We start from the raw sequence: 288,358 nt of genomic DNA, 5'->3' as shown, positions 1-288,358 counted from the left end.
CACGGCAAAGAAGCTCTCTTCTTTTCTAGGACTTTGTTCATATTATAGGTCCTTTATAAAAGATTTTGCGGCTATCGCTGAGCCATTGTTAAAATTAAAAAGGAAAAAGGCAAGATTCTCGTGGACGGCCGAAGCCAATAGTGCTTTCGAAAAATTAAAACAAGCATTAACGCAAGCCCCTGTGTTGAAATTTCCTGAAAAGGATGAAAATTTAGAAATTTCAGCGGATGCTTCGGATTATGCGGTAGGAGCGGTACTTTCGCAAAATCAGCAGCCAGTAGCATTTTTTAGCCGAACTTTAAATCAAACACAAAGAAACTATTCCGCGACCGAGAGAGAGGCACTTGCAGTTCTGTTAGCAGTGCAAAATTCCGAGTCTATTTTGGAAAGGCGCCGATAACAGTATATTCTGATCATGCGGCGGTAACTAGATTGTACTCTGGAAAAAATTTATCCCCAAGGTTAATAAGATGGGCACTCAAGCTGCAAGAATATAATCTGGTAATCAAGCATACCCCCGGAAAGGAAAATGTCGTAGCAGATGCCCTGTCACGAATTAAATTAGACGAACAGGGTAATACCGTAAAAGTTGCAATGCTTACAGCGTGTACAATAAATTCCCGAGAAACTGTAATAACCGAACTGGGTAAGGATCCTGAGTTTGGAAGTATTTATGAGTATTTGAAGGATCCTGAAAATTTTAGCCACCAAGATATTGTGGCGATAAGAAATAGGGCGGCCCATTACGAACTAATAGATGGTCTATTATTTTATACAAAAACTACGAATTCCAACAACGAATTTCGACCTGTTATCCCAGCTAGTCTTAGATTAAATATCCTGCAAGAGCTCCATGACAACCCTTTAGCTTCTCATGCTGGTATTCGAAAAACTACTCAACGCGTACGCGAGGCAGTCTACTTTCCTGAACTGCAAAAGTTAACAAGGGCGTATGTCCAGTCCTGCCCAACATTACAAGCCGTTAATTATATTAATTTCCGCCCGGCCGGGTTTCTAAATAGTATTAAATCCGAATTTCCAAATGAAATAATCGGCATCGATTTATTGGGCCCTTTCCCAAAAAGTCAGTTAAACAAAAGTCGCTATCTCCTTGTTATAGTTGATCATTTTAGTAAATGGACCGAAATTGTTCCCTTAAAACGAGCCTCCGCGAAATTAGTTACCGATTCTATTTTAAATAAATATATTTTAAAATACGGGGCGCCCCTAAAAGTTATATCGGATAATGGTCCTCAATTTGTAAGTAATATATTTGAAGACATGTGCCAAAAACTGGGCATACGTCATTTAAAAATGGTCCCGTATCGGCCGCAATCAAATATAGCGGAACGGGTCAACAGAAATATAGTGAAAATTATCCGTAGTTATGTTAAAAATTTTCATAAAAGCTGGGATAACTATGTCAATGAATTTGCTTTCGCCCTTAGGACCGCAAAACATGATACAACGGGCAAAACTCCTGCTGAGTTATTTCTAGGCAGAAAGGTTATAACACCGTTAGATAAACTATTTTATGTGCAACAAAGAGCCCCAGAATTTAAAATGGGTGATATAGAAAAACTAATAAAAGAAGCAAAAAAGAATACGGAAGTAGCACAAAGAAAACAAAAATTGTATTATGACTTGAAACGACGGGGAGTAACTTATAAAGTAGGGGATGAAGTACTAAAAATTAAGCATTCACTTTCTTCAGCACCAGAAGATAAAACTGCCAAATTTTTTCCACGCTTTGAAGGACCATATGTTATAGAAAAAATAACTCACGCTGTTGTAGTGTTAAAGGCAAGAAATGGTGAAACCTGTTCCGCAAACATTGACCAGATAAAACCATTCTATGACCGTAATAAAATGCAAATCTTTTCAGATCTTTTGCAGGATCCGGTACGGCAGACACCGCAGGTACAAGTTCCAGAGGTGGGAAAACGACAAGTACAAGGGCAAGCCAATGTGAAGCAAGTGAAAAGAAAATTGCCCCGCGGAAAAATTGAAGGTACAAAGAAAAAGAAGCCGTTCCACAGTCCAAAAAACAGAGTTCACGAACACCCCCAGAATGAAGAAGGGAGAAAGGACGGCAACTATAACCCGGCTGTGAAACGGAAGATTGACTCATCCGACAGAACTCTCCGCAGCAAAAGTCGCCGAACTGCGGAAGGGCCATCAGCGGCGGAGGAAAAAGTACAAGAAAAATTTGAACGGCCAACAACGAGGTCCAAGCAGGATCACGACAGAAGTTTCCCGGTTCCACCAAGACCAGCTGCCTTCAAACGGCCAAGACCACAAGCAGAGGACAGAAGGAAGATGTTCAAGGGTGGCCGTAGTGGTGAAAAACGGAAGCTTCCAGAGGAAAGCACTGAAGGGCGAGCCCGTACAAGAAGGAGGATCAACCAAGCTACGGTCTGCAGCACCTTTAAAGACTGGGCCCAGAAAAGGATGTCTGAATATTACAAAGATAAGTAAAATTTTATGTTACTTTACAAACTTAAGTTAATCTTTCATTCTTACTGCAAGTGGCAGATTTCAAGAAGTTTTACCTCATGCGAGGTCTACCTTTATCGCCAAAAGGGCGAGAAATGAGTTGTGACCGATTTTCTTATTATGTTTTTCAATTACTCGCGCGTAAAACTAAAGTTGATGTATAATAGCGTTGTATAAAGACTTAAATATTGTAAAAAGTTATTGTATAAATTTTATTTAAAACATTCTAACAAGAAAGAAGTTTTAGTCTGAAAGACTTTTTGAAATGTATTATTTCAATGTAGAAAGAATTGGCACTTGCTTTGAAAAGATAAAAGTTAACAATGTACTACTAATGTATGTTTTCAAATGTGTAAAATTAACGGCATCTTGATATGTTCTTGTATACATGTGAACTGTTATTTTGAATGTTTAGAAATAACGTGATATGGTAAAAGTGAAAGTAATGTTAAAAAATTTGTTATTCGTGTGACTGTAAAGATTAAATCATGGTGAATATGTGTTAAAGGTTGAATGATGCAAGTTAGGCTCTCTGACGCTACACTTTAGAGTTAGCCACTTTCAGAATAGTACCTCAGGGTCTAGAGTTGAAATTAGGGTGTGTTAAGAGGTCTCGTATGTTGAATTTTAACACGTTAGTGTTTTGATTGTAGGAGGAAGTGTTGAACACATAGACAGAAACACATTCGTGTTTGGTGTTTTTACAACACATGTCAGAGAGCACGGGGAGAGATAATTAAAATAGTCATGAATGAAATAAGAATGTTAAGAAAAGTATATTCTATATGTTATTTACAATGTCATTCTGTAACATTTCATTAAACTAGTTTTCCTTCCAGATCTCTGGAAGGAACCAGAATTGAATAAAGCTCCTGTTTTGATGCAGTACAGATGAAAAAGAAAAAAGATTGTTGTATATTCCGGGAGCTGCTATTGTAACAAATTTCTTTCTTTTAAAATTTTCTAGTTTCTAGCTAAGTTATGATTGTAAAAGTTTGGCCTCGCGTTAGTTTCTAGAGCTAAAAGTTTTCAACAAGGTCGTTTTAGACCTCAGTTTCAAACTAATTAACTCTGGCGGGAAGTATGTAAGGATCTTAAGTTTTACTAACGTTTATTTTATTTTAAATCTTTACTATCACTTCTTATTTTCTACTTCCGGCCAGAATTATAAGCGTGAAGGAGTTTATGCAAAGTTGTCTGGCGAACGCCAAGTATTTAAGTGTGGCCTTTTTGCCAAGCAGAAGAGAGAGGAAGCCGTGAGTTCGAAGCAGGCCGCTTACCTTAGAAGTTACGCAGTTGCTACTTTGCCTTCCAGGCCAGAGGTTTTAATCCTCTTGATAAATTAAACGTATTGTAGTGTTCACAGTCTCTGTGCTACATACGCTTTCTGTTATTATAAGGCCAATCTTATTCTAAAGTTAAATTAGAGTTTAGTTTTATTTTGATATCTTTTAAGTTAGACCCCGAGTGGAGGGTCATTGTATTCCGAAGTACGGAAGTCATTGTATATAAAGAAAAAATAAAGGGTTTTGTATACCCTTCGTCTGTATCCTGTCTACTTACGACAATTAGTGAACATAGCTTTAGTAAGCTCTCTGTTCTAGTCAGGTCATTGTATGTTTCCGAAGAAGGTTAGAAGAAACTTTGAACCTGATAAACTGACAAAAATAAGTTGGCAATGTATCAGCAAATGTATGCAGATATATCTAAAAGTACGTAGTACGCATTAAGTATGCAGATGAAGCTATTTTTTCTTTTGTTTTCAAACTTATTTATTTCTCTTTTTTATTATTTTATATTTTTAATCCTTCTTTTATATAGTTACATTACATATTTTTTCACTTTTTAAATAAACAGAAGATATATAACTTTCTCGTGTTATTCTAAATGCATATGCATCTAATATCCTATGAAATGCTTCGCTATTTCACCTGCTCCTGGGCTACCTCTGTCGACAATCTCTACTGATAAATTATATTAAACCTTAAAAATGCTCCTTTGGGTGTAAAATCTGAATTCTTTTAGATTTTCTTTATTTTTTTTCATATATTATTTTTTCATTTTATTTTATTTTTATTACATACATTTGAAATACAAAATAGGTCAAATACCATTCAGGATTAGATAGAAGCAAGCGCATATTTTATTACACGTCATGATCCAAAATTTGAATGCAAGTTTTTGTAAATTACCCTTTATTTTATAGTGAACAGAAATTTTTGAAATATTAATAATGTTTATTAATCCAATGGGAAAAGGAATTAATCTAACATTTTATCCCTATCAGCTTCGAATCAATTTAAAAATTCGTTTTTATATCTTCGACACCTGTTTGAAATTCATATTTGTTCAGATTGTAAACTTTTATTACAGGTTACTTTTTAAAAAAACTTTCAGTTTTTTTTGCAACCCCTAAATACGAAACGTCTGACAGATATGAAACGTCTTACAACACTTAGGGATGATTACAGTGTATTGATATGAAGATTCAAAGCCTTTTTTAATAAGTGACAATCCTGCTGCTTACTAGTTCATAATCCCCTCTCGAGAATCATACAGTTTCACAAAACCTAGCTAACTGCTTATGTCAGTCATCGTTAATTTTGCTTTTGGAGTAGCTTTCGATATTATTTTCTTTGTTATTTACCTGTCCTAAGATGAGACATTATTTTATCCTTTAAACTACACTCTCTTTTTGATCGATGTAAATTTATACTTAAAAAAAAAAAAAAAAAAAAAAAAAAAAAAAAACTATTATTCCGAAATATTTGTACTGAAAGATGCTGAAAATTATGTTTCATTTGTTATAATTCATTTATATATTTCTAATAGAAAGGAATAAAATCTGTTTGCAAAGAACTCTTGTTTGTGTAACGGTAGATTACGTATAAGCGTAGTGCACATTTTCCCTACTTCCAGAAACATCATTTTTAGCTATAAAATTTCTGATATTTAACAATTTCAATCTCTTTTAATTCATTTCACAAAGACACATCTTCTTTTCAACAGAATTTCATCTTCACCACTTGATGAGATATTAAGATTTTCACAGTTATATTTTTATCGGCATGCCTTAGCTTTAACCCATAACAAAAGAGAATTTGGGTTTATTATTTTTTGGCTGTTTATTCTGGAAAATTAAGGGTAACTACTGCTTGGTTGTACTATGCAAAAATTCTTCCAAAGGAGTAATTTTTTATTTCCGAAATATTATTCTTACTATTTATTACCCACTAAATTTTCAGTGATTTTTAATTTATAAAATCTGGCATTTCTTTCTTCATAATTTAAAGAAAATACTGTTGTAATCTAACACTGTGTGAGAAGTTTTATTTGGGGGGGGGAGGGTTGGAGGCTGTTGTTTAAAGCCCTAATAATTTCTACTTGTACATCCTACTGCAATTCAGTAATACTTGTATAGCTATTTTTTACTGCTTATACAGAATGCATCCAAGGTTGGCCTCATACAGATTAATAGAGGTTTGATACTCGCAAACGGACTGGCTGCATGGACGTTTTCGTGGTTTTTTCCTTGTGTAAAGTGTATACGAGTGAAATTCTCATAGAAAGTCCTCAACGACGACATCCCTTTCGACTCGATGTCTTTGCTATAGTCAAATAAACCCAAACTAAACTGTACAGATTAATAATCAGTTTCCAAAATACGGAATAAATCGCCAAGACAGTGTTAAGGTAAGCCTATAAAGCCCAGACATGACTTTACTTGACTTTTATTTATATCAATTAAAAGTTTTGATTTACGCTGAAAAGAGTGCTAATGCACTTTCTCTCACCTAGAAGAAAGAATTCGTCACCGTCAGGACCTGATTATTGCTTGCGCCCACAAAGTTGGGCTTAGAAAATGATGCTTTAGAGGAGCCCCTGAAATCTTTTCATAACTCCTCATAGCCTTTCTTTATGGAAACAAACGAAGTGAGTATTGAGATCTCCTGAAATGATGCTGTGATTAGTGTCGACTGTCCTAATTGAATCATGATCACGGCTGTAGTCAGATTGGCCGTACTGTTATCAAATAAGTATTATTAAGTGGCAGCATCCACCAAGACAAGCGTGTTGTAAATAACAGCTATCGTTACGATTAAGTTCCATAAAATTCCGTATGGGACTTATGGCACACCTATATATTTAAACAATAAAAAAAATTCTGAAAACTTCTTGTATTTATTCAGTAAAAGGTACCCAAAATCTTCTAGTCTTAATCTTATTCCTTGCACAGCACGATCGTTAAGTTTATCAGGTTTATAAGAATCACGTTTTCACAAAATTTCTATACGAAAAAAAGAAAGAAAGAAAAAGGATTGCTTAAGAAAAATAAAGAAAGGGAAGAAAGCAAATTTGTACAGAATCATGTTTCAGGGTTTCAATTTCTCTATAAGTGTAATGCTGCGAAAAAAAGATAACAACTGATCAAACATGCTAATCATTTCGGCACAACAACCCGGAAATTATCGCTTTCTTGCGCAAGATATACCGCACTCAGTGAGCCCCCCATTTTTATCATTTCGAGACTAGGACTCATAGGCGTACCGAGTTGAAAACACTTGTTATTTTTCGGGTGAGTTAAAATCAAAGCAAATATGTATCTCTGTTATCAGATAAAGGACTGTTCTGGTAGACCACTTCTTAAGGTCTACGGTGATTTGAAAAATCAACAGTAATCGAAAACACGTTTTCACCTAGTAAATAAAGACAAGTGCAGTTCTAAAACTGTTTCTCACACACGCACAGAATTATAAAAAAAAAAAAAAAAAAAAAAAAAAAAAAAAAAAAAAAAAAAAAAGAAGATTACAAATAATGGTGGCCAGATTACTTTCTTTCGAACTAAATTCTCGAAATTTGATTTCCCCCCCCCCATAGTTGGCGTCAAAGAATTCATCTAGCTCTTTGGTCTTTTCTTCACTGTTTTACTTACTGAAATAATTTGCGTGAATTATCATATCCAGATTTTGGTTATATACTATATATAAAAGCAATTCTTGAAAGCTTAGTTTCTTAAATCTTCTGTTTGTTGAGTTACTTGTGAAGCAATTTTGCTTTTAATATGAATCAGTAATTAATTTTTAACCGCTGAGAAGTCTGAATATTCATAATTAATCAAATACTTTATGGACTTATTCATCACTCATCAAATTATCCATCACATTGAATCATTATTCAACAGTTTTCGTTTCATTTTTTTTTTCATACCTTCTAAAATTATCATAGTCGAGAGCGCATTTTCTGTTGCACCGTCACCTAATGAAAAGTAAGAAAGTAAGATGTAAGCATCTTCTTGATATTTCACAGTAAGCCTCTATACAGCTCTGTCATAAGCACTTAAAATTTAATGTTGCGTAGTGAATTCACTTAATGTGATTTGGTACCGCTAGAATAATTCTTTTTTATTTAAGAACTTTCATCTTTTCATCTATTTCTAAAATTTTTTTTCGGAAAATGATTTTAAGCTGAAAAAACATTCGCCGGTAATTCTTTTTAATTAAAACTGTTTGAAGAAAAATGTAACGATTAAAATATCTTTCTTCTACAATTTCCTATGTTTTTAGTCCATTTTTTTTCTTGTGTTTATTATAATGTTCTTGATAATTTTAAGGATCGATTTAGCTATTAACAAATTAGTTTATGAGGAAAAGATAAAAAATATAAATATATGGAAAAGTTTGAAAAAAATATGCTTTCAATTACAATTTCATTTCCAATCATTTTTCTTACCAAACCCATCTTTTGCAAAACCTGTCTTTCTTTCTATTAAATATATTCTAATAAACATGCAGGAAAAATGTTAAGTAATTTAGCCCGTATTTGCATGAGTTTTAGGACTTTGAGTAAAATAATTTATTGAAAACACGCGAACTGAGGGAATGCAGTTTTAAGAATGCAAACTTTTAAAACGTTAATTAAGATATTTTACAAATTATAAATATTTTTCTTTCTGACTTTCTCTCTCTCTATATATATATATAGGGTGGTTCTAAACTATATGTTAAAAATGTAAAGGCAGGTACAGGGGACCTAAGTAAGCAGATTTCGTATAGGAATGTGTGTGCGATAATACCGCGTTGAACCGGTAGAGAGCGCTGATGTGTGCGGCGTATAAAAGCTCTGCGCTAGATGGATTCAAAGCAAAAATAACACTTGCTTCTGAGACGCCATAGATGAAGGTTCTGCTGCTCACTACTCTCAGACTGATAGCCTGAACTTTGCTTTCTTGATCAGTTTTTGCGCGTACGTAAAAGGTTTCACACCGGTTCTCACGAAGCAAAGTGCTGTAAAAAGACCTTAGTGCATTTTTACTGATCTCTGTTTTTACTAGCTGATCTAATTTGATTTTGAATTATTTGACTGTGACATTATGCCCATTGTCAAACTTATTCTTACTCGATTTCGAAATCTGGAAGCTGCTGCCCAGCACTCGGAGCTTACTGGAGACGACTTGTTTGACTACACATTAACTCCTAAGGAAAATAACCGGACTTTTTACCACCTCTCGACTCAGCGATGAACAGGAAACCAACGTTGAACCGTATAGAAACTCTACCGAGACGATTCCAGACCAGATGCAGGATATGGATGCTCTGAGTTTTGATGCTCTGATCGGCATTGAAATTACTGAAAGAATATTCCTTTTCTCCATCACGAAACTGCAAAAGATCAGGGTGATTAACACACCATCTGTGCAGACGCATTCCTCCACGTGATAATAGGTTAATCAACTGCGATTTTAATTCTTTAGCCTCTATTAGAGTATGGGCTCCCGTGAGTCCGTCATCGACGTAAAAATCCTTTTTTACTATTTGCGCTGCTAACGAAAAATTGTTTCTCTCCTCCTCTGCTAATTGGTTAAGTGTGAGTGTTGCCAGAAATGGTGCGTTGGAAGTACCGCAAGTTATGTTCTTTAGTCTATAGACTTTAACTGGCTCTTCTTTACGACTCTTTCATAAGATGCGTAATAAATCTCTTTGATGTTCTTTAATCAAAATCTGACGATCCATTTTTACAATGTCTGCTCTGAAGGCAATTTTATGCGTTCGAAATCTGCAAATAATATCAAATAGTTCTTCTTCAAATAACACTCCATTCAACAGAATATCGTTTAACGAAATTTCAGTAGTCGCAGGAGCAGTGGCATCGAACACTACCCTAAGTTTAGTGCTAGGTTTATCGGGCCTGAAACCCCATGATAAGGAAGATAATATGAGAAACTAGAGCTATCCCCTTTAGCAATTTCTTCGGAATGGCCTAATTTATTATATTCCTTAATGAAATCTTCGTACAAGGGTTTCATTGCGAGTGAAGCATTTAAGTAAAGAATTCAATCTTTTACTAGCGTTTTTCCGCGATTCGCCTAAAAGGATAAGCTCTTTCTCCTTAATTGACATTTTCACTACAAATCTGCCGTCATCTTGCCTCCTGTGTGTACGAAGAAAATGCTGTTCATAAAATTTCTCTTCCTGACTCTTCACTATTTTTGCTTCATTAATACCTTCAATCTCCCGAAACCTTCTCATATTGTCAGATAAATGATCCACAGTTTCAACAAACCCACAATAATTATCAACACTGCCTTGCTGCGGCATGCGTATTGACCCGCTAACGATGTGTCCAAAAACTGACTGATGGAGAATCAAGTCCTGCATATTTATTCTATTTGTTCCCAGTAAATCAAAAAATACTTCGTTAGATAGTAAAACATGTATTTGACCAGGTTTATAAAACTCTGGATCAGCTAAAACAATGGGTTGCAACTGCTTAAGATCAGGAATGTTTAGATATCTAGCAGGCGTTACGCGAGTTATTTTTGGAACAACAAAAAATTGTAAGTTACAAATAAAATTTCTAGTAGCGTTAGCCATGGTTGCTATAGCGTTTTCCTTAACACTCATAACTGTACCATTGATACCTGAAATAGAAGCATTTATTTTTCTTTTCTTCAAATTCAATAATTCAGCACATTCTTTAGTAATGAAATTATTTTGAGAACCAGAATCAAGCAAGGCTCTCAGCGAAATAAATTTTCCATCATCACCTTTAACAAAAATAATTGCAGTTGAAAGTAGAACTTGTTTATTAAAAGAACTAAAAATATTCTGTGCAGTATTGTTAATGAACTTTGCTTCGTTGGTTTCATTAGTGTCACTAACCTTTTGGCTGCTTGCTAATGGAGTAAATGTATCAGCATTTAGAGAAAAATTACTGCTAAATTTATTAGTCTTGCTTGTGTTTTGATTCGATGGGCCATTTGCTCGATCGAAATTTTTTTCACTTCGTTCAAAATGTAAGAGGGAATTGTGAAATTTCTGACATTTTCTGCATGTATTAGAACTTTTACAGTTCTTGATTGTGTGAACCGATGATAAAAATTGAAACACATTTTTTTTTTTTTTTTTTTTTTTTTTTGTCTTTACAAATTCAAATCGTTTCTTGACTGTTAAATTTAAGAATTACACACATTTCAAAAATAAATTATCACCTTTACAATAAGGACGATTTTTTGAATTTTCCGAAAGTGATGTAAGAGCTTTGGTATTAAATGAACTTTTCGATTCCCCATGCGGAGGTTGGTAATGTGATAAGGTGCGAGCGTGTTCCTTCAAAAAAACATGTCAGTTGTTTAACTGTTCCTAGTTCGTCTTTTCTAAGTGATCTTTCCCACCAACACCGAGTATTTATATCCAACCTTTCAACTAATAAATAAATAAATTAACGTGTCTCAAAATTCTTCCACCTTTTGCTCCAATGCTTCCAAGGATCGTAAACATTCATGCATCTTATCGATAAATAATTAGGAACATAAAACAATTACACAAACAATTATAAAAATTACAAAAAACCCTTTACTATTTAATTTGTAATATTTGCAATCAAAAAGCATTTTTTACTTTACAATTAATCATTATAATTTATTATTATTTTCTGCAATTTCACACTAGCAGGCAAGCCATCTTTAAAACTGCTTCCTGCATAGTGCAGCTATCTGGTGGTGAGATAATGAAGTGAAAGTTGTTCTAACATCAGTCCCTCACCAGTAACGAAGTTACGATACATAAATTGCCATGACGGCAATAGCATAACATGATCATTATACCTCATGATCAATATTTAACTTCACATAGGAAACATAAAGGAAGCAATTCCTAAACTTTGTATCAGGTTTTTCAAAGTAATGTCGTAGAAAATCAAAGTACAAATTACAATTAAAATATCATGAATTTCAAGATCTATGATTGGAGTTTGTTCCATGCTGGAAAACATTTGTATATACCACATTCAATACTCTATACATTTCATTCTACTTTATTGTACCACAATAAATAAATATATACCCCACATATGGACTTAAATGAACTATTCAATGTGTTACGCTTTGAGTGACATGAAATAGTTAACAGCAATGAAGAGATATGATCAGTATTATCAAAATATTCATATTGCAATAGTAGACATAATAAATATTGAATGCACATTTCTTCTTATTCTTTTCACTCATGACTTTGACTATCAATGCAACTATTTCTGGAAACACATATTTTAACTTTGTTACATAAAATGAAATATATGAATGTAATTGATGATGTATTCCAGTAATAACTTCGTATTCCAATACAAAGTTATTACTAGAATCTAAACAAACACAATACTGAATGCAAACTATTTCAAATATACATATGTTCCATATTAAAAAAAATATAATAATTAACTAGTTACATACCCCTTTCGAAGAAAGAAATCATTCCCATTCAATATACATATTAATAATTACTTCCAAAGATTATAAATATTTGATGCATTTGATCACAAAGTCGAATGAGGCAATACTACGCAGAAAATGAAATATATAGTATTCAATTATGTAGAATTACTAATAGCACATAAAAATTTATACTGTTACTAAGAAACTGAAATAAATACACATACTTGGCAGTCTATCACTTCATATAGATTATCAACTCTAAACCTATGCAATCACTCCACTTATTTATACCACATGCAAAATATCAGAAATAATATATATATATAAGAGTAGTAACTAAAGGAATATTATGACTCAGAGTCTGAATCTCACAGGAAGGTGTATTCGTCTCCCCGAACGAGATTTTGTTGGAAGCCTTGCCTCTTTACTTTGGGAGGTGGGTTTAATAACTGATGGGTTGTTATCAGTAATGCTTAGGTTGGAATCTGCAGGCATATTCTCTGTATTTAAGGTACACGCAGGTTTAAGTCTATCTACAGAGAAATTTTCACTGGTTTTCCTTTAATTGACAGAGAAAAATATTTGTCCTACCTGTCCAGAACTGGAAGTGGTCCCTTAAAGGCTGGTTCAAGTGGGTTCTTGATTCTATCCACTCGGATAAACACTTGTGTACAAGAATCCAAATCTTTGTGCACAAACACTTCCTGTTGTGGTGCACTTTGCATTTTCACTGATTTTGAGTAGTGCCATGTGTTTTCAATTTACTCACAAAGCTATCAGGCTTTATTTCACAAGTTGGCGGGTCAAAAAATTCACCTGGAATCCTTATGTTGGTTCCATGCACCATTTGAGCAAGAGAATGGTTACCATCCTCTATAATACCTACTCTGAGGCCAAGAAGCACTGTAGGTAGAACATCAGTCCATTTGATGGAGTTGTGAGCTTTAATTGCAGATTTTAGGGTTTTATGTAAACGCTCTATTTTTCCATTACACTGTAGATGATAGGGTGTGGCGTGGCAAATCTTTGCACCACATATAACAGCCAAATTTTGAAACAGTTGTGATGTAAATTGTCTCCCTTGGTCTGTCACAATTCTGTTTGGAACTCCAAATCTGCATATCCAGTTTTCATAAAATGCTTTGCTAGCTAATTCTGCTGTAATGTCTTCCAATGGAATTACCTCAACCCAAGAAGAAAATCTGTCGATACATGTAAGGCAGTAAATTTTTCCATTTGAGGGAGGCAATGGTCCTATTAAATCGATATGGACCACACTGAATCTGGAGTTTGCTTCTTGGTATTCTCCCAACTTTGACTTTGTGTCCCTGGTCACCTTGACTCTCTGACAGCTAACAGAACACTTGGCCCATTCACTTGAATCTTTCTTGATATTTGGCCATACGAACCTGGCAGTTATCTGCTTAACTGTAGATTTGATGCCGGGGTGCGAGAGACCATGTTATATGCTGGAATATCTTTCTTCGAGATGGTTTAGGTATGTAAGGACGAATCTTGTCTTGGGAGGTATCACACCATAAGATGTGTCCAGAAGGGAGCTTACAGCTTTTGAAAATCAATGAGTCACTCCATCAATTACTTTCTCAGCTCTTCATCCTGACCTTGCTCCAGTGCAGTTTTTTTTTATTGTCGATAACAGCAATCTCTTCAACTCGAGACAGGGTATCTGCCACAATATTCTTTTTGCCTATAATGTGCTGGATGTTAGTGGTAAACTGAGAGATGTACTAAAGTTATCTCAATTGCCTTAGTGATGCTTTTTCATTATTATGCTTAAAAGCAAAAATAAGAGGTTTATGATGAGTAAAGATTGTAAATTCTCTACCTTCTAACAAATATTTAAACTGTTTTATGGAGAGATATATTGCTAGTAATTCTCGGTCATAAGTGCTGTATGCCCTCTGTGCTTCATTTAATTTCTTAGAATAGAAAGCGATGGGTTTCCAGCTTCCTTCATCCAATTGTTGGAGTACTGACCCTATTGCCCAGTTTGAGGCATCTGTACACAAAGATAATAGGCAACCAGGTTTGGGAAATGTTAACAAAGCACTGTTAGCTAAATCTGTTTTGCACTTTTCGAACAGCAATTTAGCTTCTTCTAATGGAACTTTTTGTTTATCCTTCTTCTTAGCAATTTGAGCATATCGTGGAGAATGGCTTGTGTTTCTGCTGCATTTTTAAGATATCTGCGGTAGAAATTTATGATACTTAGGAAAGTACGTAGGTCATGAATTGTTGTGCAATTTTATCAGCCATTGTTGCTAATTTTTCCAGACTTTCAGGATATTTTTGACTGTGTCAGACAACTTTTCCATCCATAGAGTGCGTAACACTTTCTCAGATACATCGTTATTATCGCCAAGTGTTCTCATCTTTCGCAGCATTTGACTTGGCTTCATATCGCCAAGTTCTAAACCAGCCAATAATCTTTTAATGCGCTTATTTTCACTCTCTTTAAATAAGTTTGTTAGCCTTTCTTTTGCTGCTGAATATTTCGTTGCAGTTTCATCTTTGATAATGTCCCATATATTTTTTACAAACTTAGGATCCAGCTGAGCTACTAAGTAGTTAAATTTAGTTTCTTGTGATGTAATTCCTGCAATTTTAAATTTGGCTTCAACAGTATAGAACCATATCTCTGGTCTATCAATCCAGAATGGGGGAATTTTTACACTCACTATGCTTGCTTCCAGCTGCACACCACTGCTGTTAATATGTGTATTAGGCATTTTTACGCTTCACCTTCTTATACCCAAGAAAACATTCATAACATTCAAAAGAAAATCAATAATCACAAGATCCTGGTTTTGAAAAGTTTAGCACATTGTCCGGATACATTAAAATAGCAGAAAGTCTGTTCTACACTGGAAATTATGTCGCTGCATTAAGATTATGCACATTGCAGTGTCCTGCACACTAGGGTCACCAAATGTTCGGGTTATCAATGTGCATGTCCGGAGAGAAATTATTTTAGTGAGTAAACCAATATTGATAATGATCCTGATACAGTAAAATAAATCAGCGAAAACTAAATTAAATAATGCAAGAGTTTTATTGACACAAATTCCACACTCACAGTCCAACACATGGTTCACAACTCAGAGACAGACAGACTCTCTCTTCAGTTCAAAGTTGCAGTTGAATTGCAGTTAAAACACAGAGTGAAAAATTAGGAACTTAAAACAATTAAACAAGCAATTAGAAAAATTACAAAAACAATTTATAAATTAGTTTGTAATATTTACAAACAAACAGTATTCTTTACTTTACAATTAATCATTACTTTATAATTTAGTATTATTTTCTACAATTTCACGCTAGCATCTTTGAAACTGCTTCCTGCATAGTAGTGCCATCTGGTGGTGAGATAATAAAGTGAAACTTCTTCTAACAATTCGTATAACTCTAATAAGAAAATATCCGCTTCATCCACTGTTTTATTTACTATATTTTTAAGCTTTGTTATACTGTATTTTAAGCTCTTTTTGTTAGCTTTAATCGGTTTCAATTCACTTATCATGAACAAATAAATAATTTATCACTTACCATGGTTGCAGATTTGTAGACAACAACACCGGAAGTGAACGATGACACAGTATCCAACCTTAATTGCGTAATCCAAACATTGCATTCTAAACACTCTATATGAAGTTATGCGTAATGCAAACAAAACGAAAGTATTCCAGATTTTCTAAAAAGTTAATTTTAGCGACGATAACTTTTACCTGTGGCTCGGCGGGTCATTAAATGTTCATGGGGTGCGTGCATTGATATACAAATAATCCAATCTTAACGAAATGGACTATATTAATTAATATTTTATTATACAACCTTAATCACATGCGTGCCATCTTTCAAACGATGGCTTACTACTAACAACGACAGCAATAAAAAAACTGAGCGAGCGTTTACAGGGTTACTGTAATGAACATTTGCGCCATGCAAGCCGCCAAGAAGAGAAGAAAAAGCGTTATCTTATAGCTAAACTTGTAGAGACATTAGGATATTTTTGGAAGCAGGAGAGATGAAAAATTAGCAACCGCCTTCTCCGGGAATCGAACCACGGACCTCTGATATATTGGCCCAGCGTGTAGAACCACTACACTATGAAGGCACGCTAGAAAGGCGGTAGAAATACCTTGTAAACTGTCCTAATGACTGAACAAGGACTTATAGACTTCATTGCAAAAAAGAAGGGCGAAGGAAACTTCGAAATTCTTACTAAGAATTCTGACACCTTCAGGAAGATGACGACGCTATTTGATTTTCACGAGTTGTCATATCACTCCTTCCTTCTGCCTGAGGAGAAAAATATTAAGGTGGTGATACGCAATCTGCTCATAAATACATGACCCTGTTGACATGCAAGAAAAACTCAGGGAAAAAGACTTTGACGCTATTAAAGTGAAACAGCTTACGAAGGGTAGAGGTCCTGATAGGTGTATGATGCTCCTATTCTTGTTTACCCTACCCGAGAAGCCGAGAAATTCAAAAATATTTCATCTACCGTAGTCGTTGAGGGCCGACTCAATGTTTCAGGTGCCAGCGATTTCATCATGTGCAGGCGACGTGTCACCAACCGCCTCGTTTCCCAAATGCGCCGGACATCACGAAAGCCGGGACTACCCGGAACCTAAAGAATCTGAACCCAAGTGCTGTAATTAGCTCGAACTGGCACACCGAAAAGAACGCGAGTCATTCTATAATATTTTAAATTGTAATTATTATCAAAGTATAAAAGCCGTAATAAATCTCTATCAATTTCAGAAATTCCAATCTGGAGAAAGGCCTTTTCAACATCTGCTGAGAAAGCATGTTTGTATTGTCTGAACCTCAATATCCAGTCCAAAACACAAGGATTCAAATTTGGGCCAGGCATCAAACAATTGTTCAGAGATACCCCATTGTTACACTTCGAAGGTGCGTCAAACACGATACGGACTTTCGTTTTTGATAAATATTTTCTTACCATTGGAGAATGTGACGTGTAATACATTTTATTTATTGTCACGACTTTTAATTTCGCACTCTTGAATTATTTAATTTTTTAATTGTTCGTTTATTATGCTATCATAATTTTCCCTAAGCCAGTCATCAATTTAGTTTATTAACCAAAGATACTAGACGTCGCTTGGCATTTTCTAAATTATTACCCAAGTTTTCATGATGTGATTTCCATAACAAACGAGCTACATATTAGAAAAATGCAATTCTTTTTCAAATTTCTCAGTGACTGATTTATCATCAGGATTCTCCTTCTCCTCTAAACCCAAGTGGTCCAAAGTCCAAAACCTTGGCAAACAGTCATTAACTAAATTATTATCTTCCTTCAAGCAATGAGAAGCACCAGCTGTAAACATACAGGCGCTGGACGGATCACCTTCCAAAGGTCCAACCAAGGACAAACCAAATCTAGAAAGATACCGCAAATAATTTATTACTTACTCTTTTCTTTTCTCCTGTTTGCACTTCCCAACATGAATCAGATCCTAATATTTTTATTTCAGCTGCTTCACCATTATCGGCTAATTTTAAATTTTCTAATTTTAATATTTCTAAAATGTTTTTAGAGGGAATTTTTACGATCGCTACAGAAATAGAACCTATAACAAGAGCTTCAAAAGTGATTGAGTCATTAGGGCAGTATATCTTTTTAGGGCAATTTGAACAACATTATATTCCATTAGTCTACCCTGGATATACTCAAAAAAATAAATATATAACTTTTCTTTCCTTAATTTTGGTTTAGCCAAATCAGATGTAATAAATGATCTCTGCGATCCACCATCAATTAGGATTTTTATTATTTGGCTTCTAGTATTATCTGTATCTGAAGCGTAAACAGTGCAAGTTTGTAAATATACACCTTTATCAGCAGTTCCAGAAATAGTCTTAGAGTTACACGACAGGGATGCAACTACATTCTCCTTAGAATCTGATACTGTAACTACTTTCTGTTTAGCATCTGTATCCACCTCGGGAACAATATTGTTACAAAATAACTTAATATGATTTAAGCCATTACACAATTCACAGGTTCACTTTACATCTGGACGATACATGACCTTTCTTAGAACACATATAACAACGTCCATGGTTTTTTTAATATCGCTCTTTTTTTTTGCTTATTTGTTTTCTCCCATTTTCCTACATCATGTGTATTTTGATTACAATAGAAACAAACAGTACGGCTTAGTCACTGTGGCTAACGCCGAAGTAGTAGGAACTCTTGCTCCTTTTAAGCAATTATTTTTATTCTGCTTAACACCGTAATTTGTGTCTCTTTTCTTTAAGTTTATTATTAAATTAGAAGCTCCCGGACTCTCAACTTCCAGTCTAATGAATTCGAGAAGTTCTGTTTGGCTATATTGCTGTTTAGAGTTTCTTTTTCTATTAAACTCCAGATTCATATCGTCTTTCAGATTCATATCGTCTCCAGATTCATATCGTCTAAAAGCTTTAAAATAACAGGTCCTAAAATAGTCCCATAAGCTTCCGACACAATACCTAATGAATTTAAACTTCTTATATTGATTTCACAGGAATCGTAAAGTGTTCTTAGTGCTTTCACACTGGACGAACTATATTTAGGATTTAAATCCTACTAATTGTATTCTGATTAATTAAAAGAATGGAGGAGGAACATCTCTCCTTGCGAGATACTTCTAACAAACCCGAACCACAATTAAAGTATCTTAATGATATTAAGAAAAATATTCAAATACTTTCTTATTTTCAGAAAGAATCGCCGACAAATAGCCTCAATGATCAAAATAACACCATGGAAGCAAATCAAATTACAGAATCTTCTAGCTCAAAATCTAAGAAAAAGAAAAACTTAACTGATAACGAAGGCTTTATTACACCGTGTATCACGCATAAGCGAACACTCTCAAATTCTGAAATCAGTGAATCTGCCCAAAAAAACAAGTTCCAGGAGTTAAACCCTGAAGATAACATGGACTCTTCTAATACAGGTGAAGGAGAATTTATATTACCTACTAAAACTGCAGGACACATTCCCCCTATAGTCTAACTGTCCTAGCCCTATAGTCCTAGTCCTTACGTTAGTGCCGACTGGGATATAAACTTAAGGATGACATAGAAGAAAAACTAAACATAAAGAAATTCCGTGGAAATCTTTCCGGAGGAGCACTCACTATTCGAGTTTATGACTCAATCCATTACAGGAGTCTAACACCGTATTTAGATGATCTCAAAGTTCCCTATCACACCTTCGAGTTAAATATTGAAAAACCCATCAAAGCAATAATTAAAGCGCTTCCTAAAACCGCAAATATAGAAGCATACAAGAATGATCTAAAAAACCAAGGAATCCCTGTTCTAAAAATACGACAGATTACACATGTAATAGAAGGAAATATAGTTCAACTACTTGTATATGCTAATAATTTGGATTTGACGGAATTATAGAGCCTAGATGTCATCGGTATAAGATGTCCTGCAGAAGTAAAGTCAAAGCAGGTAACCGATGAAGAAACGGTAGATTTTTTCCGTAAAACTATTAAAAGAAACGAAGACAAAAGATATGAAGTATGTTTGCCATGGAAAAGTAGACGTCCAGAATTAGAAACGAATAAGGAATTAGCCACTAAACGGTTAATGTCAACTACCAAAAATCTCATACGATCTGGACATTTGAGAGAATACGATGATGTGTTTAATGAGTGTGTTCGGGATGGAATTATTGATATTGTAGATAAAGACGAGAAAAAGGGACACTATTTGCCACATCATCCTGTGATAAAAACTGGTGTAACAACAACAAAAATTCGTCCGGTTTTTGATGCGTCGACGAAAGATTCCAAAGGAAATTCCTTGAATAATTGTTTAGAAAAGGGGCCAAATTTATTAGAATTGGTACCCAAATTGATAATGCAGTTTCGGAAAAACGCAATTGGCGTAACGTCAGACATCAAAAAAGCATTTTTACAAATCAGTTTGAATCGAAGGGAGTATTTTAAATTTCTGTGGTAGAAGGATTTATCAAGACGAGAAGAAATAATCACTCTCCGACATTGTAGAGTGGTATTTGGTGCTTCTCCTAGTCCATTTTTACTAGAAGCAACTATAGCTTACCATCTAGAGAACGCTCCGGATGAAAGAAAGCACACAGCCTGTCAACTCAAAGAATCTTTTTATGTGGACAACTGTATTACGAGTTTAGAAACTAAAGAAAAGGCAGAAAAATTTATTTCTGAAGCTAAGAAGCTGATGTCTTCAGCACAATTCGAACTACGAGGCTGGGTTACTTCTGAAAAAATTGTAGAAGAGACACATGACAAATTCATTTCAATTCTAGGTCTCTCTTGGGACACTGAAACCGATGAACTTTTTTGCGGCAGTATGGTTGAAAATCCAGAAAAGAGGATTACTAAAAGAGTTGTGTTATCGGCTGCCCAAAGATTATTTGACCCTATTGGGATAACATGTCCCGTTTCATTAATACCAAAAGTATTGCTTCAAAACATTTGGAAGAGGAAAATTAATTGGGACGACGTACTTCCAATAGATATATCAAATAGATTTTTAGCCTGGGTCAAGGAACTATCTTTACTGAAAGAATGTAAGATTCCACGGAGACTCGCCTCAGGTCCATTTGAAGACTGCCGAATTGGTGCCAGTGAAGTTTCCTATGCTGCTTGTATTTTCTTACGTTCTGAATTTAATGAGAAGATTTCTGTCAAGTTAGTAACGAGTAAGTCAAGAGTGGCACCTACCAAAGAGATTACAATTCCTAGATTAGAACTCTTGGGAGCTCTGATCTTATCAAGATTATATGGTCAAGTCGTAGACGGACTGGAATTGAAAGACAATACAATGTGCTTTTTGGATTGATTCAACTGTTGCTTTAACTTTGATCAAAAGAGAGAGTTCTTGGAATACATTTGTAGGAAACAGAGTCACAGAAATAAGAAAGAATACAAACTCGAATGACTGGCATTTTGTGCCAGGGCATATGAACCCAGCAGATTTGCCTTCAAGAGGTTGTGATGCTAAGAATTTATTGAAAAGCAAATGGTGGGAAGGTCCAGAATGGTTATGGAAGTCAAAAGAATTTTGGCCATTAAGTGAAAAACAAGTCATTGATGAAAATTTGGTTAGATCGGAAGAGAGAAAAATGATAATCAGTAATGTGGAGAATGGATCAGTTAACTTCACTGACAATTTACTTTATTTCTCGAAATATACGAAGATTCTTAGAATGCTTGCCTGGATACTTCGTTTCATTAAAAACTGCCAACGAAAAGAAAAACTTAAGAAAACTGAGTTGACTTATGAAGAAGTTCAGTCAGCAGAACACTGTTTGCTAAAATTGATTCAGCAGGAAAGTTTTGCCGGAAGAAAAATGAAAATCTTGAAGAACATGCAAACATTCAGAGACGAAAATAATATTGTTCGACTCAGAACAGAGCTTCTCTTGGGAGATAAAGAGGAAAATTTCAAGTGCCCCATATTGTTGCCCGGAGGCCATGAGATTATTCATCGACTGGTAAGGCAAGAGCATTGTGAACTACAACATGAAGGACTTCGAAATCTGAGAAGAGATGCGAATTTAAGAGAAGATTACTGGATTATTTCGATCAATAGATTAGCGAAACAAGTTAGCTCTAGTCGTATTTCATGTAAAAGATTCAAAGCCAAACCTACAGAACCACCTTTTGCACCTCTTCCTAAGAACAGAATAAAGACTGCTGCAGTTTTTGAAGTTTCAGGAATTGATCTCGCAGGCCCTTTGTATTTGCGTTCTGGCGAAAAGACATGGGTTGTACTTTTTACCTGTGCCATTTATAGGGCTGTCCATCTTGAATTAGTCAATTCCATATCTACGGAAGTTTTTATTATGGCTTTAAGAAGATTCTTTGCTCGAAGAGGTAGAGTAAATATAATCTACACTGACAACGGAACAAACTTCATTGGTTCAAGCAATGCTCTAAGAAATTAACATTGGGAGAAGATCATGTCGTTTTCTACAATCAAGAAAATAAAATGGAATTTTAACCCTCCAACAGCCGCCTGGTGGGGAGGAGGGTGGGAGCGTATGGTTAGAATGTTGAAAGAGATGCTGAGAAGAATTTTGGGAAAGAAAAGTCTTGACTACGAAGAGTTGGAAACTATTCTATGTGACTACGAAGCTACAATAAACTCTAGGCTACTTACATATATCGAAGACAATTCTGAAGGTCTGAAGCAATTAACTCCCGCTTGTTTCTTACAAAGTATTCCTAGCTGTGAAACAACTGATTTAGACGAAATTGGCAGTAAAAGTTTAAATATAAGATTGCGTTTTGTGCAAAAATTAAGGCAGGATTTAAGAATAAGATTTCGGAATGAGTATTTAGCAATGTTGATTCATAAAGGTAAGAGTCGGGAAGAATCTTTAAGAGTTGGAGAGGTCGATCTTTTAGAAATTGATGGCAAGTGTATCAACTGGCCTTTAGGAATCGTCATTGAAGTCTTTTCTGGAGCAGATGGGCACTCAAGAGTTGCCAGAGTAAGAACAGCTGATGGAGAGAAGTTGAGATCATTCCAAAGACTTTATCCGTTAGAAATCAACAGTTCGGAAAAGTTACCATTCGTTGCCCAAGATGCTCGAAGGGAGGAAAGTGCCTCTACGAATATGCCTCTACGCCCTGCAGCTAATAATTCAGATTCCAGCGAAGATGATGATTCCTCACCCGAAGTCCAAGATTTTGTTACTAGAGCTGGCCGACGTGTTAAAATTCCCAATAGACTAGATTTAAAACTTTGGTTGCAATTTATAGGTATCCTACAAATTGCAAGGTGGGAGGTTGTTTGAGTAAGACCAGCTACAACTAAACTCTGTTTTAAGTTTATGTTTTAAAATAAGTTCTATCGTTTCTGTAAGAATAACTGCTTCTAAATTTTTTGGAAATATCTGCAATTAAAGTGTTTTTTCATATTAAATTCATAGTTATTTTCGAATCCTTTAAAACTGGCTATCGTCTCGATGAAGAATCTTCCCAACACCCCTCAACTGGATGTGATTAAAGAATTATCCTCGGATCATCTCCCTATCATTTTTTTTATTTTTATGGGTTTTATCCCCCTCTCCCAAACGCCTGCAAGAAAATCAACTGGAACCTGTATTCTGAACAACTTGTGGGGTCTAACTGATGAACTTCTGTCTAAAACTGGAGTAGCAGGAAACTACACAAGAGAAGAGTTAAAGTACCCTTTATTAAATCTTTGAAAAGTTACAATGCGTCAACTCGACGCTACCAAACTTCGCCTCTGCTTGGGCGGTAATTGAAAATCAAGTAACTAAACTAAAAATTTGAAGATATTAACAAACGATAGAACTAGAATACAGGGCTTAGCGAGATCCCGTAACTTTAAAGCCCCTTCGAAGCTAGTGGCAGAAAATAAATGCAACTTAAGCCACTTAAACCAGCAATAAGCAAAACGTACCTACGGCAGAGACGGCGGATAGAGCCTAACTCTCTTTCCTCCTATAGAAACTTGGCTTTTAAATACTTCCTGCAAAGTAGAAATTTGCATTCCTTCACGCGCGCTACAACATTTAACTATTCTGGTACTGACAATTAGGCAAATGAAGGCTTATACAAAAGTCTGAACTTTAAATGTTAGTTAAAATAAATATAAATCCCTACAGTTGCCGATGCAGAATTTAGCAGACTTGAATAAAGGTCCTTAAAGACCTGTTACACACTCTTAAATTCTAGATAGAACAGCCCTGAGCCCCGTTTACATACAAGAACTATGATTTAGTTACAAAAAAATAATAATAATTTGTTTTCATTTATTTTTTCCGCTGTAGAATCCATCGGTCTTTCTCATTAGGGTACTCAGTCTTGTCCTTCTACTGAACATTGCGGTTTTTAAGGGACACAAGTATTCATCTAAATTCATGCTTAATTTTAGCAAAAGGGGATTAACCCTTTTGGCTGTCCACAATATGAAGTGCAAAACGGAAGTGAACAAAATCTCCACCTAAGCACAGAATACTTACACATACCAACCTCCTAAGACATTCCCTAATTCAAATTCTTAAATTCTCCATGAGCTAATAAACTTGAAAATTAACTGGAGTGTTAGTGGAGAGCCCTACAAAACACATTCATACAATAATAAATTTTTCCCCACATTCAGGCTTTATACACATGCAAGCTCTCGCTCGAAATCGCATGATTTTGACTAAAATTTCCCAACTTCAAGATTTTCTTTTGTATATATTAATTTTTAGATACATTAACTTTTAAGTACATTCACTTTTAAATACATTAACTTTTAAATACATTAACTTTTAAACATACTTTGAGACATTTCGCACTACATAATTATTCTCTAATTTCTTTGGAATTTAAACATGCATTTACAGTATAATTTAACTTAGCACAATAGATATTTTCACATTTTACAATCACATACTTTTGCATTAACGTTACATTTCTACATTTCTACAATGCATTATAGTTTTGTGCTTTCGCCATATAAAACTGAACTAATTTTAGTCCTCCACCGAGGCAACTGACCTTCACATGTAACTTCGTATAAAAAGATTAACATGTAATTTTATAAACAGAAAGGATTTATTGAAAATGCACTTATCTTTGTGTTTTGTTGATTGGTATTCCATCCTGTGTTTCTTGCAGAACTGGCTCTGTGTCAAGTTGTTCAGACTGGCAATTCGCACACGCTGTTTTCTCTCCAGTGGCTGGGGTCGGTCTTGATGTTTTTCTCCCCTATGCATCCTTGTTTTCGTCTGGAACGGTGGGGGCTCCTGACCTTTTCGTTTTTGTTCATTGGTTCTTGGAACGTACGTCGCTGAAGACTGTTGCGTGGTCACTCTTGGTTGCTTCGGGCCGTGTTGTGAACTTTGAGCCTCGGCCGGTCTCTTCGTTCTACCCAGCGGTGGTCTTGTCGTTCTTTTTATAAACCGCGTCTTCGCCGTATTCTGGTGTTGTCTGCTGCGAGACCTTGTCAGCGCACAACCCTCCTTGTTCCTGGCTGGGGCCTTTCTTCTCGACGATGCTGTATTCTTAAATTTCTTCCTCGCTGGAGCTTCCATCTGTCGCGGCGTTCTTTTCTGGAGGACTCCTCGAGTTTTTTGTGGCCTTGTCATGTCGTCGGTTCTTTTCTTTTTTTCAGGTTGTGGAAGCGCTGCTGGGACCGAATCCGCCGTTGTTACTGCCGCCTTTTTTGTCTCGGAAGCCTGCAAAAAACTATTTAGAATGTCAAAATCTTACCAGTCTTAATATTCCTTTAATTGGATCCGGACAGGCCTTTATTCTATCGCCGGAACCCGAAGTAATATAAATCACCGCATCGAAGATCTGTTGCACGATATAGGGACCTTCAAACGTATGTGCAAACTTAGATACAAAGTTCTCTGGAGCACTAGACAGGGTGAATTTTCTTTTCAGGACCTCATCCTCCACTTAGAAATTTGCTTCGCGGCGTGTACTATCGTAATATAATTTTTGTCGCTCTCTTGCTACATCTGAATTATTTAATGCTTAATCAATTAGTTTTTGAATGTTCGCCTGCTTAAATTCAGGCTCTCGTCCTTGGACGAATAGCAATTTATCGAGCGGAGACAAAATCTTCTACCCAGAAATATTTCAACGTGTGTTTTCCCCTCATGTCATGTTTGGAAGTTCTTAAAGCATATGCTAGTTCGTCGATACAGCCATCCCAGTGCTTATGATAATTTTTAACATAACTTCTAATTATTTTAACTATATTCTTATTCACTCTTTCCGAGATGTTAGATTGTGGCCTATAAGGGACATTTTCATATGCCGTATGTCAAGCCCTTTACATAAATCCTCGAAAATTTGACTTACGAACTTCCTACCATTATCATTTATTACTTTTAACGATGCGCCGTATTTTAAAATATACCTATGCAAAAATGCATCTGCGACTAATTTAGCCGACGCTCGCTTTAACGAAACTGTTTCTATCCACTTAGAGAAGTGGTCAGCAATCACTAAAAGGTATCGATTTTTATTTAACTCGCTTAAAGGAGGAAAAGGGCCAAGAAGATCTATTCCAAGAATTTCATTAGGAAAAGTCCCGCGAATACTATTTAGGTACCCGGCCGGTTTAATTAACGTCGTAAATTAACTGACATAATTTACAAGACTGACATACGCAGTTACTACTTTCTGTAGTTGCGGAAAATACACCGCCTCGCGTACCCTACGCACCGTTTTCCTTACCCCAAGATGGACAGCGGACGGGGCGTCATGGAGTTCTTCCAAAAATGCTTAGTCGTAGTGCGGCTGGGACGGCTGGCGTATATTCAAGTTTTCATTCGTCGTCTTAGTATAAAACAGCAAATTATCTACAATCTCGTAATTTTGAGCTCTATTTCTAATTGCGGCAAGGTCTGCATGTTCGAAATTATCTGGATTCTTTAAATAAGCATAGATATTACCGAATTCTGGATCCTTTATCAACTCAGAAGTTATAGTTTCTCGGGAATCTAAAACTTTAGACGTAAAAACAGCACATTTTATCTATCACCATTGTCATATAACTTAATTCTCGATAGCGCGTCGGCCACAGTATTCTCTTTTCCTGGAGTATGTTTAATTATTAAGTTTTACTCTTGTAACTTTAAGGCGCATCTAATTAGTCTAGGAGTTAAATTCTTTTCCTAATATAGTCTACCTACGGCCGCCTGGTCTGAATATACAGTGGCGGGTGCTTTTCGGAAATATACTCAGAACTTCTGAACTGCCATTAACACGGCTAATATTTCTCGTTCGGTCGTGGTATAATTATCTTGTGTTGTGTTTAAAGTTTTACTAAAAAATGCCAGTGGATGCCGATTTTGCATTAACAGCGCGCCCACAACATAATCTGAGGCATCGGCCGCAATCTCCAAATTATCATCTCCCTCCGGAAACTCTAACACCGGTGCGTTAATTAAAGCTGATTTCAATTGTTCAAAGGGTGTGTTTGCCTCAGCTGTCCACGTAAACTTTGATTTCTTCCGTTTTAACCCTAGCAAAGGTTTAACAATATTAGGGACGTTTTGAATAAACGAACGATAGTAAGAGCATAAGCCAAGAAAAGATGACAGCTTCTTTGGCGTATTTGGCGGAGGATAATTTTTAATAATTTTAATTTTAGAATCCTCAGTTTCGATACCTTTAGCTGAAATTTTGTACCCTAGATATCGTAGTTCTTTCGTTGAGAACTTACATTTTCATGCATTTGCGGTTAATCCCGCTTCCTTCAATAATGAGAAAACTTCGTGGAAGTCTTTTAAATGTTCGTCAATGGTATCGCTTGTTATGATGATATCATCTAAATAAATTAAAGTGGATTTCCCGAGGACAGGACGTAAAATAATACCCATGGCCCGTTGAAAAGTTGAGGATGCTCTGTAAAGTCCGAAAGGCATACGTAAAAACGCATAAGTGCCTGATTTTGTGATAAAGGCAGTTTTATTTACGTCTTCAGGTTTCATGGTTATTTGAAAATAGCCTGAAGTAAGATCGAGAGTGGTTATAAATTTTGTAGACCTTATTTTCCTAATTATCTCCTCAATCACCGGTAAAGGGTAAACCGGAAATTTAGTTAAACTATTGAGTTTTCTATAATCAATAGCAAAGCGATATGCTTTTGGATCCGTAGGGGGTAAATTACTCCTTTTTCTGCAGAGCATAGCAGGGCTCGCATATTCACTATTTATGAGAGTTATAATTTTATTTTTAACATCTCTTGTATATGGTATTCAATGATGGTCTCTTTCTCCTTATCGTACCTGTACGGTTTCGCTTTGCAAGGTTCAGTTGATTTTAATTCAATAGAATGAGTTACTATCTGTGTATTCCCTGGCTTATTAGAAAATAATGAAGAAAATTTACTTACAGTTTCTTGCTGCTTGGCTCTTTCATTTTGCTTTAAATGCTGGAGGTCGATTTCTGGAATTTCTTCAGTAGCTTCCACCACCCTCGATTCCATGTCCAACATAATAGAATTACTTGAAAAATCAATTCTGGCGTTTGCCGCCCTCAGAAATTGAGTTTCCAGAATTATTTTATTCTGTAAATTTTTCACCACGAAAAATAGTATTTTGAGATTTTCGTCTTTAACCTACACGTTAAGTGACAGTTTACCTATGCATTCGCACACTTTCCCTTGAGCGGCTATTATTTCCGTCGTATTATTTTTAAATAATCTAACTTTTCTAAGATTTCTATAATAAAAATTTAGGTTTAGAAAGTTCCCTTCAGCTCCGGTGTCCAAGAGTGCTTCTACGGGTATATTATTCAAAAGAACTTGTATTACAGGTTTTGGATGTATATTTAATATTTGCATTTCTTTTTTTTTCTTTGCCTTATTTATTTTCTCACTATTAATTTTATGTTATGATTTTTACAATAATATTGTTACTGGCAACATGCGTTACTTTACTATTGAGTTTGTGTGAATGGCAACAGGGTTAATCTTCAAATTATGATAACTTGGCGAAAATTTGGCGACCAACCCTGCTACAGCAACCTGCTAGTTTTTTTTTTTTTTTTTTTTTTTTTTTTTACGCCATTTTGCTTTCACGAAGTAAAGGCATGTTTATTTTTTTTTTCCCTCGACATTTTTTTCCAACAATCTGCTAGCCAAATTACGCTTATGCTAGAACTTTTATGGAACAAAAGGGCTTAATCATGACGAAGATTAGGTCCGAAATTGGGAGAAAGTGCACAATCGCCCACTGCTTGCCGCGTTTTTAAGAATTGCACGGTACCGTATAATTTTAAGAATTATACGGTATCCATGTACACGTCGACCTATTTTCACTTAAAAAAATATCCCAGAATTGCACAAAAATGACATTGCGCACACTCTTGACTTTATCCATGTACACTACTAAAGTCCTAGCTAGTAACCTTTACCGCCTTACCAAAATGTCGCCAAACTACCTGTTACCATATTCCAGAGATTAGCTGGCAACAGTTGTTCATGTTTATGCTTCAGTAGAATAGCGTTCATAGCCGCACTGTGCTGCAGGGAATTTTTCTGTTTAAGAATTTCATGTTTTAGAATATCAATAAAGTTTCTATACAAAGCTGATGCTTTTTAGTTCAAGGCAACTAACAGGCAATTGGGAATTTTTCACAACCACAGTATTCAAATACATTTTAGAAGGATTTTTCGATGCTCAAGGCCTCGTGTACGACAGTCCCATCTCATCTGCTGGATGATCTTGTTTCTTGCTGCTGAACATGTGCTCGATATGCCTGACATAATGTACGCGATTCATGCGCCGTCGTTGTGAATCTTGTTTCGCTGTCAGTGGCCGTTCATTTCAGCTCCTATTGTAAACTGTTAATTTTTAAAGGCAAAGGATTCTGTTGGCTGTACTGAGCCATCTTGAGTGGATTACCTTCTCAGGACTCCTGTTTACTAGATCTGAAGGGCACTTCTCCGAGGATACTGCCTTGCAAATATCAAGGAGGTATTTTTGGTCAGTACTGAGGTCTGTTTTGTCAGTTTCGGATAGATAAACTGTAATAGAAACATACCCTGCCACGGAAAGTGTCTCACATATTTTCCTATTGTTCTAGAAAACTCGTGTTGTCTAGATATATTTTCATCAATCTTCTGGAAAAGATGACGAAGTGGTAACTCATTGGTGTGCAACAAGCATTCAAACCAATGCAGTTGATAACCAACAAATATCTCAAAAAGATCCACTTTTAGTTGACGCCAACATAAGCAATGACTGATAAAGCAAGACTAACAAAACACAGCAAACAACCAATTAATTAACAATAAAAAGTCCTTGAAAGATCATGGAAGCCAAATGACAGCTTACCCCAAGCTAGAACCAATACTCAGATTAATAAGCAGTACACGTACTTTCGGTTCTACACTCATGTCCATCAATTAAGTATAATGCAAAATCAAGCAAAGGAAGAGTTAGAAGCAAAACAAATTTGATTTATTTGTAAAGCTTGTTTATTAAACAAAACGTAAAGAGCAAAAAAAGATGCTATATGTTTGATATTATTAAAAAAATTAGCGATTTTTTCTCCCTGGAGCAAATTACAAAAAAATCTATTTACGAAAAACCAATATTACATGGTTGGTATGATTGTTAATACATTGTGTGTTTCCCAGACGATGCAATACAGTCCGTACAACGCTTAGGCATGCTGAGTATCAAATTATCGATCTGATCTTGGGGGATATTACACCACTCAAAAAGCAATGCTCTCCGAAATTCCGGTAGACATGTAGGAGAAGGTTGACGGGCTGCAAATCGTCAGCCAAGCATATCCCCCCCCCGTGCTCTACTGGATTCAAGTCCGGTGAGAATGCTGGCCAGTCCATACGGGTCATATCCTCCGATTGAAGGCATTCGCTTACGATGTTTGCACGGTGAGGACGCGCGTTGTCATCCATAAACACAAATTGTGCGCCCATGGCGCCCCGAAACAAACGTACATATTGTTCCAGAATGACGTCCCGATAGATTTGGCTTGTCATGGTTCCGATTTGAACATGCAGGTCAATTCTGGAACCCAGAATAATTCCACCCCAAACGAGCCCTCCTGCACCACCGTAACGGTGTCGTTCAATGATGTTTTCTTGGTGGTAACGGGTACCTGGAGCTCTACATATGAAAGTCCGGCGAGAATCAAACTGCAAGCTAAACCTGGACTCGTCGGAAAACATCACACAAGCCCACTGTTGCGGTGTCCACAATGCATGCTCTCTACTCCAGGCTAACCGCAGGCGACAGTGAGTTGCAGTTAGTGGAACGCATCTGACAGGTCTACGAGCACATAGACCAATCTGCCCTAAGCGTCTGTACACGGTCTGCCTTGAAATTGTCGTACCAGTGGCTAAAGAGAGCTGACGAGACAGGTCTGAGGCTGTGCTCCGCCGGTTTCTTTTGGCAGTAACTGCCAAATACCGGTCCTCATTCGGCGTTGTAACTCTGGGGCGACCTGTGCTGTAACGTCTACTCACATTACCATCATCTTGGAATCGTTGCCAAAGCCTGGAGATGACACTCTGGGCAATTCCAAGTTCGCCTGATACTTCCAGTTGGGTACGCCCACATTCCAGACGGTCGGTAATTCTACCACGTAAAAAATCATCCAAATGCGTTCTTTGTGTCATAACTATTCGGTCATTGCACTGAAATGCTTATAAAGCGCCTGCGAACAATTTTACTTCTTTGCCTGTATTCCTTATATATCGCTCTCTTACACTCTCGTCATTGTGACGTACCATCGGTGTCATCTGGTTACTTCCTGAAATTTGCATATGATTCTTGAAGATGTGTGCAGTGATTGTACAGGTGATATATTTATTCTAGAGTTCGATTTCCACGTGACTCCGAATTATCCTTAATTTATGGACATGAGTGTAAAAATAATTGAGAACTGCAGCAGAGAGGTGAGATAACGAAGCAGTTCTGTTTTCTCGTTGAAATATCTTTATGTTATTGTTAATAAAGTTTAGATTTTTATAAATGTGTCCTTGCCTCACTATGAAACTTCCGAAAAGCTTACATAAAGGAATCAGGCTTGAATTTTACTCAAAAAGTTCTCAGAAACTTTAAAAAATGTTTGTGAGCATAGTTGAAGCAAATGAAATAAAGATTTTACATTTGCTACTTGCATTTTTCTTCCAGAAAATTTATCTTCATAATTTTTCATTAATTCAGATTAACTCTACTTTCAACTTCGCATTTACTATGCAGTTTCACTTTCTAAATCAGCGTTTTCCAAACTGGGAGGCGTGGACTAGTCTAAGGGAAGGCGCCAATATTAGCCAGGATTGGTGCACGTGCAGCTAATACAATACGTAACATGTAGGTACATATTAACTACTATGCTGCTTGGCCGACCAATAACTGTCTAAAAGTCCAGTCAATATCGACTTCAGTTTAGCTCATCAATGTTAGATTGTGTTTCTTATTTTATTTTGACGTACCTAATTACTCAATGATCACAATAGTAAGTAATTTAATTAAGTTTAATTTTTTAAGAACAGTAAATTAATTATCCTAATATTTTTAGAGAAATGGATAAGGTCTTGACTGGTTATAAGAGAAAATGCTCTAGAATCTGATGTCGGCACAAGTAGTAGGAATCAGAAAGGATTAATCAATCAATCAAATTATTGCTGGGATAGCGCGCGAAGCGCGCTGTTTCCAGCTCATGAAGAGTTGCGTATAAGCACATGACTTTAAAAAATTCTGAAGTTGTAGCTGGACTACTGAAGTGATGAAAAAGAAGGCCTAAAGCATCGCAGGCGTAGAGGGAGGTGTCAGTCATGAGAAGTAGGCGTGTCTACTAACCAGAGCAGGAACGCAGAGTCCGGAGGGCGGTGCTATCCCCTGAAGCTCGAGCAAAATCGAAATTAAGCAAAGTTAACATCAAATTCATCATGCAAAAGAATAATAGAAAATTTACAAGTCCATTTTTATCATCTGTTCAACCATTCCCAGGCCAAGTAATACTTTGTCCTGCGGCGAGTCAATTTTCTTACATTTTTCAACAAATTCTAGGAATTTGATTGCAATCTTCTGAAGGTTTTTATCCATCGCGAAATCCACTTTAGCTGGAGTACTAGCATCTGAGTGGGAGTCTGATGGCATACTATTTTCTTTCTGTAATGGTATTTCAGACAACGGAGACATATTCATAGACTGCGACTTCCGCACTGAAATCCTTTTCATCCTGTCAGAGACAACATGAATTTTTGGTTTAAATTCGCATAACTTCGAAGTAGCAATATGATCCTTTTTACAGTTCGCGCAAGTAGGTTTCAGTTCTTTGGCTAATTTGCATGTGTAGATCAGGTGTCCCTGCCCACACTTGAGACATCTTGACGAATTATTACAAAACATCTGACCGTGACCATATCGTTGACATCTGAAGCAAATCATGTTGCTTAGATTGCATCTGTATCTTCTAAACTTGACTCTAAGGTCCAGCAGAGTTTTCTTTCTGTAGATGTTTCTACTCACTTCGTTCCTTTTGAATGATGCAAAGAAAACTGGTAACTTTATTTCTTTACCATCAATTTTCTTGGTAAACTGCGTTACGTTTAATACAGGGAATCCATCTTTAATCAACTCAGCCTTGATTTCTTCCACAGACGAGTCGTCAGGCAATCCACGAATAACCACTTTCAGCGGTGTATCTTTCTTAGGGCGAAAGGTGCTAAATTGCACTTCATTTTTCATTAGCACAGCTAGTGCTCTATCTCTTTGATAAAAGTTACTTCTAAAGTTTCCAAATTACGAATCGAAACTTCTAATTAAGAACTCCCAAGACAAGAAAATACAATTCGTCTTTATTTATCGTTCGGATTTACAAGTGTTATTACTGATAATGTGGAAAAACCAATGTGTTTGTTTTGTTCAAAAGTTTTGGCTGCTGATAGTATGAGACTCGGAAAATTAAAACGCCACATTGCATTCTCAATACGTTGGCAAGTCCCAAGAATTTTTTCAAAGAAAATTAGATGAGTTCACTAAACAAAAGCAAACTTTCAAAAAAAAAAAAAAAAAAAAAAAAAAAACAATTCATATTCTATCAAATGCGTTACTAGCATCGTACTTAGTATCTTATAGAATCGCTAATTGTAAAAATACACACACAATAGGAGAAACATTAGTTTTGCCAGCAGCTATTGATATGGTCAAAACAAAGTTTGGCGAATCATATGCAAAACAGTTGCGACAAATACCGTTTGCTGATAACACAGTTGGCAGAACAACCGATGATATATTTGACGATCTTTGCGATCAATTATTTTCTCAGATGCGCACTTCAAAATTCGCCTTATAAGTAGATGAAGCAACCGATGTAGCTAAAGACGCACGTTTAATTGCATATGTTCGATATGTTGAAGAGAATAATATAATTGAAGATATATTATTTTGCAAACCCATTCCTGGCAAAGCCACATCCAGTGAAATTTTTAATATAATCGACAATTTTTTGATGAGAACGGCATATTGTGGAATAATTGCATTGGCCGGTGAACAGTCAATGTCAGGACACAAAATTGGCCTTCAAGCACTAATTAACAGGAAAACACCCGATGTTCTCTGGACGCACTGCATGCTCCACAAAGCAGCTCTCGTATCAATAAGAGTGAGGAACTTAACTACGTTTTCACAAAAGTAACGAAAGTTGTAAACTACATAAAAAACAGTCCATTAAAAGTTAGGTTATTTGCAAAGCTGTGTGAAGATATGGAAGCAGCTTACACCTCACTTTTGTATTATTGTGAAGTGCGTTGTCTATTTCGAGCAAAAGTGATTCAGAGGGTACTTGAACTCAAAGAAGAAATTGCAATTTTTCTCGAAGAAAATCATAATGAGGATGCAAATATGTTTAGGGATGATAATTTTATCATTAAACTTACCTATTTGGTGGAAATTTTTGGAAAATTGAATGTTTTGAATAAATTGATGCAAGAGCTACAAATGCATTTATTGATTCAAAAAGATAAAGTGAAAGCATTCATTAAAAAGTGGAGATATGGAAGACAAATTTGGAAAAAAATAGGTTCGAAATGTTTCCACTTTTAAATTTATGCGCCCAAGTTAATATAGAAGCAAACAAAAGTCTATTTTTTGAACACTTGGATGGTTTGTTAATTCATTTTTCGAATTATTTTGATGATCTTGATTTTACAAAATATGCGTGGATACAGAATCCATTTATCGACGAAGAAGATGACGAATTTGAATTAACAAGTATTGAGAAAGAAAACTTGATTGAACAACCTTGTGATAGTTCTTTAAAACAAAAATTTCAGAATGTATCTCTGATTCAATTTTGGCTAGATATTAAGAGTGAATATAATATTTTGTCAAATAAAGCTGTAAAATTGCTGCCGTTCGCAACATGTTTTTTATGCGAAACAAGATTTTCTGCATTAGCTGCAATAAAATCGAAATATCGTGCTCGTTTGGTTGTAGAAAAGGAACTTCGTGTAGCTATCTCATCAATGACACCGATATTTGATAAACTTGCGCTAATAGGCAAGCCCATCCATCTCATTAAGCCACAATAATAAAATATTGTTAAACGTTTTTTCTTGTATATAAGAATGTATCTTAATAAATTTTTTAGAACAAAAATTTTTGTGTTTGTAGTATTTTATAAAAGGGAAGGGAGGCGCCATATAATCAAATATTTTTAAGGAAGCCGTGATAAAATAAAGTTTGGAAACCACTGTTCTAAATGCATCTCTAAATGCGGAAAATGCCTTTCATTTTCTAGCAGTCACTGATTATTATTGTGGTTGAGTAATACCAGCTACAACTCAACTCTATTTAAGTTGTTATATTTTGAAAATAAGCTTTACCGTTTTTGTAAATATACTGCTTCTAAATTTTGAAAATATCTGCAATTTAAGTGTTTCTTCATATTAAATCCATGGTTAAAAATTTGGCCCACTTTGATACACCTAGGCTAAAACAAATGTTTTCACTTATTCATGGGCATATGGACGTGGATCATTTGCTAGGTGTTGAAACAAAATAACGTTTGTATAATCCGAGTTCAAAAACAAAACATTTATTTTACATATTTTTTAAGGAAAAAAAGGTTCTGAAAACAACACGTTTCATCTACAAAAGAAAAAACGGTGTTCTAACTTCAAAGCATTACAGAAGAGCTTTTGCCACACAACAAAAGAAATATACTTACAAAAATCATGAGGCAATACTTTACACAATAATAAAACAAAAAACACTTTCGAAAAATAAACAATAATAAAATAGTAATAATACAGTAAAAATATTGTCTTGATTATGCAACACTAGGACTTGCTTGAACATATCCGAAATCATTAGGAATGTGAAGAAAGTGACCAGGTTTCCTTTCCAAACACGAACGTACACCTTCTATCAGCTACTGACTGACTACTTTTATCAAAAAACAGTACATAAACATTCAGTGATCTGCTCTTTATTCCTTGTTATTTTAAATATATCACTCTGACAACTTTCATGTTTTAGAGCCAAAGCTTCTAATATTCTTTTCACTGTTTGCGCACAGAATTTTTACATACGCTCAGCAAATCTTTTTTAATTTCAAATTACTGTCTATAACTGAAATAAGATTTTCTTGCATTTTCTATACTTAAGAAATGCATGTGCATTTTGAAGTCCAGAGTTTTAGTTGCATTCCTTTTTTAATGAAGGTTTATCCTGATTACGAAAAGCTGATTTATTATGCATAAATTCCGTGTTTTAAATATCATTTATGGCTTCTAAATATTAAAAATCAATTTAATTCTGCATTTTTATTTGAAATAAAAATTTTATTGTTTATGACATTTTATGTTATGGATGATGTAATGAATGACGTCACATTACTTTAAAAGTAATTGGTTTTAATAGCTATTAGAGATAGCCTTTATAGTAAGTAGCCTTAGGTTTTAATATCTATAAATTTAATCTAATGTTTTAAACATTATTTATGGCTATTAAATATTAAAATACAATTTAATTTTGCATTTTTTTTGAAAAATGATGTTATTATGTATGATTATTTAAATAATTTTAATTCTATGCGTGATGTAATCAGCTCCCTGATTGGTTACTGAATATTTGTGCATTACCGCGCCATTTTAAAATTTTATTATTCATCTCTTCGAATTCCTTACATTTCATAGGGAACGGATATGTCTCTTTCAAAGATTAATGTTGTTATTGTTAAGTACCAAGAATTATTGGTATCGAAATCAAAAAATTGTCCTTTGAGACCTTACTTTGGCCAACCTGGTTTTCCTAAAATTTATTTATAAATTGTTACAAGGGTCAGAGGAAATTTATTTTAAAATTTTGGAGGAAACCTCGCTAATTGTTTCTTCAATGAAGTGCTTGAAATGTGGATCACAGATGAAGCTCGTTAAAAGCGCTGATTCTGAGGACGGCCGTATATGGTATTGTGGTTCACGGGTGGAAGAAATAACCACTTGTAAGGGTATAAAAAGTATTAGACATTCCTCCTTTTTTACCGGCAGTAAACTTCTAATTGCTGTCATTTTAGCTCTAGTGTACGAAGCGTTCTTATTTATTTTAAAGTATTTGAATTTAAGTAATATTTTAATTCTTTTAAACGTTGGTATGATGGTTTTTAATTCGATATTCAGTTTGAGTAATATTTTAATCCAATTAAACGTTGGCGCAATGTTTTTATAGCGGTGTTTTATTCTATTTCATTGCTATATGAAAGTAATAATTTAACCTTACTTTAGTATTTTATACTCGTAGTAAATGTATTTATTTACATTTGCCTGCCATCTTAAAACAACGTTTTTAACAAAAAATTAATCCATTATTTTTAACAATATTTATTTATTTATTTTTTTTTTTTTTTTAAAGTTTCGAATACTTTACTATGCGTAAAATACGTGAAAACAGCGTTTTTCAAGATGGCTGACGATTGTTAAAACCGTGCCAAAGTAAATCGCCAAAAATCCGTGCAACCGTCTACCAAAGTAGCACCGCGTCATCTTCTGGTATAATATACTTACAACAGTATATGAAATACCAGTATTCTATAGAACACGGTGCTACTTTAGTAGACGGTTGCACGGAATTTTGGCGATTTACTTTGGCGCGGTTTTAACAATCGTCAGCCATCTTGAAAAACGCTGTTTTTACGTATTTTGCCTATAGAATTCGAAGAAATGAATAACAAAATTTTAAAATGGCGGGGTAATGCACAAATATTCAGTAACCAATCAGGGAGCTGATTACAGCTCGTTAATGCACAAATATTCTGTACACAATCAGAGAGCTGATTACATCACGAATAGAATCAAAATTATTTAAATAATCATACATAAAAAATCACTTTTAAAAAATGCAAAATTAAATTGTATTTTAATATTTAACAGCCATAAATATTGTTTAAAACATTAGATTAAATTTATAGATATTAAAACTAATTACTTTTAAAGCCATGGTTTGTTTGTGTAATTATGGCAAAGCCTCGAGGGCTATCTGCCTAAGGGAAGGGATGCCTTCGTGGAGGACTTTCTAAGGGAAACTGGCTCGTATACACGTTACACATAGGGAAAACCACGAAAACGCCCATGCAGCCAGCCCGTTCGCGGGATTCGAACCACGGGCCGAACTACCAGTGTTCAGAGACTACCGCTCGGCCGCTGGTGGGCTTTAAGGCCATGGACCTTATAAGAAATAGACTAACCTAAATGGGTTTTCTCCCTCGTCTGAGGCGTTCTCGGCTGTCACTTTGATGACATCCGAAGGAGTAGGGACGACTTGCAGAAATTTAACGGTGGTTGCCTATTGCAGCGTGTATAATTTGTCAAGAAAAAGCTGGTTGTAGCGCCTCATTTCACTAATTAGAATTTCTCCGTATTTTTATTTATTCTTTAAAAATATTGCAAAAATTTTCACCTTTACCTTAGCATATCTTTTTACAAATCCCTCTAATAAGAAAAAGAATTAACTCGGTTTCCGTGATTGATACCTCGGTGCAAATTATATGTAACATTTTCCCAAAAGCATAGAGTTTATATGTATATCACTAAATTAAGGATTATTTCTCCATCTAATTTTCTTAACATGTTTATTCCAGAATTTTCTTTTCACACTGTAGCGCTTAACTTTATGAGTTTTCTATAATCATTCAATTTCTCTAGCCATGGCAACTTTGTATACCTTCTGACAAGTAGTTATATTTTTAACCACTGTATTTTATTTTCTGTTGACTATTAGTGCATTATTCACTTGTTTCACAAGTGCAACTTTTATTTTATACGCAAATCTACGTAAAATAGCAATAAAACTTCAGTTATGCGGAGCTCCTGATCGATTGTTTGTTTTAGATTGAATGAAACTAAGCTTAATGTTGCTGTTAATTAGCTGGTTATTAATTTAATTGTACGTTTCTAATTAATTAGATATTTCCAAGTATATCACACAAACTTTTGCATCCCAATTATTAATTAAAAAAATAAACTTTTATTTATTGAGAGGCCTGATTGATTATATTAATTTCCAGTATTGTTTATCTAATTCCTTTCTTCTAGAGAAATTTTAGAAAAAACTTCTTAGCATAATAATTTGAATTTATTTACAGTTTATACGTCAGTGTTCCAAATGCATAATGTTGTTACAATAGATTTCATGCTAATCTTTTTTTAAATTTAACTACCGTAATTTCCGGAAGAAACGCCGGGGCGTTTACATGTTTAAAACTTTAATTTTCAGCGGGTTCGGCGTTCCTACCCATGCGGCGTTTAGGTGCACTAAAAATAAAATATTTCCTATGATGGTCATTGTACATAGTTTGGATGGCCTTGTCATTGTGCATAGACTGGTGCTGTTCCCACACAAAAGACCACTCAGTTGCTTTTTGCGAACGTTATTTTGTTTACATTCTTTCCCTTGAACGGACCTACATGCCTTATTCACCCTAAACGGGATCTCAGAACAATAACATTCTTCCCCCTTTCAGATCAACATTCTCATCAGTTTGAATAGTCTCTCTTCTCTGCCATTCGATGAATCTTCCAGGACCCATCCTCTCCCCACCCCTGCCTTTTCTGCATGGAGGTAGGAAGTAAGATGGAGTCGCCCTAAACAAGTTTCTCCGTACCCTGCTCTGAAGCACCGGCGATCCCTACGTGGTGACCAAAACATTGGGTAATTTACCATTGAGTTCTATGGGATTTGACGCGTTCGGGTGTAAATATTTTGTAATTACGTCGCAAATATACATATAAATGTATATATTTTCTTTTTCTACAACACTTCAGAGTCCTAAGTATGTCAAAACAACATATTTTTAAACAACATTTCATTTTGAACGGAATTAAATGCTATACTTTTCACAGAACAGTTTTCTCAGAATGGTTTAATTTGAATGAAATATTTTCACAAATTTTCGTTAATTACATTAGAAAAAAAAATTAAGGTAATTCAATTTTATTCGGTTAAGGTACAAAAATTAAGATCAAAGTTTATTGTATTATTAATATTAAAATTATGCATTATTTCTTTTCTATTTATAGAGCTTCTTCCTAAAATACTTTCTTAAATATGACATGATTTTTTGGCTTCTTTTAAATCGAAAAATGTAAGTCAATTTATAATTAATGCTCTATTCGGTTCATTTTAAATTAGAGAATTATTAGGAATTAGCGAAATACTTTAAATAAGTATTTCGCTAATTCCTAATAATTAAATAGGTATTAAATAGTATTTGACTTTCTCTGAACATTTCTGAAAGGGAATAAAATAAGGTTTTTTTTTTTTTTTTTTTTTTTTTTTTTTTTTTTTTAAGTATTATTTAAAACTTGTAACTGAGTTATTATAAAATGTAAAGGGAATAATTCTTTTAATTATACTTATCAGATTTTTTTTTTTTTTTTTTTTTTTTACCCTTCATTTCAACAATACATATTCCAAAACTCTTTATTACGTTCTTAAGTGCGCATCTCATAGCATTTGCTTTACAATACCTTTTAACAGATTGCTTTCCAATACGAACAATTCTTGCTTAAATAGTTTTATAACGTATTTGTCAACAGGATTTCAATTTATGTTTACAATTCAAGATTAAGGTTATTATATATTTAGATAACATTTATAATCATTATAAATTAGATACATTTAATCATTAGATTTCTTCACAGTACTTTCACAGTTGTTTATAAGTGAATAAATTCTTCATTTCAAATACATTTATAAATAATTTAATGAATATTTAAGTATTTTGTCAAAGGCAGATACATGCTTTTTGCAAGCACATGCATAAATACCCATACATATTTCCTATTTATCATTTCCGGCATGTGCAAATCTTTAATTTCTGTGCATTCACTATATTTTTCGTGTAAAGTAATTTACACTAATTTAGCATACACTCGAAAGTTTTACATAAAAAATATATATGAATATAATTTGAATGAAAATTATAAGTATTATTTTTAATACCCACTCAAAGGTCAGTTTTTCTTCAAAATTCCTCCACGATGGCATCTCTCTCTTTAGGCAGATAGCCCTTGCATGCGTTACTCTATTTAATAAAAACTTAATCTGACCTATGTGCCTAATTACAAATATTTTAACATACATAATTTTATATTTACATTTAGCCATCAAGTTTCAAACTTTTCAAATCTTCTAGAAAATTAATTTTGGCAGATCTCTTTAAGCAATTTTCTTAAAATCTATATTTTTGTAGTGCAACAGCTTAGAATTTTATAAAACAAATTCATAATCAAAATCGCTGTTGTTAGTTATCGAAAAATAACCAAGATGTGATTTTTGCGTAAATGTCAGTAAACTATACAAATTGCTATTATCCATCACACTATGAATGTTTCTTTCATCCGAGAGTGTCCCTTTTTCGATTTCTATGGAACTGTCGTGTGTCGAAATACTATCAGAATCTTGTCAAGCGAGTTTCTGAATGTAAAAAAAGAACACCCCGTCTGGTGACCCACGCTTCAAAGCAGTGCTTCACTTCTAGCGCGGAATGGCCTCTCCTCCCTTTCCTACCTCCATGCTTTTCTGCAATTTTTTTCAAAGGCGGACACGACTCCACCTGCCTCGCAATAACGAACTCTGACGTATTTCCTCCAGCATGAACGGATTTTTCTTGGCATTCTGCCAAATACAGATCCCATCAGTTTGGGTACAAGTACTTGTTGTGTAAGGATCTTAAGTTTTACTAACGTTTATTTTATTTTAAATCTTTACTATCACTTCTTATTTTCTACTTCCGGCCAGAATTATAAGCGTGAAGGATTTTATGCAAAGTTTGTCTGGCGAACGCCAAGTACTTAAGTTGTGGCTTTTTGCCAAGCGAGAGAGAGGAAGCAGTAAGTCAACGCAGGCCGCTTACCTTAGAAGTTACGCAGTTGCTGTTCGCCTTCCAGGCCAGAGGTTTTAATCCTCTTGATAAATTAAACGTATTGTAGTGTTCACAGTCTCTGTGCTACATACGCTTCCTGTTATTATAAGGCCAATCTTCCACGTGTATTATTCTAAAGTTAAATTAGAGTTTAGTTTTATTTTTATACTTTTTTACGTTAGACCCCGAGTGGAGGGTCAGTGTATTCCGAAGTACGGAAGTTATTGTATATAGAGAAAAATAAAGGGTTTTGTATACCCTTCGTCTGTATCCTGTCTACTTACTACAATTAGTGAACATAGCTTTAGTAAGCTCTCTGTTCCTAGTCAGGTCCTTGTATGTTCCCGAAGAAGGTTAGAAGGAACATTGAACCTGATAGTGGCGCCCAACGAAGAAGAATAACCATGGCCGAGTTTCAAGAAGAACCTGTGCTGCCTGCAGAAACGGCTCAGAATCCAGAAATGCCAGCTGCCGCCCTGGAAGGATTCGGTTACATCGTCCAGACCATGCGCGCTTCGATGAAACCAGAAGCAACGTTTAATGGAAACTCACCGGTAACCAGTTTTTTGGAAAAATTGGATGACCACTTCATGCTCTACCCCGTGCACGAGTTTCAAAAAGTTACCTTAGCTGCCAGCGCTTTGAGGGGCCAAGCGCTTAACTGGTTCAAATGTATCGGCAGAAGTCTCTTGGGTCAAGCAGGAAGTCCCACCTATACTTACGAAAATTTCAAGACTGCCCTACTAAAAGCCTTGCCTGTTGTAAGGGATCGTGCGAAATTAGAAACGGAACTTTTTAGTATATATCAACAAAGAATCGAAAACCTCTCGAGCTTTATTTTAAGAAAAATTCACGTTTTCAAGCTCTTGTATGGAAACCGTCCGGATCCTGAAATAATTCAAGTGATTTTGCCGAGGTTACTGCCCCAAGTGCAAGACTTTATTGAATTAAGAAATCCGACTACACTGGAAAAGTTATTTGAGCTAGCAATCCAGTTTGAAAGTAGAAGAACGGCGGACGTCGAAAGAAGACGCCAATATCAACAGCGAAACCAATTTGGTACGCCAAGACTACAGCAAACTCAAGCATACGGCTACGGAGAAAAAGCGAATCAGTGGGCAAGGAAACCCGAGCATTCAAAAACAGCCGGCGAACGTCGACAGTTCAATAGCAACCCAGGAAAAAAGTCTCAAGGCCAGGGGAAAAAGAAGGAAAGCACGGAAAGGAAAAATAATTTAAACTAAAACGGATTCCTGCTGACGAGAGGGTGCGGAAATCCGAAGGCCACGAAAACCCCTCTTCCTACAAGTTAAATACAGTAATGGTGAAAAATTTGACTCTTCCGAAGATTGAAGTCTTGGTGAATAATATCCCGGCCACCGCACTCCTGGATACCGGCGCGCAGTGTTCCTGTGTGGCAGAAGTCTTTTTTAGAAAGTATTTTCGCAAATACCGCATATATAATGCGGATAATACGACAGTATTAGCGGCGCAAGGAGAACAATGTAAGTGCGTAGGTAAAGTACCTTTGTATATCCGTATCAAGGACGAACAAGTAAAGGTGATGTTTTTTATAGTAAAGAATCTGCAAGCACATTTGATCTTAGGAATAGACTTTCTTTCAGGCGCACAAGCTACACTGGATTTTAATGAAGCGTCCCTTAAGCTGACAATGAAACCAGTGTGTGTAGAAAAGGTTGAACCGCCAAGGTTAAATCTTGACCACCTGCCTAATGACGAGCAAGATAGAATCCGACAAGTGGTAAGTGAATTTGCTTCGTTATTTAGTGATATTCCAGGATTTACTCAGGTTACTAACCATAGTATTGACACCGGAGATGCATTGCCAGTTCATCAAAAACCATACCGGTATGATAAGAATAAGGAAAAAATTATAGAATGGCATATTACCGATATGCTACGTAAAAAGATCATAACGCCCATCTCAAGTAGTTATGCTAGCCAGGTGGTTTTATGTAAGAAAAATAATGATTATCCTTTGGAGCATCCAAAAAGGTGGAGATTCGCTATTGATTACCGTAAATTAAATTCCATAACGAAATATCCGGTATATCCGTTGCCGATCATAGAAGAAATTTTAAGGAACATAAAATCAACCAAATTTATGACGACTTTAGACTTAACGACTGGTTATTTTCAAATAGGGGTGAGGCCTGAGGACGTGCCTAAGACTGCTTTTATAACCAAGTCTGGCACTTATGCATTTTTGCGTATGCCGTTTGGCCTTTCAGGGGCCCCAGCAACATTTCAGCGATGCATGGACATTGTGTTAAGACCTGTTCTTGGAAAGTCCACATTTATCTATTTAGACGATATCATTATTACTAGCGATAATCTAGACCAACATGTACAGGATTTAAGACAGGTGTTTTCTTTATTAAATGAGGCCGGTCTAAAAGTTAATGTCGAAAAGTGCAAATTTGCAGCCCCTGAATTAAAATATTTAGGTTACAAAATATCTCAAAAAGGGATCGAGACAGATGAATCAAAAATAATCGCTGTACAAAAGTATCCGACTCCAAACACGGCAAAGAAGCTCTCTTCTTTTCTAGGACTTTGTTCATATTATAGGTCCTTTATAAAAGATTTTGCGGCTATCGCTGAGCCATTGTTAAAATTAAAAAGGAAAAAGGCAAGATTCTCGTGGACGGCCGAAGCCAATAGTGCTTTCGAAAAATTAAAACAAGCATTAACGCAAGCCCCTGTGTTAAAATTTCCTGAAAAGGATGAAAATTTAGAAATTTCAGCGGATGCTTCGGATTATGCGGTAGGAGCGGTACTTTCCCAAAATCAGCAGCCCGTGGCATTTTTTAGCCGAACTTTAAATCAAACACAAAGAAACTATTCCGCGACCGAGAGAGAGGCACTTGCAGTTCTGTTAGCAGTGCAAAAGTTCCGAGTCTATTTTGGAAAGGCGCCGATAACAGTTTACTCTGATCATGCGGCGGTAACTAGATTGTACTCAGGGAAAATTTATCCCCAAGGTTAATAAGATGGGCACTCAAGCTGCAAGAATATAATCTGGTAATCAAGCATACCCCCGGAAAGGAATATATCGTAGCAGATGCCCTATCACGAATTAAATTAGACGAACAGGGTAATACCGTAAAAGTTGCAATGCTTACAGCGTGTACAATAAATTCCCGAGAAACTGTAATAACAGAACTGGGTAAGGATCCTGAGTTTGGAAGTATTTATGAGTATTTGAAGGATCCTGAAAATTTTAGCCACCAAGATATTGTGGCGATAAGAAATAGGGCAGCCCATTACGAACTAATAGATGGTCTATTATTCTACACAAAAACTACGAATTCCAACAACGAATTTCGACCTGTTATCCCAGCTAGTCTTAGATTAAATATCCTGCATGAGCTCCATGACAGCCCTTTAGCTTCTCATGCTGGTATTCGAAAAACTATCCAACGCGTACGCGAGGCAGTCTACTTTCCTGAACTGCAAAAGTTAACAAGGGCGTATGTCCAGTCCTGCCCAACATGTCAAGCCGTTAATTATATTAATTTCCGCCCGGCCGGGTTTCTAAATAGTATTAAATCCGAATTTCCAAATGAAATAATTGGCATCGATTTATTGGGCCCTTTCCCAAAAAGTCAGTTAAATAAAAGTTGCTATCTCCTTGTTATGGTTGATCATTTTAGTAGATGGACCGAAATTGTTCCCTTAAAACGAGTCTCCGCGAAATTGGTTACCGATTCTATTTTAAATAAATATATTTTAAAATACGGGGCGCCCCTAAAAGTTATATCAGATAATGGTCCTCAATTTGTAAGTAATATATTTGAAGACATGTGCCAAAAACTGGGCATACGTCATTTAAAAATGGTCCCGTATCGGCCGCAATCAAATATAGCGGAACGGGTCAACAGAAATATAGTGAAAATTATCCGTAGTTATGTTAAAAATTTTCATAAAAGCTGGGATAACTATGTCAATGAATTTGCTTTCGCCCTTAGGACCGCAAAACATGATACAACGGGGAAAACTCCTGCTGAGTTATTTCTAGGCAGAAAGATTATAACACCGTTAGATAAACTATTTTATGTGCAACAAAGAGCCCCAGAATTTAAAATGGGTGATATAGAAAAACTAATAAAAGAAGCAAAAAAGAATACGGAAGTAGCACAAAGAAAACAGAAATTATATTATGATTTGAAACGACGGGGAGTAACTTATAAAGTAGGGGATGAAGTTTTAAAAATTAAGCATTCACTTTCTTCAGCACCAGAAGATAAAACTGCCAAATTTTTTCCACGATTTGAAGGACCATATGTTATAGAAAAAATAACTCACGCTGTTGTAGTGTTAAAAGCCAGAAATGGAGAAACCTGTTCCGCAAACATTGATCAAATCAAGCCCTACTTCGATCGTAATAATATGCAAATCTTTTCAGATCTTTTGCAGGATCCGGCACGGCAGACACCGCAGGTACAAGTTCCAGAGGTGGGAAAACGACAAGTACAAGGGCAAGCCAATAAGAGACAGAAACAAGTGAAAAGAAAATTGCCCCGCGGAAAAATTGAATGTAACAAGAAAAAGAAGCCGTTCCACCGTCCAGAAAACAGAGTTCACGAACACCCCCAGAATGAAGAAGGGAGAAGGACGACGTATGTGAAGAGGACCAGGAGAAATGACGGCAACTATAACCCGGCTTTAAAAGGGAAGATCTACTCATCCGACAGAACTCTCCGCAGCAAAAGTCGCCGAACTGCGGAAGGGCCATCAGCGGCGGAGGAAAAAGTACAAGGAAAATTTGAACGGTCAGCAACGAGGTCCAAGCAAGAACACGAAAGAAGGTTCCCGGTTCCGCCAAGACCAGCTGCCATCAAACGGCCAAGACCACAAGCAGAGGAGAAAAAGAAGGTATTCAAGGGTGGCCGAACTGGTGAAAAAAGGAAGCTTCCAGAGGAAAGCACTGAAGGGCGAGCCCGTACAAGAAGGAGGATAAACCAAGCTACTATCTGCAGTACCTTTAAAGACTGGGCCCAGAAAAGGATGTCCGAATATTACAAAGATAAGTAAAATTTTATGTTACTTTGCAAACTTAAGTTAATCTTTCATTCTTACTGCAAGTGGCAGATTTCAAGAAGTTTTACCTCATGCGAGGTCTACCTTTATCACCAAAAGGGCGAGAAATGAGTTGTGACCGATTTTCTTATTATGTTTTTCAATTACTCGCGCGTAAAACTAAAGTTGATGTATAATAGCGTTGTGTAAAAACTTAAATATTGTAAAAAGTTATTGTATAAATTTTATTTAAAACATTCTAGCAAGAAAGAAGTTTTAGTCTGAAAGACTTTTTGAAATGTAGTATTATTTCAATGCAGAAAGAATTGGCACTTGCTTTGAAAAGAATAGAAGTTAACAATGTACTACTAATGTATGTTTTGAAATGTGTAAAATTAACGGCATGTTGATATGTTCTTATATACATGTGAACTGTTATTTTAAATGTTAAGAAATACCGTGATATGGTAAAAGTGAAAGTAATGTTAAAAATTTGTTATTCGTGTGACTGTAAAGATTAAATCATGGCGAATATGTGGTAAAGGTCGAATGATGTAGTTAGGCTCTCTGACGCTACACTTTAGAGTTAGCCACTTTTAGAATAGTACCTCAGGGTTTAGAGTTGAAATTAGGGTGTGTTAAGAGGTCTCGTTATGTTGAATTTTAACACGTTAGTGTTTTGATTGTAGGAGGAAGTGTGGCACACGTAGACAGAAACACATTCGTGTTTGGTGTTCTTTTACAACACATGTCAGAGAGCACGGGGAGAGATAATTAAAATAGTCATGAATGAAATAAGAATGTTAAGAGCAGTATAATTGTATATGTTACTTGCCATGTCATTGTGTAACATTTTATTAAACTAGTTTTCCTTCCAGATCTCTGGAAGGAACCAGAATTGAATAAAAGCTCCTGGTTAGATGCAGTACAGATGAAAAAAAGATTGTTGTATATCCTGGGAGCAGCTATTGTAACAAATTTCTTTCTTTTAAATTTTCTAGTTTCTAACGAAGTTATGTTTGTAAAAGGTTGGCCTCGCGTTAGATTCTAGAGCTAAAACTTTTCAACAAGGTCGTTTTAGACCTCAGTTTCAAACTAATTAACTCTGGCGGGAAGTATGTAAGGATCTTAAGTTTTACTAACGTTTATTTTATTTTAAATCTTTACTATCACTTCTTATTTTCTACTTCCGGCCAGAATTATAAGCGTGAAGGATTTTATGCAAAGTTTGTCTGGCGAACGCCAAGTACTTAAGTTGTGGCTTTTTGCCAAGCGAGAGAGAGGAAGCAGTAAGTCAACGCAGGCCACTTACCTTAGAAGTTACGCAGTTGCTGTTCGCCTTCCAGGCCAGAGGTTTTAATCCTCTTGATAAATTAAACGTATTGTAGTGTTCACAGTCTCTGTGCTACATACGCTTCCTGTTATTATAAGGCCAATCTTCCACGTGTATTATTCTAAAGTTAAATTAGAGTTTAGTTTTATTTTTATACTGTTTTACGTTAGACCCCGAGTGGAGGGTCAGTGTATTCCGAAGTACGGAAGTTATTGTATATAGAGAAAAATAAAGGGTTTTGTATACCCTTCGTCTGTATCCTGTCTACTTACTACAATTAGTGAACATAGCTTTAGTAAGCTCTCTGTTCCTAGTCAGGTCCTTGTATGTTCCCGAAGAAGGTTAGAAAGAACATTGAACCTGATAGTTGAATAGTTTTTAAGTAAGAAGGGAGCGGAAAATTTTTGAAAATGTCTCTAAACGGCACAGAAGCTATACATTTCTTACCTTTAATTTATTTTTGAGTTATGGTTTCATTTCATGCATTTTTCTTAACTGGTATGTCATATATCAGGACTTAGGTTGAGTTTTTTGCATCTATACGGCCCACGACGATGTCACGCGCAATTTAATCTATTGCAGCGTTTACGCTGATGCGGCGTTTCTGTGTAATTTTAATTTTTTTCCCGCCATTTTTCTCGAGTGCGGCGTTTACTCTGATGCGGCCTTTCTTCCGGAAATTACGGTAAATTTAATTTGTGCAAACATTTACATGATTACTTTAATTAACAAAAAATATCTTTAGCACACTTTGATATGGAATAATTTTTTGCACTCTGTTAAATTTTCCAGTCTGGTTCAGACATCTTGACTATTATTGATGTAATTTATTAAAAATATAATTTGTATGCTTTATAATTATTTAATTTATATTATTATAATAAATGAAAGATGTTTGTAATGCTAATATATATGTTTACCAATACCTTTTATTTTCTTTGTTAGCTCTCGCATTTATTACTGTATTCATGTTAATTAGCCTGCTTGTTAGATATTTTTTCTTGTTCTTTTGGATATGTAATTCTATTTATTTATTTTCCTCTTGGCTACAACTGGCTTCGAAAAGTTAAATTGTAACCCTGTAAGCAGCAGGGGGAAGAAATTTTGATTGGCGCAGTTAAACTATTCCTCGAAACGGGAGGGGGGATTTTCATTAGCGCAGTTGGAGTACACTCGGGGGAAATGAGGTCAGCCTTTTATTTACTTATTATATTGTTTCAGTTTTTGAATATAAAAAACCCCTTTTGGTCAAGTTTTGGTATTTATCGGCCTTTTTGTCTTGTTTAATTTATAAAACACATTAAAAAATAATCTAAATAAATGCATGTGCATTTTATGAAATTTGGAAAGAAAGGGGGCAATAATAATCTAACAATGGTGAAAAATGTGCAAGGTGCAAAAAAGGTTGAGTACTAGTTAGTGATTTAGAGTTTCAATAGCCAGTAGATAGTATGAGCATAACTCTGTGCGTTATGAAGCTCTCGCTGTTACTCTGAAGATTCACTTTCTCGTGCTCAATACTTATACTATATTACCTGATGGCGAAAAGAGGTTGAAAACCACTGCTTTACGCATTAAAGCTCACAATATATCTAATGTAAGATGTAAATTTAGTAAACTATTCTTAAGAGCTGCATTTAATCAAATATAGTTATAATTTTCTGATATTCCCCTATCTTAGGATGAACACTGCGGGAAAAAAAGGGTGGGGGGACGACGGTTCAATATCTCCCGTTCTACTGGGCCGATTGACATAAATGCGTTTTTCATCATGGCCTTGAAGCGAAATCAGTTTCGGAAGGTCACGTGATCGAAGTAGTCTATCTTTTTCTCTTCACTATAATCGCGAAGTTTAACTTGGCGAAAATACTGCCGTTTTCTCTTAAATATAAGTAAAATTAATAAACGTGAGTAGGTCGCATGACTTGCATTAAATTTTTCATAGTGTAATATTTTCAAAGGCTGTAGAATTCATATCTTCAATAATTTTTAAAACAATTATACTTTGTTTATGTAACTAAAAATATCATTGAGAATCATCACATACAAACATTATTTCTGCAGTTTTAATAAAAATGGAATCCATATATGTAATCTAAATCAAATTTGTTTCCCAAATAATATAAAATCCGCAAAAGGGGAAAAATTCAATAGATTTATGGATGTAAATTTTATTTAATTTTCTTAATACTAAAATAAATATTAACGGCAGAATACTTTGTAAAAATCCATGCCGCTACCATCGCATCAGCTATATAAATTTTTAAAAGGCAAATATCCATAGTCATCTCTCATCACAATAAAAACTTGAATATCACAATTTTGTCAAAACAGGGAAATGAATCAAGAATTCCTTAAATACTAGAACAGGGTTCGTAGCCACAGTTTAGTTAAAAAAATAAGCACCTATAAGCACTTTTCAAGCACATTTTGAGGAAAAAATAAGCACCTCTCTAATTACATTATATACAACTGCATAACCTTAAAAGAAAAATTAGACTTGTAATTTAAAATATGAGCAATGCAATATTTATTAAGAGAATGAGCATTGAAATTTCAGTTCAAAATATAGAAAATAAATAATAAGATGCGATATTAATTGTATTCGTTTGGCACTTAATAATAAATACAATTTATTTTCCCACTCATATTAATATTTAAATAATTTAACTTAAATCAAAATTCTGAACATTTTCTAAATTTTCATTGCATAATAGTTTTCTCTTAACATATATTCCAAGCAAAGTAAATTAAGTAAAAAAGATCCACATTTCTGAAATCAGAAGACGGTAAATTGCTACATGCAGTCATCCTTTAACAGTAAAAGCTTAACTAATCCGCATACTCGGAAATTGCCGAGTATTCCGAATAGTAACTGGAAAAAGAGGAGTGGGGGAGATTGTAGCCGTTCTTTAGATTTCTCGGCTAAATAAATTATTTTGACATTTCGATATGTGCATCATATAAAAATAGACCAACGGAACTGAGAAATATTCTGCTTAGAAAGCACAGTAAGACTCTTTTAAGCGTTCATAAACAAATCTCAGACTGAACATCAAAATTAATTATCAATGCAAAATACCGCAAATGTTACTGCGCAATACGTGCAGCGTAATTCTTCCATATGTGATATTACGCAATCGGAATCAACAGCTGCCGGTATTCGAAGAATAAAGAACTAAATAAAGGAACAGAAAGAGACTTGACTAATCTGGGGTGTTTCTGATTCTAATTTTCAACAGACTGCGTTAAGTTTCCATAATAGAATCAACCTTCGCTTAGGCTAGGTAGACCACAAAAACCTTTAGTCCTATTCAATCCAGATTGAACATTGACAAAAAAAAAAAAAAAAAAAAAGACCGCTGTTTCAATATTAGAGATCTTGCGGAGAAAGGGGAGAACCTCCCAACCTCCAAACTGTATAATGTATTGGCAAAAAAAAAAAAAAAAAAAAAAAAAAAAAATGACTATTTTATTTATTAAATGACTTTCCTTTTATTTAAGCCATTCCGAATATTATTCCTTAGAAAGTGTTGGGTAGAGGCGAGCGAACGTTTTTTCTTATGCGCATGCGTATGATGGCGCAGCTGTCTCTTCTACCGACACATCCGTCATTCGAGCTTCGAGCGTATGGAGATGGTGAGATGTTACTTGCTGTGTGATGGTCAATACGATTTCCTGTGTGATCCTTTTATTCATTATACGTGTAAATAAAGTGTGTTGTCCTAAATCGATGCCTTCTTTACTTTAAATATTGGCCTCTGAACAACAAATGGTAGCAGTTCCGTGGTTTTGTCAAGAAGAATTGGATATAAGAGACCAAGTCGAAACCGAAACTGTCTTAGTGGAAGCCAAAAATGGAGAAGTGGAACGTTCCCGAATTAACTGGAGAGAACTATTTTATTTGGGCATTAAAAATTAAAGCTGCCTTATCACTGAAAAGACTTGACTCGGTAATTTCAACAGTAAAACCAGAAAATTTAGACGAGAAAGATGAAAGATTGTGGAATGAGAAAAACGCTGACGCCGTAGCATATATATAACTTTCATTATCGGATCAACAGGCACTTCAGTTCTCCACAGAAGAGAATGCAAAAATTCTTTAGGAAAAAATAAAGTCAACATTTACGGGACAAGCCGAAGATCGAAAAATAGATGCTGGTAATGAGTTAAAAAATTTAGAAATGAAGTTGCATGAGTCGGCTAATGATTATATCGCTAGAGCGAGAGGAATAGCAACTAAGTGTCAATCGCTAGGACTAGATGTATCTCCTCGGGAACTGGTGTTTTACACAGTCCGTGGACTTCGTGGAAAATTCTCTCGAATTAGGGAAATTGTAAAAACTCAGCGTGAAAAAACAATTGACGAAGTACTCGAAATACTTCGTGAAAAAGAGTCCGTTCACAATTCAACAAACGGGAAACGACCTGATGGAAACAACGCAGAGGCGTTCATATCAAGAAGGAATAAAAACTATAAGCCAAGAATTTGTTACATTTGCCGACGGCCTGGTCACATCGCGAAGGACTGCTATTACAGAAACAACAATCCAAAAAGTGAGTTATCCAAAGGTAACAAGGAAAGAATGAAGTTACAACCTACAAGTGTGAACGTTTCATCTCGTTCTGGTGAAAGAGAAAATGATTTTGCTCTTCAACTTACACGTGGAAAAAATGATGAATGTGATAAAATTTGGTTGCTGGATAGTGGTGCAACCGGACACATGGCAAAAGACTTCTTTTGGTTTCAGAATATTACACCAGAGGTGAGGGAAATTTACCAGGCAGGTAAACATTCAAAAATATATTCAGAAGGTATCGGTACTGTTAAGGCAAAAGCTATAAATACCAAGAATTCTAGTTTTATTAATTTAACTATTAGTAATGTTAGTTATATTCCTGATTTAAGAAATAACTTATTGTCACTCACTGCCTTAATGGATAAAGGATGTAAAATTGAATCAAGGAATAATTCTGTATTAGTTTTTAGTAGGTGTAATGAATTACTTTTTAAAGCATTTAAGAATAACGGTAGGCTTGAAGTTAATTTAGAACCATATTATAATTCTGAATCTTGCATTGCTAATGATTGTACTGGTAATAATTATGAACTTTGGCATAGTAGATTGTGCCATTTAAATCCAAAATATATGCTTAAAATGAAAGAATACATTGATATTAATGATGTAAGTGATTTTAAGTGTGAAACTTGTGACATAAGTAAAATAACTAGAAAAAGTCATCCAAATATTGACATTAATCAGAGTTCAGAAATTTTAGAATTAATTCATTCGGATCTATGTGGCCCTGTTCAAACTGAATCAATTGGTGGGTCTAAATATTTTATGATCTTAGTGGATGATTTTTCTGGAATGTATTTTACTTATTTTCTTAAAAGTAAAAGTGAAGTGTTTGACGCATTTTGTAAATTTAAAGCTAAGTATGAAAATTTAACTGGTAAAAGAATTAAACGTTTGAGAACAGACAATGGTTTAGAATTTGTAAATCAACAATTAGATAGTTATCTTGCTAATTCAGGTATTTTTCATGAAAAAACAATTCCATATAACAGTGAGAGTAATGGAAAAGCTGAACGAGCAGAGTTCTTTTAGAAAGAGCTAGGACATTACTACATGAGAGTGAGCTTCCGGTAAAATTCTGGGCAGAAGCAATTAATTTTAGTACTCAAGTATCAAATTTATCACCCCGGAAAGGAAAAGAAAAAATTCCTTTAGAAATTTGGACTGGTAAAAAACCCATATTAAACTATCTAAAAAGGTTTGGATGTGTGGCCATACTTTCACATTCCGAAAGTAATGCGAAACAAATTTGACATACCAGGGAAAAGAGGGATAATGTTAGGATATGCTAGAGAAAGAAAAGGATATCGTATTTATGATATAGCAAGTAACAAAATAATTGAAAAACGATCAGTTAAATTTAACGAATCTTTAAAGGGTAGTAATTATATGGGAAAAAATAAAACCTTAGAAACTTGGGATATTGAAGAATTAAAAGGAAGGGGAAACGAAGTAGATCAAAAACCACACCTCGAATTGGTTGTTACGGAAAATACCCAAGCAAACGAATATGATGACTCATCGAATTTCGAAATCGGCGACATGAGCCGTTGTAGCGGGGGTGATGACAGGGGGAATAAAGTCCAAACATTTGATAGCTATGAAAAAAGTAATAAATATGGAAATGAAATACTATTAAGACGATCCGAGAGGCTCAAATCAAAACAACTAGCGTCAAGTATAATCAGTAATGTTCCGAATGATTTTTCAGAAGCAAAACAAAGTGCGAATTGGTATGACTGGAAATCCGCAATGGAAAATGAAATAGATTCATTACATAAACACGAAGTGTGGGAAATAGTAAATAGGCCTGAAAAAACAAAATTAGTAAAAAGTAAGTGGGTGTATACTTTGAAGGAAGGAGACTCTGGGGAAGTAAAATATAAAGCGCGATTAGTAGCGGCTGGGTTTAATCAAATAAAAAATAAGGATTATACCGAATCATATTCACCAGTCGTTAACATTGAATGTTTTAGATTATTGCTTGCACTTTCAGCTACATTAAACTTGACTGTTAAATTTTATGATGTAAAAACAGCGTACTTGTACAGTGACTTAAACGAGGATGTGTATATGACTCCTCCACCTGGTTATGAAAAACTGATTGGAGAAGGTAAAGTATGTAAATTGAAGAAAAGTATTTATGGGTTGCCTCAATCCGGTAGAAATTGGTATATGAAAATAAAAAATGAATTAGATAAACTTGGGCTGGTACAGTTAGCATCTGATAATTGTTTATTCATTTATAATGATGCCAAAAACATTTTTATATTGTGTTTGTATGTTGATGATTTAGCTGTATTCTGTAATAATAAAGAAATGCTTGAAAATATTGTTTCTAAAATAAAAAATGTATTTGAGTTACATGAAAATACTAATTCAAAATTTTTAGGAATGCAAATAGAAAAACTTGAAAATGGTATATGTTTGTCTCAAACAGAATATATTGAATCTTTATTGACTAAACACAATCTGCAAAATTGTAAAGCAGTGAAAACGCCAATCGTTAAAGGGGCAGATTAAGGTTTTTCATGTACAAATGAAAAAAATTGATGCAATTTTGTATCAGGAATTAATTGGGGAACTTTTATATTTAGCGAATAGAACGCGTCCTGATATATCATTTGTAACAACTTATTTGTCACAATTTAATCATGTACCAGAAAAAAGGCATTATCTTTTGGCTAAAAGGGTATTAAGGTATTTAAAAGGTACAAAAAATAAAAAACTTTTCTATAGCAATGATTTTGGAGTTTTAAATGCATATGCTGATGCTAGCTCGGGAAATGCAGAAAATGGTAAGTCATTTTCTGGTGGTACTATTTTACTAGGTGATTCATTAATTTCTTAATGTAATGTGTTATATATTGTTTGTATTTCATTTTTGTATTGAAAAATGTTGCTCGCAGGAGGGGTGTGTTGGGTAGAGGCGAGCGAACGTTTTTTCTTATGCGCATGCGTATGATGGAGCAGCTGTCTCTTCTACCGACACATCCGTCATTCGAGCTTCGAGCATATGGAGATGGTGAGATGTTACTTGCTGTGTGATGGTCAATACGATTTCCTGTGTGATCCTTTTATTCATTATACGTGTAAATAAAGTGTGTTGTCCTAAATCGATGCCTTCTTTACTTTAAATATTGGCCTCTGAACAACAGAAAGCTAATTTTGTGTAAAAACACACTCATTTTTGGAAGTTTATCTATACTTCAGCAGTTACTGCAACCATATTATTATAAATATTCATTCATATGCTCATAATATAAGCATGCCGATCATAATAAACACGAATATGAACTGACCACGCGGAACGAGAACGCAAATTAATAAAATCTTGATAGAAATTCAAACGTGTGTAGTATTTGGGTGGAATTTTCTACCGTTTTCGCAATTCTTTGACCAATAGAACGACGTGCACCTGTCTATACTCTCTCGCGCACCATAGGTTACGTTAATGCAGAGAAAAGGGGGAAAAGCAATTTCCGGGAGTAGGATTCACCATCTGACGTTGCATATAAGGAAGAAAAGTTGTTTATTTAGTTTCGGCTTTGGTACGGGGAAAAAATGCGCGTTCATTAAAAACAAGCACTAAAAAGAAAAAAAATACGGGCTTTAAAGAAAACGTAAGCACCTATAAGGGCCTTTATATTTTATTTTCAAATATAAGGACTTATAAGCACTTGTAAGAACCGCTACGAACCTTGTAGAAAATTTGTGTATAAACTTACGTGCAAGTTACGCTATAAATAAATCTTTCAAGAAAATTTCGAAAAATTAAATGCTAATTACATGCATAAAAAGAACATTCTTGTATTTGTGCCAGCTCCAATTTTATATTATATCACTTTTTTCCAAACACCACCTAAGAGGTAAAAAGAATAGGCTCTTTTTTTTAAATGGTGTCTCCAAATTACAGGCTTATTCCACTATCAAAAATAGATTCATAAAACTTGGAGCTGTACCATATACACGCATGCTACATAATATACATAATTTATGCAGAAGCATACATAAAAATAAACAGTTGTGACTTATTAACAGAAATTAATTGGTAAACGTTTTAACTTTTTTATATGAACATTTTATATTAATTTTGTCATTTTTATACTGTGTTGCATCAGGTTCTTCTATTTACAATAAAATTAATGTAAAATTCCTTACCTGCTGCATCTTCAGTGTTCACGACGCCAGGCTTCTAATAATCACGTTTTCAGTAAGAGTTTCTATTACTGCTAACAAGCCATCTTGTTTTTTAATTATTTATTGAAATAAAAAGCTAATATACACTATTTACAAGGTAGGTGATAATTATTTTAAGACAGTACATTTTTAGTTCTGAGTCTTTACGCTCCTCAGAACGGTTCCAATCTCGACTGGTTCTCGGAACTTAATTACAGCAAAAGTAAAGGAAGAGATGCCCGCCACCTAGTGGCAAGAATGTGACATCCTCCCACCTTTTGATTTTTCCTCGATAAGATGGGAAAATCAAAACAAAATTTATCAATAATCAAACAAAAATTCAAGTACAACTTTCACAAATATGAAAAGTAACTAATGCTCTAAAATTAATACTTACAAAGAAGGATTACACGTCTAAACATTTTCTGCACTACATTCATACCATATCCAGATAACATGTTCCAATTGACTACTGTTAGGACAATTAAATTTCTAAAATACTGAAAAGAAACAAAAATTAGTATAGCAATTTAAAGATATGTAACAGGTTTTACAGTTTTACGTCCATATCTAGTTTGATAGTTCATATCACTGTCACACTTATCTGCAGAGTTTTGTCTGTTTATGGTGAAATCACTAAACAAGTTAGGTCTATCAAGTTCGAGAGGATAAATACGTTTCACAGGTCTTAGGAGTTCACCCGTTGCAGTTTTCCCTTTGACAACACGTACTTCGTTGTCTTTCCCAGGATATAGTTCTACAACACGACCTATTGGCCAATCTATTCTCTTCTTGTTGTCGCTGCCGACAAACACCAAGTCATTTTTGTTGATAGTCCGAGTAGATCGTTTAGATGGTTTTTGCACTAGGATAGCTAAATATTCATCACGAAATCTTTTGCGAAAATGTTCTCTTAAGTTCTGCAAGAACTTGTATCTTTTTGTCAGATTAATGGTATCCAGGTAGTCTAAGTCAGGCACTCCGACGTCGTGCACATCTTGTAGAAACATTGAAGGAGTTAGTGCCGTAAGATCATTTGGATCTTCTGAAAGGTACGTAAGGGGTCTTGAGTTGATTACTGATTCGATATCACAAAGTATAGTCAACATTTCCTCGTAAGAGACACAGGACTTGCCGAGAACATTTCTCAACATCTTCTTCACTGTTTGTACCAACCTCTCCCACCAACCGCCCCACCATGATGCAGTTGGGGGATTAAACTTCCACTGTATTCTCATACTAGTTGAACGACATTCTATTTCTTTCCAATCTATCGATCTTAACAGATTTTCAGTTCCAACGAAATTAGTGCCATTGTCGCTGTAAATAATACCTGGACGACCTCTTCTGGCAATAAATCTCCTTAATCCCAAGATGAACGCATTTATTGATAAACTTTCTATCAGCTCAAGATGTATCGCGAGATAGACCGCGCACGTAAAGAGCAAGATCCATGCCTTTTTTCCTTTTCGTAAATAAAGAGGACCGGCTACATCGACTCCGGTCACTTCAAACACCAGAGCATCTCGAACTCGATCTTCAGGAAGAGGTGCTGGAACAGTCTCTATATTCTTTGCGCTATATCTTCTACAGCGAACACACTTCATAAGAACTTTACGTACTGTTTTTCTTCCTCTCAGGACCCAGAATTTCTGTCGAATATTGGCTAGTACGAATTGCACACCAGCGTGGGATAGTCGCAAATGGTAATCTAAAATTAACCTATGAACTAAGTCATGATTTGAGGGCAATACAATTGGACAGAGAAAATTTTCTTCTTCCTCTCTTCTAGTAATCTTGGTCTTTAACCGAATAAGGCCATCTGAGTCAAAAAAGGTACAAAGGTTGCTAACTTAAGTTGTTTGCCAAATGCTTCTATTTGTATTATCTTGCATATTTTCTTTTCTACAGTTTCTATTTCAGGGACCGTGAGTTCTCCTGATTGTTTAGAATCTGGTCTTCTGTAGTTGTTGATAAATCTGCATATCCAAGCAGTTATTCTTAACATTTTATGGTAAGATGAATATTTCTCAAAAAAATGTTCTACCCTTTGCGTATTTAGTGCAGAAATGACTGATTTCCTTTTTTCTGAATTCACTATTTCCATGTCCGGTATTTCCCTTTCTCTAGGCCATTCTTCCTGATTTTTCTTCAGCCAGTCGGGGCCCTCCCACCATCTAACTGCTAAAAGTTGTTTAGCGGTGCAACCTCTTGATGGGAGGTCAGCTGGATTTTTTGTTCCGGCAATATGTTTCCACGTTTTTGGATCTGTGAGTTTTCTAATCTCCCTGACTCTGTTTTCCACAAAGACAGCCCAGACAATCTCTTCCTTTTAAATCCATGTCAAAACTGTTGTAGAATCCTCAAAAATGCGTTTCCACATTTTGCCATTTAAAACAGAAGAGCATAGTCTGGCACCTATCGTGGCAGCTATCAATTCCAGACGAGGGATCGTAATAGATTTCACGGGAGCTACCCTAGACTTCGATGCCAACAGATGAACTTCAACTCCAGAATTCATCACAGTTCTCAAGAAAACTGCAGCAGCATACGCATTACTACTGGCATCACAGAATGTGTGAATGCTGCAGAACTTCCTATTGTCCTTGCTGGAATGTATCCAACGTAGGAGGGATATTTCTTTTAAGAGAAAAAGGCTTTTATACCAATTCACAAAATTTTGTTTTGTACTCTCGTTGACTTCAGTATCCCAAGAAATTCCTGTTTTCCATAGGTTCTGCAACAATACTTTAGGATACAAGAGAACAGGACTCACAATACCAATAGGATCAAATATTTTGTGTGTTACAGCGAGAATTGTTCTCTTCGTTATTATACCCATTTCAAAATCTTCTAGCCAATTCAGATTCAAAGTTAAATTATCTTTCTGACAGTTCCATAACAGACCCAGTACGGGTGAAATAGTTTCCTGTTTCAAGTTATCTCCATTATGTAACCAACCTAGAAGATTAAACTTTCCTTCATTCATTATTTCTCCAGATTTTTCGATGAACTGGATCATCTCGGATTCTTTGTCAAAACTGGCAACAACGTTATCTACGTAGAAGCTACGCAAGAGTTTAGCTATTATCTCCGTATCATACGAAGAATTTTTCATGTACTTTTGTAGATGGAATTCTATAACAGCTGCCAAAAGGAAAAGACTACTCTTAACCCCAAATACTACTCTAGTATGACGAAATATTTTCGTTTTCCTTTCTTCCACATCATTCCACCAGAAAAAGCGAAGCCAGTCTCTATCTTGAGGCCTTACACTGATCTGTAAGAAAGCCTTTTCAATGTCTGCTATAGCAGCAAACTTGCCTTCCCGAAATCTCAACAAAAGAGAAGGAATTAGTTCTATCAAATTTGGTCCACACTCCAAACACTGATTTAGAGAAGGAGACGATTGTTTCCTCGCAGACGCATCAAACACCGGTCGAATTGGTGTTGAGCTATTTTCTTTGATCACCGGTCTATGTGGCAAATAATGTCCATAGTCAACAGCAATATTTTCTTTAACTTCTTCGATCACTCCTAAGTTAACACCAGTCATTAAAAACTGCATTGTATGAAGAAAATAAATTTTGAGATAAAAGTTTCTGGGTGGTAGATAGTAGACGTTTCAAAGCTAAATCCTTGTGGGTGGAAAGTGGTACATGATTCTCCGCCCACGGAAGTGCGACTTCATAACGCCCCTCTTCGTTTAAGAGATACAGAATTTTCGAACTGCAATTTTAATTGCAAATCCCTTTCCTCTCTAGCCTTCTTTGTAACTGGATCTGTTATTCCGATAACATCAAGCCTCCACAGTTCTGACAGAGTGGCATCAGAAATATGTAAAGATAACGAAAGCGTGGAAAAGGAATTTTCTATTTCGTAATTGTCAGTGTTCGCTTTTTCCATGACTGTCCACCCAAGTCTTGTACTTACAGCAACTAATCTTCCCCAAGGAAGAACTTCGATTTTACCTGTAAATAAATTTGCAGCAACATCTGCCCCTAACAACAAATGAATCTCTTGGGGGTTCTCCTGAAATAATCTGCAATTTTCAAAAACATCACTGACGTAAATTCCTCTTCTTCTAAGTTCCCTAATCCAGCGTATATTTTTGATTTTAGGGACCGAAGAACATATTTTTCTTTCATCCAATACATTGATTTCGCAATTATACCGTTTATCTACGCTACTCAATTTTATTCTATAACGTTTATGTTTTTCCGAAACTTCTATGCCACCGAAAAGTCCGTGGGTTACACTTTGTTCACCTAAGCTTCTTAATTGTAACCTTTCTGCTGCACACCTGCTTATGTATGAGTTTTGACTTCCGGTGTCAATTATCGCTCGAACAAATTGGTTATTCCCTCTTCCATATATGCGAACAATTAAAGTTTGCAAATATACTTCTGAACATCCTGCTTGATTTGAAAGTACTTTATTTTCTATCTGTTCGTCTTTTTTAATTTCCGAAACCTCGAGAGAAGGATTTTGTTTATTACACATAATAGTTGCATGTTGTTTTTACAAATAGAACAAGTTATTTTTGTTCTGCAGTTTTGAGCCAAATGGTGTAATTTTAGGCATTTATAGCAAGCACATTTTCTTTTTAAAATGTCCCTTTTTTCTTGTAATGATAAGCCGGAAACGAAACTACAGTCATAAATCTTGTGGAATTGATTACAGAAGACGCAGTTCATATTTTCCTCTCTGCATTCGGATTTTGTAAACAAATCTGTAGCGGTCGGAATCTTTGGTTTATTATGTCTATTTGAGAGACCATATGCGCTTTTCGTTGCAAGGGGGGAAGAAGACTGTCGCCGATCGGATACTTTTTGCTGTTGCGAAAGCGTTGACCTTGTGCGTTCGCGGGATGAAAGTTCTGCGTGTATAAATGACATTAAATCTTTTATGTTATAATCGGTGCCAACATTTTGTGTTGTATGAAATTCAAGCGTTAATTCTGAAGGCAATAACTTCAAAATCATCGGACACAGCAAAGCGCTGTAAGATTCCGATACAACATCTAACGCTTCGAGACATCTAATCTGTGTTTGTACTTTATCATACAAATTACGAAATGTTTTTTATGTCATTCGCATTTTTTAATGATTCAACATTCAGCAAATTATTCATGTGTGCATTAATAAGAATGTATCTCCTTCCAAAACGGTCGTGTAAGATTTGAATTGCTGAATCATAATGTTTCGGCGATAACGGAAGTCCTTGAACGCAGCTAGCAGCTGTTCCTCCTAAATATGCTTTCAGGTAATTAAATTTGTCTACTTTGTTCAATGATTTGTTATTATGTATTGAGGACTCAAAACTATTCCAAAAAGTAAGCCATTGACTACTGTTCCCATAAAATACGGGAATCGAAAGTTGTATTGAGGACTCAAAACTATTCCAAAATGTAAGCCATTGACTACTGTTCCCATAAAATACGGGAATCGAAAGTTTTGGTAATTTAACATTAGGTGTGTCTTTTGTATTTTGCTGTGTGTTCGGTGCATTTAAGTCATGATTAAGTTCCTTAATCCGTTTCTTAAGCCTGAATTTCCATAACGTTATCTTCTCGCGATATTGTTCTGTAATTTCGAATTCATTTTCGAATTCACAACTTCTACATCGGCATTAGATCGTGTTTCGGTTTTAGCATTAAGCTGTTCTAACAATTCTTCGAGCTCATTAATACTATTTTTCAGATTTATTTAATTCACCTTCGATTTTCTTAAATAGTTTTGTAACGGCAGTTCTTAAGATACTTTTTTTCTTTTTTAATTTATCTACTTCAGCCATTATCTTTCTTAGATTCAAACATTTACACAAAAAATATACGTCTCATGAAAAACAAATATTTAACTCTTACTTAGAAAACAAAATTATTCTTCTGCTGAATACTTGAAGAAAAAGTATTAAAATCTTCAATTTTAATATTCAGCTTTTGAATTCACTTTATTAGAACTTTTCAAAAAACCTCGAGTCCCTGTTCGGGCGCCATAAAAATGTTGCATCAGGTTCTTCTATTTACAATAAAATTAATGTAAAATTCCTTACCTGCTGCATCTTCAGTGTTCACGACGCCAGGCTTCTAATAATCACGTTTTCAGTAAGAGTTTCTATTACAATTAGCAGGCCATCTTGTCTTTTAATTATTTATTGAAATAAAAAGCTAATATACACTATTTACAAGGTAGGTGATAATTATTTTAAGACAGTACATTTTTAGTTCTGAGTCTTTACGCTCCTCAGAGCGGTTCCAATCTCGACTGGTTCTCGGATCTTAATTACAGCAAAAGTAAAGGAAGAGATGCCCGCCACCTAGTGGCAAGAATGTGACAAACTGTATGCAAGATAACTTACATAAAATGCTTAATTGCTTTCCTGATATAAGAAATGTATCTTCCATGTTTTTAAGAATTTCACCAAATAACAAATGTGCAATTGAAGATCAAAATTGTAAAAACAACCTTGTATTTAGTGTTAAGTATATTGAAACACTCAATCGATTTCGAGGGCAGCTAAAGGTCCCTCCTCATCAGGAGAAAGAAATACATAAAAGAAAAATAAAGGGAAGGAGTCTCAGAAACACGTGGTCCTTATCAGCACTTCACGTGGTTATAACCGGATTTTAAATCAGTTACACTGGCCGCTTACTTTTAGTGAGCCAGGCTATCTGATCAAACATGTAACACAAAGGACAAGAAAAATTAGCGAAGTTAAAAATAGGGAGCGAGGGGCAACTGCATTTTCACACTCAAAATCTGAACTTCGAATAATGGAAAGCAATCACTGAACGGATTTTCATACCCTTTGGTAGTACCAAACGCGAAGAGGTAACGCCATCTATAAATAACTGAATTAAGATAGTAGAATTTTAAAGGCTAGGAAGGACTGGATTGGACTTCAAATCATTAACTAAACAAGCTAAATCTTTGTGAATATGAAAAGCCTCAAGAAAATCCAATTCACCTATGGAAGAAGCCTTTTGAATAATTTTTGCAAACCCAAAGTCAAAATTATGGTAAAATGTCCAACTATGATACGCTATTGAAGACTTGTTAATTTCGCCTCTTTTGACATAAGATTCATGTTCCTTGATACGAAACTTAAATGCTCTTTTTGTTTGGCCAATATATCTTAAACCACACTGACTCGATATACTATAAATTCCCCAAGAATTCAAGACAGAAACGCAATCTTTTAGAATCGAAGGGTGAATTTTATTAATAGGGGAGACACCGACTTGAAAATTGAATTTCTGGAGAATCCGTGCAATTTTATAGCTAACAGAAGGATAAAATGGAAGCACGACAAGGTCATTAATATTATTTCTAACAGTGGAAAGTCTTTTTTGTTGGGAATCTGAAAATTTTTTAATGTCTTTATCAATTATCACGGGAGAAAATGTATTTCTCCTGATGAGGAGGGACCTTTAGCTGCCCTCGAAATCGATTGAGTGTTTCAATATACTTATGCTAAATACAAGGTTGTTTTTACGATTTTGGTTGTCACATTAGCTTGTTTCTCTTCTAGTCACAATTGAAGATGGTAGTAAAGCAAATTCAGATGGTAAAGTTAGTTTCCCCGTATCTATTTTCTTTGAGAAAATCAAAAATATCATCTGCTATATCTACCGAATAAACAGAGATTTAGGTAAAGAGTAAGTTGTGACATTCTCGTTTTTGTTGTAATTGGATTTTCAACTAAATACACTGCAGTGTCGAGGCATTCTGTATTCAAATATGCTACTAGAAAGACGTAATCAAAATAAAGAATTCCTAATGTAGTATACCAAACAATACTAGGCAAAATGTTCAAACTAAATGTATTCGATGCTAAAATGAAACACTTGGATAGGCTTGAGAACAAATTAAAAATATATAAACCGAAATATAGATAAAACTATTATTTATCATTGCATAAAGCTCAAGTTATTTTAAATCACTTAGAATAGCAAAATAATGCACGTACATAACACTCTGGGCATAATATAGTATATCCAAAAAATTCACGACCACGGGTTCGCAATCACACATTACCACATTACATCGACCATCTGGATCACGTGATTTTTGCGCTTCAAGGCCATTATAGAGTTGGCTGTGGTTTTCATGTCTCGATTCATCGTCATGATTTAGGATATGTATTAGATTTATATACAGCACTGTTCTACATGGGTATTTTGACACAGAAATCGAACTTTTTCTGAAATAATATACCAATTTTTTTACATATTTCGATTCTAAGACTCAAATTATGACTAAATATTAAATTTTGTAAAATTTGGTGAGAAATTTAAAGAGAAATTCAAAATTTTATCTTATCGGATTTTTTTCAGTTTGCGCCAAGAATAGTTTACTTGGCGAACTTTTTATCCTTCCACTATGCTGGAGCAGAAACAAAATCACATCGTTCCTATTTTCAAATAATTTTAACAAATTGCGTAAACCATATTAGATGTTACCGCTTTCAACAAATACTATGCCAAATTTTAAAACGCGCCAATACATAAATTCACATATGTCTTCGGAAATTTTGAATAAAAAGCTTTATTTTTTTGCAGGTATACTTAGAAATACATCTACGTTAAGATGAGTCAAACTTTTTATAAATTCAAAATTTCCAAAAATTATTTAAAAATACAAATTTTAAAAAATCTGTGAATTTTATTTGGAATAAACCTAAATTTTGAACTGTGAAAGAAGGAATCCAGTAAGTGTAATAAAAAAAGATATTAATAAATACATACCAAATTGAATTAATATTGAGGAGCTAAAATTTTGAGAGCTGATTGTTTCAAAACTGCTCCTGCCATTTTTACAAAAAGTCCTTTTTGGACTTAGCAGTTCGGCATAATTTGAATCGTAGAATCAAAATATGGGGAAAAAAATTGGCATGTCTTTTCAGAAAAAGTCCGGTTTTGTTACATATCTTGTCACACTTTCGAGACATGGAAAATGCAATTTGAATTTCGTCAATCGGCCGAGTTGGATGGAAGATACTGAATTGTCAAAATTTTTTTCGCGCAGTGTTCAACCCGTGCCCGTCAAGACTTCAAAATTTAGTCGTGATAAATTCGAAGCATTAAAATCAACTTTTAAATGAACAGGGCGAGGATATCCAAATTTACAAAAACTCCATCAGAATGGGAGAACAGTTTGAAACTATATTGGAAATGGTCACTCCACGTATTCAGAAAAAACAATTCTTTGGAGATGCTCTGCCAGCAAAATTAAAATGCAGATAGTGCTTCAGTTTCAGGGGACAGAAGACTACTACAGTATTTATTTCGAGTGCCAAAATACACAATCAACATATTTATTCCAGAAGAGTTTGAGGCCAATTTCTGTGTATGAGGTTAAGCGAAAATTATTATTCTTGTGCTTGAACTCTCCAACACCCTCAAATTTTAACAATATCCTCATAATGTTCTGTTGGCTATGTTTATTTTAATACTTTCGACTGATCGTTTGTAAATAAATTTGTTGTTCAAATAAAAAAGAAATTCTATAAACTAAATGTTGTGATGTAGCCGTTCCTCAATAGACACTAATGCCGGCTAGCTTTAAACGGATTTATTAACAGAGCACACAGGAACGGTTACAAACAAAAGGAATATACATAAAAATGAAACATATACGAAATGGAACATCAAACATTGAGAATAACATAACATAGTAAGCTATCATCATGGCGGCTGGAGGTCGACTGACGTTTTTTCATATCGCCACGAGATGGCGTTTAAATAAAATAGTTCGGTTACAGTTCGTGAGTTCATGGCGTGAATAAAATAGTTCAATTACACTTAAATAGGTCTGTTACATCCTCCCCCTCTGACTTCGTAGACGTCTCGGCAAGAAGTCAGGAACTGACATTTGTCTACTTTGTGCAGCGGGCGGAGAATCAGATGGACGGGCTCCAGTTTGACGAGGAGTAGATTTTACATCACCAGCACCTTGTGCAACAGGTGCAGATTCGGATGGTATTACACGTTTCGGGCGTCCTCTTTTCTTTAAGGGAACCACTGGAATTACACGAGCTGAGTTTTGCTTATTTCGATCTTGATATGGTTTCAAGGCTGAAACATGATACTTGCCGAGAATTTTTTCTGGTTCATGAGGATCGGCAATATCATAAGTGGTTGGAGATCTTGTAGTCACTATCACATAAGGACCATCTCTCTTGGGCATGAATTTAGCAGTTTTCTTCAGTGGACCTTTGCTGATTGGGTGGAGGGTGACCCAAACTTTATCTCCAGGAACGAATTTCGGTGTTTCTCTTCGTTTTTTGTCAGCATATCGTTTCTGCTTATCTTGATGCATTTCGACTCTTTCTCGTACCTGTTGTACATTTCTTGCAAAACGTTTCAAATATGGAGTAATTTCGGGAACAAAATTATCGTTCTCAATTACGGCTTTTATATCATGCTTTACATCATCTAAGGTTCGTAACTCTCGTGCAAATTGAAGAAAAGCAGCAGAATGTCCAGTTGAATCACATTTGGCTGTATTCAAAGCAAACCTTATTAATGGCAGTTTATCCTTCCATGACTGATGGTCGTTACCAACAAGAATTGCTAAACGTGGTTTCAGATCTCTATTCTTCCTTTCAACTGGGTTAGATTGTGGGTGATAGACAGGAGTAAGACTTTGATCAATGTTCAAGATATAGCATAGTTGTTGCATAACAGCACTAGTAAACTGGGTACCATTATCACTTATTATTTTCCTGGGTAACCCAAATCGAAGGGCGACTTCCTCCAAAAGAATAGTGGCACATTCTCTGGCCGTGGCTTCCTTTAAAGCAAATAGTTCTGTCCACTTCGTAGCACAGTCCTGCACAATAAAAATTCATTTTTCACCAGACGGTGTTTCAGGAAGGGGACCGAAAAGATCAATTGACAAGGTCTCAAAACGTTGAGCATAGACTGGAGTTTGAAGTAAACCAGATGGCTTTTGATTAGTGGCTTTATAACGACAGCATTCGAGACAGCTTTTGACATATTCTGCTATATCCTTTCTCATTCCAACCCAGTAGTATCTTTTTGCTATTCGATAAAATGTTCCTTCAGATCCATAGTGACCGGCCGTTGGCGAATCATGATATTCTTTCAAGATTTCTGCTTTTCTTTTTTTGAGGTATAACTAGTTGAGCTTCTTCCTCTTCTGAATCAGGGAAATATCGGTACAAAACTCCTCTGTTCATAACGTAGCCTCTTCCAGTCCAAGTTGCACAGTCTGCTTCTTTCTCTGGACTCTCAAAAGTTTCGATGATCTTCCGAAGATCATCATCTTCTAGCTGTGATTGTCTTAATTCTGCAGGGCTAATAGTAGGGATTTCGACAGAGACAGCACATACTTGACAAGAATCTGTACTTGAGTGTTCACAAATAGGACGAGACAATAGATCAGCAATAAAGTTCAATCGTCCAGGAATGTAATTGATAGTTAGATTGTAGGATTGGATTTGTAAGGCCCATCTTGCGAGCCTACCAGTTGGTGACTTTAAAGACATCAGCCATTTCAATGGTTGGTGGTCAGAGGTGATTGTGATAGACTGGCTTTCAACATATCCTCTAAATTTGTTGAGTGCCCATACTACTGCTAAGGCTTCTTTTCCTATGGTGGAATAGTTTCGTTCTGATGCAGTCAGCAAGCGGCTGGCATATTCTATAGGGTGTTCTTCATTTTTCTCCCCTTGTAGCAACACTGCTCCAATGGCTACATTGCTAGCATCTGTGCGAATGATAAAAGGCTTCGTTCCATCAGCTTGCTTAAGAATCGGCGGGCTAATTAATTTGGATTTCAGCTCTTGGAAAGCATTTTCTTGTTGTGCTTCCCACTTCCACAGCGCTTTCTTCTTTGTTAAATCCGTTAATGGTTTGGCTATTTGAGAAAAATTTGGAATATATCGACGATACCAGGAACACGTTTGTACGAACGATTGCACTTGCTTAACAGTTTTCGGCGATGGCATGTCTGCAATGGCAGCAGTCTTATGTGGATCAACAGCTATACCATGCTTAGTAATGTAATGCCCTAAATATTTCACTTTTTCACAACAGAAGTGGCACTTCTCACGATTAGCATTGAGCTTGAATAACGATAGACGTTGGAAAACTTGTTCTAAGTCAGAAAGGTGCTTTTCGAAGCTAGATGACAGCACGATGATATCATCTAAATATGCCAAAGCAAACACATTATTAAGTCCAGAACGGAACCTATCTATCAATCTAGAAAAAGTGGCAGGAGCATTTCTCAATCCGAAGGGCATTCGGGTAAATTTATATGTACCAAAAGGGCAAACAAAAGCAGTCTTATTTTGATCTTCTTCAGCTACTCTCACCTGATGATAACCGGATCTCAAATCAATAGTTGACATATAAGGTGTCGGTTTTGCTTCACTCAACAAATCATCTATACGTGGCAAAGGATAAGTGTCTGGAACGGTTTGAGCATTTAGGTTACGATAATCAATGCATAACCGTACTTTTCCATTTGCCTTGGGAATCAGAACCACAGGAGAGGCATAGGGGCTTTCACATTCTTTTATGATACCTTGTTTTAGAAGGGAATCAAGTTTCTTTTTCAACAGTTCTTTCTTACTTGGGCTAATCCGATATGGAGGGACTGAAACAGGGGGGCTGTTTCTTGTGTTAATATGGTGTTCAATGAATGGAGTGGCTTCTCCCCCTACTTTGAAGACAGTGTGATATTTGTTAAGCAATGCATCAGTTGCAAGCCGTTGGGCTGCAGTTAATTGCTGTCCTTCATTTTCTCGTAGTCGGCAGTTGTTTACAACAACTGGGGTTTCTTCCAGTACTTGGGATTGATGAGGTTTCACGAAGCTATATTTTCTTCTGGTTCATCAGAAAAGTTCCACTTATTTTCAGCAAGATTTTAAAACTATTTTAGCTTTTTGAAGAAAGTCAGTTCCTAACAGAGTCGAGTTATTTTTGGCATCAGGCAACACAAGGAGCGGAGTTTTGAACTCTCTGCCTTCGAGAAGAATGATTTGTTCGGTGCGAAGTACCTCTTTTTCAGATACCAAACCATCAGCGAAAGACACCTCTAGTGTTGTCTTTTCAAATACTGCATCTTGTTTTTGCAGAATATGATAGAGGGATTCACTTGCAATTGAGTGACTAGCACCAGTGTCGGCGAAAGCTGTACCGGAAACACCACCAATACTAATTGGAAATACAGCAGTCCGAGTGGAAGATAAACAGGATCGGATTTGGATAGTGCCAAAATTCAATGAATTTGAAGTCTTTGGGGGGTTACAGTCTGGACATTTAGACTTGATAAAACCAGTTTTTCCGCACCCATAGCATATTAAAGGAGGTCGCTTTTCCTCTGTTTGTTGCTGAACACGATTTGAAAAGGTTTTATGAGTTCCCTGTATGTCACTTGTTCGATTTTCTACTTTGTGTTTGGATGGATTAGTCAGTTTGTAAGAATAGTTCCGCCTGCCAGGAAGTTCAGTTTTATAGTTCGTATTTTTAACACGTACAGCTTCATAATCATCCAATTTCTGTACTAATTCAGATGAACTCTTTATTTTTCCCCAAGTATCAATAAAATGCTCCTTAACGTCACTACTGACTCTTCTTTTAAGCTGATCCGTCAGGACCAAGTCTTTGAGTGATTCAAAGTCTGTAACATCGAGACTATGGAGCCACTCTTCGAGATAATTGTTTAATTCGTAAGTAAAATCTTTCCATAAAGACCCAGGGTGTTTTTGGTGTGTAGTAAGTTTAATTCGAAATGATTCAGCATTTAATTTGAATCTTTGTAGCAGAATCTTCTTGATGTAAGAATAATCTTCTAATTTGTCTTTTGGTTCTCTTAAAATAATTTGCGAAATGTCTATAGGCAGAAGAGGTAGGAGATGAGTGATGTAATCTATTTGTTTTATATTAACTTTCTCACATTGTCTTTCAAAAATTTTCAGGTAGGTTGCAATGTCAGAAGTTCCTGTAAATTTAGGGATTAGGTGTTGAATATTTGTTCCAATAGCTGCATTTGAAGCAAAGGCGGCATAGTTAGGGTTTGAGCTAGCAGCTGCCAGGTTTATTTTTAAACGTTCCAATTCTAATAAAAGTTCTTGTTCTTTTCTTTGACGTGTCTCCAGATCGTTGCTTTCACGTTGTTTTTGTTGTCTAGTTCCGATTAAAGTTTCCAGAAGATTCCTGGTAAAAGCCTCATCATAAGTGTCAGAATTGACAATAAGATCTTTAAGATCTATTACTCGCATAGTGTCGTTTACAGTGAACCCCAGTTCTGCAGCGAGAGTTTTTAAATCCTCTTTTCGTGCTTTGGCAAGGTAAGCCATAATTATATGAGAGGTCAGGGGGGAGGGAAAAGATGAAGTTGAATTTGTTGTTATTTCGATTTTATTCACAATACAGTATTTTAGAATTAATAATTATACCTTTAAGTAAAATGTATATACCTCTATTAAACAGCATGTATGAATGTAAACAATGTTACTCGTACATTTAATATACCACTATTAAATAGTATTTATAAATGTAAACAATAATACTCACAAAGTTTATTATTTCGAAGTCGTAAAAATATCATAAAATGCCCTCATAAATTCAACTTGTATCAAGAAAATAACATATAATAGATTGCTCAAAAATTGTTTACTACTTAGCAAAACATACATAAATGTCTTACCATAAGCTTTTATATTTAAGCTGAATTCTTCGAAATCTTAATCTTAACAAAATATTAAGCTGATTAAGCAACACACAGTTAACTCTTTTACTTTATTTAAATAGTCATTTGATTTTATTCATAATTATTTTCTTTCGCTTCAAGAAATATTTTTTAAGACATGCATTCATTAAAGGAAAACAATCGTATTTTCTTAAAGTATTATACTATAATCATTTTCTCAAAATGTTCGTCGAAAGATAAATCAACAAGTACAATATTTTATTTTATGTAGAATAAAACATTTAATAAGGAACAACAGCACTCAAAGGAAATAAAAATAATAAAAGATTTGACGTAAACACATCATAAATCATCGCTAGTCTAAACATTTCCGCGGGGGGAAAATATCTGCTGCTGTATGTCAGAAGCGAAACTAATAAATTCTAATGAACAACGTCAATGAATATATTCAAACTTTAACATCAAAACATGTATTCAGTGACACAATATTATCTACAAATTAATTTAATATGCGCATTAACATTTTAAAATAACGCGCATTAACATTTTAAAATAACAAATTACAATTCAAGAAATAACGTTTGGTTAACAGAAAGCCGTTTGCTTTCGTTTAATACTCTTAAGTAGTCTCAATAAATGAGATTTCAGTAAAGAATTTATATTTGCTTTAAGAAGCAGCTTATAATAAATAATCAGTTTAAAAGAACTTTAAACTCAGATTAAACGATAATGTAAACGAAACTTATCTTTTCCGTTGAAATTGTCCAGTTGATGATTCGATGTGCTAGCAGCACGGTATGACAATTTTAATTACAGAATTCGTTTCCAGAATATTTGACCAGTAGTCCACACCTGAAAAGAAACTGAGCCGATCTCCAGCAACTAAAAGTTAAATTCGGGAGTAAGAGCTTGTTAAAGCCAAACAGAAATTCTAAACATTTTGTTGCGCCATTTTGGATTCAAATTTAGTTGGGCGCCAATGTGATGTAGCCGTTCCTCAATAGACACTAATGCCGGCTAGCTTTAAACGGATTTATTAACAGAGCACACAGGAACGGTTACAAACAAAAGAAATATACATAAAAATGAAACATATACGAAATGGAACATCAAACATTGAGAATAACATAACATAGTAAGCTATCATCATGGCGGCTGGAGGTCGACTGACGTTTTTTCATATCGCCACGAGATGGCGTTTAAATAAAATAGTTCGGTTACAGTTCGTGAGTTCATGGCGTGAATAAAATAGTTCAATTACACTTAAATAGGTCTGTTACAATGTCAAAATTTTATTAGGTGTAAAAACTGATTTTATGAAATTTATATCAACAAAATCAAATGCTTGCCCTTCCATTTATTTACGGAGATTTGTACCCAGAGGGCGCACCGCACAAAGAGTTGGTTGCGTTATAAAACCTAAGTGAAGCATACGTGCCAAAATGTTGGGCATATTACCGCTAATTGATATAATTGCATCGTATCTGCTAGGTGGCAGAAAACTAGTATGATGTATTAATTTACATGCCAGGCGGCAGAATATGTGCATCATGTATACGCGAGGAAGCATAACAGTTGTAAACATGCCAAGTGGCATACGACTTATAAATAAATGTACAGTAAAATATCTTGGTGTAATAGATCAATGAACACGCAATCATTTGGAAACGTACAGTGATGTCCATAAAAAAAATGCCATACTTAGATTATCGCTCCATCTTGGTATTTTTGACATGACGGAAAAATTGGGCACTAAGTGTCTGCGAACACTGCTTGGAGTTACTGCCCGGACAGATTTTCAACTAGTCCGAAGTAGAAACGGAATCACCGACTCATGTCACCTACATTCCTATTTGGATGAAGTGAGAGCTTACATTGCCGACAGTATAGTGTCAAAGCGTAGCCAGAGGCTTGCTCGGAAAGGTGTAAACTGGCCTTTAGTAAAATTGGAGAAAAAAATATTTACTTGCATCAGAAGTGGTGAATTCATTTGCTTTGTGTTGTTGCTATTTTTGCTTCGTGGCTATAAATTTTTTTGTCACTTCTGTTTTTATTTTTCTCCGAGATCTCTTCTTTTCAATATTTCGCTTTTTTTGAAAGAGGAACCAATGTTTTGACCCACGTGGTTTTGATAGTAACTTGCCATGATGAATTGTGAATTAAGCAACTTAGTGCATTGATTCCCCCGGAAAAATCTTTTACATATGCTATTGACCCTCGTCAAGTTAGTCGTTTATGTGAGAGGCCCTTCTGCTAAAATGACTGTGCACCCCCTACCCTATCTGGTTATCAAATTTTCTATTTCAGGTTTAATGTATGGTAACCATAAAAGTTCTTGCCTTTTTGGACAGTCAAAAAGAAAACATCATAAAAAACAAATAATCGCAGCTAATCCTCAAAGTAATTACCATCAGCATCCAATGCCTTTTGACAATGAGTGGTTAGCTGTGAGATGCCACCGCGGTAATACTCAGAAGTCTTAGATGCAAAGAAGTCCGTGAGGGCCTTTTTGAAGTCTGGCCGGTTGTTAAAAGATTTCCCATGAAAATGGTTGTCCAGGAAATAGAAAAGGTGGTAATCTGTTGGCACAAGGTCTGGGAAGTATGGTGGATGGGGTCCCTGGCCTCCCAAGCCACATGCGGCCTCGCATTGTCATGGAGGCGGGGTACGCCCCTATGATTGACCAATTCTGAGTCTTTATTAATCAGTGCCTGGGGCACTTGTTCCAACTGCTGCAAGTACAGGCCTGCCGTTATGCTTTGGATCACTGGCAGAAGCTCATTAGTGTACCACTTGGCAACTAGTCCATCAGACACAGAGCATGATCTTGCCTGGGGAAGAAGGTCTCGTAGTGCGAGGCACAGGGTCCCGTTGTGACAACCAATGACTGCAATGCCTGGGTGTGTCATACTAGACCCAATTTTCATTGCAATTGAGCGCTCGGTCAAATATGGATGGACTGCGGTGCTGAGTAAGCAATGACAAACAGGCAGCGACACGCTGTGGCTTGTTTGCATCGGACAGTGAGTGGGGGACCCACTCGCTCAGTTTTTATACCTTTCCTATGTGATACAAAAGGAATCTGATCGTTTCTTTAGATACCTGGATTTGTTTGCCACATGTTTGGCTACTGTAACTCTCTATGGCTGCTCTCAGGCCCTCATTGTCCAACGCTTGTGGCTGTCCGCTGCATCACTAAGAGACATATCCCGACTTGAACCTCTGGAACCATTGCCTAGTGCAGTTTCTTAAACTGTGGGTCGTGACCTGCAGCAGCTAGTCGGCAAAACTTTCAGAAGTTTTGATATTTCTTTAACTTTATAATAATTTTACAATTGCCAAATATTTCTATACGGTGCATTTAAAATAGATAACTGCAATAACAGACAAAGAAAAAACAAAAACGTTTCGAAACATTCTTTTTGTAATATAAATGCTCATTTCATTTGCTTTGCCAAGACACTGTAATTTTGCCTGTTATTTAAAATTTTCACATGTCTTAAAACCAATGACCTAAAACTGTAATAGTATACAGTACAAAGTCTGTAATCCGGACATCCATTATCTGGAATGATCTACAGCGGGTAAAAAAAGTATTGGCAATTCCCTATAATTGATCATATTACCTAACAAAGAAAATGCCTGACGATTTTAGCTGGACATAACGAACATAGGAGGTAATACACACACAAATCTAATGAAACTTTCAATTTAATATGCATTTTACACAAAATATACAACAAAAACTTAAATTTGCATGTCAAAAAAGTATTGGCAAAGTTCTAACTGCTATGCAAATTTTGATATGTAGAGGTCACGTGTTTAGACTGATAAGAAACCCTATTAGTATACAGTCTTCAGTGCTATTTCAAAACTTTTAAAATGTTATTTTGCTCATACTGTGATAAAATGGCTTCGAAGTCGAAGGAGTGTGATGTTGATGTTAAAAACATGATTACTCAGCTTAGAAATGAGGGTTTAACTTATCGTGCTTTAGAAATACAGTTGAACATAAGTTTACTTACTGTTAGAAGTGTTGTAAAAAAGTTCAAAGAGATGGGATCGATGGCAAGTAAGATTAGAAGTGGACGGTATCAAATATTTTCTGCAAGCAAAAACGGGGCATTATTAAAGAGGTTAAGAAACACCCTAAAATAATTGCACCCCAGTTAGCCAAAGATGTTGCTAATAATTCGCATAAAACTTTTAGTGTACAGACTATAGAATGTCTGACATGGAGGAAGTTATTATGGAGGAACAGCTAGAAATAAACTTTTCATTTCAACAATAAACAGGAGAAAGGGATTAGATTTTGCAAAATCTCTTGTTAATTTATCAGAATTTTGGAACACTACTATTTTGTCCGACGAATTTAAATTTAACATTTTCAAGAGTGATGGACGACAATATGTGTGGAGAGCCTATCACTGAATGTCACAGGGTTCATAGCCACATTTTTGTTAAAAAAATAAGCACCTATAAGTACTTTTCAAGCACATTTTAAGGGAAAAATAAGCACCTGTCTAATTACATTATACACAACTGCATAACCTTAAAAGAAAAATTAGACTTGTAATTTAAAATATGAGCAATGCAATATTTCTTACGAGAATGAGCATTACCTCAACAATGGAAAACAATTAACTTTTTTTTAAAAAAAATTTAAATGCCAGTTCAATTTACAGAATTAGTTTACAATGAGAGAAAAAAAACTATGCAGAACTAAACTATATTACAAAATTTAATGATGATATTTCAGTTGAAAATATAGAAAATAAATAATAATAAGCCATATTAATTGTATTCTTTTGCCACCTAATAATTAATCCAATTTATTTTTCCACTCATATTAATATTTAAATAATTTAACTTAAATCAAAATTCTGAACATTTTCAGTTATTTAAGTAAAAAAGAGGCACATTTCTGAAATCAGAAGACGGGAATTTGCTTCATGCAGTCATCCTTTAACAGTAAAAGCTTAACTAACCCGCATACTCGGAAATTCCCGAATATTCCGGATAGTAACTGGAAAAAGAGGAGTGGGGGAGAGACTGTAGCCGTTCTTTAGATTTAAATTTAGGCTAAATAAATGATTTTGACATTTCGATATGTGCATCATATAAAAAACAACGGAACTGAGAAATATTCTGCTTAGAAAGCACAGTAAAACTCTTTTAAGTGTTCATAAACAAATCTCAGACTGAACATCAAAATTAATTATCAATGCAAAATACCGCAAATGTTACTGCGCAATACGTGCAGCGTAATTCTTCCATTGTGATATTACGCAATCGGAATCAACACCTGCTGGTATTGGGAGAATAAAAAACTAAATAAAGGAAAAGAAAGAGACCTACTAATCTGGGGTGTTTCTGATTCTAATTTTCAACAGACTGTATTAAATTTCCGGAATAGAATCAATCTTCGCTTGGGTTGGGTAAACCACAAAACTTTTAGTCCTATTCAATCCAGATTGGACAGTGACAAAAAAAAAGTCCGCTGCTTCAATATTAGAGATTTTGCAGAGGAACTCCCAACCTCCATACGGTATAATGTATTGGCAAAGAAAATGAAATTATTTTGACTATTACTTTCCTTTTATTTAAGCCATTCCGAATATTATTCCTTAGAAAGCTAATCTGTGTAAAAACACACCCATTTTTGGAAGTTTATCTATACTTCAGCAGTTACTGCAACTATATTATTATAAATATTCATACATATGCTCATAATATAAGCATAACGATCACAATAAATGCGAATATGAACTGACCACGCGGAAAGAGAATGCAAATTATTAAAATCTTGATAGAAATTCAAACGTGTGTAGTACTTGGGTGGGAGGAAAAGAATACCAAATGTACAGGAATTTTCTACCGTTTTCGCAATTCTTTGGCCAATAGAACGACGTGCACCTGTCTGTACTCTCGCGCGGACCATAGGTTACGTTAATGCAGAGGAAAGGGAGGAAAAGCAATTTCCGGAAGTATGATTCACCATCTGACGTTGTTTATTTAGTTTCGGCTTTGGTACGGGGGAAAAATGCGCATTCATTAAAAACAAAGGATTAAAAAAAGAAAAAGCACTAAAAGCAAAAAATAAGCACTAAAAACAAAAAAAAAAAAAAATAAGGGCTTTAAAGAAAAAGTAAGCACCTATAAGGGCGTTTATATTTTATTTTCAAATATAAGGATTTATAAGCACTTGTACGGACCGCTACGAACCCTGAGTCAAATATGTTAGCGGGAGCATCGTAGTTCGGGGCAGTATGGCAGCAAACGAAATTGGTAACCTGTGCTTCATTGGTGGTATTACAACGGCATGTGCATACATTGATACGTATATTGCACCATAACATGAAATTCAGTGTCCCAAAAACTTGGTTTAGGAACATCATTTGTGTTTCCACAGAACAATGACTGTAAGGACACAATGAACCTCATCTCACAATAATTACTCTATAATGCTCCTTGTCAGTTAAAGACACCACTTCAATAGCCTGACATGAAATTCATTTAAAAATTTATGGCTTAAATTGGACCTAGAAGTCAGGAAACAAAATTTCGTGTAAAAATGAACTTAAATGTATACTCCTGCAAGAATGGCACAAAATTCTAAACAGGACTGGTTTTTTCCAACAGGACTTTGGTTTTCTCTATGAGAAATAGATTACAAGCTCTTATAGATGCAAAAGGTATGAATACAAAATATTTAATTTTGTTCCCATATTTTTCTGTATGATCTTGCCAATACTTTTTTGACATGCAAATTTACGTTTTTGTTGTATATTTTGTGTAAAAGCCATATTAAAATGAAAGTTTCATTAGGATTTGTGTCTTTATTGCCTCCAGTGTTCATTATGTCCAGCTAAAATTGTCAAGCATTTCCTTTGTTAGCTAATATGATCAGTTATAAGCAATTGTAAATACTTTTTTTACCCACTGTATAATCCGAACCTCAAAGCCACAAACTTTTTTTTTTTTTTTTTTTTTGTATGCTATGTTATTCATGCATATTTAGCACAAGAAACAAAGCAACTTGAACACCTTACATTGAAAGAAATGTTTAATAAAGTAAACAAATAAATATTGAGTTTTTTTGTAAGTTTTGATACCTTTAGATCATAATTGCTCTTTATTTCATAAATTACAGTTTCATAATTTTAATTGTATAATTTCTGAATGCCATCTTACCAGATTTAAATTGATGATCTATAATCCGGAATCGCCGAAGTCCCGACGAGTCCGGATTACAGACTCTGTACTGTATTACACTACAAGTGAAAAAATTGACAGTTTCACTCACATGTGTGTCAGATTTGTGCAATGCTTATGGGATTCCACAAAATTTTCTTAAATATTATTGGGTTCTGCGGAGACATTCATCTCTCATAATAAGGCTTCATGCTGGAAAGGAGATAGTTACAAATATTACAAATACCCTCCCTAACAGTATTTTAGACATGCTCTACAAGGTTTTAGTTTAAAGATATAGCTGATTAATACATTCAAGGCTAAATGCACTCCTGAAACTGCAAACATCTTCCTTGTACCTCACAGTCACAGAATTTGTGTCAAAGATCAATGTTTTCTGCACCATGCTACAGTCTCTTATGCAGACTAAATGTCGGACGAAAGCCTTTGAAAAGGTGCAGTTACCTCTGAATTAACTTTCATGGATGATGATTATTTACACAGAACTATCTAGGGGATTTTCTGGAAAGTGAGAAATTAACCAGACAGACTGGACACACAAAACACTTCCAGAACTTTTCCAATGCATGGAAACAGTACTACTGCAGGAGTTATTGACTAAAGTGAAAATTCTATTAATTTTAAACACAAGTGAATGTATAAAAACAGAGAAAATATGCTAATACTATGAAAAATACAGTAGAATGGAGATATTCTTCCTAACAAAAATAAATCAATAATTAAAAAAAACTACTACAATCTAGTTTTTGAAATATTTTATTTCGAAAACTATACACAGCATTATCAACAGCAAGTTTAAAACTGGATCATTTGTCCCTGAAACAAAGAACATAACACATTAGAAATTCTATTACTGTTTCTGCAAAAAAAAAAAAAAAAAAAAAAAAAAAAAAAAAAAAAAAAACTAAGAATGCAAAATTAAACAAGTCAACTAGAATTTGCATTACATTATTTGCAATAGTTATTTTCTTTGATTAATTTGAAAACTTACTTCTACTCTGTTATAAAACATTTTTTAACAAATGAATTAAAAATATCATGCACATTTACACTCTGCCCCTGCAAAGTAGTCTCCTGTATGTTTTTGTACATAGGTAAAAAGGAAAAATGGTCAATCCATTTATAAAAAGAATTAACCATATCATGCAAATCGTGGAGTGAAGGAGGTAAAACTCGCATTACCATTTCTCCTCAAAATGGTCCACTTTTTGTTGGATGATGATGCTGCAGTCATCACCTGTTCACCGTGCCATATCATAGTATTTTACAGAGGCAATAATAGAGGAAATACCGATTTAATATCTCTTTTCATTATAAATAAGGCATCAAATGGAACAATTTTCATCCCTGAATGCAAGAGTGGCTACAGAACTTTAAGACACAAGAATAAAAAATCTATTTAGAACTCCAAGATAAACATTTATATTATGCTTGATCATAATTAGACAACGAATAACTTGTCTGAACATCTGCATTGCTGGTAAACAAAAGAGGGTATTTACTGTATGCTTATAAAAATAGTAAATTGGAAATTATTTAAATATTGCATATAACTTTTGTAAATTTAAAGTGTATCTGCATTTTGTGGCAATTTTTTGTGCAAAAATGATTTATTTCATTGTTTCCTCTTGTATCTTCTGATGGTAATGCTGATTAAAAACAATGAGATAAGTGACAAATTAAATGTAAAAAAAAAGAAAAAAAAAAAAAATTTAGAAGTTTGATTGCAACTTTCCATTTGCCCCCCAACATTACACCTGACAACAAATTGCAATTAACCGTTTGACTAAGCGCTGCGAGCTTCAGTGTGTGTCTTTGTTGCTCTGTCATCAAGTCAAAATATGTCCCACAGTTTTTGTGCATTCTTGCAAGAATAGCTTAGCAGTCAAACGGTTAAATGACTTTAAACTAATTTTTAGGAGATCCATATGAGTCTGAACATGGATTATTAATCATTCAAGCATGTACACATCAAGCAGCAGCACTTTCTAGCTACAAATAAAAAGAACAAGGGGTTTGGTTTATTTATATGGGAAAGCACTCTTTGGCTATCTGCCTACGGGGAAGGATACTTTAAACTACATAAAGACTTTCTGAGGTAAAGTGGCTCATATACATGTTACAGATGGGAAAAACCACAAAGGCACCCATGTAGCCATACTGTTCACTGTAATTTAAATCCTAAATCAAACTACCAGTGCTCAGCTACTTTTACCACTCAGCTGCTAGTGGGCTGAAGACCAAGGTGCTCACAAATTTAACATAGTGGTAATTCCAGCCTCCTAGATCTCACCACTGCATGTAACAGTGTAAAACAATACTGTTAAGACTGTTCCAGGATTATTTATATAATTATTATATTTTTTATTAAATTTTTGCAAAAAATATAATTTGAACTTGTTTCTTTCATTGTACATCTTTAATGGTTGAAAAAGAGATATTAAGCAGAAAATAAAAAAGTAAATAGTTACTGTAAGAGCAAATGGATTTAATACATTTTAATGCACAAACTAGCCCAAAAATTAGCTGTTGAGTTTAATGTTAAACCAAAATGAAATAGCAACAATTGCTATTCAAACACAGTTAAAATCTTCATCTCAAACAACTTTCGGATGAATTTCTCTAGGGTTTAAAGTCCACCCAAAACAAAGAATTTTATGACTGCACAATATTCAACTTCACCGCAATATATTCAGTGCTTTTCAAGAACGAGAATCATCTTTCACAATTTTGGCCAAAGTCAGACGTTACGAGGGTAAGGTGAAAAGTTCTCGGCCTGGACAATGTAAGACTGCAACTTTCAGTTAAAAAATGATTTTATTTTTCTACACAATCTCTCTTGACTTCAACACATTTGGTCCAGCATTTCTCCAACATCAGTATTCCCTCCCAGAAGTGAGTCTGGAAGGTTGTGAAAATATTCATCTACGACCCTCTCAGCTTCTTCACTGAATGTGAAGCACTTCACACACACACAAAAAAATTTCTTCAAGTTTGGGAACAGATGGAAGTCTGAGTGCCAAATCAGGAGAATAGGGGGATGGCCGAGCATATCCTACCCCAAATTCCAGTTTTCCCATCGCCAATGCACCCTTGTGCACAGGTGCCTTGTCCTGGTGAAAGATTATTTTTTTTCTTCTTCAAGCTGAACCTTTTCTCATGACTTTAGGCATCCAGCTGGTCAAGAAGTTTGGAGTAATATTAGCCTGTTATTGTTCTCCCCTTTGCAAGATAATCAATTAATAGGATCCTTTTCACATCCCAAAATACATTGGCAATGACCTTTCCAGCAGATGCGATTGACTTCGCTTTCTTTGGCGCTGAACCACCAGCTTCCACCCACTGCTCGGACTGTTGTTTCAATTTCTAGCGTGTAGTGATGGGCCCATGTCTCATGCATGGTAACAAATCGCCGCACAAAATCGGTAGGATCCTTGTTGAATCAGTCAAAAAATTGCTACGAAAATTGTTTGCGCATTTGCTTTTGATCGGCATTCAGTAAATGCGGCATCCATCTTGCATAGAGCTTTCACATCCCTAAATCTTTATGCAAAATGTTTTGCACCCTTTCTTTTGATATCCCCACAGCTTCACCTGCCTATTGTCCAACACAATATCATGCACTTTTTCGATGGCTTTCAGTGTGGGTTGCGGTTTTTGGCCTTCCTTCACGTGGGTCATCTTTGAGGGATGTGCGACCACATTTAAATTCTTGCTGCAACTTTTTAACGGCTGGCATGGAAGGAGCAGAGTCCCCATAAACTTTTGTCAACTTCGGATGAATTTCCCTAGGGTTTAAAGTCCACCCAAAACAAAGAATTTTATGACTGCACAATATTCAAGTTTATCTGTTTTAATGAATAACACGCAAGACATCTACTGTGAAAATTTGTAAAGAAGCTACTTACGCAAACAAATTGAAACTTGTCATCCGAACTAATGACACTTGCACACAGGCAGGAAACAAATTTTTGCTGATTGGAGCGCCATCTCTTGGTCAGACAAGAACTTTTTACCTTACCCTTGTACATTTCTTGGTCTCACTTGATGCTCAGAGGATGATTTTAGTTCATCTAATGTCTGTGGCTTGCAGACCACCCACTCACTCACACATATGTAAGTGCACTAACTTGCTCACAAATGCACAGCCCCCCAAAAGAAAAATAAATAAATAAAATTAAAACACTAAAAAGGATTTCCTACACAGCTCTCGAAAGAATATTTAAAACACTAAAATGGATTCCCAGTGATGGAGATAGCCAGTATCTTGCAAGGAAAAGTATTCACATATACCTACTGGCTACAAAATTACAAGGTTAATTTTTCATAATTTTTAGGCCATACCGTACATATACAGCTTGGTTAATCACATCATGCAATTTATTCATTTTCAAGTTGCACATTATATTTAAAAATATTTAACAATTATACCTTTCTTTTCTTATCACCTCCAATTTCAAAGTGTTTGCACCGCTTGATTGGAAGTTGCTTTCTGTATTTGCATGCTGAACATTCCATTCTTAATACAATTTTTTTAGTTGTTTTCGCCTAAAATGAAAACACATTGTTCACAAATGACTACTGAAAAATTTAATACTGATTTTTAATGACAGAATGAAGTTCAGTCAGTAAACTATAAAAGCAAATGCCTCAATTCAAAGAGGCTCAGATTTTAGGTAGCTAAAAATGAAGTGTACAAGACGAATTAAAATGAAATTAATACAAATGTAAATAATCCTATAAAATTCCTACATATAAGCAAGATAGATTTTATAATTGTTTTCAGAATAACTTACTTGATATTATATTTCACTTCTGATTCATTAACAAAGCTTGCACTAAAATAAAATTTAAATATATTTACTTGAAAATAAGACTTCCTTACATTAAATTATAACCTGATTAGAATGAAGGCAAGCTACCTAGTTAAATAAAATATTTTACTATAGTGTAGAAAGAAAAAGCATATTATAATTAGTAGTAATTGTGCAGTGTATGTATACGGTAGTTACCTGTATGTTTGTTTAAAATTTAGGCAGAGTAATCATTCAATTTAGTGTGATTAAAAGATAGCAAAAATGGGTCTTATTTTCAAGCAACTACAATAAATGTGTTTTGACTGTAATAGCACAATTACCCAAAGTATGCATTATTGCACAACTTTAGCTTGGAGTACTACAATGTTAATTTACTTTCTTTTGTCAAGTGATCTGTGAAAAAATAACAAATCACTTAAAGATAAGAAAGACAAAATTCTTAATCAACTTTTTTTAACTCTCTGATTGACACAGAGTTCCACTAATAAAGCCAAGTTTCCCCCAAACTGCCATGAGTAAGAGGTATTTTTTTTTTTAATTTTAAAAACTTACTTTAAACCCCTGTTACTTTATACCTGGATTTACATTCCTTTAATGTACTGCCATGATTTCCTGGACATATTTTGAGATAATATATATATAGAAGGTCTTGTCAATCAGAGGGTTAAACAAATTACGACAAGATGTATTACATGTACTCCCCCAACATAAGGGAACCTGAAAAACAATCTTTTAGTACACTTACCATCAGTTCTAACTGAATGAGGAACTAGATACTTACTAACTTTCAGACAAAATTAACTAATTAAATACAAGGAAACAAAAATTGTTATAAATACACTATTTTTCAAAAAAATCGAAGTAGCATAAAGGAAGTGGTTGTTTTTGATGAAATTGAATGTGCATATCTCATACACAGATAATAAAATGATGAAAAAATCAAGGTCATTGTACCTGTTCACGGCTCGCAATCACCCATTGAGTGTTCAAAGTTTGTCAAACTACCCCTGGCAGCAATGAATGCTTGAATTCATAGAGGCAACGAGTGGTAGAGTTTCCTAATGTCATTCTGCCAGGTATTCATCGGCTGTTGCTCCAGATCTGCGATATTTAAGGTGCCCGAGTCTGGCGACCTACCATGTCCCAAACATGCTCAATTGGTGAAAGGTCTGGCGACCTTGCTGGGCAAGGAAGAGTATCAACTGCACAGAGACAGTACAAGGATATGCGAGCAGTATGTCACCTGGCATTACCTTGTTGGAAAATGGCCCCAGGATGGTATCAACACATGTTAAAGATGAGCTGTTAAAAGTTGTATGAAGGATGACTAAAGATGACCCGCTGTCATAAAAAAATAGTGCTCCACACCATCACACCAGGGGTTATTGCTGCAGGATTGCCAGTCAAACACAAGAATGAGATCCCCCGAGTTTTTCAGGTGTGTTTAAAAAATATTCCAGTCTATCTGTGTAATGCACGTTCGCTGTGCTAAGAGATAAATTAATTATGGTATCACTTGAAAACACAAAAATTTGCCAACTACGGTACTATTCAGTTTCGAGGACCATAAAAAAATTGCAGCGAAAATGTCTGCGCAAAACTGCAAACGTGGCCATTTAACAGTGTGCCAAATCTAGTTTTCCCGCTGATTTCAGATTGTGTAAGTTTATATAGTTCTATATTTCTTAAGACACCATTGAAATACTAGGATACTTTTTAAATCCTTTTTTTGATATGCTATGGAATTAACAGTTTGGGACTTGTCCGTGATGAAAAGTCTGCAATAGAATTTTGAGTAAAGTGCAGAATCCCCACTGCTAGACGCGTTTTTAAAAATTGCACATACTCGGTATCCATGTACACATCGACCTATTTTCACTTAAAAAGTAAAAGAAAATTGACAAAAAACTAATTGTTTTTACCCTTGTAAAAAAGCGGCAAACAAATAAGTGGGCGATTCTTACCGAGAATTTTTTTTATAGAAAAAGCATCATTCATTATAGAAAATTATGTCTGAACGACCAACGAGATGAAATAATGATTCAGCGATATATCGATGGTATCTTGGTAGCGAAATATCGATGCAGGCATCCATTCAGTTATGTTTACCAATTTTTATATAAATTATAAAAATGATCTGAAATAGTTATTTACTCTTATGCTTCCATTCAGCCATGTTTAGCCTTTTTTATATAAATTATAATAAAAAAGTATTATACAAAATTAACATTTCATCAAAATTAAAACATAAATCTTAGTTATTTACTATTACACTTCCTTTCTTGCATTAGGGTTGCCGCCATTATTCTTGGCAGCACTGGCATCAACATGGTATATTTAATTATGGCAAAGCACACTAGGGCTATCTGCCTAAGGGGAGGGATGCCTTCGTGGAGGACTTTCTAAGGGAAACTGGCTCGTATACACGTTACACATGGGGAAAACCACGAAAACACCCATGCAGCCAGCCCGTTCGCGGGACACTGGCATCAACAATAGTTTGGCGATTTTTTACAGCCCTCAAAACCGAATAGTACCTCAACTACATATATATCTACTATTATATTATATATATATATAAATATCCAAAGCATTACTATTATAACTTTAATAGGACACTGAAGATTGAGATTAGAATCTGCCCAATCTGTATTAAAATCTATTTTTTTGCAAACATTTTGTAGAAAGAAATCTAATGAAATTTAAAAATAAATTCAAGTATTTTATATTTATTTAGCCGCATAAGCAAAAAATATGTGGATTAAATTTCATGATGGTATGTCATCACACTGCTAGAATTAATTTCATGATTATGACAGAGAAAATTTCCTAATTTGAAAGCATTATTTACTAATAATAAATATGTTTCAAGAGAACATTTAACGAGACGAATAGCATAGATAATTACTTAAAAATTGAATTAGAATAATCAACGATATTTTAGCGAATATAATTATATTAAATGGTTAGCCTAGATGACTGATTGCTATTTTTATTTTGTTGCAAAATGGCAAATAAGGCACAAAAAAAAAAAAAAAAAAAAAAAAAAAGGAGGTTTATGAGATTTTGAGGTAAAATGCTAGTATACTTTACGGTGCTGGCACGATTTTGAAAATTGTCGGCAACACCAAAATGATCAGTTTACAACTCATTATAATGTCGCCAAATCCCATATGTACCGCACATGGAGGCTATTCTAACCACAGAACGTGTATGTAAAGAAGGAAAGGTTCCATAGACGTAATGCTATTACCCTGGTAGAAAGTAGAGGAAAAATTTCCCTCTCCGCGATGTGTACAGGACATTGAGTTAGGACTCGTGTTAAGAAGAAACATTCTTTGACAAAACGTTTCTTCTTTGATTTTTCACAATAATTTAAACACGGATTTTCGTAGTTTTTTTTTGGGGGGGGGCGGGAAGGCTCAAAATAGCCAATCCATTAATTTACTTGCACAAAAAATATTTTCTTTTTCTTGAAAATTTAAAGTAATTTAAAAAGATATTAATTTTGTAAAACTCTTGATAACGTGACCTTCGAACTTCAAGTTTTGGCGACAGTTTTCCAGCATGAACATTCTTTGGCGGTTTTCCCCTACGTTGGAATGGAGCCACTCCTGTTGCAAAGAAGTTTCCCTTGTTAACAATATATATTCTTTGTTTCTAACCTCCATAGTACTGTATAATAGGATTAAATTGATTTTATTAAAAAAAAGTATTTTGTTTAGTTCAATATGTACTGCATATGCACTTGCGATTCTCGGAGGTTATTGGAAACCAAAAGTTGCTGGAAACTTGCTTTGCCTTTCTAAAAGACAATCTAATCGGAGTTGCGAAAATTGGCTCTATGCCGAATAACACTGACGTGATACACAATTCGCCAATAAAGTGATCACTTCCAACGTCGGCGCAAAACTCACTTTTTTGGGGGGGGGGATCGCTATATGAAATCCCCTGACTTTTTTGGTGAATTACCTAACTTTTTCAAGTTTCCCAGGTAGTGTGGCTGTATGCCTTTGTAAAAAAAAAAAGGCTGATTGGGACCGCTGGCCCTGTCCTCTCCAGACACGAACACGGTGGTTATCTGCTTCAAGAGTGAAATGGGGTTGACAGCTGAACACTATATGATGCCAGTCTGATGGCAACCACGATGATCGGCTGCGACACCACTCCAGACGACTCTGCCGATGTTATGGGGTTAAACAGGGTTCATACACATTTCTGCACTTGGAAATTAAGTACTTTTATGGACCATTAATGAAAAAAATTAAGGACCTATCAGCCAATAGGAGCTAAAAAATTCAATTCAATTCGGCTTATATCTGAATTTTACTTTTGTAATAACATTCTAAGTATAAAATAGATCCGTAAGTAGGATGCATTCTTATTAAACATAACTTTAAAACAAATTTGAGATTGAAATCCATATTATAAAATTTATCAAACAGCATTAAATATTTTACACGTATAATAGTTGGACATATTTGAAAGATTGGGGACATTTCATTTACATTTTATTAACAGCTTTATGCTGATTTTTTCATTTATATCTCATTTTGCCGCATACTTACTCATTCTAGAGGATTAGTAAATAGCAGGTAAATTTTATGTCAAATGGCATAGGTTAAAATGAGAAATAAAATCATAATCAGCATGATTTGTAACAGAAGATTAGTTGTTGCTACTGCTGCTGCTTGCCAAGAGAGAGACCTGTTAATCAGAAAAAACCCTGAAAGCCAGTTGTAGGAAAGGTATTTCTCCCGCAATTCTTGGCATGTCTTCGTGGTGTGGTAGTCTGCACACTCGGCTCTTATTTGAGAGGTCTGCGGTTTGATTCCCGGCGAAGACTTTGCACATTTTTCATCTTTCCTGCTTCCAAAAAATACCTAATGTCTCTACAGAGGCGCCCGAACTAAATGGGTGTTGGATGATGATTCTCCTCACCCAGGATTTGGCAATTGGGTCCCCTAAAGCCCCAGTCGCCTTTTAAAAGGGGGAGTATATAAAATATTTCTCCCGCCTTCTTGGTATGGAAATCTGCACGCTGGGCGCATATTCCAGAGGTCCGCGTTTTGATTCTCGATGAAGGTTCTTGTTTAAAAAAAATCCTAATGTCTCTACAAGTGTTGTACCTTCATATAGTTTCTGGTATTGTAACCTGGTTAATATATTTTAAGGTTCCAATAAGCCACTAATATAGCAGAGGTGATAAGTTGTTTTGTATTATTTTAAGTCTCACTAAATGCAAAGAACAAGTTTACAATAGTTTTTACATTTTTGTGCCATAACTTGTGGCCACAGTAATGATTAATGAAAAGTAATAACTTGCTTTAATATGCATAGATAACTTGCAGATGAGCAGCTAGTTATAAATAATTAAATTAGGTAGTTAACTACCCTCAGTCCTTATAGATTTACATGACCATTATTAAAATCACAATCTAATAACATTTCACAGTTTAAAATACACGTAATTTTACTGACACTGATTCTTAAACAGTATTAGGATAATTACACATTAAAAGTTACAAAACAAAATATTTATGTGTCTTTTTAATTCGAAGTGTTCCTAAACATTTTGGCTAATTTATATCAATTTCTTCTCTTTAAACATCTTTTCTAACAATTAGAAATCTGTTTCAATACACAAACCAATGTTCCCACTAGTTCCTGCGTGCTTTATCTCCTAACTTGTAGTTTATGAACAGTGTACCTAACGAGGTTTTACATGATCTGGTAAAAGTTAAATAATCCAAAACCTCTGTTAGATATGAAGCAAATTACTGTTATGTCTGAAGGTAACTACAGCGTCACATCAAGATTTAAATATACCTCTTATTTAAAAAGATGTTGGAACATACAGGCACATTCTTATGTTATGTTGACAAAATATACTACAGCTTTTGGTGACGCAAATAAACAGGAACAGCCAAATTCAAACTAAAATGTAGACTAGTATTCAAAGAATACGCAATTTAAATTTAATCTAAGATGACTCAGAAACTGTATTGTAGTAACAAATTCAAATATTAGCAATGATAATGCAAAGATTAATAATTACAAATTATCAGATGTAGTAGGAACTAAGGCAACATCCAAGTGGAGGGCAATTTTTGTCTTATAATCCAAAAATCTCAGTTTAAAAACTATCTGATTTGCATTATGGTGAGGAAACGGAAAGCTATAGTAAACGCTAAAATTCTAAACAACTGATTAATTTGCATATGTATTCAGTTTCTTTCAATATGTTTCCTCTTCACTTCAAAATTTTTAGAATTAAAGATTTCTGTTATTCTAAAAAAACCAAATGCATTTAGAATATAAAGGAAAAGCTGCTAATTTTATTTCTTTAGTAATATGAACATTCAGAATAAATATGAAATGATACATGGTTAGGGCTGGTTTGAGCCGATGAGGCAGAATTTTTAGATTTTAGTGGCACGTCGAGCAACAAAATCTAGAAATGGTAAAACTTTTAGAATTTAGGACAGGGACTGGGAGCAGAATTTAGGAAGGCAATAGGTGGCAGAATTTAGAAACCACAGAGATTTTATCAGGTGGGAAAAAGCCCAGCGCCAGCCCTGTGTGTGATCCATTGAGACGTATAAGGTAAATCTTTTAAATTGTCAGTTTTCAATTTCTTTATTAATAAAAAAATTCGTTTTTTATAAATGAAAGATTAAAAACATTTTTGGTATTCCCGATACTTGCGTCTAGTGTAAAGTTGAGAAAATAAACAGGTTAAGAAAAAGACTTCTAGCATCAGAAGTACAACATTCAAACAATATATTTTCAGTGTCCTTCTAAAAATTCTTCACAATGTATGAAATTCATCATAAAATTTCTGTAAAATACATCCATTATGTGTCAATACAATGAAGATATTTTTATTTTGTCACATTTTAATGGAGCCTTTTAGAATTGTGGGTCTGTAAATCTTGCCTTCAAATCCTTCTAAACTTTCCAAGTTACAATGTCTAAAATCCTAAAGAAAAATTAGCCTTACCAATTCTGTAATAGAAAAAAGGCCAGAAATAGTTTGAAAAAAAAAAAAATCGGTGGAAAAAAGTGTGAAATTAATTTTATAGAGAAAACTGATGCATATTCTAATAATTCTTAATATTCTGAAACAATTACATGGGAAACCTTTTTACAATGAAAAAATTGAAGGCAACAAATTTTTGCTTAATTACATAGCTATTTTGCTTTTGCTATGAATTGTTTTGTAAACTGTGCTTTATAACATTTATTATCTTGTTTATTTTTTCTATTCAAAATACTGTATAATAAGTCGCCAAAACGGAAAGTAATGTCTCTTCATAATATGACAGCAAAAAATACAAATGTTTTATTTTAATGTTATTTCCTAAATATAATTTTAATATAATACCATTAATTTAGTTAAATTTATCAATGTTATAATGTTTTAAAAAAAATCGCCGAAATACTCATAAGTCAAAAAATTTCGAGCCGTTTTATAAAAGAATTCACATTCACAAAAGCGGACAGTTCTTTCTCTTCATTAGAAAAAAATGAAATAATTTAGAAATGCTTGTTTCATTTCTTGCTCAGAAACTCCAAGTACCCCACCCTTTATATTAGAAATAGGAACAAATTATAACCCATGAACTAATTCAAAAGATAATCATATTTGTCTGTGAATCGCCAAAAATATTCCTCCAAAATGATAATTCACACTCAAAACAGCAGTTGTAAAAACAAGACCGAAATTTCAGATGATTAAAATTAAGGACCTTCTGACAATTTTGACCGAAATTAAGGACTTTTAAGGACCAAAATCAATTTAAAAAAATGTAGGTACTTTTAAGGACTCTTAAGGACTGTAAGAACCCTGGTTAAAGGCAAACATCTTACAGGCCTCAGTAAGCATAACCCTGCCTCAGAGAAACGCCATGTGATGGTGGACGGTACCGCGGGAGGTATAGACGTGGTTGTAATGTGTTGAATAGTCGACAATGATACCGCTGGGGCTGTTTGGGCCTGGCAAACAATCATCCTATCTTGCCTCGCATTTATGCTCCTTGGCCTTCCAGAGCCTTTTCATCCGCAATTTCCTTGTAGCAACCACTGCTGCCAACATCTTTGCACAGCAGTATCTGCACACTGTAGGTGGCAGGCTATTGCTTGGTATGATCACCTAGCTTCACGCAACCCTACAATGCGACCACGTTTTATGTCGTTTAGTTGTCTGTAAGGTCTCTGATATCGTCGTAATGGCATCTTTACAGAATCACAATGGCAGCAACAAAAAAAGATAAATTTTCCACCTCTGTTACTGGTTTTATACTTTGCAAATTGCATGCTATGATCGCAATTCCTGTTCACTTGCCTTGAAACATTTATCATTTGTATATTCGATAAAGATATTTTTGCATACCAAATTTTGTCACTATCGCAAAAGTCCTTCTTGGTGCTTCGATTTTTTTGCAAAAGGGTGTATAGTGTAATAAAAAAGCATGAAAATTCTGTAGATTAAAAAATGCCCAGAATATTTCCAATAAATATTATGCTAAGTGTGATTAGTTATTAGAAGGTTAATTATAATTCATACAAACAGTCTACCAATGAGAAATTTCCCACATTTTCTGCAAATGAAAATGCTTTCTTCTTGCACATTTCTTTAAAATCATAGTTGCCATCATATTTTTAAAGAAAATTAATACCTTCAACAAATATTTACAACTGTTCGTTAAGATGCATTTACTTGCTAAACTGGATAATATCAGATGGGATAGAAGAGCTTATTACAAAGCTACATACACACTTCCAAGTTGTAAATTCAATTGTATTTATATGGCATTGAGAAAGTATGAAACATAATTAAACTTAGTAGAGAGAATTTTTAAAATGTTTTATTTCAATTATCATGATTAGTGAATTATCCATGCTTCCTTACATTTGCTAATATTTTAAAAACATTTAAATAACCTGTAGTCTCACCAGAGATCATTCCTCACATCAAAGCGATTTAAAAACTTCTGCTACAACACCCTACCATGCTACAACCTGCTTTTTCTCCTACTATAGCTAATTTGCTATAGCCAATATTTGCTCAAAACAGCAAATTACTTTTTTAGAACATTACTCAGAAATATTTTTGGTACTTACAACGACTGGCAATAGTTAACAGAGGAATTCTAAAGGGTATGGTCATCCATATTTGGCGTTACTTGGCCAGTCAACAATACAAAAAAAAAAAAAAAAAAAAAAAAAAAAACTTATTTTTTTAATTTAAATTCACTTGAATTAAGTAAGTATGAATTGAGATAAAACAAAAATGCTACAGAAATTTAAAGAAATAATGCTAGAGCAAGCCTTTTAAAAATTTAATTTTTTAAAAAAAAGTTTAATGACTTTACTTGCTTGTTTCTCAAGACTTCATTAGTATTTTCATTTTTGAACTTTAATTCTTAAATGCTAATTTCTAAGGGTACCACTTTATTGGTATTTCTTTTTGGACATTCTTCACTTTTTACTTTTGGTTTTGACTTTTACCAATGCCTGCATGAATGACGAAAAACGAATTGAATGATTGGAGAGTTAGGTCTGGAAGCAACTTCCCCTTGATAAGTCCGTCTCCTGCCTGCTCAACAGTCATTCACTTATGCATTTAAAAAAAAAAATTGTTTGGATTAATTTTAATTTGCTAAAGTAGTGAATTTATTTTCATGGATTGTTTTTGCACTTGATTTGCTTATGCTTCTGAATTTAAATGATATTATAGATTAGTTCGAGAATTAAATCTTTTATGTTTAGACATTTTTTTTAAATATTTAAAAAAAATTTTTTTGGCTTTAAATTTGCTTTTTTACTTTTATACATGTTTGTTAAAATTTAAATTTGTTTAAATTTAAAAACAAAATACTAACTTTCTTCCGAAAAATAGGTTTTGTCTGCCCACCATAACCTTGTTGTTTTCTATCATATCTCCTCTTTCCTGAAAGGCAATAAAAAATAAATAAGTAATTTCACGCTTCTCACATGTTGAAAAGTTACAAAATAATTTTGTACGTCATAAAACTATTTTACAATAACAAATCATTCCCAATGTTACCATAAACTAAAATTATATATTAAACACAGTATAAAATCCAAGATTCAGACTTGACAGGACTTCGGTGATTACGATTATTACTTTAAATCTAGTAACACAACATATAGAAATTATAAAATTATGATTTCTGACATGAAGCATTTACAACATCAAGGGAATCAAAATTTACTAAAAAATAAATAAAATAAAACTCAATATTTATTTATCTGCTGTATTAAACATTTCAGTCAAAGAAATTTAATTTGCTTTGATTTTTGTACAAATAGTTTCTCATTAATTCCACAGATAACCTTACTTTGTAACTAAGTACAGTTATAATGTATGAAGCTTTCTATCCTTACTCAGTTACAAAGTTCCATTGTTCAAGTACCAAACTTCTAGCAGCATTCCAAAAATCAATTTATTATTTATTATTATTACATTGTTGTTAACAGTGAGAGATTTCTGAATTGAAAGAATTTATCTTTAGATGCCAGTATAAGGCATACAATTTTAAGTAATAAACATATAAAATACACAAAAACTAAAATTTTTGCTGGTAATTAAATTGCTATTAATAATGCTAAAATGCAGGGTCAGAAGAGTTTTTCATGTGTTAAAAATATTACCAAGACCTTTTTTTCATATTTTTTAAGTAAATATGAAAGGTGATGTAATAGGGAGATGTATGTTGTAATTAGATATTTTTAACCAAGACAATATTTCTGAAAAAAGGTCACCGTTAATGTTTACACATTAAACTCGAGTTGAAATAAAATGGAGCTTGGTATAAAAAAATAACTGCAATTTGGAAAAAACTTTCAAAACTAAACTTAAATATTTATCTAGCCTACACACATACATGATCATTCAAAAATATCTGGCAAAAAAGTAAGAACAGAGAGAAGGACTCAAATAAGCAGATTTTGTAACATAATGTATATCAAAACAGCATTATGAGATACAGTGTGTTAAATAGTAAGCATTTTGTTAGCATAAATCATCCTTTTCTGTGCATATTGCAAGAAGTATGCTTCTATATATGAACATGAGACTTGTCGATATGCATTTGATCGGTTGAACTCTTTCTAAGAGGCAGCATCGAATGTTTTCAGCTCATCTTGACTCTTGCTAAGCTCTTTTACTCTCCTCGATGGCAAAAAAATCTCCTGATAAAAACTGGGCAAGCGAAAGCTTAAATGATAGTGACTCGGAATTTGATAACAGAATAGAATCGGATCACTTCAATAAATCTAACGCAAATGGAATTAGCAGGAAAAGAATTAAACAATCTTCCCCTAAGAAAATAGACGAACCAGCGTACTTAAAAGTTTAAAAGTGTTTTCCCTAATTTGGTAGCTCAGATAGAAAGCTAGACAAAAGATACTTGGAAACTCAGACCAGAACATGCAGACTGAAAGTACCGTGCAGAAACAATTCTTCAGTACATGGCTGAATTGGAGGAAGAGATTCCCACAATTGTTATTGCTGATGAAAAACTATGCACATTATAAAAAATCCTTCTTGAACCATAAAACGCGAACCAAAAAATGATCTGAAATTAATAGCTATTCACAACCTTAAAATGAAATACGAAAAAGAACTTAAAAGATTATCAGCAAAGAAATGCACAACCTAAATATATATAAAAAAAGATTCACTAGTAGAAGAATGGCAAACCCCATCTAAAACTTGCAAATCAGATTTAGCACTAACTCAACCTACTGAAATAACTCAAGAAAATAGATTTGATAAACTTTACACGGAAATGGAAATAAGCAGATTTTGTAATATAATGTATATCAAAAATGTCACACCTGCCATCCTTCGAAAGGTTATTGTTAGAAAAGCATTAACAACATATTACCTTGTTAAAATTTTACACCATAAAAATTGATTTATTCTCATAATTTTAGATGACAATAACCAATAAGAAAAATAAAAGCATTACTTATTTAAAATGCACATGCATATTTATGAGAGGCCTACGGAAACAAATTATTTTAGAGGTTGGAAACCTCATGGTTTTTAGAGCCGTGTTACAAATTAGCATTCACCCCTCCCGCTGTATTTTCTTCCTTTCATCCCGAACCGAGAACCGGCAACAATCTACGAAAATATTTCTATCTATTCGTTGTTAAAAAAATTCAGAAAAAATAATAAATAAGAGAAGAATAATATAAATCTGCAAATGTGAACGACAGTGATAATTCAACGAAATGAACGCAAGAATGGTTGCAAACTTGGAAAAAACGAATAGGAAAAATCTGCTGGGTTACCAGGTTTGAACTATTATCGCCAAAGTTGGCGATGTTTACATTTACAGAGTTCTCTGTGGAAGTGCTTCCTAAATCTGCAAATGCGAACAACAAGTTATAATTCAACAAAATGAACGCAAGAGGAATGGTTGAAAACTTCAAACAAGCGAATAAGATAAATACGCTGGGTTACCAGGTTTGAACTATTATCGCCAAACTTGGCAATGTTTACATTTACCGGGTTCTCTGCAGAAGTACTTCCAAAATTTTTTATATCATTAAAAAATAGAGAAAATTGCTTGAAAAAGTGGGTAAAATCCTAGTATACGGTGCAGCCTTGGCACGATTTTGAAAATTATTGCCAATACCAAAAATGACCCAAAGAACGTCTATGTATATATAATAATAGTATACTATACACTATCACTATATTCATAGTATATACTATGTATAAATATAATATATTCTTTGAATACCCGTTTATTACTCATTGTATATGTCCCGTTTTTACTGTTCACAATAAAAGTCGCAAAAAGTAGCCAAATCCTGTGTGCACCGGATACTAGGATTAAACCAAAAAGTGCATTTTAATAACACATAATGAATGATTCTGTGTGTCCTTGTGATATGCTGCTATCTTACTGTTTAAAAAGAAAAGTTCAAAATATATTATAAAGGCATTTTTACTATTTACGGTTGAATTTAAAGGTTTCAGAAGCAATTCAATTTGGGTGTACCATGTAGTGGAACACTGAGCCACAAAGGGTTAACAAAGCTAAATTTGACTTGATTGTGCTTAGTATGTTTAATAAGCTAATTTTTCGGTAATTTTAATGTATGTATGCTTAATATCATATCACATATTTAAAATGCTAAATTTGACTTGTACATGCTTCATATAAAGTTTTATTTCAAAACTTAATACGGGTTCAGTGTGGAAGCGTCAAGAGATTCATTGCGGAAGAAAACTCAACAGTCATCATTACATTCAATTGCACTTACTTACCTTGTGCCCATATAGATTCTTTTCCTTTTTTGTACTGTGTAACCTTATGCAATGTATGCTTCTTACACTTCCCTTTGCAAAAGGTGCGTCTTGTTTTCGGTACGTTTACCTGTCAAATATTTACATATTTACAATAACTAAAAAAGAAAAAGTTAATAGTCATATGCAGTACAATCTAAAATAAATGCATACAATGTATTTATTAAAATTTTGAATACCAAAATTAAATTTACCAACAGATTTTTCAAATTAGCATAGAATTTATATACAAACTGATTACGCCATTAGGAGCAAATCATTTTACTCTGTATCTGAAGGAGTATCTTTCAATTTGTTCCTTTGAGGAAGAATTATGAACTTATACAAGAAATTTTAACTATCTATGAAAGGAAATTTATATTTATTACAAGATATCATGTTCACTAACAAGGTACTTTCAACAAAATTCCAATTTTGTTATCGAAAACCATGTACAATCCTAAGTTAGGCTTAACGAACAATTATTATAATCAAGTTACAGGAACTAGACTAAAAAAAAATTCAATATATTAAAAAGGTCGCCGAAAAGAAAAGAATATTTCAAATAATCAACAAGTTTATTACAAATACATTATATCCAACATTACTGCTTTTCACACTGTACAAATCATGCACGTGTCATATTTAATACCTGATTATAAAGGAATATACATCTTTAAATCATAAAACAGAATAAGCATATATATAATTAAGCATACATATAATTCCTGAAAAATATTACTTCTTTCTTTTAGACTTATTAAAACATACCATTATTAATTCTTATATATATTACTTATATATTACTAAAACTTTGGTCCTTCTCAAACGTTAACCAAAGATGTTGAAGTATGTTGCCAAATGAGAGAAATCTAACTTCGTTGATATTAACCCAGTGCAATAGAGCCAAAGAATATGTCTTCACATTCTTTGATAGAGCAGTATGCCTCAAAATTTTATTGAATGCTTAATTTTTAACCATTTATTGAAAACATTATTGCATTTATTTTCGTTTTATACCATAAAACTGCTTTCTATGAATTCGCAAATGAAAAAAAAATAATACATTTATATTTCGATATTAGGTTTTTTAAAATGGCATTCGATTTTCTCATACAGATTTGGAACCCAGCGAATTTTGAAGTCAAGTCATGGATTGAAATCTAAAATATCGTGAATGAAGTCGTTTGCTTCATTTTACATCGTTTTTATGAAACGTCATTCTCGGTTCGACTCCCAGAAAAAGTGATTACAATTTCCGCTGGCATGTATTGTTAATTATTTTTTATCACATATGTCTTTTTTTAATAAAAGTATGGCAGCTAAATTATGGTAATTGGAGAATCGAAGTTTGAAATTAGCTGTTCATTTTATGAAAAACCTGAGAGATATATTTGAAGTGTGCAAATAATTTTAATGTTTAGAAGACATTTTTTTACCTTGTAACTGAATGAATGTCCATTAATTATTAGCATTTTTATAACACATTTTTATTTAGCAAAATATTTCGTTGGAATGAAATAAAAAATTATATTTTAATTAAAATTTATAAAGCAGATATTATTTTAATTAAAATTTATAAAGCAGCTCACATTCGTGTTTGGACCTTTGTGAATGATACTGTGGTGACACTTGTGAGGATTTTAACACTTTGAAGTTTATTTATAAAAATTATCTGTTACAATATTAAACAGTTGACTTTTTTAAGGTATTGCCATTTCTCACTTTATTAAAAAAGTGCTAGAAAGGAATTCACATAAGTATTTGAACACTTAGAATGAAAAACTAATATTTAACAAAAATATGAGATTAAAAGTATTTATTGCTTATATGAATATCTTTTAGGCAAAATGAACCTTTCATTCCATTTTAGCATAGATTTCAAACTAGTTATTTTGTTAATATTAATTTTTTCCTATTCCTCTAATAAAATTACTGGTTAATCTTTGGATTATGGTAACTTGGCAATTTTTTGGCGAAAATTTAGCGACCAACCCTGCTACAGCAACTTGCCAGTTTTTGTTTCGACGCCATTTTGTTTTCACAACATGTAAAGGTATTTTTTTTTTTTTTTACTCAACATTTTTTTTCCAACAATCTGCTAGCCGAATTACGCTTATGCTAGAATTTTTATGGAAGAAAAGTGCTTAATCATGACGAAGATTCGGTGCGAAATTGGGAGAAAGTGCAGAATAGCAAACTGCTTGCCGCATTTTTAAGAATTGCACATACATGTTATCCATGTACACGTCGACCTATTTTCACTTAAAAAAACATCCCAGAATTGCACAAAAATGGCATTGTGTACACTCTTGACTTTATCCATGTACACTGCTAAAGTCCTAGCTAGTAACCTTTGTCGCCTTACCAAAATGTTGGCAAACTACCTGTTACCATATTCCAAAGATTAGCGAAATTACTTTTAGTAGACTTCTGAAGGAATATCTGGAGAATATAAGAAAGTTTCGATTATTTCAGGACAGTTGTAATATAGCCATAGGTGAGCATTTAAAATCCCATGTTTAGAATTATTTTCACAGATCTTAAATGCATATAAATCATTTCAGGTTTTTAGTTTAGAATCTTGTTTTTTATGTAAGGTGTTGACATAAAGTAACTGCACTATTTTGTATAAATAAGAAAAAGATTATTAACCTTTGAAAAAATATTTCCTTTCAAAAAATTGCCAGGAAGTCAACATAGTTTCCCAACATTTCCTCAGGTTCATAAAACACTATTTATAGACATTGGAACTAACTGATCGCAAAATATATGGAGCCCTTCATTTAATATACAAGATGTTTTCAAATCCCTGTACATAGGCATATTAAGCTTTGGAAAAAGGAAACAATCAGCTGGTGATAAGTTACGAGAATGTGGTGGGTGATTTGTCACTGAATTGAATGCTTAGCAAGATGCTGTTGTACAGATGGTGCTGTATGAGGCCTAGCATTATCATGTAAAAGGAACCATTGGTCAAAATCAAAAAGTTCCTACCTAACTCGCCTTATCCTGTTTCTTAATTTAAAAAAAAAAAAAAAAAAAAAAAAACTCTGTGAAAATGCCGTTTGATTAATTTTCAGGGATATATTCATGGTGAATAAGTTTTTTGTAATAAAAAATGCAATCTACATTACCTTAGTCTGATTTTAACATCCATGTATTTCCTTTCATGGGGGAATACTGCCCTTTACACTGTGTACTTTCATTTTTTTTGTTTCTAGGTCATATTATAGATATCAGGTCTAATCTTTTGCTGTGATATACTTTAAGAAATTTTTGTCCTCTCTTTCAGTAGTTAGCAAATGTTGCAGCAAACTTTCTGTCTATCAAATGTTTTTGTAGATCTGTTTTTTGCTGTTCTATCAAAATCCGAGGCACAATCAAGTACTAACTTTCCTCATTTTCGAGATTTTCAATGAAAATTAGCCTACAGCTTTCTTTGCTTATCCCAAACTTGTTTGAAAGTTTGCGGGTTGTTACACATCTGTTGGCTTTTACCGAAGACAAAATTTCTCCATATTTTCACATTTTTTTAAGTTGAAGAGCATCCTATCTTTCATTTATCTTCAGCGCTTTCACATGCACATTTAAAGTGGTTGTACCACTCATTTACTTGTATTCTTCATAATAATGTGGCACCATATACTGTCTGAATAATCCGTAATGGTCTAGTAGCAGATTTACCTAATTTGTAAGAAAATTTAATGTTATAACATGCTTTATCTCAAAGCTAATGTTTTTGTACAATGTCTTTTCAGTAAATGATTTTTAGATATTTTTAGATCCAAATGACAAAATAACCAGTTTAAACTGGCTTTAATGAGAGTTCAGATGTCACTCTCTCTAAACATTTTTCTTTTCTTTCACTTTTTCATTCTATATATATGTATTCTTTCACTTTTTTATTATATAGTTCTGTCTTCTGGTGTGTCCAGTTACTTTATGCACGCACCTTGTATTTATGCATATTATGTCCTATATTATCTAAATTTCCATTTCAAAAGCAGCAATTCATTATACCAATAGCTCCATGTTCCTCATAAAGGAATAGGCTTCTTAGATTAATTTCTTTATTGGCTTTTACAACGTAGTACAGTACAAAGTCCAAAATCCGGGCTCGTCAAGACTTCGACGATTTAGGATTTGGGATTTTTGTGGATATTAGATCATTAGTTTAAATCTAGTAAGATGGCATGTAGAAATTATAAAATGAAAAATATGAAATTGTGATTTATGAAATAATGAAGTATTTATGATCTAAAGAGTATCAAAATTTACAAAAAAAAAAAAAAAAAAAAAGCTTAATATTTTTTTGTTTACCCTATAAAACATTTCGGTTAATCTTCGGATTATGGTAACTTGGCAATTTTTTGGCAACCAACCCTGCTAGTTTTTTTTTTTCTGGACGCCATTTTGTTTTCACGAAGTAAAGGCTTTTTTTTTAACTCAACATTTTTTTCCAACAATCTGCTAGCCGAATTACGCTTATGCTAGAACTTTTATGGAACAAAAGTGCTTAATCATGACGAAGATTAGGTGCGAAATTGGGAGAAAGTGCACAATCGCCCACTGCTTGCCGCGTTTTTAAGAATTGCACATTATACGGTATCCATGTACACGTCGACCTATTTTCACTTAAAAAAATATCCCAGAATTGCACAAAAATGACATTGCTCACACTCTTGACTTTATCCATGTATACTGCTAAAGTCCTAGCTAGTAACCTTTATCGCCTTACCAAAATGTCGCCAAACTACCTGTTACCATATTCCAAAGATTAGCCAACATTTCTTTCATTGTAAGTTGTTTGTTTTCATTTTGATTTTTCCGGATATTAGATCATCACTTTAAATCTAGTAAGATGGCATGTAGAAATTATAAAATTAAAAATATGAAATAATGAAGTATTTATGATCTAAAGCGTATCAAAATTTACAAAAAAAGTTTACTATTTATTTGTTTACCTTATTAAACATTTCTTTCATTGTAAGTTGTTTAACTTGCATCGAGAGAGGGCAAAATCTCAATTCCCCAAACATCGAAAACACCCGTATCTAAGAATTTCTCCTGGAATGCTTTTCCTTTCCCCATGACAAGTTGAATACTACAGCACTAACAATAGCCTTACTTAAGTCAAGCGACTTCTTTCTTCGACGCTTTGACACTGTGTGAAGTTCTCCCTTGGGACAGGATTGTAACTTCGGGTATCAAAAGCTAAACACTGACAGTAAACAAAGGAAAGGAAGGAACAAAGGAAACAAGGAAGCTACTTTTAGTAGCTTTAAAAGAATGATTGACATGTGATTTAACTACACCTGAAAGCAATGAGTAATGCAGTAACGTGAATGGGGAAAGCACTAGGTAGGAAATTATTCAGGTGTTTCGGGCGTCCAGCCGATGTCTGAATGCTCGGGCGTTTGGGGGCAACTTCGATGCAAAAGAGTTAAGTTGCTTCATTTTTTTCTGCTAATACTTTCTCTTTAATTCTGTAGACAGTTGACTCGGGCAAACGCAGTTCGCGTAAACAGGCTCTCGCGCAATTTCGGTATCCCAGACTAATAACTGTAGCCGATTTTTGATCTAGTGACTTGCCTAGCATGTAGAGTTCCTAAGAAAATGGAAGAAAGTTCATGGCAGAGCAGTGAATAACATCAATAAAACAGGAACGAGGATGGGCGTATCAATAACATGCCCGAAAATAGTTGGAAAAGATTGTTCTGGAATAAAGTCACCGATCGATGTAACCGCTACACAACTGCAGGCGCTGCGCTGATTGAATGAAGGTGCTAAAAGGCAAGTGCAGAGTCATGGCAAGCTAGGAAGAAGGGGGCGGAATCAGGTGGATCAGAGAGCTACAATGGGTAACCAATCAAGTTGTCAGGGGACTGCCATAAGAAAGCAGTATAGTTTCAAGCAATTTCATGTAAACTAATGCTGGTACTTTGAGATAATATAAGACAATATCAAAAATCAGAGTAACTTTATTGTATACTCATTTTGTATCTGCTTTTCATGTTACACCACCCCACGATGTAAAACTCTAAAAAAGCAAAGTGCCACCTCTACCTTTATTACTTCACATCTTGTCTCTGTGACACCTATATTGATTTATATACTTCCAGGATCCCATATTTGATGACAACTGGCAAAAATCCTGCAAATTCATGCAGGCTAGGTCAGTATAACAGAGGTAAATGTAATGGAATAGCAGAGTAATTAAAATAAAAATAATTCAACGCAGTGCAGAGTAAACCAGAACTTAGGAGGATAAGGTAACAAGGATTATAACACAAACAGAATTTACATACATATACAGATACAAAGTAGGGCATAGAATCAGTACAAGATTACACATATTTTTCGCTACAATCATTCTAATTGCTGCGAGACAAAAAAGTCTGCAGGATTGCACATACATCATTTTGAATAGTTGGAAGATATGACAGGATAAATATACATACAGATATTATGATACACATACTTGCAATTTTTTTTTGAAATAACTGCAACATGGCCAAGTTATGATATGGCCAGGTGCATTATGAATTTCATATTTTTTTAATTAAATAGACAGATAGTAAAAGTAGGCAATTATCTGAGCACTGCAAGATAAACAGACAATTATCTGAGCACTATAGACAGACATAATCTCTTGTTTAGTTACATTGTTGAAGTCCTGTAACTGCTGTTCCGAGAATTCCGACTAACCTGTCAATCGAAATTTTCTCGTTTTCAGTCACTTCTCTGTCACTTTCTTCACTATTGGTAGCGGTATTGTCTGGATCTAGAACCATACTACAGATTTCACCATTTATTGATTGATTGATGCATTGTCATCACAATGAAAAACTTCTTTTATATGATCTTCATGTATTACTGCTTCTCCACGTTTCTTTACAAAATCCGTTAAAATTAGTGGACTATCATCATCAAATTTAGCTATTCTTCACTATACATTTTTGGCTATGTATCATGAGCGTGGTGACTAACGTCAAGTTATTCCGTTAAATTTTACCTTGCTTCTGTTGCGTCCTGAGACAAGCCTGAATTGTATTAGTTTAGTTATTTATTATACTAATGTTTATTTTTTGCTTATGCTTAAGGCTTATCAGAGTTTGAATAAATAAATTCCCACATATACTTATTGAAGGCCAGTGTTAGATATCTTACCATCTGATACACTCTGTGGATCTTAAATTCTGTGACTCGGTGCGGCCATACAAGCGCTGGTGCTGGTTCTGGGTTTATGTGAATAACAAATCAGTTATTCTTAATTCAAATAGCTCTAATTGTAATCTTTGGGTCTATGAGTATCATCAACAAACTCTATATGGAAAGAATGGAATAGGGCAAGAATATGGATAGCATGTGGAAAGAAATTTTTGGTAAATTTTTTCCTCGTCAACATTTTTTAGTGCATTTAACTAAAATCTGTAATCATCGTCAAGTGTTATGTCAACATAAAAAGGTTACCATGTTCCTTTATTATTCAATTGCTAACATTAAAAAAAAAAAAAAAAATTGTTTAGGCATTACTACACAAGTCATTACTCAAGTTGTCATATTTTGATAAACATGTGTTGATGAAAGGAAAGTATAATAAATAATGATTTGCCAGGTTGGCATCAGATCAACGATGTATCTATGCAGAATGTTTCGGTTTGAGTTGTGTGTAAAGCAGATATGTAGCAATGGAGCTGCTGATTGTACAAATTTATTCTAAAATGATTGTTTCTTCAATAACAAGGTATTTTATTTAGTGTCGAAGTGAAATTAAGAATCGGGACTGTCCAGATGTTTTATTATGCGCAGAGGGGGAAATCAAATGCACATGTGTAAAGCCTATGAGAAAAACGTTGGTGGTGGTTTTGAGGTCCGGATTTTAGATCATCCGGATTTCGTACTTTGTACTGTAGTTCATCCGTTTGATTCAATTATGTTAAATTCTGATTTACCCTCAATTATTACAATGTATCTTTACTTACTGAGGATTTTAACAATGTAAAATTTTAGTTAAAAAATTTCCTTTTTGCCACTCAGCATTTATAACCATATACCTTGATAACTCATCTGGTAATTTCAAGATTAATTTTTATTAAAAACTGTTTTTTTAATTCAGTTACAATTTTTATAAAATTAGCCTTAAGTTGTGCTTAACTTGTTACGAAATAATCCTACAATTTCTTGGTGTAAATGTAGTCCTGATTTTGACTGTTTTGACCATTCCATCTAATAGTCATTGTTTTGTTATTGTTACATCAAAGATAGTTTAATGCTTTGCATATACAATTTTTCACCAATGGGGTGATGGGTTCATGCATGTCATAAGAGGCAACTAAAATGGATACCCAGAGTCTGGAGGGTATAGCCAGGCACTCTGTCTCTGGGGATTATGACAGGGGACTGATCCTCCAAGGTAGGGATTGGGCATGGGGGTAACACCCCCATCCCAGAAAAAAATTCCTTGTTTCGAAGTCAACTAGAAAATATCCAGTGCCCTTCTCATGGACATACTTGGATAACCGGCCCTTGGCGAGGTTCCTAAAATCGCATTCGCCAACTTGGGTGATAAGTGCCAAACAGTGGGAAGAGTGCTTAGGTTGCTAAGCTCAGATGTTAACTAAGATAGGGAAAAGGAAAGGGATATTTTCTTTCTATATGTAGATATTTTGCATTTATGTGTCCTGACTTTGAGGATATATCTCTCTGATGATCATCATATGACTTTTTCAGTAGCCGTTTTGAATTTGCTGTTTAATTATTTTCTAAATAAATTAATTACACCTGTAGTTAGAATAAGATAATTTTCTTTTTATACAAGATGGCTCACATTATTCCAGGTGTATATACATATAATTAGTTTCTAAATAAATTATTTTAAAAAAATTATTTAAAATTTTTAATTATAGACTTAAATAAATTAATTACACTCCTAATCAGAATAAAATAATTTTTTTATAGAATAAAATATATTCTTTTCTAACTTATTGCTCATATTTCCAGGTAATTTCTAATTAGAATAAAAATTTTTTTAATTATCTACTTAATATTTAAATACGTGAGTCTGTCCATAACAAACAGGAATTAATTTCTAAATAAATTAATTGTACTTCTAATACGAATATATGTATATATATATCTGAATTTAACGAATATTCACTCATTCATTTGTTAAATTCAAATTTCATTCCTTGCAGCAGCGGTGCAAGAGAATTGTTTAAATTTAATTTAACTTTACTGTTTATTCTTCTGAAACAATTATATATATATAGTATATATATATTTTAATTTATGGAAGTCATTTGTTAAATACTTTTTGCTAAGTTAATTAAATTTGTATTTTCAAATCTTTGAATAAGATTTATATTTATAGATTTTTCTGACGTGTTACTGATGTTCATGTTTAATAGTAATGAATATAATATAAACTCAAACTTCAAATAAATAAAACATAGAAATCTTTGCATCACTGTATTTGCAACAAATGCATAACTGAAATACATTCGCCGACTGCGTAAAAGTACTTCTGGTAGGGTTTGTACAGTCCTTAAAAGTCTTTAAATTTTTCAAAAAGGATTTTTGGTCCTTAAAAGTTCTTAATTTTGGTCAAAATGAATAAACGGTCCTTAATTTTGCTCATTTGATATTTCTTATCATTTCCAACGATTGCCATTCTAAGTGTGAATTGAGATTTCTCATGAATATGGAATTAAAATTGCACGGCTCTTAACCAATCTGTTGGCGCAGTTGGTGGACTTGCGTTGCAAACAATAAAAAACAATTAGTCACCCTAGAACGAAAGTATCGGGTCTCTCATTGGCTATTCACCCAATCTTTCGAAACAGGTGTTATCTATAAATTTAAGCAGATTGTGAAGAAAGCGTGAAGCTGAAAGTTCTTTGAGGGACGAAAGTGATGATGAAGGTGCTCGAGAAAAAAAAGGGGAGGGATTCTGAAAATATTTGCCAAAATTAGAACAATCCCAACCTAGAAGGCCACAACACCTCTGAAGCCAATAGGAACGAGATGCCTAGAAAGTGCATTTTCAATAAACTGTGGCTTCATCAAGCTGACTACAAAGATTGGATATTGATGGATGGCAATCCTTATTAAGTTAATGTGGTCTTCGTCTGAAACAAATTGATATTTCTAGAATGGGAGAGTCAGCGCTGAAAATTCACATGAAAGGTAAGTTTCGTTTTATCATTTCAATTTTTTTTACACAGTTTTGTTTAGCTTAATTTCTGTGTTTGTTTGAATTAAAGCCATAAATTAATTTTTGATTACCTTCTACGGAGTTTATTCTCTTTTGCACGTATATGTATAGGATATCAGGATTATGAGTTTACTTCTGCAATGGGTCTGCTATCGATTTTGCGGGACATCTGTTGGCTCCATTTCAATTTTAGGTTGCCAAGGGCGAATTCTGTAATACTAGAAATAGCTGCGAATTGTTTTGAAAACTAGGCGTAAAGGTTACCAGTGAGGATATTCTGTTTGGCATCAGTTTTACTAATACTGGCGATCTTATCACCTGCGCCGGCAGAAAAGTACCGAAATCTCATATTATGGATTTTTATGCAAGTTGCATATTAGGGGGAGATTTTTCAATTACAGCATTATTAACACACATGCCTCTGCTGAGGGAAAAGAAGATGAAGACAATGCTATGTTTTATGAACAGCTATCAGAATGTTTTAGGCACTGTCCACTTAATGATATTAAACTTTTACTTAATGATTTGAATGCTAAATTGTATAAAGAGATGGAGTTTAGACCCAACACCGGTATGCATAGTGCACAAGATAAAGGTAATGATGATGCAATCTGCCTCGTTGGGTTTGCTTTTGCATATGACTTAGTGATTGGTAGTACCTGCCTTCAGCGTAAAAATATTTACAAATATTTACTTGGAAGTCACCAGCTGGAGTGATGTTTACTCAGATTGTTAATGTCCTTATTGATACTAGACATTTCCGAAACTTGATTAATGTAAGATCTTTTAGAGGAGCTAATATGTATTCTGATCATTTTTTAGTTCTAGCTAGAATAAAAGAAAAAAATCGTCAATGCTAATAAAGAACGACTAAAGAAAATACAAATGTTTGATTATAATAAGCTTAAAGAGGAAAAAGTAGCCAGAACTTATAGCGAGACGTTGGGCAGGAGTATTTCAGAAGTACATATTGACACCCTTGATCTTGAAGATTTATGGTTTAGGTTCAGAACAACAGTATCTGATACTGCAGATGTAGTTTTGGGCCATAGAGCTCGAGGGAAGAGTAGTGTTTGGTCTGATGAAGAATGTAGGCTCGCAAATAAACAAAAGCTTGCCGCATACAAAACAACATTGTACTTATAAGGGGTTACCAAACTATTAGTTACAATTCTGTTTTTACTCTTGCAGGATTTCCATTGCTGAATTTGTTTTTTTCTGACCTTTATAGATTACAAAAAAAGTCTTGCAAACTACTCCAGTTCTCATTTTGATTGACCCTCAGGGGGCTCACTTTTGTGAGTATGGGTGTGGCAATCCCGAGGTACCCTAGCCCTTCAGGGGATCATCTTCTTGGTGAGACGGATGTCACGATCCTGGAGCCCCAGTGATCTATCCTCTTTTCCGTGTCCTCTCCTCTTGGCTGGATCTTTTTCCCTTCCCTTCTCCCTTGTGATTTCTCTCTACGGAGTTTGGGGCTCGTCACGAGAGGCTGGAACAGACCTTGTTTCTAGTTTTCGAGTGGCGAGAAAACTGCCCACGTGTTTGCCGTGCGTGGAGACCCATGTCGCTGGAAAGGAGGGTCCTGGTAGTTGAGGGGCGAGGTACTGTCCCCAACACACTGCTTTGGCCTCTGCTTCAGCTAAACAGGAGGCACCTTAGTCGTCCTCACGGGTGTCAATTGGCTGGTCACTAGTCCTTGTGTCAGTGGCTTGGGGTCAAGCTCTCGGGAGTACCTGCTTTCGGGAAAGCCGACTGTGGGGCTTCAGTTTGCGTATAGGTCCGGCTAGCCCTAACACAGGAATCTGTGTTCCCTTGTTGGGCTCCGTGGTGGGCGGGGCCGTCGGACCCGAATCTTTATTCTTTCACTATGGCTTCTCATATCTACTTAATAAAAGATTTCGAGCTCACTCAAGTCACTCAAATCACTCCTGTCACTCAACCTAGTTCTGAAACTTCTACTCCTAAACTAGTCACTCAACCTAGTTCTGAAACATCTACTGTTAAACCAGTCATTCAACCTATTTCTGAAACGTCTACTGCTAAACCACTCACTCAACCTAGTTCTGAAAAGTCTACTGCAAAAAAATTACGCACAGATACAAATAAAAAAAATCATAACAATAGTCCCCGTTTCCTAGTCATCTCTAGTCCTTCTGGCGAAATGCATAAGATGTCTTCTTTTGTAATAAACAAATACATCCAGTCCTGTATTGGTGAGCCGAGAAATATAAAGCGTCTCCGCTCCGGAGACTTGCTTATTGATACAACCTCAGCCACCCAGTCTGCTTCTTTACTTCAGATAACTAAACTTGGGCAAGCGAATGTCACTGTAACACCACATAAGTCACTCAACTATTGTCGGGGTGTAATCTCAGAATTCGACCTTCTGTATGTTTCTGAAGAAGAGATCGCTTCTGAGCTATCCGAACAAAATGTCTGTGGTGTAAGGCGGATCAAGATGCGTAAAGAAGGTAAGTTGATAGACACGGAACACGTGATCCTTACCTTCAACACGCCTGATCCGCCTAAGAATATTAAGGCCGGATATCTAAATATTCCTGTAAGACCTTATATTCCAAACCCCATGCGATGTTTCCAATGCCAGCGTTTCGGCCATTCTAAGACGTCTTGTCGTGGCAACCTTACATGCGCCCGATGCTCACAGATTGGCCACGATTCTGAAAATTGTACCGCTGCGCCTCTTTGTATAAATTGCAAGGGTGAGCACCCAGCATTTTCCCGCCTCTGCCCAAAATGGAAATTGGAAAAAGAAGTGCAGACTGCAAAGTTTACGAGGAACATCTCATATGCCGAAGCCAGAAGATTAGTCCAGAGCACACAGCTTCGACCAAATACATCATACGCCAGTGCTGTAAAATCATCTCGTACAGTCGCCACCCAAACATCAATAGGCACACAGACCCTACCAAATAAAACCCATCCGTCTACATCCAAGAAGCAAAAAGAAAATGCAACCCATATAGTACAAAAGAAAGAAACAGTTATTCAAAGTAAGCCCAACACTACTACACATAAAATATCCAATAAAAATAGAAGTCACAGCAATAGCTCTTTTGATGAGATGATTTCTGAATCTGTGGATTCAGACTTTATGGAAGTAGAAGAGGGTCTAGAAGTTCCCAGGCATCTACTTCCACGAAAAACAAAAAAACAGCACAGAAAAAACAAAAACCATTCATAATGGCCACCCTCATGTCATGGAACTGTCGCGGTTTCCACCGAAATTTGCTTGACATCAAATCTATAATAAATGTGTATCATCCTGTGTGCTTAGCAATACAGGAAACAAATTTGAAACACGAACACCATGCAAAACTTCGAAGGTTTTCTTTCGTCAGGAAGGATAACATTGCAGGTGAGCGTGCCAGTGGAGGTGTAGGTCTCCTCTCCTCACTGGATTATCCCTCAAATGTACTTCCTTTGACGACATCCCTCCAAGTTGTCGCTACTCAAATAAATTTTGATATTGTTGTTTCATTTGTTTCTTTGTATTTGCCTCCAAATGAGCACATTTATCAGCAAGATTTAAATAATCTAATAGAGCAGCTGCCTGAGCCTTTTATCATAATAGGAGATTTTAACGGCCATAGTCCACTCTGGGGAAGTAAAGATACAAATTGCCGAGGAAGACAAATTGAGCAGATGATCGAAGATCATAGCCTTTGTCTCCTAAATAATGGGCAAGATACGTACTTCCATGAGCCTTCAAGGACATTCCACGCTCTCGATCTTGCCATCTGTTCACCATCTCTGTTGCCATTTTGCACTTTTAGTGTCGGAAATGACCTGTACAACAGCAATCATTATCCTATTTTTGTGTCTCTTGCGCGAAGAGGAGCAAACCCCGTGTCGAGAGTCCCTCGTTTTATCCTGGACAGGGCAGACTGAGAACTCTTCTCTTCTGTTGCAGAGCTGACAGAGGAAATGGTAGAAGGTGTGCATATCGATGACGCTGTTGAAGCTGTTACTAATACTATAATTCAGGCAGCTATGCTTTCGATTCCTAAAACATCAGGAAAAACACTAAAATATTCGAAACCGTGGTGGAATCGCGACTGTTATGAAGCACTGAAAAAACAGAAAAAAGCATGGGGTATTTTTCGTAGATATCCTACTCTGCGAAACCTCATAGCTTTTAAAAGAGCCAAAGCAAATGCACGGAAAGTAAGAAGGTAGAGCCAGAGGGATTCCTGGATTTCATATGTGACCTCAATAACTTCCTCTACGCCTAGTAAGCGGGTTTGGGAAAGAGTTCGAAAAGCATGCGGAATGTATAAAGACCACTCACTTTCCTTTCTGGAAAAAGATGGTCGAGTGATTAGCTCCATAGAAGAAATTGCAAATACAATGGGTGAGACATTTGCTGCCGTTTCTTCCAGCCGAAATTACTCACCTGCATTTCTTTCTGTCAAGCAACGCTCTGAGAAAAATCCCATCGCTTTCAACTCTTCCAACTTTGAGCCGTACAATAGAGACTTTAATATGGTTGAATTAAAGAGAGCTTTGTTGGAGACACATAGGTCTTGTCCGGGTCTGGATGGCGTGTATTATGAAATGCTAAAGCATCTGTCCTATAAGTCACTGAGTGCCCTTCTCACACTTTACAATAGAGTGTGGAAGGAGCGTACATTTCCCAGTGCATGGAGGAGAGCTGTTGTCATTCCTATTGCGAAGCCAGGGAAAGACCCGAGGAATCCCTCGAATTATCGGCCAATTGCCCTTACCAGCTGTGTTTGCAAACTGTTTGAAAAGATGCTAAACAGCCGCCTAGTCTACTTCTTGGAAAAGAATAATATTATATCGCCTTATCAAAGTGGTTTTCGAAAGGGGAGAACAACCGTAGATAATATGCTCCTCTTAGAGACATCCATTCGAAAAGCTTTTGTAAGAAGAAATCACCTTGTCTCAATTTTCTTCGATATAGAGAAAGCCTATGATAAGGCATGGAGATACGGTATACTTCGGGATCTTCACGAGAGTGGCTTGCGCGGCAACCTACCAATTTTTATTCAGAATTTCTTGAATACTAGAACATTTCAAGTAAGGATTGGCTCTGTTTTGTCTGATGTTTTTGAACAAGAAGAGGGTGTGCCTCAAGGCTGTGTGCTCAGTGTAACTCTTTTCAGCCTAAAAATAAATTCTGTATTAAAACAACTTCCACCCACCATTTCAGGTTCTTTATATGTTGATGATCTACAAATTAGCTGTAGAGGTGTGGATATGAGACATGTAGAGAGACAGCTCCAGATCGCTTTGAACAGGATCCAGGAATGGGCAAAAAGACAAGGATTTACGTTTTCGAAACAGAAGACTGTGTGCGTGCATTTTTGTAAAAAGCGAGGTCTCCATCCTGAGCCGGAATTATACCTCAATGGGTCTGTAATTCCAGTTGCCCCTGAAGTAAAATTTTTAGGAGTGATGTTCGACCGAAAATTGACTTTCCTTCCTCATGTCTTAAACTTGAGAAAAAAGTGTACCAAAGTTCTAAATATCTTAAAAGTCCTGGCAAACACCTCCTGGGGTGCAGAGCGTTGCTCCATGCTTCGCATTTACAGAGCTCTAATTCGCTCTAAACTGGACTACGGCTCAGTTGTTTACAGATCTGCCCGGTCTTCAGTGTTGTTAAAACTAGATCCTGTTCATCATCAGGCTCTGCGGATTTGTTCTGGAGCCTTCAGGACATCTCCTGTGCAGAGCCTTTATGTTCACTGTCACGAGCCATCACTCCGTTTGAGGCGTGAGGAGTTGTCTCTTTTACTGTATTTTAATATATTGTCTCAACCTGACCATCCTTACAAACTGTGTTTATCTGATGATAGCTGTGACCATTTATTTGAAGCACGTCCATCCTGTGTGCCTTATTTTCCTATAAAGGTTCGTTTGCTCATTGAAGAATTCTCCTTATCTGATATGTCCCCACAAGCAGTACAGAATTTTGAGATCCCACCTTGGGAAAATGCACAAATCCAGCTTCTTGACATTTTCCACAATTACAGAAAAACAACCACAAATGACATCATATACAGACAAATTTTTGCTGAGCGCAGGCATAATTACAGCAGTTATCTTCCCGTATATACAGATGGATCAAAGTCAACTTGTCACGCTGGGATGTCCTGTATAATTGGTGACCACTTGGAGGGCAGACGTTTACACGACGCCTCCTCGGTCTTAACCACTGAACTGACTGCTGTCTATTATGCGCTTTTGTACATCTCAACGCTTTACTATAAATATTTCATTATATATACAGACTCCTACAGTGCACTAAAAGCTTTAGAATCCATTTCAAGCCCCGACAATCCTGTGATAGTGGATGTATTGAAGCTAAATATTAAATTAAGAAGTCGTGGATATGAAATTCTGTACTGCTGGGTCCCTGGACATGCAGGAATAAAAGGCAATGAGCTGGCAGACATCACAGCAAAATCTGCTGTTGAAACGTCTGGCCGCCTCATCCCTTTTAGAGATATCTCTTGTGTCATCAAAGGGAAGATCAGATATAAGTGGCAACAACTTTGGGACATTCAGATACATAACAAGTTGAGAAGGGTGAAGGCTAAAATAGAGCATTGGCACACTACTTGCAATCGTAAGGAACAAGTACTTTTAACTCGCCTTAGAATTAATCACACTAGAGTAACACATAACTACCTTTTGAAAGCTGAAAACGAGCCTGTTTGTGCAAACTGTGATGTTTGTCTCTCAGTATATCACATTTTAATTGAATGTCCATATTTTAATAGTCTTTGTGAGAAGTATTTTAATAGCTGTCACTTACCTCTCGACCGTTTAATCGGAAGAGAGGTCCATTGTAATTTATTTTATTATTTAAAAGAGATTGGCTTTTATCACCTAATGTAATTTGTTTTGAAGATTGTGTCTTGAATTTTAAATGTGTGGTTTTAACTTGTTTTTATATGGCTTCATCCTCTGGATTTGATACATTTATCTACTTGTTTTTATTTATTGAATTTTAATGTCATCAATTGTAATCATCCCATCTTGTGTTTGGCGTGTCATAATCATCTCTGGTTTTAGCGCCATAATCACTCACTCACTCACTCATTTTGATTGTTTATTGTCTTTGTCTGTTCTTCCACATCCTTCTGTAAGACAACCAGTACAGATTCTGGATAGTATGGACACTGATGTAAATCCATTCTCATTTGTGCTCTATACGGATGGTAGATTGATGATATAGTTGGTTTTCCTTATGTTATTTTTGAAAATGATGTTGAGATTGAGAACCACCAATTTCATATTAGAAATGAATGTACTGTATATATTTCTGAGCTTCTGTGTATTAATTTTGCAATTAAGTGGATAATTAGCCAGGATGGACGTAATTCCAGCTATCAGGTTCAATTGTTCCTTCTAACCTTCTTCGGGAACATACAAGGACCTGACTCGGAACAGAGAGCTTACTAAAGCTATGTTCACTAATTGTGGTAAGTAGACAGGATACAGACGAAGGGTATAACCCTTTATTTTTCTCTATATACAATAACTTCCGTACTTCGGAATACACTGACCCTCCACTCGGGGTCTAACGTAAAAGTATAAAAATAAAACTAAACTCTAATTTAACTTTAGAATAATACACGTGGAAGATTGGCCTTAAAATAACAGGAAGCGTATGTAGCACAGAGACTGTGAACACTACAATACGTTTTAATTTATCAAGAGGATTAAAACCTCTGGCCTGGAAGGCAAACAGCAACTGCGTAACTTCTAAGGTAAGCGGCCTGCGTTGACTCACTGCTTCCTCTTTTTCGCTTGGCAAAAAGGCCACACTTAAATACTTGGCGTTCGCCAGACAAACTTTGGATAAAAACCTTCACGCTTATAATTCTGGCCGGAAGTAGAAAATAAGAAGTGATAGTAAAGATTTAAAATAAAATAAACGTTAGTAAAACTTAAGATCCTTACATACTTCCCGCCAGAGTTAATTAGTTTGAAACTGAGGTCTAAAACGACCTTGTTGAAAACTTTTAGCTCTAGAATCTAACGCGAGGCCAATCTTTTACAAACATAACTTCGCTAGAAACTAGAAATTTAAAAGAAAGAAATTTGTTACAATAGCAGCTCCCAGGATACAAAAATTTTTTTTCATCTGTACTGCATCTAAACAGGAGCTTTTATTCAATTCTGGTTCCTTCCAGATCTCTGGAAGGAAAACTAGTTTAATGAAATGTTACAGAATGACATTGTAAATAACATATAGAATATACTTTTCTTAACATTCTTATTTCATTCATGACTATTTTAATTATCTCTCCCCGTGCTCTCTGACATGTGTTGTAAAAGAACACCAAACACGAATGTGTTTCTGTCTACGTGTGCCACACTTCCTCCTACAATCAAAACACTAACGTGTTAAAATTCAACATAACGAGACCTCTTAACACACCCTAATTTCAACTCTAAACCCTGAGGTACTATTCTAAAAGTGGCTAACTCTAAAGTGTAGCGTCAGAGAGCCTAACTACATCATTCAACCTTTAACACATATTCGCCATGATTTAGTCTTTACAGTCACACGAATAACAAATTTTTAACATTACTTTCACTTTTACCATATCACTGTATTTCTTAACATTTAAAATAACAGAACATATCAACATGCCGTTAATTTTACAGATTTGAAAACATACATTAGTAGTACATTGTTAACTTCTATTCTTTTCACAGCAAGTGCCAATTCTTTCTACATTGAAATAATACTACATTTCAAAAAGTCTTTCAGACTAAAACTTCTTTCTTGCTAGAATGTTTTAAATAAAATTTATACAATAACCTTTTACAATATTTAAGTCTTTACACAACGCTATTATACATCAACTTTAGTTTTACGCGCGAGTAATTGAAAAACATAATAAGAAAATCGGTCACAACTCATTTCTCGCCCTTTTGGCGATAAAGGTAGACCTCGCATGAGGTAAACTTCTTGAAATCTGCCACTTGCAGTAAGAATGAAAGATTAACTTAAGTTTGCAAAGTAACATAAAATTTTACTTATCTTTGTAATATTCGGACATCCTTTTCTGGGCCCAGTCTTTAAAGGTACTGCAGATAGTAGCTTGATTTATCCTCCTTCTTGTACGGGCTCGCCCTTCAGTGCTTTCCTCAGGAAGCTTCCGTTTTTCACCAGTTCGGCCACCCTTGAACACCTTCCTTTTCTCCTCTGCTTGTGGTCTTGGCCGTTTGAAGGCAGCTGGTCTTGGCGGAACCGGGAAACTTCTGTCGTGATCCTGCTTGGACCTCGTTGTTGGCCGTTCAAATTTTCCTTGTACTTTTTCCTCCGCTGCTGATGGCCCTTCTGCAGTTCGGTGACTTTTGCTGCGGAGAGTTCTGTCGGATGAGTAGATCTTCCGTTTTAAAGCCGGGTTATAGTTGCCGTCATTTCTCCTGGTCCTCTTCACATACGTCGTCCTTCTCCCTTCTTCATTCTGGGGCTGTTCGTGAAGTCTGTTTTCTCTACGGTGGAACGGCTTCTTTTTCTTGTTACCTTCAATTTTTCCACGGGACAATTTTCTTTTCACTTGCTTCTGTCTCTCATTGGCTTGCCCTTGTACTTGTCGTTTTTCCACCTCTGGAACTTGTACCTGCGGTGTATGCCGTGCCGGATCCTGCAAAAGATCTGAAAAGATTTGCATTTTATTACGATCGAAGTAGGGCTTGATTTGATCAATGTTTGCGGAACAGGTTTCACCATTTCTGGCTTTTAACACTACAACAGCATGAGTTATTTTTTCTATAACATATGGTCCTTCAAATCGTGGAAAAAATTTGGCAGTTTTATCTTCTGGTGCTGAAGAAAGTGAATGCTTAATTTTTAAAACTTCATCCCCGACTTTATAAGTTACTCCCCGTCGTTTCAAATCATAATATAGCTTCTGTTTTCTTTGTGCTACTTTCGTATTCTTTTTTGCTTCTTTTATTAGTTTTTCTATATCACCCATTTTAAATTCTGGGGCTCTTTGTTGCACATAAAATAATTTATCTAACGGTGTTATAATCTTTCTGCCTAGAAATAACTCAGCAGGAGTTTTGCCCGTTGTATCATGTTTTGCGGTCCTAAGGGCGAAAGCAAATTCATTGACATAGTTATCCCAGCTTTTATGAAAATTTTTAACATAACTACGGATAATTTTCACTATATTTCTATTGACCCGTTCCGCTATATTTGATTGCGGCCCATACGGGACCATTTTTAAATGACGTATGCCCAGTTTTTGGCACATGTCTTCAAATATATTACTTACAAATTGAGGACCATTATCCGATATAACTTTTAGGGGCGCCCCGTATTTTAAAATATATTTATTTAAAATAGAATCGATAACTAATTTCGCGGAGGCTCGTTTTAAGGGAACAATTTCGGTCCATTTACTAAAATGATCAACTATAACAAGGAGATAGCGACTTTTATTTAACTGACTTTTTGGGAGAGGGCCCAATAAATCGATGCCAATTATTTCATTTGGAAATTCGGATTTAATACTATTTAGAAACCCGGCCGGGCGGAAATTAATATAATTAACGGCTTGACATGTTGGGCAGGACTGGACATACGCCCTTGTTAACTTTTGCAGTTCAGGAAAGTAGACTGCCTCGCGTATGCGTTGGATAGTTTTTCGAATACCAGCATGAGAAGCTAAAGGGCTGTCATGGAGCTCCTGCAGGATATTTAATCTAAGACTAGCTGGGATAACAGGTCGAAATTCGTTGTTGGAATTCGTAGTTTTTGTATAGAATAATAGACCATCTATTAGTTCGTAATGGGCTGCCCTATTTCTTATCGCCACAATAGCTTGGTGGCTAAAATTTTCAGGATCCTTCAAATACTCATAAATACTTCCAAACTCAGGATCCTTACCCAGTTCGGTTATTACAGTTTCTCGGGAATTTATTGTACATGCTGTCAGCATTGCCATCTTTACGGTATTGCCTTGTTCGTCTATTTTAATCCTTGATAGGGCATCTGCTACGATATTTTCCTTTCCAGGGGTATGCTTGATTACCAGATTATATTCTTGCAGCTTGAGTGCCCATCTTATTAACCTTGGGGATAAATTTTTCCCTGAGTACAATCTAGTTACCGCCGCATGATCAGAGTATACTGTTATCGGCGCCTTTCCAAAATAGACTCAGAACAGAGAGCTTACTAAAGCTATGTTCACTAATTGTGGTAAGTAGACAGGATACAGACGAAGGGTATACAAAACCCTTTATTTTTCTCTATATACAATAACTTCCGTACTTCGGAATACAATGACCCGCCACTTGGGGTCTAACGTAAAAGTATAAAAATAAAACTAAACTCTAATTTAACTTTAGAATAATACACGTGGAAGATTGGCCTTAAAATAACAGGAAGCGTATGTAGCACAGAGACTGTGAACACTACAATACGTTTTAATTTATCAAGAGGATTAAAACCTCTGGCCTGGAAGGCAAACAGCAACTGCGTAACTTCTAAAGTAAGCGGCCTGCGTTGACTCACTGCTTCCTCTCTTTTGCTTGGCAAAAAGGCCACACTTAAATACTTGGCGTTCGCCAGACAAACTTTGCATACAAACCTTCACGCTTATAATTCTGGCCGGAAGTAGAAAATAAGAAGTGATAGTAAAGATTTAAAATAAAATAAACGTTAGTAAAACTTAAGATCCTTACACAGCTACTTAATCTGTACGGATTCACTCTCTTCCCTGAAGTCCCTTAAAAATACCTCTTCATATAATGATGTTATTGTTAGTATACAGCAGTCTCTTGGAGATCTGGAGAAGAAGGGTATTTCAGTGTTTTTTACATTTGTCCGTGATCACTCAGGCAATTATAGAAACGAGAGAGCTTGCTAAGTATGCAACTAAAAAGGATATTAATGTTGATGTAAATATTCCAAAATCTTATTTAAAAAAACGTCAATAACTGAAATGATTTAGCAATGGAACTTTGATTATATCTCTTCTGATAAGGGATCTGTTCTGTTACAAAAGCATTCTTCCCAACTATTTTTGAAAGACTGAAAAGTAAGGACTTGTTGCTCAATTTTAAAGTTACGTAATTTTTGTCTAGACATGGTAAGTTCAAAGTTTATCTTGAACGGTTTAAGCTGATGTCTTCCATTTTGTGTTATTGCAACCTTAGCTTTCAGCAAAGTATTTTCTATTTGCTTTTTGTCTGCCCATTGCTTGATACAGCGAGAAATCTATTGAAATGTAGATTAAAATTAATTAGAATTCATTGGCCACCGAAATGTTATGATTTTGTATCTTCAGCTTTGGCCTACCGAGCTTTCAACGATTTTGTTGACTTTTATTTTAAACATTGTAAATGATTTCTTTATCCTTTTTTTTTTTTTTTTTTTTGGTGTGTGTGTGTGTATGATTTCATTGTATTATTGAAAACTGATGTTATTACTTATAATTTTGCCTTTTTTACTTAAGATTTGTATGTCTCGTGTGATGCTTTGTGGTGCACAAGGATTTCTTTTTCTTTAAGTAATAATAAAAAAAAATTGTACTAGAAATATGGCATAGAAATACGATGAGACACGAAAAAAATGAAAAGATTTTTAGGTCTAAGAGCAGAGCTTTTGAGGAAAATAGATTTAAAGATGTTGAACACCTGGAGAAGACCAATGAATGCTGTGCATTCTGTCAGGAAATCAGCTACTGTTGAAGAGACTTTAAACCGAGAATCAATTTTTTAGAAACAAAACGAGATATCCTTGGTGAAAATTCTCAAATTTTGGAAAGATGGGTCGATCATTTTGAAGACTTATTAAAGGTAATGAAAATTCTAATTCTTTTGATATTATACAGGAAGAAATTTTGGCTAATTCCAGGGAATTGACTCCACCAAGTTTGCAAGAAACAGTACCCGCTGTCAAGGAGCTTAAAAACTAGAAGGTAGCTGCAATCAATCTCGTATAGGCAGAGCATCTCAAATATAGAGGATCAAGTGCTGAAGTTTTTCCATGGAATCATTCATAATGTTTGGTCGATTGAGAAGATGCCAGATGATTGGCTCATAAGCATTATATGTTCAATCTCCAAAAAGGAGACTCTTTTGTTTGTGGAAACTATAGAGTGATAAGTTTATTGTACTCTTGGTTACAAAGCTAACTCCAAATTACTGTACAAGAGACTTGTTCCTTATATAGATAGAGTTGATGGTGATTATCAGTATGATTTTATACAGGTAAAGCCACTGTGGACTGTATCTTTGGCCTTAGACAAATTATGGAGAAATCCTATGAATTTAATATTGATTTGGAATCTTAATTTATTGACTACAAAGTGGCATATGATTCCGTTGACCACAACGATTTTGATGTTCCCTTCAAACTGATAAAATTGGTAAAAATTATGCTGAGTACGACTTTTTGCAAGGTTTTGATTCAAGGAAACATTTCTAGTGGTTTTCTTGTCAATAAGGGAATTGGACAAGGAGATGCCCTCTCATTCCTTTTATTTAAAATAGTGTTGGATGCAGGAAACACCAGGGGCAGTATTTTTAGAAAATCTATTCAAGTACTGGCGTTTGCACATGACATAGCACTTGTGGACAGAAGCAAAAGATATGTAATAAAAGCATTTGTTGCGTTGAATCTACCTGAATGTTATTTCATTCAGTTGTTCTCACCTTTAAATTAAATCTGACTCCATTCTATAACACTTGAAAAGGAATATTTTAAATAAGCAATTGCATTTCCTTGCTTAAGAAAGCCAAACTTTATTTGCTTACACACTTAAGGAAATCAAAACCTTATTCTAAGCTTTCTACTGTTGCCAAACTACAAAAACAAAACTCTGAAAACAACAACTATTGAATCGCATTAAAAAAAATTAAAAAAAAAAAAAAAATCATGGAGCTCACAACATACTCCCACCTTTTGATTTTCTTAAAATGGTCTATGAAAATCAAAACATTAAATAAAAATAAAAATTTAAACTTTCTATTCAATAGATTTGCATATAGTACTCAATATACTCACAACATAAGTTAAATAATAATACAGAACATATACTTAAAAAATTCACTTATAACGAGAAGGTTTGACAATTTTTCTGCCACATCTCGTTTTTAGTTCAAAATCAGTTCCTTTAAAGTCACTGTCTCTCTTAACATTTTCAGATTTATGAGGAATGTTCCTTTTATGAAACAGTTGACACGAAATTTCGTTCAAGTTCTTTAGCTCTAAGTAAAATGTTTAGATTAGTAATATCTAAAGAGTATAACCATTGGACAGGGTGTATGAGTTCTCCTACTTCTGTTTTTACTTTCACTACTCTTATATGATTGTCCTTTCCAGGATAGACCTCTGTAACCATACCCAAAGGCCCGAATATTCGTTTTTTATTATCACATCCAACCAGAACAACTTCACCAACACTTATCTGTTTCAGACTGTTCTTACTGAAATTCTGCTGAATTAAAAGACCTAAATCTTCTTCTTAACTCTTGCCGTACCTTTTGTTGATACCGGTATCTTTTAGTCAAATTATTACTGTCCAAGTTATCCAAGTCTGGTACTCCTATTGTCTTATTATCTTAAAGAAACATGGAAGATGTTAACAGCATTAAATCTTTTGCATCTTTGGATAAGTACGTTAAGAGTCGACAATTGATAATCACTTCCATATCTCACAAAACAGTGTACATTTCCTCATAGTTTAGGGAGGCTTTTTCTAGTATTCTTCTTAAAAGTTTTAATCATCTGAACTATCTGCCCCTACCAACCTCCCCACCAGGCAGGTATAGGAGGGTTGAAAATCCATTGGATTCTCATTGTGGAACTTTCTTGATATCCCTGTCAAGAGACTCCAATGAGTTACTAGCTCCCTTAAAGTTTGTCCCATTATCACTGTACAGTTTTTTAGGTCTGCCTCGTCTTGCTATAAATCTTCGTAATCCTAACAAAAAAGCATTGGTGGAAAGGCTTTGAATCAACTCCAGATGAATAGCTCTATACACAGTGCAAGTGAATAGCAGTATCCAACTCTTACTTCCATCCTTTAAGTGTAGAAGACCAGCTAAATCCACTCCCGTAACTTCAAAAACGAATGCATTCCAAACTCTTTCCGGCAGTGGAGCTGATTCAGTTTCCATTTTCTTCGAAGAATATCTTCTGCACTTAAAACATTTTGTGATAACTCTTTCGACTGTCTTCCTTCCTCTCAAAACCCAAAATCGTTGACGAATGTCAGCTAGAACAACTTGTACTCCTCCATGCAGCAGATTCAGGTGACGTTCAGAAATTAATTTTCTCATCGATTCATGCTCTGAAGGCAAAACAAGTGGATTGACAAAGTTTTCATCATCTTCTCGTTGAACAATTTTTGTTTTTAACCTAATCAATCCATCATCATCTTCTAAAAAAATATTAAGGGTTTTTAATTTGTCACTAGTAGACTTTCCATTGAAAGCTTCCCTTTGAACAATTTTCATGAGCATCTTTTCTGAATTTTCAATTTCTTCTGCAGACAACTGTCCCTTTATTATATTCTCAGAATTTTTACAGTTATTGTAGAAACACAATATCCAGGGTATTAGTCACAAAATCTCTGACTATTTGGAAAATTGTCGTAAGTACCCATCGCTCGTCTGACACAGAAGTGTTAACTAAAGCAGTTTCTCCCTTCTTTCGCTCTTCGTAAACTTCTTCACTATTGGTTTGAATCTGAGATTTGAGCCAGCTGTCTTCGGATTGCTTTAGTCACTCTGGTCCCTCCCACCATTTCGATGTAAATAGAAATCTTGGGAACAACCTCTGGATGGGAGGTCTGCCGGATTATGACTGCCAGGAATATGTTTCCATGAATCCACTGAAGTGATACTTCGAACTTCCTTAACTCTATTTTTAACAAAAGTACTCCAATTATCTTCATTCTTAATCCAAAACAAAGTGGTTGAAGAATCTGTCCAACATGTGGTTGGGACTTCTGTCAAATTCATTTCTTTTCTAATATAAGATATAATGCGTGCTCCTACACAACAGGCTAATAATTTTAATCTGGGAATTGTTGCTTTCGCCAAGGGAGCAACTCTGCTCTTAGCTTGAATTAAATGAATTTTTACTTCATCACGGTTTTCTTTACGAAGAAATACAACTGCACTGTAAGCAGATTTACTAGCATCTACAAAAGTGTGAAGACTTAATCCATTTCAGGCACCATCACAATCAACATATCTTGGAATTTTCATTTCCGATAATAAATGAAGATCTTCTGTCCACAGTGAAAATCTTTTACAAATACTTTCAAGGCATACCTCATCCCAGCCTAATTTAAGAGTCCAGCTTTCTTGTATGAGCATCTTCATGCATACAGTTACTGGGCACAACATTCCAATGGGATCAAAAATACTGTTGACAGTTGAAAGAATATTTCTTCTTGTTACAGGTTCTTTCTTAAAGGAAACATTTTCTAAGTTACCAAAAAAGGACATCTTTATTTCTGTCCCACAATAATCCAAGAACGGGAGATTCCTTTTCTCTTTTATCTCCTGTTAAAGAAGTACATTCCCGTCAAAACATGCTGAAGCTAGAATTTGTTTAGCCTCATGTACGAATTGCAGTAATTCCTTTTCATCAGATACAGATATTACACAGTTAACCACATAAAAGGTATTTCTTAGCTTATGCACAGTTTCTTGAAAATCATCATGGCATTCCTCCAAATGAAAATTAATGACCGCAGCTAAGAGAAATGGATTGCATGTGAGTCCAAAGACTACCCTCTTATGAGGATAAATTTTTAATTTTCTTTTCTCGAAATTCTCCCACCATAAAAATCTCAAATAGTCTTGATCTTCTTCCGCAACAGAAATTTGTAAAAAGGCTTTTTTTATGTCTGAAATTATGCTAATCGATCTTTCCCGAAACCTCAGTAGCAGTAGAAGGATTTTTCTCTAAAAGATTTGGTCCTTTCTCTATAACATCATTAAGTGATGGAGAATGACCGGATCTACATGAAGCATTGAAAACAGGTCGAACACTTGTGGTGGAGTGTTTCTTGAAAACGCCTTAATGTGGTAAATAATGGCATGGGACTTTATTTTCTTTCTCAGGTGGTACTTCTTCAATAATATTCTCTTCTAACCATTCCTGGAAAACAGCATCATAATCAGCATATCTGCCTTCCTTAATAAGTTTCTCCGTAGTTAATGTACACTTGCTCTCTGCAACCAATTTATTTTCCTTCAAAATCTCCTGTTCTTCTAGACAAGGAAGCTTCATAATGTAACGACCTTCATCCCTTCTCACCGTTCACTGGAACTGTTGCATAACTAATTGATGTGTCTCTTCTTTAGATTTTATTTAAACAGGATCTTTGATGCCTAGATTATCCAAGTTCCACAGATCAGCAATTGATGCATTTTTTATCTGTAGAGAGGTGATTAACTTTGCAGAGGTGTTAACAGGATTCTCATCAAATATTTTCCTCATAATCAGCCAGCCCAAAAGCGTTTCATTATCTTAAGCCACACTTAAGATAATGAGTTTTCCCCGTAAACAAATGACCACAAAAATCAGCTCCAATCAATATCGGGATATCGGGAAAATTCTCTCCATAATCATTCAGCCATATCTTCTTTTCCTTTAACTCTTTTTCCCATGATCCTCCTTTCTTTAGTCGCGGAATTTTTCCACAAATAATAGACTGATCTAGAGCTTCTATCTTACAGGAAAATGTATTGTTTAAGGATTCAATGTCAAATTCATACTGACGATGCTCCTTCATCGCTGTCGTTAATCCTCCAAAAAGTGTGTGAATAAAAAACCTGTTACCATTTGGTTCCATACCCATCTCTTCTACAGTTGTCTTCAATATGTATGAATGTTGGGAACCACTATCGATGAGTACCGTACTTGTTTTTCTTTATTTCCTGATTTCAATCTAACCTGTAACATCTGAAGTAGAACTTCAGAGTAACAATGATTTGACAGGCTGTTATCGCTTGGTTTTGATTCTTCAGATTTAAGAGAATTATTAATTAATTTGTTAGTTTTCAGCTCTGGACACATTAAAACCAAATGTCTTTTTCCACAAAGAATACATTTAATATTTGTCTTGCAAAATTTTGACCGATGTCCAGCTCTTAAACATATAAAGCAGACTTTCTTATCCTTTAAATATCTTGTTTCTGCTGGAAATTCAGAGTTTGAGCCTTAAAACAATCTCTGCTCTCATGTGCTTTTTCACAAAATACACAAGCTACGTTTTGTTTTCTCTTTTCAAAAACTCCTGAAAATAAATCTGCAGCTGTCGGTTGATTAAGAGCTTTATTCATGTTTTCTTTCACCCCTTTTTCATATTTATTTGAAAACCTAGATTTCGCTAAGAGAACTCGCTGCTCTCCTTCTACTTCCGTTTTCGTAAACAGTAACAAGTTTTTTAGCTTCTGTATGGATTTTCCGCTGACTCATCTAGGGTACTAACTATCGGATTTTGCAACCACACCCTAAAAATGTCCTCGGATATGCAAGATTCAATGAGAGGGGAAAACATAGCAGAATATTTATCCGATGTCAAACCAATGGATTCCAGAGCACTCAAATAGGATTCCAGTTTATCGTACAGTCTAACAGTGTCTAATTTTCGGTTATTGCCTGTAGCATTTTTATGATTAACTTTAACAGTTTTCGCACGTAGAACTCAATAAGTAATTCATCTTGACCAAAACGAGATTTTTGGCACTCTATCACTTTATTATAATTTTCACCTGTTGGCGGATAACTGTTAACAATATCACGAGCTCTCGTGTCTTCCGACATGCAGTATTAAATACTGAAATTTATCCTCATTTTCTATATTTTCATCTTCATGAATTCTTTGGAACTGACTCCAAAAGGCAAGCCAGTCCTTAATTTCACCAGTAAATTTAATGAGTACGGTCTCCGGTAATTTCAATTTCCTTTTAACCTGAATGGGAGAAGAACAAACTAACGGGTTAAACTGATCCTTTAAAATTTTATTTATGCAAATATCTACTTTTACTGTAACACTATCTATCTTCTCATTGTATTCTTCAATAATCAAATACTCATGCTCATATTTTTCTGCATCAGCATCTGCAACTAATAAATCACTTATTTCAGAATCAAAACTAGAAAGCTGAGCATATATCCTTTTAAAACTAGTAAAATTTGATCGAATTTCTACCTCATTAGGCATTTCCTGATTTAATAAATCACTCAAGGTATTAAAAGTTTTAGTAAAATTAGCTCGAACAGTTTAACGGTATTTACCTTCAAAATCCAGCGAGATCACGTCTGGGTCACCACTAATGTTGCATTGAATCTACCTGAATATTATTTCATTCAGTCGTTCTCGCCTTTAAATTAAATCTGACTCCATTCTATAACACTTGAAAAGAAATATTTTAAATAAACAATTGCATTTTCTTGCTTAAGAAAGCCAAACTTTATTTGCTTACACTTAATCAAAACCTTATTCTAATCTTTCTACTGTTGCCAAACTACAAAAATAAAACTCTGTCTAAAAAGGAATACAATGGCTATTGAATAGCGTTAACAAAAAAAAAAAAAAAAAAAAAAAAATCATGGAGCTTACAACAGCATTTGAAGCAATTGAGAGGGAGGCTAAACTAGTTGTCCTCATTATAAACCAAGATAAAACTAAATATATGATTCTTCTTGGAAATACTTAGACTCCTAATTCATCTCTTAATCGGGGATTATAAATTTGAAATGGTTGCAAATTTTATTTATCTGGGATTGATGTTTAACAAAAACAGTGATATCCTACCTCAAATAAAGAGACATATTGTTGTGTCTTATAAAGCTTTTTATGGATTAAAGCATTTACTTAGATCTGGTTTTATATCTGGAAAAACAAAGCTGTTACTCTGCAAGTCCGTCCTCTCCTGACTCGCACTTCGGAGACCTGGACTGTTATCATGAAGGAGGAAGGGATCTTCGGTACTTTTGAATGCAAGGTCCTGAGAATCTTTTTTGGTGGAATTCAGGAAAATGGTATCTGGCATAGAAGATGCAACACCAGATTGTACCAATCGTTCATAGAGCCAATTGCTGTTCATTGCATTACAGTAAGCTGCCTCAATTGGGGTAGGCATGTTATCCGTATGAACAACAATAACTTACTAAACAAATTTTTTTCTGGCTAGACCAGGTAACACATGAAGAGGAGGAAAACCTAGACTTTGATGGATATATGCTGTAGGGGAGGATTGTTTAGTATTTGAAACTAAGAACTAGAGAAGTTTGTCTGCTAGTAGGGATGGATGAAAACGTCCAGTTCAGAAGGCCTGGGCTGCCACACAATGGATGATCATAAACAATTTTTTTGGAAGTTCTAATATGTTTACTATCTTTAAAATCTTGTATAATTGAATTTCTAATAGAGCTTATAGTTGCTTAGTAGCATTTTCCTATGTCACTTCAAATTTGAAATTTCTAAAGTGTTTAGCTAAGGAACTAATAGTCCCAAACTCCAAACATAAATTCTTGCCATGTATTTTCATTTTAAATTTTAAAAAAATTCTTAGGAAAACTTTTGAATCTCTGAATTTTTATATGAGTTAATTTTTAACTTTAATTGAATAAATTTTTGTACTGTTTGCTTATTTGCACTTTTAAAGTCAAAACTCGTTGGCATCTTTGTGAATTGCCATACTTCTTATGGGTATTGATTTGCTTATAACTGATTTTTAAAAGAAGCATTTTATAGGAAATAAAGGGAGAAAATCTGTATGACCAAAAATACTGATCAAATCTAGCATGGTTAAATCTAAAGTTTCTAAAATCCATCTGTACTCAAATATGGGTACTGGGACCAGATTCAGATATTGCCCAAAATTGGTGATTTTGTGAAACAAATTGAAGCAGAAAAATAAGCATTAAAGTATTTACAATGCAGTTGAGTTGAACTAAAATCCAAGAGAAAAAATAACAAGTATCACAGTTATAACAGGATACAAATTAGAAATTTTTAATGCAAATCAAGCAACTTGCCAAAAAAATCAAAAGAAAAATTTGATTAATGAATTATGATTAACACAGAGGCATAAAACTTTGGATATCATTTAAAATGTTTGAAAACATTTGCATTTTAGAACGCTTGTACTACCACATAAACTAAATTAAATAAAAAATCTAATTGGCTGTGCTGCATTGACATTTGTTTTCCACTGCCCTGTAACCTTTCAATAGTTTACATGTGAAAACCAGTGTTGGAATCAATAAAATTATATTTATGGTTAACGAAGAAATGTTTAAAATCTGGCCTCTTATAGTTCTTCGGGGTGATACTCTGTCCAACAGTCTGATTATTTTGTAGTGTCATCAATAATATTTTCTTCGATAACTTTAAGCAAAGTTCTGGCAGTGGTTGGTTAGGCACCGCAACTAAAAAAGATTCTTTTGTTTCTCATGAAATCCCGCTGCCTACTCACTGAAATGAAAGGATATGATTAACGTTTTTTCAATGTAAAAACAGGCTTTCGTCATCTTCGAGAATATTATCAGTGCTGCCTATTTTAACTTACAGTCTAGACATTAATGCATGACTACAGACTTCCTTCATATAATTGTTCCAGTCAGAGTGCAGTAATTCATATCAAGTCCATACTGACAAAATTCAAGAGAAGCTAGTTCTAAACACCATGCATAAGTGAAATGAATTACCATTAAGAAACTGATTCTACATCCTTCAAACAAATTTTGAAAATCTAATCCTTTTTTTTTTTTTTTTTCTTCCTCGCCATGTCATATCTTCACATCTCCATTTTGGTACCTCCTTTAGTAGTAGCTTCATTTTATGGTTTTTCGTGCACTTTCATTCAGAGTGAATTATTCCTCTTTCCTGAAGAAGTGGTATTGTAGATATTTCATCATTAGGTAAGTCCTAAATTTTTATAACCATGGTAAATACAACAGTAGTAGAAACAGAAGTAACCGTGACATCTTTAGAACTTCTAATGCTTATTGCCAATTTTGAAAAGGCATACTTTTACCTTTTAAGAAAGAAGATTCTCCCAATAACAAAACAGTATCCAAATATGTAATATGCCCAACTGTTGTTGCATGTATAATTTGAAAGTATGTAAAAAAAAGGTCAATTCTGCATGTCAAAACCAAGAGTGTGAATAATCAGAAAGCACCTATATATATATTTTAGCAAGCAGGTTTAGAAATAGATAAATAGTAAAGTGTAAGAAATCTATGTATATAATAATGTGTAAAAAAAAAAAAAAAAAAAAAAAAAAAAAAAAAAAAAAAAAAGCTTTAAATTTTTATTTTAGTAATAGTTTCAGAAACAAATGTCAGCCTCTGTAAACAAGTGATAAAATTTTAAATCTTGCTCTGTGAAAACTTTTCTTACTGTTTCTAAAGAGTGTGTGTATAGCATAATTATTACAATTTGCTTAATAGTATGATAAATGCAATATACAAAATAAAGTAGTTCTAAGATTTTCATTATTTGTTCTTAAAAACAAATGTGACTTATAATGCAGCATTTTATATGAATTTTGAAAAAAAAAAAAATTTACAGTTATGAAGACTGTATTTACATATAACAATACTAGTTAGCTGATAAATGTGAAAAAATATGCTTCTCATTCTTTTAGTTTAATCTTCACAATGCCATATGCATTTGTAATATTCATAGACAAAATGTTAAATTATGTAGCATATGTGCATTAAATGTTAAAATGTGTGTCCGTTACTTGATTACAATTCTAAAAGTAATGTTGCATTATATTTGCTGATATTCCAATACTGTCAAATTTGATACTAATAGCGGTTGTGAGATTAAGCAATTGTTTCTTCTAATAATCTACTTTTGCTTCAGTATTCATTTATCTACAATATCATAATCCTTATCACCATGCTTCTCAACCCGTGATTCTGCAGAGCCCTTTCAAATGTTCTACAAAAAAATAAAATACACTGTTTAAAACTGCTAAAAAAGAAAATCAATACAATATAAAATAACGTTTTATGTGACTGTAATCAACAACCATAAATGATAGTTAATTTTTTTTTTTAGTTATATATTGGTATTGAAAGTTTAATACATACCTACTATAAAAAATGACATATACCAGGTCAAGTGATATAGAGATAAGAATTGTTAAATTAGCCCAAAATGTCAATTACTTGTATGATGGACACTTAAAATTTGGATTTACCTGGGCCAGAAATATAGATTGCCCAAATCTTTTCTGCATTGTTTGCGGAAAGAAACTTGTGAATACTGCAATTGGCCCTCTAAATTAAAGCATTATTTTTCAAATGAACATGAAAAATCTTTCATAAAATATATTTTGGAAATGTAAGTTAAACAAAGAAGCGAAAAAGCAATAAAAGTGATAAAATTTAGATTCCATCTTATAAAATTGCTTAATTAGTAGCATTAAAATTAAAGCCACACAGTAACAGAAACTTGCATTTTACCTGCTGTCATTTTACCATGCTGTGAAATAATGACAATTATGTTTAGTGAAGAAGGAGATTTTGAAGATTATGATGTCTGATGACACCATTTGCAGAAGAATTAGTGACATGCTCTGCAGCATTGGAAAAACAGATGAACTTGTTTACATGCCCTTTGAATTACAAGAACACGAATCTACTTATATACAGGAAAAAGTGCATCTCTTAGGCTTTGTATGATTTATTTATGAGCAGGAAGATAATAATTCACTTTTTATGCTGTGACATACTTGTTTCTTCAGATTTCTCTAATTTCACTCTAAACAAAGAACTGACCTCATTTTCTTCGGATTGTGGATTAAAATTTAAATTCACTGAAAATATTCCTGAGTCTGAATCTCTTAAAAATGTATCCCTGAGTCTAGCAAAAAGCACTAAACACATTACTATTATGTTCTGTATTGTATGTTTTCGAGGTAGTCTTTTAACAATGACTTATATTAAAACAAAAATGTTAGAGCCTGGGAAATTTAGAAGAGGATATGCGAGTGGCTTTTTCATTTATGAATCCCAGTATTGCTGAAATGTGCAAAGATCACCAAGCTCAAGTATCACATTAATTTTGAGAATATTTTAAGTATTATCTTTAGTGATTTTAGAACAAATATGTTTGCATCAATCAATACTGGTATTTTCTACTTTAAAAAATATAAAACCTTTGAAGCCGGAATGGTTAATGCTGTCCAATGCATCTGCAACACAATTATTATTATTATTTTAACTTTTCAGTAATGGAATTATTTTTGTGAGCAGTGCCTTTTTATTCATCGTTCCTTGTCAAAAATGTAACCCCTCTGTAGCTTATGGTGTATTTCAAGTGTTCCATGCACATACACACACACAAATTGTTTAGTATCCCCTGGTTTAAAAAAGATTAAGAATCAAGGTCTTATCATTAGTATGGTAGCAACAATTATTGCAGTTTACATAGCTCTGTTCCATCTGGAAGATTAATAGCAATTCTCCAACAATTGTTCAGTTCTTCAATAATTCCATAAATTCTTCGGATGCAATACAGTTTGGAATATTTAAAATATCAAGAATAAATGAATTTGTATTTCTAGTTGCTGTTATCAGCCTGAGCTATTTCAGAATCTCTGATATCTGATAAATTGGTACTTTGCATGTAAGCATTATTGTTTTCTTCAAATGCTACATGGGAACACTGAACAACTTTTTTTTTTTACAACATGCCATGTTAATGCAACACAAAGCATGAAATTCAGACATCCAATAACTGAAATGTTCTATTATCCCTATCTCCCATAAAACCTTTTTTTTAATATCTTTCCTTTGGAATCCTGCTGTATATTATTTCACATTTAACGCCTGCCAGCTAGTGAATCGCATTTTCATTTTTGGCTCTTGAATGTTTGTAGGAGCAGCATTTTATTATCTTATCTAGACTGTACACCAGGGATTGGCAAATTGTAGCATGCTGTTTAAATATCTAAATTCTGCATTTTAGATATTTAGACAAGTATTTATAATTGTCAAATAATTTTAGAAAAAATTTTTACTTTATCTTCAACTGTATGAACTGTAAAATTAAACTTTTGACAAAAAATGAAGCTCAGTGACATCTGAATCAACTTTTATGTGCTATATAGAAGCATCTGATTCTGCATACAGTTTATTATTTTCCCCCCATTATTCTCATATACTCTATCCAACCATAAAATGATATACTTTACATCCATAACACCTGTCTACTCATAAACTTGCCATTTTATGAATTTGTATTTCAAGTTGTGCAAAGTATACAATTTTTCCTTCAAATTAATACATACAAATTAATACTTTGCAATAGTTGGCAGTAAGAAAATAATTTCATTCCAGCTGATTGGTGTGTCAACAACATATTTCAGTTGCACGAAAACTATTTGCAGTTTTCTTGCTTGGCTGGCATCCTTTATAAAAAACATGCTATAGCAGCATATTTTTTTCCCTAAATATTTGCTTAGTAACAATATAAATTGTTAGAACATTACACTTTTTACAATCCATGTATAAAATTAATACTGTTTTGATACAATATATTAATTTTTATTTATGCTTTTGTTATTATTAGAGCTGCCCACAGGGCTAGTCAAACTCCTGCTTTTCTGAAATGTACTCTGCTGGTAGAAAAGGTTTCCACCTCTTGGTGCACAGTAAGTGAATCCTGAAGGCCAGTGTTTGGAGTCAAATTTTGCACATACTGATTTTCTTTGATTGCCATAGCAGGGAAAAAGGCTGCATCAGAATACCCCAGTCATCAATCGATGCAAATGGATGGTGAAACATGTAGTACGGTTTTAAATCTGAAAAATATTGCTGTCAATTATAAAGAAAATGATAGAGTTTATTTAGAATTAAAAAAATTTCAGTTGATTACTTAATGAGAATTTTCAATTCGACAGTTATAGTACTTGAAGAACAAAATTTTGTAAATGAACAAGAAATTATCCCTCTATAAAATTAAAGAAAAATATTAACCTATAAAATAAAATTGCTTAAACAGTTTGTTGGAAAAATGTTTAAAGAAATAAAACAATTGTTCAAATTTTTTCTGTTCTTCCTTTTACAAATTTTGAAATCATAAATGCTTTATTATTTCATAAACAAGTTTTAATATTTTTAATTTCATGATTTCTACATATAATCTTTTTTACCAGATTTAATTTGATGATATAAAATTCAAAATTACTGAAGACCCAGTGATTTCAGATATTAGATTTTATGTTGTATATGATTTATTTTCATCAGTGCTATCTGAATCATTTAGTTCACAAATTTTTATTCACTCCCTCCCCCATATTTCTATACTCTGTCGTTTGAAGGATAAAATTATTTGAAGATATAACATGGCAATATCATTTCTTTTTCTGTACGTTGTAGAAATCAATAATCTATTTGTTTCAACACTGAACTCTGGAAGACAGGCTAGAGAATAAGTTTCTGTCCTAACTAAGTTAACTAAAAAAGTCTTTGAAAATACTCTTGAAAAATAAAAAAATGTAATAAATTTTCAGCAAAGATAGATTTTTATAAAGTTCTCATTGATTTTTCTGCAAAAATGGATGAGCTCTTTGAAAGAATTTCACTCTTTCCAGTGGGTTAACCGTTAGCGCCGAAATTATTTTAAAATGAGAATTTTTAAAAAATATTTTTAAATTACATTTCATATATAATAAATAAAGAAATTATGAAGTTTTATTCAATTACAGTAATTAGCAGTTCAGATAAAATGTGATCTATAAATAGATGGCTGGGCACTTCTGATAATAAAAGAACAAGTAACTGCCCTCTGCTCTTACGTTATAGAAATTACGAATTTAGTTTAAAAAAAAATATGAATTTTTTGCAAAATAAAAAGCAACTAAAAAGATTTAAAAGAAAAAAAATCTTATTTTACTGATCTAAACTTCCTTAGTTATAGTTTTATTGAGCAAATCTGAAATATTTAAGTGTGATATTGCGGAAAACATTTCATACAAAGTGTCATTGCATTTTGTACAAACATAATAGGACTTCCCTTATATTTTTTAAATTAGTGTCTTTGGTTTTGTCTTTACCTCTGGTCTTTTCTGTCTAAACGTACAGAGCTTATCTTTTTGGTCTTGATGACATCACCAAATGTTTTCCAATGCTTTTCTTCAAATGAGGTACGCAACCGCGATATGTCTTCGGATGAAACCTTCAATTTTTTCACTTGTACTGTAATATACTATTTCAGTTTTAGGTCACTAACTTTAATTTCTAATTTTAAGACATAGAACAATGTGAAAATTTTAAATAAGTAACAGACAAAATGACAGCGTTACATGCAAAGCAAGGAAAACGAACATTTATAGTATTATAAAAAGAATGCGTCGAGACATTTTCGTTTTTTTCTTTGTCTTTATTGTCTTAACCTTTCTCTATTTTCAGATACATTGTGTAAAAATATTTGGTAAATGTAAAATTATTATAATAAATTAAAGAAATATCAAAACTGCTAAAATTTTTGGTGATCCCCCTGCTGCAGGTCCCACAGTTTAAGAAATCCTGACGTAAAGTATGGTAGCCAGAGAAAATTAAAAAAAAAAAAAAAAAAAAAAAAAAAACAATAAAACTATTCAAATCATCAATTGTAACTGAAAACTCTGGCTAATTTTTCCACACTTTCGCATATCTTTTTGTTTCTTTTATTACACATTCGTAAAATTCGGGAGTTAAAAAAATTTTTCAAAAATTTTAAGTGGATTCATATTTTCTAAAATATTTGAAATACTCTCAAGATTTTCACCAGACAAATTACCTTCTTTGTTAAAAGCATAAGTAGGGTTATTTTTTGTTTAATTTGCTTTTGGCTGCATTTTTTTGATAATTTCGAACTAACTATTTTTTATTTTCATTTTCATTACTGGCGCTATATGTAGATGGCAGTTGCTCCGTATTGTTAGGTCCAAAATTACGGATGTTTTTACCTATGAAGTGATCATTTCACCACCATCAAAGCACTCTTCGTCAGTTAACTCGACCACCTTAGGTATTAAAGCGATTATATCTGACTCAATCTCTGTAGAAAACACATATTCTAATGCTTCTTTGGCGGTGTGAAAGGCCTTACGCTTGTATATTTTGGAAAAAATGAAAAGGGGAAAAAACAATATTAGTTGCCGCTAATGCCCAGCGATCTATTTATAGATCAACATGTTTAAACTAAAAAATTATAAGAACAGTTTTTTTTTTTTTTTTTCCTAATCTAAATAACGCAGAGCAATTAAAGAGGAATTGAAAATGTAGAACAAATAAGAAAAGTATACTTTACTTTTAATTTTTTTTCCCATTGGATACAAAATCGAGAGCTGCGCTATGAAGCATCACTTGGCTAACTTCAGACATTATCTGCTTTACTGTTCTGGAGAAGAATGCTTCATAGCTAAAGTGCCTTTAGGGGTATGGCCACATGTGTAAGAAAATCAGTCAGTGACAAAAAGTGATTAAAAGATATTGTTCGCAATGGTTGTTCTAAAAGTAGGTAATTTATAAATAGATCATTGGGTGGTAATGGCCTAAACTCTGAAATACCAAAGACATCAAGTTTGGTGAAATAATTTTTTGACTTAGTATCTTCAAATCAAAGATGTGACTACAGATGACTCAAAATATTTTGATCTATTTTGCAGTAATAAAGAATAAGTCACAATTTGTGACACTGATCAACATTTAACTGTTGTGAGTGTTAAAAATTTTGAAATTTTTTCTTGTGGAATATAGCTAGTAAAAAGATGTAGTGAATTATTATTTAATATCCTGTAGTGCAATGAAAATTATATTATAAAAATATAGTTTAATGGCTTAGGTTAGGTTAATTCATTAAGGCAAAGCAACTTACAACTTGAAGGGCTATCTGCATATGAGAAGGGAGGATTTTTTAAAGAAGGGCTCTTGGTGGAAAACCAAGAAAATTCCCATGCACCCAGGCTGGAATGTATGGGAATTCCCAGTTTTATGACTAAGTGATGTGTATATAGTTTTATAAATAAATATGGTAAGATTTTTTTTTAGTCCAAAGGAACATTAGCCCAGATGGGCTGTTACTCTCGAAATGGCATTTTGCGTTGAATCACTATAAATGGCTGTATCACTTTTCAAATGGTTGGCCACCAAATATTATCACCCTGTGTGGTATTTAAAGAAGTTAAATAATGAAGAATCTGCATGAATGTCTGTTTCTTGCATTGTGAAAAAACGATACCTAGAGCCATCAAATTTTGAATAATGTAGCACTCCATCTAAATACGGGCACCTAGAATCCCAAATTTTGAAATTTTTTTTATCTGTTTCATATTTTTTTTAACTTTAATGAATTTTTCATGAAGGAACTCAAAAATTTCAAAGCGAGCAGTGGCAGCACACTGTACAGAATAAAATATATTTATCTCCAGTGTGTAAGACTGTCTATCAGAAATTCTAGATATGCTGTTTTTAAATATTCTTAGCCCAAATGCTCTTGAAATGTGTATGTATGTGTAAATGAAAAAAATGCCCCCTTGGGCATAATATCAAATCTGAAAACTTTTTTTTTAATCCTTCAAGTTGATAATTTACCATTTTATCTGTTGGTGTAAAGTAGACATATTTTGTGAATGGGAGTTAGTGGCTGCCAGAAGAAGCTTGTTACATTGTTTCTGAGATTCTGTACTGTAATTTATTATAAATAGTTAAAATATATGTGCACAATTTCCCAGACATTCTGAAAAAAGTTATCAGTATCTCTTATCTAAATGACTCAGTTCTTAAACGTATATGTTGATTTTTCATTTTTTGCCCTTAATATCAAAATAAATTGCAATTGAAGAACTGTCTTCTCTGCATTATTACCTAAATATCTCGTCCAGCCATAATTTTTCACCCTTTCATTTTTGGCAAATATCAACTGGCATTTGATAAATTTATACGAAATTTCCGGGCCCACCAGCGGCCGAGCGTAAAGTCCCTGAATACTGGTAGTTCGGTCCGAGCTTTGAATCCCGCGAACGGGCTGGCTGCATGGGCATTTTCGTGGTTTTCCCCATGTGTATATGAGCCAGTTTCCCTTAGAAAGTCCTCCATGAAGGCATCCCTCCCCTTAGATAGCCCTCGAGGCTTTGCCATAATCACACACACACACGTATATACGAAATTTCCTTTAATTATTTGAATGATTTTTTTTTTTTTTTTGTATGTATAATGGGATATAAAAGTAATACAAATCAAACTGGAATGATGTGTAGGTTTTGGGCTATAATAGAAAAAAGAAAAAAATCTATATTGAGATCTTTCTACTTGCAGTGCTGATGTATAATAACTGAAAATGTGATCAATAATAATACAAAACAAAATAAAAGTAAATTTATTTGCAGAATTAAGGATGAAAGTATTTTCTAAAAACATTTTTAAAAAATCTGATGTGTACACCACATGACTTCCTTGTACGGAATATTAAATTATACGCATTTTTTCTTGCATTTCACTTAAACTTATTAGATTGAATTAAATCTACTTCGCCGACAGCGCATAAACCACAATAGAATAAATGCATTCTTTAAAATTCACTCGAATGTTTGTTTACCATCTTATGTTTATCTAATGTTACTAAATTCACTTAACACTATTATATTTTGTTCATATTATAATTTATAATGCACAAAATTTATATCATTTAAAGAATAGAATTATCTAATTGTTGCCACATGTTCTATAAAAATACTATAAGAAAGTAAGAATGATGTATAAAAGAAATTAAGCAAACAAAGCAAAAAAAGAAACAGTTTTTCACAGACGATTGAGTATTTCTCATTCAATTAATTCAGTTCTCACTTCGCGAGAAGGCAAAAATACATAAAAACTCAAAATATGAAAAATTACGAAGTAAATCTTAAACGCTTATTTCCTCGAAAAAATTCCAGAAAGGATTAAGCATGATTTAATTGGCAATAATAAATGAAGGCATTATCTTTGTTGTTGCGAAGCTAAGTTTCTCTAGATTGGCAACAAATCCACTAGTCTGCTGTTTCAAATGTAAACAATCAATGGCCGCCATAAAAAAAAATGCTTAGCGGCACTTAAAACAAAATTGTTGATAATTCTAAAAATATTGCATACAGATTTTCTAAAGGCATAAAAACCTTAACCGGAAGATAAAAACAACACAATTCAATCGTTTTTAGAGCAAAAAATGTACAATTTACAAACATATACGAGTAAAGAAACTGAGATCACTGAGCCGGGTAACAGAGTGGATATATATAGAAATGTATTTATATACGTTTGGTGCAGCCGATTGCAACCAAAATACGAGGTGCAGATCTACATGTTATAGCAGTCCTATATAAAAAATTTAGTGTTCTGAGGCTACTCGTTTTTGAGTTATGTGAGATACGTACGTGCATACGTTCGTACAGACGCCACGAAACATTCTCTTCAGAATTAATTTTAAAGCAGTTTTTTAATTTTTTGCAGGAAATGAGTCTTTTATTCTGTCCTTACGTACAGATATCGCGCAAAAACACCATTAAATTGCATTCAATAGCGGTCAAAATATTTTCGTTGATTTGGATATTTTCGTTGAAATATGTTGCCTGAAACTTTTCGCGATTACAATACTTCCTTTTTACTTCGTACAAGGAAGTAAAAAGGAAACTGATATGCTAAACATGAGACACTAATCCTATGAAATATACATCAAATCTATTTCCTGCTATTATAATATGCCAGTCATCCACAGACTTCGTAATTTTTCAGTTTTAAATAATATCTTTATACTAATTTGAGTTTTTAGAAAGCTGTAAGTGTTCATTACTTAGCATCAGGGATTCAACAAAAAAATGCAACCTGAATTTTAACTAACCAAAATTTAATCTTAGTTAATACAGGGTGCAGCAGCATTCATAGCGTAATTTGACTTGAATAGCACAATGACGTACTGCATGAATGCACGTCAGCTCCTGCCGCATTCATGTACTAATGAGCTGCCATTTCGCGTGTGACAGCGATATGGATTGTTGGAGTGCACAGCATCGTGCCTTTGCTGTTGAAAGTTATTTCAAGAATAACTACTCTGTTATTGCTACCTAGCGACTATTTCGGCAACATTTCAACTTGGGACGTTATGGGAAAGTTCCAGCTGGACGAACCATTGCGACAGACATTTCCAGGTAGAGTAATTTTCCGTTTTGGTGACATTTCCTGGCCACCTCGCTCACCAGATCTTTCAGGCTGTGTTCAGACGGGAGCATAAAGGGCATAAGTGGTTAAAGCCGAGTTGTGTTGCCAAGGCAACCAGTCTGTGCTATGTAACATAATCTGCTTTAAGGCTCGTGCCACAAGGTTCCAAGTTTTCAACTTTACACCAAGTTTGGTATAAGCGTCGAGCAATCAGAGCGAAGCTAAAACGAAGCGGCTTTCTTTAGACGATTTCGCTGTCACATCGAGGGCGACATTTTTTTTAATATGGAGCACATCATATCCGAATGAAATAATGAGTTGATCTTGAAAGAAATCTACGATGATGACATGCATTTTTAATGAGTTTTCACAATAAATTGCGAAATAAAAGCGAAAGTTAAGCTCAGGATTATGCACGCTGTGTATGATCCTGTAGATGATTGATCCCATCCAATATTTTTCATTTTATTATGAAAATTCTTTAAAAAATGCATGCTTGCAAAAATTTTATTTTTTCTGTGTAAGTTATTATTATTACTTTCTTTCTGTTTATATATATTTTTTTTAAAAATTATTACTATCATTTTCTTCCTGTTTAATTATTTTTGTATTTAAGAATAAATTTATTGAAAAAGCTGGAAAAGTATTGCTATTTGCTTCAAATGCTCATTTTCTTTCCAAACAAACTTCATGAATTAATTTTATTAAAACATCAAATCAATATCAAGAATCTGCTGGGTTTTTTTTTTTTTTTTTTTTTTTTTTTTACAGTAAAAATATTACTTAAAAAAAAAATGTTTTCACTTATTTAAGAATAGTCACAGTAGTCAATTCAATGGTGTAAGCTTTGTATAAGTAATAAAAGATTAATTAATTTAAGCTTTGTATAAGTAATAAAAGATTAATCTTTTGAGAAAATGCTCTTATGAATTCCAAGAAGGAAAAAATGTAGCGAAATATCCTTAAAACAACAGTCAACAGTCTAGACAGTTTTGTCTCCTGTTGAAGTTCTGTTCTGTTCTTTAATTACATTCTGGATGAAAGGAATTTACTTTTAATGAAACTGAATAGCACACATAATTCATAACATGGAGTATAATTTAATGAATAGTATTTGTTATTATTATCCACTCTTTATTACTATCATTTGAATGGAATTTTGATCATTAAATTCATGCTATTTCTCTGGTAGAAATTGCTGGATAAGGTATAAATATTTATATATTTGTTGTATTTGAAGACTTGGGTATCTAAAATTTGTCAGTGTGAAATTACTTTTGATATTTGGTCGTAAGTAGAAATGACAGCATATGTTGAAATTAAATTCAAGGGTGCAGTTTATACATGCAAATTACTAGAAATAGATGTATACAAACAGCTGGCAACACAGCAAAATGTATTTAATGATCGAGGATAAAATACATTGTTGGGTGAACGTTTCCTAGTATTGTACTAGTTGTGGTTGCTGGTTATTGTGATCAGTTGTGAGATACTAGTGATAATTGGTACTGGTAGTGCAGCCAACTACTATAGTGATTGACAGTGAATAAGGAGTGCTAAGCACAGAAACATGTTCCTTTTGATTGAAAATTTAAAAAAAATAATAATGTATGGTAAGTACTGTTTTCCGCTTAATTCCTTTCACACCTGCAAAATGGAAAAATATTTTATACAGGTAATCTGTCACTTATCGCCAAGATTTTTGTTTTAATTGGGCATATTTATAATATCGTATTTCTCTTAAGTGAAATCTTATATAAAAATTGAAGAAGAATATATAATTATTTATACATTACTATGTATATAAATATGCATGCGCATGTTTGTAGTATAGAGAATACTACAGTTCAAAGCAAAACATTGCATACTGCTTAGCACAGAAATATGTTCCAACCAAGTATTGGTCTTTCCAAAAAAATATCTCTAGAACATTTTTTTTTTGTTTGTTTGTTTTTTGTTTTTTCTTTTTTTGCCTTCTTCCGTTGCTTCTTGGCTAGTAAGAAGGGCAGATAAAAGAACATTCTGTTGAGCCAGTAAAACTTTGTGGTGAGCTGAAAAAGCCATAACACAAAATAATGAAAACGAGCACGAAAAATCAATTGAGCTAGAAAACAGTGTGCAAAAGGTGTAGATACATCCACACATGCGCAAATTTAGCTTCTCTTATTGGGCACAGCTTAGACCCCTGTCTCGCAGGTGTGAACGTATGTCCCGTATTTTATGCCCTTATGACTATGCCTCTATGCTCTTTATGCCGCCGTCTGAACGCAGCTTCATGTGCTGACTTTGGGGGCACCTGAAGCAAAACGTTTTCCGAACACATTGTGCCACCATTCCTAAGTTGAAGGATTGCATCTGAACTGCCATCAGCAATGTCCCAGGGAATACGTTACGCTGAGTTACGGGAAGCTTCCAACGCCGCTTAAATGAATGTATTGTGCAGAGGGGGCATCATATTCAAAAAGTAATCCACACAATGGCCAATGACTTACACATTAGTAAATGGCATACCTTTAACTATTACTTAACATAAAAGATAATAAATAAATTACAGTTACTGCGAATAAATTACAGTACAGTGAATATAATAGCCATGTACTGGTGTGCTTTTAATATCCTACTATGAACGCTGCCACACCCTATATTTAGAGAAAAGTTGCATGGATTTGAGAAAAATCTTTACACATACCATATGATACTTTTCTTATTTACTGAATAGATTGCAATTGATAATTGTTTCTTCTTTCTTTTTTTTTTAATTAAGTGTTTTGGAAGGATTCTTTGCCTTTTAAAATTAATTCTTCCTGAGAGTAATTCATATAAGTAAGGTATGTAATTAACTAATGTTTTGCCATTGAGATGGTACTACTGTAGTATTCAGATGCTTGCTCTGTGTTTAAAAAAAATAATTAATTAAAAAAGGTCGATTTTTTATTTATTTATTTACCTATTTTTAAAAAACTTATTTTAAATTGTCGTCATTCATCTTACTGTAGAAATGAATTTTCTTACTAATTTATTTTAATTCACAGATGTTTGTATTATAAATGAAAAATGAACTGTCAAGAAATTCACAGATTTCCTGCAGGTGAAGTATTTCTTATGTTTAAAGTATGTAACAGATGATCATAAACAGTGCCGGCGGAAGGTTATCTGCCGTCCGCCTGCAAAATAGCTGAAGTCTCTCCTCCCCCTTTTTTTAAATTTTTGTATAGGAGAAGGAAGTTTTGAAGAAAGCATTTGTTGATTTTTTTTAACAATTTATCGAGAATACTTTATTTCTCTGCATTTCATATTTGCAATTTTTTCTATAATTTCTTTTGCATCTATCTCCTGACAGATTTTATTTTCCATGGCTATTAGAGCTAGATTTGTGAATCTTCCCTGCGATATAATTGACCATAAATATGTCTTGATCAATTTTAATTTGGAGAATGATCTTTGGCTACTAGCAACACTAACAGGAATGCTAAGTAGTATTCTCAATATGATCTTCAAGTTCGAGAAGCACAAATTGGTTGACACAGTTAAGTTCAGAATATCGAATGGGTCATTCATACCGGCTGTAAAAATGTCTTTCAAAGCTACTATTTCATCATAAAGTACCTGCATTAATATCTTTATTGTCACCACACAAAAACAATTTTTCTAATTCACTTTTTTTTTTTTTTTTTTTCAAATTTGCATTATTGATTTCTGACAGTGGCATAGCTAGGGTGGGGCAAGAAGGGACAACTCTTCCCAGGTCCAGCATCCATGGGGCGCCAAATTAATGCCACGAAATTTTAGAATGAAATGTTTTCCATTCTTGGCACACAAAATTTTCAGTTGTTCCCGGGCACTGAAAACCCTAGTATGCTTCTGATTTCTGATAAATTACTCAGGAAACTAAAATTATCGCAGGGATTTTTCATTGCATCAAATGATTCACTTAATGATGCCCAAACAATATCCAACATTCTAAAAAAGGCTTTGCCCTAAACTTCTTTTCTGGAGATTGGAGGGATTCGCCAGCATGTTTGTCATCAATGTAACAATTCTTTCTCCTTCGTTGGACTTCTTCAACAGTTTTAAACTGTGACTCGCCATCCACTTCTTTACTAAGTTCTTTGGCTTTCTTAAGAATATTTCTGTAATCGATGTGACTTCTATAATGTACAATAAATGCTTTTAAGTTACTTATTGCCTTTAAGGCTAGTGTAACACTCGCATCCTTTTCTTGCAATTCTGCTGACAGGATTAATCCTGTTAGGCAAATCCAAAGTTAATCCTGTGCCCAAAGGGTCAGGGAACAAATAAATTTATAATCTTTGATTTTGGCACACAGACTTTGTGCTTCATGTTGCACTTTTTTTGAAAAGCATTCACGTTCGAATGTTTCAAAACGATCGTCATAGATTTCTCCTAGTTGATATCTTAAAGGTCGAATGGTTTCAATTTTGCTTTCCTATCGAGTGTCTGAGAGGGGCTTTAAGGTTGAACAGGAAATGCTTTTCAAAAGAACTGCCATCGATTAGAAGAAGGAAATAAATTGTATAATTCTTGAATTGTTGGGGGGGGGGAACTAACTGTATCAGCATTCACCTTTGCTGCATTGTTAATTATTAAATTTAAACTATGAGTGGCACAGGGAACATAAAATGCAGTAGGATTTAAGATATTATTTTGAAGACCATTTTTCTTCTCGCTCATATTTGCACTGTTGTCATATCCCTGGCCTCTCATATTATCAAGGGGAATGTTCCACATTTTCAACATTTCCATTACTGTCTCGCATAGGCTGTTACCTGTAAAATCATACGGCAATGAAATAGTGGACCAACTAGCTAAAGAAGCTGCTATAGGACAAGATGCAGAATTTATAGATATCCCATAGCCAACCTCTCATCTAAAAAGGCATCTTATATCAATTGCCATATCAAAATGGCAAGATAAATGGAATAACAGTGAAACAGGTAAAAGAACACATCAACACTTTGCCAAGGTAAACCCAAAATGACTAATTGCAAACCCACAATTAGTGCGCTTTGGTTCAGGTCACAAACGTTTTCCCGAATATTTCAAAAGGTTTGGTATTTCAAACACAAGTACCTGTATTTGTGGCCAGTTGGGAACGCCTGAACGTCACATTACTAACTGCCCACTCACTAAAGATTTTGATATTAAAATGCTAACAAATAATATTCAAGCTTTTAGTAAATTCTTAGTAAAACAAAAATACACAGTGAAAAAAATCACATAAAATATGGACATCCTAAAAAAATTTGGCACAGAGTTATGTCAAGTAATATAATTTCATATAACAAGTTATAATAAAGATGTAATAATATAATAAATGAGTAAAGTAATAAATGCAATCTATAATAGAGTAAAGCAAATAATATCAGTGCTCATATAATTTGAAAAGTGATTAATTTCTAGCAAAAAGTATCATACATATTATATTTAAAATGTACATGCATTCAAATTACGAAAAATAAATACTGACTTTTCACAATTTTGAAGACACGCATTGGTAGTTAAATTGTCATAAAGATATTATAAACCTGAAAATTAAGTTGCAAGAAAGCATACCCATGTTGATTCGGTGTGCTCAAAGAAAGATAGGATTCAGCAACATGCAAAAGGAAAAGATGAAAAACTAAAAAGTACTATTCTGGAAGACATTAGAACAATATATAAGGTATAATATGAGGAGTAGAATAGAAACTTTTAAACTGAGCAACGCATGAAAGAACTGCTGCAAAATGATAGGAATTTTGCAAGAAAATTTAGACAACATTCTATTTGAAATGATGCAAATAACAAAAGAGAAACTTCACGATAAAAAAATAACATACAGACTGCTTAAAAAAAAAAAAAAAAAAAATTCATTAGAGAAAGTTCTCTAACCAAAATTTATGTGGTAAGTTATGTTAATGTAAATACAATTATTGTATAGACTTTTATTTGTAAATCAGCCACAATATATGGCAATGTAAAAATTTAACAATTATTAATAAATACTAGACGGGCGGACGTGGGCAGAACCGATTAACCGTAATGGTAGAGGGATGGTGCCCACGTCCTCTGTTACTACTACTACTACTACCACTTGTAGAATCATCAACTTTAATGAATCCTAAAAAAATGCTCTTTGATTTCTGCCACTCCATCACTGCAAAAGGACAAAATGTATGAAGATGCTCATTTGTTCAGTTTTGCTAATATCAGATGTACAATCTAAAATTATAGAATAATACTTGACTTTTCGAAGAGATAGTAAGAATTTCTCTCTTATACTATTGTCAATAATTTGCAGTATTTCATTTTAACTATCTTTGATTAGATAATGAACTTTGCTGTTGCTACCTTTAGGTCGTAATACTCTTTCTACTTGAAATTCCATAAGTGGGTCGAACTTTGCAAACAATTCCGCCAGTTTTAAGAAGTTTTCTATTGTCTTTTTGGTACAGTACATCAGATAAGCCTCGAAAAGTTGATCTCAATCAGTCTTCCTAATACATTTGACTTTTTTTCATTTTAATTATTATTTTTATATATCTCTTGTATTTGGGAATCAGTTGTTGTTTTATTTTTCTCAAGCTCTTTCCATTTTAAGAAATTTTTCATATGTGCTCTACTAGTCTCCTGCCTATGAAAGGCTTTAGATACATTTATCTAATCAGTATAGCCTTTTACTAGGCTACTACTGTCACTTGATGCAAATATCTTGTAACAGAAGCAAAAAAACAGAATTTGCATTTATGGAATATAATAGCCATGTACTGGGAACTAATTCTCCTTTTTCCATTTTTCTGTCATAATATGAATCACTAAATTTACGTCCATTATTGCTTTTTGGAAACATTAAATCTTTCTTTTGAATAGGCACCATTTCAGACGAAGTCATTCAAACTTTGTCACTAAGAGTTGGCCACTTTGCAGGATCATCAAAATCAATATGAAGGGAATATTTATGCCAGTTTTCTTCCATCGAATCATCTGGATAATCTTTAATTTCCGATTCATTTAACTTCATGCTTTGACCATCATTTCTTTCCTTTGGAGTTTCATCTGTCCTTTCAATAACTTCATCCAATGTAGCTGATGTTCTTTTGCTGGATGATCTCTGTTCTTTTGTAATTGATTCTGATGCTGATTCAATGTGAACATCATTTACTTCTAAAGCAGACTTAATCTTCTTTATGAAATGAGACATTGCGTCTGCCTGCTTCTGAAGAGCAGCATCTTTCTCAACTTTGCATTTACGATTCAACGTACAGGATGATTTCTCCTTTGTTTCCATGTATCAAAATTTCATATTGAAATTTAAATTTAAAAATTCAGTTCTAAATATTAAATATGTAATCTTTTTAAAATAAACCATAACATCGGCTAAATATAGAATAAAGATGAAAAGTAAAAAAAAATTAAGCTAGTGAAATACTAAAAAAAATAATAATAAGAAGAAGAAGAACCTTTATGAAAATTTTTTTGAGCAGTTGGTGAAGAATAGCATTTGTCTAACAAATCATAAGGAAAAGTTTGACCGTGTGATGGATCAAATGCTTGCCAAGGGCCCCGTGTACAATGACCCCCAAACACCAGCTTCCTCAACCCATTTGTACACCACCACAACAGCACCCAAAGCAAAACAAATAGATACCAGCTCAATGCGAACATTAACTACATAATAATGCCCATGCAAATATCCCCCTAGCACATTCATTAGCTCAGGGTTCGTACGGTCCTTAAAAGTCCTTAAAATTTTTGGAACCGATTTTTGGTCCTTAAAAGTCCTTAATTTTGACCAAAATCAGCAGAAGGTTCTTAATTTTAATCATCTGAAATTTTTGCCTGTTTTTACGACTGCCATTTTTAGTGGGAATTAGCATTTTGGAGGAATATTTTTGGCGATTCACTGACATATATGCAAGAAGTGAAACATAAGCATTTTGAAATTCATTTTTTCTAATAAAGAGCTCTTAAAGATTTTTCGCTCTTGGTGATGTGAATTCTTGTTTTAAATTGTTCTAAATTTGTCGACTTTTCAACATGTTGGCGATTTTAAAATCAGTTTCTATAGAAACTTTAATTCTGAGATCTGAGAATTTTTTGACGATTTTAAAAAAAAAAATCGTAACATTGATAAATTTCATTAAAATAATGGCAATATATTGAAATTATATTTAAAAAATAACATTAAAATAAAATATTTTTAGTTTTTGCTGTCATATTATAAAGTTTCATTTTGGCAACTTATACAATATTTTAAATCTGAAAAATAAAGAATGTATAATGCTATAAAGTACAATTTACGAAACAGCTCTTAGCAAAAGCAAAATTAGCTATGTAATTTAAAATTTTTCATAGTAAGAGTCTTTTCCATGTAATTGTCTCAGAATATTCAAAATTGTCAGAATGTGCATTAGTTTCCTCTATAAAATTAATTTTACACTTTTCCCCCCATTTTTTCCAAAATATTTTTGGCTTTTTGCTGTTACAGAAATGGTAGGGATAATTTTTCTTTAGGATTTTAGACATTGCAGCTTGTAAAGCTTAGAAGGATTTGAAGGCAAGATTTATGGACCCATGATTCTAGAAGATTCGTGAAATATGTGAGAAAATGAAAAATGTCTCCATGGTATCAACATGTAATGGATGTATTTTACAGAAAGTTTGCGATGAATTTCTTACATTTTGGAGAGCATCTGGAAGAACAATGAAAACATAATGTTTAAATGTTTTACTTATGATACTAGAAACTTAACATGTTTATCTTCTCTTTGTTTTCTCTACTTTTAACTAGACACAAGCATGGAAAATATCAAAAATGCTTCTAATCTTATCACATGGACAGGCATTATAGATGGGGATTTTTTTATTAATAAAGAAATTGAAAACTGAAATTTAAAAGCTTCATCTAATATGTCTAAATGCATCAGCTGGCACTAGGCATTTTCCCACCTGATGCAATCTCTGCGGATCCTAAATTCTGCTTCCAATGCTTGCTCTAAATTCTAAAAGTCTTGCCATTTCTAGATTTTGTTGTTCAGTGTGTCACTAAATTCTAAAAATTCTGCCACATCAGCTGTGTAACCGGCCTTTACCATATATATTTCAAATTTCTTCTAAATGTTCATATTACTAAAGAAATCAAATTAGCCGCTTTTTCTGTACATTCTAAATGCATTTAGTGTTTTTTAGAATAATAGAAATCCTAACTTAAATCCAAAAATTCTAAAATGAAAAGGAAACGTGTTGAAAAAAGAAACTGAATACCTAAAGAAAATTATTCTTCAAAGCTATGTGCAGTTATTATTATTTAAATTACTCAATTGTTTATGAGTTCAGCTTTTACTATAATTTCCCATTTCTATTTCCTCATATGATAGAGTTACTGAGCCAGATATAATTAAAATTAAATTGTATAATCTTTGGCCACTACTCCACATTATTAGTATGAATAATTACATCAACGTGAGCTGTAATTGATTTTGTTAGCATGAACATGCCTTTATGTTCTAAGTTCTTTTTAAATAAGAGGGTTATTTAAACCTTTGTCTGATATTGTAGTTATTTTCAGACATAGTGGTAATATGCTTCACATCTGTTGGGGGTTTTGGACTATTTAACTTTTAACAGATCAAATAAACAATATTTTTTGTATATTTCTAATATATAAAAATATACGTCTACAACCGGTATGAATTCTACTGTGTGGGGTAAACCCAAGCTTAATTGACCAATTTAGACAATTCTGTTTTTATGTCGAGAGAATTGATCAAGTTTTGAAATTTCGACCGTTAACGAGGAGGACAAGGTCTTTAGGGCATTCTATGCACCATTTTCCAGCAGGGTGCAGGCCGAAGCCCCAAAACCCAACTGAATGTTTAAAATCTAACAAAGGTTCTTAGATAAAAATAACTGAATATAAAACTTCAGTCCTTTACCTCGAGCACCCCTGCCTACGTGTCTAATGGGGTAAGTTCCTCAATGGCTTTTTAAATATGTTTTGTCTTTCTGTACAGACGCGTGCACTAACACACCAAAATGCTTAATTGGGGAGTCTAGTCATTAAATAAGGTGTATAAACATTGAGAATTTGGACTTAAACTACAAACCCCTGCGAACCCCACTCTCCCACCAAAGAGAAAATAAATCCTCTTTTCGACTTTGAATTTTTCACCCAAGCAAATCTTGCCCCTCCTCCCCCTTCAACTCCTGTGAAGAAAATGAAAAGTTGGCACTTGTGTTCATTCTTACATATGGCAAAATGACAAATTAGCCCTTATAGAAAGGCTTAATCCGTTCCTTCCTTCTCAACCTCAGTGAAATTTTCAAGGAAAAAAAGCCATATTTCCCTGACTGTATTTTAAATAAGATTATAATAAATTTGGTTAAATAAGGATAAATAGAAATTATATTAAGTAAAATAAAATAAGTGCATTAACTTCATCAAATGGATGTTTCTTAGCATTCAAGGTATATTTATTTTTCTTCGCCGTTAAGTGTACATTCTTTTGCATTAAAAAAATAGCTGTATATCGTCGGCTGCACGGTGCCCCTATCTTGGTCAGCGCCAGCGCCCGCCTGCAAAGAAGGCCTTGCAGGCCTGCTTCCGCCGGCCCTAATCGTAGAATGTACTTTTTTTCATCTGTTGCAAATTATCTCTTGCTAAAAGTGATAATTCCCCCCCTTTTTTTTGATAAAAAATTTATATTCTGTTTGAGAAAGAATTAGTTATAACTATAACTTTTAATGTGAAAACTGTGATTAAGCTATTTGAATTTTGATATATGTGAAACATTTTGGGAAATTAATAAATTTTGTCAGAAATACATTATTATCACAGGAATGTTCAAGAAATAAAAAAAAAATTAACATCTTAATCTAAATTCACTCAAAGTTTACTTCTTATTCTAAATTCACCCAAAGTTTACCTCTTATTCTAAACTCACTAATTCTAAATTCTAAATAAATTCAGTATTTCTCATACAATTATAAATTCTAAAAATCTTTGAATCAACAAAATCAAAACAACGAGTTTTAAATTTTGCCCAAATTTAGTGTAATAGATATTAGTAAATAGATGAAGAAATTCTGCATAAATTTTAACTAAAACAAATCCACTAACATGTCAAACAGAAGTACTTATATTGCAAGTTTTACTCTAAGCATTAAAAGTAACAGCAATGCTTTTATAAAGTTTGATTGAATTCCAAGAAAAGTGCAGTCTACAATAAATTTTATATGTATGTATATTATTTTTAGCATTGAATATTTTGATTGTTTACTATTAAATTATGGATATTTATTTTCCTTATAATAATCTCATAATAAAGTACAGATATGGCTTGTTTTTCATGCAGGAGTTTTCTGAAAATCTTGATAAATAATTTATAATGATATTAGAAATTTTTCATTTGCCGAGTCTGAGTGTATTAAGTGATTCTTTCTAAATTCTGTGATAAATTCTTTCATATTTTGAATTAAATAGGAATTGCTTTTTGTTTTTATATAAAATCATTTTAGCTGAAACAGTAGCATATTTTCTTTTTGCTAAGAATGACAGCCTTTGTATTTGAAGGTGTTTAAAATCCTTTGAATGTGTTTTCTATTTCAGGTTTCAAAAGTGCTTCAGTTTTCACTTCTGGTTCACAAAATCCTACTACTATTCATATATATGAACTGAACAATGTAGCCATTCTTATCACATGTGGCATTTTTGCAGTGATGCTGTTCTTTTTAATTATATCTAAAGGTATTTTTTTTTCTTTCAGTATTAATATTTACAGATTTAGTTTCATACATTTGTTCAAAATTAATTTCCATGGATTTTATTTTATATTTCTTTAAGAACATTTTGTTTAACCTTTTTTCTTTAGGAAAAAAATCGAGATCTCTAAAAATACCTTCACCACTTTTATATTATTTATCCAAGGTATGTCATATATAGTATGATTTGTACTTGATTGATATATTTTTATATTAAATTTTGAAATAAAAGAAAAATAAAAACTATCAAAGCTTTAAATAATTGTAAATAATAATGGAGAAAATATGAGTAAAAAAAGATTCAAGCAATAGATGTTTCTATTTATAGTTTGTTCTGTGATTGTATCTACATATCTTATAAAGTATATTAAACTGTAGTCATATTTAAGAATTATAGTAGGCTGTTATAAAAATATACTAATGCATATTACATTTCAATATTTCATATGAATTTATTTTAAGAGTAATACTGTATAAGTTGGTGCTCTATAAATGTCACCACTTTTCTTGTCCAAATGTTGAAATAAAGTCCTAGAAGACATCACTACGTTGCAGGAAAATAATGACATAGAATTAACTTTATGTGAGCATTTAGCATACAGTCCTATTCTGTTTCTTACATCTCTTGAAAACTTGTTTTTTTTTGGCATGTGGCCTATTGCAGTAACATTATAAGGTATTTCTCCCGCTTTCCAACGGGCCTTCGTGGTGTAACGGTAGCACGCTGGGCCGGTATTCCAGAAGTCTGTGGTTCGATTCCTGGCAAAGGCGGTTGCATATTTTTCACCTTTTCTGCATCCAATTAACCTAATGACTTTACAACATTGATACATAAAATTATTATTTCGATATTGTTTTTAAAATAAATTATTGACAAAATAATGTGTAAAATTATGTATGTGCAATTCTTACTTCTTTTACCCATGTTGTTTATAAGCAGTATTAAATTCTTTAACAGTTTCATCTATAACATACAGTGAAGAGGAAAACAAAATCATACTTAAGTATCTTAAATTGCTATTTTACTTAAGTATTTACAGCGGAACCTTGGATCATAAACCCCTCACTTCATGAACGATTCAGTTTGTGAATAAATTACGTGAATGTAAAATGACTCGGATGATGAATATTCAGGTCAACAGCAAGTTATTTATAGGAATATGACTTTTTCCTGGGAGAAATTAAGGCCAGATTGGGTTGCAAACAGGCATTTAGCACTTTTAAACATTATATATAATGTGTGATATGTTTCTAGTCAGAACTATGGGCTAGGAAGTCAGCAATGAAGATGTGGAGAAGTTAATTACAGGGCTATAAAAATGAGCTCATGAAGAAAGCTTTTCAGTTTTGAATTTGTGCACAAGTACTGTTGTAAAGTTAAAATAAGCAAACATCTTGGTCCAAGAATGAATTAATCCATTTTACATTAATTTCTCTGGAGAAAAGTATTTCAGCTTCAAGTATAAATTAAGTTTGTAAACCAAAGTTTCACTGTAGGATTTATTTTGGAGGGGTCCGGGAAGCTGAATTTATTTGTAGAACATGGCATGTGGCAGAAAGTAACAGTTGTACTCTTTATATTTGTGCCAAATATGTAGAAGCCAGAAGATTATGAATCTATAGTTCATTTTTTTACTGAAAAAGGAATGTGTTTTTATGAATTATATGTGAAATTTCATATTTCAGTAATAAAGATTTGAAAGGATAAACTAAATTTTTAGGTTATACATGAGACTGCTGAAAATCTGCTTGAATAACCCTGTGAAATTATTTACTTTTATAATAAAATGTTTTTTAGACATCTTACAAACAAGAACATGCTGAATTGTCTAAAGCATTGATTGACAGAGAAAATTATGATGTAAATTATGCTCAACCAGAAGCAGGATTATCCTTATTTCTGGTAAACTTGGATATTTTTTCCTAGAAGTATAATTAAAAAAAAAAGCTGCATATTGGAAAAATATATTATTTTGTTTTATATATAGGCATACACACACTTTATATGGCATTTTATTACAATTAATTAAAATAGTTACTTATATATACATACACCAAAGGACCATTACATTGTGACCACCCTGTTTATAACATGTAGGACCACCTTTAGCCCTCAAAACTGCCAGCACCCAGAATACCATTGACTCCATAAGGTGCTGATACTTAGTCTGAGGTATCTGGTACCAAGCGCTCACCAATTAACTGGTCCTGCAATTCCCACTCATTGCGAGGGGATAGCGTGTTAGCACGAATTTGGTTTTCTAGGTGGGACCACAAATGCTCTATTGGATTATCGTCAGGTGAATTTGGAGGCCAAGACATGACTTGAAAGTCACTGGAATGTTCCTCGAATCACTCGCTGACGATTTGACCCTTATGGCATGGTGCATTATCTTGTTAGTAAACACCATCCCTTGCCGGAAATACATTTGTCATGATTGGGTGAACCTGGTCTTCAATGATGTTTGTGTAGCGCACAGACATCCAGGATTGCTCTATGGGGATTCCTAGTGTGCTCCATGAAAACATTGCCCACACCATAATACCCTTGCCACCAGCTTGTCTCCATCCAACTGTGCATCTGGCAGCCAGGCTTTCATTTGGAAATCAGCATATTAGCACACACTCATTGATGGACCAGAAGACGTGATTCATCGGACCATGCAACTTTCTTCCATTATTCTAATGTCCAATTCCGATGTTTCTTACACCGCTGCAGATAATGCCATGCCATCAGTACAGAGACATGATTCAGCCTTCAGCTGCATAGGCCCATACGCAGCAATGTATACCATACAGTGTGTTGAGAAACACTGTCTGGGCTGCCACTGTAGCTGGTAGGGGTTTCGGCTGTTGTAGCTCTTCAGTCACGGTGAAAAGTGCATAGCAATCTCAGCTCTCTTCTGGAATCAATGTACCGTCGATGACACACTGCTGGCTGGCGACTTGTCGTTTCACCATCCATACACCACTTTCAATATGTGCTCACAACAACTGTGCGTTGTGACATGCCATAGCCCACTAAACATGCCATTTTATATTTTATGATATTTATGTTCCCAGTTGCCAAGCCATAACAATTTGACCTTTATCAAAATTGATAAATCGACTGCTTTTCCCATTATGTCACTAATCACACTATTTTTGGAAAGATAATGCATATCCACTTTATATACTCCAACATCAGCTATGCACATGCAGTGTCTTTGTTTCTCGATGAGCCCATTGTTGTAGATGGAGGGTGGTCATAATGTAATGGCTCTTCGGTGTATATTATAATGTTTGTTTGTATATGATACAAACACTGTGTTATTATATATATAATTATATACTGACCGTATGTTTTTCTTCACATCTCAGCAGTTGCAACAGTTAACATGTGGATGATGCTTCATTTAGGTTTTAATTTCTTTTAATTTTTTTAAGTGAATTTATTTGAATTGATCTATTTGGTTTTACTATAAATTTTCCCAATCTATATTGCCTTTTAAATTTATCTTTAATTTATATATATATTCCTTTTTACATTTTAGGCTATATAATCCTTCCACTTCCATATGGTTTTTCATATTTCCTCAATTTGCAAATTTTTCTGAATTTTTTATTAAAATATTTTTGCTTTTAATAAATTAATTTCCTTAAAATTTTGACTAGAAGTATTTTACGCTGAGTTTAATATGTTTCTTTTTTCAAAATGTTTGCAGTTCTGCTTATTCTTGCTTTTATTTACCCAATTTTTTTATTTTTTTATTTTTTTTTTTTTTGTTTCTTATTTGAGTATTTTTCTTTTAATGTTCATTTTTCAAATACTTATCCTAGGGTCATACCGAAGCAGATCATATCATGATAGTTAATTAAATTAAAATTATTTTTAAAAAGTTTACTTTGTTGTACTTTTAAAGCACTTTGATTATTTCAATTAAATAATCTTATTTGCCACTTTCTATTAATTTTCATTTTAAACTGTTTCAAGAATTTTCAGTTATTTAAATGTAATTAAGAAACATGGCTCTGTTGAAAATTCTTACAGCTGCTCTTTGAAAAATTTTCAAAAATTATATTTTACTTTATTATGTTTTATTATTTTAAAAAATTGTTTATTTCAGTTTAGAATTATTTTTATTTTAATTTTGATTTGAGTATCTCCTGTTGGAAAGTTGCTCCTTTTCATGATCAAATTTTATTTAATTATCTCTTGATGGTACATATGCAGTAGGACACCATTCATACATCTTTCAAGGGACCATTTACAAACAATAAATAAATAAAAAGGACATGAAAAAAATTTTAATTTATGATGTGAAACATATATATGTAAGATAAAAAAATATGTATATCAAAATTACAATTTAAACTAACAATAACTCTTCAATTCTCCCTCTCTGTTCTAAAAATGATAATAACTTCTCTGGATTGTGTCATTTCTAGATCATTCCATTTTGCATGGCCTGCGTAGCACTGATGATATAATAATTGGGAACTGAAACTTTTAACTCAAGCCAAAGCCTTTCTCTTTGTGTGCTTTCATATTTCTTAACTGTACGCTTTAGCTTTCACCTCTGTGCCACTTAGACACTGTTTCATTCTGCTGTGTTCCTATCGTAACAGTATCAAAAATGTGATGTAATCAAAAATATAAAATGTGTTTAAGTGAATGAAATAATTTTAAAAAATTAGCATAAAATATGATAAACAAATAGTGTTTTTAAGTACTAGGAATCATGAGTAGTATGGAATTATGTTAATTAAAATTTACGGATTTATGTTTAGATAAACTTTGAAGGCACCCACTTTTATATATATATTTTTTGTATATAATAATTTATATTTTTTTAATATAATGGAGTGTGGTTAATTTTTATAGTTCTAAATTAGATGTTTAGTTATAAATTATATGTTTATTTATAAATCATATGTTTATTTATAAATCATAGGTTCCATCATAAAATTATATAAGTAAGCATTTTTTAATTATATGAGAAAGATTAGAGCATAGTTAAAGCCTGCAGGCTATGTCCTGGATGTTTTTCATCATGTCTTTCTCATATACTAAACCATGTCTTGCTTCGCTAATTCTTTTCTGCCACCCTTGCCTCCCGACCTTTCTTTTGAAGGGGCATATGTAAGATACAGTCAAAAGTCGTTAATTCAGACACCCATAATCCGGAATGATCTATAATCCGGACCTCAAAGCTAAAAATTTTCTGCGCATGCACCGCTTTGACACATGCGCATAGGCGTTTACGCATGCACGTAAGACCTTTACGACTGCGCATATGTGTGTGCGCAAGCGCAGAATACGTTTTCGCGTGCACGTTTTATGTATAACGGACGGTACATGCTAAAATTATTAATGTTGATGATTGCGTTGTTCCTTAATCTTTGAATTATTTCCGGCTTATTATTTTTTGCAGACAGTAAGAGCAATTTTATAAAAGTAAACTTGAACTTTGATTTTGTCAAATAGAATTTCCGATACTGGAGCTCCCAAAGGTTCTACAAAACGAAAGTATGTTCCGATGTCCATCAAACAAAAAGTGGAATTGCTGCAAAAAATGGATAAAGACATGAAGAAGGTGACAGAGAGGTTAATGAAAACGAAAAAATTTCGATTGACAAGTTAGTCGGTATTCTCGGCACAGCAATTACGGGACTTGAACAGCAGAACTTTGTAACTGAACAAGAAATTATGTCTGTTTATAGAATTAAAGAGAAAGTATTATCTCATAAAACGAAGCAACTTAAACAACTTGCATTGAAAGAAATGTTTAATAAAGTAAACAAATAAATATTAAGCTTTTTTTTTTTGTAAATTTTGATACCCTTTAGATCATAATTGTTCTTTATTTCATAAATTACGGTTTCATATTTTTAATTTTAGAATTTCTGCATGCCATCTTACGAGATTTAAACTGATGCTCTATAATCCGGAAAAATTGATAATCCGGAATCGCCAAAGTCCCGACGAGTCCGGATTAACGACTTTTGACATAACAAAGTATGATATCTGCTTTTAAAACATAATTGGCGATCTCAAAATTAACATTCTAAATTTGGTGCTCTTCCCCTAAATTCATTTTTTATCCCAAATTTGAGAATCTTTGATGATTATATAACAACCTCAAACTAATCAATCATAGCTTAGAGTACTCACTGCGTGTACTTTGTAAAAATACCCTCGGTCACTCTTTTCTGCTGCGTCACTCTTTTCTTCAAAACTGCGTCACTCTTTTCCTGGCTAATAACTCCTCGCTTTGCTTCCCCATCTAAACCGTCTGCGTCGTAATTTCAAGAATCGTTATACATAAAACTTTATCGTATTTCATTATGATTGAATTGTAGAAATGTCTCGGATTTCATTATGATTGGATAAACATCTATGGAGACGATTTTATATGCGTGAAAATAAAGACAGAAAATTCTTAAAGTTTCTGTTTTATTATCTTCATCGTATGCCTTAACCACGCCATGACAGACATCGAAAGCTATTGAGAATTCCAGCCATCGCAACTGTGCGTAGAAAATAAAACATACATGTATTAGTTATTATAGAATTTTGATATTACTAACATTCTACTTATGTTGCACAATTTTATTATTGCACTTTCAATTTGTTTTAAAAACTATGTTCAAATTTAAAATTAATATTTAATATCAATATTTAAAAAAATTATGTTTTTATAATATTAATAGAAATTAATATTTTTAATATCATAAAAATTCAAATTTCTACATGTAGTTATGTAAAATTTGAAAAAAAAAAAAAAAGTCATACCTCTGATTTAAATTACTGTCTTGAATAATATTTTTTCTTTAGAACATGATAAAGGAAATAATTTTTATTTTTAAATAAAAGTCTTTAATTGTTGTCAGATATGTCTTTTGATTCTGAACTAGTGAAGAGAAGGTAACAGGATGAAAAATAATGGTGTCGTTTTCTGATACTTTGCTCTTAAAAGAATCATCCAAGATGATGATGCACCTCCAAACATTCAAAGTTTTAAAAACTGTCTGCAAAATTTCAGGAAAAAGAAACAAGTCATTAAAAAAGTCAAAATTCTGCACTTAATCAAGCTATAATGCCTCTGAGAAGTTGAAATAGGCTCTTTTTTTTAGTAATTACAGGAGAGAATTGCCAGTAATTTTGTTGAGTGCGTAATTAATGGTTGTAGGGGGAAATGTCAACCGGAAAAAAGGAATGTGAAGAAGACCACCGGAAAATTAGGAAATGGAAAATAAGTTGCCCTTCATTTGCAGTGAGAAATATAAGGCATGTTTAGAAAGATCGCCAAGCTGGGTCATAAAAGTTTTATCACAATAACCATAGCTTTGGTTTACCGGAAACTTCTGATAATGATTGCAAGAAGATGTGAGAGCTGCTGGCTTCTTCAGTATCGTAAAAATAGAGAGGTGTCAAGTGGAAGGGTGGGGTGTCCAGCAGATGTAATTGTCAGGTCATTAGTAATTGCTCCCTTCGCACCCCATGTATTTATAGCCTTAAGCTGTGGTTTAGTGAAATATTGATTGTCGCATAATTGAAAACTAATTCATCTGAGCTTTGGTATAAAAGCAGTATTATAACAAACCATTGTAGATGCAATTTAAAGTCACTGTTTGCGATAATAATAGTACTCAATTTTTAGCTAATTTATTGTCGCATAATTTTTTTTTTTCATTTGATTTTAAATAAAAGTAACGTATTTGCGTAGGAAACAATTGTTTAATTTTACGTTTAAGTCTCAATAGGAAAACAAGAAAATCAGTTATTAAAAATTAAGAGGATTATTTCAAAATTATATTAAAATTTTAAAATCTAATTAAAATGGATCCTATAACCACGTGATCTGTATTTAAACATTTAATATACAATGAACCCTCTTGTGGCGACCTCTTTGAAAAGAATTTCCCAAAGTAGAAATTGTTGTAATTTTATAGCCTCGAAATTTCACAACAAATTAATAAAAATAGAGAGCAAAATGATTCTTCTTACCTTCTATCCAGCGCAGCATCAAGCGAGATCATACCTAATTAACTTGTAATCCAAAATAGGTGTAGATGGAAATTGTAAGATCGCAAAACACATTCTTTATTAATACATGAAAAATAGATAAAAATTCGTTAGTATACCAAATACATATTGAAAAAAGGAATTTATATTATAGAGAGTATCATATCACTGTCCTATACAGAAGGAGTGAGAAAAGTAAGTGTAAAAAAATAAGAGAGTTACACAGTTAACTCTTTTGCATGGTTTCCAGTTCATACAGTTTATCGTGCTATTGGCGACAGTCCATCACTATATGCATACCAACACCCCTACTTGATGAGCAGGATCGCCATTTGCAGCGATTCTCGAAGTTTCTCGAACACAGGTTTGCCTAGTGGTTTGGTGAGCAGATCCGCAATCATGTCGGAGCTTCTGCAGTAGTCTAGGCACAGGATCCCGTTTTGTTGAAGTTCACGCAAGTAGTGGTATTTCACGTCTATATGCTTTGTTCTGGAGCTATTTTTCTCCATTTGTGATAGTTTGATGCATGATTTGTTATCTTCATAGAGAGTAATCGACAGATTTTGTTTTAGTCCTAGATCTTTGAGCAAATTTAACAGCCACTGTGCTTCTTGTGCAGTATTAGCTGCTGCAATATATTCTGCTTCAGTTGAAGATAGTGCAATGCAGTTTTACCTTTTGCTGCTCCATGAAATGCAGTTATTTCCTAGTTTGAATATGTATCCGCTAATGGATTTTCTTGATGTTCTGTCATTTGCCCAATCTGCATCCGAATATGCAGTTAGTATAGGTTCTTGAATTTTGTTAAAGACCAATTTAAAGTCTTTAGTTGTGTGCAAGTATTGAATGACTTTCTTGACAGCATTCCAATCTATATTCCTAGGTTTTTCGTTTCTTCTACTCAGTAGATTGACTGCACATGCTATATCTGGTCTGCTGATTGTTGCAATATATAATAATGCCCCTACTGCTTGTCTATATTCTGTATTGTCCTCTAGAAGATCATCTTCAGCTTCTAGTTTGCAGTAGTTTGTTTCCATTGGCGTATATGTTGGTTTCTCGTTCTGAAGTCCAAACTTTTAAACAATTTCTTCGATTTTATTCTTTTGGTTTATGACAAAAGTTCCATCCTTAAATCTTTCAATGTTTATGCCGAGGTAGTAGGTGACTTCTCCTAGATTTTTGATTCCGAATTTAACGTTCAATTGTTGGATTGTTTCCATTACATCTTCTTCTCTTTCACTTCCTACAAGCATATCGTCTACATATAATATTATATACGTGAATTTTCCATTGATGTTTTTGTAAAACAAGCATGGGTCCACTTTACTTTGTTTAAATGACATGTTTAGAAGTATTTTTCCAATTTTCAGATTCCAAGCTCTAGCGGCTTGTTTTAAACCATACATAGATTTCTTCAGCTTGCAAACTTAATTTTCATTTCCAGCTTTTAAGTATCCTTCGGGTTGAGTCATGTAAATTTCTTTTTCTAGTTCTCCATGAAGGAAAGCTGTTTTGACATCGATATGTCTGACAGACATGTTCTTATACGAAGCTGCACATAAGAAGGCTCGTAGCATTGTGTATTTTACTATAGGAGCAAAGGTTTCATCATAGTCAGATCCAAACTTCTGGCTAAATCCTTTTGCGACTAATCTGGCTTTGTATCTTTCAATTTTTCCTTCTGCATTTAGCTTTGTCTTGAAAGACCATTTGCATCCTATTGGTTTTCTTCCTTTTGGTAAATCAACTAATTCCCAAGTGTTGTTTTCTTCTAGTGAATTAATTTCTTCTCGAACAGCTGTTAGCCATTTTCTTTTTTCATTTTCTTCCAAACTTTGAATTTCCTTCCAGGTTTTGGGTTTGGAGGAGATTGGATATTTGACATGGAATCCGTAGCGATCAGGAGGTTTACCTTTTGTGAGTCTGTTCGATCTTCTGACTTTCAAAGGTTCTTCTTCGTGTTCTGATATTTCTTCCTCTTCGGGTTGTTCTATTTTTATTTCTTCCTGTTCTGAGCTTTCTTAGGATTTTTTTCATCCTGGTTTAAAGAGATGCTTACAGGCTCGTTAGTTTCAGTGTCTTCAATAAATCGTACAGATTTATTTATTATAATTTTGTCTCCAGGAATTAAAATTCTGTAGCCTTTACTTTTGCTGTCATAGCCAACGAGTATTCCTTCTATAGTAGTATCATCCAATTTACCTCTTTTAGATTTATGGATTTAAGCAAATGCCTTGCACCCGAAAGTCGTCAGATGAGAGAGGTTCGGTTTCTTGTTATTCCATAATTCGTATGGAGTTTTTGCATTTGGTTTTGTAGGCATACGATTCTGTAAATAATTTGCAGTCAGCAATGCTTCGGCCCAGTATCTGTGAGGTTGACCCGAGTCAGCTAAAAGACATCTTGTCATCTCCATGAAAGACCTATTTTTGCGCTCATTTACTCCATTTTGTGCTGGACAATACGGTACAGTAAGCTGGTGATTTATACCATGTTTTATAAGATATTCTTCAAGTTCCTTACTTGTGTACTCACCACCGTTAATTTTTCTTTTTCATTAGGTAAATCGTTGTGAACCTGCTGTAATCATCAATAAAAGTTACGAAGTATAGATATCCACTGACAGACGGTGTTTGTACTGGTCCTAAAGCATCAGTGTGAACGAGTTCTAGCGGTTTAGATGCTCTGAATTTCGATTCTTTGGGATACGGAAAATCAGTTAGTTTACATTTTATGCACTGAATGCATTTTGTATCATGTTTACAATTATCTAGTTTAATTCCTTCAGCGAGTTCTTTGTTTACAAGTTGCTTGATTACGTCATCGTTTCTGTGACCAAGGCGTCTATGCCAAAGTTGAATACAGTTCTCATTTTTGCACTGAAATGCTACATAATGCTACATGAGCTGATGGTTCATTATTCCTGTCTATTGGTTTAATTTGGTAAAGATTATTAGTTGCATGACATTCTAGAATAATCTGATCTCCTTTCATGATCATACATTTATTTCCTTCAAACCGAACCGAAAGTCCTTTTTCCGTTATTTTCTTAATTGAGATTAAATTCGTTTCTAATTCAGGAGTGTATAAAACTTCTGATAAGAGAACTTCAGTTATTTTTTGTTTAGCATTTGATGTTTTAAAACGGACAGTTCCTATCGCCGTTGATTTAATACATTGCCCATTCGCAGTTATAATATCTGACGGATTTATGGGTTTACATTCCGTGAAATATTTCTTATTATTTTTTAAGGTGATTACTTGCTCCGCTGTCGAAAATAAAACTCTCGGATGATTGATGTAAGTTAATAGACAGAGCGACGCTGACACATCTGGATTCGATTTCCGGTGTTCTAATTTATGTCTGTTGTTGTTTCATCGCGAGGTTACCGACGTTCTTTGCTTGGCATGTTTTAGAATCTGCGTATGTTTTCTTTGAATTTTGGCGCGGTTCATTTTTTTGTTTCGATTTTAGATGATAACATTTTGATCTAAAATGGTTATTTTTATGACAATATGAGCAAAACTTTTCTTTCTTTGTCATGTTTTGAAATGAGGCTTTAAATGCCTTTGAATCTGATGAATTATTTTCAACACTCTTGTTAAATTCGTCAATTAATTTCCCTTTCAAGAATTCTGGATTCAGTTCCGATTCTGCTCTGGCTTCAAGAGCCGTAATGAGCGTATCGTAAGAACTAGGCATTGAACAAAGCAAAAGCGCCGAAACGTGTTCGTCTTTTATGTTCTCACCTATTGATTTGAGTTTATCGACTAACTCCAGTAATGTATTTATATGTGTTTGCATATTTCCGTCTTCTTCAAGCTTCAAACTATAAAGCTTTTGCAAAAGAAATAGTTTACTTGAAAGATTTGACATTTCATGTACCTGCCTGAGTTTTTCCCAGGTGGCTTTAGCAGTAGTTTCATGTTTAATGTGAATTATTTGGCTGTCTTCGATAAATAAATTTGACATTGCCGATCTCGTTTACTCCATTGTTCTGTAATAGGGCTTGGAGGTACATCTTCGATTACATCGTAAAGATCCTCCTTTATTAGTAGCATTTGCATTTTGAATTTCCATGTTGAGTAATTACTGAATTCAGTTTTGCAATTTGCATTTGACTTGAATTCAACATTTTTGTATCGTCGAAAAATTGATTTTGGGTTTTAATATGAAACTACAGATTAGCTTTTACAGTACTTTTTTCTTTATTATTATTTAATTAGCTATGATCTTTTCATTAGGACTCATAATTTTTTGTTGTAAAACATTTTATAGCCTCGAAATTTCACAACAAATTAATAAAAATAGAGAGCAAAATAATTCTTCTTACCTTCTATCCAGCGCAGCATCAAGCGAGATCATACCTAATTAACTTGTGATCCAAAATAGGTGTAGATGGAAATTGTAAGATTGCAAAACACATCCTTTATTAATACATGAAAAATGGATAAAAATTCGTTAGTATTCCAAATACATATTGAAAAAAGGGATTTATATTATAGAGAGTATCACATCACTGTCCTATACAGAAGGAATGAGAAAAGTAAGTGTAAAAAAATAAGAGAGTTACACAGTTAACTCTTTTGCATGGTTTCCAGTTCATACAGTTTATCGTGCTATTGGCGACAGTCCATCACTATATGCATACCAACAGAAATAAATGCTTGTACTGAGCATTCTCTGTCTAAGACGACTCACCTGACCTACCAAAGTTTAAGACTCAATAGGAAAACAAGAAAATCACAGTTATTAAAAATTAATAGGATAATTTCAAAATTATATTAAAATTTTAAAATCTAATTAAAATGGTTCCTATAACCACATGATCTGTATTTAAACATTTAATATACAGTGAACCCTCTTATGGCAACCTCTTCCAAAATAATTTCCCAAAGTAGAAATAAACACTTGTACTGAGCATTCTCTCTCTTAGACGACCACCTCCACCGAAGACCAAAATAATTGGAAACATGGACGATCATCTAACAGAGGATTTAATGTACTTTTACAATGCATCAGTGCATGATCCAGCCAGATCCGGACCATCTAGTAGCTTATAAATGGTTGGCTTCCAAAAATGACCATTTCTAAAGGTACAAACAAACACTTGCACTAAACATCATCTTTCTAAGATGATCATCTCCACAGAATACCCAAAATCAACTAGAAACATGCATGAATATCTTAGAAAGAATTTTTAACTCGTGGTTACATTCATTACAATTAAGTGCAAAGCTTAAGGAAAGTTATAAGCGGTTAAGTCACTGAATATTGGTAGTTAGACTTGGGTTTGATTCTTAGCGAAAAAGCTAGCTGCATGGGCATTTTCGTGGTTTTTCCCAATACAATGTAGTTACGAGCCAGTTTTCTTTGGAAAGCCCTCCACAAAGACAGCCCTTAGGCAGATAGTCATCGTTCGCTTTGTTATAATCAAGTAAACCAAACTAATTTAAAGAAACTTATTCATTTTGCTCTCAGGGTTGCGCACCAAATAAATCATACGTGGTAGCTTTTCGTATTCAGAACCTAAAACGTATCAAAACAGAAAATTAAATGAATTTAATAATGTAACTTGGTTATGCAGAATTCCAATTTTTAATTTATCCCTAATTTCCACAAATTTGAGCAAGAATAATCATGTAATAAAACATAAACTGATAACTTTAAATTCAGAGAATAACTTTGATGACCTTTGACCACTAGCAAATCGTTGAATATTGGTAGTTCGACTGGGTTTCAAATTATGGTGGATGGGCTGCTTACAAGGAAATTTTCATGGTTTTCTCCATGTGAAACATAAACACGAGTCGTTTTCTATCAGCTGTCTGAAATAAGAGTAATTTTTGTATCAACTCTCCACTATAAACAGTCCTCCAAGAAGCCATCCATATCCCCTTTGGCAGATTATCTCAGGGTACTTTGCCATAACCTAAATAATTTGATTTGAGGATCATGCTAATCTACTTTCATACTGGAGTCTGTGGTGCTTTAATATTTTATTTCTATAAACTGTGTTAATTGCTTTAAATTAACCATTTCAGCAACTTTTCTGGTTTATTTTCTTTTTAAAACTTTTGACATCATTTTATAAGCCTAAATGGTGTTTTTTCCATTTTGCCGGCGCAGGCGATAAAGTCGCCAGAAACGGTTCGTACAACCAATGCCAAACAGAATATACTCGCTGGTAACCTTTTACGCGTGATTTTCAAAACAAGTAGCAGCAATTTCTTATAGGATTGATTGTTTCTTTCAATACTGGCATAAAATTACATAGAATTTTTACCAGATAGTTCAATTTTATGCCCTAAGTCACTTTCAACATGTTAGGCCTAGCTTCACCGGCACTTGTGGATGTTGCTTTTTTTTCTTTTGGAAAAATCAACATTTTTTCTTTGTTTCTGCTAAATAAACTTCTTTAGAGCATATTGTGCTGGTAATGAGATAGAAATTACTTAAATGGCAGATATATTTTAAAAATATAGTAAAACGAAATAAGCAAACTACAAATGCACATTACATGTTTAGTTAGCCAAGTAAATAAACATGTAATGTGCATTTGTGATTTGCTTATTTCTTTCTACTATATTTTCAAAATATATCTGCCATTTAATTAATTTCTCTCACTAAGTGCTTTCGCAGTAATTAAGTCAATTAGGATGCAATCACACCTCTCACCTGAAGGTGAAAATATAGAAAAAGCGAAGTCAAGGGTTAAATTCATCAGTTCTAATGAGAATGCTCTGGTGAAGTAAAGCACTGTGATTTTACATAATTTCTGAGTAAGCTATTCATGCGAATTGAAATAATTCTTGCATTTAAATTTGTATTCCATAAGATTTAATTTAAGATTTAACTTGAAATGAATGTAGATAATTACTGACAGAATTAGATTTTTGTAATGTAGTTTAACCCTTTGCGGCACAGTGTGTCCGGTCTGAACACACCTAAAAATTTCCTTCTCTATGCACAGAAAAATTGAATAAAAAAGGATTTATAGGTTACTCTGAACCTTCTTTATTTATAGTAGATGGAAGCTCAACACAAACCAGTCCATATTCTTTAGCCATGTTTAGTTTTTTAAGACCCTTATTTTTCAAAGAAATCTTCCAGATTTTTTTTATCGTATAAAAGGGATTGTTTGAAAAGAAATTTTGTATGTTATTTTTTTGGCTGTATGCTAATTTCCTTATTCTATATTAGTTTTAATCTTTTACCTTGAAATCTTTCCTAAAATCAAATGGCGAACTCTAAACGTGCCCAGACCGGGCTTACCGATAATCTAGAACAATTGAGAGTCTGTATTCTTTGTTTCTCCACATCTCATCGGTCAATTCATTGATAACAATGCTCATTTCGGCACTCTTTTTGAACCTCTATTCACCCCTCAATCAGTGTGCCCACCTTGGGCACACCCACAGAATTAAAACGATAAGTATTATCTTCATAAATTTTTACTTGTGTACTCCTCTAGGCCTAATTAGACTGTCTAACTTTTTTTTATCAAAACTCCAACTTTAAGGGTGAGACACATAAATAAAAATAATAAAATGTTCAGCTGTCTTTTAAATTTTTAATTTTATAATTTCTGCATGCCATCTTACCATATTTAAACTGATGATCTATAATCCGGAATCGCCGAAGTCCCGACGAGTCCGGATTAACGACTTTTAACTGTATAAAGTATTTCATTATTTTTTCCCCATTTAAAAACTAAACACCTCAATTAGAAAGATGAATGTAACTTAAAAGCCATAAAAATATTTATTGCCATTTACAAGCAGTGAATCTGTAAAATGTGTGTTATCCTTGTACACATAATTTAAAAATGGTTGATATAATAAACCAGATTCTGCTGTTGACTTAAGTTCTCTCCAGATTTGATCCTGACTTTAAAAGGTTGAGTTCAATGAAGCAGACTCGAGAATTGCATAATAACGAGAGTTGATTAATAAACAGCTTAAGATCATTTCACAAAGCTGGTTTTTTAATATTTCTTATTGATTTTTAGATGTAGGATATGATGTTGTGTTATTCATTTTGTATTTAAATGTGTAAGCTATTAGCTTTTTCTCGCAGATTAAATCTTAATTTCTGTCTTAGATATAAGACACAAATAAAGTTTTATATTAATTCACTTATTATAGATTTAGTATTTGACTGTGATGCAATGCTTTTTAAAAAGTGCATAGAATTTTTAGTGCAGGCATAAACTTCCTTGGTAATGTCATTAAATTGATCAATTAACTAATTTTCTCATTTCTTTTTATGAAAGTTGATTTTTCAAAACATTCACGCCACATGAAAAGCTTATGTTTTTCTCTAAAAGTATGTATTATCATGTTTATTTGAAAGAAATATTGTAATAAGTCTTTGTTTAATAAGCCTGTTTTTCTGAGTTTTTCATTTCAATCTATTAATGATATTAACAAAATGCAATACTAATGTATATTGGAGGGATGTCAGGGAAGTCCTTAAGAGGGTGGTTAAAGACTCTATAGTTATAAAGTCTTATTAAGGGGCATTGGCGGCTCATAATAAGCACTGTGGAACTGCAGCACCCCCTATTTCCACTTATTATTATTTTTAATATTTAATATAGTGTGCCCTTTAGTCTTTAATTCTTTCTTTATACTTTTACAATACATAATCCTTAACGTCAGTAGCCATCTCCCACTTTGTGAAAAGGGTTCGAAAGTCTTCATTTGGAAGTGCGCGCTTCACAGTTTCAGCGACGGGGTGGTTGGCTGTTCTGCGCATGTGCATACAGAAAGCAGCATACGAGCTGGGTAGAGAGAAGAGCACTGTCGCTCATGCAGTGCAGAAATTCTGGCATGTTGTTGAAAACGTGATTTCTTTTACTCTGTGTGGTATTCCTTCACAAGGTGGAACTTCATCATACGGACCATAAACAGAGTTCATGAAAATTTGCAGCTTTTAAAAAATTGCCTTACTGAAATTCAGTCAACATCAAATGCAGATCAAACTATTGCGAAAGCAACAGGAATTTAAAAATATGTAAATGATAATAATTTCAAGTTTTGGTTAGAGCTTTTTTTATCAGATGCCTCACGTTGAAATAATATACAACTAAATGCAATCCAGAGAAATTAGTGTGTTTAAAGTTAATGAATATATAACAAATTTCGAAACTGCTATTTTAGAATTAAGAAACTCAAAGTACTGTGAGAATTTTCAAAGACACTGATGGCAGAAGCTGAGAAAATATGTGACTTTATACTATGTATGGATATAATGCACAGATATTCTTCCACTAAACACTTAGAAGCTGTTAAATTCTTTAACAAGAAATGCTTAGTTTTAGGAATGAACATTCTACAGAAGAAATAGTACTGACCACTGAAGCATATCCAATGATTGACAATGAAAAGCTTGAAACTGAACTAAAAGTATTCCATTGTAGGTCTGATATCCATAAATACTGCAAATTAATTGAGCTACTGAAATTTATCTTTGAAAATAATCTAGATGATGTTCTTAGTGAAATTATGAAATTGATAAAAATTCTCTTGAGAGTTCCCATGAATACATCAGAGGCAGAATGCTGCTTTTCAACGTTGAAAAGAATGAAAAACTTTCTAAGAAACACTAGGAATTCGAAAAGACTAAATGCGCTTGCATTGCTTTCAATAAAGAAAAATTTCCTCAGTTGTCATCCAGAGATCAAGGAGAAAATTATTGATCTTTCCGCACAAATTAAAACAAGAAGAATGAATTTCATTTTTAAATGAATAGACAAAGATTGAACTGTAACAATTTTGGTTAAAGTAATTAAGAAATGTTTTAATTTTTTTCTTGGAAGATTTCATAAAAGTTCAAAATAAATTTTCTTTTTATACATGTTTGTTTCCTTTTACACAATTTTAAAACAAAGGTTAAATTTTTTTGGAACAGCACCCCCACTAATTTTAGCCACGAGCCGCCACTGTTAAGGGGTATATTAAAGAGAAAACATTTGAAACTGCTAGCCCAGATGCATAGAGCTATTGCCCAGACACCTGCAAAGCAGGTTGCTAATGTTGAATTTCCAGACAAAGACATTTCAGTATTTGGTGGAATAAATATGGATATGCAAAATGTGCCCCATCCTGAATATCTCGAATTCAAGGTGGTCTTTAGACATTCAGCTAAACCATATTTTGTTGCTTAACTACTTTTTTTTTTTTTTTTTCAATATACATTAAAACTAGTTATGAGTTTTCCTCAGTAAAAACATGTATGCAGTGCAGATAGGAGATCTCTGGCAGTAAACAAAAGTAATATAGAATAAGAGAAAATGAATGTGAGATCAACTCTGGATATTTCCAACAGTTAGATGTCATTTATTCTTCTGCTTTGTTTCTGTGCCTCTGTCAGTATGTGAAGGATAATTTTTGCATTTACTTTCTTTTTTTTTAGTTCATTATGCAACTGTTAAATGGCATCTATTTATTTTCAGATTTATTATGCTTGATAGAACAGTAACGCACCAGTCTCCTTGAAGTAAATTTTCGTGTATTTTAAAATTTTTATCCATGTGTACTGTTGAAAACCAACCCAATTCTAAAAATGTAGATTATTTTATGTTATATATTCAAAGTAATTTCTTTATGTGTAGTTTCTTTTTTCCCTTGATGAGAAATAAGTATTATTTCTGACTGCTTTTTAAAACTACAATTATATCCCTGCATTCATAATTTACTGCAGGCTGGAAAAATATTTTTGTTGAATTAAATATGTAAATGTTTTATAAGCTACAAAATACATGCCAGTGTAACTCCAGGTAAAACAGCTGTCTAAAGCACCCAATGCTATTTTTCTATAGCAGCTTTAATCTTGAGCACAAGTATGTATGGTTTGAGTTAATATGACTACTAATTCAGTATATAATGGAACATTTCATAAAGCTGTTCATGATACTGTACAATAAAATATTTTTATTACTGTACTGTCTGTTGGTTTGGTTTCTTTGATTATGGCAAAGTACTTGAAGGCTGTATGACCTTCGTGAATAGATGGCCTGGTCAGCTTCAAAGTCACGTGATTTGACGTCATGAAAGGCATCTAAACTTTCACCCTTCGCGCTTCTCTGTGGACACTGTAAGCGAAGAATTCCTATGTTAGTTTGTGTGCTGTTCATTAACGTTGCACTGTGTTTTTTTCATTATTCATGTATTTTTTATTACTAAATTTGAGTTAATTTAAGTAAAGCAGTTATGCTGTTTTGGTTTTTAAGTTCACACTGGTAGTTAAGTTTACTTATTTTTTTAGAATTTGTTAATAAATATAGCTATCGACTTCTTTGTAGAGCTAAAATGAGTTAAGTCTACTTTCATGCCTGCACGATGTTGTGTTTCAGTCTGCAAATCAAATTACGTTAAAACCATTGGATATATACAGATATTCAAGTTTCCAAAAGATACATTAAAACGGGATTTCTAGATTAAAAAAAAATTCCGAGTGAGCGTTTTATGTGAGAAATATTTTTGGGAAGATGATATCATTCGGTACAATTATTTATCAAAAGATGAAGGCATTGTTGTTTAAGTTTGTAAAGGACACCCTAAATTATAAACGATGCTTATCCATGCATTTTTTCTGATTGTCCAAAATGCTTATCTGACAATCTGACATCTCCAAGGATGAGCACAGAGGAAAAAGAGCCAATATGGATAACATATTTTTAATCAATTTTTGAAAAGGACAAAATTGCATCTTTTGAGGATTTTTCTTCTTCATTATTGAATAAGCTAAACATTTCAGATGATTCAGATTTAATTTGACATAAAATCTGCTGATGGAAATTATATTTTATTGCTCAGTTTTAATCTACAGCCTAAAGTTTGGAAATGTATCTAACTATCATTTCATGTGAATACAGCAGTGTCTCTTGGACAAGAAGCTGTTGAAATGGGAGTATGTAAAAATATATTAAATGGAAATACTAAACTTACTTTATGGACTGAATTTGAAAACATTTATAGCTATGTCAAAAGCATAGTAATTAAAAACATTGAAATTGAACTGTGACTTACCACTATATAACTAGGAAGCATAATACGTTGAATAAAAATCATTTGAAAATCTTACTTGAGGAATAGAACATTTTATTTTGGAACAAATTAAGATGTGTAATAAAAATAAAATGGCTAGAAGGTACTAGTCTTTTCTTATTCGTTGTACATTATCCCACCAGCCACAGAGCGGTAAAATTGCTGAACACTGGTAGTTCCGACCTGGATTCAAATCCGGGTGAAGGGGCTGGCTGCAAGGGCATTTTCGTGATTTTCCCAATGTATAACGTGCATATTTAAAACCTTTATAAACCAGTTAAATAATAATATAATTTAAAACCAGTTTGCCTTAGAAAGTCCCCCGTGAAGGCATACCTCAGGCAAATACCCTAGTGTCTTTTGCTATAATAAACTAAATCAAGTCAAACCAAATCGTTATACATTAAGTAAGCTGCTTGTTATAGTTGCCTCTATGAATGTCAACTCATCTGCCTTCCATGCATTGACCATTTCTGAAAAATCCTAGGCCTGTTAAAGCTTAATGTATCAACAAACAATGAATCTAATTACAAGTATGCAAAAGGTAAAGTAAAAAATTACTGGGACATTAGCAATTCATGAATTTATATATTGATTAGGTTCGAGTGAAAAAGGTGACATAGAAAGGTAAAAAAAAAATAATAATTGACTTTCCTAAGAATCTTGAAAGTATTGAAGCATCATCTCTTTTATGATTTCTTCTTTATTATCATATTATAAAGATATCATTACATTAGTAATAATTCGCGTGCTGTAATGCAGCACAAAATTACACTTTATTTAATTTATGGTGGCAAATCCCAAGAGGATTTAAGGAAATTTTAATTTTTCTGCGACTTTTGATCTCTATTTCTTTTTGTTAGATAATTACTAAAAGGAATAAAAAATACATTTTGCATACTTTTTAAAAGCTCTGAAGTATTTATAGTTTTAAACCATTGGTTACTGATTGTTCATTCAAGTCTTAAAATTAAAAACAGCAGTAATTATTAATAAATAATTATATTGTGATAAGGTAATAAAAAATCGTTTTTATGTCTTTTAATTGGTTAAATAGAGTTTATATTTTGTAGATTAATAATTTATACTTTGAAATCCTTTCATTCCTTTCCTTCCATTTTTCTTCACATCTATGAAAATAAACCTTCCATGCATCAGTGAAATCAACAGTAAATTTTGTAAATATATTTTTCAGAGTATTTAGTGGAAGTAAGAACAATCAAACTGTAAAGATTTATTTATGTTAATAAATAGCAATCTTTATTTATTTTAAAACTTCGTTTTTCAGCAAATCTTAAAATGTCATTACTATGCAGTATAAAAATATCGTAAAACATTGGCTAGAAAATTTCATGAATATTTCTTAAAATAATACCTCTGAAGCTATCAATCTTAACTATAAATGTATAAACGACCTTTTATATATGTTTATCTGTAAATCTCTGAAAATCTAATTACTATGCATTATTTAAAACAAAAGAATCTAAACATTTAACAAAATGTGCATATTCAAAGCCGAAGCAAAGTCGCGAAGGACTCGAGATGCCTTCTGTGACGTCACTCGTAGCTAATCAGGCCATGTTATATCCAGTTGGCTGTGAAGGCTGTCTGCCTAAGGAGGAAGGGATGCCTCTGTGGAAGATTTTCAAAAGGAAACTGGCTCATATACACATTGCACATGGGGAAAACCATGTAAATGCCCATGCAGCATAAAAAAACCATATAGTACTGTAATTGTTCAATTCAATGTATGGTGCACTTTATTATTTAATATATTAACGACATACTGTATGTAATTTGTCATTTAAATATTGATCATTGTATTTATGTGTGTTATATTAATAGCATATTGTAAATTATGTTGCTTTTATCCACAAGTTTGCTTAACTCTTGAAACATAACTACAGATATAGGAGTAGGGGTGGACATAAGAAAATGTCAACTGCAAATTGAAACTGATTTTCCAAAAATATTGTTTATTTTGCTGGAAAGTAACAGGGATACTTTGTCTTTGAAAAATTAACTGAATATTTTTGTTTTTTGAATAAAAAGTTTTATTTCAGTATCCCTTCAAATGCAGTTTTTCTGCAACGTAACATAGACTAAGGTTATTTTTTGTCTATGTTTAAATTTAAAACTGGTATGTTTATCTTCAATTTATTTGTTGTTAATGAGATATTGAATGCTAAAAATTTAATTAAAGCTTCATTTTTAATTTTTTGTAGAATTAAAATCTTTTCTACTGAATTCAACCTAGAAATTTAATATTTGTTTCATGTTTAATTGTAATATAAGGTAGCTACCACATTAAACATTTTTACAGTTGTATTTTTTAATTTCATTAATTTTTAAGAGTTTAGAGATCTGAAATTTTCTGTACTGCTTTATTATTATGGCTTTCATCATTTGATGGCAAAAGCCTCCTTGTAAATGAACTGCATGAAAGCAACAATTTTATTTAGATTTCTTCTTATGACGGGCAGACTATAAGTGACTTTGGTTAGGATTACTGCCATTTTTGTGATGATCTGCTGAGAATTCTGAGTAGGGTTACTGCTTTAGCAAAGTCAAGTAACAAGAGGACTATTGGGGCTGTTTAAATTGCAGAGGATGTAATAATAAGGCCATTTTAATTTTTATTTGCATTTAAACTATGGTATAAAGCTATATTTCATAATAATGGCCAATTTATATTAATTCCTCACTAAATTATATTTCTTTAGTAAAGAATTTACATGTAAATATGTCTGCACTAGTAATATTTATGCAAGTTTTTTTGTTTCTAGTGTGCTTGCATAGGTGGTAGTGCTGATTTGCTTGCTTATATGCTAACTAAGGGTAAATTAAATCTCTTTATTTATGTCTTGTAATTATTAAAATATAATTGCAGTTATATATTCATTTGTAATATTTTGTTCTAGGAGCAGATGTTCAAAGCCTTTCTAATTTTGGTGATTCTGGATTTTATCTTGCAGTCTATGAGTATTTAAATTCAAAAGTTCTTGATCTAAAGGTTTTGAATCTTCTTCTAGATGCAGGTAATAGTTTTATTTTCTGTATGAATTTTTACTAAAGTTTAAAGCTTAAATTATTAAATGCTAGACATTTAGAATTAAATATATTTCATGTGAAGAGAAGTGTATTTTCCCCCCTATTACTCTTAACTGGTAAATCTTTCAAAAAAAATATTCTTATTTTTATGATCAACATATATCTCAAAAAGGATTTTAAATAGGAAAGAATGAAACTTATCTCATCGTCATAAAATTTTATTACTGTACCATACTTAAAAAACTATTTTTTTTTTTTTTTTTTTATAAAATTTTGTACAATGCTACTTAGTTGAATTTTACGTCAACTGAAAATATGACTTGAGACTTATATTGCCTTTGCGGTCTATCTTTCTTCTATTTTACGAGTAGAAAAATATCAGAAATTTTTGTTGATTATGTACATTGCTAGTGGGCTGAATTACAGTTTACCAAGTAACAGAAGAAATCCTAGCCTCATTAGCTGAAGAAACTAGCTTTAAAAATGAAGATGACACATTTGAAAGTGAATTTGTAGTTGTTTCCTCGAGTGAATACAGGCAGGAAGGGACAATGTCTCAATTATATATAAGATGATTATAAGGGAAATTCAGAGTATTCTAGCTTAATATAAAAAATAATTAAAATGAATCAAAATATAGCTTGCAGTGTGTTCAAAATGAAATTAAGCAGGTGAAAAATTTATATCATTTTTATTTTATAAAAAAGGGCATAAGTTTTAAAGATAATGATTAGTATTCATGTTTACCCACGAGGAAAACCACAAAAACTTCCATATCGTCACTCTGTTTACCAAATTGAAATTAAGTCGAACTAGCTGTATTCAGTGGCTGTACCTCTAGCTTCCCAACTGCCTTGCACTTTTGAATCTTTTGTAATCAGATTCAGTTTGCTAATTGCAACTGGTTCAAAAACAGGTTGTTATTTTAATAATTTTTATTGCACTTGATCTGCATCATAAATTCATAATTAGCTGCTGATTATCATATAAGTGTATGCTACTTGCCTAAGACAAAAAAAAAAAAAAAAAATAATAATAATAATATGTGTACAACCACATGACTTTCTTGTATGGAATGTTAAATTATACGCATTTTTTTCCTGCATTTCATTTAAACTTATTTCCTCAAATTTCTCTTTCAGTTCAGTTCTCATTTCACGGCAGGGAAAAAATACATGAAAACTCAAAATATCTTCATTAAAAATTGAAAGACATGGAAAAACATAAAACAGAAATACAATTTAAAACAATAAAAAAAATTTACAATTAAAATTGCACTTCCTATGGAAAAACAAGCAATACAGCCAGCAGGCAAGAAGGCAGATTTTTTGGTGCATAAAACTAAAAGTTTCCTTTTGGTCCCAGTCAGAAAAAAGGCAATGAAAGGGCAGAAACTTACTTCATTCACTATTCTGCTAAGTTTCAAATGTAAACAAATATGGCTGCTATGGTAAAAAAAATTAGGCTTAGCCACACTTAAACAACTTTTAAATTGTTGATAATTCTGCAACTATTGCATGCAGATTAACTAAAGGCATAAAAACTTTAACTGGAAGATAAGAATAACATAATTTAATCATTTCTAAAGCAAGAATTTAACAATTTACCAATATAACAATTAAAAAAACTGAGCTCACTGAGCTGAGTAACAAAACAGGTATATATATCTTATATATATGTGTGTGTGTGTATATATATATATATATATACATATTACTGTTATATATGTGTGCATATATATACATACATATATATAATTAACCTTTAAGTACAGACGTTCGTTTTCTGTTACATAAACACAGAGGAGGGGTCTCTCAGACTGTGCTCTATTTTATGCATTTAAAAAATATAAAATTTTAAAATAATATACTTTGTTATTATATAAGCATTAATACACTTTTCTTGTCATATTGTAGTAATTAATTCTTTTTAAAACTCTAAAATTAATGCATTGAAATTTAATTTTTAAATCACATACGAAAAAATACGAAACACTTAATCAAATCAATAAAATAAACACTACTTATTTGCAAATGCAATACAAACTAAACTATTTAATAAATTTTCTATCTACAGAATCTGGATTATATAAAATAATGCAAAAACAATATAATATATAAAGAATATTAAAAAACTGCAGCACATTATTTCAAGCATTTTCAACGCATTTTTTGCGAATTCTCTTAGCACATTCATTACACATTGGATTCTTGCAGCTGAAACATAGATAGGTAGTTTTTCTTCTCAGTCTAAGGGGACAAAGAAAGCATATTTTATGCTTTTTAGGGGTATCAGTTACATCTGGACTAGAATAGATTCCACTGGAAACTCCTAGTACTCTTGAATGCACATTTTTACTTCTCAGTTCACAGTTGGCTTTTCAAACCTTGTTCTATACGTGGTTTCACTAATTCTAATGATAACTTTTTTTTTTTTTTTTTTTTTTAATTTGGCACTGTCTCTTAATGATTTATGTATTACATGTGCATTAATTCCACTTTGATCAAGTAACCTAAAGAATATGGCCATCGTCTTGTTCTTCGGCTTGTAGAATGTCTAGAACATTTTTCATCCAATGCATGTACACCTCCTTTAGTCAAACTGTGAAATGTTTTAATTTCTGGTTTCCCAGTTTCAAGGTCTTCTGATTTCGAATGATGCATTGAAGAAATGAGAATAACACTTTCTTAATTTCTGAGGCACCTATAAAACGAGAGTCATTCTATCTGTGAATGCATAAATGGAAGATCCTTCACTTTTCGTTTTATTTGGAAAAAATTCACCTGGTATTTCTCTCTTATTTTATTATTTTATTTACTTATTTATTTATTTTTTTTTTCCATAGTACCAACATATGTCAAACCTCTAGAGTTAAGTTCTCGTACAAGTTCAACACAACCATCCCCCCTCATGCGAGAGAAAAGTAACATAAACCCAGAGGTGAAGTATCGCTATATGATCACGGCCCAATTAAAAAAAAAAAAAAAAAAAGAATAGAGTTTAATAAAAATTTAGGAATAGTTATATTTATGTCAACTTGATAGTACTGAAAAGGAAAAGAATAACTATATAACTTATAAGCAGTTTCACATTTCTAAAATATTGGCGCGGTCATACAGACCCCAAATCTGTGTTTAAGGTTTAAAGGCATAAAGTAAGAAATTTAGAACTAATTTTTCACAAAGACCAAAAATTGAAATTCATGATTAACAAATTTCGAATAATCTTATAAATGCAACAAAGAATTTTAATAAGTTAAAACCAAAACTTTTTAAACAAGCAAAACCCTATTTAAAAAAATTAATGAAATTTAAAGAAAAATGAACAAAAACCAAAGAGGAATTCAGTCAACTTCAATTATATTTCTTCAGGGGGGGGATATTGAAATCTCCCTTCTACAAAAATCCTTTCTTTTCCGTATCCAGAATTAGCCGATGAACCATTTCAATGTATTTTAATTTTAATAATTCACCCAAAAATTCTGGCCCTTCCCCAGAGCAAGGAAGAAGAAAGTAAATTCTAATTAGAATAACCTTAAATAAAGAGAATTCTATTCTATTAAAAGAATTGAAAACGAAAGTGAATAAACAAAATACTTCAGTGAAAAATTTAAATCCAAAGTTTTACCTTTAAACAGATAATCCAAAGACTAAAACATGAGTGAAACTAAAAAATATAGCCGAAAAAAACCTAATTAAAACACACAAGAAGTAATTAAGAACTTCAAGCACTTTCATTAGACACCAATCTAAACTATGAGCTGCGTAACAATAGGGACATACAGGTTTGCCATTTTGGCTTCATTGGCCAAACTAAAAAACCTTGGCGGGAAAGTAATTGCTCAAAAGGCTAAAATCTGGAACGAAAGCTGTAACTTTTTAAACCAAAAGAAAAGCTTTAAATGCTTCAATGAAAATAAATTTTTATTTTAGTCAAAGAAAAAGATTGCATATTATTTGAATGAAATTAAGTAAATTCAGATTTTTTTAAACAAAATGGGAATAAATTATTTAGTGAAAAACTTAAATTTTAAAATCAATTAATCCTTAAGAAATATAGACTCAATAAGTTGCCCAAAAAGTGAACAAAAAGTTTTAAATAATTGTTTTGTAGATATGAGTAAAAAAATCTATAAAGTTGAATTTTAGTTTTTTTAATTTTGCAACGTAAAATTGCATAAAAAGGTTGAAAAAAGAAGTAAAGGAACTACTTTTCTAACAAAGTAAAAAGTCTTAAAGTCATGGGCTTATCATGACGACTTTGAGTATATATAGGGCCATGGTTAGTAGCAGGATAATAATTAAAAAAAAAAAAAAAAAAAAAACTATATAACCTTTAAAACTTCCTTCATTATTCTTCTCTGTTGGAGCTTTCAGACAAAAAATTCAGAATTTTAAAAAGTATTATACGGTGTAGTCTTTTTTTTTTTTTTTTTTTTTTTTTTTGGTAGACCAGACTTTTTTAATAAAGGAATTTCATTATCTTTTAAAATTTTGGGGAGAATTAGAATTTCTTCTTTTGGTGCAAACTTTTTTAATTCTACTAATTTGGTTAAAAACAGTATTTATAATAACTTTTTAAAATATGTTAGAATTCCAATTTATAACAGGTGCTCGAGAAAAAACAATTTAGCAATTAACATTTTTAACAATTTAGCATATTTATCAAGCATAATTAACTTTCCAAATAATTATAATGCTATTGCATGCTTTCAGGACTGGATATTTTTTTAGCTTTTCCTATGCTGTAAGGAAATTTGTAACTACTTCTTTCAGAAAATAATATTTTAAAACTGAACTAATAGAAAATTTCAAACAAGCAATTTTCTCTTGCAATTTTTATGCTTTTTATTGGTGTAAATAAGTAAAAAATATTAAAATATTTAAAAACGAATTTTTGAAAGTTTTGTTTAAAATTCTAAATTGTGCTGCTTTTTTAAATTATAGATGAGTATTATAGCACAATTTCTATAAAGGAATTTTATTTCAATTAGATTTCATAATACATCATAGTGATAAACACTTTGGACTCCTTAAAAATTTTTATACATTTAATTCTAATATTAAAATTGCATTTAACCTTAATAATTAATTTTGCTTGTATTTTCTAGTGATTATTTTTTTAATTTATTTTTAGTTCTGCATAAGATTTTTTTTTTTATTTACTGTTAATTTAATTCATTAGCCTGAAAGGGCGGTAGACTAGAAAGGCTGTTAGTTTCGAAGCGGCATTTTGCGCTGTTTCACTATAAATGTCCGTGTCTCCTTGCAAATTGTTGTTACCAAATATTATCGCCCTGTAAAGAAATTAAATAATGAAGAATCTGCATGAATACATGTATGTTTCTTGCACTGTGACAAAAACGACAGCAAATTTTGAATAATGTAATCCTCCACCCGAACATGGGCATCTGGACGGACGAATTTCGAATTTGTTTTAATCTATTTCATATTTTGTAAAATTTTAACAAATTTTTGATTAACAACCTCAATGAGTTCAGAGCGAGCACTGTGCTATGGTTTTATCTGCAGTGCGGAAATTCTAAAGATATGCTGTTTTCAAATGTATGTGGTTTACGGGCGAAGAACATGATATTCAATAAATATAAGTAGAACACAAATCTTTAAAAAAAAGGTTCCTTTTGGGCGTAATATAAAATCTGAGTGCTTCTAGATTTTATTTTATCTTTTTTTTCCCCTTCATTACGCTCAGAAAATTTTATGAATTATTAAAATAACTAATCCACTTTAATGTTAATAATTTAATGATCATATAATCAAATAAAAATGATCTTTTTGTAATGTTACTATAGTTTGGAAAATCACTGCCTGAAAATGTTCATTAAATTAAAAAAAAATTATCAGATCTTGTTTAATTTTACCTTATTTATTTCAAAGCATCGCGTACTATCAATCTTATTTAATTTTACTTTATTTTTACTCAAAATTAAGTTCATAAATGTGAAGATTTTTTAAGTATATCTGGCTTAAAAAAGCTGCCTGTGAAGTTCTGCTTTTACCGATGGTTGCAAAATGTCCCAGCAGTTGAAAGAGCCATTGAAATATGGGATGACTTGCTACTGTACATTAAAGAAGTTGAAATGGGGAAGTTTAAAAAAAATTCATCGAAATCCTTCTCAAATATTTTGGAGGCAACTAAAGATAAAACATTTCTTATAAAATTAAATTTTTTTCTCTCTCTGTCGAAAATATTATTGCCTTTCCTTGAATATTATTAAAGTGATAAACCACTTATTCCCTTTTTTGCTGAAGATATCTTAAAACTTGTAAATGATTGCCTTCAGCACTTTAAAATTTTGAAACTAGAATATTCAAAAATAACTAAAGCAGAAAATCTTTATAAATTTAATTTTAATGATCTAAATTGTTATAATGATAAAAGTAAAGTTTATTTGGAATTCATTGCTGAGCAGTTAATGAATGATAAATGCCGCAAGAAGGACATTTCACAAGCTGAAAGTTTTGCATTGAAACAAGGTCAACAATGTGTCTTAACAATAGTAAAACACTTCATGTCTAAATGTCCAATAAATTATTCTCTTATTCGAAATGCATCTTGTATAGACCCGTGATTGATGGTTAAAAAGCCTAGAACAAAATGAAAATAGTTCTAACGGTATTAATGCAGAATACACGTGTTTTACAAGATGATAGGGATGAAATTCTGCTGCAGTTTGGAGAGTTTCTAGACAAAGTAGTTAAGACAAATTTACATGAATTTTCTACTTTTGATCCTCAAAATCTTTTTTCTCTTGACACATTTCTCACTTCTTATTTTCATGATTTTCACTATTCAAAAGTATGGAAAATAGTGAAAATGATTCTTATCTTGTCACATGGACAGGCCTCTGTGGAAAGGGGCTTCTCTGTAAATAAAGCAATTGAAATTGAAAATTTAAGTGACTCATCATACATTTTTCAACGCACAGTATTTGATTGCATAAAATCTTTAATTTTTATAATTATTATTTAATTTATATATCTTTTATTTTTCTTAATATTGAAATTAATAAAGAAATGAGATCAGCAGCAGCTTCTGCAAGGTCTAAATGTATGCAGTATTTAGAAGAACAAAAATCTTTAACTAAATCTGAAAATTCAAAGAGGAAAAGAAATGTCATTGAGGAAGAAATTGATTATATGAAGCAGAAGAAAAAATTTCTTCAAAGGGACATTAAAGATATTAATGAAGAAGTAGATGCTTTAGCAGATGAAGCTGAGACCAGCATGAACATTGATTTGTTTATCAAAGCAAATGAACTTAGAAGAATAGTTAAAGAAAAGGAAATAGACATAAATAAATTAGATGTTAAAATAGCTGAAAAGATTTCAGATTTAAAAAAAGCACAAATGTTTTCTATTTTTTATTGTACAGTTTATTATTCTAGTATCTTTCAAAAAATTGTATGTTTACAAATCAGTTATTTTAATCTGAAAAATATTCTTACATTGTGATTATAATAGTAGTTGACTGTGTTTAAATAAATATCAAATAAGTTAATAATAATCATGTAAATCTCTAAAATAGTGACTGTTATTAGTGTAAAATACACTTATACATGTTTTTAAAGAAATTATGTTCCTAATTTAATGTTATCTACTTCATAACTTGTAGGGAGTTAAATTTTCAAAATTGTTTTATGGTAAGTATTAAAGTGAATTTAATAATAGTGCATAATACACACTTCTGTTAGTTTCTTAAAGTGAAATTACAAGCATGAAGTCGGTTGTATGGATAATTGCTTTATTCTATTTGGTGGGTTTTTTTTTTTTTTTTTTTTCCTGATAGGTCCTTAATTTTTTCTTTGATGGTCCTTAAAAGTCCTTAATTTTCATGTAAGGAAATGTGTACGAACCCTGTATAAGTTTATTAGTAGGAAAATTAAAATTTTTTCTTTTATCAGAAAGTTTTATTTCTGTTGGGTTATGAATACTTTGATCAAGATACACTGTTTCTGTCTGGTTTTTATTGGTTTTATTAAGTTTTAGACAATTTGGATAGATGTTGCTGTTTTCGATAAGATTAAAATTGTTGAAAGTATTAATGTCATCAATATAAGTGTGTTCAAATTTACTGAAATCATTATCAGAAAGGCTCCTAAGAAAATTAAATTCTTTAGAAAATAGAAATAGGTTACAAATATGAATGGAATATGAACTTCCCACTGGAATTTCTTGTGTTTGCAAGTGAAGAAAGTGTTATCTAGAGAAATTATCTGATAGCGTTATAAAAATTAGGTGAATGATTTTATGATTTATGGAAATCTTAATTTTTATTTGATTATGAATTATTTATTTTAAGGCTTTAATTTTGGGGGAAAAACAGATGCTTCTGGAAATATTATTTAGTTTAAATGAATATTATTTATTTTCTTTTATTTGCAAATCTTGTACAAACTTTTATTCATTGTGAAAGAAGCAGGGAAAGGGAGGCAATTTTTGCCAAGTCATGATTTCGCGCGCTTTGTCCTTTAGAATGTTCGCGAAAGAATTTTCATTGTTAGTTGACCTTAAGAGAGGAAAGTACGTGACAGAAAGGTCAAAGGTTGCTACTTGTCTTTCAATGTAAGTCATTCAGGTTTTTGGCGATTGAGGGTCCGGTTGTTGGCTAAGTGAAGAAGGGCGCGCATGCACGATCACCCTTATTTCCGCATTCAGGGGTTGAAAACGAAAATTTTGCCATAATTAAGGGGGCGATAAGTGAAGCCATAGTGGGAACCCGCGTTGGTGAAGGAGACAAAGGAAATTCGAGTTGGATTCACTCTGGACTCGCTTACGCACTCTCTGACTGACTCGCTGATTTTCGGGCTTGCTGGACAAAATGTAATTACGAAGAGAGATGTTTTCCGGCGGGGGGGGGGGGGGAAATATGCTCCCCGGCCGCGTTTGGTTAAGAGGCGAGACTCACTTACTCTCTGTCTCACTGATTTTTGGGCTGGCTGGACTAGTGGACGTTGCTCTTGAAAACTGGCTTGAAGGAGATAAATGTAATTTACTACGAGAGATGTTTTCCGGCGGGGAGCGGCAAATATGCTCCCCGGCCGCGTTATGGGTTAAGAGGCGACTCTCTTACGCACTCACTCTTGGACTCACTTACTGGTTGGCTGGACTAGTGGATGTTACTCTTGAAAACAGGTTGAAAAAAGCGAGAGAGAAGATGTAATTACGATGAAAAATGTTTTCCGGGCGGGGAGCGGCAAAATACGCTCCCCGGCCGCGTTTTGGTTAAGAGACGAGACGCACTCACGCTTGGACTCGCTGACTTCGGGCTTGCTGGACTTGTGGACATTGCTCTTGAAAACTGGCTTGAAGGAAATTCGAGTTGGATTCTCTCTCTTACTGACTGGCGGGTGGAACTTACTTGGGACGTTACTCGTGAAGCTTGCTCTTGGGATGAGTAAGAACAGGCGACCCGTAATTGCCTAGAAACAACGTTTCTGACCTGAGGCTGAAAACCCTCTTTCTTGCGGCGTGCTGGTATAGAGGCGAAATTTGAACGAGTTACCTGCGTGTTGACATAGGACTTTCAGGACCAAGCGGATAGCCGTCCTGGGCAGCAGTGCTCCTGTTTCTGTTCTACAGTGGTGAAGTGGAGTCTACATTTTTAGAACCAGTGTCAAGATGAGCCCGGCCGACATCAACGCTTGATAAGATAAGAGTCCTCCACTTGAAGATGTCCCCTCAAGATTTATTTTTTTTTGGTGTGTTTGAACTTTAGGCAAGCTTTTCAAAAACGTCCTTAGCAGTAAAAAAAAAAAAACAACGTCGAATCTAAAATTTAACTCTCATGCCTTAAATTGTTTCCCTTTCCTTTCTTTTAAATTACCAGACAAACCTTAAGTTTTTTTTATGAATTTAAATGAAAAGACTCTCAGATGAGTTTAAGATTTTTCTTATTGTGATGTAATTGAATAAACTGGTATTTAATCTGGAACCTCTTACAGTATGTTTTCTTTATATATTTAATATGTTTTTCCTATATTTCTTGTATATGTTTTTCTTATGTTTCGATCCTCTCACGGCGCGGTCCCGGGATGCATTTTTTTCACAACGCAAAAATGCTGTACACGTTTCACTATACGATTACTACCTTTCACGGCAAGTAGTTTCATATTTAACATTTTTATATGAATTTAAGATATAACATTGGTGCCAGACGTCTTTACCAGATTAGTAATTTTTTTTTGGATTGAATTCTTACGGCAAAGCTACATAACATGGTACCTTGAAGTAAGCTATTTAACCTTGGTGTTGAAACTTTCTCTCTATATAACATTGGTGCCGTGACCAGGATAAGTCTATATTTTTTTTTTGTGTTTGAATTTTCACGGTATTCTCAATATAACATTGGTGCCGTGACAGAAATTTCTTCATAACATTGGTGCCGTGACCTCTGCTTAGTGAAGGATCGAATCAGTAACTGATTTTGTGAATTTATTTATTTCGTATAACTTACTGTTTTAAGAAGGTGTTAAATTTTAGGTGCTAGGATTAATTAGAGTTTTTGATTTGTGTTTGCATATTTGTTAATACGAGAGTGATAAAGTTTGAAAATGTGTGTGAATTTCAGGAATTTTGGACTTTAACGTTAGGCAAACAGAATTGAACTTTAAAATTAGGAAAAATATATATTTTTAATGTAGGAGAATAGGTACTGTATATTTTTACTGTTGGAAATCCTTGAGAGTTTTCTAGATGTGTATTTTTGATTTTCGACGTACTGATTTATGATACAAGATGGAAAATGAATTATTTCACGATAATCCTATGCTATTTGTATATCCTTGTAACAAGTTTCGAGTGCTTGTCTTTAAAAACTGGACTCATTTTTGAGCACTTCTAAGAGAAAGAGATTAAAGACTCTAATTATTTTGCTGAATGAGACAAGCCATAGCTATGCGTAGCTAGAAATTTTTTTGTGTGTGTTTTTGCTACTTATTTAACCTAGAATCTTGTGAAATGTGTAATTGTGAGGGGTAACGTTAGAGAAATTTTGATTCTTTGACTTAATTGAATAATATTTTGTAAAATGTATGTAATGTTTTCATGATTATCTAGCGTAGTATATTATTGCTTTTTGATTTACATTGTTTTGATATGATTCCAGTATATTGTGTAATGTGTTAGTAATTTAATTTAGTATTGAGCAATGAATTTTATAAGTTCTGAAGGCATAATGATACAAATGAATGAGTTAAAAAAATTGAAGGTTATTTTTCAATTGCAAAATTCTGTTTTAAAGTGAACATGGGTTAGATTTGAATTTTTGCCTGAGATCAGCAATAGTGATGTTTGGTTATTTAATTTTTTTTTTGGATTGAATTCATCAGCTTGAGTGAAGTTCTAATTAGTTTAATGAGTCAGAGTAGTTATCTTCTGAGTTTTAAGTTTGTGAAGAGTTGTCATGTAAGAATTGTTTAAACAGTAGAAATTGAGTTAGTCTTGTGAATTGTAGAAAGTGAATTTTAATGAGAATTTTGTGACAACGGGAATTTGTTTTGTGAAAATTTTTGAAATAAGTTGGAGAAGATTAGTTACTTTTGCTCTGTACTCATGAGTGGGAATTTTCGGTTGATTACAAGTAGTTTGTCTTGAATTTGCTAGTGAATCGTAATAGAATTGATTTGAGTTATTGAATTTCTTTCTTGGTTGAACTCGTTGCTGAATTTGGGGTTAATTCTTGTTTTGGCTTAAGTTTTGTATTTGAATTGGTAGTATCAAGAGAGTTGTATCAGGTTTTTGTTTTGTTTTGGTGGTTTCTGCCAAGGTCCGAAAAATGTAAGTTCTCTGATGTTTAGTTTCTGTGGAAGAATTGAGATTTCTGTGGTCATAGGATAATAGTAGAATTTGAGTTATGGATTTCATTTGTGTGATTTTTAGGGATTTTGAGTTACGAGTTATGAGTATTTTTTTTTAGTTTAGCACTTTTGAGAACTTTGCATTTGTTGATTGCAGTTAGGTCTTGCGTGAAGTTGTAATGTCCTGAAAGCTCGTTTTCTTGTAAATACTTGCACTTCATGGTGGCACTTGACCTCTTACACCGGGAGAAACAGGAACTTGTTATCTGAGAAATCTATTGTTGTATCTTTTTCATTGTGTTGGTTCAGGATTGTAACGTTTCAGTCAGCGCACTTTTCTTTCCGAGATAGGAGATCTTATGTTCTCTTTCAACGTGTGTGGAGGTTTGCTTGATGCGTAAAGTTTGAGTCTGTCATTCATAATACAGCGCTTTTCTCAGCTTACATGGACGCGGTAAAGAGTTACTTTGTTTCTTTTGTTTGGGTGGAGGTGTTGCTGAAGGCTGCTACTTAGGTTACTATACAACGTTTTGGAAGAGTCTGATGCAGAATAGATCTCAGTTTTTGCCTAAAATTGGGGGGTTTGTTTTGAACACTTTGTTGTTTTGTGATATTTTATTTAGTGTTCTAGTAACGTGCTTCAGTCCAGCTTTGATTGATTTCTTTGACTAGGTTGATTTTTTTTTTTTTTCTCGTGGACTTAAGGGATTTTTAGAATTACTGAAATTTTTGTTGTCTTATTAAAAGGACTTAAATATGGTGTTGTGACTCACTAGTGTTTACCGTGAGGTTTGAAATTTTTAGCGACACTTCACTCTTGCTGGTTGATTTTTTTTTTTTTTTTTTTTTTTGCTTGATTTGAATTACAGTGAAATATTTTTTTTTGGCTTGATATGGTTTAACGTAATGATTATCTGTGTATTTGTTTAGGTATTGCAGTTTAAAATTTTTTTTTTAAGTATCGCTGATCTCATTGCTCATTTGAATTATGTACGAAATTTTTTACAGTTTAATTGTATTTTCATTTTTGGTGTATATGTGTATCTTGGTAGTATTTGTAAATTTTTGGGCCAAACGTTATTTTGTACATGCATTAGGTTGTATTATTATTATTATTTTGTGTGTGTTTTGGATAAAATTCTAATTGGTATTTGCACAGCGTATTCTGGATGCTATTTTCGGAATTGATTTTGATTGGATTGAATTTTTGGACAATCACGTTTTCTTTCTTTCTGATTTTTTGCGTGGGGTATTTCCGGCTGGTTCCGAGGTTCCTTGTGTTGTAATGTTCTTTTCTTTTCTGATGCTGGGCCCTGATCAGGCCGCTTCTGTTCTTAGACGTGATTGTTTGGGATTCATTCCTGGAAGTTATTCAATTTCGTAGTACTTAAGGGGGTCTTTACTCTTTGTTTGAATACGTTCATGTGACATATTTTATTTGGAATTGTTTGAATTATTAGTGTGTTTATTTTCTCAGGAATGTATTTTATGTATCTGCGGCGCGTTAATTATCTTATTTTTATTTATTTCTTTTTTTTTTTTTTTTTTTTTTTTTTTTTTTTTTTTTTTGTGTGTGTGTGAACAATTGGATTAGATTATTTCTTGCTTCGGGTGTGTGTATCCGAACATTCAGTGGCTTATCTATCGTAAGGGAAAAATTGAAAGATAAAGTCTTCTTCAACTTTGAAAGAGTGATTGTTCTTCCTTGGTCGAAGGTGAGACGTAGGAGGGTGAAATCTGGTTTCTTTTGAGGTCAGGTTCCTCTACTAAGGAGTATTGTGGTGCTGAGTTCACATTCCGGGGTTGGTTGCTTTCATTTTCTCGTGTTGAAGGCTGCAGGGGAGAGTTGCTAACACAATGATTTCTAACTACAGGGTTTTCCCTCGATTGCATTGACAACTCCGTACTCATTTAATGTACTCCATGATTGTGCTCAGCAGAAATTGTCACAATAGTAGAATGTGCTCGACTTCAGGTGAAATTGTTTACATTAATGGACTGAAAGAGAATGAATAGATAAATAAACGTTCAGGAATGTGGCCAAACAGAGACTGCAACACTAGTGTGATGTAATGAACTGGAAAAAAAAAAAAAAAAAGAGAAATTCTTTTTGTCATTATTGATTGATCTTAGACATATTTTGTTTGTGATTAACGCCTTATTTTTATTTTTATTTCTGTATGTGTTCTGAGTATTTCTAGGTTTATTTAATTAAGTGATTTAATTGATGTTTGTGATTAATTGTTTTTGATGATCTTCCTTGAGTATTTTAATTAGTAATTGCTTTGATTAATCTTGTTGTTTTACTTGCACATTTTGGACTTGAAATTTAATGTGTCAGTAACGTCACTGTTACCAAGGAGTCGTGTGAAATATTGTTACATTATGTTATCCTTTAGCCTTATTGCACAGTATGAGTCATGGTATTTCAAGAAGTGTCTGTCTGCTAAATTTTGGTTTACCAAAATTTAATTCCTTAGGGGAAAGGAATGTTATGTAGAGAAATTATCTGATAGCGTTATAAAAATTAGGTGAATGATTTTATGATTTATGGAAATCTTAATTTTTATTTGATTATGAATTATTTATTTTAAGGCTTTAATTTTGGGGGAAAAACAGATGCTTCTGGAAATATTATTTAGTTTAAATGAATATTATTTATTTTCTTTTATTTGCAAATCTTGTACAAACTTTTATTCATTGTGAAAGAAGCAGGCAAAGGGAGGCAATTTTTGCCAAGTCATGATTTCGCGCGCTTTGTCCTTTAAAATGTTCGAGAAAGAATTTTCATTGTTAGTTGACCTTAAGAGAGGAAAGTACGTGACAGAAAGGTCAAAGGTTGCTACTTGTCTTTCAATGTAAGTCATTCAGGTTTTTGGCGATTGAGGGTCCGGTTGTTGGCTAAGTGAAGAAGGGCGCGCACGCACGATCACCCTTATTTCCGCATTCAGGGGTTGAAAACGAAAATTTTGCCATAATTAAGGGGGCTATAAGTGAAGCCATAGTGGGAGCCTGCGTTGGTGAAGGAGACTAAGGAAATTCGATTTGGATTCACTCTGGACTCGCTTACGCACTCTCTGACTGACTTGCTGATTTTCGGGCTTGCTGGACAAAATGTAATTACGAAGAGAGATGTTTTCCGGCGGGGGGCGGAAAATATGCTCCCCGGCCGCGTTTGGTTAAGAGGCGAGACTCACTCTCTGTCTCACTGATTTTTGGGCTGGCTGGACTAGTGGACGTTGCTCTTGAAAACTGGCTTGAAGGAGATAAATGTAATTGACTACGAGAGATGTTTTCCGGCGGGGAGCGGCAAATATGCTCCCCGGCCGCGTTTTGGGTTAAGAGGCGACTCTCTTACGCACTCACTCTTGGACTCACTTACTGGTTGGCTGGACTTGTGGATGTTACTCTTGAAAACAGGTTGAAAAAAGCGAGAGAGAAGATGTAATTACGATGAAAAATGTTTTCCGGGCGGGGAGCGGCAAAATACGCTCCCCGGCCGCGTTTTGGTTAAGAGACGAGACGCACTCACGCTTGGACTCGCTGACTTCGGGCTTGCTGGACTTCTGGACGTTGCTCTTGAAAACTGGCTTGAAGGAAATTCGAGTTGGATTCTCTCTCTTACTGACTGGCGGGTGGAACTTACTTGGGACGTTACTCGTGAAGCTTGCTCTTGGGATGAGTAAGAACAGGCGAGCCGTAATTGCCTAACAACGTTTCTGACCTGAGGCTGAAAACCCTCTTTCTTGCGGCGTGCTGGTAAAGAGGCGAAATTTGAACGAGTTACCTGCGTGTTGACATAGGACTTTCAGGACCAAGCGGATAGCCGTCCTGGGCAGTAGTGCTCCTGTTTCTGTTCTACAGTGGTGAAGTGGAGTCTACATTTTTAGAACCAGTGTCAAGATGAGCCCGGCCGACATCAACGCTTGATAAGATAAGAGTCCTCCACTTCAAGATGTCCCCTCAAGATAAGTTTTATTTTTTTTTTTTGGTGTGTTTGAACTTTAGGCAAGCTTTTCAAAAACGTCCTTAGCAGTAAAAAAAAAACAACGTCGAATCTAAAATTTAACTCTCATGCCTTAAATTGTTTCCCTTTCCTTTCTTTTAAATTACCAGACAAACCTTAAGTTTTTTTTATGAATTTAAATGAAAAGACTCTCAGATGAGGTTAAGATTTTTCTTATTGTGATGTAATTGAATAAACTGGTATTTAATCTGGAACCTCTTACAGTATGTTTTCTTTATATATTTAATATGTTTTTCCTATATTTCTTGTATATGTTTTTCTTATGTTTCGATCCTCTCACAGCGCGGTCCCGGGATGCATTTTTTTCACAACGCAAAAATGCTGTACACGTTTCACTATACGATCACTACCTTTCACGGCAAGTAGTTTCATATTTAACATCTTTATATGAATTTAAGATATAACATTGGTGTCAGACGTCTTTACCAGATAAGTAATTTTTTTTTTGGATTGAATTCTTACGGCAAAGCTACATAACATGGTACCTTGAAGTAAGCTATTTAACCTTGGTGTCGAAACTTTCTCTCTGTATAACATTGGTGCCGTGACCAGGATAAGTCTATATTTTTTTTTTTTTTTTTTTTTTGTGTTTGAATTTTCACGGTATTCTCAATATAACATTGGTGCCGTGACAGAAATTTCTTCATAACAAAAGTTTGAAAGTTTAATATAGTTATTGTATAGTGAAAAATGTAGAAATTCTTTGCACTTTTGTAAATCCAGAATGTTAAGTATTTCAGGAAAAAATTCTGTCATTTCTAAAAGACTTTCATAGATTTCTTGGAGTGGCAGGTTCGTGTAGAGGTTTTAAGTCATAGCAGTTAATATTGTAAATTTTAAGATTTTTAATTTCTTCAATGATTTTCAAGTTGTCGTAAATAATCCAGCAGAAGTTTCTGACTTCTTTAACTTGTTCAAATACTACTTTACAAACAGTTTTAAGTAAATTGGTAAAAATATTATCAAAATTCTTCTTGAAGTTTCTAGTACTATTGGTTATAATCTAAATTTTACAGGATTTTTATGAAATTTTGGTACGTCATAAAGATTGGCAAATCTTTGCCAAATGGCATTGTATTGTTAAATTTTATTATTATTTTTTTATAACTGTTAACTGAACTGCTATAGAATATTGGTAGCTAATTGTTTTACAGATATATATTTCTAGATTAGTAGTCTCATATATAATTTTTTTTTTAAATGCAGTTAAGAATTCAAGACTCAGAAACTTTTCTTATCAGTGATGTGTCATTAATAATTCTGAGTAATAGAGGGGCTAAGCCAAATATTTTTCATTTATAGAATGAATATTCTCATCATTTACTAACTATTTTCAAGTTTGATTTGAATAAAATTTTCATTTGTTATAATTACTTCTATATATTAAACATTTATTGTATTCCTCCTGCTTTTAATAATTCTTGTGGGAAAATAATGCATTTTATGTCATTGAAGGTAAGTGCTGGAAGGGGAAAAAAAAAAAAAAAAAAAAAAAAAAAAAAAAGCACTTATGAATAGACATATTAATACTGCATTCTGTATTTCAAAATATTTCTATATTCAATATTTATAATTATCAATTTCAATACTGTTTTGAATTATATATTATACTTTCCTATTTATTTATACCATATTTACTACCATAAATCAGAAAAACTTCTAAAAATCATATGCTGAAAAACTAAATCAGACATGTGAAGGAAAGAAATGTGTGATTAAATATATTTCTAATAAATCATCATCTGTACACCAATTTATCATATTTATTATCTTCTGATGTTACTTTAAAATTCAGAGCTCTTTATGTTTCACTCTAGAGAAAAACATAAAATGTATAATTCTCTACTCCTACTATTGTATTCTGTAACTTAAAATTCAGAAGTTTTATTAAAATCAAATTAAGCTTAAGTTTTCTAGGATGACATATCACAGTTCCATATTAGATAATAATTATTTTCACACACAAGTGAAGTAGTGGTAAACTTCATAAAGTTATCTACCTAACATTGACATTTTATAACTCATCTGCAAAACATATGCTGTTTTTCAAATCTGAAATTCTCAGCTTCTGCTTTTGATTACAAGAGATCTTAAATTAGAGAACAACCAGGATATTTCATGGTTATGACTTCTGTTAAAAATTATTTTTGCTTCTTTCATAATCCATTGAAACTCTTTTTATATAATAAGAATAATATGGTATTTTTGTAGTGTTGAATAGCTATAGTTCTGACTTATCCCTGAACAATATTTCAGAAAGAGTGCATAGATTTTTATATAAAGTTCCTTTTAAACCGTAACTTTGTCTTCTTATGCTTTTCTAGGTTGTGATGTAAACCATCAAAATGATAATGGTTTTACAGCATTACACCTAGCCTGTTCTGAAGGAAATCTAGACCTTGTACAATTTCTCTTACTTAATGGTTTGTCATCTGCTTTTACGTTTTAACTGTATTGTGATTCATAATTTTTTGTAGAATCTGTCATTTTGTTTGATTACTTATTCATTACTACAAACTAATGGAAAATTTTAAATGTTCAAACTTAAATGCATTTTATTGAATACCTGATATTTCTGTGGGTAAACATTTCTGGAAAAAAAAAAAAAAAAAAAACTACAAATATGTACATACTTATCATATATATTTTGAATTTGAAATTTATTACTACCTCTTTTTATACCATAACACCAAGCTCTACCAACGTGGATATGACACCTGAAACAAATTTCAAAAATTGTGTCCAATAAATTCTTTTCTATCATTTTTCACTTCGATATGTAATATATTTTAATTTTGCTTCTCGATAACCTTCTCTCTCTCTCTTTTTTAATTATTATTTTAGATGAGTGCCTTACATCTAATAATGTAAGAATAGCTTTGTGATATGATACTGCATTTAAATATTTGGCAATAAAATACTGCAATATTTTGTTGAGTATAATAACTTTATTTATGGAAACTTTCGGCAACTTGTGATTTTCAGATAGATATTCACATTTCAAAAGATCATTTAATAAATTTTTGTACTGAGCAACTACTTTTATTACCTTACAGAGCTATTGTTATTAAGTATAATACATCTTTGCTTTTTTGTTGTTGTTGTCAGAATTGACCAATTTATTTTGAGCAATACCAAATCTTTTTTACCTGGTTTCTAAACTAAGCTGTATCTTCTCTGTTCACAAATAAAAATGCTGCAATCAAACTTCCCAAAGTTTTAGCTCATAATTTTTTAACTGCACCATGTTACACAAGAGAAATTGTTGATTTTTTTTACTTTCTTTTGGAAAATTGGTTTTATTATTCAGTATTCAAAAACTCCATTGTTTATTATTATATGTGCACCCAGATTTCCTCAAATGTCAGCTACACTTTGTATTAGTTAAATAAAATATATTTAGTATTAAATAAAATGTATGTAGTGCATAACTGTCTGTGGTAATTAAATATAGTAGATAGTTATACTTACTGATAAAACTTGTATGTGTATCTGTATTATGTTTTGCTTAGCTTGTGTAACTGGGTAAATTGTATCTGATACTACTTCAACAGCTGGACTGTTAAGTTACTCTTAGCACTTAGCATTTTAGCATCGTATTCTTGATATTTTCTCTAATTTCTTAATTTGTGTCTAAATAGTATGCTTTAACTCTTGATTAACCAAATTCACAGCTTATAATCTGCATCTTACATAACTGTACATCTACTTCAGAATTCTCTAATTCTGTACATTTTCAGCACTCAGTATCCTACATTACAGGATACAGATATCAAACAGAGCCCACAAGTGGCCAAGCGATAAAGCCACTGAGCACTGGTAGTTTAAGCCGAGTTCAAATCTCGGCAGGCAGACTGGCTATATGGGAGGTTTATCCCATGTGTAGTATGAATATGAGCCAATGCTTAATGCTTCGAATTTAAACGCGTGTTTTTTTTTATTTGAAAGTGACTACTAAAATTAAAATATATTAATATATTTTTATAAATTTATTGTTAGTAATAATTTTAGTATTCTTAGTAGTTTTAATTTTAGTATTTAGTAGTTAATTTTAGTTAGGTTAATTGATTAAGGCAAAACAGCTCAAGCCTATGGGATGAGATGTTTTCATGGAGAACTTTCTAAGGAAAACTGGCTCTTTTCCATGTTACACATGGAGAAAATTATGAAAACTGACCATGCAGCCTGCCTACTGGGCAGGATTTGGGCCCAGGTCAAACTATTATTGTTCAGCGATTTACAGCTTCATCGCTGGTGTGCCCAAAATTGCTTTACAAAATTTTAATTTCGGTTATTTTTCCACAACTATAGAGATGCTGAATAGTAATCTGTATCCTTGATTCTCAAGAATTCCATCAAAAATTATAAAAAATTTAATATTGGTAATGTCAGAAATTCAGTAAATGTTAAGTCTGGTATCTAAATTTTTTGGATGCAGTCTTTAAAATTAGCATATTGGATATTATAGGTATGATAAAAGCACATGTGAAATTAAGATTGTGTGACAAATAATGCCCCTATATGAAAATTACTAGTATTTAGCTTGTGTATCATGGACTGGCTGTAAAAATAATTGCACAATCATTGGAAAACATATTACTGTTAATCCCCCTTAATATGAATTTGTTTAAGATAAACACTCAGTTAACATGAAAAAAACTTCAATCTTGGCAGTGAAGTATATGATCTTATAGGCAATTTTATTGATTAATATGAATTTTTGTTAGCACATCTTGGCTTAGCTTGGTTAGCCTGTTGTGTTTCTGTTAGAGCTGCTTTCAGAAATGTTCCATCCCATTTAATTGAAAACTGCTTATGACAGTGGGCAGATGTGTAGAGACATTAGGTAATTTTTGAAAGCAGAAGAGATGAAAAATTAGCAACCGCCTTCGCCGGGAATCGAGCCACGAACCTCTGGAATACTGGCCCAGAGTGCAGAACCATTACACTACAAAGCCATGCTAGGAAAGAGGGAGAAATACCTTATAGATGTTCAGCACATAACATACATGATCTGAATTTAAACAAGGTAAAGGTTCACTCCCCCCCCCCCAAATGTAAAAAGTCATTTTCTGCCTTTGGATCTAGGCATTATTGCTGGTACGAAGAGATCTTATCACATGTGATTTGTGACAGCTGGCATTTGCACTGCTGAAAAAAAGACGAAAATGCCAACTTATAGTGTGCTTGATGCAATTGTAAGGTTTGTCCTAAGTTTTTAATAGCTATCTTTAGTTAAAGCTACTTTTCTATCCCTCCTAATTTCAGCTTATAATTTCCTAGCAGAATGTGTTTTCAGAATCGCGGTTAATGCAAATGATTAAGAGCGGTATTTAAGTCAGAGTTCAACTGACTTTGTTAGAGAACCAGAGATTCTGACTAGTGTACGTTTGCCTTGTGGCTACACTCTCTCTAAGCTATTACTATACTCGCTCGTATTTCAGGCCCTCGATACCTTTGCCAGTCTAGTTGATATTTAGGGGCCAACTACTTAGAATTTTGATAGCTGCAGCTATATCTTTTTAGCTAAGCATTAGTTAAACTTTATTTCTTATTACTCATGAGTTTAAGCCCAAGTGGAGGCTTTGCTGTACGCTCTGAGAAAGGTGCTGACTCTTCAATTTTTATTTTCAGAAATAAAGGGTAATTTACTCTTCTTGAGTTTTACGCATCTGTTTCTGAACTAAAGTGAATATTCGCTAACCTGTTCACGAGATTCCTACCCATTTAGCTGTTAGATAACAGGTTGAAATTCGACACAATAAAAGCTGTCGCTGCACCCTGAAAAATCTGTACCATCACAACACATATAGAATTATTTTAGCAAAGCCTCGACGTGTAAACACACTAATCATGTTTACATATTAGATGGTGACAGTGATATCACTCCACCTGACAAATGGAATAGTCTACAAGACACGTAAACCTTTGTGTTAGTTTTGAGGAGTTTTTTATTGAGATGATGATGTTGCCATGTATACTGCAGTGGAATCTGATGTACAAGCAGTTGTGTCTGAGGTGCCAAAAATGTCATTGAAAGAAAGTGTTGTTCAGAGGCCAATATTTAGAGTAAAGAAGCCATCAATTTAGGACAATACACTTTATTTACATGAATAATGAATAAAAGGATCACACAGGAAATCATACTGATCATCACCATCAGCAAATAACATCTCACCATCTCCATACGCTCGAAGTTTGAATGACGGATGTGTCGGTAGAAGAGACAGCTGCGCCATCATAATTAATACGCATGCGCATAAGAAAAAACGTTCGCTCGCCTCTACCCAACACACCCCTCCTGCGAGCAACATTTTTTCAATACAAAAATGAAATACAAACAATATATAACACATTACATTAAGAAATTAAGGAAATTACTTTCAATGTATACATTAATTTTTCTTCACTGACACTCTTAGTAAGAAAATCTGCAATCATATTATCAGTTTGTGAATATTCCAACTTAATAACATTGTCCTTTGTTAAGTCCTTCATAAAATGGAAACGTAAGTTCATGTGTCTGGATTTCGTAGAAGATCTTGCACAGTTGATCCACTGGATGGCAGCTTGACTGTCTGTATTCAAGACCACTGCACCATTCAAAAATTGTTTACATTTTAATTCTGATAATAAATTTACGGTCCAAATAATATCCTTACAAATTTCAGAAATAGAAAATAATTCTGCTTCACAAGTAGACAGACTAACACTTCTCTGCTTACGACATTTCCAAGAAATCAATGAATCACCTAGTAAAATAGTACCACCAGAAAATGGCACCATTTTCTGCATTTCCCCAGCTATTATCAGCATATGTATTTAAAACTCCAAAATCATTGCTATAGAAAAGTTTTTTATTTTTTGTACCTTTTAAATACGTTAATACCCTTTTAGCCAAAAGATAATGCCTTTTTTCTGGTACATGATTAAATTGTGACAAATAAGTTGTTACAAATGATATATCAGGACGCGTTCTATTCGCTAAATATAAAAGTTCCTCGATCAATTCCTGATACAAAATTGCATCAATTTTATCATTTGTACATGAAAAACTTTTATCTGCCCCTTTAACGATTGGCGTTTTCACTGCTTTACAATTTTCCAGATTGTGTTTAGTCAATAAAGATTCAATATATTCTGTTTAAGACAAACATATACCATTTTCAAGTTTTTCTATTTGCATTCCCAAAAATTTTGAATTAGTATTTTCATGTAACTCAAATACATTTTTTATTTTAGAAACAATATTTTCAAGCATTTCTTTGTTATTACAGAATACAGCTAAATCATCAACATACAAACACAATATAAAAATGTTTTTGGTATCATTATAAATGATTATACAATTATCTGATGCTAACTGTACTAGTCCAAGTTTTTCTAATTCAGTTTTTATTTTCATATACCAATTTCTACCCGATTGAGGCAACCCATAAATACTTTTCTTCAATTTACATACTTTTCCTTCTCCAATCAGTTTTTCATAACCAGGTGGAGAAGTCATATACACATCCTCTTTTAAGTCACTGTACAAGTATGCTGTTTTTACATCATAAAATTTAACAGTCAAGTTTAATTTAGCTGAAAGTGCAAACAATAATCTAAAACATTCAATGTTAACGACTGGTGAATATGATTCGGTATAATCCTTATTTTTTATTTGATTAAACCCAGCCGCTACTAATCGCGCTTTATATTTTACTTCCCCAGAGTCTCCTTCCTTCAAGGTATACACCCAATTACTTTTTTACTAATTTTGTTTTTTTCAGGCCTCTCTACTATTTCCCACACTTCGTGTTTATGTAATGAATCTAATTCATTTTCCATTGCGGATTTCCAGTCATACCAATTAGCACTTTGTTTTGCTTCTGAAAAATCATTCGGAACATTACTGATTATACTTGACGCTAGTTGTTTTGATTTGAGCCTCTCGGATCCTCTTAATGGTATTTCATTTCCATATTTATTACTTTTTTCATAGCTATCAGGTGTTTGGACTTTATTCCCCCTGTCATCACCCCCGCTACAACGGCTCATGTCGCCGATTTCGAAATTCGATGAGTCATCATATTCGTTTGCTTGGGTATTTTCCGTAACAACCAATTCAAGGTGTGGTTTTTGATCTACTTCGTTTCCCCTTCCTTTTAATTCTTCAATATCCCAAGTTTCTAAGGTTTTATTTTTTCCCATATAATTACTACCCTTTAAAGATTCGTTAAATTTAACTGATCGTTTTTCAATTATTTTGTTACTTGCTATATCATAAATACGATATCCTTTTCTTTCTCTAGCATATCCTAACATTATCCTTCTTTTCCCTGGTATGTCAAATTTGTTTCGCATTACTTTCGGAATATGAAAATATGCCACACATCCAAACTTTTTTAGATAGTTTAATTTGGGTTTTTTACCAGCCCAAATTTCTAAAGGAATTTTTTCTTTTCCTTTCTGGGGTGTTAAATTTGATATTTGAGTACTAAAATTAATTGCTTCTGCCCAGAATTTTACCGGAAGCTCACTCTCATGTAGTAATGTCCTAGCTCTTTCTGAAAGAACTCTGTTTGCCCGTTCAGTTTTCCTATTACTCTCACTGTTATATGGAATTGTTTTCTCATGAAAAATACCTGAATTAGCAAGATAATTATCTAATTGTTGATTTACAAATTCTAAACCTTTGTCTGTTCTCAAACGTTTAATTCTTTTACCAGTTAAATTTTCATACTTAGCTTTAAATTTACAAAATGCATCAAATACTTCACTTTTACTTTTAAGAAAATAAGTAAAATACATTCCAGAAAAATCATCCATTAAGATCATAAAATATTTAGAACCACCAATTGATTCAGTCTGAACAGGGCCACATAGATCCGAATGAATTAATTCTAAAATTTCGCAACTCTGATTAATGTCAATATTTGGATGACTTTTTCTATTTATTTTACTTATGTCACAAGTTTCACACTTAAAATCATTTACATCATTAATATCAATGTATTCTTTCATTTTAAGCATATATTTTGGATTTAAATGGCACAATCTACTATGCCAAAGTTCATAATTTTTACCAGTACAATCATTAGCAATGCAAGATTCAGAATTATAATATGGTTCTAAATTAACTTCAAGCCTGTCATTATTCTTAAATGCATTAAAAAGTAATTCATTACTTCTACTAAAAACTAATACAGAATTATTCCTTGATTCAATTTTACATCCTTTATCCATTAAGGCAGTGAGTGACAATAAGTTATTTCTTAAATCAGGAATATAAATAACATTACTAATAGTTAAACTAATAAAACTAGAATTCTTTGTATTTATAGTTTTTGCTCTAACTTTACCTATACCTTCTGAATGTTTACCTGCCTGGTAAATTTCCCTCACCTCTGGTGTAATATTCTGAAACCAAAAGAAGTCTTTTGCCATGTGTCCAGTTGCACCACTATCCAGCAACCAAATTTTATCACATTCATCATTTTTTCCACGCATAATTTGAAGAGCAAAATCACTTTCATCAGAACGAGATGAAACGTTCACACTCGTAGGTTTTCTTTCCTTGTTACCTTTGGATAACTCACTTTGTGTATTCTTGTTTCTGTAATAGCAGTCCTTCGCGATGTGACCAGGCTGTCGGCAAATGTAAAAAATTCTTGGCTTATAGTTTTTATTCCTTCTTGATATGAACGTCTCTGCGTTGTTTCCATCAGGTCATTTCCCATTCGTTGAATTGTGAACGGTCTCTTCCTCACGGAGTATTTCGAGTACTTCATCAATTGTTTTTTCACGCTGAGTTGTTACGATTTCCCTAATTCGAGAGAATTTCCCACGAAGTCCACGGACTGTGTAAAACACCAGTTCCTGAGGAGATATGTCTAGGCCTAGCGATTGGCACTTAGTTGCTATTCCTGTTGCTCTTGCAATATAATCATTAGGCGACTCATGCAACTTCATTTCTAAATTTTTTAGCTCATTTCCAGCATCTATTTTTTGATCTTCGACTTGTCCCGTAAATGTTGACTTTATTTTTTCGCAAAGAATTTTTGCATTTTCTTCTGTGGAGAACTGAAGCGTCTGTTGATCCGATAATGAAAGTTTTAGATATGCTACGGCGTCAGCGTTTTTCTCATTCCACAATCTTTCATCTTTCTCGTCTAAGTTTTCTGGTTTTACTGTCGAAATTATCGAGTCAAGTCTTTTCGATGATAAGGCAGCTTTAATTTTCAATGCCCAAATAAAATAGTTCTTTCCAGTTAATTCGGGAACGTTCCACTTCTCCATTTTTGGCTTCCACTGAGACAGTTTCGGTTTTGACTTGGTATTTTATATCCAATTCTTCTTGACAAAACCACGGAACTGCTACCATTTGTTGTTCAGAGGCCAATATTTAAAGTAAAGAAGGCATCGATTTAGGACAATACACTTTATTTACACGAATAATGAATAAATGGATCACACAGGAAATCGTACTGACCATCACACAGCAAATAACATCTCACCATCTCCATACGCTCGAAGCTCAAATGATGGATGTGTTGGTAGAAGAGACAGCTGCGCCATCATAATTAATACGCATGTGCATAAGAAAAAACGTTCGCTCGCCTCTACCTAACAGAAAGTGAGGACAATTTCATTCTGCCCACCCACCAAGAAATTATACATGCATTGGACACTAGAACATTTTGCTGTAACATCTGAAGTGACCGCTAGTTTTATGGAAGCCATGAGTACAGTTAAGTGTGAAATTATCACGGATTTTCATTTCTGCCTGCGACAGTGCAATATACAGGAATTTTTCACCGAGAAATGATCTGCGAGTACATTTTTTCAAGATAGAGTACTGTAATTGTTAAATGTTGATATAAAATGTCTTTTCCTCGCTAGAGGGCGCCAGAGATTCATTAGTGAGAGAAATCAAAACTTTGTTTTTTTTTTTTTTTATTTTATTCTTTTTTGTAACGAGTAGATAGTTCATTTTCGAATCCGTGTGATGGACGGATAAATTGATTCGTACAGCCATGAAAGAAAAAGAGGCTGTACAAGAAAATGTATTTAAATATTATTTTTTTTCCTTTTGAATGTTTTATATAAATAAAATGTGATGTCAAGAAATAGAATTGTGGTTTTTCTGTAAACAAGATTGCCAGCTGAAACGTCACGTCAGATTCAACAATGCATCAGAACAGTTAAATGAATTTTGTTCTTGTTTTTTTTTTAAATCAGTCATATAAATAGAACCTACATACATCAGTGGATTCTGACAACTTCGATCAACAGTCGTTGATTAATTATGTAATATAATAAAGTTGGTGTACGCGACATGATGTGTTGTCCTAAAGAAGAACTAGTTATTCATGCTTTTGAAAACGGAAGTACTTGAAATATGTTTACTTTTTGAAGATGCATTTTGTTGAATGAAAGCATGTTTATATTTAAGTTGAATAGAAATAGATATTTAGTATTTTCAGCTTAAAATATATACAGTCAAAACTTTAATCCGGACGTCCATAATCCGGCATGATCTCTAATCCGGACATCAAAGCTACGAACTTTTTGCGGCGTTTACGCATGCGCGTTTAATGTATAACGGACGGTATAAGCTAAGCTAAAATTATCTAATTATATATTTCAGTTAATGTTGCAGATTGCATTGTTCCTTAATCTTCTAATTGGATCCGGCTTATTATTTTTTGCAGACTGTTAGAGCAATTTTATAAACGTAAGCTTGAACTTTTGATTATGTCAAAAAGAATTTCCGATTCTGGAGCTGCCAAAGGATCTACAAAGCGAAAGCATGTTTCGAGGTCCGTCAAACAAAAAGTGGAATTGCTGCAAAAAATGGATAAAGGCATATCCTTTGTTTCTCTAACAATCCCTTAACATTGTACTTAGCATATCCTCTTTATATTCACAAGGAATCGCTAACGAGCGTAATTCAGTGACACAACTACTAATTGATTCCCCCTTATACTGTTTTCTCTTAATAAGCATGTGCCGACTAGGTATTATTAAAGCTTTAGGATTTAAATGATCCTTAAAAACCTTTTTTAGTTCGGTAAAATTTTTATCTGAAGGATTATCCGGAGAGAGTAAATTTTTCAACAAATTATACAATTTCGCATTCAAACTTGAGATCAGAACTTTCCCATGCTTTACCTCTGGAACATTTTGAATGTCCAAAAAAGCCTCAAATCGTTCTATGAGCGAATCCAAATTTTCTACCGTTTCATCAAACTTATCAAAAGAAACTGAAATTTAGTCTTTTTTATATTCCGATTTCTCTTGCAGTGCGACCATTAAAGCTTCAGTCTGCTTTATTAATTCTTCAATTAACTTCTCCATCCTTTCAAAATAAAAATCAAAGAACTTTCCTACCTTTTGCAGTTTTCGGGGAATCCCCTAATCCAAGTTTCGGTTTTTGCTACTACTTACGCATGTAATCGAGTGCGCCGAGTAGGAAACGATTTTCTTCTCACACACTTTCGTCACCAATATGTTGTGTCTTGTGGTGTGGGTTCAGTGAAGTGCATGACCGTTGGTTTGTGCATTAGCACTGAAGGGGTAATGAGTAAGTTTCCTTAGGTGCAGTTTTCATTAAAGAATCATAAGTCAAAAAATTAACTACGAAATCTTTATTTAATAAAATAGGAGAATTTTGCTTAACTTAAGCATAACAAAAAGTAATAATCTTCGTAGACATTAAGACACTGAATTATTGAAAAGGAGATAACTTACATACAAATATAAGTCATACATCTTCAAGCATACCTATTTAGGCAGTAAGAAAAAACAGGAACATACTTTGACACCATACCTAAGGTGAAAGTCAAATATACTGCATTGCACGCGAACTTTACTTTCTCTCGCCAGTCTATATCTTGGCGTAGTAGACTGATTATCTTCAAATACCTTTATCGGTAGAGTTTGGGGTAGATTGAAATCTTCTGTTAATTTTAATAGCCATAATAGTTCTTGCGTAGCTTGCGATAGTGCAACATATTCAGCTTCTGCTGAGGATAAAGAAACAAGTTTGTTTTCTTGAAAACCACGAAATACAGTTTTTTCCTAATAAAATAACACTTCCTGATGTAGATTTTCTATCTTCAATATCTTTTCCCCAATCAGCATCTCAATAAACTGTAATATTAGGTTCTTTACTCGACGAAATTTGTAAGGATAGATTCTTTGTCGTGTTTAAGTATCTAATGGTTCTTTTAACAGCATTCCAGTCCTTTTGACGTGGATTATTACACCTTCTACTGAGTATGTGAGTTGAAGCTGTGATATCTGGTCTTGTGATAGACGATATATACAAAAGACTTCCAATAGCTTGGCGAAATTTATCATTTGAAGTTAGGAGATTTTCTTCCTTGTTTAGGTTATAATAGTTTGTTTCCATTGGTGTGCTAGCGGGTTTCGCTTCTTCAAGTTAAAATTGCTTGACAAGTTGATTTATTTTATTTTTCTGTGATAAGAGGTAACTTCCATCTTCCTTGCGATTTATATCCATGCCTAAGAAATATTTAGGTTCACCAAGATGCGTTATTTGGTAACGTTTCTTTAAATCATTAATTGTTTGAAGGATTAGTCCCTTCTTCTGTAGAACTTATTAGGATGTCATCAACATACACTATTAAATTAATTATTTTATCACGAACCACTTTTGTGAAAAGACACGGATCTGTTTTGCTTTGACTGAACCCAAGATTCTTCAGTGTAATTTCAATTTCTGCATTCCAGCACCTAGCTGCTTGTTTGAGACCATAAATCGACTTCTGTAATTTACAAACTTTATGTCTTTCTTCCGGAACCATGAATCCTTCGGGTTGTTCCATATATATTTCTTCATTTAGGTTGCCATACAAAAAAAGCTGTTTTAACATCTAGTTGATGTACCTTGGCATTATTATACGCTGCCCATACTAAGAAAACTCTTATCGTAGTGTGTTTCACTACTGGTGAAAACGTTTCATCATAATCACTGCTGTATTTTTGAGTAAATCCTTAGGCTACTAAGCATGCTTTGTATTTTATATTTTTACCAGTTTCATCATATTTTGTCTTAAGCACCCATTTGCTGCCTACTGCATGTTTTCCTGGTGGTAATTCTGTAAGTGTATAGGTTTCATTTTCTTTTAGAGAATGTATTTCTTCTTGCATAGCCTTGATCCAAGCTTCATGTTCACGTTTTGGTAAGTTTAGAATTTCTTCAAAGCTTTCTGAATCTTTATTTTTAGGTTCTTTACTCGACGAAATTTGTAAGGATAGATTCTTTGTCGTGTTTAAGTATCTAATGGTTCTTTTAACAGCATTCCAGTCCTTTTGACGTGGATTATTACACGTCAAAAGATTGATTCTTCGTCTTCTGCTTTATAAGAGAATCTTTTCGGTGGGACCCCTTTGGTTGATCTGCTAGAAACCCTTCTTTCTACATTTTCTTCACATTTAATTAACTCTTCAGAACTTTCTGAATCTTCTGTAAAATCATCGCCAAGAGATGTTTCTTCATGTTTGTCAGATAAAGACGCGTTTTCTGAAAATTTAACAGTTCTACGTACTATTATTTTCCTTCCACCTACATAAATCCTGTATCTCTTACTTCGTAAATCGTATCCTACGAATATTCCTTCTTCAGCTTTGTTGTCGAATTTACGCCGTTTTTGTTTATTCACATAATAAAATGCTTTACAGCCAAATACTCATAAGTGACTTAAGTTTGGTTTTCTACCATTCCACAATTCATATGGTGTTCTGTCTGTGGCTTAGTCAGTAACCTATTTTGAAGATATGCGGCGGTAGCTGCTGCTTCAGCTCAGAATCCTTTCGGTAATTTAGAGTTTATTAGCATAGCTTTTGTCATTTCTATTAAAGAGCGATTTTTCCTTTCTGCCACGCCGTTCTGTGCCGGACAATAAGGAACCGAAGTTTGATGAAAAATACCAAGTTTCTTTTAAATAATTTTCAGTAGTTTCGTTACAGTATTCTGTATCGTTGTCGGATCTGAGAACCTTTATTTTCTTTCTAAATGTATTTATTGTCGATGCAACATACTGTTTAAGTTTGTCGAATACTTCATCTTTTGAAGTAATAAAATAAATTTGAGTATAACGCGAATAGTAATCAATGAAAGTTACGAAGTATCTTTTCCCTCCTAAGCTGTTGACTTCAATTGGCCCACACACATCTGTGTGCACTAAATCCAGTGGATTTTTAGATCTAAAAACTGTTTTGGGATAAGATATTTCAGTTAGTTTCGCTTTTACACAAGTAGAACATTCCACACTATGAGTGCATTTGCCAAGTTTAATGCCGTCTGCCAAATCATTTTTCTCAAGTGTTTTTATGACATGTATATTTCTGTGGCCTAATCTTTGATGCCATTTTAGTATACAGTTCGTATTAGAACACGAAACATCATTAGCAAAGTATGCTTTCTCGTCAATTGAGTTTACGGTCAATTTATATAAACCTTGCTGAGCGTTGCCGTCGGCTATGAGTATATTGTTACGCTTTATGTAACACTTATTACTATCAAATGTAACAATGCAACTTTTATTCGTAACAGATTGAACAGAAAGTAAATTACTATTTAAACCTGGTACATACAATACATTTTCTAATTTTATTTGTGTAACCTGACCCTTTAAGTTTTGAACTTTAAAATAGCCTTCACCAATACCATAAGAATTTAATTTAGCACCATTGGCCACTATTTCTTTATTAGAGTCATGTAACTGAGAGAAAAAATTCGTATCGCTCGTCATATGAGTTAAGGCTCCTGAGTTGATAACCCATTCTTGCGTTTGCGTGTTTTCATGTTTATTTTCCACTTTTAGAACTTGATTAAACTGAATCTGCGAATTTTCAGTTTCAATACTTTTAAGATACTTATTTTTTTAAAGTTTTGTTATGTTTTCTACACTTTGCGTATTTGCTATTTGGCATGCATAACTTTTATAATTTTGAGAATAATTTCTTACTTTACTGTTATTTACATCTGTTTTCGTGGAAGTTGTAGCGTTGCGTTTTAAATCAAAACAGTCATTTATCGTATGGTTATTTCTCTTACAATAAGTACAATATCATGTAACATACTTTGATTTATTTTCGCTTTTACTTTTTAAAGCAACTGAATCGTATTTTTGAACTTTTTTAGTTTCCACACGTCTACAATACTCATCTATTAGTTTGTTTTTAACATATTCTATCGGCAATTCAGCTTCCGATTTACTTTGTATTGCAGTTATTAAGGAGTTGTATGAATTTGGTAAAGAACATAGTAATATTGCTATTAAGTTATTTTCTTTAATTTCTTCACCTATACTACGCAGCTTTTCAGCCAATTCTAGTACTCCTTTGATATGTTCCTGCATTTTAGAACTTTCATTATATCTAATGGAATATAGTTTTCTAAGAAGAAATAACTTGCTTGTTAAATTTATACGTTTATGGACACATTTTAACTTCTGCCAAACTTCTTTTGCAGATTTACTATGCAAAACATGGATAATTTACGAATCCGAAATGCTTAGGCATATTAAAGCTTTAGCTTTACGATCATTCTTTAACCAAATATCAGTAGCAGTTTCCAGTTTTTCTTCGAATACAACATCTTCTAAACCTTCTTTTATTAGAAGTTGTTCTATTTTAAATTTCCACACTGAGTAATTTTCATCTATTAAATTTTCTATACAAATTGATTCTTTTAGAATAGACATTATTATTTATTACAATAATTCTTATAAATTTTGTAACTAGTATTTTTCAACAAAAGAGTTATAACACTTTATGCCCCTGAGATCTTACCACATTACAATTTTTTTTTTTTTTTTTTTTTTTAAGAAGCATTTCCACAAGGCAATTACCCTACTCAGTCTCATAATCTATTGTTGGTTTGTGCATTAGCACTGAAGGCGTAATGAGTAAGTTTCCTCAGGCGCAGTTTTCATTAAAGAATCACAAGTCAAAAAATTAACTACGAAATCTTTATTTAATAAAATAGGAGAATTTTGCTTAACTCAAGCATAACAAAAAGTAATAATCTTCACAGACACTAAAACACTGAATTATCGAAAAGGAGATAACTTACTTACAAATATAAGTCATACATCTTCAAGCATACCTATTTAGGCAATAAGAAAAAACAGGAACATACTTTGACACCGTACCTAAGGTGAAAGTCAAATATACTGCATTGCACGCGAACTTTACTTTCTCTCGCCAATATATATCTTGGCACACGTTCGTTTCGTATGTTTTTCGAGTTTCATTTTGCAAAATACCTAAATTTATGCTAACAGACTAGTTCATGGCACAAACATTTATTTCTAACTAACTCATAAGACAGCAGCAATGCGCCATTTACGCAGTTACATTACTTTCTCCTCTACTCTCGTTCACAGAGGTTCTCAGGTATAAAAGTAATGATACTCTCGAAATCAGATGCAACAGATTTAAATTTAATTCCTCGTCATTATATATACACATCAAATAGTTTTGTGGTTGCAATTTTCTAATTTCGAGCGCGTTGAAAGAAATGTTTAATAAAGTAAACAAATAAATATTAAGTTTTTTTTTTTTTTTTTTTTTTTTGTGTGTGTGTGTGTGTAAATTTTGATGCCTTTTAGATCATAATTGCTCTTTATTTCATAAATTACGGTTTCATATTTTTAATTTTATACTTTCTGCATGCCATCTTACCAGATTTAAACTGATGATCTATAATCCGGAAAAAATGATAATCTGGAGTCGCCGAAGTCCCGGCGAGTCCGGATTAAAGACTTTTGACTGTATTATAAGTTTTATGTTTTTGAATGAGGGTAATTTCAACGTAAAACAAATTTATGTGTAAGAATCGAATAAAGAATTGAGGAAATAAGATTACGTTAAAAGAATTACTTTAAGATTTAAGATAAAATATTTGAGTGGAGTTTAAAGTAAAAATGAATGTTGATATGATAAAGAAAAAACGTGCAACGGCATGCAATGCTTTCACTAGAACGGTTAAGGTTCTAAAGAACGAAATTAGTAAAAATGCTCAAGCAGATAAAGCTGCATTAAAAGATAAACTTGTGAAGTTACAAACGATAATTGCTGAGTTAAAATCTTATGATTCAGAGGTACTAGATTTATTAATTAAGGGCAGTGCCACTGAAGATGATTTAAAAACTGAAGCTATAAGCTGTGAGGAATATTCTGATGAATTCATCACAATTGAAAGAAAAGTTAGTGAATTACTAAATGTAAACAAAGTTCCAAATGATGCAGTTTTTAGTAATTCTGATGTCAGTAGTAACTCTAAAGTCAAACGGTATAAATTACCTAAATTGAATATAAAACCTTTTGATTCTCAGTTAATTAATTATTTGCCATTTTGGGCACAGTTTAAGAAGATACGTGAAGATAAAGAATTAGATGATTGTGATAAGTTCCAATATTTGCTACAAGCTGTAGAACATAGAACTCGTGCTAGGCATTTATTAGAAAGTTAGCCGATAACTTCAGAAAATTATTCGAAAGCTTTGCGAGCTTTTCAAGAGCGTTATGGGGACAAAGATATTCTTATCGAAGTGTATGTCAGGAAATTTTTGAAATTAATTACAGCAAATGTTCAAGCTAGGCGTAAAGATAGATTATCATTGTGTGACTTATTTACCAAGGTAGAAGCACATTTAAGGTCTTTAGAATCCATGGGGCTTGATATAGAAAGTAATTCAGCCTGGCTGTACCCCATGATAGAATCCTGCTTACCTGATGATATTTTAAGAGCATGGCAGAGATGCAATATTAGGGGAAAGGAAGATTTTGATAGTGAAGCGAGTTTTCCGAAGTCGAGTTTAACGTTGTTAACTTTTTGAAGAGGGAGGTAGCGGGTGAAGAAAGATTACAGTTAGCCAGGTCAGGCTTTGAAAGTATTATCCCAAAAGACAGAGTAAAGAAAAAGATACTGAAAAGGGATAACTGTAGTGCAGCTGGTTTATTCGCTGCTAAAGAAATGTCGTGTTTGTTGTGTGGTAAGTCGTATGAAAGTAAGGACTGCGTAGTCGCCAGATCGTTCTCTCTGGAAAAAAAAAAAATAAAGAAAGTTAGGGAAAAGAACTGTTGTCTGAAATGTTTACGCTTTAGCCACCGTACCAAAATACCAAAATGTGTAGTTTTTGTACCCTGTCATGTCTGCTCAAAACCTCATACAGAGCTTTTCTGTTCTGAGATAGGTAAAACGAAAGAAATTATTGATAAAAGTAAACCCCTAGCGAATATCCAGAATACACTTGCAAATATGCAGTGTTCAAAAGAAGTAGCTCTCATGACACTAGAAATACTAATTAAGGGTAATAAGGAAAATAAGAAGGTTAGGGCACTATTGGAGAGTGGGTCCCAAAGGAGTTATATTTTAAAGAGCACCGCGAAGGAACTTGGTCTTAAGCCTCTCGCTACAGCAACTATTACCTGCACGGTATTTGGAGGTGCAGAAATGGAAGCTAAACCTCATAGTAAATATAAAATTAAGTTAAGTGTGCCGGGTAATGGTCACAAATCGGTTCTCAGAACCGAATTCCTTGACCAAGAAAAGATATGTGGGAACATTCCACGCATTCCAAAGGAGTCTGTTCTAGAAGAGCTTAAGAAACAGATTATGAATGTCATATCGGTACTGGGTATCCTGAAATAGAAATTTTAATTGGCAGTGATGTTTATGGCCAACTCCTAACAGGACGAATCAAGCAGCTGAACAACGGTCTAACAGCAGTTCAGACAAAACTTGGACAAGTTGCTGTGAGTTAGAGAATCCATCCCAAGGTTACGTGAATAGTGGTACAGCTAAAAAAAGTTTATGACTAATTTATCTGTGAGATAACTTAGCATTCCAGTTTTATGGCGGTTAGAAACAATAGGAATTAATGATCCCGCAGAAACCTTGTCTAAGAAGGAAGAAGAAGAGCTAGCCCATGACTTGTTCCTCAAAGAACTTACGAGAAGTGAAAACGGGCGTTACCGGGTTGGTCTTCCTGGACTTGTGTTAACTCAAACATTCCTTCAAATAGAAATGAAGCAGAAAGAAGGTTGTTTGGCACTACAAGAAGACTGAAGAAATTTGAAGATTATGACCTAGAAGAGAATATCAAAAAAGAGAATGAGAATGGCAAAAAGAGAATGTCATACAGGAAGTCTCAAAAAAGGAACTAGAAGAAGTAGGAGACTATTACTTGTGTCACCATCCAGTTATTAAGCCAGAGTGCTACTACGTCTATCAGACCAGTTTTTGACGCCTCATGCAAAGTTGGAAGAGCACCATCCCTAAATGACTGTCTCTTCAAAGGACCAAACTTGATAGAAGAAATTCCCGCTATATTATTGAGATTCCGAGGAAAGGCTATTGCTGTTGTATCCGACATCAGAAGAGCCTTCCTCTAAATTGAAGTTAAGGAAGAAGATCGCCAATTTTTGCGATTTTTATGGTGGGAGAAGGCAAATAAAATTAAAGTCTGTCAATATAACAGAGTGTTATTTGGAGCTATTTATAGCCCTTTTTTACTCAGCGCGGTTATAAGATACCATTTGATCAGGTACCCGAAACAACTCAAAACAGTTACTGACAAACTCTTGAAGTCCTTCTATATTAACAACTGCATAACCTCCGTAGACAGTGCATCCGAATTAGAAGAATTTATCTCAAAGTCAACTGAAATTATGGCAGAAGCTAAGATGGATTTGAGATTATGGCAGTTCGGTCCGGTAGAAGAAATAGAAAAGTTGTCAACTGAGAACAGAAGTTTGTTTAAAGAAGATCTTACAACTCCAGTTTCGGTTTCGGTTTTTCTATAACACAAGGTATTTACGATCCCATCGGTTTTATCATCCCAACATTGTTGCCAGCCAAGCTAATAATTCAGGAGGCCTGGTCAGCTAAATCAGAATGGGATTCCCCGCTTCCAGAGAAGATCCAAAAGGACTTTCAGAAATGGTATAGTGAATTGAAACAATTATCGAACTTAAAGGTTAAACAGACGCATAGGTTACGGAAATAAAGAAAAATTGTCTATACGTGTTTTTTGCGACGCGAGTCAGAATGCATATGCAACAGTAATTTTCCTGCGCTGTGAAGATAATAATAAGATTTCGATACAGCTTCTAAGAGCAAAATCTCGACTTGCGCCAAAAAAGACTTTGACAATCCCGCGTCTAGAACTTCTTGCTTGTGTTTTGAGAGCCAGCTTAGCAAACTACTCGTATATTCTTGAGGCTCTGGATGTCCCTACAATACCAGTTTATCACTTTACTGACTCTCCAACAGTTATAGCATGGATACGAAGAAATGACCAATGGGGTACTTTTGTGGGTAACAGAGTCAGAGAAATATGCAAACTCACGGAATCATACCAGGGGTATCTTGTCCCAGGTCATGTAAATCCGGCAGACCTGCCATCTCGTGGTTGTAGCCCAAGACATCTTATCGAGACGAGATGGTGGGAGGGACCAAAATGGTTAAAAGACGAAGAAAATAATTGACCCAAATCGGAACATGTTCCTAATGAAGATTTAGTTGTGTCAGAAAGAAAGAAAACTGCTACATCATTATTTACCTGTGCAAAAGTAGATCAATTCATTAATTATGAGATAATTTCGAAATTTCACAGATTTGTAAATATTATTTCTTAGATGAAAAGATTCATATCCAAATGTAGAAATAGAAATTATTTTTTCCCATCTGAGCTTTCGATCGAAGAAAAGAAAGAGGCAGACAAGTTCCTTTGGTCAAGAATTCAGTTATAAAATTTTGGTGATATCTCAGGTTCTGTCAAAGGTCTTGTTGTGAAAGATCAAAATAATATAATACGAGTGAAAACCAAGTTGTTAGAACGTGATGACGAATTTTCGTTCAAATATCCAATTTTGTTGCCATCAAAACATCACGTAGTATATTGTTTAATACTAGAATGCCATTTAAAGGACTGCCATGTTGGTCTCCAGACTGTTGGCTCCACCCTGCGAAAAAATTTTTATATTATCTTTGGAAAGCGTAACATCCGAAGTGAATTATCAAAATGCATGAGATGCAAAATATTTACTTCAAAACCGTTTGTCACTCCGCCCATTCATCTTCCATTTGACCGAGTCAGAGACTCGAAAGTTTTTGAAGTCGTGGGCATCGATTTATGTGGTCCTCACTTTCTAAAGAACAAAACCAAGGTATGGATTGTCATTTTCACATGCGCTGTGTATCGCACCGTACACTTGGAATTGGTGACTAATTTGTCAACAGAAGGTTTCATCTATGCCCTCAGGAGATTTATAGGAGAAGGGGAAGAATTTCAACAATCTATAGCGACAACGGAACTAACTTCAGGTGCAACAACCTTTTGAAATCTTCAAATTGGAGTCAAATAGAAAATTCTAAAGACCTAGCTCCCATTAAATGGAAGTTCACTCCTCCAACAGCTGCGCGGTGGGGTGGATGGTGGGAACGGCTCATTCGCAGTGTAAAAAATTTTCTAAGAACACTTGGTAGATCATCACTCAATTTTGAAGACCTTTCATCGATATTATGTGAAGTTGAAGCTGTAATGAATAATCGACCTCTTACATATATTTCAGAAGAATCTGATAAACTTATTCCTTTGACTCTATCATCTTTTATTCAAGAAATTGGGATACCTGATTTAGAGAAAATTAATTTCCAGAAACTTCAAAAAAGATACCGGAAATGCCAAAATATAAAATGTCAATTGAGAAATAGATTTCGAAAAAAATATTTAACAAATCTCGTTCAAAAATCAAGAGAAAAGGCTCAAGTGATCCAAACGGGCGATGTAGTACTAATTGAACTAGACAATCGAAAGAGACTTAACTAGCCAATAGGCAAAGTCACAAAATTGTTTCCAAGTAGAGATGGTTCTACACGTGTGGCAGAGATAAAAACCTCTTCAGAAACTTTTGTACGACCGATTCGTGAACTTTGTCATTTGGAGATATCTAAGAACGATGACCCAGTAATCCAGCTGATGAACTGTATGAACACTTTTCACAACTCAATTTTAGAACTTTAACTTCTTTTTTTTTTTTTTTTGCTTGAAATTTTCATAGATATTAGTTTTATTTCATTCTATTATTTTTTGAGTAATGATGTAAATTTAATTTTAATGTTTAATTTCTGGCTTCCACCATAAATTAAAGGTGGGAGTATGTTAAATGTTGATCTAAAGTGTCTTTCCCTCGCTAGAGGGCGCCAGAGGTTCTATTAATGAGAGAAATTAAATTTTTTTTTTTTTTTTTTTAATTCTTTTTTGTAACGAATAGATAGTTCGTTTTCGAATCCGTGTGATGGACGGATAAATTGATTCGTACAGCCATGAGAGAAAAAGAGAGGCTGTACAAGAAAATGTATTTAAATATTATTTTTTTTTCCTTTTGAATGTTTTATATAAATAAAATGTGATGTCAAGAAATAGAATTGTGGTTTTTCTGTAAAGAAGATTGCCAGCTGAAACATCACGTCAGATTCAACATTGCATCAGAACATGTAAATGAATTTTGTTCTTGTTTTTTTTTAAATCAGTTATATAAATAGAACCTGCATACGTCAGTGGATTCTGACAACTTCGATCAACAGTAGTTGGTTAATTACGTAATAGTAGTGTTTTCACTGGCGGCATGTATAATATATTACAGTACTTATGTAACTGTATACTGTAAATGGTTAATATGTAGAGAAAATTATTCCAAAATAAAATTTGAGTCCCCAGTTAACACAGATTTTTTAAACATGAACTCTTCACTTTTTGGCCCCTTGAGTTTCATCTTAACGAGGGTTTACTGTATAAAAACTTTTAAAAAGTTAACTATTTGTAAGTACAAATTTCTGTAATAATTTACCATGTTTTACTTTGTCCATGCTTGGTTACATAAAACTTGCGATAGGTTTCTCATTAGCATTGTCGTAGCTAATCCAAATAATTTTTTGAGCGTTCTATAGCATGTAACTATTAGTAATGTAGAATAAAAGAAAATTTTGGAGTTTTAATATTGCTCATTATTTATATAACTTACATATTGCAATTGAATTTACTGAACTTTGTATTTTAATGTGTTTTTAAAACATTTTTCTTGATATCCTAAGTATTAATATACAAATATTAAGTAATTATATTACTTCTAAGTATCAATATACAATATAGTACAGTCAAAAGTCCTTAATCCGGAATGATCTATAATCCGGACCTCAACTTTCTGCGCATGCGTAAACGCAATGCGTTTACGCATGTGCGTTTAATGTATAGCGGACGGTATAAGCTAAGCTAAAATTATCTAATTATCTATTTCAGTTAATGTAGCAGATTGCATTGTTCCTTAATCTTCTAATTGGATCCGGCTTATTAATTTTTGCAGACTGTTAGAGCAATTTTATAAAAGTAAGCTTGAACTTTCGATTATATCAAAAAGAATTTCCGATTCTTGGGATGGCAAAGGATCTACAAAGCGAAAGCATGTTTCTATGTCCATCAAACAAAAAAAATGGATAAAGGCATATCTTTCGTTTCTCTAACCGAATCCGAAGATTGTATTCCGAAATCTGTTTATCAATTTCATGCTGCTCTGCGGGGGAGGAACGTCGCGGAGCGCAATGAACTGGAAGTTGATCTGTTAGCATTATCCTTATCTTCAGGGCTGAAGTTTTTATTTTATTTGGCTTATAACTCCTTACTAAATGTAGTATTTTCATTTCGATGTACTCCGTTTTTGATATGATTTAAATCAAATTCCTAGTCATTATAAATATCACGAATACACATCAAATAGTTTTCTGGTTGCAATTTCCACTATGCGTAATGTATGCTTTACGCATGCCCGCGTTGAAAGAAATGTTTAATAAAGTAAACAAATAAATATTAAGCTTTTTTTTTTGTAAATTTTGATACCCTTTAGATCATAATTGCTCTTTATTTCATCAATTATGGTTTCATATTTTTAATTTTATAATTTCTGCATGCCATCTTACCAGATTTAAACAGATGATCTATAATTCGGAAAAACTGATAATCCAGAATCGCTGAATTCCCGACGAGTCCGGATTAAAGACTTTTGACTGTACAAAGTCCGAGATCCAGACTCGTCGGAACTGCGACGATTCCAGATTTGGGAGTTTTCTGGATATAAGATCATCAGTTTAAATCTAGTAAGATAGCATGTAGAAATTATAAAGTAAAAAATATTAAATCGTGGTGTATAAAGTAATGAAGCATTTATGATTTAAAAGTATCAAAGTTTACAAAAAAAAAAAAAAAAAAAAAAGCTTAATATTTATTTCTTTATTTTAGTAAACATTTGTTTCAATATAAGTTGTTTAAGTTGCTTCGTTTTTTATGCGAACTCTTTCTATTGAATTCTGTAGACAAACATAATTTCTTGTTCAGTCATCAAGTTCCATTGTTCAAGGTCCTGTAATTGCTGTGTCAAGAATTCAGACTAACTGTTCAATCAAATTTTTTCGTTTCCAATTGCCTTTCTGTCACTTTCTTAACTATCGCTAGCGGTATTTTCTGGATCTAGCACCGCAGTACAGATTTCGCCATCCATTAACTGATTGATGATTGGGGCATTGTCATTTCAATGTAAAACTTCTCTTATATCATTTTCATTCATTACCACTTCTCCACGTTTCTTTACAAAATCCATTAATTGCAAACCAAAAACACTCGACTGCTACAAAACCACTCTGAACCTTTGAAACTCTCAAATTCTCAGCTATCATCATCATCCTTACCTTGAAATATGGTAGCTGGCTATAAATTATGCCAAGCATTTTTTAAAGCATCTGGAAACACATCCTCCCATGATCTTGCAATGCTCCATACAGCAGATTATATGCTAAAATATTTTTAAAATTCTTAGTCTTACCATTATTCAAGAAATTTAACATGAATTTTAAAAATCATACTTTATATTTGCATTTCAGCGTGCATACTATTCAGATATCCATAGGCTGAAATGATGGACGTACAATTTGGAGGAAGGAATAATAGGGATACATTATCTTTCACTAAAACTAAGTGAAATATGAGCCAAACAGTTGTCTACAACCAGGACAATTTTTGCGTCATCAGATAAACCAACCGAATTCAAATGTTGCCGAGTCTCGGTTATGAAATGATTTTTAAACCAATCATTCATTAATTCTTGTGTCATCCATGTTCTTTATTTGCACAATATATAACGGAGAAAATATTTACTTCTTTATATGCTCGAGGCCGGTATTTTTCCCAACTACGAAAGGTTTACACTTGTGCATTCCTGCAGCATTTGCACATGTTAAAATTGTTAGTCTTGCTTTGGAATATTTGAACCCAAGTTGAAGCCTTTTCTGTAGAGGCTGCCAAGGTATTTCTCTGTACATATTGCCAGAAAAGACCGGCTTCATCAGTGTTGTAAATTTGCTCTGGAGATAACAGTGCACTATTAATGAGTTCAATGAATTCTTCTGCAAATAGTTCAGCAGCTTCAGTATTAGCTGAAGCTTTTCACCTGAAATTTGTAATTGCCTTATACCATGGCGATTTTTAAATTTGGTTATTCAGCCTGTCAAATATGTGCACTCATTTTTTAAGCTCATTTCTTCATGAAATATTTTAGCTTGAGTTATTAGCATTGGACTCGCCAATCGTACGTCCCCCCTGCAACACTGTCTAGCTCATTCAGTCATCACTTAGTCATGGTCGTCGCTTTTAGCATAATAAATAATTTTTCTATTATTCATTGCGATTGGGCCGCGGAATCCACAAAAGTTCCTTTTTCTGTTTTCTTATATCATGTACATTTTCTTATGTCATATTGTTTTCTCATCAACATTGATTTTATAATGCCATACTCCTCACATAATTTTGAGACCGATATACCTTTATCCATTTTTTGCAGCAATTCCACTTTTTGTTTAAATGGTCAATGAAACATGCTTTCACTTTGTAGATCCTGTTGCAATTCCAGAATTAGAAACTCTTTTCATCGTAATCAAAAGTTCAAACTTTAATTTTCATCAAATTCTGTAATAATAATTGCCTGCAAAAATTAATAAGCTGGATCGAACAGCGTAATAAGCTATATTAGCTGAAATTCCTTGGAATCAGTAAAGTATAATTTTAGCTTAGCCTAGCAGCGTCCGCTATACATTACTGCTAAATTTTGTCTTGCTTCCAACCCACACTGAGACTCTTAAGCGTGAACTGTATTAGTTATTTATTATACTTACGTCTATTTCTTACACATGCTTGACTCCTAAATTAATTCCTATGTACCCTTAAGACTTATCGAGGGCCAGTGCTAGGTATCTTACCACCTGATGCAATCTCTACGGGTCCTAAATTCTGCTACCAAGCACTTCCCTAAGTTCTAAATTTTTGCCGCCCCTAAGTGTTGGGTCTCTGTGCTTTCCCTATATTCTAAAGATTTTTATCATCCCTTAATTTTGTTATTCGGTGCTTTCCTAAATTCTGCCACCCGGTGCGGCCATATGTGCTATGGCACTGGTTCTGGGTTTATGTGAATTACAAACCAGTTATTCTTAATTCAGATAGAACTAAATGTGAACTTTTGGTTTACAAGTATCATTAATAAAATCTACTTTTAACATATGGAAAGAAACTTTTGTTAAATATTTCCTCGTCAACATTTCTTATCGCACTTAACTTAAGCCTGTAATCATCACGAAGCACAATGTGAACATAAAAGGTTACTATCCACTTCGTTTTCAATTACTAATATAAAAAACTTGTTTAGGCATCACTGCATGAGTTGTCATGTGTTGATAAACGTGCAGTGATGAAGGCAAAATATTTTTATGGATTTTGTATTAAATTTTCTATTTTTTAATAGAGTTTTTAATTAAAATTGTTTTATATCCCCGTACAATGCGGTAGGGTACGAACTGCGCCAAATTTGATCGAAAATCCCCGTCTCCCTCTTTTCTAATCCACAAACTGCGCGAAGTTTCCTGTCCCCCATTTCTTTCCAAGAAGATTGGCTGCTACAAAAAGTAGTTTATCGCCATTAATGGGACATTCTATTGAGACTGCAAGCCTTTATTTTCGTTTATCAATATTGTAAAAATTGTGCATGTAAAACAAATATTAATTTAAAGTCTGGCGTGTGTTAAAAGATAAATTTCTTTTACACTCCTTTTAAAGTTTTATGATGCTTAAAGGAATGATGAGCCAGATCTTTTTTATTCTCTGTAAGAATTAAAAACTTTCCAAGTTGTAGATTTTAGTCGCTGATATATATATATATATATATATATATATATATATATCAGATATATATATATATATATATATCAGATATATATATATATATATATATATATCAGTTTTGAATAGTAAAATTGATAGATTAATGACATACACAAAACTGATACATAATCAACGTATCAAATATCGGATTTGTAGCTCACCTTAAATAAGTTTCTTGTCTAGATAATTATTAACAAATCTTCTTAGATAGCAAAATGGTTTTAACTTTCAAATTTACCATTTTAGGTAAACAGTTCTAATTTAATTATGAAAATTATCTTTATTAAATCTAAAAATTGGACATCTTAAGTTGTCCTAAATTCACACTAATATTACTGCAATATATTCCCGTATTAAGCTTTCCATTTTTAATCATTGAAGTTATTTTAAGGTTATTTAACTTTGTTACAAATTCCATATTTTAATACTAGAAACGTTTAAATATTTATTCTTTTTTCCACCTGATGTACTTTGGCATACATTTAATTTCTAATACGAATTTAATTAATAAATTAATAATTATGAGAGTCAGCAGAATTTTCATAATTAACAAAAAAATTTTTTAAAAATAATAATAATAAAACTCCCTTATATTCATATCCTGGGATTTTCAGTTCCCTTTTAATCCATTCTTTTTTCACATATTGTTGCACTGTACTCAAGTTTTCAGGTATGTAGAATTTATATACTTTGTATTGTATTTATGCTAATTTATATTTAAATGATAATTTTTACAAATTCTTGCATCACAACTCTAGTTAACAGAAGATGTTTTTAACACCTTGGCAAAGCTTAATCTTCAGCATGTAGCTTATTTTCCAACCTAGTTTTAGGCTGAATTATTTGTAAAATTAATTACTTGAAATTATTTGTTAACAAAGATGGTCGCTAAATCACGTTAATAATATTTCTAACTGTTGTAATTTATAATGCTACGAGTTCATGTGATTTATAATTTTTCAGTAGTATCGAAATTAATAGCAGATACTGATAATTATATACATTTAGATTACAATGGTTTAGATTGCCATTGCCTACTTCACTTATGCTTTTATGCTACATTCCTAATATTTCATAATGGCATACAGGTAAGTTTAACTCATAAGATCTTGTGAAAAAGTCACTAAACATTGGTAGTTCGACACAAGTTTCTAGTACCAATGATCCCCTAGCTCTTTTTATTTATTTATTTATTTTTTTACTTATTTACTGTATAAAAATGTAGCGTAAAATTTTCAGTTCATGAAGAAAAATACTTTTTTAATTTATTCTTTAAAAATATTGCAAAAATTTTCACCTTAGCATATCTTTTTACAAATCCCTCTAATAAGAAAAAAATAAGAAAAGAGATCAACTCAGTTTCGGTGATTGATACTTCGGTGCAAATTATATGTAACATTTTTCCAAAAGCATAGAGTTTATATGGATATCAATAAATTAAGGATTATTTCTCCATCTAATTTTCTTAACATGTTTATTCCAGAATTTTCTTTTCACACTGTAGCGCTTAACTTTATGTATTTTCTATAATCATTCAATTTCTCTAGCCATGGCAACTTTGCATACCTTCTGACAAGTAGTTATATTTTTAACCACTGTATTTTATTTTCTGTTGACTATTAGTGCATTATTCACTTGTTTCACAAGTGCAACTTTTATTTTATACGCAAATCTACTTAAAACAGCATTAAAACTTCAGTTATGCGGAGCTCCTGATCGATTGCTTGTTTTAGATTGAATGAAATTAAGCTTAATGTTACTGTTAATTAGCTTGTTATTAATTTAATTGTATGTTTCTAACTAATTATATGTTCAGATATTTCCAAGTATATTACACAAACTTTTGCATACTAATTTTTAGTTTTTGGTTAAAAAAATAAGCTTTTATTTATTGAGAGGCCTGATTGATTATATTAATTTGCAGTACTGTTTATCTAATTCTTTTCTTCTGGATAAATTTTAGAAAAACTTCTTACCATAATAATTTATTTACAATCTATACGTCAGTGATCCAAACGCATAGTAATGTTGTTATAATAGATTTCATGCTAAGCTTTTTTTTTAATTTAACTATTAATTTCTGCAAACATTTACATGATTGCTTTAATTAACGAAAATTATTTCTAGCACACTTTAACACACTTTGATATGGAATAATTTTTTGCACTCTAATTAATTTTCCAGTCTAGTTCAGACATCTTAACTATTATTGATGTAATTTATTAAAAATATAATTTGTATGCTTTATAATTATTTAATTTATGATATTATTATCATAAATGAAAGATGTTTGTAATGATAATATGTATGTTTACCAATAACTTTTATTTTCTTTGTTAGCTCTCGCATTTATTACTGTTATTCAAGTAATTAGCCTGCTTGTTAGACATTTTTTACTTGTTCTTGTGATATGTAATTCTATTTATTTATTTTTATTTTCCTCTTGGCTACAATTGGCTTCGAAAAGTTAAATTGTAACCCTGTAGGCAGCAGGGGGGAAGAAGTTTTGATTGGCGCAGTTGGACTATAGCTCGACCCGGGGGGGGGATTTTCATTAGCGCAGTTGGAGTACACGCTGCAATGCAGCATGAGACTTATTTTGAGAGAAAGCTACGACAGAAAAGTAAAAATACAGCAGCATGTGGCATTTAACATTTAATAAATAGATATTCCTTAAATTATATTTAAATTGAATAAATGCAATTGTGTGTTAGCTGTAACTGTAATTCTACCCTTTTGCTTTCCATAAACCTGGAGAAAATAGAAATTTACCAGAATGGTCCCATGCACGATTAAAAAGCTGGTGAAAAACATCTCAGTTCAGTTGTTTTAGTGAGCTGTAGTTGTTTATTTAGCTGCTGTAATTTTGAGATAGGATTAGCTTTCTCTGTGCTTTGAATTGGGTTATATTTAACGGTTTAGTAGTTTAAAATGTATCTGCAATGTGATATTGTACGAATATCTGTGAGGAAAAATTTCAGCATTTGATTTTATTTCTTGTAATGAGAATAAATTTTATTAACTTTTCATCAGATTCGTGCATTTAATCTATTACGAACTCGTATGCACACAACACTTTTTGGTCAGAAATGGGATTGAATGCCAATCTCTAGAGAGACGAAAGAACAATTGAGACAGCTCATCACTGCTTTTGCTGCATTCCAAGGAAAGATGGAAGCTGCCTAAGCATCATTTAAAGAAGACATGAGATTCTGTTAAACCAGAGATGAAAGCTTGTCAAGAAAAGATTGAAGCAAGACAAGAAGTGATGAAAAGAGAAATAACTTGTAGAGACATTAGGTTAATTGGAAAAGCCTGAGAGATGAAAAATGAGCAAACGCCTTCCCCGGGAATCGAACCACGGACCTCTGGAATACGTGACCAGCGTGCAGACCACTACATCAAGAAGGCAGAAGAAATACCTTATAACTTGTATAATAGAGAATAATTTTGAGGCTATGGAAAGCAGAATAGACACGGTTGCAAATAAAGATGGAAAATTGAAGAAAAAGTTTCTTCTGTCAAAGAACAAATCGTACAGTAAATTGATGACAAGGCTTCTGCAGTTTCCAAAGAAGTTGATACTTTAAAGAAATTTGCAGCAACGGCAAGGAGCAATTCAGATGGTTTTAATTTTTACCCATGCCTGCTCGTCCTTCACTAAAGCTATCCACGTATGATGGGAAAACCTCCTGGCAAGTATATAAGACAATTTTCTATAGTGACGGAAGCGAATGGATGGGATTCCCAAGCTAAGGCCTCTCATCTCGCCTCTTCTCTGAGAGCAGACGCTGCAGATATTCTGCAGACTGTTTCCGAAAACCAGAGATTAGACTTCGAAGCTCTATCCGGAGTGTTGGAGCTGCGCTTCGGGGAAAAATGTTTGATAGACTACAGCAGGCTTTAATTAAAATCGTGTCAACTGAAGCCCACGAAAACACTCCAGGAGCTCCCCACGGATGTTGAAAGCTATCTCACATCGCGTTTTCAGCGGGCCCAGCAGAAACAAGGAAAATCCTGTCCCTGCAATACTTCTCGAAGGCATCCGGGATCCTGAAATACAGAAAGTTCTGCGAATGGTGGATGTCAAGGACTAGAAAGGCGCTCTAGTGTAGGCCATAGAATTTGAGGCAGCCACTCGTAGAGACCGCCACACAATCAGAGCTGTTCTAGTCCAAAAGCCAGAGGATCGAATGATTGCTTGTCTAGACGATTTAACCAAATAACTGAATGCCTTGAGAAGGAATATTGGTGGCAAGAAACCGTCCGTAAAGTGCTGGAACTGAGGTGCTGAAGGGCACATACGAAAAAACTACAGAACACCCCACCACACAGATGATAAGACCGCTCCTAGGGAGAAGCAGGGAAACTAATTGGTGGCTTTCGCAAAGCTGAATTTGCCAGATAATGAAAAGTCCCAGTTTAAAGCGCTTCAGATTTCTGCCCTGAGTGGCGGCATAGGACATATTAATAGAGTTCTCTGCAATATGACGACAGATATAGGAGCCAACGTTACCATCATCCGAAAAGATTTGCCTTAACATATGGAAGGTAAACTTATCTGAATGCCAACCTGCGTCCGTCCAGGCTGTGTCCTGTGAGAAAATCAACATCTACAGAAAAGTAAACTTAAGCATCACGTTTAAAAGTGCCATCTACCATCACACAGCATATGAGACAAATAATAGAGATCCTATTATACTGGGATTGAATTTTCTATGGAAATACAATTTATCCTTGGACTTTAAAAATAACGAACTGCATTTCGTCTCTGAGGACATAGCCCTATTCGGAATTAATGATGAAGGAGTTGAATCTGTCCACAAAATCATAGTACGAGATACTATCAGCTAAAACAGAATTTTTACTTCCTGGATCCATAGCCGAAAACAGAAATTTCCGCTGTGGCATCATAGAATATCCCAAGAACTGTAACAACCTAAAAGGAGTGCTAGTAGCCTCAGCACTCGTTGACCTATCAATGAGTATGGTGAGAGTTGCCAATGTAGCTGACAAGGCGTGAGTTATTAAGAAAGATGAAGTGATTGCAGCATGTACTGTAGTGTTAAAAGAAACAGCAACATCCCAAAATTCATGTCTTCAGAGAGCATTACATTGGAGTTATTACAGAATGCGCAATTAAACAATGAAGAGAGCAATGGTGCCAAACGTGTCATCCAAGATCAAGACGTTTTCTCCCGGTCGACCTCTGACGTGAGTCAAACCAGTTTGACGTGACATAGAATCGATACCGGTGATCATCAAACAACATTCAAGACGTCTACCGATTGCTAAATAGGAAGAGGTAGGAAAACTTCCATAGGATATGGAAGAAGGCGATGCCATCGAGCTTTCATCAAGTCCACGGGCATTTCCTATTGTCCTCGTCAGGAATAAAGACGGTTCAACCAAATTTTGCATTAACTTTCGCCGGTTGAACGAGGTTACGAAGAAAGACAGCTACCCTCTTTCTAGAATTGACGACATTCTTGGCACTCTTTCTGTAAGCATGTGGTTTTCGACCTTTGATCTAAGGTGTGGATATTGTCAAGTAGAGATACATTCTTGATGACCGAGAAAAGACAACATTCACTACGCAGTAAGGACTTTGGCAGTTCAAGGTGATGGCGTTTGGACTCTGTAATGCACCAGCAACATTCGAACGCCTCATGGATACTGTTTTGAAAGATCTTTCCTACGAAGCCTGTCTGATATATCTGAATGACATCATTATCGTCGGAAAGAGTTTTGAAAAACATCTAGAAAAATCTTAGAAAGGTGCTTCAGAAACTGAAAGAAGCCAATTTTAAGTCGAGTCCCGCTAAATGCAAATTATTTAGACAGGAAGTGACTTACTTTGGACGTCATCTTCGCTGAAGGTGTGTGCATGGATCCTGAAAAAGTGTCAGCCGTTAAAGACTGGAAACGTCCCAAAAATGTCCATCAACTGAGAAGTTTCCTAGGGCTTTGCACCTATTATAGGAGATTAGTGAAGGGCCTTTCTTCCATCTCAAGAGCCCTTCACAAGCTGACAGAGAGCAAGCAAAAGTTCTTGTGGGCAAAAGAATATGAGGATGCACTTAACAACCTGAAAGAAGCTTTAACATTTGCTTCAATCTTGACGCTCAGCTCGACAGACCATGTATTCTCTACACGGACACGAACAGTGAAAGTGCCGGTGCTGTTTTGTCCCAAGAAATAAACTGCCAAGAACGTCTAGTGGCTTACTGGAGCAAGTGCCTGTCTAAACCGGGCAGGAATTACTGTGTCACCAGGAAAAGAGTTGCTCGCCATAATCAAAGCCGTAGAACATTTCCATCATTATCTATACGGCAGAAAATTCCTGCTCCGCACAGATCATGCATCATTGGCCTGGCTTTTAAATTTCAAGAATCCTGGCCATCAAATAGTCAGGTGGATACAGAGACTCTTGGAATATGACGTCACTATCCGTCATCGAAAGGGATCATCACACGGAAACGCCGATGCCTTATCTAGAAGATCTTGTCCAGAAAGCTGCCAATATTGTTCCAGGGTCGAAGCGAAATACGAGCTACTGCGCCTGGTCGCACGAGAAATTACAACATCAACATCGGCTGATCGAGACCCATGGAGTGACAAAGAAGTCAGGAAAGACCAGCTGGAAGATGGCGACATTAAATCCATAATTGATTTAATAGAGTCTTCAATCAGAAAACCTACTTGGCAGGACATTTCAATCTACAGTCCTACAAAAAAAAAAAAACAATATTGGTGACTCTGGGACAGATTCCGTATTCAAAACGGTGTCTTGTAGCGGAAATTCGAATCGGATGAATGAAAGACTCTCTGATGGTAACTGCTACTTCCAAAATTCCGGTGTCCTTAAAGAACTGTGTAGCAGTCCTACAGGATGTCATTTCGAAATAATGAAGACCTTGCGGAAAGTTCGTGAGTGCTTCTACTGGAATGATGCAAATGATGACGTGCAATAGTGGTGCCGATCTTGCGATGCCTTTGTGGGTCGGGAAGGATTGAAGAAACACACCCGAGGCAAGCTGCAACCTTACAATGTAGGAGCACCTTTTTGAGTGTGTGGGACCTCTGCCACAAACTGCTGATGGCGACAAATACAGCCTCGTTGTTCGCCAAGTGGCCTGAAGCATATACTATTGCTGATCAAGAGCCTGTCACAGTAGCAGAGATAATGATACAGATTTCCGGGTTCGGAGTGCCTCTTCAGTCCATTCCGATTAGGGAAGAAATTTTACCTCTGCTGTAATCAAAGACTCTACAAGCTACTCGGCATTGACAAAACCCAAACGACGCTTTTAGATCCCCAGTTGGACGGCATGGTAGAGAGGTTTAATCGAACCATCCTTAATAACCTCTCATTGGTAGTTTCCAAAAACCAACAGAACTGAGACAAGAAGTTACCACTGTTTTACTGGCTTACGGCAGTGCTGTTCAAGAGACTACTGGCTATTCCCCATCTCAGATGCTCCTCGCTCGTGACCTTCATCTGCCTTGTGTTCTCTTGTTTGGTCGCTTTCTGGATGCGCCTTCATCGCCTCAGAAATACATTTAAGATATACAGGCTCGATTTGAAGTGATGCACAATTTTGCACAAGAGCGAGTCAACTCGCCGACGGAGAAGATGCAGACCCGATACGATACGAGAGCTACTGGACATCTATTCAACGAAGGAAACAAGGTGTGGTTGTGGAATCCGACTCAACGGAAATGACTCTGTCCAAAATACATTTACCTTGGGATGGTCCGTACACAGTCCTTAATTCCACAGTTACTTAATTTATATTTAAATTGAACAAATGCGATTGTGTGCTAGCTGTAACTGTAATTCTACAATTTTGTTTTCCATAAACCTGGAGAAAATAGAAATTTACCAGAATGGTCTCGTGCACTATTAAAAAGCTGGAGAAAAACATCTCAGTTCAGTTGTTTTAGTGAGCTTGTAGTTGTTTACTTAGCTGCTGTAATTTTGAGATCGGATTAGCTTTCTCTGTGCTTTGAATTGAGTTCTATTTAACGTTTTAGTAGTTTAAAATGTATCTACTGTGTGATATTGTACGAATATCTGTGAGGAAAAATTTCAGCATTTTGTTTTATTTCTTGTAATAAGAATAAACTTTATGAACTTTTCATCAGACATGCATTCAATCTATTATGAACCCGTACACACACAACATGGTGTAAATTTTGGGACGCACACCAAACTTGTTTAGGCGTCGCTGCATAAGTCATTATTCAAGTTCTCATGCGTTGATAAACATGTTGTGATGAAAGCAAAATATAATAAATAATGATTCAACAGGTTAGCATCAGGGATATAAAATATTAGTAGCTGTAAAATCAACATTGTTTCTATGTACTAGAATGTTTCAGTTTGAGATTTATGCCAAGCAGATAGTGTAAATGGAGCCAAATTATTGATCACAAAAATTTATGTTTTATTGTTTCTTCAAGAACGAGGTATTTTATTTAGTGCCAAAGTAAAGTTAAGAATCGTGATTCTCCAGATGTTTTATTATGGAAGGGAAAAAATTAAATGCACATGCGCAAAGCATTTAAAAAAAATCGTAAAAGTTTTTGTTTGCTTTGAGATCCGGATTTCAGATCATCCCGGAAATGAGACATCCGGATCTCGAATTTTGTGCTGTGTATATTTTATTTTCTCACTGTATCCATAAAAAATTATTTCAGAATGGTTTTCTTTCGACTGAAGTAAAACTTTATATTAAATTTTTGAGAAATGAGTCATTCGTGTGGGCTTACTATATTACTTCAGGTTTCTGTAAAATTTTTGATTCATGTCTATGTGTGACTTTTTGAAAAATAAAATTTGCAGGAAGATATTTTTTTTTTATTTTCCAGGTGCTGATCCTTTAATTACCACTTACAATGGAATATTACCTCATGATATGGCTTTTAATGAAGGTAAGTGTCAACATTGCTAAGGCAAGTACAGGGTGTCTGAATCAAACGTACCTACTTTAAACAGTCGATTAAAAACGAAGTTTGAGTGCTATGAGTGCCACATGTGGGAACTGAATTTCTAGAGTTTAGAGACAATATTTTTTTTTTTTCGCGTCTGACTGGTATCGGTCTGACGCACCTGCGCTTTTGCTGAGCCGACAAACGGAAAAATGGCGTCACCGCAAGAGAAGACACAAATTGTTCTCTGGTATGCAGAACACAAATCCGTAGAAAAGTGGCAAAGAATGTTTCAAGCAGTTTATAAAAGAAGTCCACTCCAGAGCATAAAAAAGTAGCACAAAACGTTTTTCGAAACGGGAAGTTTACGGAAAAGATCCGGAGGTGATCGTCGTTCACATTCTGATTCACGTGTGGAAAATGATTGACAAGCTCTCGTTTGGAGCCCTCATCAATCAATCAGGCAGGCAGCTTCTGAGTTATCTGTTCCACGATCAACTGTTCATAATGTGCTGCACCGAAAACTGAGGGTGCGCGCATATATAGGTACATTTGATTCAGACAACCTATATATGCAAGAGAAATGGAATATTTTGGTGAAAGTTTGAAATTTTACCTTTTTTACACAGGGTTCGTAGCGGTCCTTACAAGTGCTTATAAGTCCTTATATTTGAAAATAAAATATAAAAGCCCTCATAGGTGCTTATTTTTTCTCTAAAGCACTTACTTTTTGTTTTTAGTGCTTTTTTTTTTAACGAACGTACATTTTTTCTCCGTACCAAAGCCGAAACTAAATAAACAACTTTACTTACTTATATGGAACGTCAGATGGTGAATCATAATCCTAGAAATAGCTTTCCGCCCCTTCCTCTGCATTAACATAACGTGCATGTCGCTCTATTGGTCAAAGAATTCCGAAAGCGGTAGAAAATTCCGGTACATTCCGTATTCTTTTGCTCCCACCCAATACTACACACGTTTGAATTTCTATCAAGATTTTAATAATTTACATTCTCGTTCCGCGTAGTGAGTTCATATTCGCGTTTATTATGGTCGGTATGCTTATATTATACGTATGAATATTTATAATATTGCTGAAGTATGGATAAACTTCAAAAATGGGTGTGTTTTAACACAAATTAGTTTTCAAAGGAATAATATTCGGAATGGCATAAATAAGGTGAAAGTAATCGAATAGTCAAAATAATATTTTTTTCCCCCAATGCATTATACAATACGGAAGTTGGGGGTTCTCCCCTTTCTCCGCAAAATCTCGAATATTGAAACCGTTACAGTTCTCAGCAAAGCAAGCAACGGACTTTTTTTTTTTTTTTTTTTTTTTTTTTTTGTCTTCACTTTCCCATCTGGATTGACTAGTACTAAAAGTTCTGCGGTGTACCAACCCAAGCGAAGAATGATTCTATTCCGGAAATTTAACGCAGCCTGTTCAAAATTAGAATGACAAGCACCCCAGATTGGTAAATCTCTTTATTAATCAATATGAGTACGGCAGGGATATCGCGCAGAGCGCGACGTGTCCTGCTCAATGATAAATATGCCACATGGGCGCATGACGGTGAAAACCGTACGCATATAAGCAAAATGTACACTGCTAGGACAACGGCTTGAATTTGGCCAATGACAGTCCAGATGAGGGTTTCATTAACTCCGTCCACATGAGTGACGTCATATTTTTGACGTTTGTTTACATTCTACTGTTCAGAGTTACGAAGTGCGTTTTTTGAATGTACATTTAGTTTTTCGGAATAAAAGTGTATATATATGCGTATATATTTGTATATAACCGATTTAATGTTTGTTTCGGAATATTAAGGATTATTCTACTGTTCCAATACAAAATTAGGTCTAGTCAGATAGAAGTTACTGATGGCTGGAAGATGCATGTAAAGTGTGGTTTACAAATTATTCTGCATATTGATAATCAGAAACTTTTAAGTGATAATGACTTAAATCATCTACTATATAAAATGTACCTGCGGTAATTAAACCAAGTGAAGTTAATGTTAAGTTAGTGAATCCAAGTGCTATTTTGTGTCAGTAATTAATGCAGTAAATATTTTGAATCAAAATGCCACCAGTAACTATTGCAATGAATTGACATAGTGTGTGTCAAGAAATCCTTAAAATACATTTCACATATATCTATCTGAATATTTACAACATTAATTGTGCTTTGATTAAGAAATCAATATGCTTTCTTAGAAATAAACTTCATTTCATTATTAGAATGTAAAGAGTATAAAAGATAAAAAAGTGTGTCCACTCTAATGAACATATTGGAATGTAATTTAGCTGTGAAACTACTGAAGTTAAATGATGAACATATTATTTAATAAGAACTGAATATATTTAAGATATGCTACCAGCTCTGATATTTCAAGACTGTTGGATATGCTTATCTATGAAGATTAAATCACTATTAACTGACAAATTATGGTTCTGGTAAAGCATATATCAGATTTGGAATCGTAGAAAGGAAGTTCATTGTTTTTCTGAAATGTAAAGAAAATAATACTGAATAACTGTAAGTGCTTAGTGTAATAGACCTACTAAAATCTAATTTAGTTATAAAACTGCAAATGCTAAATAATGCTGAACATAATTTAACAAGAACTGAATTTAGAAAGATATGTTATGCTATTTCAAGAGTATCGAAAATGCCTAACAATGAGGTATCATTACGTGTTCTAAGGTGTAATGTTGAATTGATACCAATAAGTATACTTTTATTTCCTGGAAACGTACCTTCAAGTGAATTGTGTGAATGTGTGTTTACAGTTCTTTACATCTAGTTAAATACAGTGAAACTTACATAAGCCAAAACTGAATGGATTAAAAAAAAATAACTTAAAGTTGTATTTCAAATTTTACATTTTGTCATATTAAAGACTGATTACCTGGGTTTCCACTGATGGTTGGACTTGATAAAATATGTCTTGAACAGGCAAAATTTTTTTTTTCTTCTGAGAAAAAGCATTTAATATTGATTTTCTTACATTAGTATGTATTTTTAACAGTGAAGTTTGTGCATTTAAAAATTTTAATGACATGCAAATTATTATATTTTCATTTATTTCCAATTTCATTAAAAGTATTTTTTTACAATTTATTGCCTGATTTTATACATTACATGTATGAGTAATAAATAATTATTGTAAATATGCTATGTAACTTATATTGTGATCTTGATAATGAAACAACTTATATATTATATATGTACGAGTCATGCATTAACTCATGGCAATTGAAATTGAATTGTTAGTAAGAATTAACTCATGGCAATTGAAATTGAATTGTTAGTAAGAAATTAATGATAATAAGATGCATTAATGTATCTAATAAGATGTATTATTGATGACAGTACATAAAATTAATTAAAACTGTAAGATATATGGTTAAAAGGTACTATTTTATTTTCGGAACCAGATTTTGTATGGATGGATGGATGTATTCATGTTACGTGTGTGTATGCACACACACTTATACACACGTGCATAGGCTCACCAGTGGTAGAGTGGTAAAATCTTTTAACACTGAATTCGAATACAGGCAAATTCTTTGGCTTCATGCACGTTTTCGTGGTTTTCTCCATTTGTAAAGTGTATACCAGCCAGTTTCCTCGAAGAAATGATTTTCTTCGAGGCATCCTTTCCCACAGGCAGATAGACCTAGTGTACTTTGCCATACTAAACTAAAATGAAACCCAAACCACTCATGGATACATACATTACATGTCTGAATCCTGTCCCGATAACAGAAAAGTACCAGTCAAAATTGGGCTTTTAAAGATTGTGAAAAGAGTTTTGAATTAAAATCCAGACTATAATTTCATTATCTTGTAATAAATACATTGGACTTAAGATTGCACTGTAACTATTTAATATGAGTTCCACTTAAGCTGTCAATAATGCTTTACATTAAGTACTGAAATCAAGATCAGAATGTTATGAATTAGTATTATTGTTCGCATAAGTGCTTCACATTTATAAGTCCATTCTATTATCAATAATTTAATATCCATTCTTAATAAATAAGAACAATATGATACTAATTATTACATTTATTCATTTACAAGTTCTATGAATTGCAATAATTTCCTTTTCCAATATCTTCTTTTACAAAATACTTTCAGTCTATAATTCCTTTTTTAAATGTTAATTTCTCTTCATCATAAGTAAAATATATGCACACATTATTGATGAAAAATTATTTAATTAAAATGTTCAAAGTATATGTTAAAAAAAACAAACATATTGACGTCTATAACATATTTATTAAAACTTATTTATTTACTACACTGAAATAATCAAATTCTCAGATTAATAGATAAAGTTTGAAAAGCAGGGGTCTAAGAAATCGTGTAACATTTATTTTACATAAGAATGACTGTATATATGTTACGGTGAAACACCGAAATCTGGAGAATGTCGACATTCACATAGTCGCTTGGTGTATGTCCGAAATATTTTGCAAATACTCTTATTTCTGAATTACACCGGTAAATGTCGACATTCACCATGTGCCAATGGTGAATGTTGAACATATAAGAATATTATATTTTCTTCCGTAATTCAGTCTCGAAAAAACGCACTTGAGACTTAAAATAAGAACTTAAAACACACAGTACATTGAAAATGAGAAAGGAAAATAATAGAAGTTAAAAACTTTATAAATTATGTGATTCCAATCTTATTTATTGCAACAACATAAACTATTATTAACCTTTGAATTGCACAAGAGGTCCTTGCTTTTACAACTGCATTTATTTATGGAACACTTCCTTTTGCAATGACAGCATGTACATATACTTCTCTCTTTTTGACCTACACCAGAGCATATCTGTGATTGTCGACATACACCGGTGAGGGTCTGAAAGTACAAGAATGTAGTGCAATATTCGATCTTTCACCAACGCATTTGGTGAATGTTGACATTCTCCAATTTCGGTCTTTCACGGTAACATATACATAATGATAACAAGTTATCTTTTATTCAGACATTTCATGCTAACCTGTTTTTATTGCATTCAAGTTTTAAAACTAAGTATTTTTAATGATTTTTCTACTACTGTTTCAAAATTCTGATTTTTATGCCAGTCAGAAATGATTTTCTTCCAGTATACAGAATTAAATTATTTATTTCTGGATTAGTCATCGAGTAATTTAAAATATAATACTTAGTACTATTACAAAATTTAAGAACTCCAACTTTTAACATGCTGCTTTTTATCACATAAAAAAATTAACCAAAATGTAAACTTGTAATATTGAAAAATTTCTCTCTTAAGTAAAATTATTGCCACTACATAATTTCAGCACAAACTAAATATTACAGTATATAAAAGAATACAGTGTATTGCCTGTAAAATTAATCATACTTACAGATTAACACATGAAAATGTAAAAATTATTCATTGGGTGCAAGTTGATGGTTTTCACAACTTTTCTTAAATAGATACCCAAATTATTGATATCTATCATAAGTTGGCTAAGATTATCAAATTATGAAAAGAAAACATACTTTAGAATTTGAAATATAAATTTTAATTATTAAATTAGGAAATAAAGCATGTTCATCTCCAAATCTTTCTGTAATTGGTTTGCCCTATTCTTTTCCCCAAGCGGTTTGTTTTTGCTTGGAAAAAAATTAAATAATTTCTGAGACTCGGCATTACACAAACTTCAGCAGCATCGGCTATCTACCAAATGCATTTCCTTTTTCTTTCTTTTAGAAATTTTGTATTCCTGTAGAGTTTCCACTGTAGTTTTTTTCCATTGTTGATAAATTCCAAAGAGCATATTTTAAAATTAAGGCAAAAAATATCACAGTTTGTTCATAAAAAATGTTGAAACTTGAAATACAACACAAAGAATGTATACAAAAATGGCAACATTGTTCTATTAAAGGATTGTTATGAGCATGGTTGGTAGAGTTTGGCACATTTTAAAAATTTGACGAGTTCTACTGAGGTGGTTGCAAGTAATAAATTAATTGCATTGTAATATGTGCATTTTTACTGTTGAGAATATAAAATTTTTGCTTATAATAAATATCTGAATATGCTAATTATTTATTTGCCCTCTTATGTAATTTTGATAAATTAGACACTATTCATTTTACATCAGTAATTTTCAGACTAATTTTAAATTTAGTTTCAGTGTAAATTTTTTTTTGTTCTCTGCTTTCTTATGTTTAAATTGAGGTCATGTAAAGCAACATAAAAAATAAAACTATTAAAAAATATATGAAAAGCAAACAAATGAACAGATATGAAAATTTATCAGTTCAGTTTCATAGATATTCCGTACAATAAATACCTACGTTAATTAATAGGTGAAACTAATGAAACGTACAACTTCACATACAGGATCTGTCAGAAAAATACATAGAAACTTTAATAGATGATATCTATATATTGGTTTCTAAGTTGAATTATTTTTATAATATGTAGTATGATATTTCCTTAACATGTTCGTACTCTTGCATATATGTAATACATGACAGTGAATCAAAATGGATTTGGAGGACTCTGAGGGATGTTGTGTAGTACAAGAAATCGGTTAGGCTAGAGGTCCTTCATCAAAAAATTATGGCAGAATGTGCAGCAGTCGCCTCAGACACATCGACTAAACATTGTTCAAATAGCTGCTCAGTATTGTGCTATAACTCTAGCTGTTAATGGCTACCGCTGTGACTGAGCAATCTAAGTAACTGTACAGGTACATATTAATAAATATTTTTATTAAACCTAGCATAGCCTCTGATATGTATGATTTAATTATAATTAAGTTTAATACTAAAGCACAAGAATTTTTGGCTAATCTTTGGAATATGGTAACAGGTAGTTTGGCGACATTTTGGTAAGGTGATAAATGCTACTAGCTAGGACTTTAGCAGTGTACATGGATAAAGTCAATGCCATTTTTGTGTAATTCTGGGATTTTTTTTTAAGTGAAAATAGGTCGACGTGTACATGGATACCGTGTATGTGCAATTCTTAAAAACGTGGCAAGCGATTCTGCACTTTTTCCCAATTTCGCACCTAATCTTCGTCATGATTAAGCATTTTTGTTCCATAAAAGTTCTAGCATAAGCGTAATTTGGCTAGCAGATTGTTGGAAAAAAATGTTGAGTTAAAAAGCACTTTGTGAAAACAAAATGGCGTCCAAAAAAAAAAAAAAAAAAAACTAGCAGGTTGCTGTAGCAGAGTTGGTCGCCAAATTTTCACCAAGTTACCATAATCCAAAGATTAACCGAATTTTCTTTTATTATTAAAGTGTGTGCATTTTTTTTATAAGCCGTTTATAAATATAGATGAATTTTAGTTTAATAGAACCGAGGCCAGACCACCAGCACCTGAGTGGTAAAGTCACTGAATACTAGATATTTAGCCCAGGGTTCCAATTTTGCCGAATGCATGGGTGCTTTCATGGTTTTCCTCAAGTGTAATGTGTTTAAGAGCCAGTTTCCCTTTGAAAGTCTTCCATACAAGCATCCCTCCTGTTAAAAGCAGATAGCACTCGAGTGCTTTGCATAATTAAATAAACCAAACCAAACCGAGGGCAAAAAAATCACTAAATCAAGGGCACTAAATCATGCTACTTGGCCAGTCAAAGGGATAATGTAAGAACCTAAAACAGTATTAAAATTAATACACTGCAATTTTGTGGATGCCAATTGCCTCATATTTAGCACACATTTCTAATTAGCATCTATGTTCCCCAAAGCCTTTTATCATTTGAGCAAAGGATCTTTTGTCAAACTTGTGACTATCATACATTTTTCTGTAAACTTTTATTTAAAACTGTGTAACTTCACGTTCCCTTAAGTCAAGGATGAATATTCCATAACATGTGAAGAAAACATATATTTATTTTCTCATATGTCGAACCTTTTTCAGTATTATACTCAAATATAAGACTTCATACTATATTTAAAGTTTATATATATATATCAATAAACCAGAGCCTGATCTTTAAAAAAAATCACATCACAGGAAACGAAATTTGAAATTAACACTACATGATATTCAAATTTATATAATTTTAATTTCAGCTTCAACATTATTCATTTCCTAGATTAAATCGTAACATGGACTATTTAGATATGTTATGTCCTACACTTCCTTCCCTACAAAAAAAGGGGCCCACCAGCGTCAAGCGGTTAAGTCGCTGAACACTGGTAGTTCGGTCTGAGGTTCGAATCCCGCGAACAGGCTGGCTGCATGGATGTTTTCATGGTTTTCCCCATGTGTAATGTGTATACAAGCCAGTTTCCCTTAGAAAGTCCTTCATGAAGGCATCCCTCTGCTTAGGCAGATAGCCCTCAAGCTATAAATTGCTATAAACCACATAAACCAAATCAAACCCTGAAAAAAGTTAGGAACAGATTATCATTTTAACACAATAAACTTTTTCTTTGTGATCACTTCTGAAACACTACTTCTCCTCAATATACAAATTCTGGTACTGAACATCTTCTTTTTGAAATGACAAGATTTACACAAAAATTAAATCATGTAGAACTGCTGGTGGTCATCGTAGAGAGGGTTCACTGTATTTATTAAAGGTCAGAAATTTATTCAACTATTTCTAAAAATGCAAATTAATCAACAAAATCTGGTATTAAGTACTTTGTAAGCATAATTAATAACAACTTCCAAGTTTGATTTAGTATGTATGATAACAGTTTATTACATTAACGAATGTCATTTGCTTGACAGATATGAAGAATTTCTTTTGAGGAGCTGTTTTTCTTGGAGGGTTGGTTTAGTTTGTTTGATTATGGAAAGCATACAAGGTCTATGTGGGAGGGATGTCTTTGTGGAGGATTTTCTAAGGGAAAACTCTCATATCCATGTTACGCATAGGAAAACCAGGTAAGTGCTCATGTAGCCAGCCTGTCCAACTGAAATCAAACTCAGATCAAACTATCAGCGTTCCAGTCACTTTACCACTTAGCCGCTGTTGGGCTGTATGGGGAGGGCCATGAAGGTTAGGTTATTTAATTACGGGAAAGCCTCGAAGGCTAACTGCCAAAGGGGAGGGATGCCTTCGTGGAGGACTTTCTAACGGAAACTGGCTCGTATACATGTTACACATGGGGAAAACCACGAAAACGCCCATGCTGCCAGCCCACTCACGGGATTCAAACCTCGGACCGAACTACCAATTTTCAGCGACTTTACTGCTCGCGCTGTTGGGCTCGAGGGCCATGAAGGAAAATAATTACATGCACTGAAAACTGAATTTTAAACTAAATGTATAAAGAAAGCAATGGAAATTCACTTATCAACAGTAGTTCCTATTAAATTAAAATAGTGCTTAAAATAAATTTATAAAGCTATTGAATGAAAATTTTCTGTTAACATATATCAGACATGTGTAAGGAGTAACAGATTAATTATTTCTAATATTATTAAGTAATTTTCTTATAAAGGAATTAAAAAATAAAAACAAACAAAAGCTTCTTTAGAGAAATTATTCTACTATTAAAAATCATATACTACTGGAATTAACATCTCACTTTATCGAAAATTAAATAAATGCATTTTTAATTGATAAATCAAGTTGTGCAGAAATATTAAATATGAATACATTAATCTTAATTATTTAAAAAAACTGAATGTGAAGATGGGAAAAATTAAGAGAAAAAAAGCTTTGTAGACTATTTGCTAGGAAATCTGACATTCTGAAAAATGAATACACGCATACACACACACTCACTCATATTTATATGCATAAAACACACACATATTGATAGATATAATTCACATATGATTAATTATATATTCATAATATATGTATGTGAGCATGCGTGTGTATACACACTCACGCATATAGTGAGAAATTTTGTAATGTTTGAGACATAAATTTATATTCTTTCTGGAACAGTAAGGAAATAATACTTTAAAGAAAATTTTAAAAATAGTGTCACTAGAACGAATTTACGTTGCAAAGTAAAAATGTTTTTCATTCAAACAACGCACTTCGTAACGCCGAATAACAGAATGTAAACAAACGTCAGAAATGTGACATCACTCATGTGGGCGGAGTTAATGGTGACCCTTATCTGGATTGTCATTGGCCAAACTTAAGCTGTTGTTCTAGCAGTGTACATTTTGCTTATATGCAAACCGGACGAAGCGAAGGGGCATTTTCCTTTTATTTAGTTATTTATTCTCCGAATACCGGCAGCTGTTGATTCCGATTGCGTAATATCACGTGCGGAAGAATTAAGGCGCAAGTATTGCGCAATAGCGTTTGCGATATTTCACAGAGATAAAAGAGTTTTACTGTGCTTGCTATACAATGAAAATTTAGAAAATGTTCAGAAGTTCTAAGTTATTTAAATATTAATGAGATTGGAAAAATAAAATGTATTTATTTTAGGTGCCAAGCGAATGTAATAAATATGCTTTATTTTTATTTATTTTCTCTATTTTGAACAGAAATTTCGTCATTAAATCTTGTAATATGATTTTTAGTTCTGCATATTTTTTTCTCTTATTGTAAACTAGTTCTGTGAATTGAACTATTATTTAAAATTTAAAAAAAAATAATGTAATTGTTTTCCATGGTTGAGTTATGCTCATTCTCTCTTAATTAATACTGAATTTCTCATATTTTAAATTACAAGTCTAATTTTTCTTTTGAGATCATGCAGATGTGTATAATGTAATTGGACAGGTGCTTATATTTTTTCTTAAAATGTGCTAGAAAAGTGCTTATTTTTTTAACTAAAATGTAGCTATGAACCCTGTAACAAGTCATGTGAGAATAACATCAGGAAAATTAGCATATAGAAATAAATACTGGAATTATTCAAACACCTATATTTTAAAAAATAGTTCTACATATGATAAATATTTTTTGTCTGTTTAAACATTAGGTAAACATTGTAGTAGCAGTTAAATAAGAATAGCATACATTAAATAACTAAAAAATTCTAATCATCTTTTTAATATGATATTGTTTCTTTATAAGCTGCCAAAATAATTCTTACCCAGCAAGGCAATGAATGTTACAGGATAAAGTATGAATAAATATATCCAAAAATTTATGGAAATTTACAACATTATATGTCTATTAAATCTTCTAAAATAGAATAACAAAAAGTGTATTCATTTAAAAAATTGCACAATTTGCTCTCTTTTTCAAGAATTTAAGTGGTAATTTCTGAACCTTTCTGAAATTTTTATACTCTAAATTTGCATTAGATATATAGTATTCCCAAATTAAGTTTAATAAAGAAACATTATGTTTACATTAAAAAAAAATCAATCAATGTGTTAAAAAAATATTACTCCACTAACTTGCTTTGTAAACACATGCTTGGTAAAATTATATTTTGGATCTTCATTAAAACTCAAACTTTGTTGTTTTTAGAAAAGTAGGAGGTTTATGTTAAATGTAATTAGAAACATGTAAATTTTTTTCACAGCGCATTAATCAGGAAGAAATATTTTAATAGTGGTTTGTCTGCAGTTGTTATGCCAAAGTTCATGTATGAGCATAATGATTGTATGATTGATTGAATGTACGTTATGATTCTGGAAATTATTTGACCGATAATATACTCCTAATTATAATTAATTAATATCTCTTATATTTTACAGCTGATTCTTCAGCTTTCTATATATTGACTTCCATATCTTTTTCATGAACATTTGTAACCCAGACCTTTAATGCTTTCTCAATATTGGGATCTGTCTTGCTGTGTATCTGTTTTATATTTAGATTTTGATTTGCAAGTAATATCTTCATGATTCCTTAAAAATATGGCATAGAAGAGTTGAGTTACATTTAACTTCAGAGCATTCTTGCAGCATTTCATTGATTCACTTTTGTGAATTGGTCATAGTCGTCTAACAAGTCGAGTTATCCCTTAAATTATTAGTCCTCTTATTAGATTTACTTAAATTTTACTCCCTTTTAAAATAGATTTAAAAAGTGAGCACTTTCTAGATCATAATATAAAGATGATAAAAATGTAGAGCTCAAAACACTGCAAAGAAAGGTTTTGGCTCAAAGAAGCAAGTTCTTTTAAAAATCAATTTTGTTAAATTGGATAGTCTAGTCGTTTTCCCTAAAACTTGGAAAGTGGTTTCATTTTTACATTGTTGACTTAAATCGAAATAATATTTGATGGATTAATCTTTTCCATTGCAACATTACTGTGTCATTTTACAATTTCTATTCTCTTTTTTGACCTTATTTGGCAATTTTATCTTTTATTTATAGAATTTACTCAATTTTATTCAGTTTAAAAAGTTCATTCTTTCATATTTTTATCATAATAATTGACTTGTTGATAATAGTAAGTGATGTGTTTTTCATATTTTCATATACTAACAGGATGGAATTTTGGCATATTAATAACAATATCTCAATGATAACATTAATCATGATTGCATTAAGCAGCACCTACTGTAATAATTTTATATCATGCTATATTTGTGGGCCTGTTAAATTATATTCTTTTACCTAATTATGAAACTTCTGTTTAAAAAATAATCTGTATATTTTTCCGCTTACTAGTCCTTTAGTAGAGGTTTGTAAAGTAAGGTAATTGTAAAGATTGAAGACAGAAACAAGAATTTATTGTGTATACATTGAAAATCTGAAACTAAAATTTCATCTTATAAGAATAATTTTATTTAACATTTCATTCATTCATTTCATATTAATGAAATTTATGTAAATGTCCATTGAGCAGGCCATACAGAAGTTGCCAGATATGTGATGTCAAAAATAAGAAGATAGATGATGTGCCCTAATGTACTTGAGTCTCATTTCATGTTATCAAAAGCATTAAAAAATAAATAAATGAGCTATAATAAATTTTTAGTTCTTATCTCAATTTTGCCTTTATTTTGCAAAATTTTCTTTTAAATTTGTCTATCATGGATATTTGTTAAGCAGCATAATTTTGAAAGTATTCGTTATATATTTATACAAAAGTATTTCAAAAATGTATCACTAACTAAACATTGTTTAAACACAGGTGTTTAATTCTTTTAAAAATGAATCAAGTAAGGTAGGTGTTCAGCTTGAAACAATTTTGATTATGTAAATTTAAACTTTGAGTCCCGTGATCAGAAGATAGGTAGCTCTCAATTTTTTAAATCATCTGTATGTGGGATAATTGTAACTCAAGTTTGTACCAGGTGAAAAAACTGCATTTTAGATAAAGTGTTAGGCAGTTTTCCCCCCATTTCAGGGTTTCTGTTGCTACAACTATTGCAAAATTTGACTGTATATTGAAATTATATTAAAGAAATAACATTAAAATAAAACATTTTTATTTTTCACTGTCATATTATAAAGTTTCATTTTGGCAACTTATTATACAATATTTTGAATCTAAAAAATAAACAAGGTATAATGCTATAAAGCACAATTTACGAAGCAGCTGTAAGCAAAAGCAAAATTAGCTATGTAATAATAAAATTTTTCTTTTTAATTTTTTAATAGTAAGAGTTTTTCTCATGTAATTGTCTCAGAATATTCAAAATTCTCAGAATATGCATCAATTTTCTCAATAAAATTATTTTACACTTTTCCCTTTCTTTCCTAAAATATTTCTAGCTTTTTGCTGTTATAGAATTGGTTGCGATAATTTTTCTTTAGGATTTTAGACATTGCAGCTTGCAAAGTTTAGAAGAATTTGAAGGCAAGATTTATAGACCTACGATTCTAGAAGATTCGAGAAATATGTGACAAAATGAAAAATGTCTCCATGGTATCAACACGTAATGGATGTATTTTACAGAAAGTTTGCTATGAATTTCTTACTTTTTGGAGAATGTCTGGAAGAACAATGAAAACATATTTGAATGTTTTACTTCTGATACTAGAATCTTTTTCTTAACATGTTTATCTTCCCTTTATTTTCTCTACTTGTCACTAGATGCAAGCATGGAATATATCAAAAATGCTTCTAATCTTATCACATGGGTTGGCATTATATAAAGGGATTTTTTTATTAATAAAGAAATTGGAAACTTGCAATTTAAAAGATTCATCTAATATGTCTTAATGCACCATACACAGAGCTGGCATTATTTTCCCACCTGATGCAAGCTCCGTGGATAATAAATTCTGCTGCCTAGTGCCTTTCTAAACTCTGCTTCCAATGCCTGCTCTAAATTCTAAAAGCTTCGCTATTTCTAGATTTTTGTTGTTCGGTGTGTCACTAAATTCTAAAAATTCTGCCACATCAGCTCTATAACCTGCCTTTACCATATATATTTCATATTTCTTCTGAATGTTCATATTACTAAAAAAATAAAATTAGCCGCTTTTTCTATACATTCTAAATGCATTCAGTGTTTTTTACATTAACAGAAATCCTTAATTAAATCCAAAAATTCTAAAATGAAAAGTTTGGTTTATTTATTTTATTATGGCAAAGCACACTAGGGCTATCTGCCTAAGGGGAGGGATGCCTTCGTGGGGGACTTTCTAAGGTAAACTGGCTCGTATATACGTTACACATGGGGAAAGCAACAAAAACGCCCGTGCAGCCAACCTGTTCGCAGGATTCGAACCTCGGACCGAACTACCAGTGTTCAGCGACTTTGCCGCTCGGCCGCTGGTGGGCCCCTAAAATGAAAAGGAAACGTGTTGAAGAAAGAAACTGAATACATGAAGAAAATTAATCTTCAAAGATATGTGCAGTTATTATTATGTAAATTACCCAATAGTTTATGATTTCAGCCTTTACTATTAATTTCCCATTTCTATTTCCTCATTGATAGTTACTAAGCCGGATTAAATTAAAATAAATTGTAAATCTTTGATCTCTAGTCCATATTTTTAGTCTGAATTTGACTGTTCTTGTTTAATTACGTCATTGGAAGCTGTAATTGATTTTGTTAGCATCAGAGCATGCCTTTATGTTCTAAGTTCTTTTTACATAAGAAGCTTATTTAAACCTTTCTCTGATATTGTAGTCACTTTCAGACATAGCGATAATATACTTTACATGTGTCGGGGATTTTGTGTACTTAATTTCCACACATGTGTCGGGGCGTCACGTGTGTGGTACATATTCAGACAAATCTCTAATTGTTAGAAAAGATGCTTAAAGAGAAGGAAATCAATGTAAACTAGACAAAATGTTTGGGAAGGCTTCAAATTAAAATGACTGATAAATATTGAGTGTTGTTTTTACAAAAGATAAATGTTTTGTAGCTTTTAATGTGTAATTATCCTAATATCGTTTAAGAATCAATGTCATAAATTACATGTATTTTAAACTCTAAAATTTTATTATATTTTGATTTTAATAATTTTTTAACAAATATTGTTAAAAAAATAAAATTTAATAGTGGCCATGTAAATCCGTAATGCCTAAGGTTATCAAACTACCTAATTTAATTATTTATAACTAACTGCTTACCCTTAAAAATTACTTTATATATTAAAGTGAGTTATTGCTTTTCATTAATACTCACTGTGGTCACAAGATAAAACACAAAAATGTAAAAATTCAAGTAAAACTTATTCTTTGCATCTAGTGAGACTTAAAATAATACAAAACAACTTATCACCTCTACTGTATTGGAACCTTAAAGTATATTAACTGGTTTACAACCCTGGAACTCTACACGAAGCTACGACACTAACTGCATCAAACAGAGCCTAACTAACTTTTAACACTTGTCACCAAACATGCCTACATCAGGCCTTTCAGATTTGTTCTAATCAGTAGGTCTCTCTCTGTAGCAGCAGCAGGAACAAAATTCAGTCTTTTGCTATGAATCATGCTGATTATAATCTTACTTCTCATTTTAACCTATGACGTAAAATCTCCTGTTATTTACTAAAAACTTCTTGACGTTACTTCTTGATGTAAAATCTCCTGTTATTTACTAAAACTGTAAACTGACCAAGTAGTATGTGACAAAATTAGACATACATACACACACACGCACAAAAAAAAAAAAAAAAAAAAAAAAACATTAATATAAAGCTTGTAGAGTGATTAGGTTAACTGGAAATGTCGGAGAGATGAAAAATGAGCAACCGCCTTCACCGGGAATCGAACCACGGACCTCTGGAAAAGCGGCCCAGCGAGCAGAACCACTACACCACGAAGGCACAATAGGAAAGTGGGAGAAATACCTTATATATTTCTCTTTTTAAAGGGCGACTGGGGTTTTTAGGGGACCTAATTGCCAAATCCTGGGTGTGGAGAATCCTCATCCAACACCCTTTTAGTTCAGGCGCCACTGTAGAGACATTAGGTATTTTTTGGAAGCAGGCAAGATGAAAAATTAGCAACCACGTTCCCCGGGAATTGAACCACGGACCTCTGGAATACCGGCCCAGCGTGCAGAACCATTCCACCACGAAGGCACGCTAGAAAGACGGGAGAAATAATTTATAAGCTAACTATTTTAGAAGTCAAACAACAAAAATCAGCGTTATATTTTCAAATCTTCACAGAACTAGTTTCGATGCATTGAAACTAATTCGGCGTTAATTATATAAAGCTAACTGTTAGTGAAACGTAAATGTCACTTATCTTCTTTCAAATATGTCGTAAGTGTAAAATATTTAATGCTACTTGATAAATTGCATGAAGTTTATTTCATTCTCAAACGCATTAATAATTATGTTAATTCATGTTTAGTAATAATGCATACTACTTAGGGATCTATTTTATTTTTAGGAAGGTATTACAAAAGTGAAATTCAGGCATAGATACTATTTTTAATTGAATATATTTTTCCCATTCGCTCATAGGTCCTTAATTTTTTCATTAATGGTCCTTAAAAGTACTTAATTTCCGTGTGCAGAAATGTGTACGAACCCTGTTGTCGCCAAGGGCCAGTTTTTTTAAAAAAGACACAAACCAAACGGAGGCTTCTGAAATACTTTATGCGCTTCTTCTAACGTCTGTATTAAATGATATGATGTCATCGTCCTGGTTAGTATAATGGTTATCAATACTGGCCGCCGTAATGACTTTGTAAATGCATCATGCAGAATTGCCAACTCTCCCGATTTTCAACCGCTCTCCCGCCAACCCGATTTACAATATATTTCTCCCTACTTTTTCTTATTCTTAATATTTCTCACGATTTTTATGGAACTTGGCTTAATACTTCATTATATGAAAAAAAAAAAAAAAAGTGATTTTGGACGTCTGAAAGCAACTGAATTTTCTCTAGATTATATCTAAAACAAAAGCTTTGCGAATCAGATGAGAATTTCTGCTTTATGAGGGAGAGCATACGTATCCAAAAACGTCGTTCTCCAATGGGCATCGAGCTCCACTGGGTGTCATCTGGCATATATTAGCCAATGAGCACAAAGCAAACTCAAGGCTGCTATTTGGATGTTCTTTCGTTATTTCGTTCATCTTGTCCTGAGTTGTGTGAGTACACGTGCCTTCGGGAAATAGTGTTATAAATCGTCATCTTTTGTTATGTCTGCGAGAAAAGTGAAATACTCGTGTATGTTTCAAAAATCCTACACAGTTGACTTTCCTTCCATTATTTCCTCAAGGAAATGTAATAAATTTGCTTTTTTTCGATTTCGCATGATGAAAGCGCGGATGTTCTGAAATATGTGCGTACACAAAAACACAAGGACAACGTGAGGTGTTTTGAAAAAAACGAAAAATTAAATTTTTCTTCGAAAACAAAGGACCAAAAAGTGATTGATGCAGAATGACTATTTTCTGCCTTTTTACTAGAGCACAACCTGCCACTGAATGCATCGGATCACGCTGCAGCTTCATTTAGAAAAATGTTTCCCAATAGGGAAATCGCTAAGAAATACTCAAGTGCAATGACCAAAACAGGTGCAATTGTTAAATAAATGGGTTTGAAAAATTAATCTTCAGTTATTGATTGCATTAAAACAGCTCTGTTCTGCCTCTCTACCGATGGAAGCAATAATACCGATTCAAAACTGTATCCAATTGTTGTTTCTTTTTTTAATCCAGAGTCAACGATGAAGTGATTTTGCATGCTAAAGTTGCTGATGTTTCTGCTCTAGCAAATGCATCTTTTTCTGATATAAAATACTTTTTGAACACATTTCCTGTGTTACTTCATTTAGTCATGAAAGATGATGATGTTGCAACTGATATACTGCAGTCACAATTTTGCAGTTTACAATTAGAAACCTTGGATGAAGTTATAAAATCAGCTAGGATTGACACCCAGTGGAGTTTAATTGGAAAACTGAAAGGTGCTGACGGAATTTTAAAATATAGTGAACTGTCTAGAATTAGGTTGGCCATCTTGACAGTTCCCTATAGTAATGCGGAATTCGAGAGGATTTTCAGTGTTGTTGCGAAAACGAGGACTAAATTTAGATCTAATTTTAGTGATGACACATTAGAAAACTTTTATTAGCGAAAGCAGGCCTACGTGGCAATTGCTATGAACAAAATTATGAAGTTTCTTTCTTAACGAAAGCAAAATCTGCCAGTGTTCATAACATTCGTACGAAAACTGATTAAAGTTTCTTTATTTTTAAAACAAAATGATGCAAGTAATAAAAGTGTTTTTTATGTGTAAGATATTTTTGTGTTGCTTGCATTTAAGACTTAGTCACTATTTAAAGTTAATTCATTATTAAAAACTATATTTTTATCATTTAAAAAGTCCTTTTAAAATTGTGAAAAATCTCCTGATTTTTGAGTGTCATAGGATGGCAAGTATGAATGTCTTCGTGGCAGGGGGGCACTTAAAAAACTATGGCGAGCCGAAAGCCCTCCGGAGTGGTAGTGGTAGGGGAAAAGCAGTAAGAAAACCTTGGATTCGTGACCTGGTATATTCTTCCTCAAAATTCGGACAAAGCTGGGCAGAGTCGTAATGTCGCTTAAAATGCAACCAAGGCCCATACCAACGAGAGACATATTTCTGCATAAAATTCGTGAGCTTGTTCTAATGTTGCTGCTCAGGGCTGGTTTAAGAAATTTTAAGATCCTCTTCAAGTTGGTATATGTGGTCGCCTTTTCCAAAATTATTTTTTTCTAGGGAAAATTTCTACAGACTATTTACATAATTGATTGTCATGATCATTTTATTTCCAAAACAAAATTTGTAAATGCATATGTAATCTATTTCATATAGTATATATATATATATATATATCATATAGTATATATATATATATTCATATAGTATATATATATATATATTCATATAGTATATATATTAAATCTGTTGTTCATTTATCCATTTTTTCCACGTCTAAATTTTCTCATTATGAATATTTTCCCCCAATAATGATATTTGCAAGGTTTATTGTACTGTGTTTTCCCATTCTTTAAAATTGAAGTTTTTGTGCCAGATTCAGTTTTCCGAAGTTTTGTTTGCTTTGTTTCCTGTTTCATTGCATTGTTAACTGCACAATCATACCTTGTGTTTCTAGTGAATATTTATTTAGTTTGTTTTCGTATCATGTTTTCTTTAACAAAGCATCTTATATTTTCTCTGTCCGAAACACAATCAACGTCGCAAACAAACACGAACGCAATCAACGTCGATTAGAAATCCATGATGGATAAATATATTGCCATACGGATAATGATATATGATTGTTCTCCGGAATCCAATATATATATATATATATATATATTGCAAAAATATTCTACATCCAAAAACATCTATTCATAAATACAACATACAGGATAATGCACTTTTAAAATCTGTCTACAGAAAAGATTTTTATACTCCATATTTGCGGTCAATCTAACCTGAGAACACTGATGCTGTAAAAAGCATATCTTCTGTCAAAGAATATAATTACGTCACTTTTAATAATGGTATTTGGAAAATTACAAATTGAAATTATGTAGAGCAAAAGAGAAGCTTAAAGACAAAATTTTATTTCTAAATTTCAGTTTAAAACTGTACGACTTTACATATTAAGCTTTTCGGAACAATCGTAAGAGATTCTATTTTCGACGTATTTCAAGAACCTGAAAATTGTAGTAGCCAGTGTGTAACCAGTTTCTTGGATCCTACTTGTGGGAAAAAACTTCCGGGCTCTTAGTTTACTGCACAGTTAACAACTCACTAAGAAAGAAAATAAAGAGCGTAAAGAGTTTTTCGGATAATGAATATTTTTATGAGGGCTGTATGAATTAGTAAGTATATTAAACACGTGATTATAGAGATCAAAGGCGCAAAGCAAAAACAGAATTTTTATTTTTTATTTTTTTTTTTATTTATTTATTTATTTTTTTTTTTTGTGTGTGTGTGTGTGTGTGTGTGTGTGTGATCAGTTTGTAGAAGAGATATGTTTTTTTCGTGGCAGAAAACGTAAAAAATCCGTTTACACATGGGAAATCAGTTATATCTTAAGACTGGAACTCTTACCTGGTTGACAACCAGATATAATTATTAGACCAACGGAAACATTACAGCTTTTTCATATTGAGCTCTTCGTCAGAAAGGAGGTAGGACACCTAAGGGCACCGTAACGCTTCGTGTCCTCATGCCATCGGCATACTTTTCATGGTTCTGTTTACGCCACTGGCAGTAACCTCAAACACTCCCTTATTCTTTCAAAGAAAGTGTGTGTGTGTGTGTTATTATGGCAAAGCCTCGAGGGCTATCTGCCTAAAGGGAGGGATGCCTTTCGTGGAGGACTTTCTAAGGGAAACTGGCTCGTATACACGTTACACATGGGGAAAACCACGAAAACGCCCATGCAGCCAGCCCGTTCGCGGGATTCGAACCTCGGACCGAACTACCAGTGTTCAGCGACTTTACCGCTCGGCCGCTGGTGGGCCCCTTTCAAAGAAAGGCAATTAGGTATTAACGCAGTATTCCAGAATTAAAGAGAGGATAGCAGTTGTTACTGCTGAAGAAGGAATTACCAACAACCAGGCTGTCACGGCCTTGGTGATTAAAAAATTTTGATTTCGAGAATTTAAAGTATAGAAATACTGTTTCAGAGAGAAATTACACTCATTTTCATTTTTTCACTTATGCCTGTAATGTATAGTGATTCTAATCCATTGTCATTATTCGCATTTTATTTCTCATGCAAAGTCGCAATGTAATTTGCGATAGGTATTGGGCAGATTTGCAGTAAATGTAAGAAAAATCATCTAATGCGAAAACATATTGATGCTGATGTGGGTATTACGAAGCTGAACAGGCCCTAACCGTTAGGCAAGGGAAATAAATCGCACAGCAACAGTTCTGGCGTCACTGTTCGGGGAAAAGCAAATATGGAAGAAACGTTTACGAGTTCAAAGGAGTTACGAGGTAACATCTCACAACCATGAATAAAATTCGTGAAGTCCCCATAACACAGCATCTTGATGAAATGAAAAATCTAATGGCGGATTTACGACATTATATACAATACAAAGTCTGTAGTCCGGACGTCCATTATCCGAAATGATCTATAATCCGGACCTCAAAGCCGCAAACTCTTTTTTGTTTGTATGCTTTACGCATGCGCGTTTAATGTTTATGCGTGCACGTTTAGCACAAAAAAAAAACGAAGCAACTTAAACAACTTACATTGAAAGAAAAGTTTAATAAAATAAACAAATAAATATTAAGCTTTTCTATTTGTAAATTTCGATGCTCTTTAGATCATAATTGCTCTTCTTGGGTTCACTTGCGGCCGAGTGGAAAAGTCGATGAACACTAGTAGTTCGGTCCGAGGTTCGAAGCCCGCGAACGGGCTGGCTGCATGGGCGTTTTCGTGGTTTTCCCCATGTGTAACGTGTATACGAGCCAGTTTCCCTTAGAAAGTCCTCCACGAAGGCATCCCTCCCCTTAGGCAGATAGCCCTCGAGGCTTTTCCATAATCACACACACACACACACACGTAATTGCTCTTTATTTCATAAATTACGGTTTCATAATTTTAATTGTATAATTTCTACATCCATCTTAACAAATTTAAATTGATAATCTATAACCTGGAAAAACCCTTAATCCGGAATCTACGTTTTGATGTCAGTTCCACCAGAATCTGAAACTGTGAAATTTGTGTTAGAAAATCAAGCTAATGCTAACGTAATTCTGGACATTATTACTAAGCAACTGATAGCTGCAGAAGCCTTTTACAATGGCTCAAAAGTTAAGAACAGTGTTACGAGCTTTGTATTTAGATAATTTTAGTATAATTATAATTAAATTTGTCCCCCCCCCCCGTGCAATGCAGTGCGAGACAAATTTTAAGAGCTACGCCGGGAAAAGTAAAAATACAGGAGCATGTGCATTTAACGTTGAATAAATGGATATCTCGGTAATTTCTATTGAAAGTGAATAAATGTCATTGACTTTTGTGTTAGCTGTAACCGTGATTCCATCCTTTTATAGCTTTCCAGAAATCTCGTGAAGCAGAAATTAACTAGAAATTTCTCGCGACCGACTGAAAGCTATAAAAAAGACAGAGGGAACATCTCAGCTCAGTTGTTTAGTTAGCTGCTGTTGTTATTGTTGCAAGTTCAGCGTGAGATCGGATTAGCTTTCTCTTTGCACTGCGTTGTATTTTAACGCTTTTAATAGTTTGAAGTATAACTACTGATTATATTGCGTGATATTGCACACTTGTACGAAAATCATGATCACGTGCTTTTCTCCTCATTTGGAGTAATAAACATGGCTGCATTTCGTTGGGACGAAACTCAACTAATATATTTCTATAGATAAAAAGTTGTCTTGTGGGACACGAGTAATGTAAATTTTAAAAATAAAAAATTAAGGGATTCTCTTATTTTGGTAAGCTTTGTCTTCCCCATTACTTTATATATTCAAATATTTTCTATTCGGGGTGAAAATTATTTTAACTCCCCCAAGAAAAGTTCCAAAAACTATTAGTGATGCCATGTAATGGGTACTAGATGAAAATATTCAGAAACTACTTGAAACTGTGGTCGCACTTATTGAAAAAAATTCAGAAAGCAAAATCTCCAGTCGAGAATAAAGCAGCTCAGAGACTCATTGACTTCGCCGAAAATAGGAGTTAATCAGGTGACGAAGTACATAGCTTTTCCGACACCTCCTACGAGCGATTATAGTCCAGTGGTAAAGAGTAGACCAGGTTTTTTCCGTAGAATCGAGATCGTGAGTTCGATTCCCCACCCTTAATTTTGGACTTTTTAATTTAGTTTCTCCATCACTAAATTCAAACTGCATGACTTAAAAGTCACGTTTTATTTTTTCGCCTATGAGTGGGGTTTTTATTGAATTTTAACGCCTTTCCTTTTATTTTTCGAATGGCCGTTGGCACGTGTTTTAGATCTACTGCTCAAAAGAAAGTCACAAACTCAGTTTTGTGTTAATTGAGTTTTGCGAAAGCAAATAAATTACAGCCCAATTTAATACAATATTGCTAAATTTTATTCGCTGATTAACTGATACAATCATATGATCATAGTTTTCAGACTGTATTAGTTATTTAATTATGCTGATATTAATTTTTAATGTTCAGTAAATATACTACTTAAGACTCTGCACCTTTATGATATTTCTTATTTGAAATTTTTGCACTGAAATTACACTGTTGCTTTGTAATGTAGTAATCTTTATAACTACTTTTTGCTCATACTGGTTTGATATTCATGACATTATTGTCTATTTATTCATTAATAAAGGTTTTAATTTAAAGCACAGTAGTTACTTATTTTTTCTGAAACATGATTATTTTATTATTTCAAGGTTTAAATGCACAAATAGGAGTGCCAGAAATTGAAACTTAAAAATAAATAAATAAAATTAAAAAAAAAGAGTAATCTGTGTACTCAGTACCTAAAGGAAAAGCATATTTTTTAAAAATTTTCCTGCAAACTAAATTTAGCAGAAAATCAAGATCTCGCTGCATCATCCGTAAAGTATTTTCCGAATTGCACCGTGTCTTCAATACGCAACTCCCGGAGCAGGGTATTACGAAGGCACCATGAATTTCTCGTCGTTTGACCCAATTTCTGGTTCAAACGCATTTTTTACCCCTAGCAGTAGCTAAGTTCAAAATTGTAGCTGTATCTTATAGTAGCAATTTAAAATAGTCATCCATTATTTTGACTATTTGACAACACTGTAAGCTTTAGACTAGAAGAGAAACACGCTAATGTGACAATCAAAATCGTAAAAAACAACCTTATATTTAGCGTAGGTATAATGAAACACTCAATCGATTTCGAGGGCAGCTAAAGGTCCCTCCTCATCAGGAGAAAGAAATACATAGAAAGAAGAAAATAGGAATCACAGAAACACGTGGTGCTTATCAGCACTGCACGTGGTTATAACTAGATTTTTAATCAGAGTTGCACTGGCCGCCTACTTTTACTGAGCCAGGCTGTCTGATCAAGCATAAAGAAATATTAGCGAAGTTAAAATAGGGAGCGAGGGCAAATGCACATTACGCTCAAAATCTGAACTTCAAATAATGGAAAGCAACCACTGAACGGATTTTTATACCCTCTGGTAGTACCAAGTGCGAGGAGGTAACGCCATCTATCGGCAAAAATAATTGAATTAAGACAGTAGAATTTTAAAGGCATTAGGAAGGACTGGATTGGACTTCAAATCATTAACTAAACTTTTTAAATCTTTGTGAATGTGAAAAGCCTCAAGAAAATCCAATTCGCTTATGGAAGAAGCCTTTTGGATGATTTTTGCAGACCCAAAATCAAAATTATGGTTAAAAGTCCAGCTATGATACGCTATTGAAGACTTGTTAATTTCCCCTTTTTTGACATAAGATTCATGTTCCTTGATACGAAACTTCAACGCTCTTTTTGTTTGGCCAATATATCTTAAACCACACTGACATGATATACTATAAACTCCCCAAGAATTCAAGACAGAAACGCAATCTTTTAGAATCGAAGGGTGAATTTTATTAATAGGGGAGAAACCGACTTGAAAATTGAATTTCGGGAGAATCCGTGCAAAATTTTTTTTTTTTTTTTTATAGCTAACAGAAGGATAAAATGGAAGCACGGCAAGGTCATTGATATTATTTCTAACAGTGGAATGTCTTCTTTGATGGGAATCTGAAAATTTTTTGACGGCTTTATCAATAATCACGGGAGAAAATCCACGGTCAATCGCAACTGCTCTCAAATAATTAAGTTCATTGGTAAGCAAAGATTCAGAGGAACAAACTTTTAGCGCGCGGAAAACATAATAGTAAAAAGAAGCCATTTTTTGCTTAACAGGGTGGCATGACTTGGCATGGGGTGGTAAACAAACTGCAAAGGGTTTACGGTACACAGTGGTGCTAAAATCGGTTTCATTGCGGATTATAAGAATATCGAGGAAGGGGAGGGAATTGTTGGATTCAATTTCAAGAGTGAATTGGATGGCTGGATCAATTGAATTCATAATAGATAGAATCTCGGATAAATCCTCTTTATAACCGTCAAAAAGTGCGAAAGTGTCGTCAACATAACGAATCCAAAGACGAAAAGATAATTTATCAAATAATTTCATCTCAAAATCGTGCATATAAATGTCAGCAAGTACCGGACTGAGAGGATTACCCATAGCCAATCCTTCAACTTGACGAAAATATGCATTTTGGAAAACAAAGTGGGTTTGACTTAGAGAAACTTTAGTAAGCGAAACCAACTCATTAATTTCAGTATGTGTGAAGTGAAATTCCCGAAGCCTAGTTTCAAGACAATTTAGTGCTCCTTCGACCGGAACATTAGTAAACAATGATTTGACATCAAATGAAACCATAATGGAACGAAGTGGGGAAATATTTTTAAGTTTATCAATGACTTCAAGAGAATTTTTTACAGTGTGAATATTGTTATCAAGTAGAGGAGAAAATCTGGAAACTAAATATTTGGCCAAAGGATATGAAGCAGTGCCTATGTTGGAAACAATTGGTCGAAAAGGAATACCGGTTTTGTGGACTTTTGGAAGAGCATAAAGTCTAGCGCAATTAGTAATAGGCGGAATAAGTGATTTTTTCAACTGAGTTGGCAGAATGTGGGAAGATTTAATAGCACTTTTTACTTTCATGAGGTCCGAAGTTGAAGGATCTTCAGGGATCGAGCAGTATGGGCCTTCATTTATCAATTTAGAGACTCCAGTAATATATGTGTGTTTGTCCATAACAACGATCTGTCCGCGCTTATCAGCTTTAGAGATAATGATATTAGTATCAGAATGAATTTCACGTAAGATCTCATTTTCCTTTTTGCTAAGATTAGAACCCAAAGATTTATTGTTAAAATTAACGTTATGAGTAATTAGGTGGCGGATTGTATCCTTCTGCGTTTCGGAAATTTTGGAGAATTTAAAGGCTTTCTCTATAGGGGCGATGATTTGAGGAATTGAAGGTTTAGATGTCTTAGAAAAGTTGAAATTATATTTTAATACTTTTAACTGATCCTCCGAAAGATTCCTATTGGAGATATTAACGATGGAGTTAACGTTTACAGTGGGAAGATCAGCTAGATAATTGGGACTATCCGACTGGTGTGTGAGTTTTTGGAATTTAGAAATGAGCACATTTTTATGCCGTTGACAAACGGTATCGGTTCTAGACCAGGATGTATGTTCAAATGAGAAAAAATTTTCAGTGGAATTAGCAATTTTTAAATGGAGGTAATATAATTCAAATTCAATTTTAGATAAACGTTTGCGTGTGTCCCTTATAATGTGACGAAGAAGTGCCAATTTGAATTTATGCAAAATTTTTGAAACGTGAACGGAAGCTTTAAGGCTACATTTCACATGTATAAATTTGGGAATGAAATTTTGATGTTTGCATTTAAGTAGAAACTGTAGATGATTCAAGAATTTCGTACGCTTAAGGCGTAACTTACAAAATCGGTTCCTGTCAGTGGACATATTGTGAAAAGGGCACAAGCAAGAAACAAGTGAACAAAAGAAATGTAATCCGAAAGTCCAAACAAGTAATTACTTATAACATGAAAAACACACCAAAAAATAAAGACAATTTTCATCAACAAATGACAAAAACATTCCAAAAGGAGAGAAACATCCAATACTGAAAACCAATACTTTCTCCTGATGAGGAGGGACCTTTAGCTGCCCTCGAAATCGATTGAGTGTTTCATTATACCTACGCTAAATATAAGGTTGTTTTTTACGATTTTGACTGTAAGCTTTGTTTACAAATCGTAGACAGTGTGACTCTGTAGAGGGCGAAAACACTTCCTTTCATAGTGATTGGCTGAGTGAATTCCTGTACTAACGAGAAAATCGTTCCGTGTGGGCAAAGAATCTGTAAGGAGAAGAAGTAAAGGTTTCTCGAGGCAAATGTGGCTCCGTCAGACTGAAGAGACATTGTGTATGTCCCTGAAGCTTATTTCAAAGGGGCAATCCATCCACCCTCCGTACCTTTCTGCGCATGTGCGAAATAGCAGGCAAGAAACCGGCATGTCGTCAGCCATATTAGCAATCTTTTACCAAAGAATCTCTAAGGATTCTTTAGAGATTCTTTGCTTTTACCGCGTTGTTCGAAGAGGTTCATTGAAAGTTTTTTTCAGTTCTTTTCTCTAGTTATTTAAGCAGATCATAAGATGGATGTTTCGCAAGGACGATCACCGGAATTCACCCGATTCTCTTTCTGTTAGGTAAGCTTGCTTTTTTAATTCGAAAACCTATCATAGATTTTAAAAATTGATTTTGTATAGTAGATTAATTTTGATTCCCAAGCTCCAAAAATATTTTGTCTCATTGTATAACACAGCAGCTAGATTTTCATTCTTAATATATTAACTATGCATTTTAGCATATAAATCTTAATTTATATAATTAATCATATGGCAAACAAATACTATAGTTTTTTGCAGGCATATTGGTATTTCTTTCCAAATTTTTTAAATGAGTTTTAAGCTTTAAAGTCAACTAATAATAATATTACGACAAAACGAGCGATCAGGAATAAATTTGCCATTTATAATAATGCGGCAGCTAATGGCATGTATGATTGCATAAATTAATTTTATTAATAAATTGTATTTTGCTTCAGCTTTAAATTTATGCTATAGATTACCAAATAGTTTACCTGAGAAAATTTATAAACTTATTTAATATTAGTGGTCACTGAAGATTATTTTTAATTTAGTATATTGATAGTTATATACAATTTTTCGTACTTTATGATTATTTTTGAAAATTTTATATTCATTATTATAAAAATATAATTTTGATTTCTCTCAATATTTTGATGTGGTGTGGTGAATAACAGACTAACTCAATCTATCTTTTACTATCTATCTTTTATCAATCTAATTTCTTGGTAATTTTTTTTTTTAAGTTGAGGTCAGATAATAATTATAATGAATTCAGTGTTTTCAATTTATTTAGGGATACTTGTAATTGTTTTTAATTATTTTTTTTTGTTTCAGTTAGTTATCATGCAAATTTTGCTCATAAAATTTTAAATATGGAGTTATAAAAATTTATTATGAATTGTATGGTATGTGTTTTTTCATTTTTAAGCTTACAAAATTAAATGTACTCATTGGTCGAATAATTCGGGATTAAATAGATTTTTGCAAAATTAAAATTATGTAAAATCCAAGCTACAGCATTTTTAGAATTATTATATGTATAGTAAAGATGGAAAATAGTCATTTTTGTAATTGCTATTTAAAAAAATCAATTTCTAATTTCATAAATTGAAATAATCTTCATCAGGATGAGCTGCAACAGTATTTATTTGATTCAGTGGATTATTTATAAAATTTCTTCCCAGGTTTTAATAACACCTGTAAGGTTTGATTTTCAAGTTCAGTATTTAATCTTATATTAATAAATGTAAGAAGTATTGAATATTTTATGAAAAAGTAATGAAATCACTTATTTTAATAATTTATGTGAAATTCTTTAAAAGCCCTTTTAAGTGTAATTTTGTATTTGTTAATTTAAGTGGAATGCTTTTGGTTCTTGGCTGCAAAATTTGCTCATTGTTTTCATAATGGTCATTCCAAATAATTGTCTAAAAAATTTCTTGGTATTTGTGAAGATGCTTAAAATTATTTTGCATATGTATATTCTGAAACTTGAGAAATGTCAATAAAAATCATTTTTTTACCTCAAATGTGTTATTCTTTGTTTTAATATTTAATAATATGCTTAATATGAAAAGAAAAATAGCGTTATTTATGTAATTAATTGCAGATTTGTTAGAAATCTAACACCACGGCAGTAGTTAATTTTGTTTTCTATTAATTCTGATGTTAGTTATAAATTAATGCTAGATATTATATCAAAAGAATAACAATTATGTGAGTTTACAGAAAGAAGGGTTAAGGGGAAAAATAAGGAATATAAAAAAAAAATAAAATGTATTTATTTATTCATTTATTTTGCAATTGAATTTTAGGATGTTCTATGCGAAACATCTAGACGATTAAAGATTAGAAGATAAAAGATCAGCTACACAATTTATCTGAAATGTATGAAAATAAAGCATTTTGAGGAATTTCAAAGTAAAAAACATTACTATCTCCTCGGACTGCGCTATTTAAATTCCACCCTGCGCTGCTGTTTCACTGCATAGCCGTGGCTCCTCGATATAGCGGCGCAGAGGCGAAACAGGTTTACATTGCGTCTATGGAAGCTTTCATTCTTTTCCTTACAGATTCTTTGGTGTGGGGGTCCGTAGATGAACGCCGAGGAGGTAGGACGTGCGTCTGACGCGCTCCCGCCAACGCAGCCGATTTGTGGGGATTTTAGCGATAATAATGAGAATAATATCATGGATATATCGAATATTGAGAGTGATGTGAATGTGAACAATGTTGATACTTGTGCGGAGACTTCACTTGTGCAATTGGATAATAAAACAAAGCTGATTGTGACTTTCTACGAGCTGAAGCAGCAATATGAAGAAATTTAACGGCAAAAGAAATTCATGAAGCGATCTTCAACGCCGCTGGACTCTAATGGATAGCAACTTGACTGATCGGGTAAAACATTATTTTTCAAAATTAATGAAATTGCTAATAGCCTTGACGTACAAATTTTCCACCTTCCCCCGAACAGGGATGACTTTATGAAAATGATCGAGCAGAAGAAGCTAGATAAAATCAACGAAGCTAAGTAGAAAGAAGCTCTCCTAAAGGAGAAATTAAATAAAGCTATTTGCGTAGGCAAGCCCAAATTAGCGCGTAAGCGTAAAGGGCAAAGTATTGAAGAGAACGGATTCATTACCCCCGCTTCTCGTAAGCAAGGTAAACCCGTCGTAAATTCTGAAAGTGACTATTCTGATGTTGAAATTGTATGTATTGAATCTAATGTGAATTCTAATGTTAAAGTCAATAAGAGTAGTGAATCAAGTGCAAATGCTAGTGAAAATGTAATATTAAAAGAAAATAGCAATGAAAGTAATTCTGATAATGCTTCAAAATTCAATATGGCCGCCAAAATGGCGCGCAGTAGCAACATTTCGATCGAAAAGTCAGAGGTTACGATGGTCACCAAGAAAATGTCAAAGGTGAACCTTACAAAAAACAAGTATCAAGCTATCAAAGAGTCTTTGTTAGGCTCGAAGAAAGAGCAGCGTACTCCCCCCCTGTTTATACCACTCCTAGCAGCCAGGAGGTAGAAAGCGGAGAAACAAGTTCTAGCGAGCATGTGAGGAGCGTTCCCACCTCCCCTCCGCAGCAACCTTCTATTCCGGCGATTCACGTTAAATCGAGAAAGCAGTGGAAGACGCAATTAAATTTTTTGCGTGAGATTGCCCCCAATATTCAGAGCAAGCTCACTGGACCTTATCTAAAATTGTTCGTTCAAACCGAACTTAAGTTCCGGGAGGTTACCCGCTGGATGAAAAAGGCTGGCATCCAGTATAAGACTTGCAGTAAGACCGGCCGATCAAAATTGTTATTACAGGCCTCCCGGTTGAAACCAAAATCGAGGACGTGAAAGATGAAGTCGAGGCGATGGGCTTTAAAATGCATCGGTGCGTTCGGCTTACTCAGCCACGTTCCAAACATCCAATGCCACTTGTTTATTTACAAGTACTCCCACACCCCTTCATCGACCATCTGTTTGCTGTCCATGACATGTGGGGCACAGAGGTCAGCATTGAGCGTTATCGCGGCCGCAAGGGCCCTACTCAATGCTTTCGGTGTCAGGGTTTCTTCCACTCCTCGGAAGTCTGCACCTTACAAATCCGTTGTGTGAGATTCACTGGGCTTCTGAGTGTACCAGACCCATGGATATTCCTGCTACTTCCTGCAACTGCGGAGGAGATCACCCGGCCAATTTTAGATCTTGTCCTCGTTTCCCAGGCAGTCAACGGGCTCGTAGTAACAAATCCACGCCTAGGAATAGGGCCGCTACCTCGGCAGCTCCATCTCAGGGCACTACAACCACCACGGCAAACACCGAACCACCAAGACATCCCGCATATGCTCGCCCCAGTAGTGTTAACCCGTTGAGTTATGCAGCGGCAATAGGGAATGCTACCATAGATCCAGGATGTGATTCCAGACATCCAATACTGCCGGTTACTGCAAAAACTAAAGCTATAACCCCAGCAGACAGTGCCGACTCGGACGATATTTTCGCCTCCACTTTAAAATGCTTGATTGACATCTCCTGCGACCCAGCGGTAGACAAGCATATTCTGCTTCTTGCTTTCAAAAAGGCTATGCCAAATCTTAGGCAGGCTGACGCCCTAATGAGAGCATTCTATATATATGAAAGTTACATTGAACTTTCAGACTGATTCGGCTAAACTTTCGGCCTATGTCTCCTATTATATTTAAGAACCTACAATTTACAGCCTAAAATTCAACTTCCAACGTGATATAAGACCTGTCACAAAAAGCTCACTCTCCATTTGCACTTGGAATGCAAATGGTATCTATAATAAGATCCATGAAGTGAGAGATTTCATTGCAGAGCAAGATCTTGATGTGCTGTTGGTCCAAGAGACCCATTTTATCCCAGGGCAAATTCCCAGAATTGGTAACTATGACATATACTCGACTGACAGGGTGTCATATGGCAGACATGCAAGGGGTGGCACCTGTATCTATCTGAAACATTCGATTAAACATCACATGATACCCCCTCCAAATCTGGAACATGTGGAAGCGACTATTATCAAAATTTTTATACAAAATTCTCCCCCTCCTTACAATTGTTTCGGCATACCTTCCCCCAAAAGGAGCTGCTTGTGGGAGGTATGTTTTTCCTGTCAGTGATTTTGATAAACTTCTCATAATCTCAAATCACCTAATTATTGCTGGTGATCTAAATTCACGCCATACCGATTGGTTCTGTCCTAAAAAGAACAGGTTTGGCATTAGTCTAAATTCATGGGTTCAGAGCTCTCGTGTACAGATCATAGCTCCTACTGCCCTGACTTACTACCCTGTAAGAGGGTCTCCCGCAGTTCTTGATTTGGCTGCTTTTTATAATGTTTACTTTCGGCATGAAATTAAAGTGATTCAAGAGTTAGATTCTGATCACTACCCTGTTTTGATTACCCTAGATATTCAAAATCGATACTCAAAATTAGAGGAGCAAGTCTCAACGAATTGGGACGATTTTCGTTTTATTTTGGAACGTACAGCTACCCCCCCCTATCAAAATTTCCAGCAATGCGGACTTTGACAGGTGTACCAAAAACATGTAGTCTTTTCTGAAAGAAGCGAGAGCCGCGGCTTCGAAACCTATCACACATCCGGGCGCTAGACTCCCGCCGGATACTAAATCAAGCGGCGCAACTACCTGCGGAAACTTTGGCAAAGAACACGTGATCCCAGTATCCGTGCTCAATTTCCCAGACTACAGAACGAGATTAGGTCTGAAACCCGCTTGCAAAAACAAGCGGAGTGGAAACACTACATTGAGTCCCTAACGACTGACGACGGGTCGGTTTGGCGCGCTGCCGCCCGACTACGCAAACAATATAAACACATTCGCCCCTTGAAACGGCCAATGCTAACCAGATGGCTTTTACAGACACTGAAAAGGCTGAAGTTATTGCTGACAGCCTTGCTACACAATTCAGTCCAAATAACGACGCCTACTGTAACTGTCCGGTTACACAGGGTCGCATACACTCACGTGTTGAACATTTCTTAATACAACCCATCACGCCTGATCCAACTGAAGTGCTGGAGTTCATCGAAAAAATGAAACTGAAGAAGGCCCCTGGCATAGATCAAATTTCGAATCGGATGGTTAAAAACTTCCCCATTATGTATATTGTATGGATAACGGTCTTGATTAACCTTAAAAGGTGTTACTTCTTTGACTGTTGGAAAATTGCCGCAGTCATTCCTATTCCAAAACCTGGTCAAAATTTAAATCTCCCCGTCAACTACAGGCCCATTAGCCTCTTATCATCTCTCTCAAAAATATATGAATTTGTTTTACTTAAACGCCTGAATGAATTCTGCCGTGATCGAAATTTAATAATCCCGGAACAATATGGCTTCCGGCCTGAACACTCCACGGTACACCAGTTACTCCGTGTAATGGAATTCATTCACGAGGGCTTTCGTAAACGAGAGAAAACTGGAATTGTCTATCTTGACATTGCCAAGGCCTTTGACAGGACTTGGCATGACGGGCTTATTTACAAGTTCATGCGGCTTGGTTTTTCGGCACAACTCATTAAAACTATCAACTCGTACCTGACGGGTAGATCCTTTCAGGTGCGAGTTGGCCATGAATACTCAACTCCCCGCCCGATCTCTGCTGGGGGCGTATTTCCAAACCCTACCCCACTTTTCTAATTTTTGACGTCATGGACAAATCGACTAGTCTTGCCTGGATGGTAATTCTTGAGCATGCGCTGAAGGGCGAGAAGTAACATAAACAGACTTTGGCTTGCGCTTATAAACAGTATTAAATATATTGTCTGAAAGTGTATTCGTTTATGTAATTGCATAATTTTACTGTTTCTGTAATAAGAAAACTTGGTTTAATCCTAGTATCCGGTGCACACGGGATTTGGCTACTTTTGGCGACTTTATGATGAGCAGTAAAAACGGGATATATACGATGACGGGTAACGTAAACGGGACATTCAAAGAATATATATAGTTATACATAGTATATACTATGTATGTAGTGTATATACAATGTATATACACTACATTATATACTCTGTATATAGTGTATAGTATATATATATAGACGTTCTTTGGATCATGTTTGTTGTTGGCGCTAATTTTCAAAATCGCGCCAAGGCTGCACCGTATACTAGGAGTTTACCGAAAACTTCATTCAGATAAAATTTATTTTAATATTATTATTATCTGGTTATAGGATTATACGAAACGCTGAATACTCTAGATACTATCGTAATCTTTGCATAACCTTTCACATTGGATTTTGCCTTATCATTTTAAAATATATTGTATTATAAGATTAAATCAAAGCAAATTACTTTGTTAGAGATGTGAATGTTCTAACTGAATTTTTTTTATCACTTATTATTTATTTCCTCTTTGAAAACACGTTCATATTTGACAAATAGTTATCTCCAATGAAAATTTTTTGATTGTTTAAAAACTATATTTGTCAATAATGTAATAGAAACTCACTAATCTAGTGCTTCATAGATCAATATGACAGCGAATTCAAAATGTTTTAAAAACAGTTCTTTAATCTTATTTTGTAGTAGATGCGACTAATGTCACAGAGAAAAAATATTTCAATAAAAAAGTTCTCCATGTTAATTCAATAGCAAAATTATTTCTATTTCAGTGAGAAATCCACTTTCAATGCTTATATAACAGAAAAATGTAACATAAGCATTTTAGAAGTTTTAATTATAAGCTAAAGGTTTATTGTACAATTTTATGTAAGAAACGTAATAATTTACTTTCATTCCTTTTAAATCGGCATATTAGTTTCCAATCAATTAAAATTTTTGGCAAGTTAGAGACTTAACATACAGTATTCCGTCACTTAAAGTATCAATTAATTGTTCTTTTTCATTTAGAGATACATTGGAATTAAAAATACCAAAGGCAAAATGGGTCACAGATCCAACCTAATTCCTTATTTGGAAATTTTTCAAAAATATTTCTGTCAATTTTATCATATGTTGTTTTAAACAAGATATCTGTATTATTTTCTTTAGTAAATTGTGAAAAGCATGTGTCGTTTTCAAAAACATATTCTACTGCGTCGTTTTCAAAAACATATCTGACATAAACGATGAGATGAAACATTTTAGTAATGTCGGTAATTTCATCAAGTTTTATAGTAAAGACTGGATTTTGTATTCTATAGTGTCTGATATGACAAAAATTTGGTGAGAAACAGTATCTTTTTTTAATGCTATTGTTTTTAAATCGTTACTATATTTTTCTGCATGCATATATGATGTCATTTTAATTGCTGAAGGAAGAATGAGCGATTCTCCAATTGTATGAGGTTTTAAATTTTTTGCAATTAAATATGAAACTTTTAAGGATGCCTGTAAATCCTTCCCAGGAACTGTTGTACATTTTTTCAAAAATACATTTTAATTTTTCATGCTCTCAGCTCATTCTTAAAAAAATTCTTCAGATTTATCTACTTAATCTTTATGTTTAGTTTCTGAGGTACTTTTCAGTTTCACTGGCGCAAATCTCGCCAAGCAGACTTTGTTGACGACAACATACAATATACACATAAAAAATGTTAACAAACATTAGTTCGAAGAATTTTTTATTTTGAAGGCACAAACATTTTAATATCTTTTGAAATTTTGTAAAAAGCCAATAAATAAAGATAATAAATTTGTAAAAAAGACATTAAGAATTTACTGTGTTTTCATGGTTCAACATCCTGATTCGCTGGTTCGTATCACATAACCCCACGTAATCTCATCTCACGTAAACTACGCTACAAAAATCTAATTCTCTCAGTAATTATCTACATTAATTTCAAGTTAAATCTTAATTTGGAATACAAGTTTAAATGCAAGAATTATTTCAATTTGTACAAATAGCTTACTCAGAAATTATGTAAAACCGTAGTGCTTTACTTCGCCACTGCATTCTCATTAGAATTGATGAATTTAACCCTTTATTTTGCCTTCGGGTGAGTGGTGTGATTGCAGTCTAATTGTCTTAATTACTGCGAATGGTGTTGGGGCATAAATTTTAATTATCTTGTAAAAATTCTATGTAGTTGTATGCCAGTATTGAAAGAAACAATCTGATAAGAAATGGCTGCGACTTGTTTCGAAAATGAGGCGGAAAACGTTGGCAGCGAAGATATTCCGTTTGGCATCAGTAGTACCGTTGTTGGCGACTTTATTGTTTGCGGCGGCAAAACGGGAAAAGTACCGTTTCTAAATGTATTTTAATTTTGAAGGTTTCATGCTTTCCATTTGCCAAGTTTTCACTGCATTTAACACACAATGGATATTCTTTTTTCCAGTGATAATGCAACATGTAAAACAGTATAAAATAAACTCTTCTTGATATTTACTCAATTTTTTTTTAAGAAGTAGAAAGAGAGCCAATGGTTACATTTTTATTTGCATTTTCATTAATAGTTTTTCTCCAAGTTTATTTGATGTTGGTGCATCCATCCCATTTCTCTTACAAGAGATTTTGGGCCATTTAACCATCATGAACAAAATTGTTTGTATTATCCTTTGAAACACTACTGAATTTTCCAATACTTAGGAAATGTTATGTGCTTACTTGACAACAAATTTGATTAGAAATAAGAAACATAGTTTATCAGGTTCAATGTTCCTTCTAACCTTCTTCGGGAACATACAAGGACCTGACTCGGAACAGAGAGCTTACTAAAGCTATGTTCACTAATTGTGGTAAGTAGACAGGATACAGACGAAGGGTATACAAAACCCTTTATTTTTCTCTATATACAATAACTTCCGTACTTCGGAATACACTGACCCTCCACTCGGGGTCTAACGTAAAAAAAGTATAAAAAATAAAACTAAACTCTAATTTAACTTTAGAATAATACACGTGGAAGATTGGCCTTATAATAACAGGAAGAGTATGTAGCACAGAGACTGTGAACACTACAATACGTTTAATTTATCAAGAGGATTAAAACCTCTGGCCTGGAAGGCGAACAGCAACTGCGTAACTTCTAAGGTAAGCGGCCTGCGTTGACTTACTGCTTCCTCTCTCTCGCTTGGCAAAAAGCCACAACTTAAGTACTTGGCGTTCGCCAGACAAACTTTGCATAAAAACCTTCACGCTTATAATTCTGCCCGGAAGTAGAAAATAAGAAGTGATAGTAAAGATTTAAAATAAAATAAACGTTAGTAAAACTTAAGATCCTTACAAGTTTATAAATGATGCGTATTACAATTACAAATTGCATGCAAGACACTACTAAGATAGCCGAAAAAACTAAATCTTAGCTGCGCGTATGGCAGTTGCTTTGAAATTTTAATTCGAGCTGTTTAGAAATCATCAAGCATAACACATAAATCAAGTGGAAAGCAATAAAATCAGAACTAAAATATGGAAATGTTTAATTTAAAATTCCTGGCAAATGTTAAAAAATATCCAAAGTTCTCTTCAAATTCCGTCTATCTTTTATTGTCAAATAAATTTCTTTGAATTAGGTGACCCCCCTCCCACAAATTTGTTCATGACTCCCAGGTTAAAATTTTGTAAAAAAACAAGTTATCAATTGCATTTTGAAAAAAAAAAAAAAAAATGATTTCAAGCTCGTCTTCAACAGAACAGCATACAACAGAGTATTTTCAAATTTACGGGAAAGTACGACTTATGTGAAAATCGATAAACATTGGCTGTCCAATGTAAAAAATGAATTACGGTTTAATATGTTATGTTCATAGCTTGTGCATTTTGATTATCTAACTAAATACAGAATGGTCCGTTCTTGCAAACTTCTGCTGGAATAACTGCTAGAATATCTATCCCATTTCAGATGAACAGAAAGCAAGTGTTGTATTCGTATGCAACAATAACAATACTCTTGCATAATACTTACATGGAATAAAATTGGTTATTTAACTAAAGTGCAGTCAATTTTATTTCTTATTTACATGAATGATGTATCGCACAATGCTGTGTAGGCTGGTAACCTAGCGATGATGACTCAAAATGCATCTTTGCATTTAGGCATACACTCCTTATAAGAATATAACCATGCACTGGAATCCTAGCTTCAGCAGGTACATTCTGTTGTGCTGTGCAATCTCTGTGGGTCCTAAATTCCAAAAATTTTGCTACTTGATATTTCTGTAAATTCCAAAATTTGCACACCTGCCATAACTGCACTGGTTGTGGTGTCAGTTGTCCAATGTTCCAACAAAATCAAATATTGTAACGTTATTTTAGACCAGACGTTCTTAAACTGTAGATCGCAACCCCCATCTACAGCAAGGGGTCGCAAAAAATTTTAGTAGTTTTGGTATTTCTTAAACTTAATATAATAATTTTACAATTACCCAATATTTTTACACAATGTATCCGAGTATATAAAGATAAGATAATACAGACAAAGAGAAAAACAAAAATGTTTCAACGTATTCTGTTTATAATATAAACGTTCATTTTACTTGCTTTGCACGTGACGCTGTCATTTTGTCTATTAATTAATTAAAAATTTCACATTGTTCTATGTCTTAAAATGAGAAATTAAAGATAATAACCTAAAACGGCAATACTATCTTACAATACAAGTGAAAAAATTGACAGTTTCACTCGCGCATGTGTCAGATTTTCGCAATGCTTATGGGGTCCCACAAAATTTTCATAAATATTTTGGGGTCGTGGAAAAAATCTATGATAAAAAAGGGTCACGACTGAAAAAAAAGTTTAAGAAGCCCCATTTTAGACCAATCAGTTTCCTGACGCCAACCCATTTTTTTGCCTATTTTGTTTCTCAGCCGAATTATGTTTCTGTGGGAATGTTTCTATATTTTTACTGTTTCAGCTGAATGGAAAAACACGCTAAAATGTTTCAAATGACTATTAGAGGAAGAGAATCAAATATCCCACATTATTATTATCTCTATTTATCTCCTGTTTTGATTCTGAGTTATCGTTTTTGATAGAATTTTTCCATATTACATATTTCAGTTCAACAAAAAATCAACTTTTAAAATATTGAGGAAAAGCATGTACTAAAATGTTTCAAAATGAAAATTTGGAATAAATATATAAATTAGTTTTTTCTAGGAGTGTAGGAGTTCTTATATATAGTATATAAAGAAGTTTAGAAACACCTTTTCACAAAGACTAAAAAATTGAAGTTCAAATGATCTTCATAAAATCCTATAAATGTGGAACAAGAATAATTTAAAATGTAAAAATTAACACGTTGACTGCCGCGTGCATTTTACGTGATTTGCGCATGACGCCAACTTGAAATTTCTATTATGCGATATATATTATGTTGAAATATTATCTACAGAACATAATGTTATATAATATTGCTTCACGCTGGGGGTCACGAGCGACCTCCAAACATCTGTAGACCATTTTTGTGATTTATAATTTAAATTTTTACGATTTATTATTCTTCAAACCATTATAGTAACAATGGTACTATTTAAATATTTATCAGTATCAATATTTATTCTAATTATGTATTTTACTATTGGTGGCGCTGCCAGTGGCACCCACGGCGCTGTAGCCAAGTCGAGTGCAGGTCACCGGTGACCCCCCACGGCAGTCAACATGTTAAAATAAACCATCGCAAGAAAACCAAAAAGTAGTATAAAAGAACAAGAAAGGTGAGGAATCCAGCCAACTTTAACATAATATCGTCAATGTCGAATTTAATTACATTTTCCCTCCTAAAACAAAATCCTTGCTTTTCTGTATCCAGAATCAGCTGATGAACCATTTCAATATATTTTTTATCTTAATAGTTCACCAAAAAATTCTAGTCCTCCTCAAAGCGAAGGAAAATCATTGAAAATATCTTCCGATTTAAAAATATTTTTCTAATCTCAAAAAGAATCTTAAAAAAAGAAAGAAAGAAAACATGCCCTTAAAAATGTAGAAAAAATTAAAATCCTGCAGTGGAAAATCTTTGAAAGTTCAAAATAATTTTAACACAAAATTTTACTAGAACCTCTTATCAAACAGCAGTAGCAAAGGAAAATGGGGGGAAAATAAAATCATTAAAAATATCTTCCAATTTAAAAAGATTTTACTAGTCTAAACAGGATTTTATCAAGTTAATTTGAACTTCAATTTTTATTCTTTCTGAAAAATTGGTTCTAAATTTCTTTCTTTATATATTTACTGATCAATTTTTAGCAGCATAATGCACAAAAATTTTGGAAGGATTATAAATTCTCCTTTTAAAAAATTATTTGTATATATGTGGCGTTCCGACAGATACTTCAACTTCTATTCATGAGATGGCTCCACGTGTAAAATCCAGTTCTTAATCGGAGCTGCAAAGCGACGTCATTACTCACTCAGACTTCTCGTGAGACAACTACGCGACGGTAGCATGAACTGTGTTCCGAGCTCTGCGTTGATCTCTGCAATGTAATTTAAATTGTAATTTAGTACTTAATATATTCTTTTGTTATAGGAGATTGTCTACTCTTATTTTCTTTAATTATATCATGCATTAAGCACACGACCACCAAAAGTGGTGACCTTTTGACTGAGAACTCTACTGACAATGGATTTTCAACGACCCTAAGCCACGTGCATCCAAGGCATTCTGAAGAACTGACTAAAAATAACAACGAATATGGACATTAAACGTATGCTACAACGTACCCCTTCAATTATTTCTAGAAGTATTGATATATATTGCTTGTGTTTTTTTCAAAGTCTTGCATATCATCGCAAGGAGCTTCAGCAAATCATCAATGTGATCTGTTCCGTTCCGCTGACTTCGCCAGTCGTGCAATAATTCTTCGATCATTCAACTTTTGTGACAAGTGTGCTACAACAGTGATTTTCGCTAAATGTGCCACATCAGTAACTTTTGTGGAACGTGCTACGGCAAAATTCTTTTCTCAGTGTTCGAAAGTAGTGAATTGTTTTCCCATGTGCTACAGGAGTGATTTCCTTTTTCCTTCGAAAGTGCCTTAGCAGTGTGAAGTGGTGATTTTGTGTGTGCGCAATACAAAATGAACGCATAATTTTTTTTTCTGAAATAGGGGTTTCTTTTCAAATGCATTTCGGTAAAATATTATTTGTGTGTGTAATTGCTGACACTGTCTTATTTGTGTGTGTATCGTTACGTAAATTTTTTCTGCATGGTTAAAATATTTATTGTTATCATGGTAAAATATCAATAGTGTATCCTCATGCTACGATATTTGTGCCGTTAAGTGTTTATTAATTAAAGTGAAAATTATCTATCAGTATGCCCGACGATATTCCACCAGAGCCACAAATCACACGCGTTGCGGTAAAGCCACCACCTGTCTGGAAAAATAATCCTTCATTGTGGTTTGCTCAGATCGAAGCACAATTTTCTATCGCTCGCATTAGTGAGGATTCTACAAAATTCAACCATGTAGTTGCAGCAATTGAGTCTGATATTCTGAATTCAGTGCATGACTTAATTCTCAAACCACCTGATTGTGATAAATACTCCAAACTGAAACAGCGGCTCATTGAAATCTATTCAGAAAGTGAATCTTCAAAAATACGTACTTTACTACAAGGACTTGAACTTGGAGATCAGCGACCTTCATACTTGCTGTCACGAATGCGTGATCTGGCAGGAAGCCATTTTAGTGACGACTTGTTGAAGTCACTATGGCTTTCGCGTCTCCCTAATAACATACAAATAATTCTTGCTGCTTCCAATGAAGATCTAACCCGTTTAGCAGCAATGGCTGACAAAATTAATGAACTTGTTACTCCAGCTTATGTCAGTTCTGCTAATGCTGCACCTTCCAGTTCATCCCTCGAACAACAAGTGGCTGAATTGACCAAAAAAGTATCTGAACTCTCTACAAGTCTTCATGCTTCACGGAGATACAATCGATCAAATCAGGGCCCACGTAATAAATTTCGTGCCCGAAGCTGGAGTCAATCTCGTCACAATACTCGAACGCAGTACAAAGAACCCACAAGTGGCATATGTTTTTATCATATGAATTTTGGCGCTCAAGCTCGCAAGTGTGCCCCTCCATGCACTTTTGAACAAGCGGGAAACTCAATGGGCGGTCTTCTGCTGGCCAACAGAATGTCCGCCACATCGACAGAATAGTACTGGCTGATCGTTCAACTCAGTTATGTTTTATAGTAGATACTGGAGCTGACATATCAGTGCTCCCGAGAACTAAAATAAATGCTCACCGACTTAATAAACTTGTACTGTATGCAGCCAATGGTACCCAAATTGCAACCTACGGCACCAAACTATTGACACTTGATTTAAACTTGCGCCGGACTTTCAACTGGCCTTTTATTATTGCGGATGTAACTGAAGCAATTATTGGTGTCGACTTCTTGACACATTTCCACCTTCTAGTGGATGTCAAGAGTAATTGCTTAATTGATGCTACAACTCAGCTGACATTGTAAGGATCTTAAGTTTTACTAACGTTTATAGTGGCGCCTGGGGCGCCACTATCAGGTTCAATGTTCCGTCTTACCTTCTTCGGGAACATGCAAGGACCTGACTCGGAACAGAGAGCTTATTAAAGCTATGTTCAATAATTGTGGGGAAGTAGACAGGATACACAAGAAGGGTATACAAAACCCTTTATTTTTCTCTATTTACAATAACTTCCGTACTTCGGAAATACACAGACCCGCTACTTGGGGTCAAAACGTAAAAGTATAAAAATAAAACTAAACTCTAATTTAACTTTAAAATAATAAACGTGGAAGATTGGCCTTATATTAACAGGAAGCCGTATGTAGTACAGAGAACTGTGAACACTACAATACGTTTAAAATTTATCAAGAGGATTAAAACCTCTGGCCTGGAAGGCAACCAGCAACTGCGTAAAACTTCTAAGGTAAGCGGCCTGCTTCGACTCACTGCTTCCTCTCTCTCGCTTGGCAAAAAGCCACAACTTAAATACTTGGCGTTCGCCAGACAAACTTTGCATAAAAACGCTAACGCTTATAATTCTGGCCGGAAGTAGAAAATAAGAAGTGATAGTAAAGATTTAAAATAAAATAAACGTTAGTAAAACTTAAGATCCTTACAACATCACAGGGCCAAGCTTCTCACATATCGAACGTACCTACCAACATAAGTGTTGTATCGGGCAGCACACGGTTTCATCGGTTATTAGCAGAATTCCCTGACATTTTAAACCCATCCAAATCAGGGCAGCATACTCATCAGCCAGAAGTGTGTCATCACATTGAAACACATGGCCCACCTGTATTTTCCAAGCCTCGTCGTCTTTCTCCAGAGATGCTAAAAACTGCTCGCAAAGAATTTGAATTCATGCTAGCACAGGGAACCATTCGCCCATCTAAAAGTCCATGGGCCAGTCCACTTCACATGGTTAAAAAGTCTAATGGTGACTGGCGGCCTTGTGGAGATTATCGTCGACTTAATGCCGTCACAGTCCCTGACAGATATCCAGTCCCAAATATCCAAGACTGTACCCATCTTTTTCATGGAACAAACATATTCTCTACCCTCGATCTTGCCAGAGCATATCATCAGATCCCAGTGCATGCTGAAGATGTGCCCAAGACCGCAGTGACTACACCATTTGGTCTCTTTGAGTACTTATATATGCCATTTGGCCTTCGCAATGCTGGCCAAACATTTCAGCGTTTCATACACCAAGTACTGTCTGGCCTCGATTTCTGCATCCCATATTTTGATGATATCCTGGTTGCATCTACAGATGCGGAAGAACATTTTCAACATCTGCGTCAGATTTTCACTCGCCTTAAAGATCATGGATTAAAACTAAATCCATCCAAATGTGTACTTGGTCAACCCTCAGTTTCCTTTCTTGGATGTCTTATCACCCAGAATGGAGTCAAACCTTTACCAGAAAGAGTCAAAGCAATTAACGATCTACCTCAGCCCAAAACCATCTCTGAACTCAAGCGTTTTCTAGCAATGTTAAATTTCTGCCAAATGCCGCAGAAACACAAGCCTGCCTACATGAGTTTCTGAAGAATAGCAAAAAAAAAAACGATCAACGAGCTGTCCCTTGGACTGAATCTGCATCTGCAGCATTCGTGCAATGCAAACACGATCTGGCAAATGCAGCCACACTTTCTTATCACTCACCTAGTGATCAGCTCTCTATAATGGTAGATGCATCTGACACGGCCATAGGAGCAGTGCTTCAAGCCCATACCACTAAAGGACTTTCCCCAATGGCATTCTTCTCCAGAAAACTTACTACTGCAGAAAGGAAATACAGCACATATGACAGGGAGCTACTTGCTGTGTACTGTGCTGTTAAATACTTCCGGCACAACTTGGAAGGACACGACTTCATCATTTTCACTTATCATCGACCATTAACCTTTGCTTTTAGAAAAAACTCTGACTCATGTTCTCCTCGTCAGCTTCGACATCTGGATTTCATCGCCCAGTTTAGTACAGATATCAGATATGTCTCTGGTACTGATAATTGTGTCGCTGATGCCTTGTCTCGGGTAAACAATATCAACCTCACTACCCCAGATTTCTCTGAAATTGCAAAAGCTCAATTGCATGATGAAGAACTCAAGAACCTAATCTCAAATCCACAAACCTCCCTTCAGTTACAACCGCTGCACATTGATCCAACGCTTAAAATTTACTGTGACATAGAGAACAATAGAATACGTCCCTATATTCCTGTCAATTTTAGACGTGAAGTGTTTAATGCCTTGCACAATTTGGCACATCCTGGAATCCGTGCCACCAAAAAGCTGATTGCAGACAGATTTGTCTGGCCAGCAATGAATCAAGACATCACAGAATGGACTCGTTCATGTATTAGATGTCAACGGTGTAAAGTATCCCATCACACTCATAGCCCCATTCAACAATTTAACCTTCCAGCAAGACGCTTTGATCATGTGCACTTAGACTTGGTTGGCCCATTGCCTCCTTCAAATGGTTACACTTACCTCCTCACTTGTATTGATCGGTACGCAAGATGGCCTGAAGCCATTCCTATTGAAAATATATCCGCTGAAACTGTAGCTCGAGCATTCATCTCCCAGTGTCTTTCAAGATTTGGCATGCCTACCACCATCACTACTGACCAAGGCCGACAATTTCAATGTCACTTGTTCGCATCCCTAACCTCTCTTCTTGGCATTCGCCATATTCGCACAACACCATACCATCCATCTGGAAATGGGATGGTGGAACGCTTTCACCGATCTCTCAAACAAGGTCTGAAGTGCCACAGTAGCACACACTGGACAGAAGCCTTACCCCTAGTCTTGCTTGGTCTTCGCACAGCATTCAAAGAAGACATTGGTAGCACTTGTGCTGAAATGTTATATGGTGCAACCCTCCGTCTGCCAGGTGAATTCTTTCACCCAGAATCTACTCCAGTTATCGACCCTCCCACATTCCTTCAACGTTTACGTGAGACCATGAGCAATATCTCGCCAACCCCAGCATCTTCGCATAACCAGCCAAGCTATTTTGTACATCCTGCGCTTGAGACATCTTCGCACGTATTCGTGCACAACGATGCAATTAAGCCAACTTTAACACCTTCATATGATGGTCCATTCAAAGTTGTCAAACGAACACCGAAACATTTCACCATCATCTGCAATGGCAAACAATCAGTGATTGGAATCGATCGTCTCAAACCAGCATTTCTAATGCAAGATCCAACAACTTCCTCATCAACATCACTCCCGGAAGAAAGCTTACATCCCGTTAAAGAGCAACCTAAAACTACCAGATCTGGAAGAAAGGTTAAATTTAACCCAAAGTACTTATAACGTACCGATGGTACTTGGGGGAGGAGTACTGTGGCGTTCCGACAGATACTTCAACTTCTATTCATGAGATGGCGCCACGTGTAAAATCCAGTTCTTAATCGGAGCAGCAAAGCGACGTCATTACTCACTCAGACTTCTCGTAAGACAACTGTACGCGACGGTAGCTTGAACTGTGTTCCGAGCTCTGCGTTGATCTCTGCAATGTAATTTAAATTGTAATTTAGTACTTAATATATTCTTTTGTTATAGGAGATTGTCTACTCTTATTTTCTTTAATTATATCATGCATTAAGCACACGACCACCAAATATACGTAGTCCAAACACATCTGTATACAGTGGAATACGTTTAACGTAAAAACGCTTAAGGCGAAATATCGGTTAACACGAAATAATGCAACGGTCCTGACAAACTATTATGTATTTTCATGCATTTCGTTTCTCTTAACAAGAAACTAAAATCGCTTAACACGAAAAGATATCCTTTATGGAAATGAACAAAATACAGAAAACACTGGCATCGCAGGCGAGATTTAAGCAGGGTGTGATATGAAAGAGAGGTGGTTTCACATGTTTCGTAGAAGAGAAGCTAATTTGGCTTTGAAATACCCTCGGAATAGCCTGTGACACGAGTCAGTTTTGTTTATCTACGGTACTTTCGCCTTCCACGTCTACAAACGCCACACAAACATCTCATCTCTCATCAGTTAGCTTTGGAATTCAGTGATGAGTACATGGCAGTGTGAGTAAAAATTAGTGAGTTTGGCTCATATGTTACACTGCATAGAATTCAGCGACTCCAAGGATGAATGAAAATTATTTTCATTACACACGATTCTCAAAAGTATCAGATTCTTCAGTGCCGAAAGAAATGGAGAAGTAGGATATTGAAACTGAGTTGACACTTAATGAAATGTTTGAGAAAGTTTCTGTATTAATGAACTGTCCTACTGTGCTATCGGAAGAATTCATTGCAGTAGTTTATGATAATATGTGTACAGCCCCAATTATGGCAGACAAAGTTATTTTGGAGTTTGTTTAAAGCTAAAAAGATATCATTGATGCAGATTCTGATGACGAAAATAAAATGAATGCAGTTCCTGTTCCCACGTCATCCGAAATGAGGAATATCATGAAAAGTATGGACAGTTACTTAGACGCACATTTCCAATGGTGAAATGAATAACAAAATGTTTGACATTGAACAATTTGATGCTAAAAAAGACAATGCAAAGAAAAATATCAAATTATTTTCCCAAAACTCAATATTTTTTTTTTTTTTTTTCAAAAACTTGAAAATTTTGTATTAAGTTCCATTAAGTTCTTGTGGATGTTTTTGTTTCATTGGTTTTTATTAAATACATGCATATATACATATCTATGTAAATAAAATGTACTCTTATAAGCTTAATTTTGCTGAATATATGTTTTTTTTTTTCTTTTCAATATTCTTTAACACGAAAAAATATTTCAGTCCCCTCAGTTTTTGTGTTAAATGATTTTCACTGTATATCTGTTGCACATAAATCCCTTTCTTACATAAAATATAAATGTATGTATAGAATAACTAAATAAATTGTAAAGGAAGTTTAATTAGCAACTATGAAATCTTAAAAAATTACATAGTATGAAATGTATAATGGCAAACATTAAAAAGAGATGAAAGTAAATAAAATTTAAATTATAGAATGTACTTTATAAAATTAATAATAAGTGGTTAAAATATATTTTTTAATTACTTAAAACATGGAAGTTATTTGGCAGAGATTGTTGGATATAAAATTACTACTTCAAATTTTCAGATTACTATTGTTCATATTTAAAGTCTCAACTTCCACATAACAAACATTATAAAAATCACCCGTTATCATATTCGAAAGATCAGCAGCATACATTTTTTTCAAAATCGTGCATAATATTAAATATTGGCTTTTGATAGTCAAGTTGATACAAATAAGACGAACTGTTTTTATGATTTTAGACTAATAGTTTATTGTTCCATTCACTTATTACAATATTTCATTTTTTATATGCTCGGCTATCCAAAATTTCAAGAGCTTTCCGGATATTTTTTTGTTGAGTTTTTACTATACATACATTTCAGCATTTACATCGTCACAATTGCACAGACACATACTTGAAGTGAATTTACTTTTACAGCTAACACAACTGGAAAACAAAAAAGTACTTATTCGGAGATTGTATTTCTTTTTCGTTAATGAAAATCAAAGTTCATTACACAAACATGCATTCACACTGCACAAGCATGTATGGAAATTCTTAACACATTTAGTAATCCTAATAATTGATTACACATTTAGTTAGTAAATCAGAAAATATTATAATGTATAACAAATGAATAAAGTAGTTAAGCTTTTATAAAGCAGAGCATAATACTACAGTTACGAATATATTTAATGTTATAAAGTTAGGTAATTTAGTAAATTTCAGTTGTTCACCAAAGCAATGAATTATGAAATTCCTTGTATATCTTTATAAATGAACTTTATTGCTGTTTTAAGCAATTAAACAACTGTTCAAGTTATTTTAAAAATTTTGAAATATATGCACTAAAAGAAACAAAATGTATTAATCTATTTGTCAACCTTGATTTTGGCACGAATGCTTCGTAGTTTTTAAGCACATAGAGGCACTGCAATTCTTTCTTATTCCTTGATCTGAAATTTTCTGCAATTGTTTTTTTTTTAATTTAAATTGCTGTATTGGCACACATACAATTTTTGTATAGTGGCTTCAGATGTGGATAAGTTTTTCGAACACTTTCGTTTGTTTCACTGGCGTCGCTGAATTTTGCCATGAAATGCAGTACATTTATTGCCGAGTGTCACCTTCCAGATTTTTCATACTGTTAATGTATACATCACCAGTGAATTATTCTCCTCTTTCCTCAAATACACTACGGCGATAAACAATAACCATTCACTAAAGATTTTGCTTAAATTCCCACTCATAATAATTTAAATTGCGAAAATGTCACAATTAGCACCTAAACACACTATTCAGCAGCACAATTCTTTCGAAAGCGCGCCGTAGTAGTCAAAAGTGGGATAGGCGTCTTGCCAGGTAAAACTAGTCGATATTTCCGTGACGTCAAAAATTCGAAAAGTGGGGTAGGGTTTGAAAATACGCGTGCTAGGGTCCCACAAGGAAGTTTGCTCGGACCTCAAATGTTCAACATCTACGTAAATGACATACCTAAGTCACCTAATGTCGATCTAGCTTTATATGCGGACGACACAGCCATCATAAACCAGCATTCCAACACCTCCCGGTAATTTCTGCACTGCAGAATTATCTTGAAACAATCAATTTCAAGTACAATTTTGATCTTCCACAGTCCGAGCCGGCTCGGACTGTCGAAGATCAAAATTAATGTCGCTAAATGTGCTGCCACATTATTTATCCGAAGTACTTTCCCAAATTTACCTAACTTGCAGTTCTTCAGAGAACCAATTCCCTAGGTTCCTACCTATAAGTATCTAGGAGTGATACTTGATTCAAAATTAATTTGGCAACCTCACATTCAAAAAACAATTTCCATGCGAAGGTTGTCAAAACCCAATTACTGCCTTTTTTCGCTAGAAATAGCGACCTGTCCACGAAAAACAGGATTTTGCTCTATAAATCAATGATAAGGCCAATTCTGACATATGCTAGCCTGGTTTGGGGCGCAGCAGCAATTACTAACAGGAAACATATCCAAATTTTTCAGAACATTATGCTACGGCAAATTTATAAAGCTCCTTGGTTTGCTACGAACGAGGACATTCATAATGCAGCCAAAATTCTCCCCATAAATCGCTTTATACAGCGACTTTCGGCTAACTTTTTCCAAAAGATTCCTTCGATCGGAAACCCCGTACTCCACAGCCTCCCTGTTTATCATCCGGAAATTGCATCAGGAAAAAAGAGACCCAGAGCTATTCTGAAGAACGCATATAATGCGCTTCCTTTTCCCAAGAGGCGTTGCTATGGAGACGAGGCGCCTCGAAGGTTTCAATACGCTCGTTCGCTTCTCCCCCCCGCCTGAGTGAATTTGTTGATCTTTCAGCTTCCCTCAGGGTCACTCTCTCTTTGTCCCGTAATCGGGCAATCTTACTTCTTTCAACCGTAAGCGGTTGTTATCAGGCTCTAAGCACATCTTTGTTCCCTTCTTAAAAGGGCTCTTGTGCAAGGATTACTTAATTTAAATTTAATCTCTGTAAGAGAACTTAATGCTTTTTCATTAGTTATCATAACACTTAAAGTTAATGAAATCTTATTATATTTATAAAAGTTTCTCCTCAGAGGCATTGCTGGTCGTGTCTCATTAATTCAAACTCGCCTAACGAGTTCCCGCTCTTCCCTTCCCCCAGACCCGAAGCATTTGCGACATGAAGCTTTTCGCGAGTGTTTCCGCTCTCGTGTTGTTAACACCACATTACCATTGATCAAGGAAACATAGATGCTTTTCAAAATTCATGATGTAACCCCTTCAAATTGATTCTGGCCCTTATTCGACACCAAAATTACTAAATTAAGTCCTTCAGTGTTTTTACCTTTTTTTCACTGTGGAAGGCAGTTACTCTTTTTGTTAAATTAACATTTTGGCACTAAATTTACTTTTTTGCGGAACCCTCTTTTTGGCGATAAAGATAATTCTTTGACGATGTGGGGATAAAGACTACATGCCTAAGAGCCCCGTAATAGAACCCTTCCTTGGTCCGTTCCGTGTGGACAGGCGAGCTATCTCAGATATTGTCGGCCAGCTAAGTCCGCCGAGAAAATCGCTACGTGTAGACGGGCCTTTAGCTATTCGCACCTTCGGTGCGATTAGCCACTGCGGCATAACTCAGGTTCCTTGCAAGATCGTGATTTACACTGGTGTACACAACAAAACGTGTGGTCTGTACTTCTTTCTAAGTTATGCATAATTCCCACAACAATGAAAAATAAAACTTTTAATTACTTTTCGATCACAACACGCTTCACAAACTACGTAGCATTGCACAGATCGTATTTTATTCTGGAGTGTCAAGATGTAGAAACATCTTTTTACTCGACTTCTGATAAAGATCGGGTGGGGGGAGAAAGAGAAGGGTGAAAGGAGTATGGGAGGCGGATGAAAGAGAGTGAGGTCCGCACTAGCGGCGGCAAAAAAAGGGGGGGTGTCAAGTTCAGTGTCGTTATAAGATGTAGCCGCGGGTGGTAAAACCGCAGAGTCAGTTTTGCGTGAATGAGTCAATTAAGGTTGTGATTCTTATGTGAGAAGACGTCACAAGGGTAAAGATGTTTTTCTCTGGAACGCGGGGAGTGTCTGAGAGTGCTAATAAGGCTATTACTGTGGGTTTGTACTGAATAAAAGAAGTTGACCGCTAATCGTTTAATATACTCTAGAATAAGTTCAATTCAAAGGTCTCTGTGAATATAGATGTTGGGAATATACCAAGGAGCATTGATAATTTCTCGTAGAATTTTATTTTGTAGAATTTGTAATTGTTTAATATTGGTTTTAGCTGCATGTCCCCAGATCGGTACTGCATAAAGAAGAGCTGGGCGCAGTATGGAGCGATATAGAATTAATTTGTTTGTAGTAGATAAGTTGCTTTTTCTACCAAGAAGAGGTCGCATAGTAGCTGTGGTGATTTTAAATTTTTGTACTACGGATCGGAAATGGGTTCTGAAGGTAAGTTTTTGGTCAAGGGTGACTCCAAGGTATTTGGTTTCATTAATCCAGTCTATTTCTTCATCAAATATTTCAGGGGGTGGAGGATAATATTTCATGTTTCCTTTACGGAAAATTATTGCCTTAGTTTTATCAGTGTTAATTTTAATCCTCCAAAGGCTAAGCCATTTTTCCAGTTTTATGAGATAGCTTTGGAGTTGGTTTCTTACGGCGATAACTGTGCAGGCTTTAGTAAGTATGGCGGTGTCATCGGCAAAGAGTGCAAGATGAACAGAAGGGTCTTTAGGGATGTCTTGTGTATAAATATTAAAAAGGTACGGCGAAAGTGCCGATCCCTGTGGGACACCAGCATTGATTACTCTAAATTTACCTCTTTGCTCCTCTCCTGGTGGTAGAGTAAGCAGTACCGATTTTGATTCTGAATGTTCTGTTGCTGAGAAAAGAGGCTATTAAGCGAATAAAATGATCTGGAAAATTAAGAGTGATTAGTTTGTAAATAAGGCCAAGATGCCATACCCTGTCAAAAGCTTTCGCGATATCGAGAAATATAGCACCGGTCGGAAGCTTGCAGTTGTACCCTTCAGTGATAATGTTGATAACTCTAAGAAGTTGGTGGCAAGTGCTATGATGATTATGAAAACCGAATTGTTCTTCTGGGAGAAAATTCATGGAAGGTTGAATTTTTTGGATATGGAAAAGTAGGATTTTCTCAGGCTAAGTAAACTGATAGGGCGATAGTTCTGTGGGAGAGTTGGATTTTGTTGCGGTTTAGCAAAAACAATTATTATAGCTTGCTTCCATGAGTTAGGAAAATGAGCGAATTTGATAATGTTGTTGATAATCTTAGGCAGGTACGAGCGTTGATCGGAAGATGCTTCAGTGCTTTGGTCGAGATGCCATCATGCCCTGCGCTTTCTTCGTTTGTAAGGCGCTGATGGTGTTGGCAACCATTGTTGGGGTAGTCAGGAAAGTGAAGTTGTACGGAGCAGGGGTATTAAGGAAGTTATTGACCACCTGGTTGACCCGTTCAATATGGTTATTGTCGTACGGAGTGGGATTAAGAGTGAATGTATCTTCCATATAGTCCGCAAAAGATTTAGCTTTATCTTCTTCTGTATATGAAGTTCCACTAGGTCCATGGATAGGTGGAATAGGTTTATAAGGTTTCTTGAATTTGCGGGAAATGTCAAATAGGGAATTGTCCTCTATAGCTAGGTTATTTAGGAAATTGGTCCATTTTTGGTTTTTGAAGTTCTTGATTCTTCTGTTGATTTCTTTTTGCATAGAGTTTAGTTCGTGTTTGAGTTGTGGATCTCTGGTGGTTTGCCATCTTTTACGGATCCGGTTTTTCTCTTTAATCCTATTTCTTATATCGGCAGGCAGGGGAAAAAAAGGCTTGTTCACATAAAAAGTATTGGTGGCTTCCTTTAAAGCAGAATTGATGCTGTTGGTAAATTTTGAGACTTCGTGTTCTAAATCTTCTGTGTTGTTGATGCATGGGTTACCTTGTATGGAGTTATTCAGAATTTCAGAGCATTTGACCCAATTTGTAACTCCTATACTTCTGTCAAGTGAGGAGAGGTATTTATTAATGGGGATTTCAAATACAATGGAGTTGTGGTCGGAAGATAGGGCTGAAATTACAGAGATATTGCATCTGTTAGTAATGTTATTTGAGATGAAGAAGTCAATTGTGGTGGCGCTATTGTACCCGTAATGGGTGGGCTCGTCTGGACCATGAATGTTATAATTATTTGATTGAATGAGTTTAAATATGTCATTTCCTTTTTTGTTAGCAGGTCCTGGGTTCCAGCAGGGGTGTTTGGCGTTGAAGTCCCCTCCGACAATGGTAGAAGTATTAGAATTAAGGAGGTGAATCAATTCTTGTGCGCTGGGATTATTATTTGGTGGGATGTACAGTCGGTCACAAAAGTATTCGAACACCGGTACCCTATCAGAAAATGACAAGATGGCGTTTTTTCCCCTCTTTCTCTCTGTGTGTCGTGTTATTCCATCCTAGGTTTTCTTCTCCCCCCCATCTTGGAAAAAACTGGAAAAAATTGGTCACGATCTCTTTTTGAATGGGGAGATGCCATTTTGAGAAAAAGCTGACGACCCTATATTGGAGAATGAACATCACCGCTCTACACACCCTTTCTCTCTCTCTCTCTCTCTTTGAATTGGGAAGCCATTTTGGGAAAATGCAGACGACCCTATCTTGGAGAATGGAAATGAACGCCTCTCCCTCTCTCTTTGAAATGGGAAGCCATTTTGGGACCCTCTATTCTTGGGGAGGGAGAAAACTGAAGTCTGCACTTCGCTGTCTCTGAAAAGCGGACCCTCTTCTTCTGATCTTGAAGAACTGGAAATGAACGCTCTACACGATCTCTCTTTGAATTCAAAAGGTATTTTGGGACCTTCTAATGTTGGAAAACTGAAATGAACGCTCTACGCATTTTCTCTCTCTCTCTCTCTCTCTTTGACATGAGTAGCCATTTTGGAGGATTCTCCACCACCATCCTAACCTTGGAAAACAGAAATGAACGCTCTACACCATCTCTCTTTGAAAATGGGGGGGGGTGTCATTTTGAGACCTCCCTCCCCTAAACTTGGAAAAAAACTGAAATGAACGCTCTACACTTTCTCTCTTTGGACATGGGTAGCCCTTTGGGGACCCTCTCCTCTTGGTAGGAAAAAAAAAGAACTGAAGTGAAGGCTCTACACAATCTCTCTTGGAATGGGATCCATATTTCGGGAAACGTGGATCCCCTCATGCTGGAAAACTGAAGTGAACCACCAAGATTGGACTCTATATAATATTTTTTTTTAAATTGACATCATGACCTTCCTCCAATTTGTTATTAAAAAAATTGTTTTTTTTTTGTTTTGGTTTTTATCCCATTTCCGATGTGATTTCAGAAATGCAATTCCATAACAGTTCAATTTCATTCGAGGTTAAATGATCTAAACAGTCTTTGACCCACCCATCCGTATGATTATTTTCTTCTCCTTCCTGTTGCACCAAATTTTGTAAGTCCATATAATCATTCCATACGGGAAGGGCTGGATCCTCACAAGGCTGTCTTGAAACACTTGGAGTCTCTTTGGGATGAGTGGAGGGATCTAGGATGTCTGGACCCGGCTGCGATTCTACCTCCATGATTTCTGGACCCGTTGGAACTTGTTTACCCGGCTGAAATTCTACCTCCATGATTTCTGGACCCGTTGGAACTTGTGAACCCGGCTGTGATTCTGCCTCCATGATTTCTGGACCTGTTGGAACTTGTGGACCCGGCTGACATTCTACCTCTACGATGTCGGGACTTTTTGAAGCTTGTGGACCCGTCTGACATTCTACCTCTACGATGTCGGGACAGGTTGGAGGAGAAGAAGAAGAAGAAGAGGATACTAGAAGAGGTTCTGTCTGTGAGGAGTCCGAAAGAGGTTGCCTGTTTGAACAAGTCGGGGAAGAAGAAGAAGAAGCTTCTGGATTCTGAAGCGGATCTTGCACGCCAGGTAGGTTCCGGTAAGTCGACCGTTTTTTAAGAGGTAATTTTTTTTCTTCCTCCTCATCTTCAATTGTGATGACTTCAATTTCATTCCGTTGCCGGGCCGATTTTGTTTCGGGAAATAACGGTTTGGTCCAGCTCCTCTTATCATCTAAGGAAGGGATGGGTAAAGGTGGCGGAGGGTTTTCTTCTTCTTTTTCTTGAAACATCATAGGCGATTGGAAAGAAATCTCCTCTTTCAATTGTTTCCAAAGCGAGTACGAGCACCGATCGACGAGAAAGAGACTCTTCTGGGTTGTGACGATGAGATATTGCGTTTTCGGGGGAACGACATAGTTTTGAAAAGGTCTTAGAATATATTTCTTATATTTCATCCTGTCGCTGACTTTTAAACTTCTTTCCTTCAGATTGGGGGACGATGATTCGTAATAGGCGAGAGGAGCGGCTGTGGTTTGAACAATATGAATTTCGTCCTCAGCCGTCGTTCTCACTCCAAACGTAAAATATCGTTTCGTGAGAAAAATATTCTTCCACCGAAAACTCGTGCGCGGATCTGTAAATCGCCGGTCTGTTTGAATGGGCCGTCTCAAAGCTCGATCCATCCGATTCCAAGAGAAGGGAGATTCCTCTTTCGTTTGTTGCGATTCGAATAAATTTCTGTATATATTCTGAACGAGCAGGTTGGAGGATTCGACATCTTGGTTGAAAGAAACGATCGCTTGATGAGGTGGTAAATGCGGAATAAATGTCGCACAATGACACGCCAAAAAAATTTTCAAGTTGGAGATTTGCTTTAGCGTCTTCAAATCCTCCCCGTTCGAAATCCGTTGAGTTGGGAAAACGTCTAATAGCGACATGGCTCCCAATGGAAAAGAAATGATCTCTCCCAGTACTCTCGTCTTTTTATATATCTATATAGACACACACAGACACACATAGAGGCTCTATGACGTCCGTTTTATTTGTTTTTTTTGTTTCTCTCTCTCTTCTTTCCAAGAAATCTTATCTCCATGACCTCTTTTTCTTTTCTTAAAAAGATGAATGTGTGTGGGAATGAGGAAGTGAAAGTAATAATTTAATAAACAAAAAATTATCCAACAATGACCTTCTTTTTTTTTCAAAGTCACCCTTTCCAATCCAAGGACGTCCAGAGATAGAGGAAGCAGGGAGAGAGGAGGAGGAGGGAAGGGAAGGTCACACTCTCTTTCTCTCTATAAATAAAAGGGGAGAGCCCCAAAGTCGTACTTTTGTCCAAGTGGATCATTAGGAGGCATCCCCAGCTCACTGCGTGTATTCCTTTCAAATATAAATATGTTGAGCTTTCCTTTTATATCATCCAAGGAGTCATTTACCTGAAAGCCTCCGATTTTTCAAAATGTGCGGGTTATTATACCGTGGGGAGTTATCAAAAGATGCGGGACGAATTTTTATCCGACGAAAACGTGTTGATGGCTCGTGACATTCCACCTTTGGATGCACAAATTTTGTTAATGAAACGAGCCAAATATTTTTACACGTCCCCCTTTCTAACCGTCTCGCAAATGAATAGGATTATGGATCGTCTTGAGAAGACAAAAGGGATTCTCGTTCATTTTAGTGAATGGTTGCACAAATGTTTGCACGAACCTCTCTCGATCGAGAAAACTGGGAAGAATACCTATTATATTCTTCTCGAGGACTCTCCTTCTTCGTCTCATCATAGAGAGGCTACGACTTTTGAAAAAATCCTCGAGCAAGAAAAAATAGAATGGTGGAACAACTACCCCATCCCTCTCCCCGAGCATCAAGAGGAGCCTGTTCAGAAGAAAAAGAAAAAACCTTTCCAAAAGCCTATCCTCATCCTCCTCGATAATGATGGGGATAAGGAGAAGACTGTTCAGATTCCTAGCCGTTTGTCAAAACCCGTCGAGGATGAAAAACCTCTCCCTTCCTCAAAACCCCTTGAGGAAGAGAGACCCCTCGAGAAGGAGAAATCTCTCCTATTGTCAAACCTCCTCGAAGATGAAAAACCTCTCCATTTATCAAGACCCCTCGAGAAGGAGGGACCTCTTCCTTTATCAAACCCCCTCGAAGGTGAAAAACCTCTCCATTTATCAAGACCCCTCGAAAATGAGGGACCTCTCGATTTGTCAAAACCCCTCGAGGATAAGGGAACCAAAACTTCTCTCTCTTTCGATGAGGAGGGACCTCTCAATTTGTCAAGACCCCTCAAGAATAAGGGAACCGAAAATCCTCTCCCTTTCTCAAGACTTCTCGAGGAGGAGGAGGAGGAGAGACCGCTCCATGTCTCAAGACAGGACCCCCCTCTATCTCTTGAGGATCCGAGGGAAACGATTCCTATTGAAAAACCATCTATCGACGATCCCCAGAAAAGGTCTTCGGAGGAGATTAGACTTCCATGTAGAAAACGAATCTGCCACAATCATCATTATCATAATAATAATAATATACCCCCTTCTCAACAACAGAATCCTACAACATTTGCAGATAAATGCATTCAAACCAATACCTTTATAGTAACCCTTTTGATTGGAGAACCCGTGCATTAGCCTCGGAAAATGAAATGAGATTCTAGACTGTTTCTATGACCAGAATGTTAAGCCAATAGATAGGTCTAGCTCAGAATTTTTCTTTTTAAAAAAAATAAATAAATAATCCAAAGACTATTCGTAAATATAAATGGTAAAGTCTTGAGTCGGCTGGAAAAAAATTTTCAGAGCTGAAAAAAATTCTACAACTCAAAAAAAAAAAAAAAAAAAAAACTTTTTGTTAATTTTTATTATGTCTTAGACATGATAAAAATTAACGACCCCCCTTCCCTTTTCGTCTGGGAATGTCTCACTCTTTTGAAAAACAAATCGTGATTCATTCATGGAATGATTGCCATTAGAGAAAGGATGAGTCATGATCTATTTTTAGAAAGGGTGAGACATCCTTCCCAGACAAAAAGGGAGGGTCATTAATTTTTATCATGTCTAAAGACATGATAAAAATTAACCAAAAGTTTTTTTTTTTTTTTTTTTTTTTTTTTTTTCAGCTCTGAGAAATTTTTTTTCTCCCAGCCGATTCGAGACTTTACCATTTTTTTTAAGAATGATTTCTCTCTGATCTATTATTTCAAAATTCCAAGTTTCGCTTCAGAACCATCTATGCTGTTGAAGAGGTAACGTAATATATGTATTTTTTTTTTAATGAGTTCTGTCAAGATTGAATTGTGCAGGATCGACCTTGCGAATTTCTTCTCTGCGTCTTTAAATAATAATGATACCGAAATGCTTTTTGTAGAGCGCAATGGAAAAAACCTTTTGTATGGTTAGGACAATTCATGTGTTCGATCCCATTGTATTTGAGAATCTCTTGCGTCGATCCCGAAATGCAATAAATGGATCTTTGCAACCATTTCTCTAAAAACCGCCGTTTCATTTCTCCTCGCACCCAAATCATGGAAAAAGGTTCCGTCAACATCGTTAACATCCATGGAAAATAAGTGTACGGAATTTCTCCTTCGTACCACGACAAGCCGTGATAATAATCACTCGCCCACACAGCGGTTCGTTTTTCTTTCTCGGTGAGCATTTGCCATGGAAACGGGGGTTTAAAAACAAATACCCCTCGAGAAGTACCGTCCAATGTGACGTAAGCCAATTCTTTCACAATAAAGGCTCCTTGAGAATCGTAGAAACCTTCAAAGTCGAGCACGAGTTCCAAGTTTTTTATTTCTTTTTCTTTCCAAGGTGACCTTTATTATTATTATGATGGATGTGTATTGAGATACGCACGATATTATTCAAAAAACAAATATATATACGAATGTGACCTTTCCCAGAATTCATACGACCTGTCACGTGCAACCTTCTCTCTCTATATATATAAAAGAGGAGACGGCGAGAGAACGCTATCCATCTTTTCCTTCAGGACACACAGTGAGAGAGAGAGAGAATTTTGTTTTCTTTTTTTCCTCAATTGAAGAAGATGGACATTTTGAGTGCCAAACCTCTCAAAGATTCCTACATTGTTCTGGACATGGAATACTTTCACTGTTATGATCCAAAGACGGGAGATATATGTTTCATCTTGAAAGAACTGGGCTACATCACTTGCGATTTAACCTTATACGGATCCATGATTTTTCTCCCTCCTGTCCATTATGATGACTTATCGTCCCGCAATCAAGCTGTGGTCAATCAGACTACAAATAACCGACACGGCCTGCAATGGACCGAGGGTCGTCTTTCCTACGAGCATCTTCCTACGATCCTGAAAATACTGACCGAAAATGTGGAGACGATCTACGTCAATGGATACGATAAAGCCGAATTTTTCAGCAAGCTCTGCCAGCGATCCGTTTACGAGTTTTACATCCCAGGGAAAACCGAGTGGCGGAACAAGTCGAAATGCACGCGACACCAATATTTTCAAAAGATGATTCATTGTGCCGAGAACAAGGTGAGAAATTTTCGATACCATTTGATGGAGGGTAGTTACGTTTTCCGGAAATTACATTGTTACCCCTCCGAAAGCAAAGCTGTCGAAGACGAAGAGGAGGCGGAAGAATCTCCCCAGGAGAACTCGTGCGACGATGAGGAGGAGGAGGAGGAGGATGAAATTCTAATAATAATAATAAATGTCTAAGTTGGGATGCTTTAGAGACCCAAGAATATTGGTCTCAACCCTTATCTCACCTAGACCTGAAAGAGGATCCTCAAGTGTACTCTTTGTGGTCCTCTTCTAAAATTTGGTCTTGGAGAGAACCCTTGAATGTTCATGAATGAAATGGTATGTAAATCCCTAGAGAAAAAAAAATAGAAAAAAAAGTTCCTTTTTTTGTAATATGTTGATTTCTTTCCAATCCCATTTCTTTTCTATAACTCCAGCCCAATCGACGAGAAGAAGACGAATTTTCCAAGTTACACAAGACGAATCTTCCAAGTTACACAAGACGTAGAAAGATTTCACAGGGATTTATAAATCACACGCTCCCACATGATATATGTATAGAGAGAAAAAGACCCTCTGTTCTCTAGCCAATACGTCAAAACTTCCCTAAACTAAGAGAGATCATGAGTACCGAGGAAACCTTAGCAGAGCAAGTGGAAAGACTTTCAAAGAGATTAGAAGAGTTAAGACGGGATAGATTTACAGTTCCGCCTACTAAAGAGGAAATTATCATCGATTTCAACAAACCGCTGTACTTTCATCCCCTACCCCAAAGAATGAGACGAGTGGACTCGCCGTTGAACAGTTCCAATGAGAAACAAAATGTCACTTATTTGAATAGCCAATTTCAACACATGAATATTTCATAAGTATTTTTTTTGTTTTTTATCCCTAAAGCGTAGGGAGATCGGATCAGTAGTTTTTCCCTTTTCATCGTCGAAAAAGATTGGGAGGAAAAATCTTTCTCAGCTCTCTGAGAAAAATTTTCAGCCTTAAAAAAAAAAAAAAAAAAAAAAAAAAAAAAAAAAAAACTTTTTGTTAATTTTTATCATGTCTTAGACATGATAAAAATTAACTCTACCCCCCCCTTTTGTCTGGGAATGTTGTCTCACACTTTCTAAAAATAGACCATCACTCCTCCTTTCCTAAAGAATAGAATTCCAAGAATGGGATCTGGTCTATTTTTAGAAACGGTGAGACCCTATTTCCAGACAAAAGGCGGGTAGAGTTAATTTTTATCATGTCTAAAGTTCAGGGTCCAT

The 288,358-nt window shown here is 34.0% G+C and overlaps 2 protein-coding genes across 8 annotated transcripts; one reads left to right on the top strand and one right to left on the bottom strand.

The window, feature by feature from the left end:
* Positions 1–79,906: 79,906 nt before the first annotated feature.
* RpL36A (ribosomal protein L36A) lies at positions 79,907–98,240 on the bottom strand. The gene is made up of 5 exons (XM_035361519.2): positions 98,088–98,240; positions 97,299–97,407; positions 93,871–93,938; positions 83,598–83,714; positions 79,907–79,982 (listed from the first exon to the last, which is right to left on the bottom strand). The coding sequence occupies exons 1-5, from the start codon at positions 98,088–98,090 to the stop codon at positions 79,962–79,964; spliced, it is 318 nt and encodes a 105-aa protein (XP_035217410.1). The 5' UTR covers positions 98,091–98,240; the 3' UTR covers positions 79,907–79,961.
* A 174-nt stretch (positions 98,241–98,414) lies between these two features.
* Positions 98,415–240,538, top strand: LOC118190745 (ankyrin repeat domain-containing protein 63-like). 7 transcript variants are annotated; one of them, XM_035361512.2, is made up of 10 exons: positions 98,416–98,584; positions 142,759–142,814; positions 151,335–151,472; positions 151,597–151,652; positions 153,285–153,389; positions 174,338–174,389; positions 174,473–174,589; positions 192,772–192,870; positions 227,602–227,664; positions 240,400–240,537. In XM_035361512.2, the coding sequence occupies exons 2-10, from the start codon at positions 142,781–142,783 to the stop codon at positions 240,444–240,446; spliced, it is 711 nt and encodes a 236-aa protein (XP_035217403.1). In that variant the 5' UTR covers positions 98,416–98,584; positions 142,759–142,780; the 3' UTR covers positions 240,447–240,537. The 7 variants fall into 7 exon arrangements, with proteins under 7 accessions (XP_035217407.1, XP_035217403.1, XP_035217409.1 ...); XM_035361511.2 differs by having other exon boundaries at positions 98,417–98,580; XM_035361516.2 differs by lacking the exon at positions 153,285–153,389 and having other exon boundaries at positions 98,415–98,580; positions 240,400–240,538.
* The last annotated feature ends 47,820 nt before the right edge of the window (positions 240,539–288,358 follow it).

Source organism: Stegodyphus dumicola, chromosome 5 (assembly GCF_044657685.1).
Source record: "Stegodyphus dumicola isolate Sdum_Otavi_A_Nest chromosome 5, ASM4465768v1".
NCBI classification, from domain to species: domain Eukaryota; kingdom Metazoa; phylum Arthropoda; class Arachnida; order Araneae; family Eresidae; genus Stegodyphus; species Stegodyphus dumicola.
This window is presented reverse-complemented; position numbering and strand designations above follow the sequence as displayed.

Coding starts and splice junctions, on each gene's coding strand:
- LOC118190745 (XM_035361515.2), top strand. CDS start 107,474: ATGGGAGAGTCAGCGCTGAAAATTCACATGAAAG. Junction 174,590..192,771: donor GAATCTTCTTCTAGATGCAG/GTAATAGTTTTA, acceptor ATGCTTTTCTAG/GTTGTGATGTAAACCATCAA. Junction 227,665..240,399: donor TGATATGGCTTTTAATGAAG/GTAAGTGTCAAC, acceptor TCCATTGAGCAG/GCCATACAGAAGTTGCCAGA.
- RpL36A (XM_035361519.2), bottom strand. Junction 93,939..97,298: donor AGAATCTATATGGGCACAAG/GTAAGTAAGTGC, acceptor ATTGCCTTTCAG/GAAAGAGGAGATATGATAGA. Junction 79,983..83,597: donor GAGGTGATAAGAAAAGAAAG/GTATAATTGTTA, acceptor TCTTTGTTTCAG/GGACAAATGATCCAGTTTTA.